This window comes from Pungitius pungitius, chromosome 10, assembly GCF_949316345.1.
Source record: "Pungitius pungitius chromosome 10, fPunPun2.1, whole genome shotgun sequence".
Taxonomy (NCBI): Eukaryota; Metazoa; Chordata; class Actinopteri; order Perciformes; family Gasterosteidae; genus Pungitius; species Pungitius pungitius.
Genome location: NC_084909.1, coordinates 10216293 through 10489807, shown reverse-complemented (window position 1 = coordinate 10489807; position 273515 = coordinate 10216293). Strand labels below are relative to the sequence as shown.

The 273515-nt window shown below is 43.9% G+C and overlaps 16 protein-coding genes across 35 annotated transcripts; 9 read left to right on the top strand and 7 right to left on the bottom strand.

The window, feature by feature from the left end:
- Positions 1-21794: 21794 nt before the first annotated feature.
- Positions 21795-32215, top strand: sox1a (SRY-box transcription factor 1a). Of its 2 annotated transcripts, XM_037488789.2 has the most exons (4): positions 21795-23593; positions 27051-27113; positions 27214-27262; positions 31327-32215. In XM_037488789.2, the coding sequence occupies exons 1-3, from the start codon at positions 22751-22753 to the stop codon at positions 27232-27234; spliced, it is 927 nt and encodes a 308-aa protein (XP_037344686.1). In that variant the 5' UTR covers positions 21795-22750; the 3' UTR covers positions 27235-27262; positions 31327-32215. The 2 variants fall into 2 exon arrangements, with proteins under 2 accessions (XP_037344686.1, XP_037344687.1); XM_037488790.2 differs by lacking the exon at positions 27051-27113 and having other exon boundaries at positions 21797-23593.
- Positions 32216-45835: 13620 nt separating this feature from the next.
- Positions 45836-70822, top strand: LOC119228732 (phospholipid-transporting ATPase IH-like). Of its 8 annotated transcripts, none has more exons than XR_009957000.1 (31): positions 45836-46332; positions 53301-53423; positions 53665-53754; positions 54855-54935; positions 55553-55660; positions 57378-57506; positions 58089-58192; positions 58299-58349; positions 58468-58532; positions 58636-58717; positions 58813-58963; positions 59072-59269; positions 59337-59510; positions 59985-60151; positions 60612-60683; positions 61560-61633; positions 61748-61851; positions 61978-62159; positions 62625-62858; positions 63087-63264; positions 63362-63464; positions 63888-64033; positions 64418-64477; positions 65027-65154; positions 65271-65406; positions 65864-65887; positions 66646-66711; positions 66982-67085; positions 67178-67343; positions 68823-69016; positions 69981-70119. XR_009957000.1 is itself a non-coding variant. In XM_037488638.2 (31 exons), exons 1-30 carry the CDS (start codon positions 46294-46296, stop codon positions 67975-67977), a joined length of 3417 nt encoding a protein of 1138 aa, XP_037344535.1. In that variant the 5' UTR covers positions 45836-46293; the 3' UTR covers positions 67978-68014; positions 69981-70119. The 8 variants fall into 8 exon arrangements, 7 of the variants coding, with proteins under 7 accessions (XP_037344535.1, XP_037344536.1, XP_037344532.2 ...); XM_037488638.2 differs by lacking the exon at positions 68823-69016 and adding an exon at positions 67900-68014; XM_037488639.2 differs by lacking the exon at positions 69981-70119 and adding an exon at positions 67900-68014 and having other exon boundaries at positions 68823-68959.
- Positions 70823-73944: 3122 nt separating this feature from the next.
- On the top strand, positions 73945-84687 carry LOC119229257 (putative gustatory receptor clone PTE01). Its single transcript, XM_062565127.1, has one exon. The coding sequence runs from the start codon at positions 82866-82868 to the stop codon at positions 83829-83831; it is 966 nt and encodes a 321-aa protein (XP_062421111.1). The 5' UTR covers positions 73945-82865; the 3' UTR covers positions 83832-84687.
- On the top strand, positions 73961-90179 carry LOC119228848 (olfactory receptor 6B1-like). Its single transcript, XM_037488813.2, has 2 exons — positions 73961-74006; positions 87683-90179. Exon 2 carries the CDS (start codon positions 89114-89116, stop codon positions 90077-90079), a length of 966 nt encoding a protein of 321 aa, XP_037344710.2. The 5' UTR covers positions 73961-74006; positions 87683-89113; the 3' UTR covers positions 90080-90179.
- A 1302-nt stretch (positions 90180-91481) lies between these two features.
- On the bottom strand, positions 91482-96546 carry LOC119229039 (frizzled-7-like). Its single transcript, XM_037489124.2, has one exon. It carries the CDS (start codon positions 95424-95426, stop codon positions 93723-93725), a length of 1704 nt encoding a protein of 567 aa, XP_037345021.1. The 5' UTR covers positions 95427-96546; the 3' UTR covers positions 91482-93722.
- A 9503-nt stretch (positions 96547-106049) lies between these two features.
- On the top strand, positions 106050-122649 carry LOC119228719 (alsin-like). Of its 4 annotated transcripts, none has more exons than XM_037488598.2 (41): positions 106052-106260; positions 106740-106921; positions 108005-108165; positions 108316-108540; positions 108644-108834; positions 109238-109270; positions 109351-109545; positions 109713-109762; positions 109901-110115; positions 110290-110377; positions 110640-110815; positions 111205-111373; positions 111557-111653; positions 111732-111809; positions 112050-112259; positions 112370-112541; positions 112659-112854; positions 113256-113321; positions 113453-113612; positions 113875-114006; positions 114359-114487; positions 114680-114703; positions 115660-115730; positions 116097-116163; positions 116348-116526; positions 116723-116788; positions 116897-116995; positions 117192-117356; positions 117444-117555; positions 117766-117843; positions 117956-118092; positions 118244-118399; positions 118480-118594; positions 118693-118850; positions 118967-119065; positions 119181-119363; positions 119461-119506; positions 119643-119704; positions 120061-120210; positions 120311-120407; positions 120587-122649. In XM_037488598.2, exons 2-41 carry the CDS (start codon positions 106902-106904, stop codon positions 120623-120625), a joined length of 4866 nt encoding a protein of 1621 aa, XP_037344495.2. In that variant the 5' UTR covers positions 106052-106260; positions 106740-106901; the 3' UTR covers positions 120626-122649. The 4 variants fall into 4 exon arrangements, with proteins under 4 accessions (XP_062420944.1, XP_037344495.2, XP_037344494.2 ...); XM_037488597.2 differs by having other exon boundaries at positions 109689-109762; XM_037488600.2 differs by lacking the exon at positions 114680-114703 and having other exon boundaries at positions 109689-109762.
- A 12457-nt stretch (positions 122650-135106) lies between these two features.
- serp2 (stress-associated endoplasmic reticulum protein family member 2) lies at positions 135107-137572 on the top strand. Its single transcript, XM_037488411.2, has 3 exons — positions 135107-135306; positions 137182-137254; positions 137442-137572. The coding sequence occupies exons 1-3, from the start codon at positions 135223-135225 to the stop codon at positions 137480-137482; spliced, it is 198 nt and encodes a 65-aa protein (XP_037344308.1). The 5' UTR covers positions 135107-135222; the 3' UTR covers positions 137483-137572.
- A 1114-nt stretch (positions 137573-138686) lies between these two features.
- On the bottom strand, positions 138687-158433 carry LOC119228619 (TSC22 domain family protein 1-like). Its single transcript, XM_037488409.2, has 3 exons — positions 155076-158433; positions 141332-141383; positions 138687-140198 (listed from the first exon to the last, which is right to left on the bottom strand). Exons 1-3 carry the CDS (start codon positions 157670-157672, stop codon positions 139929-139931), a joined length of 2919 nt encoding a protein of 972 aa, XP_037344306.2. The 5' UTR covers positions 157673-158433; the 3' UTR covers positions 138687-139928.
- Positions 158434-165930: 7497 nt separating this feature from the next.
- On the top strand, positions 165931-172799 carry LOC119229358 (flavin-containing monooxygenase 5-like). The gene is made up of 10 exons (XM_062564896.1): positions 165931-166057; positions 167605-167763; positions 167847-168035; positions 168149-168314; positions 168421-168482; positions 168635-168831; positions 169001-169148; positions 169226-169433; positions 169503-169575; positions 169660-172799. Exons 2-10 carry the CDS (start codon positions 167632-167634, stop codon positions 169739-169741), a joined length of 1257 nt encoding a protein of 418 aa, XP_062420880.1. The 5' UTR covers positions 165931-166057; positions 167605-167631; the 3' UTR covers positions 169742-172799.
- Positions 172800-173080: 281 nt separating this feature from the next.
- Positions 173081-196920, top strand: LOC119228746 (general transcription factor IIF subunit 2-like). Its single transcript, XM_037488664.2, has 8 exons — positions 173081-173277; positions 173528-173601; positions 173713-173731; positions 174010-174154; positions 193686-193767; positions 195154-195253; positions 195561-195704; positions 196398-196920. The coding sequence occupies exons 1-8, from the start codon at positions 173212-173214 to the stop codon at positions 196530-196532; spliced, it is 765 nt and encodes a 254-aa protein (XP_037344561.1). The 5' UTR covers positions 173081-173211; the 3' UTR covers positions 196533-196920.
- On the bottom strand, positions 186529-187888 carry kctd4 (potassium channel tetramerization domain containing 4). Its single transcript, XM_037488663.2, has one exon. The coding sequence runs from the start codon at positions 187431-187433 to the stop codon at positions 186657-186659; it is 777 nt and encodes a 258-aa protein (XP_037344560.1). The 5' UTR covers positions 187434-187888; the 3' UTR covers positions 186529-186656.
- Positions 196921-196963: 43 nt separating the features above from the next.
- tpt1 (tumor protein, translationally-controlled 1) lies at positions 196964-199878 on the bottom strand. The gene is made up of 6 exons (XM_037488665.2): positions 199733-199878; positions 199026-199099; positions 198091-198278; positions 197801-197906; positions 197598-197714; positions 196964-197360 (listed from the first exon to the last, which is right to left on the bottom strand). The coding sequence occupies exons 1-6, from the start codon at positions 199758-199760 to the stop codon at positions 197358-197360; spliced, it is 516 nt and encodes a 171-aa protein (XP_037344562.1). The 5' UTR covers positions 199761-199878; the 3' UTR covers positions 196964-197357.
- Positions 199879-200694: 816 nt separating this feature from the next.
- Positions 200695-218942, bottom strand: ranbp2 (RAN binding protein 2). 2 transcript variants are annotated; one of them, XM_037488016.2, is made up of 30 exons: positions 218753-218942; positions 217955-218022; positions 217756-217867; positions 217281-217433; positions 216949-217179; positions 216707-216849; positions 216143-216338; positions 215609-215749; positions 215197-215356; positions 214727-214908; positions 214011-214210; positions 213659-213782; positions 212994-213155; positions 212777-212914; positions 212244-212375; positions 211962-212165; positions 211737-211820; positions 211295-211436; positions 211082-211176; positions 206399-210995; positions 205983-206060; positions 205032-205205; positions 204761-204847; positions 204376-204551; positions 203606-203915; positions 203191-203280; positions 202915-203066; positions 202533-202806; positions 201866-202221; positions 200695-201641 (listed from the first exon to the last, which is right to left on the bottom strand). In XM_037488016.2, the coding sequence occupies exons 1-30, from the start codon at positions 218822-218824 to the stop codon at positions 201336-201338; spliced, it is 9339 nt and encodes a 3112-aa protein (XP_037343913.2). In that variant the 5' UTR covers positions 218825-218942; the 3' UTR covers positions 200695-201335. The 2 variants fall into 2 exon arrangements, with proteins under 2 accessions (XP_037343913.2, XP_037343911.2); XM_037488014.2 differs by lacking the exon at positions 205983-206060 and having other exon boundaries at positions 200696-201641.
- Positions 218943-219379: 437 nt separating this feature from the next.
- Positions 219380-240658, bottom strand: LOC119228720 (LIM and senescent cell antigen-like-containing domain protein 1). Of its 7 annotated transcripts, none has more exons than XM_037488605.2 (11): positions 240467-240658; positions 227090-227249; positions 225930-225996; positions 225694-225814; positions 225063-225212; positions 224239-224389; positions 223131-223223; positions 222648-222696; positions 222418-222493; positions 221628-221807; positions 219380-220830 (listed from the first exon to the last, which is right to left on the bottom strand). In XM_037488605.2, the coding sequence occupies exons 1-10, from the start codon at positions 240493-240495 to the stop codon at positions 221672-221674; spliced, it is 1032 nt and encodes a 343-aa protein (XP_037344502.1). In that variant the 5' UTR covers positions 240496-240658; the 3' UTR covers positions 219380-220830; positions 221628-221671. The 7 variants fall into 7 exon arrangements, 6 of the variants coding, with proteins under 6 accessions (XP_037344502.1, XP_037344500.1, XP_062420992.1 ...); XM_037488603.2 differs by lacking the exon at positions 240467-240658 and adding an exon at positions 234936-235159; XM_062565008.1 differs by lacking the exons at positions 223131-223223; positions 240467-240658 and adding exons at positions 223863-223955; positions 230034-230498.
- A 1292-nt stretch (positions 240659-241950) lies between these two features.
- Positions 241951-258970, bottom strand: LOC119228605 (GRIP and coiled-coil domain-containing protein 2). 2 transcript variants are annotated; one of them, XM_037488381.2, is made up of 24 exons: positions 258778-258970; positions 258027-258089; positions 257808-257892; positions 257645-257721; positions 257435-257539; positions 256763-257267; positions 254615-256470; positions 254089-254152; positions 253895-253995; positions 253650-253748; positions 252829-252948; positions 251461-251625; positions 251125-251229; positions 250171-250333; positions 249803-249903; positions 249483-249560; positions 249217-249354; positions 248445-248566; positions 247909-248085; positions 247600-247808; positions 246073-246300; positions 245822-245961; positions 243635-243836; positions 241951-243516 (listed from the first exon to the last, which is right to left on the bottom strand). In XM_037488381.2, the coding sequence occupies exons 1-24, from the start codon at positions 258781-258783 to the stop codon at positions 243443-243445; spliced, it is 4983 nt and encodes a 1660-aa protein (XP_037344278.2). In that variant the 5' UTR covers positions 258784-258970; the 3' UTR covers positions 241951-243442. The 2 variants fall into 2 exon arrangements, with proteins under 2 accessions (XP_037344278.2, XP_037344279.2); XM_037488382.2 differs by lacking the exon at positions 249483-249560.
- tmem223 (transmembrane protein 223) lies at positions 244549-245645 on the top strand. The gene has a single exon (XM_037488383.2). The coding sequence runs from the start codon at positions 244703-244705 to the stop codon at positions 245513-245515; it is 813 nt and encodes a 270-aa protein (XP_037344280.2). The 5' UTR covers positions 244549-244702; the 3' UTR covers positions 245516-245645.
- Positions 258971-273515: the final 14545 nt, after the last annotated feature.

Genomic DNA, 273515 nt, shown 5'->3' with positions numbered 1-273515 from the left:
TTTCTGAATACTGAGCAGCTCACGTGGGAGCTGTGTAAACCTCTTGTTATTCGGATGTATAACCTTGTAATTATAGTCCTTCTACAGGGGATGGTTCCACGCTCTGCCTCGAGGAGAGCCGGGCAAGGCTGGAGGTCACGGACGGTTACAGGGGGGTGGATGAGGTGGAGAGAACAATACTCCCGCTCGCATTATCCTATATTTATTTATTTATTAAAGACACCTATGCAAATCCGGATCCAGAGTCATGGATTCTGCTAATGACATCGGCAAGAGTAATTAATTAAAAGCAGATGCACAAAAGCGCGCACATTATACATGTGCAAACGCTCATGTAACAAGTTCATCTGATTTTCAAAGACGCCACGCATTCGGATAAGGCACGAGAGAGGAAAAGGCAAGAAATCTGCATCACAGTGTTAATTTAATCAGACTTCAGTAATACCTCTTCCTCTCCTCTCTCCCCAGGCAGCTCGCGGATTCTCTGCTAGCTTGAGGAGGAGATGAAGGGAGCTTTCAGCCTCTTAGAAGATGAGGGTTAAAGAACGGAGAGATTAAGGAAGTGAGAGTGCCACTGAAAAGAGGGCTGAGGATTATGTCATCTACAATTGATGTGCTCTCTTAATGTACCTTTAAACATGCACCACCGGGGCCTGCATTTATAATGTCTATTCACTGGTGGGAGTGGTGTAGGTTAGAGTATTAATTCAGAAATACTTTGCAACATATATGTGGTGCATGTATCGTGGGTCGTTATCGGGGTATGTGTCACTTTGATACAAATACGGCAATCGGAGAGATGGTCTTTGTCAAAGGAAGTCCATCTTCCTCTCGGCTTCCCATACAGCGCCATGCGTTGTACTGATCTCCATATCAAAAAAGAGATCCTTTATCAAATGATCATAGGGACAAAATGTGTCTTTATTCCACGTCGACGGCTCCAATGAAAATGTTCCCGCAAACTTGGACTATGAGCAAAAGATTTATTAAATTGACTGATTCCACTCGGCGCTGGATGAATTGTCTGACAAATTGCTGCTTGTCTCAACAAAATGACATGCAGCGAGAGTGTGGAGGATCTACAGATCTTATCCATGAAGAATGTTACGGGGGTTAAGTTGTACTTGGAGGTGTGTGTGTGTCTCTGAGTGTCTGTATAGTGTGTGCAACCATTCGATTAAATCCACAGCTATCACTAACGGGATTAGCTGAGTGGACAGCAGAAGTCTATCATTGCTTATTGATTTCCTCTGATTCCCATCAGGCCAGCATTCTGCCAGTGGCCCCGGTGGGAATCACAGCTGTGGGCCGGGGGTTAACGCATTGTGACTAACGTATGGAGCGGCTTCAAAGACGGCGACCATCTCTCTGTGTCAGGAAAAGTCAAATAAGTCAAAGCTATCGGGGGCAACAGATGCTCCCTCCGTCCTGTGTGACAAATACAGTTGGACTCCATCTTGAGTGAATCACTCAGCGATCAATCCGATCAATGAATCGCTAAGAAGAGCCGCCGCAAGGGAGTCTCTCCTGAGGCGGCAGAGAGCGGCGTTCCTCTCACTCTGGTGGACACTTAAACAATGAACGAATTGGCACTTTGGTCTCACCCTTTGCCCAAATCTGTCCCGCCCGTCAGTGTCTGTTAACCCGTGGTCAGCTAATGATGGAGGCGCAGGAGATAAGATCATTTGTAAAATTATACATACATTTGGATTCCTTCTTTTTATATCAACAGACGATTGACGTGCAACCGGCACAGGTTGAGTCAACATTAGGTGATGACTGTAGGTCGTCGTAGGTTTGTTGGTCCAAAAGAATTCGGACAGAACTTTAACATTTGTTAATTGCAACCCTTTTTGCCTGTCACAAGTGGCCTGCAGCATTGTCTCCCTACCCCAGGAATAAGAGAGGAGGAAGTGGGGGCCTAGTGCGTCCATGTAAGACACAGAGAGGGATACCAACGGAAGATAATAATCTGTGGGAAGCTGACAGCAGATCCTCCTCGATGGCCCCGGTGTCAAAGGCTAAAATGCCTCAACCGAAATTTGTGGAGTTAATAATAGCGTTTGTGAAAGGTTGAAAAAGAACGTACGAGGAGGTTTAAAAGTGTACTCCCCGATTCAGCTGTGACAGGACCTGAAGAATTAGTCCAATTAAAAGTTGTAATTGCTTTGCTAATTTCTCCTCCATTTTTCAGAGTGTATAAAAGATTGGGATCATAATGGGCTCAATCTTTAACCCCTTGTTGCCTCTCTTACCTTCACCCTGCTGGTGCCTACGTGCTCCTCTTGCATCTATTAGCTCGTCTTAGCTCTTCCGTCTTATGCACTTACCTGCGATGTCTTGGTCTTTGGCATTTCTCGACAACCAGAGGATCATTACTCTTTGTGAGAAGTGATTAATGCAACGTGAAAGGTTGTGTATTTAGATCATGGTTCAACAGGTTGATTTTTCCTCATTGGTGAAGCATGAACATAGTATCACCGATGCATTTAAATTCTGTCAACTATATTAACAGTGTTAATTCATCTGAGTGAAACATTCACTGAAATAAATCAGTTCTGGCGTTCAGCCTCCACACAGCAAAGCATTTCCTTTTCTCATTAATCTTTGCATCGCTGCGTTTTGAATTGAAGATTACAACTGCGGGGTCAGAGAGGACGATTTCCTTTAGAATACTCACCTTGTTTGATTTGATCATGGCATATACACCTATCCAAAAAAGAAGAAATAAACCAGGACCAAATGTTTCTCCTCCTCTGCTGTAGCCGACAAGGTGGTCAGTAACATCATTTGTTCCCGTCTAGCTCAGAGTGTGTAGTGTAGGCAGTCCATTGAATTGCCATCCGTCATGGTTAGTTACACGCTTGTCAGCTGCTCTCCCACTGCCCAGCGGTGTAGCCTTCACCCCTGACCTGGAAGCATTATATCTAAATCACATTACATGGCCTGTGTTCTTTACTTCCCTTTTCAAGTCACCAGAGTGAGACATCTGTCCAGCCCTGTTTGAGTTCACTTCCCACTCAGCCGCCACATCTTAATTAGGCTGATCAGATTTTCTGGGTTAGTGTGTGTGTGTGTTGTTGTGCCTTTTTGTGCACATTTGACAGTGTGCATCTATGTTCGTGTCGGCAGACACTGGGTTTGTTTGTGGGCTGTGGGAGATTGACAGGCTGATGGGAAGATAATACGCCGAGAACGACAACCGAAAGGACCTGGAATTCATTCATTGTGACGATAATGAATCCGAGAGAAACTCCTCGTGTTTGTTCATTAGCCATTGAGGCTGGATGACATGGCCTTCCAGGCACTGTCAGCCGCAGATGTAACTCACTGAAGGATTCTGCAACACCTGAGTCCTTCCTGGCTATTAAGGTTGTAATTAGCACAGCCGAACCGCGTGGCCCTGAGAAGAGCTTCATGGAAAGTAAACCCTTCTACTCGTTTTTAAATTAAGGCAATTCCAGCTCCACTCACAAACCAATGTACAATTTGTTTCTCCTGTTGTAAACTGGAGTGTGTGTGTGTGTGTGTGTATGCATAAGTGCACATTTGCGTGTGTGGTGCCGGCTCTCAGCATGACACCAAAAGCTTCAGTTCCACCTTCATCTATTTGTGCCCTTTGCAATCTCTACTTGGGATTTAATGCAGCCCAGCACTATACGGAATTATATATTTGTTTCAGTTATCTTGTTTTCTTCTCTGTGCCCTTATGTGAGCGTGGCTTTTAGTACTGTGTTCCTTTTTTCATGTCCTTGGACATTGCTTTGAATAAACAGCAGAAGAAGAAGTTAGGGAGAGTTCATGCACATGTACAATAGTGAAAAAGACGGAAAAGTGATAGTCTGAGGGAGAAGAAAATACTTTGTATTAAGTTTGTGGCCCTGAACCTTTAGCTTGCAACATTGTGTTGTAAAATAGTTCCATATGTATGCTAGAAAACAAACGGTCCTAGCAGCACGCCTATCGCTCCACCTACAGCATGTGGGCTGTGCATAGTGCCCGACGTGTGCTATTACTGCATTATAACGATTCTACTTGACAACAGGATGACATGTGTGATCAGGGCCATTACCCTCAGACTTTAGAAAGCTATGTTGCAAAGTCAAAATTTGACAGTGATGTGCCGGGTTTAAACGGAGCTGAGTGCTGCCAGTGGCTGGTTGAAATGGTCCCAGCGGCAACCAAGATATTGTGCACAAAATAAACTGCTGATCAAATACTGCACAGTTTGTTGAGGCATACGCAGCTTTTCTGCAGCTTTTATTGTAGACCACAGCTGGTCTACGACGGACTACCTTTATTTGCATCCATTTTTAAATACACAGCAAAGTGAACACAGTTATGACCCCATTTCATCCGGCGCTCACATTCACTCACTGAGATGGAAATGTTCCAGCTAGAAAAAGTACTGGTCTTTTAGTCCGAGCAAGAAGAGGGAGCAGCTAAAGATAAGATCAGGTCCCGGGCAGGTGAAAGTTAAGTGAATCAAAGAGTAAGAATGTCTTTAGAATAACAATCTGCTGTTGAAAGAGTAATGGCCAGGCTGTAGTTGAAGTTTATCCCTTTTACTACTTTCAACCAGCCCGAAACATTTGGATAAAAAACATACATGCAAGCTCCATGCAGTGGACCCTCTTGCGTGGCTTTTGAAAATGCACACTAGATTAAAAAAAGCCAATTTTTTTCTTCTTATATTTACATTTTGAACAATCCTCAGGCGCAGTCGGCCTACAATTGACACCCAGCAAGAAGTAAAACATAGGTGTTTTTTTGCCTTCTTCTATTTCTTATTCTTAACCTTTTAATAAAACATGTTTTATAGAATGGACCATGTTGATTGACATTTTAATGGAACTTGAAAGTTACAAACAGTGATGAATTCTGAGCATTCTATTAAAAAATAATCTTGATGCGAATGGTGTACAGAGTGCAGAAAATAGTGTTGAGTATTACAGATAGCAAAAATACTACACACCTTTTTCAAAATTAGTCCTTTTGGTGATATTCAGAAATTACCTTGATGGACATAATAAACTAATAATCATTTTGGAGAGGTGTTGATTTAATTGTATGATATTTTGTGTTGCTGTTGAATTTCGTTGTGGTATGCTAACCGTTTTCTATCTATCTGCTTTGTATCAATTCAATTTTAAGGATACCTAATTTGGAAAATTTAATTTTCAACAGCACCATAAGTCACTTGGGCTTTTATTTTGGCAGCGACATAGGATGAATGAAATACATGTTTCTTTCCATGTGTTCACACAGAGAAAGTGAGTGCATTTTATAATAAATGAGTAAACACTTCAGCAACCACCTCACCCTCGTCTTGTGAATTTAAATGAGCTTTTCAATATCTTACACGAGCCATACACAGTGTAAGGGAATACTTACACCACCCAAAAACGCATTGTGTTGCCAAGCTTCTTGCATTGTGAGCTGCTGCAAATGAATGTTGTAACTTGCTCTAAAACAGCACCAGTTCAGCTCCCAGCCTCCACCCCGTAGATCCACCTCTTCACATCACCTCCTGCAGGAAGGTTTGTCAAAGGGCGAGTATTGATTAGTGCTGGCCAGCTTCGTAAGGCTGTCAATATGTCCACCAATGTCTTTCAGTAACAACATTCCTCTCAGTAACCTGGTTTCCAGTATGCCTGCAATCATGTCCGCTGGTGTGCTGTGGGTGAATACAACTGCTTCCTAATTCAATAGTATAATACAGTACAGTAAATTGGATTTCTGACACAGATTATTGTATTGAATGAGCACTTGGCTACTGATCATTGAGCGAAATGCAACACAATTCCAAGGAGGCTCAATAAAATGCAATGAACAGCTTTGGTAGGGTTGGCTTTATTGTAGAAGGTCTCGAGAGACAAGTTAAGATTAGGTGCAACTGCATACCTATTGGCCGTGTGTTTATATGTATCCTTCATCTTGACTGAGAGGGAATCTAAAACAACGTCAAGAGTAAATCCTTTTCTCCAATTGAATTTGTGTATCAAATATCATCTCACTTTCTGGTATTTATCAACTTCCTTGCAATAAGTATATCAACTCATTCCAAAGCATACTGGTGAAGTCCTGTGTTAAATGTTAAATTAAAGTTAACCGTTCAGTTCCATCCACTCTATACAATACATCTCAACTGGCTTGCTACTAGTGACTAAACATCCAAGCTGTGTTTGGTGCAAAACAAATTTCATCCCAATTTAAGGCAATAAGAGTTAGATAAGGGTTAGCTTCACCTCCAGCCTTTTACTCACAAGGAGTTTTCAAAAGTGATCAGAAAATCACTGTCAGTTAATGTGTTACAGTTTAAATAAGAATACCCTGTATTTCTACCAAACAAAACAAAAAAGAAGAAGATTTTTACGAAGCTAAACCAAAACTAATGCACAAAAGTATGTTTTGAAGAACATTGCATGTTCTGAATTATCTACGTTTTAATTTAATTTAAACAATTGGCCTTTTCTCAGTACGATTATATCCATAAAAGTGCGTGGTTGATTGATATTGCCGGTGTGCGTCTGCGTATGTGTGTCAGTGTATTCCCTGTTTGTGCAGACCGAGTGTCCGCACACCCGCTGTAGTTACCAGAGTATTCATCACTTTTAGCTCCTTGTATTCTGCTGTTCTCAGTCCAAGGCTGGGAGCCTTTCAGGCCCTCACACCCAAACCTGTGCTGCTTTCAATTAGCGTTTGACTCATGAGTGTCAGTCAGTGTCGCCTTGTTCACCAAAGGAGCTGGCAATTCAATTTGTCCCTTATCTCTCTCTCTCTCTTTATTGCTGTCTTTTATTGTACTTTCAGTTTTACTCAGTTAAATCATAAATACAAATTGTATTTTGCTTTACATCTGGGGTAAATAAACAAGTATTTTCTGTCACCTTTATTAAATAATAATAATAATAACAAATTAGAAAAACCTTTGGTATTGAAGGCTAAAAGCTGTGAATATTCATTTGGTAAAACGTATTACTTTAGTTGGGTGAAGAAGTCGACTAAGGCTGCAATCATTAGAGGTATAGTCAATTAGTCCATCCGCAAATACAAAACCTTCTCAAACATGAGCATTCTATGCCTATTTTTCATGCATTGGAAATATAAATAATATAAAATCCCTTTGCCCTTCAATGATGTATGAGATTTTTTCAATAAATCAAGAAGATATTATTCAACAGGCATAATTGATTTCATTAAACGCAAGTTTTAGCCCTAAATAGGATGCACGGTTGGCTTGATGAGCACCTCATGCCGCTTTTTGTTTGGATTTTGACCCTTTTAGAATGAACAACTATCACAAGTTCCAGGTAGGCACCATTTGAATACAGTGTGCCCCTGTCATCAGTGATTTAGATATAGTCAGAGAGCCTAAACAGCACTCTCAATTCTCTCAACTCTCAATAAACACATTATTAACACAGCCTTGAAACGACAACACAATATTACAAAGTATTTATTTTGATATTTATGAAGCTATGCAATCACAACCATTTATTATTGTCAATATTAATAAATCAATTTATTTGTCCTGATTTATCACAAACAAACAAATCTGAAAATTGAGATTATAGATTTCCCAGTGACTTCATGAAATATATTCTTATTCAGTCCTTCGCATGTTACTCCATTTATTTAAACCAACTCCTCCACAGCCAGCCGTTCTGTGCATGTGCTGTACTTACTTAAACCGTATGTGCAGATCAATACCAAGATTACACACACCGTTTTCAGTACTTCCTCTTGTTGTCTTTCCAAGGATGTGTGCCGCTCATCCTGTCTGCAGGATCTGCACACGCAGACGGTTGCAGTCGTAATCCGTTGTTCTATTAATCTCTGAGACCGTAATGATCAGTTTAAACAAGAAATGGTTATTTTAGCGTTACAGCTGACAATAAAAGTATCATGAGCGGTCCAAACTTCTCAAAGAATGTGCATAAACGTAACAAGGATACGCATATGGTTGATGAGACACACACACACACACACATTGGTCCATCAAGCCGCTCTCCATCTGCGTGAGGGTCTCCTGCGACCTTCCTCCCAACAAGGCCAAGGGATATTCATACTGATTTATTCAACGGACGGTTCTCATTCAATTTTCTCCATATTCATAAGCGTGTTTCGCACCCCCGCTCTCGTTTTCCTTTTCAGCTTTAAATTAAAGGTACAGGAACGAGCCAGGCCTTTCATCTAGGGCTGGGGGTGGTGGGCTGTGGGAGGAAGGCAAAGGTGTGTGTGTGTTGGGTGAGGGAGGGAGGGAGAGGGGGGGGGGGGGGGGGGGGGGGGGGGCGAGGCGCCGTGCGAGGGAGAGATGGAGGGATTGGTAGCGGTGAGACTCTCTCCACTCCGTATTTATTAGCCCCCTCTCCCTCCCCTTTTACCCGGCGCCCCCCTCCACCCCCCCCCCCCCCCCCCCCCCCATCAGCGACACCTGGCGAAAAAGGATTCATTAATTCAAAAAGCAGCATTTTTGAAAGCCGTATTTCAAAGGCTTCGGGGAGCTGAGTGGGGTGGGGTGAGCCGGGAGAGCGATGGAGGAGGTGGAGAAGAGGGCAGGGGAGGGCAGAGCCAAGGTGTTTGAAGGGGCAGAGTACACTTCAAGTTTCTGTCATGCCAAAGATCAAGCTGGGGATCGGGGGAGCCGGGGAGGGAGGATAGACAGAGCACACGAGGGTTTACTTAAGATTCAGTCGGCTAATACTGACTGGATCTTCACGCAGGTGGCTTTCATTTAGCGGCAGGATACAGACGACCATGACAGATGGACGGATAGACGTGGCTAAATGGACAGTCCATTGTGGTGGCCACGCGTTGCACACATTTATACACCCCAGCGGTAAACACCAGCCGCGGGATCGTGTGTCGGGCCACTCCTAGTCCAGCTGAATCTTTCATACGGCCGCAGATGACGTGGTTAATTATAGATGGCAGGACAAGCCGGGATCCTTAGCCTCAATTAGACGGGGCCACAGGGTTACTGACCTGAGCAACGACTGTCAGTGCCTGTTACACACTACACACGGCCAGTGACAGCGAGAGGGGCCTGGGGTGGAGGGCAGGGCTGGGTTACAAGGGCTAGCGCTGTATTCTTTTCTTTCCCGGTAAAACGCGACCATACACACACACACACACACACACACAGACACATAATCACAAACCCACAAATTGACACCCAGTTGTCTGAAGCAGGCTGATTTTGTAATCAGTGAAATTAATCACATTATTAGCTTATTACTCTTGCGTGATTTTGTGTGTGTGTTTGTGTTGGTGGGTTTGCCCTCAGCAAAGCATCATAGCTAGTGAAGTTGTTTAATTAATCCGTTTATATTTGACCATCCTGGTCGGACTGTAGTTTCATTCAAATTCTTTAACCTGATTCAACAAAGCAGCAGAGATACTCTCAGTATTCAATGCAGCTTGGATCTTATTTTGTCATTTGTTCCTTTTGATTGTGATAACATTACATTTCACCAATTAATTGCTATGATCTGGATACCTGACAAAATCCCACAATCATTTTTTAAAACCTAAAACCTCCAAATCTATCGTGAAAGTGAAAATGCATTCCAATCAGTTTGTATCTACCATGCTTACAACGGTGTGTCCATCAGTGTCCTCGTGATCCAACACCAAAATATGTTACAAAATGAATTGTTTATGTGATCATGTCCCAGGCTTTGCTAAAGGAATAAAATCAACTCTGTGCTTGCATCAGCGTGGGGTTGAGATACCTGCTTTGCTATTGTTAGAGTTGTCACGTCTGCAGGAACGCAACGTTTTGTTGACCCATCCCCCCTCGGACAGAGTTTGTGGCTCAATTACAACACATCCCGAGTTCTGCTTATTCATCCATCTTCTAAACAGACTTAGAACTTAAACGTTAACGTGTGGGTTCCTGGCAGCTTGTTGAGATCGGGCCCGGCGCTCTCGTGGGGTCTTCCGTGTTCGTGCAGTGAGGGTTTATTGCTGACTTTACAGGTGTTTTTTAGTTTTATTTCCAAATCCTGATAAACATTTGGCTTGTTTACAAGCTGACACATCGTCTGACTGAACATATTTCTTCCCCCCTTTTGATATCTTAGTGTCAATGTCCCTGTGTTTCTCGGAAAGGAAACTATAGAGCACAAAAATAAAGTTGCAATGACTAAAAGAAAAACAAAGGTGCTAATATATATATATATATATATATATATATATATATATATATATATATATATATATATATATATATATATATATATATATATATGTGTGTGTGTAATGATTAAAAACTTCCTGTCATGGTAATCGAGTGCTGTGATCTCTAACAATCTGGATGAAAACATTGGTGTCACCCACAGCTCGCCGCAGAGCGTTGATGTTTTCTGTGTTTTTCTCACGGAGGTAGCCATTGGTGTAGTGTGTCCCATTCCCATGGTGTCTCTCGTAATACTGTCTCTGGGAACAATGCAGGGCAAATAGCCCTGAAATCTATCATATAATGATCCAGCCCAAATGACTATGGCGTCAGGAATTGGACAGCCCTTGAGTTAATCACTGCTGTCTACCTTAAACTCTGCTTCTTGTGAATACACTGTCCACCTGCCCCCCCCCCCCCCCCCCCTCTCCCTCACCCCCCCGACCCACCCCTTGTCTCTTCTATTTTCCACCACCACTTCATCCCTCCATATACTACTCTTCAGGGAGAAGATTTCTGTGCAAAAAATATGATTAAATCCCATTATTATTCATGCACTAAGCTAACTTTGTATTTGCCTATAAAAACTCCAGGCAGGGCCTCCCACATTGAGCCTGCCTCCCCCATCCACCCCCTCCAATCCCCCTGCTGCCTTACCTGTGCTCACCTGTGTGGGTGAGTGAGAGCCAAGCCCTCTTCGGGACCTGCTGATTAGGGTATTAAAAATAAATGGGCTCAGTTTAGGGTGGGGGGGCGGGGGGGTGGTTAGTGGCACGGGGGTATATATTTCTGTTAATTTTTCTTTCTCTCCCCCCCTCGCCCTCCTTTTCCTATGTAGTGACTGATCTGGCAGAATATGATAGCACGGGCTGTCACAGCAATAATTAGGCTTATTTTCCGTGAGGTCATCTTACAGGGACGCTGGGCGGCTGTGGTTCACACACAGGGTGCTCTGTGCTGCTCCTGCCCCAGAGCCCCCAGGATGTGATCGTCCACACAGGGCAACAAAGAATCACTCCGCGGCAAATGAACGAAACATAAAACACCTAAAATCTGATACGGACCGTGGTTCCCAACGATTTATACGCTGGGAGAGTTTACCTCGCTGGGCTTTCACAGCCCCCCAAAATCAAACAGCCTTTTATTAAATTGTGTCTAGTCTAAAATATTGAACAAGATCTGAAGGAGGATTAAGTTGTCACGGGAATCACACAGGCTGGATTTCAAAGGGAGAGACCGATGTTGTGTCAAGTAATTAAACGTGAAGACTTTATTTTTCAATCTAAATAAAACATTGAGTGTGAGGTACACATGGGAGTATTTGGTGATGATTATACTACTAGAAAGTTAACGGTGCCAAGTCAGAGCACAACATATTTCAGCCCCATTGAAAACACACTCCCCGGTTGGGTCAACAGCTGCAGGCTAGAATTAGAAATCAATTATTCAGCTTCGACAAGCTCATTAAGTCCCTGAATAGGATTTTCTGTTCTGAGTCTGCCTGCTCATTTCTCCTAGCTTGCAGTTTCTAATTAGTATTTCTTTTCTCTTTAAAGTTTGATGGGAGTTTTGGTAAAAACGTGGGCAGGGACTTAACACTCCCAGGCCGGTTGTCTCCCCTGAACAGTATCATTATCTGTAGACTGGGCTGTATCGGTACATTGGAAGAACACTGAGGTTTGCTTTCAGTTTGGGCACCATCTAATGATTGGAGTCATCCGGCTAAATAAGGCATTAATAATCAAAAGGAGTGTAATCTGGGTAAATTAAGCATTAATAATCAACGGATGACTGCAAATTATCACACACAGTAAATGAAGCTGCACTAATCAGCAGGAAGAAAGGGGGAACGAGGCCGACTAAGTATTTAGAGACAGAAAATGGAGGGACGTGTTTGGGAAAATGCATTTATAGTCCGTTTCTGAAGGACCGCTCCGAGCTAAAATGATTGATGTTGTCATAGAAACTTGCATCCTCCCCACTCGATGGCATCTTTTGAGCAAAGCCAGACCTATGCTTGCATTTCATAATGTCGCCTACTGTTGCCTACATCACTTACAGTGCAAGAAGGCTTATTAGCAAACCCATTCCATCCTTCTCTCTCTCTTTCTCTCTTTCCCCCACTCTGCCGCCTCCCTTCCCTCCCTCTCTCTTCTCTCTTCTCTCTTCCTCTCTTCCTCTCCTCTCCACATTGTGTCTGTCTATCTGATCCCGTGGCCTTTTGTTGCGCTATGAAAGGCCTGATGCCACACTCATTATTTTCTCCTTTATCTCTCTCCCCACTGCTCTGATTAGAACAGTCGCCCCTGACAGACGCCCTCAGCCAGCTCCTATCCATTACACTGTGTGTGTGTGTGCGTGCATGCATGTGTGTGTTGGGGAGAAAGAGACATGTGAAGCTACCTACCTAAATCACAAGTGTTTTCAGCACAGTAAATGTCTGTGGTATAAAGGAATAAATGAAAACATAGATATTACTTAAAGGGTAAAGTATGAAAAGGGGAAATTAGGTGCATTTTGGTAATTTTGAGTTTTTTGTAAAGTGAAATTATACCCTTTGCGAGACATACACACGATACACTAGCGCTCACACATATACACACACACACACACACACACACACACACCATGGGAAAAACTGGCATGCTCAAGCCAAGTCCTCCGTTTGGGCTTTTGTGTTTCGGTGTGGCAAAGCTGGTAGGCCTTGAATTCTGAATGCTGCCGAACTATTCCTGGGGAAAAAGGCCCAGATGTCCATAGCTTGGCTCCATGTGTAAAAACATTTGCATGTCCATAAAAGTGTGTGGATCAATAGACCTTTACATTCACTTTTCTTCCCTTGCTCTTATAGTGAAAACACTGAAACACAAGTATGTTGCTTCATGGAAGCTACGGTTTGTCTGCTATTTCACTAATGATTGTTTCTCTGTAAATGTTCAAATGATGAAATCCACACATTGTAAACCTTATGGTCATGGTCATCTTGCAATATATGGTGTCATATATACAAAGTGTGCAGAAAAGCAGCAGGGAGCATTTAATACACTAATCTCTAATAAGCTGTTTACAGTTTAATTTGTGCATAAATCAGTCATGCTGAATTATGGGAAACACTTTTAAATATTTACAGATACATGTAAAATGGGACAAAAAGCATTTTATACATGTATTATTTTCTTCCTGAGTAGTCTGAATATGTCATTTGCTTTTAAATTGCATTATCGTAGAAAAATGAAGCAGAAATTTGATGAAACTCAGATGGATTCACCTGAGTTAATGGAATATGGGTTTAAGAGGGAACTAATTATCCCAGTTTAGCGGGAAGTGAATTTGTTTCTTTGGAAAGAGCCTGATTTTGAATGTAAACATTAATGGCCTCCTTGATTAGCATAAGAATTACGTATTATTGTCCTGCTCGCTCTGCGTCCTATTGGATATGCATCTGTGCTGCTCCACACACACACACATAACACACATATTACCCTTCTTATCTTCTAATGATGCAATTTCTGTTATTATTGTTTAGCATATCCATAAAATTAATTTCTCCAATCAAATTACAGCTTTAAGGAACAACAGCATTACTGGAAGCTTGTTTTTTTCTTAGTAGAATCCCTAAATATAAACAAGCTCCAACTGTTGAGATAAAGGACAATATTTAGAAAAGCACCACTGAAGAAGGTGATGGTCCTTCGCTCTCTTTGCGAGCTGTTGATCTGTAATACAAACCAGACAAATATGTCATTACAGTGCAAACAAAAGGAAAACAGAGAATAAGGTGAGGTGTGAAAGAAAAGATGGTGTCAAGGGACCAAGGTGAAGAGTTAAATTAAGAAAAGGAGGTGGTGAGGAGAAGGAAAGGGCAGGTGAAGAAGCAACGCTTTGACTTGGGGACTCCCGGGGACGATGACCTTATTTCAAATTCTGGGTGAGGGACTATAGTTAAGCAACTGAGGAGCCCCCCCTAAGCCTCAGATACACACACACACACACACACACACACACACACTCAAACCCACTTTCAAGGCTGAGTTTAGGAATAGAGAGCCCCCCCCCTGAAGTCTTGCAGCTCCCTCAAAGGCCAAGCTGCTACCATTGTGGTTGGTAAAGCTACACAATAGGTGACAGCATACAATATTCCTCCAAGATCTGACTATCCTTCGTGGAATAGTAGCAAACTATGAACTCAACCCTTCTTCGAATATCATGGGAGAACAAATGCATCTGTTGTGGCATTAATGTTTAACAGCTGATTGACCCAGTGTTTGTGTAAATGACTGTGTTCGACATTTACCTTTATTTACATGCACAGTGTAAATTAAGTTTCTGTAAATAGCTCAACTGAGGTAATTGCATGGGCGGAACCCTTGCATGGTTCACCATGAACACCCTTTCCTTTCATGCGTGGCAACATGTTGGAAAAATCAGCGGGACAAATTAAGGAACGGACAAGAGTCGACTTATGCCGTTCCCGCATTGGACGAGTATTACCTGTGGACCTCTACTAGTGTAGAATAATTGCAGCGGTCATCCGTGATCTTAATCCCATGCAAATCCACCGTTCGTAATTTGTCAAGCAAACTGTTCAACCAAGGTTACTTCCAATATTTCACTAAAGCCAAAGGTCTAGTGAAATTATTAGTGTTATGTAATATGTATTGATACTGTACTTGTAATCTCCCCGGTATGCACATATTAAAAAAAACAATACAATTATTTTTAAAAAGGAAGTAGCTGACTGCACAATCCAGCTCGCCCGTGTTCAGCTTGTTCCCATCTCCACCGCTCCAGAAAATTCCGAATGTTGTCACTGCCTTTTCTTGAGTGCAGCGTTTAGGGCTGCAGGGTTTTTAGGAAACGTTGACATCACCTTTCAAATGCTTTTTTTTTTTTTCCTCAAGCCAAGTCGCATTTGAGTGATCGCAGTCGCACTCACTCACTCGCAGTCAAACGGTCGCGCTGCTAATTCAGTTTTTGTGACCGGGTGTCGGATGCAAAGTTTTTAGTACAAAAAACTATTTCATCATGAAACCGAGATGTGTGTGTGTGTGTGTGTGTGTGTGTGTGTGTGTGTGTGTGTGTGTGTGTGTGTGTGTGTGTGTGTGTGTGTGTGTGTGTGTGTGTGTGTGTATGTGAAAGATAGACATACCATTATGTTCATTTTATATCGTTCAATCTCTTAAAATAGTTTTTTATTTTAATGCTTCTTCTAATTTGTTGTAAAATGACCTTGATGAAGGTATAAAAGTCTCAATATGAAATTGTTCTTTGTTTGAAAGGTTTTGTTTTTTTCCTTGCCAGAGTTTTATTTTTCTCTGAACATGAAGATGGGTCAGAAACTCCTACTCAGCTTTGGACCGTAGGAGAATTAACTGTGTGTTGATTGAATACAGTTGTAAATGATCGTTATACCCAAAGTGGTGCTTCACTCTGACATCTCGTCATATACCTTGATCATTGTTGACTTAAAAGACAACGCGGGTGAGATTCCCTAAAAGTGAAATATAAGTGCAAAATGAACTGTGAAAATCTACAATTCCATAACAATTGAGTAAACTCTGTATGCTGGTGAAGTTCAAGTGATATGATCAAAAGCTCCAGGCAGCTCCTCAATGGACCTTTCTGGGAGAATGTTTTCTCAAATGGCTTTTTGGAGGTCAAATAAACACAGTTTGAGAAGGGGTCTTATTGGGCTAAAAAGCAAAGCACCAGTTTGAAACACGGCTGGCAATCATGCTGTTTACACCAATGATCTCTTTCCAAACCAGAACATAAGAGATTCTCTTTATGATATCGCCGACAATAGCTTCAAACTATTCGCTATGTCAACTTATAGTACAGTAGTTTGTTTTACCTGAGCAGAGAATGGAGGCACACTCCATGTGCATGTCTTGTAACCCGAGCATCTCTGTGCTTTCTTTACATAGTACGTGAGGGCTAGTGCATGTGACCTTTGTCAGCACTGTTGCCATTGTTCGCACTGCTAGGTCTTTTAGCAGCGTTAGCCGCGAGCTGCCAGCTCAGCAGTCGCTGTGTTCAAAGTAATGTAGGGCCCACTGTGCTCTAATCTAGCACCTTCAATACCCCTTTACCAACAGCACATCCACTTCCAACACCTGACCTTTACTGGCATCTAAGATAGCATAATGTAACGCAGACTCCTCTGTTTACTGTCTAGTTACTGCGTAATCACTTTTCTGAGGTCATGAGTAAAGTAGATGCATTGCGATGCATTCTTCAGGGCAGCTTTGTCAACTTTGAGATACAAGACTCTGACTTCTTGTTTCGCCTGTTGTGTTCAAAAAATGAAGAAACACCAGATGGACAGAAGGCATCTTGGAAATGGACCGTTAAAATCAATAATAAAAAGTATTTAAATAAAGGAAAAGGTGTTGTGCTAAAAAGCGATCTTGAGAACATTGGCTACAAGTATTTATACAGATCAGTAAAGGTGCGAAAGTCAGTGTCCACGCCCCCTGGGAGTGGTCTCCTGGTGAGTTCAATGTAGCTCGGATTTCGAAGGCCTCTCAGTCAATATCAGTTGTGGTGTTATCAAGTATTACATGAATGGATTTCGGTAGATTACATTACATTGAATACAATCATTACTGTACATTGGTATTATTCAAAATTACAGTGGTTTTACAACATTCCCATTACTTTATTGAATACATATCTCCAGAATCATGGTTGTATTTTGGTGTACACTTAATGCCTTTTATCTATAGTTAATTTATGAACCTGGTCAATTTTTTTTTTCATATCCTACACTCCCAATATGTGCTGTCTGTCATCCACTCTCCTTATTTTGATGTATTTTCTGAAAAGTGCAGCAAATGCATCAGCACTCAAGTTGAATGTGCTGCAGTGCATCAATACCAACAAGGTCTAAGGGCCAAAGTGGTTAACTATGCGTCTGACTCGCAGTCATCCTGCGTCCAATCACTTCGGCTTTCTGTCTGTTTTGTGCCTCACCTGAACCACCCATTTCATTTATATATAGGAACAACATGACAAATGTTGTCATCATCAAAGGCAGATTCTCCCTTAATGGGCCTTGGCCTTCTTTGACTGTATTCAAAAAGTCTGCCCCACACCCCCAACTTTCCCTTTCACCGTGTCTTCCTCAACATAATGTCACGATTCTTTCTTCTTCCTCATCCTCCTTCAATGTTTTGCTCCTCTCACCTTACAAGAATCCCCCTCTGTTGTTTGTGGGGGTTTGCCTGATAGCCATTAGTGTTACACCCTATTACATGAGTAATGAGTGACTGTGAGCTCTAATTAGAGATGTGTTAGAGAGAGCTGACTCCCCCCTTCTCTCACCTCCTTCCTGCTTTTCCACAGAGCTGTTACTGTGACTCCATCGCCGTGGCGACACCATTAGCACAGCACCTCTTAGTTGCAACTCCTGACTGTTAAAACCATTACGTTCATTACAGACCAATCAGAGGGGAAGGTGTTATGGCTAATTGATAAGCTGAGCAGTGCATAAAATCTTGTCTCTAATTGCCCTGCGGGAAAAGGAGAAAGCGCCCCGGCAGAAAGAGACAGTGAGAGAATGAAAGGGATAGAGAGAGAGAGAGAGAGTGGGGAAGCGACTGGCGTGCTAATTTCAAAATCTGATATTTTTTCCGCAAGAATAATTTAGCCTTACAATATGTCTTCATCCAAACATGCTGTAGATTTTTTTTCTTTCCCTTCTTGAATAATGGGATGTTTCTTCTGGGTTTGTCATCTGTGATAAGATGATTATCTGAAAGGTCTGGGGCACATTGTGAAGAGAGTCTCGCCTTCTCTGCTGGAGTAGGTAATCCTGGGTAATAGCATTATGGACACAGTGTTTTCCTAAAGCCCATGATTATCCACTGCTGTTTGCCATGGGATTGACATTGGCCTCCCTGGTCTCTCTCTCTCTCCCTCTCTCTCTGTTCCCTCGTTTTTCTTCCTCTTTTTCTCACTTCTTTATGCCAGTCTGTCTGTGACTCACCCCTCCATCAAGCCCTTGTATGATCTTTTCTCACAATTCAAGAGAAGAAGATGAAAATAGAGCACATGGATCAACAAAAGAACAAATTTGTAGACAAGGGTGCCCCAGATTTGAATGGCATGTTCTCTCTGTCGAAAAATCCCACTTTCAGTTTGTCAGTTTGTGGTTCCAGTCCTGCTTTAAAATGTAATACTGACACAATGCTTCATGCCACTAACTAGAAAATACATTAACCCTGTTTTAGCATTTACCAGATGTTAATAACACTGGATTCTTTACGTATACAGTATGTGTCATGTTTATCTTAATTGAGTTTTTTCCTACATTTAGGTTCTTAAGCCTTCACGTTAGGTGAGCAACATATTCCACTTTGGTGGACAACATCGTCTTCTCCAGTTCTTTTGTTCTTTTTTTTAAATTTGTGGAATTAGGCGAATTACACATCCCAGCCAATTATGTGCTTTCTTATTAAAATCCGGAGCTCGTTTGCAAAGTTGAATTATCTCTGCAAACATTTAATTTGCTTAAGGGGTATCATTTTTGAAGTATTTAGGTTTTTTACTGTCATGGAGATTTGCATTCAAGAGGGACCATGTGAACTGAGCTAAGACCTCTGCTTTTATCAGATTGGCTCACTCTTCCCTTAAAGCTTTTAGGCTTGGATCTAACCTGACCTGACTTGACCTGATCTCTCTCTCTCTCTCTCTCTCTCTCTCTCTCCCTCGTCTTTCTAATATATTTCAATATTGCATTTTACTGAGCTTTGCCACTTTGTGTACTGCTCGTGTGTGGAGTTCTTATAATGCAAAGTGACAGAATAATGATGAAACTGGTGAACCAGTAAACTAAAGTAAAGTGTTTGGGTTCTGTATGTTTTGAAACACGTAAAATACAACAATCCTCATGACTAAGCAAATTACTTGTACCTTTGATCTTCCAACTCTGTTTAAGAATGGTTAAAGCTTCTCTATCCAACATAATAGTAAGACACACACGTGCGTGCGTGTGCACGCGTGTCCGTGTGCCGTGTCAGAGCCACATGCTTGCAAGCTGTGCATGTTCTTCATATTGGGTTGCACTATTTGAGGATCATGTTGTTGTACAAAGTGCGTGTCGCGAGTAAAAACAAGCGGGAGAAAAGCCAATATCTCCGCTGCTCTCTCCTTGCACTCTACTCCGCTCCTGGATCAGTAATGGGAGTCAGTATCCAGGAGGAGGCGAAGGGGGTGCGCGGCTCCTCCCCATGTCCTCGCCCCTCCTCTCCGAAAGCAGAACAGCTGCCTCTCAGAACCCCGCCGCTCCAGCCCATTTATCCTGGAGAGCCAAAAAAAAAAGAAAAGAAAAGAGAGTGGCTATTTATTAGAATACTTGTTTTGTATTGTTCTGTGCAACACAAAAGACGCTTCATTGTGTTAGAAGCAAGCCCCCTTTTGCAGAGAGAAACAATAACTTGGAATTGTCTTTTTTGGAGTGTATAATAAATGTCATTTCTTCTTGTCTCTGCCCCTCAGTGTGTGTTGAGTGGTGGGTTTGGGCACCGGGCATGGATGGCCTTGGCACTCGAGCGGCCAGATAGTAGTGGGAGTAGCGGCTTTACATGAAGCTTTGGAGGCTTTAGAACGGCTTTAGGAGAATGGAGGGAGAAATCTGCCCACTTGGTCTGGAGTAGAGGGAGCGAGGTGAACATGCGTACGTTTACATGTGACGGTTACGCATTTGTAGTATTTATCCTGTAGATCTGTGGTGAGTAAAAATCTATTTTTTGTCGAAATATGAGGTGGAATAAAAGCTAACAAAAATGTGAGGAGTGAGGCGAACTTCTGATCCGTGATTGCGCGTATTGGAAAAAGTGTTTTTACGGAACCTGTGCTCGCCGCGGTGTTGGGCTCCTCGCGTCTCGTGTCTCCGTGCAGGCTTTGGTTTTATTTTATAGGGACAAGTGAGACGCGCCGGGCTGCAGCGCGCGCGCTGTTCCATGTTGCTCATGGTGCTACCAGTTGCTCCACAGCACACTAACTTTGGTTTTACCGAAGTGACATTATCGGCTCCTGATCTATAGTATAGCGTCAGACTGGATTAACCTTACGCGTTCCATAAATAATAATAATAATTATTATTAATATTTGTGAATTGTTTAACGCGGCTCGGTTGCCGTTAATACTTGATGAGACGTGATGGTTCTCTTGTTTTTTTTTTCTTTTACTTTTCAGGAAGCGGTGGTAGTAGGGGGGGGGGGGGGGTGCGGAGGCTGATTGTTACATTTTTGGGGTATGATGCTGTTACCCCAGGATTCCTGAGATTCCCAGGTCCGTCAGCAGGTGATTAAAATAGTTTCTCCTCCCAAAGGCCATCAACCCGTTTCTCGCTGACATCTCAAATAAGGATGACAGAAAAAAATATATATACATTATTTTTATTATTTATTTATTTAGTTCGTTTTTTTAATTTGGGAGTTAAATCCACAAACACCAACGAGATGCTGTGCGTAATTTGTCAAACTTGATTTGTATATATTCGTAATCCGTGTGTTACTTTTTTATTCATTTACGAGGGGGTGGGGGGGGTGATAACTGCTTTGACCCTTGGCCCCTGCCGTACACCACCATCGCAGTGCGCACATCCTGTTGCAGAGGCAGCACACAGAGGAGCCAGGAGGTTTGAAAAGAGGTTTGTTAAAAGGGGAGTAACTGTGGGGGATGACAGAGAGAGTAAACGGGGCCCCGGTGTCCCAGTGTCATTGTAAAGACTAATCCGCTACAATCCCAAATCCATGTCATCCACAACGACAGAACCACATAATAACAATAATAATAATAAAACAAAATTTCGATCGATACTTTGAATTACACCGTGACATTATTATTTTTTTATTAACACCCTTTGGGTTAGACAGATATTCAGAAATATGGCTCAATCCATTAAAAGTCTGTAAAAAAAATCATGATACAATATTACTGCTTTCTTTTTTAATATAGCAAAATAAGCTGTACCTTTTACGGGTCGAGTGATACGTATTTGCATCCTTTTCAGTTTTATTTTCCTCTCCTTATTACAAGAGTCCAATGTGCGTCATAGTTCATTGTTTATTTAGTTTGTTTATTTGTTTTCTGGTGTGACAGCTTCACCGGCCCTTACCACCTAGCTGTCCAGGTGTCATTACATGGTCTCCTTCCAATGCCTTAAGCCTCGTGGCCCAGGCGACTGAACACGTTTATTGACCTCTGTGATGTCCCGTTAAGACGCATGGATCTGTCCAAGTGATCCCGCTCCCTCAGGCCCTAAACAGAGAGCCATAACACGCTAAGCCCCAATTAAAATTTTAAAAAAAACAGCAAAGGATGATAGAATGATTAAATCGTTAGTCTCGCCGCGGGAAGTAGTATTTCGTTTTCCCTTTCAATTAGAGGTTGATTGGGCTTTTCATGGGAGGTCAGCTGTGTGGAATCCGGATTATATATGCGAGGGCTGGAGGACGCATACATCGGCTCCCTCTCACCGTTTCCATCGGGTTCCTTGGGTGTTAAATGACTGAAGCAAAGTGCACCAGCCACGTTAAAAGTCCACTGCCAGTGACAGCACCAGAGCGCTCTCCATGCGGTCTCTCTCTTCATGTGTAGATGCGGGCGCGCAGGCTCAGTCAGGAATCATTTCCACACCGCCAGCAGACGGCGATATCGACGTCATTACTTTCGCGGGGACTTCTCCTCTTTGCCCAACGGTGTTTTACCAAATCTCTTTTCATGGCGTCCTCCTGTGTGTGGCACCAACTTTTACTACATACATGAATTATTGGTTGAGCATCCAGTCGTCTGATTGGTTTGGGAGAAGTTGGGAGTTGGGTTTAGGCTTCTAGGACGCACGATAGATACGAGACGGAACTTTAAAGATGAGAGGAAAGGTTCGGAAGTTCAAGCGCGAACAAACTTTGCTGCAGGCTATGTCTCCAATGTCTATTGAAATCATAGCTGTTCTTTGAAATATATTTAGATGTTTGACTCATGGTGCTCAGAGACCGTACCCCTCCACATCCCTGCTAACAAATCGTAGTTATTTTTGTTTAGCTGATGTCTCTGAGAGCGTTTGGAAATTTCAAATGCCTTGTGCTATTTGTGGGATTGGCCCTCATTTCTGCCTCCTCCTCCTCCTCCTCCTTTTCCCTCCTCCTCCTCCTCCTCCGGTGTGTTCTCCCTCTATGGTCCTCTAGTCACCTGACCAAAACGCCATGCAAATCACTCTGCTGTTAGAGCCCCATTGGCCGCTTGTGGCTCATTTAACGCTGTCAGTGCGCATCATATGGCCGCCGCTTTAAACCAACTTCTTAACTCCGACAGGGAAAGTGGCTCCAATGCGCATTCTATCACAGTGGATGTGAACCAACCCAGACGACGACAGTGCGAAATACTGGTTGGAGAACATTTTATATCCCTTTTCGGAATATTTTTCGTCTCGTGTTTAAATCTGTGGGGGGTTAGAATTTCAACTCTGTTCCCTGGTCAACCTGTGCGCACCCGATCTCGTGCGCACCCATCTTGAAATTGACTTTTTCTCTGTTGGTGGCGAAGTTTAAAACCAGGTGAATGTATAGCATGATGATGGAAACAGACCTGCATTCCCCTGGCCCCCAAACGAACACGGCCACGGGGCAAACGGGGCCAAATAGCGGGTCCAAAGCGAATCAGGAGCGGGTGAAGAGACCGATGAACGCGTTCATGGTGTGGTCCCGTGGGCAGCGGAGGAAGATGGCCCAAGAGAACCCCAAAATGCACAACTCTGAGATCAGCAAACGGCTGGGCGCCGAGTGGAAGGTGATGTCCGAGGCTGAGAAGCGCCCTTTCATCGACGAGGCGAAGCGGTTGCGAGCCATGCACATGAAGGAGCATCCGGATTACAAGTACCGGCCAAGAAGGAAGACCAAGACGCTGCTGAAAAAGGACAAATATTCCCTTGCCGGTGGACTGCTTTCCGGGCCCGGTGGAGGTGGTGGAGTTGGTTTAGGAGTCGGAATGAGTTCATCCGGGGTTGGGCAGAGGTTAGAGAGCCCCGGGGGTCACGGAGGCTCCGCCGGCTCCGGCTACGCGCACATGAACGGCTGGGCGAACGGTGCGTACTCGGGGCAGGTGGCTGCCGCTGCGGCTGCCGCGGCGATGATGCAGGAGGCGCAGCTTGCCTACAGCCAGCACCCGGGGAGCGGAGCGCACCACCACCACCACTCGCACCACCATCACTCACACAACCCCCAGCCCATGCACCGCTACGACATGACAGCGCTGCAGTACAGCCCCATCTCAAACTCTCAGAGCTACATGAACGCTTCTCCATCCGGCTACGGCGGGATCACCTATACACAGCACCAGGGCTCCGGCGTCACTTCCTCAGCCACCATGGGGACGTTAGGGTCGCTGGTGAAGTCGGAGCCGAGTGTAAGCCCTCCCGTCAGCAGCACACACTCACGGGGTCCTTGCCCCGGAGACTTGAGAGAGATGATAAGCATGTATTTACCGACCGGAGAGCCGGGCGACCCGTCAATGCAAAGTAGACTCCATGCCTTACCGCAGCATTACCAGAGCGCCGCGGCTGGAGTGAACGGGACGGTCCCTCTAACACACATTTAGAACTCACAGAATAATTGAAAACTCAAACGAACACATAACCAAATATTTACCTCTTTTCTAATTAACCCCGGTCCCGAAAACTACCTGCATTTTGTACAGAATGTTTATGGTCTTGTAAATGAAGGGTAAATAGCAAATTCATCTCGGCTTTTTTTTGTATTGCCACCAGTGGAATTATATAACGAATATGATGCTGAGATATTGGTGATTGTGCTACCATATTTTTGTCCATTACTTCACAATCTTAGTGGAAGGTTACGCCAGGTTCACATGGGGGTATTTGGTTCAATTGTCACATACTTTTGGGGGGGGGGGGGGGGGGTTCTTGTAAGTTATTGAAATTGAGATAACGTGTCATAATATTAAGAAAGTGCTTCAGAAGATATGGGAAAGTCACATTCTTTAAACATTTGTGTTCATTTGCTGACGCCTGTGTCTTAATTCTTGGAAACCATCTCTTTCTATTGTAACACTAATTATTGTAAATTGTGAATAATTTTAATATTTCAAAGGATGACGGGCAACTGCTGTTGTAATTTAAGTGCTTTTCTGCAAGTGAAAAGCCCTGCTATTGCAATGACGAAGAATTGAATAAATTTCACCAGATGTTGCTTTTGATTCTTAAGACGACCGTCTTAGATTGATTATTTTCACAATGTTCTTACAGGATCGTTTTCACGTTTTAGGACACAAGAATATCACCCAGTCTCCTTTAGAGAAAAAATAGCCACCTGTTTAAATTGTGACACCACATGATCCCACGAGCATTTAAATAGTCGTAAAATAGTGCGTAAAACAGATACATGCTATAAGGCCTCCGACAAACATTGTAATCTTGATATGGTGATGATGTTTTACGGACTCAACAATGGGAGTAATACAAAATCTAAACAGACAAAGTTTTATTTAGTGCCAGAATAGGGCCAAAATATATTCAATTTCCAATTGTGTTTTAATTATTATCTTATTACACAAATGCCTCACAACGTACCACCTGTATTTTTACTAACGAAATGTTCAAATTATTCATGAGAATAAGAGGTAACACTTAAATTATGCTAATAACGAACATAATTCCCACCTGTAACTGCTTATGAGCTGTGAGAGTATTGATGGACAATTTAAAATGAATTATGTTTTTATTCATTCTAAATGTGTTATTTATCTATAAGGAATTGAAAAGTTTTGTCCGACTTTTGATTAGATCAGATAAGATTCTTAATAATGAGATGTTCTTCAAAAAAGGCAACATCACACATGCTTTGATATTGACTTGAATTAAGTAGGGGCTTATTTTAGGCCTAAAATCTGAATATAATACTTTATTACTTTTTAATATAAGAAAATCATTAAAATAGATTTAAATATCCCTTTGATGCACTGAGAATAAACTAATTTGTTTTTTCCCTGCCTGCTTGAACACTTGACCTAAAGTAATAGGAATCAGGCATACGAATTAAATAACAGTAATATATATATATATATATATATATATATATATATATATATATATATATATATATATATATATATATATATATATATAGTGAACACTCTAGAATACAATTTAAATCATCTTTCCTCTGGTTTATTTCTAAATAGACATTTCGTTTATAATTATAAACTGTATCTGTCTTTTAGAATTCAGTTTACGATCAAATATACCGTATGCTAAATACAAATATAAAGCAAGGTTTAAGCGATTTATAGCACCATGGTGAGAATTTAACAAAAAGTACTCCAAAGTCAAGAAAGTTTTACTTGTTTTACTTTATTATCAAAGTAACAGTTCTCAAAATGATATGTTATAACTAGACTTGTGGAATTAAGCGTCCGTTATTAGGCAGTCAAATATCTTACAGTCCAGATGAAATGCGTTGGGGAGGCACGCACCAAGGCCTCAATGAACGTCTTCCAGGACGTGCACCACTAAATAAACGATGGGGCCCAAATGCGTGCAGACTGGACTTAAACTTCATATTGGCAACACACCGCGTGGTAATTGGGTTACTGATGTCTCATTGGAATTTTTAGATGTTTGATTTGGGATGACCTTTTTGTACATTTGTACGAAGGCGTCCTGTGGATTAGAGCAGGAAAAAAGGGATAACATCTAATTCAGATATTTTTAAATAAAATTGGTCGACAAATTTACGTCATTTCCTTTGACAGACATCAGCTGGGTTTGACGTGTATATTTTTTGTATTGCCTGTAGGTCCCATGTGTAGATACAGACTAATGGCTATACACATGCAAATGAGGCAATATTATGCCTACTTAGGCATTTTAAAATCAACTAATCTCAAATGCATAGTTAAAGAGCCCATTTCACACTGATGAAGACTTGCATGGCATGTCAATTAAACCTGTTAGTCCTCAAAGTAAAGCGTGTAACGTTTGGCTGAGCAATAATCTATTGAAAGAAATCATAGGAACAATGTCTGAAAATGTATTTTTCTTTCCTAAAAACCCCACAGAAGGCGCATCTGAAGAGGCAATGTCTCCGCACCTTGCGTGCGCCGCACGGCACAGGATGGCTTCCTCGCGCGTTTTTTTTCTGTTTCAATTTTATCTGTTGATGTCAAGAGATGCGGATTAACACTGAATGCGCGGAGAGGCGGAGCGCGTCACGGCGCATCGCCGGGCTAAAAGAGGCGCGTTCTGGCAAATTTACCTCGAATAAATTACACCTTAAGGTGGAAGAGGGGTAAGTGTAGGGTGCAACGCGTGAAGGCTATGAAGCAGCGGTGTGTGTGTGAGTGTGTGTGTGTGTGTGTGTGACTGTGTTCGCGTTTCTCTGCATGCACGCGTGTGCGTGTGTTTAGCTGACCGACCAATAAATCTCTCCTCTGCGCGATGCTCTTATCTTGTAGCCACTGATATATTCCGTGCTAGGAGGCCATCAGCACCAGCGCACACTCGGTTGCTCGTAAAGCCCCGATCCCTTGCACTCCCTGTCCTAAATGGGGATAATTAGCGTCACTTTATCACGCCTCTGCATATTTTCTCCGTGCGCCCCTCCTCCCCCTTTTCCTAAAAAAAAAAAAAAATTACCAAACAGGCTGCTCTCGTCGCCCGCTCTGTCACAGAAGATTATGGAGACAGATTGCACAGAGCGAATGTGCCGGGCGAGATTAGCGCGGAATAGAGAAAGCAACTGGGCCAATGAATTCCTCGGAAAGGCCTTATCGTGCAATTACACGTTGACATGTTTAACAATCTTGCTGCCTCTTAATCCTGCAGTGCTGCTCTATCTACCCACAGCTACCACGCTTTATGGCGCCACACGGACCTAATTCACCGAAACGCAGCACAAATGTCCAAAAAGTTATGAGAAATTGCTTTATTTTTCAAACTTTTGTCGCCTGGACCCGTCCATCGCTGCTCGCAGCTTTAATTTTTCTATTTTTTTGTGTGTATTTTTCAGATTTCTCCGTTGCTGGAATAACATCAGCACTGGAACTTTTTGTCAAGAGGTGAGATATCAAAATGAACATAACCAAAACAAGTGCATTCTTGCCCTTTAAATCACACTTTCACTCTATGGACGAGAAGGAGAGAAAAACCCCAAGAAATGTTTGCATGCTTAAGTCAAGCCAAAAGTGCCCGTGCGTGTAGACTTTACCATCTTTCTGCCCGACACACACACACACGCGCGCACACCGCCCCCCACCCCCCCCCCCCCACCCCCCGCCTGGCTGCAGCCTGTATCTGGGCCTGTGTGGGAGTGATTGTGGAGCGCCACTGTAGGAATTTGGCAGCGGCCGTGGTTTGGAGAGCCGCCCCACGCTGAGCGCCCCATTCAGCGGCCAGCGCGCTGTGAGGTTGAGAAGTTTCAGTCAGCCGTACAACTCAATGGCCTCCACAAAGGCGATTACAAGCCCCAGCGCATTCCTGTAGGGACCTGGGAGCGGTGCAGGTGCGAGGGGGACCGGGGTAACCCGTCAGAGAAGTGATAAAAACGGGGTAGTGCATGGGGGGGCCACACAAAAACCTGCCACTCCACGGGAACCGGGGGAGTTTTTAGGGGAACGACAACAAAGGAAAGAATACGTTGGTGAAAGATGGAAGTTTGGGGGGTTAGGGGTGCACTCAGTGGCCTCACTGTCCATCAGTGAATGAAAGGATGAGGAGACTCAATCACTGCTAAAGCAGGAGTTTACTGAGGTCATGAGTCCAAAGTCCCCCATTAAAACATTACCGAACCACGATTAGCCATAAGACCATGATCTGTACTTAAAAGCGCAATGAAAATCAAAATTAATTTATTCATAATTCGCTAGATATATTTTTGTATGTGTGTGTTATGAACGTTCAAGAAGTCAAAACTCCGCCAACTCTGTGCTTAGGAATGTAAAAGCTTCACCATTTGCTGTATACTACAAGGTATGAGATTACTGGGAAATGATTGGCGGGTGAGACACCCACCAAAGGCTTTCCTGACCTCTAACAGGCCTTTTTACTTGTTTTAACTCGTTCTTTTGGTTTTTGTGCCAACAAGCAATAAACTTAACTTCCAGCCACAGCAGGAAGTTTTTTTCAATCAAACACCTTCCGATGAACCCACATCTCGTAGCCCACCTGACCAGCAGCAGACTCAAGCCCCTTTCACACGCCCTGTTCGAGGCGATAATGTTGCCGGCCTTATTCTGCCTCATAAAAAAAACAGAACACTGAATGGGTGCACAGTGTTGTTCTACCACACACACACACACACACACACTATACACTAACTCTGTTGTTTTGATCGAAGCGGCTCCATTAGTTTTTGAAGTGCAGGGTGTGGGCCTCCAGTTTGGATGACATAAACAGGGTGGACCCGGAACCTCTTGGCCTTGGGGCACCTGGAAGTTTATATTCCAGGTGCGATTGTGTGATGCTTGCAGACCGGGTTGTGAACATCCGTGATAATCTGTGAAACCAAGTTGAATCCCCAGGAAGACCATACAGATCTCACCTGTTGAGAAGTAGAAAAATATTTGGTCCATTATAAAACCTCAACTAGAATAAGACTTATCCAAGATTGTGGTGGCCTTGAAGTCAGATCGCTTTGAATTTTTTAAATTGGGCTACAAAGTGGTTGACAATGATTGGATTGGATTGAAAGTAACTTTCAAGCTGTTCTTAGTTGTTTTTATCAAAGGGACAACAGATCGGCAGTTTTTGCCAGCAAGGGAGAGAACCTTCATCCACACTCCTATTTAATGAAAGGACGAACACATTTTATTTTGGTGTCCATTCTAAAATGAGCAGTGGTGAAAGTTACTACAGTATATGCTACTCAAAACACAAAGCTAACTTGACATGTGACAGATATATAAATGATATACAATGGCAATGAATACCAGGTTGTGGTCACTGCTACTATTTATGCATCATCCACCCATAAGAAAGACTTTTATACGTATGAAGGGACACCACCACCTGACTCAGGATTGTAAACATTAATTCACATTAAAAGTAAGCTGCAAAATTTGAATGTTCAGTGCAGTTTTTAAGGGGCCCTGTACCAGGTCTAAGAACCTAGCCCCGGTGTGGACTCACCCATGCCAGAATAATGTGTAGCACATTATTGTCGGCGTCCGGTGTGTGAACATTTAGTCCTGTCATTACATCCGTCACTTTTACAAAGACGTCCATTTGCTCTTTGATTCCGTCCGCTACTGGCGGAAGTAGCGGAGCAATTATTCATATTCATCCATTTAAGTTCCACTCTATCCAGCTTTTTAAACCGTAAAGTACAGGACAGCTGCCCCACAGCAGGTTTGCTTGGATAACTGACGTTTCATAGGAAATGGCTTTTCGCCTCTCCAGCTGTGGCCTTCAGGTCCGCAGTATTTACTTTGTACTCATCAAAGTAATCGCTGAGATCTCAGAATGCAGTAACGTTGCTAAAAAAAAAAAGTCCAACAGGGCGAGAAATACAGCAGCCAGACAATCAGGTAAGACCCCAAGGACGAGTAATCAGTGCCTCTACAGCAAAATACCTCTCACTCCTCTCCAGAGGATCACAGAGAAGATGCAATGAATCGCATGAGAATGAGCCGCACCGGACACATGCAGAGACGTGTCGGAGGGGAAGCTCGTACACTCTGGCGTAGACTATGGGATGACATGAAAGAATATATATGTGGCCTGAAAAGGCAGATGAATAAAGAGGTCATAGGACTTACTGCCTCATCAGACACTCACAATTATCCATTCGTTCAAAGGAAGAATTCACTAAAGCATAATGGATCTTTAAAAGTTAAACTCCATTTCCTCAGGCTCTCTGTGTGCCCTGTTTCCTAATCAAAAACAAATGGTCACACAAAAAGTTTTAAGTATCCTCTTCCATCTTGTACTTGATGGAAGGATCTTTGAGCTAAAAGAAAAGTTTCACTGACAGAGCGGTCAAGCAGGTGCCCAGGAGTAGGAATTTAGAGTAAAATCTCAATGACGTAAAGTGGCTTCATGCTCTGCAGCTGTTATACACAATAGACCGCTAGTCAGACTCAACTGTGTGACTTCAATACCACAAACACCCAGCAGCAGTGAAGTGCGGCTTCATTTTCTGACGGGAAGGAATTGTTGTCTACATACTGTAGCTCAACATGTCACTGAAGTCACAGGGCTCTGCTTACTCTTTCGCTGCGAGTATTGCAACTAGCTGTCAGAAAATCTTAGTTGGGTCGCTGTTTTTAGAACGCCAATAACGTCGCTTTGTGTCCACCTCTTTGGTCCATGGGGAAATATCTCAAAATGTATTAAATTCCTGTTAATATATGATATATAATATATATGAATATTGAAAATATAGCAACAAACAACACAATACAGCAGTAGAAATATTGCTGAGTGTTACTGCTACCAATGAGACCAATGATTTCAATACGGTTCGGTGAATGGCATTCATGGTTCTCAGGTGATGTATCAAAGGGACTTTGAGGTTCCCATGTAGTGGGTGGTGTTTCTCTATCGCTGGCCCAGCACACACACATGTACCCACCAGATGCTGCAAAGGATTTCTGCTCCTCCGTGGCAGGTGATAATTCTCATTGCAGTCGAGAATGAGGTTAATGTGGGGTCAAATGGTTCAAATAAGAAACAGCAGTTTTATGGTGCCTGCTGCGCGCTGATAGCTCTTTGAACTGGCTGACCTTTAAACTCTTCAGGGTCAAGTGATCAACAAACTGGGTGGTTTGGATAGGTCAGATTGGAACAAGTGAAAGATGTGTATGTCACAGCAATATGTCCAGGAGGAACAGATAAATTGTTTTTAATGATTCTAACCCTACTCAATTTGTTTCCAGAGCCATTAGATTGTTGTCAGCAATCAGACTGTTTAAGGTGTGGGATAGATTTGAGTAATTTGCTGGCTATTAAGCCTTCAGTTGGTATGTTTTTTATATCCTAAAGCCGACATATGAAAATGCAGGTTACTGTTTGCTGTTGTCTGCTGTGTCTTTATTTATTGACTTTTGACATTTGATATCCTTACCAATCAATATACTCTCTTTGTCCATCTCCCTCTTTCTCTGTCTGTCTCTCTCTCTTCCAGCAAACTGTCCATCACGGCTATCACCAGTGGACATGGATCACTGAGGGGCCTGTGATTAACAGATAGCACCTCGTCTCCTCTGCTGGCAGGCCGTCATTATGACGAGCACTAGAACATAGGTGCTGTGGGCGAAAAGACCTTCAGGAAAATGTCAGCGACAGTCAGAGCCACAAATTCCATTCAATCACTCTTTCCCGTGTGATAATAACTCCTCTTAACCCCCTAAATCACGCAACGTAGATTTTATTTTATCTTTATCTTATGTTGGGTCAGCCGTGAAAATCATCAACAAAAAAATAACTAAACAAACGACCACAACGCTACATTTCCCATCCCAGCAAAGACAATAAACGGCTCCCGTTCCCTTCTAGTGGAGCCAGCTTCACTCCCTTAATACTCTTAGTCCCTCAGCTGGCATGTTTTCCAAGAACCCGCTGCATTTTGAGATTTGTAAAATCCGTCAAAATGCCTGTAATGAATATTTCTACAGCCTTGAGTGTATTTAATGTGTGGTGTGACCAGCCCAATAAGAAACGTGCACTGATCTGGCACGGGGGACCAGAGCATCAGCAGAGAAAAGCCTCCGTCAGTATGGAAACAGGTCGCTTTCATTTGGAAAAACACTTCTTTTGTCAACAGAAGCAGAAAGGAAATAAACATTTATTATTTGCATATCATCGTAGTGGCCATTAGGATCTTTCGAGTGCATGAAGTGACATATGAATATTTCTCTTTTCCATTTTCAAAAAAAGAAACCACTAGTTTTCTTCATGATTAACCATCCCCGTCTTTTACTCTCTAACACTTTTATTGTGCAATCTGTTTTACTGATGTGTTAGCTTCAGCTGAGAAAAAAAAGAATACATATTAAATAAAATCTTGCGTCTTACTGCCGCCTAAGAATGATATATTGTGCTTCTCGTCATTTCTTTTCCACATTCAATTTGAGAGATAAATTAATACTTCAAAGTGAGAAGTTATAGACACGTTTAAACATTTAAACTATGTGTTAATTTCAAGGCTTCGATGTGCCCTCAATTAATTTACCACTGCCCCTAAGTAATTGATTTTAGATAGAGAAAGAAAGAGGTGGAGGTTGACATGTGTTGATGTATGAAAATCGCAAAAGCCAACAATTGAAAAATAACCAGCGGCATAATTGCTGTGAGCATTGTAACCTTCCTTTACTGATATTTTGTTCCTTGCATCAAAGCATTTGGCTTACATCAAAGTTAGGCCCATAATGAACACAAGCTGTTTTCACCCGCTCGGTGACTCCTCAGGTGTTTGCAAACATCCACACAAAGACGGGTGAGAGAAGAGTTGAGCAGTGTTTTGCGTGTGTGTGTGTGTGTGTGTGTGCGTGTGTGTGTGTGCTGAGGTACAGACTGGGTGGACAAACAGATACAGAACGTGTACAGGGACTAGATAATGAGCATCTCAGGTGACTACATGCAGTGATTACCAGGTTGCTGGTGTTATAGGGACTATATCACAAAAACATACTTTAGCACTCTTTACACACACACACACACACACACACACACACAATATCACACACACACGCGGCGCACACTCTTGAGAGATCCTTGGTTATCACACCCTTCCAGACTGTTCTGAACTACTTATGGAAAGCACACACACATCTCAAGATGTGGCCACTCTTGCCAATATGAGCCCAGTGTTAAGAACAGTTGTTGTCGTTGTCGTCGTGTGTTGTTTTTTAATTTTTTTTTAGCATCTCTAAATTCCTAGCGTTGCTAAGGTGCTTTGGGAAGGGATTAACAGAGGCTGGCGCCGATGAGCAAGCCTTGCAGATTTCCAACCAGCAGGAAAAAGACAAAGGAAAGAGGGGAAAGAAGGAGGAAAAACCGCAGAGGGTTTTACTACAGGGAAATTGCAGTACCAGCTTGTGTAAACATGGTGACTTGAGAGAGGTAAGTAGGTACAAATGAACCAAGGCCGAGCAGCGGGAAGTGAGACTGAACAAGAAACATCTCAAAGACGAGGCCTTAACTCCGCTCCCCTCTCTGCGTCTTCTACCCCGTCTCTCTGCATACCTACATCTCCTCGCGCTCCTTTTATGTGGCGAGCCCCTGCCTCTCTATCTCTCCCTATCCCCTCGTTTACCCCCAGGGCAGAAGTTTCAGATGCAGACACTTTTTGTCTCTTTTTCTCTCTGTCACAACTTCAAACGGCGCCGGCGTTCGGGTCACACGGATGTGCCCGCAGCATCGGGGACTGTGGCTTCTCAGGTGAACGTCTCCCAGCGTGTCCTTAATGACACTCTCTCTCCCTTTCTCCCATCGCGCTGCATTTAATTAGGGTGGTGAGCAGCGGAGACAGCCAAGCCACATCTACCAATTATCGAGCTACTCGCAGGTACCTCTGCGATGGCAATGCAGTGCGTTTAATACTTCTGTCAGCTGAAAAAAAAAAACACACACACACACACTAAAGTAACCCAGAAGAAAGGAGCATGTTTTGACTTTTACAAAATCCCTGGATGAACGCTCAGAGAAGAAATCCGTACGTGTTTTTTAGAGAGAAATCTCCATTAGCCCAAGAAGGTGCACCGAAGGGCGGGAGGTCCACATGCTTTTCTTTGAATCCTCTCCTCAGGCTCGGCGTCTCAGGTAGAGCGTAACTGGATGCGGCCTGTTTGTGGAATACAAGGCACTTGACCAAGGGCCAGCACTGCTCCTCCCTCCCCTCCCCTCCCATCCCCTTGCTCACCCTCTACTTCCCCAACCCGGGTCGGGTTACGCCTCAGCCCCCCCCCCTCCCCTTCCTTTCCTTCAGTGGTGGCAGGTAGCGTGTTTAGCGGGACACATTGGTGTCCGTGGATGTTGAAAAGCATGTGTCTGTGCGTTTGTCCTCTAGCCGGACAGGTGTTTGTGACTCTGTTTGGGCTCGGCAGCTGGGCTCCTGTAACCGTGCCCGCGTCGGCCGCGCTGGCTTATGTGACTGGGTTGGCTCAGGCAAGGAGGCGGCTGTCTTTCAACCACTGATCCCTCAGAACTACTCATCTGATCAGGCTGGAGCCGCGCTCCGCGGCTGCCGGGGTCACACAACCCAACCCCGGGGTCAACCAGCTAATTACGGGCCGCCGTCCTCCGACTCTGTCACCACCGGGGAGACGGGCAAGGTGGGGGAGGAGAGCAGAGAGATGAAGCCTGAGAGAAGAGAGAATGTTGACTTAGACACCAAAAGGTCAACATTGAGTGATTAAAACCAAGCTGTACGCATGTTTTCGCCCTTCACTTTTGTGAAGAGGGTAAGAGTGTGAGGCCGGGATTTGCAGCATCTCGGCCACACCCTTTGCAGCCCTCGGGCAGAGATAGAAGCTTAGACCCATGGGACCGGAGCTGCGTCAGTCTATGTGGATTTATGTATCAGCCTGAAACTAACTTTACATGCAAGGGCTGTGCCAGTTTCTGTGTCTTTGTCGCCAAGATTAACTACAGCAGGAAAGCCCAATATATGGCCCCTATCATGACTTCACAGAGACACAGGCTCTAGGATATGGATTTCCTTTAGTCTGAACTTTGGCTGTGACCATTGACTGAACTGGGATTTAAAGGATGCTACACGCTGGCACCAGCCATAAGGAGAGCCCATATACACACGCAAAATATGTACCAAACTGCCATTATATTTCATGAGGCTGAAGGTTCATTAATCACAAATGCGAGGGCTTCACAGCCAACGTAGGAAATTAATCAAAAAGGGGGACATTAATCACATGCAAGAACAGCAGTAGTTACACCTGTACAATGCCATCTGATTTAAACGTGTTACTCCAGACTGAGTTAATGACGCCACCCAGGGCCCAGAAATGCAACCTCTCTGCGGTAACGGAAACAATAATACATCGACAATGAAGCAATTTTCTAACACGTAGACGTGCGGTATGCTGAAGCACGTGGCACAGTGGTTAGTGGGCGTTGCCACAATTACCATGCAAAGCTTTTTCCTCACAGCTTGACCACAGGGTGTTTCCATCTGAAATAATATCTTAATACATTTTATTTTTGCCATAAAAAAATTAAAATACGTTGATCCCCAAAAAAAGTCTGATTTGCAATGATGAAACTAATAAGCAGGCAACCTATGTGACGTATAAAAATGAACAGTGACATTGTATAAGTGAGCGCTAGATACTGACATAGAGAAAAGCCTCAAGCACACGTCGCATGTGTGGTTACACTGCCCTCTCTTGAATGCACTGCAGTGCATGTGCAGAAGCAGTGTAAAACATAGGGAAGAAGGATTTTAAAATAATAAGAAATTCAACACTGCTGGTGGTCATTTTAAATTACAAGGATTGAATAAACCTGACAAATTTTAACATCATGGAAATACTGCACATTATACAAGTTGTGACGCAGTTATTCTGCATGCATACATTCCTCTTTTTGTCACTGCAGAATTAAATGTTTTGTTCATTTCAAAAAAGATAAACAGGCTTCAGATGAAATACATTCTTCTATTTAAATGGAGCTCAAATCTGTTGCAGGAGAATGATATTTGTTGCTGGACAGACAAATATTTACCTGTTTCCTCACAAATATAACATATTGAATTTGTAATTTGTGTTTTATTAAATGAGGAGTTTAATGAATAGAAGACTTTCAGAGAGCTCCCACAACGACAGACTTAATAAAGCCAAGTGGGAATTTAGTTACTTTAATAAAAAACTGAATTTGAAGTCATTATCATCTTTTATATAATATTTTAGGCTATAGCTTCCACAGTTTGTATACAATAGTTGTCATGACTGCTCCCTCAATTGATGATAATGATCCATCTCAAGCTATTAACTACTTCAGTATTTGTATTGTACATCCAAAAATATTCAATTTGGAGCTCGAGATTGAAATAGTTTCGAGGACATTCATTTTGAATTCTAAAGAATCAAATATCTATTCATATATGTTCCTCTGCAATTGGAGAATAAAACCTATAAGAGTGAAAAGAAAGGGAATTTCAAGTAGGTTAATGATTAGAGATTTTTTGACCCACTGGAAATCCCAAATTGTAATACAAAGTGCTGCAGCACGAAACATGTAATGAAAAATATAGTTTCCTTTCCTGTTTGAAACACAGTGAACACATAGAGCCTCTTTCTTTTTAAGAAATCCTCAAACCCAGCAGATGTGTTTTTATTTAGTGTCTCATCAAGCACTGCATGAGATGACCGTAAGCAAGTTAGGAATGAAATAGTTGGCCTATTGGTACTGAAATGAGTTATTGTCCTCTGCTGAGCCCTTGAAAACCAAACTGTTCGATTGGTTTTGTTTGGTTCTGATCCGGCTGCTGGTTGGCTTCTCTCTTGTGGCTGAGTTTGAGCCGGGGTCTCGGGCTACAGTCTGGTCCAACAACACCGTGCTCTGACCCCTGCAGCTCTGATAAACTCATATCAAACACACGAAGGGAAACCGAACACCTGGCCTACTTAGCAAGCAGACAAACAAGATGGATCGAGGAGGGGAGAGAAAGGAGGCCGGGTAGAAAATCAAAATGAGGAAGACTGTATTAACGGAGCTGGCGACCCCTGGTCATTTATTGATGGGATTACTGAAGGGGAGCCCTGTCAAGTTCCTCGCAACCATGTTGCCGTTTTGCCCCCCCAATAGGTTGCTAAGCATCACCAACTCTTTCGTTCCCTCTCTCCTTCACATGCACTTGACACCTTCCTCAGCAGAACTAGCTGTCCAGGTATTCCAGTAATCCAGGCCAAGCCTTGTCAGGCGGAAGAAAGTCTATCCCAGGGTGGAGACATGGTAGAAGGAACGGGGGGAGAAGGAAGGGTGGGGATTTGCTGTAAGTCTAGCCGGTGGAGGGGTGGAGGAGGGAGGGAGAGGACCAGAGACAGGGGGCAGGTAAAGGGGATCGTGTTCAGGCTCCTGGGGACAGGAGGCTTGGCGTGGCACCGCACTGCCCACCCAACATCAACACTCTCAGGTTCCCTGGCTCAGATGGGCCAGATAATCACCCTTTCTCCGCAGGGACCATCTGGAGGCACGGAGGGAGGGAGGTGAGGGCCATATTTTATTTCCACAAAACATAAATTCACTCATCTGCTGTCGAGATCGCCCCCCCCCCCCCCTTCTCTCTCCACCTGACAGCTGTTTCACCCAAAATATCAACACGTGAGCGCAACACGTAACGCCTGGGGTACGGGAAGCAACATCCCAACACGTGTTCACGCTCCCGGCAGTGTTCACTCTCATCTGCGAGTTTCTCCATGTTTGATTAACGCTGCTATCCCCGTAGAGATCAGAGGACATCCACCATGATTACCATCTCACCGTGGTAACCAAGACACCCCTAATCCCATAATAATCCTTCACAGTCAGTCAGCGCACAAGTGTTCTGACCTCCTGCAGGGAAAACCACACACACACACACACAAATATATGACCAACACACACATATTGTCACATTTTTAAAGAAGACAAATAAAAGACGACATGAACACTAGTTTGTTATGTATTTAACTCCGGGGCTGCCAATAAGAGCAGCTTCTCAGCAGCACGTCACCAGGGATTTTGTCTCATTTTGTCCGTTACAAACACGCACTTCCTCAAACCTTGGTGAAAGCGCAGCCCAGTTCGGAAATAAACAATTTCCTCTCGTTTTCCAAGGACAACATCTGCTGGATTAGTTTCAGGTTTGAAAACCCGTCAGAGACACTGCAAGCTTTGGTAACGTCTGTGCATTCTCAAAGGTAAAAGCACTTTGCAAAAGGTGCTCGATGAAAAAGGCTATGATCCAATAAACTGCCATCACTGGAGTCTATTAGCTGCTATTTTGTGTTAGGCCTTTACCATATTCATTTGAAAGTGATTTGGAAGGACCAGTCAGTGGAGTCTTTAGTTTTAACGGTGTGTCCTGGATAACAATGTTTAAAAAAATATTTTCCATCAAATTTGGTCAATTCTCATTTACTATTTTAAAAATACATTATATACTTTGACCTTTTTGTAATTCAAGAAGGATTCGATAAAATCCATTAACAACAAGCAATAGCAGCCATGTACAGCGAGTCAGTCTGATTATAAGCCAATTTTATTCTGAAAACCCTCATACACTGTATACAAATACTAAATTAAATATATATATATATATATATATTTATATATATATACATTGCATTTCATGTGAAGAAATGTATATTTATATTTAGAAATTTATATTTTACAGAACTATTTTGATTTGAACTAAATTTATTCATATTCACACTGATTATACTTTCTGTATTTTCAGCAGCATCAACAACAATGTATTTGGTTACTGTAGAGATAAAGACTGAATACCAATATTACAATGTTTAGCTTATTTTATATACATCTATTTGGGAATCTTTTGGAGTATTCTTTTTTTTTGTATACTTTTCTCCAGCTCTTCTCTTGTTCTGTTCATGACATGTTTCACCCTGACCCGTGTGTATTTATCAGTGCACGTGCATGCTCTGTGAGGCGACTACAGCCTTTCTCCGCGGAGTGACGGCTTGTTCGCTCCCATGACGCCCTAACTCCAGTGAGATGTGCTCAGCGGGGGGTCTGGGAGTCAATGGATGTCACTGTTTAGCAAGCTTTTTGGGGTATTGTTCCGCAGACAAGAAAAACTGCAGACTACAGACAGGACAAAGGCCCTGCGAGAGTGTGTGTGTGTATGTGTGTGTGTGTCTGTGAGAGTGTGAATGCACATGGTAATAACACAAGTTAGCAAGTTGGAGGGTTGAACACCCTATACCCACACTTGGCGGGTCCAAATGGGTCATTATTTCACCTCCTTAGAAGAAATTGGTTGGCTTGCTTTTCATTTTTCGTTTTTCTGTGGCAAAGTGAGCCCCAGTGGCTCTCCTAATATCAAGATATACCTGTGATTACCTGAAAATATGATATTCCTGCTGTTCCTTTATTCTCTTCACTTAGACACAAGTGAAACTATTGTGATGGTGGCTTGATTCCCAAGATAGAATATTTCTCCTATGGGCTACATATAATGTAAGCATTTATTTCACAAAACACATTCAGAAGTTTGGACACATTTTCTGTCTGTCCAAACCTCTGACAGGTACTGTACATAGAAAGAGATGCGGACTCACTAATGCATGGACATGGTTCTCCATTCAAAATATGTGAAGAGGTTGTAGTGTTGCAACGTTATCTGACATCTACATGTTCTTTTGCAGCGATATCTATGGAAAGGAGTGGCCATCACTATCCCGTCATGTGGTAACACTTGTACCTCCGGAGGCAACAGTCCGCCCTCAGCCCAGGAAACGGAGAAGCATGTCAGTGCAAGGTAAACAGGTTTATGATAAGTAGCTGTGATATAATATCATTAATATTGACTATATTCCATTAAGGTGGGCTTTGGTATTGTGCATGCTAAATAGAATGGGCACTCATTTTTTCATCGATTGCATTCATTCATGGCCTGTGTGTATTTTCATAGTTTGTTTATTTGATTCAATCCAAATTGATAAAAATGATAAACACAACTTGTACCCGCGTTACAGCCCCGACTTCCCGCCAGCTCAGCCAACTTTCTGGTGGTTTCGTTACTCAGGTTAGAGGCCACCGGGGGTGAGGTTGGTGCTTGCTGGATACGAGTAACCAATTTGACCGTCTGTCTTGCTGTTTAAACAGAACAAAAGACAATAAAAGTGACCATCCAAACATACGCAGCTGTGTAGGCAACATGATAAAACACAAAGAAATGGATGAAATACATAATTATTAGTATTAGTATTTTCTTCCATTTCTTTGTGTCCATTTCTTGCTCCTCAGCGAGCTGACCCAGTGGCACAACGGATTAAGTTTAACCAGCAGCACAAAGCATTCCTATTGGAGGTGCTATTGCTTACAGAGAAAATAATGGCATGGTATATAGTTCTGGTAAGAGGTCCCCACCGGGTAGGGAGTGTCTACAACTGTATGTTCTGAAAAGGCCAATAGTGTGCATGGACTGAAACACACACCTTTTTTAAATAACTGACAACTGTCATTTAAAAATGAACCCATTAGTAGAGAGTGAAATGCTGCCCCCATTTCCTTTGTTCAGGTGGCATTACACTTTGCACCGTTACTGCCAAAAGTATGTTTGTTCTACAGTGTTAACAAATAATAAGGTTCTCACTCACAAACAAACTCACTCCCACTTAAACCTCACGGTGCATACAAGGGCACAGTGTCTGAGACTAACCCTCATGGCTGACAACTAATAATACAAAAATACAAAAATGTGACTTATTTAAGGTATTCTAATGAAAACATATTACATTTAATGTAATTATGGGTAAACACAATTGATGATTGTGTCAGAACTATTTCAAACTCAGTAACTGAGTAATGTGTTCATTAGGATTGTTGAACCAAAGGGTTTCAGGTTGCTGACGGACAGGAACGACAGGAACAACGATGGCTAACATGTGGGGTTTGTATATTTAAAAAAATATATGTTGATTACTGACTCAGCCTTGATGGTATGTTTTAAAATGTAAGATGATTTAATTTGCATTTACACAGAAAAAGCAGTAGTCACATAATTATTTTTATTTATTTATTTCACTTGCTACAGATAAGATTGTTGAAATTTTGTACTTCACAACTCAACTAGCATAGTTCAACTTATTTATGTTTTTTTTTTAATTGTATCAGATAATCAGCGCAAATTTGTCTCGATCCCCTTTTCTCTCTTTGTCTTACACACCAACAGCATACGGAGACAGTAGGAAAGGAGTGCACAAGCTCTTTAACTCTGCAGGATATCACACTTTTATGACTGTTCTCAGTGGTGTGACTGCAGCACATACGTTTCTTCGGGCATTAGAAAGATATATTTTTCTTGGTGCCATTAGGGCTGAGCCAGTATGCTGTGCAAGGCTTGTGTATGCTAATGCGCCCTCACACCTGCAGTTTCCAATTACCCCTAGGGAATGGAGCCAAGACTCAGTTTGCAGCCACCAGCAATAATATGAGTAATGGCAAAATTGCGCAAGTCCTTTGTGGAAAATTGAAGAAAAAAAAGAGAAGAAATCATTTAAGACAGGGTTGGAGAGGGTATGTAACAAGAGGCAAAAAAGGAGAGAGAGGTAAAGGTCGGCAGGAGGAGGAAGTGTGGGGAGGAGCGCGTCTTGCCTAAAAATCGTAGTCACCACACTTCTTTATGCTGATTTTCCCTCTTTGAACATAATTTACAGCGGTATAGCTCACAAGCTATCAGCTTTGGGGTTTGATGCTTTCCTGCTATCGGAATTCAGCACCGAGATGAACAGAAAGATGTGATCTCAAAAAAAAAAATGCCCCGAGGCATCCACTTAGATACATCCATCTTGTTTCTCTCAATCATCTCAGCTCCTCAATCATCTGTGCTCTGGTTGGTATCTGATTTTGTTTTCGTCCTTTTTGTGCTTTGTCAGCTACAGGAGAAGCGAGCCAACTATGTTTTCCCTTTCTTCTGCTCCCTCTGCTCTGTGCAGACTGAGCCAACTATGCTGATTAGATATTTGTTTTGACCACGTGAGAGAGAAAGACAGATGACACTTGATAGGCCTATTTTCTGGGTGTTGAGCTGCTGATAGTGTGTGCGTGTGTCAGACAGGAGGGTATTAGGGGTCCTGGTGGCTGCTAGCCTTGATAACAGGGGGCGGAAAATCAATCACCCTCTCTGACAGCCATGTGAGTAGGCCCGCCCCTCTATTCCTCCGCCCCTCCTCCTTCATACTGTCTCTCTCTTTTTCAACATCTGCCTGTCACTTATAGGGGATCATCTGCAACATGCATGCAGGAAACCATAAGCACAGAGTATAACCACGCACGTTGCACCTGGTAAAAGCCCTGGCAGGATTAGCCAGTTGTTCAGGTTGATTACGGCGAGGAACACGTGTTCAGGTCACTGCCTCTCTGACTGCACAATGTTATTGCTTCAAACATTGTTCTTCTTAGCATACTCCCCTCTTTGCTTTTCTTTTCTCTCCCTCTCCATCCACAATCCCCCTCTCCTTTTCTCGCCCAATGCAAGCATGTGTGTATGTTTGTGTGTGCACGCAAGCTGAATACGTTTAAGGGGTGAGGAGGGGGGCATCAAATCCGTAGAGAGGACTTGGCAGTTGCTCCTCTCCCTCTCGCTTCATTGCTTCGGTCCTCCCCAAATCCTATTTCACGGTGCCAAGCATCCGCTCTCTGGGATCTCCACAGCTCCCATCTCCAGACGCAGGTTTAAGCCCCTCTCTTGGCACCCGGACTGGGCATGAAGAGAGAAAGCATGTGAAACACATCAGCACCGCCAGAGACAAAAACACACCTATTATATTTGCTCAGAGAGGGACCGGCGTCCTGCAGCGTGAGCAATGCTTACTCACACAATCTCATTCTCTCGAACTGTGTTAGACACATTCAGCAACCTCTGAGATGATTTGCTTGAGGGGGGAGGGGGGGGGGGTCACACATGAACCAGTAAAGCTAGTTCACTCAAATGCACATGCAGTCATTCATCAAGTAAAATCAACCAGGCAATCACTGAACACACTCAAAAACTCATTCAGTCAATAAACAATAAATCTATGGAGGCTTCACCAATTAATAAACAGTAGGAAATAATGCGATGGGCCTAATCGTCGCCTTCTGTTAATTTGTTCCCCCATGATACAAGGTAAACTCCTGCTTTAACGGTACTCCAATTACAACTAATCATAGCATTTAATTAGCTCCCAAATTACCTGAATTTAGACTGCAGGCCCTTTGAATGGATGCACGCTACATTTAAAAAGCAACTGTGTTTTTGATTACCAGCCACTAGATGGCACCAGATACTTGAGTTTACGTTTTTGTTGCCCGTGAACAGTCATGAAGTAAGGTCTTCATTTTCCAAAAAGAATACACCATCATCATGTTTGATGAGGATTCAAAATCACTTATAAAGTGCATGAAGCAAATTAATGATATCTACTAAAGACCAATTTTCTGATGCGCATAAATTAGGTTTCCAAGCGGACAGATGAAGCTTTGTCCAAAATCTACTGTAGTCAATTTTGAATGCTAAAGACTATTTTTTTTATTGGAAAAATATCTCTATCTGTATCCCATGCTGTAAAATCTGCCTTTCCAAACTAACTGCAGTTGTTTCTCAGAAACCTCATCCCACAGCCCATTTTATTTATACTGGGATCAATTCTAATCTACAGCATAATAGAATCCACTGAACAGTAGCTGAAAAGATTAAACTACACGTGAAGAAAATGATACTCGAAATCTTTCCAGTGTTGAAAAATAAACCATATCACTGGAAAGCAGTTTAAGGTTTTAGCCGATAAACAACATATCAGCGTTTACAGATGTGCTAATTCAAGCAGATTTCTCAAGCAATCGTACTATTACCTTTATCAACAGCACAGAGGACCTTCTGTAAAACATTGTTGGGTTCCTGGAGTCCCCAGCCTGCTGCCCTATGTGCATTGTATATGTACCCAGGTTCTCAGCACAATCAGTGTACAAAACAAGCCACAAAGCTTTTGTTACAAACATAAAAACTACAATTGTTTCTGCAGAGAATGTCCTATAAGTCTGTTTGTAAAGGGATTTGACGTGGAGTTATACCAACACTCATTACTATGTATTAATAATTTGTCTCAGGTACCCAGATGGCATATTCTTCCCAGGTACGTCTGATGGCAACAGTGGGAAAGTAACCCACGGCCACATATGTAGCTCTCTTTTGCCCACACAGAAGATAGAAGGACGGGACGAACAATGACCTAGTTCCTTCAGTCAGAAGGTCAGCTATGTGGTAGTCAAAACCATAGCAGTGGAAACATAACCTCAATTATCTGAAAAGTAAGGATACTATTATCTGATTAATAAGTTCATCAGTGTAAGCTGAGAAAGATGCTTTTTGTTTCCCAAAACCTAAGCTTTTCTTGTGTTCTTATTGTAATGCATGAAGGCATTCTCATATCCGCTATGGTGTCCTTCAAGTGGAGAAAGCGTAATAAAGTGAGCTTTTGGAGTTTCCTTGAATGCTTGAAAAAAGTATCCAGTACCCTCTGGTTTCCCTTCCAGAGAAAACGCAATGAAATGCCCTCCATGGTGCCTTTGCTGTGGATAAAATGTAAGGCATGTGCCCTCTAAGGCTGCCTAAAAATAAGGAAAACATGGTGCCGTTTGGCTGCCCTACACACTTTACCTTATGCGTGCTGGTGCCCCACCTCATGCAGCTAGTGGCCTTTTGTTATTTTTTGCCTTCCACTGCATGACGACGACACAAAACACAACATGCACCATCACAGCCCATAAACGAAGAGCAGGATATAATGTGTCCACTGAGGCAAACTCATCATTACACACTGAGTCCCCCGAGGTCTTGAGGGAGGTAAACACAGCATCACACGCTAGTAGGTCAGAGCTAAAAGGGCTGGATTCTTATTCATTATTTATAGTGCCTGCGCTAATTGAAAGTCATATTACCTCTGCAAATGAAACGATCACGCCCTGCCACCCCGTAGTCAGAGGATCATACCCAAATGGAGACTGCATCTTATTTTTCTGTGCTAATACATACAGACGGGTTGAGTGAGGATTTCCGTCAATAACATTGTTACAACAAGCCCAACGGTGGAAAGACTTCTGTTGGGTAGTGGCAGTATACGTGAGCTCTGTAATATTACGTGTGAGCTGTGTCTCCAGGGTTTTCTTGTTGTGTTAACTCATCATTTCTTTTCGTAGCCTAGAGTTTTGTTTCTTTCAACATTTCAAACTGGTTTGTTTGTATTAGTATTATGGTGTTAACGAGTAACCTTGGCTACATGTGTTTGATTTCTTCTTTCTCATATTCAAACAAAGAGGATCAATATCCAAAAGCATGTTGATATAGAAAAGTGTGGCTACATACCAGGCAACACTTCCTGGTAACTATTCAAATAGATTGTATGTAAATTCTTAGTCCCTTTGGATAAAAGCGTTAGCTAAATGACATGTAATGTAATGTAAATTGGTAAAGATTACGAACTAATGTGCTTACTTTTTTTTATAAATCCATTAAGAGCAATTGGTAAGAACAGCTTCTGGCCTCTCCAGTGGTGAAGCTCCCTTTGACTGGTTTGAGCCTCCACTGAATTCATTCAAAGGGACTAAAACAATTGGGATTAAGTGTGTGTAGTTAAAGAATGTTACGTTTGCATATCTACAACAACCACCCAAATGTGTTTCTATTGCTGTTTCGCCTTTAATTCATGACACGTCTGTACTATAAACTACTTTTGCTCGCTGGTTTCACTAACTTAGTCATTAGTGTTATTATGAATATATGTATCTAAAATATATCCTAGTTTTATAAACGCCTCACAGTATTATTTTTGGAAACGGAAAGTTGTGACTGACGCATGTGGAAGGCACGCGTGTGTTTACGCCGCAGTGTTCAGATTACGTTAGCACGCCAGCAGAGCTGAGGAGGGACCGCAGCGCGCATGCGCACCGCGGTCATCTGAGCGTTACGCGCTGCCGCCGCTGCAACGCAGAGCGGCACACGGGCACCCGCCACGAAGGAGCCTCCCCTGCGAGAATAAAACACGGTTTGACCAACGAGAAACGTGGGGGGCGGGAGACCCGGAAGAATACCCGGAGCTTCGGCGGTTCGCGTGCGGTGAAACGGCCCCTGAAATGTAGCCAGCGGCGTCGGTGTGCGGAATCGCTCGGTCTCTGCATGGCTCGTCTCGGGGATGCCATGAAAATCACCAGAGCCGACTGAGACACCGCTCCTCGTCGCTATCACGGACAGCGCGGCGGTGGTGGCAGCGGAGGAGAAGGAGTAGGAGGAGGAGGAGGAGGAGGAGGAGCGGGTGGTGAGCGATGGCTCCTGGTGGAAAGATCCACGCTAGGTAGCGCTTGGAAAAAAGACCCGAGCGGGGAGCTGAACGTCTCTTGTCACGGTGAGGTCGCGGCCGCAGGTGTCTCCAGGATGGATTTCACGCTGCTCCGGAACATCATCAGCAGATACGTAAGGGCCCCCCCGCGTATGTCACTACTGTCACAACTGCAGCTCCATGTCAGCATCAGCTGCCAATGTTACATGTCGTGGCTGTGGTCCCACCGGTTAGTGATGAACACTTTGCTCATCTCCCGGTGAATAACATTTCGCTTTTGACTGCCATTGACAGTGGGCTTTGCTGTGTGTGTGTGTGTGTGTGTGTGTGTGTGTGTGTGTGGAACTCAATGGGGAATGAGCCAGTAACTGCAGATACGGGGATGGCTGGTGAATGTGCAGAATAGAAATTACCCTGACTGGCCCAGTTACAATGGTGACGAGAGTTACAACGTGCATGCACGCCGTCTCCTGCCTCATGGCGTCCAGCCTGCACTGGTCTGCAGAGTCTCAATCAGGGCTCACACAGCTCAGAGGCCCCGGTGGGACTCTGCGCTTACTGAATTTGACCCCTGTTTGTATCCACCTCCAGCCTGATGAGGTAATAAGTCAGACTTTGTTAACTTGAGAGGCTTTAAGTAGAAATCCCTTGATGGAAACCGTCATAATAACAAATGAAATGATGGTGTGTTGCTGTAACCACACGGCTGGTGCGTCTGGTCTGAACAGGCCGCTGGTTGGCGGCTGAATTAGGAAACTCAGCATCTATTGGGGAAACTAACTCTGACAGGTGGACACCTCTGGAATATCGCCTTTCCCCTGACCGTAAAGCAGGCTCAGGTGCAGAGAAGATAGCGTTCATGCATTTATGTGCTCATCTAGGTTATTTTTGTTGGGCTTGTACCGGTGAGTGTATGCATGTTTGTGTGTATCTGCGTGTGGTGACATCGTTTGTAGGAAGCCTGACGGGAAATTTGATTTACGGGGGAGGCAGGGGTGAGGTGGGAGGGATGGGGTCAATAAACACGCCCCTTTCCTCTCAATATTTTCCCTGTGCAGCACCACTCATCAACAGTAGACAAGGGATTAATCATAAATTCAATTACATATCTGTTGATTCAGAATTGAAGGGATGTTTGATGTATATCTGGTCCTCCTATGACTTGTGTATCACACTCTATTAACCTTGCCATATTCTGAACAGCTGCTCCCCTAATGAGGCTACAAGAACAACATGCAAGGTGATTAACATGTAATATGAGAAAGGCGGCCCAGCCTTTTCTCTGGACAGATAGAGGAGGAAACTGCCGTCAAGGTCCCCAACCAAATATTGCGAGCCTCTTACTTTCCGGAATTTGAGATTCTTAAGAAGGAACGAATCTGTTTAGTCCTTTCTAAATCATATCCCGTATTATCACACTTGCTTTTGAATGTTTACACAGTCCAACCGCCATTGTGAGGATGGAGACGGGCCTTCAATGTTTGAAAAAAGTTAAATACCTAAAATTGATTCACAGAAAGAAGTCACACCGTAAAAAGTATTGCAGACATCCCAAAAAAAGAATAGTTTCTCTTGCTCATAGTTCGGGATGCTTATTATTGGAGATGACTGGTTCCTAAATCATCTTCTGGACAGTCGCTGCATAAGCTGTCCCTGTGAAGGGAGTAAACCGAGTACTGAAACACTTCTTTCGGATCTGCAGAGAGTGCTTCCTGTCCATCACACAACATTTTCTGACGGTTCTTCTACTGCATATGAGCCCGTTTTCTGGCTCATGGAAGTTTGCTGGTGAATTGAGACTGTGTCGTCGAGTGCGAGGGTGTTTTGCAGCTCGTTAAGTTAAATGGGAATTTTTTTGTTGCGTAACAACCTAAAAAAAACATCATTACGACTCTTCACCCTGTTGGTGTGAAAGAACAGCTAAGCCCACGTGCAATAAGACATGCAGTGTAAAAGGAGTGTGTGTGTGTAATACATGTCATCAGTCTCTTCTCTTTGGTGCAGGGGTTGTCTGGTAATGATAATAGTGTGTTGCAAAGAGTGAGAAGTGATCTGGATAAGAAGGGTGCCGGGGGTCCTTTTATAGACACACGCTTCCTTTTTAGAAGGGATTAAATGTTCTCTTCTTATTCAATGTCTACCTTTTCCCATTCATAAAACAGCCTCTTGTGATAGTGACATTAAGATTTTTAACTGGATTTACCCTGGTTGCATCTTTTATATCTTATCTATATAAACATGACAGTTATTCTTGCAGAGACCTCTCGCAACCCCAGCAGATAAACGAGAAAAGGGCAGCCACGTCTCTGCTAGCAGGGCGGCGAAGGGCTTTAGAAGGGTTTCTAGATACTTTACAGCTCTTTGAGTCCCCAGACCAGCGGTGGAGGGCAGAACACAACCTGCTATTTGCCACATTAGCTGCCACAAACGGTTAAGGGCAGTCTATTCCTGGCTGCCGCCCCCCCCCAGGCAGCGACTGTAGGTGACAAAACCCACAGGATTTGTGTTTGGGCAAAGCTTTGCCTGCTGGCCCATGTGTGTATCAGAGAAAACAGACGTGAGCCGGCTCGTCCCAACCATTTCCTGCAGCGTGCCCTGGACACAGAGGCGTCACAATGAGACGCGGGTTCAAGTCCGTAGCAGGGTGTTGGTCGGTGTTGGAAGCAGACACGCTGAGTGAGAAGGGCTTTCTTTTTATACAGATTGCAGTGGCGGGAGGAAAAGGAGCGAGGAGAAGGAGGAGAAGGAGGGGAGAGAAGAAGTAGCACAGCTGGATTAAAGACTTATGTAACAGTTGGATCTCAGCCAGTCATGTGGGAGAGTGGAGGCAACATCAGAATACTAATGTTGTCATTTTATTGTAATCTTCTCATATTTATCCTTTGAATTTGTTCCTGGTATTCAGTGAGTTGCGTCATCACTGATACAGTGTCTGCAGGCAGAAGGTCACTATTTGTTTCATATTTTCCAACCCAAATATTGGAACATGTTTTGTGTCTACACCTGTGTCTAATGTCTAATAAGTCATCATAACAGCAAATGGGGCTTCCTTTCCTCAATAGCTACTTCTCCTCTCCTCACATCATTAGTGTCGTCGTTACTGCTGCTTTTGATATTTACACTTTCATCCCAATGTGTCCAAAAATAGGTTGTCAACAGATAAAACACATGCACGCACAGAGAGGTCCTAATTGATCCACATGAAAGCACAATAATATATATGGAGTATATTGTCAGGACACATTTAATGAAAACCTTATAATCTCTTGTAAAATACATTTTCAGAAATTTAAATGAATGAAAAAATCTTACACATTTGATCTTCATTATACTTAATGCAGTCTATTTGGTCCATTATGCACCTGCCGACATAGCTGGCTGTCTATTTCTGCATCCTATGTTGCTATGGCGATTAATGGGAAGCGAGTCGCAGTGGTGCATTTTGAACAGGTAACCTCTTTCCTTTTCAGCTGATCTCTTTTTATCTTTGCTCAAAGCAAACTTCACAGCTTCAATTAATAAGAATATTGAAATAATTAATTTAAGCTGGTGAATCGAATTGCACCAATAAAGCTTAAGAATTGTGTGAGCTAAATACATAAGTAATGTCTAAATAATGAATATGAACTTTAATTGATCGTTTATTTCTACAGAGTTGGTAGTAGTCATGCCTATTTAGAATCAGTGGAAAAAAGGATTTCTCATTTAGCCTGACTTTAGCACAACGTTGCATCGTTTGAAGTGTATCTGGAGTTATTTTTCTAAAATGTTTTCAGTTTTTGACCTTAAAAAATAACAGTTTATAAAGTCAAATATTTCAAGTAAAATATATTTTCCCCCCTGTTATCAAGACTGTTTGTATATCATCAGCTTACATGAGGTTGCCCAGCTAGCTACATTAAAGTTATTAGGCAGTCAGTCTAAATATTTATTTAAGTTATATTTATGCCTTAACCTCAATTCCCTTAAGATTTACTTGAATTGATTCTATGCGGGCTATACATCTAGCACACCCTGCGCGTAGTGTTGTGTAATCACTGTTTATGTGTTTCTACATCCTCTGTGCAGTTAACAGGAGTAGTTAATTATTAGAGAGCTCCATCAGAGAAATTTGATATGGTAAGTTAATGAGGGAATTTTGCTCACCACGCCATGCTGTGCCTCTGCAGCACAGTGGAGAAGGGACAATACTAATGGTGTGTACATTTTTATTACACCTCTGCAGTAGAAAGAAGCCGTAACATGGGGACGGATCATTGCGCGGCCCGGGCCAGGGTAGGTTTTCCACACTACAATATGCACATGAATAGTAGGTCTAACTAGAGAGGCTTTTTAGAGCAGCATTTAAAACCTTGGCGGACACACTTTTATTATCTAATGTTACATCCGGAGATGAAACGGTTCTGCCATAGACACTTGGAGATATAAAAGCAGTGCTGGGATTCTTTGCTGTTATCAAATGCATCTTGTCATTGTTACCGAGTGATAGTGATGTAAGACCAGCCTTGCTGCTCGGACACTGTTTTATGTTGTTAATAAAGACAAAGCCTCCATGTCCCGCATCCGACCCGCCTGCCACTTTGTGTGATGGTGCAGCGGAGTGAAGAGGGAGGTTGATACAGATCAGTGAGGATTAACGATCAGATAACCACAAACCACAATGCAATCTCTCTGTGTCTCTCTCGGCCGCTCTCTCACTCTCACACTGTCTGTGTGCGGCACACACCGCCGAGAGATGGAGGTGATAGTACAGTGCAGTAAGAAATATGACCGCACGAGTCAGAGAGTTGGGGGTTTAGGAGGAAAATGTGGTGACAGAAGTAGAAGTGGAACACAGCGGATATGCACTTCCATACTCATGATATTATTCGTCACAGCTCCCCTTATTGTTCTTACATTTATTTGCACACTTCCCTACTTTGTGCTGATACTGCTCACCAACCATTTCCCTCGGGATGAATAGAGTTTTGTTTATCTTAAAAATATCTACTTCAGCTTTTCATATGTTAGGGTTTAGCTGTTTGGTTTTATCCTGTTCAGTTTGTTGGATGAAGACTTCAGGGACGTCATGATGGCCATTTCTTTGTTACCATTTACAGATAAAATGATTAATCAAATAAATTAACAAAATGCAAATCATTAAATCACACAGTTCTCACGATGAGCACTTGAAGGTGGATGAGTAATAATACGGTCATACTAAGCCTTCCAAAATAAAGCAAGACAGGATTGTTTAATCCATGTTGGAGGAACAGAGCCATGTGAGTTTGATTTAAGGCCAGTGACCCTCTGCGTGACAGATTGTGTGTGTTTTTTAAACTGCTAAATTAACCAAAAATAACAGTGCTACATCAGCTAGTCTCATCAATCACCGCATCTTTTTGTCTTTTTACTCGTCCGTCTTTCAGCTTCTCCGCCTGTTCTTCAGTCTCTTTTGTCTTTACAAATCTTCCTGCCATCCTCGTTGCCTTCATCGCTGTGATGGTTGTCATTTCCTTCCTTTTGTCCTCTTTGGCCTCCTGCTCCCGCTGCTTGCTCCACTTTAATTTCATACTCTTTTTCTGCCTCTCTTTTCATCTAACTTTGTCCCTCTGGGTCATGGTGCCCCCAACCCTGATGTTTGGGAGAGGCCTCAAGTCGGCTGTTGGCTCGAAAGACTATATTTATCCCACGGCCAAACACCTGTTGATCACTGTGGATGCGTTTAGCTCTGAGGCTCGTTCTCCTTATTGCGACTCCGTGTTATGACGCAGATTCTGTAGGTGCAGATTTCAGGTGGTTATTCCTTATATGTGATTTTTTTTAATGTCCAGACTTAATGATGTGAGTTTGTAGTGTTCCAATTCACATTTAAAAACCAATGGATTTGCCAAAATGTTAAGGCCATTTTAAGCTTGTTCAAGAACTTTTTGCTAATGGTCACCACTTCTGCTTTGAGCTGTGTCAGGCAGGCTGCTTTATAAAGGCTACGCTCACACGGCCTGCTCCGGCCAAAGCATTAGGAGCCACGTAGGAAGCCAGATGGAAACAAACAGCTGAATGCCCAGGTCCCTCAACCTTTTTTCTCTCTCCCTGCAGTAGAGCTTGATGAAGGACACTTTGAAGAAGAAATATGTGCTGCGCTAGACTCCTGGAATGAACTTGTGTTTGTCCCCTGGGAGCTACTGGAACATTCAGTAAATGAGAGATGAACTGAGGTGAAGGAGTGTGTACCCACAATGCAATGTGCTTTAATATATTGTATCACAGCACCAAAAACGAACAAAGTTGTTTTTGTACTGTGTAGAAGAATAATGCAAGCATGCAGCAGATTGCAGAGAGGTACCACAGCAAGAAGGGAAAAGATAAATGATGAAGCCACCCTGGACTATGCCGATACCACGTACACACATTAACATAGATGACCTCATCCCTCAGTGTGGTCTGTGAGTCGTTGTAGCGGCTGAAGTGGCTCGACAGTCCTGTGAAACGTTCTGTTTCCTGACTGCACTGTTGAATCCAGGACAGTAAGGCGTAGTTCCACTTTCCCTAATTCATTCAAACTTTCATTAGTGAAGTGATCCGAGGATGATGTTATTCCATTTAATCGTTGTGTCATCAAGGTTTTGTTTGACCAACAGTCCAAAACCCATTTTTACAATGATTTAAAAGAAAAGCAGCCAATCCTTTTATTTCAGGAGCCTGAACTAGTGAATTGTGCGCATTTCTGCCTGATAAAGAACTTGATCAATTATTTGTCAAACTACTCGATAATTCATTTTGTAATTAATGAATAGTCTAATGATTTTCCCATTAGCTAGTGCTAGTATATATTTATATATATTAAGTAAAGATTGGCATATCAATGCTTAAAAGAAGCATCGTCAGAAGAAGAATAGACATATGCCATCGGTGTGTACTTTTGCCTTTTGTTACCTGCATTGCAAGCATGGTTGCAAAGAGATCTGGGCTTGCTTGGGAGGTGTTTGTGGGGGCGCTGATAGAGATCGTAAATAGCTTACGTGTTGCATGTGAACACATTACCGAGGCTGAACAGTGCGATTTAACCCCAACCCTCCTGTATTGCTATTTATAACTTCACACATCTCTGTCTCTCCATCAGTGCATGGGGGAGGAGATCTGGTTGGACAGTCGAACGGTGTACATCGGTCATAAAGATCCTCCTCCGGGGGCCGAGGACTACATCCCTCAGCGTTACCCCGACAACCGCATCGTCTCCTCCAAGGTGAGCGAGCCACAAGCCGTGAGTCAGAGAACCATAACATCGTTCATCATCTTCCCATGCTCCCGTTTTTGTCTTTGGACAACCATGTAATCGCTTTTGTGGCCATGCTTTTAGGGATGACACATTTCTCTTGGCGTGTATTCGTCAAAGTGTCTCTCGCCAGAGGGACTGGAAGATAATGTGCTCTGTTTCTCTTTGGGTTTGCATGTGATAATAACTCTGCTGTCCCTTTGTCCCCCAGTATACCTCCTGGAACTTTATTCCCAAAAATTTGTTTGAGCAGTTCAGAAGAATCGCTAACTTCTACTTCTTGGCCATATTTCTGGTCCAGGTGAGAACAGTGAAACTAAAGCATTACTCTCCCAATTGTCTGTTTACCATATCAAAGATTATCATTATGATGCATCATTTTGCGTTTTCTCAAACAATGTCACCGGCCTAATTCTAATCAAAGTTAGCAAAGTACACTTAATGACGTTTGAAATGTAGCAAGAACTGTTGGAGAAACTGCAGTGAATGTTGCTTTAGACATTGGGGTTCAGTATGTGTTCAGGAAGTGATGTAAAGTAGACTTGCATATTAGCTAGAATTAGCTCAAATTAACCTGAAATCTTTTCAAGTGAGACACTCTGTCCTAGCTAACTCTGGATAATCCTTATGTTTGCAGATTTATACCCAATACTTAATGAATATTTGAAATATTGAAGACAGATTATTGGAAAATGAACAAAAATAATCAATAGTATTTATTAGTCTGTTTCCTGAAAAGTAATGACGCACAGCCTTTATCTTTTCTTATAGGTTCTGACAGAATTAAAATGTGTAGACCATGGGGAAACCATTAATATGATGCTGTACTGGATTACATTTATACATTTTCAGATCGGTTTAAGCTGGCATAGGTCGGATAAAGGTCTGTCCGTCTAAATCAGAGCGAAGCAGCTTTTTTATTGAGCTACTAAATTTTAACAAAATGTTGAATGAACATGCAGGCACAAATTCATCATAGAGCAGCAGAAGGAGGGTACAATTACATTTTCTACCAGTAGACCAGAATGCTGCTCAGCCACAGCTGAGGGTCTTTAGTGTGCTGTGCGTTATTTCAGTAGCATGTGAAATGCAGCACCCTCGGAATGGGACAAACGGGGCATGGCAGAAAGAGTTGTAGGTCCTAAAACAAAACACAAGTAAACTATCCCTGGCTAGTGTGCAGATGGAGGCAATGAAAACATGATTTAATTACTCTGATACTTTAAAGGTGCCAGATTGATGCTTGATTACTTATTACAGAAACTGTTCCCTGCTGCACTTCCTTACTCAGCTTTTGCTTGGCATCCTCTCCCTTCTCCTCTCTGTGTTCCCCCCCCCCCCCCGCCCGCCCCCCCCCCCCCCACCTCCCTCCCACTCTCCCGCTCTTCCTCTCCCTTGCAGCTCATCATCGACACCCCCACAAGCCCAGTCACCAGCGGCCTGCCCCTCTTCTTTGTTATCACTGTCACCGCTATAAAACAGGTACAACACACAAACATGCACACATTTCCGGGAAATACTGCCAGCAACAATCCCCCCCTCACACTACAAGTCCTGGCCTCAAATACACACACACACACACACACACACACACACAAACACACCCACACTCTCCACCAATCGGCAGCTCTATTATGTGAATATACACATTCCTCTCCCAGTGAAAGGACATGCCATTGAATATGTCTGGTGATGTGAGAAATATGATAATGAATGGTCTTCTCTGTTAATCACTCTAACTGAAGATCCCAAGCCCCGAGGAGATGCGTCCCCTCCACCACGTCCTGGTACTGAGGGACGGGGGTAGTGTCAGATAGAGCTGTTCTGGCTAAGGAAGGACGAGCCTTGCTAGGACATACATCTAAAACATGATGTTTTGGCTAGGAAGCCAGGGAGAACAATGCAAATTAATTATAGTGTATGACTTTCAACCCCCCCCCCCCCCCCCCCCCCACTGCCCCCTCCCTGCTGTCTCTTGATCTCATACTATGCTCTTGACGCGATTCCTTCTGCTCAAAAATCTCAATTCTTTGTTTCAAAACACATCGGCTTTCTCTTCCTCTCCCCTGACGATGTGGTTCTCGGCCCCTCTCCCTCAGGGCTACGAGGACTGGCTCAGGCACAAGGCTGACTGCTCTATAAACGAGTGTCCGGTGGACGTGGTGCAGCAGGGGAAGGTGGTGAGAACACAGAGTCACAAGCTACGGGTAAGAATGGCCTCATTAGAGCAGTGGAGCACCCGAGGCCACAAAGCAACACTGCAGCACACTGCTGCATAGCTGTCCTTTTCTGGATCTGTCTCTCACTGTTACGTCCCTAAATGGTGTAAGGGTGGAGGACGCAAAAAATGTTAGATAATAAACCCGGGAGATCTGGACAAACGGTACATAGTTATGTGAGGGGACGAAAACTCAACAACACAAAGTAACTGAAAGTCTGGCTTGTTTTGGCTGGGCTGGGCTGGTCTGGGCTCCAACTCGTCACAGCAGAACCCAACACGTCTCTGACCACTTTGGCTTTCACTGCCGCAACACCCCCCTAACTCAGGCTTGGCACCGCCATTTATCCCCTTTCTGATTGGCTGATCAGCCGCAGCTGCAGAGGAGAATCTCACACACACACACACACACACAGGCAGACCACACAGCAAAACAAAACACACAGCACGTAACACTCACACTCTGCGCTTCTCTTTCTCTCTCCTTTCTTCATCAGTTCATCAGTTCACTTCCCTAAAATTGTAGTTGAGGGACAGATCTGGTGTCCCACAGTGCACTAACCAAGAGCCCTTTGGCAAGTGCAGAGGGCCGATGTATTTCATGAATTGGTATATTTCTGTCATCATCCGGTCATGTTCTCTTATGTCATTCTAATGCAACAGATCAGTGATTGGTTATTTAGCCTCAGTCTCTTTCATGTAAATGTTGTTTTTTTTTATTTTGTTCAGTCTTATTTTTGTGTCTGATGATGACTGCCTGACCCTTGTGGAATACAAGTTAAGTACCTACTCACAAATTATTTAAATCAAAACAGACACTTGGTATGACTTCAGTACAAACATTTTGGCCGACTGCCCTGTTTCATCTTCTTCATCAAGACGAGGTGACGCAAGGAATCCTCTTAGTGCATGTTTGGTCTGTAAACCCAAACCGAAGTTGCTCTCCTTCTGATCCATTTTTGTCAAAAGGGCTGCTCGATGCGAGTTTGCAAAGCCCATTGATCATGTGTCGGCACAGGAATCTGAAAGTGAATTATTGATACGCACGAGCAGTTGCCACCTGTTAACACGGGCGTTGCCAAGGCAACTTGGACTGAAAGTCTGAAAGGAAACAGACCGGTGTTATTAAATATTGTTGTTATTTTCAACAAATTCCACGAAACGCAACAAGGCAAATTGTCAGCTTTCAATACCTGTCAGCTTCCACTACCAAGCATAATACAGAACAGTACTCGGTAATATAATTAACCAATCACAGTTATATATATATATATATATATATATATATATATATATATATTATATATATATATATATATATATATATATATATACACATTTTACATCAGAGAACGGAAACTTTCGTCTTTTTCCGTCTCTTTGTGTGTCTAACAGCATTTTCTGTCAGTGTTTCACCACTATAGATCAAACTGAGGTGATTGGGGTGTGAATTGGGAGCAGGAATAATTCTGAATATATTAATTATGCAAAATCCAAGAGAGTGTGTCATGTGTATGGTCACTGTGGAGATGGGATTTATCAGAGTTAAGCTGCTCCGCATGCATAATCTGTTATGCAATTCTCAATCCTTTTTGGAAAAAAAAGGGTGACGTATGAACAGACGATTTACTGCAGGTCTTTGTCCTTAACTATCTGTGTTTATGTGAATCTCTCTACAAAATACGATGTGTGTCTGTCCTGCTCAGGTGGGGGACATCGTCATGGTGAGAGAGGATGAGACCTTCCCCTGTGATCTCATCCTGCTCTCCTCCAGTCGCCATGATGGGACCTGCTACGTCACCACTGCCAGCCTAGATGGGGAGTCCAGTCACAAGGTGCTAGTGCTCGTGCATGATTTTGATTAGATTTAATTTAATTTAAGTTTTAAATAACCCAACTCTGATACCAAAACTGTGACAAGCTCATTTGAAAGCATCTTATAATGCTAAAGAATGTAAGAAATTGCTACTACTCCTTATCATACAGGTGGTGATTTGAAACACAATATATTCATTTAAAAAAATTGTTAATCAAAAAAGCTATTTATAAACATCAATTAACAACGGCAATGCATGTTTTTTGTGTGCCGACCCTAATCTTAATTTAACCCTAACCCCTTATACCAAGTCATTAAAATGTAACAATGTACAATGTGGACATGCACTACAGGGTGAATGTATCATCAGATTGTAGACACTGCTCAAACAGGCCCTGGGGGTGACCCCCTGATGTGCTTACCATCCCAGCATGCTGTCCTCCCCGGTGCGGCAGTCTGTAACCGCTCACCTCCCCATATCGCCCGGTCCTTGAGATGAACGGAGGAGTCGACTGAATCCGCCTCTCATTAGTGGCTGCGGGTGACATTTTCGTCTGTTGTCTTCTGCTTCTTCATCCCCCTTCCTCCACCCCTATCTCAGACCTATTATGCAGTTCAAGATACCGTGGCCTTTAGAACGGAGCGGGAGGTGGATTCGCTACACGCCACGATTGAATGTGAACAACCACAGCCTGACCTCTACAAGTGAGTGGGACACAGGCACACTGATGCATCTTTGTACTCATTATCATCTACAACCTCTGAGCAGGGGATATTCTCTGTTCATTTGTGAGCTGTGACTCTTTTGCAGATTTGTGGGACGCATCAATATTTACAAGGACACAGAAGAGCCTTTGTCAAGGTGAGTGTACATTTATTGTGGCCAGATTCTCTGTTATTAGCTCTTCGGTGTAGCTTTTATTTGTTAAAATATTTTCTTCTGAAAAAAAATATCCATGAATTGTGTTTCATTCTTGCAGACCACTCGGGGCTGAGAATTTGCTCCTTAGAGGAGCCACACTGAAGAACACGCAACATATTTATGGTATTAATATGACGATTCACTGCACAATGTCTCTGGAATGTTGGAGCTCGGGAAAGGCCGTTGTGGTTATTGGCCTGATGACTCAGTATTTCTCTCCCCTCAGCTGTCGCGGTCTACACTGGTATGGAGACCAAGATGGCGCTTAATTACCAGTCTAAATCTCAGAAGCGCTCCGCTGTGGAAAAGTATAATCAACATCCCCACTCTGCCACCTGCTTGATGTAGATGCGAGGTCTGATTAATTGCTGTTTCCTCTTCCTGATCGTTACTCTCTCTGCAGGTCGATGAATGCCTTTCTGGTAGTGTATCTGTGCATCCTGATCAGTAAAGCGGTGATCAACACCGTCCTGAAATACGCTTGGCAGTGGTCTCCAGACCGAGACGAACCCTGGTACAACCACAGGACTGAGAACGAGCGCCAGCGCCACGTGGTCAGTTCCTCTACCCCCAAACTCAAAGACACAGTCTGGACGGCCAGCGTCAAGTATCATCTCCTTTGAAACTTCACATCTCTTGTCCGCCTTCCCTTCCTCCTACAGGTGATCCGAGCATTCACAGACTTTTTGGCCTTCATGGTCTTATTCAATTACATCATCCCAGTGTCTATGTATGTGACGGTGGAGATGCAGAAGTTCCTGGGCTCTTATTTCATCACCTGGGATGAAGAAATGTTCGATGAAGAGCTGGGAGAGGGCGCTCTGGTCAACACCTCTGACCTGAATGAAGAGCTGGGGCAGGTGCTTGAGAACACACACACACACGCCAAAGGCAAGCTCTCGCTCCAACCTCTTCTTTCCCTTACAGGTGGAGTATGTCTTTACCGATAAGACGGGAACTCTCACTGAAAACAACATGGAGTTTATTGAATGCTGCGTTGATGGGAACGTCTACATCCCGCATGCCATCTGCAACGGTCAAATCCTCAGCGCTGCTTCCAGTATAGACATGATTGACTCCTCACCCGGAGGATACAGGAGAGTAAGTAATGTATGGGTGTTTCACAGAGAATGCAGCCCAAATAGGATCGACGAGAACACTAATAACATATTTTAGTTGAACATGAAGAGGAGCCATGTTTTAAGGACGGAGAAGAAATGTTTGTTTAAGTCTTACATGGGGGGCAGGGTTAGGCGGGGGGTCCTCTGGTACCCAGAAAAGTGATGGGCCTGTTTTCTCTCGCGGCGTCAACAGTAATTAGTTATGGTTTAATGGAAAGAAATTTGTATGAAGTCAGCATTAGCTGCAGAAGCCACCACAGATGTTAAGAGAGAGCAGCGAACTCCCACTTTTAATGATATCCTACATAACAGCTTTGTAGTTCTGAGAAATGTAGTTCAGTACTGTTTTTAATACTAACTGCTAAACCAGTTACATGTATGCTTCTGAATAAATTCTGCAACTTTGTGACAAACTTTACCATTGCATTTGCAAAATGAATGTTTGTGTCTGCAGGAACACGAGGATCTGTTTTTCCGGGCGCTGTGCCTGTGTCACACGGTGCAAGTGAAGGAGGAGGAGACGGTTGATGGCATCAAGAGGGGCATCCACCAGGGCAGGCCCACCTCCTTCTACATCTCCTCCTCACCGGACGAGGTGGCTTTGGTGGAAGGAATGAAAAGGTAAACGCACTAAAAATAGCCATTAGCTAGAGGACTTTTCTGGGATAGAGGAATGTGTCACATACACATTAGCAAAATCTTGATGTGTTATTTGTCCTTCAGCAAGTGAGACAAACAACATCAGATTGAGGACAGACTGACTCGCATGTAGCCCATCAAGAACACACTACTGGTTGACAATAAAGGAATACCGTTCCTGAATGTAACTGGACTTCGTCGTATTTCACCTGAAGCTACGTGCACACACTATGTCTGGTCTGTACGTGGCCTAAGACACATTGCCCAAATCATAGTTTGCTTCTCTTACATATTGCTTTCGTAGATGTGTTGAACTTGAGTAAGTGTATGTGTGAGCTGTGGGCAGGTTACGTTGAATGCATCAGAACAGTTTGAATAATGGTTGTATCGATACTCTGACTTACATGAATCTTCTGTCTGTCTCTCTTTATCGTGTTGCCAGGCTTGGTTACACCTATCTCAGACTTAAAGACAACTACATGGAGATCCTCAACAAAGATGACGAGATCGAAAGGTTGGTTTGTTAGAGGCCTGTTGTGGTTCCACCACAGGAGATCGAATATGAGCAATTGGGTTGATGGAGTCGTGGTTCTACATCGGCTACCTTCGAGGGAAAGGGCTCTTGGATTGTGTTGCATGTTCAACAGAGAGAAAAACAGAGGGTTGTTATTAGAAACTGCTCAATTGAATCAAAATGCTCCTACTGATCTGGAAGAATGAAAGGCAGTAGGATTCCATTAGAGTGGTTTTGTGGAAATGTTTTGAGAAGGAAGTAGTCATGTGGCCCCCCTCACTCTGCAACCATCACTCTCCGCAGTGGCCTGTCGATAGTGAACTATTTCAAGGAAGCTGGGGACGGGAGGGGGTTGCATCCAGCAGATGAAAAGACTTAGCAGGGAATGGAAAAGCAAAAGGTTATACTCTCACACTTGCTGTTTGCAGCATTTGCAGGGAATGTTTTGTCTTTTTCCACAAACTACTAGAATACCGTAACACAGTAGGCCATTCTAGTAGTTTTTGGAATAAGCTTAATGCTTCATTTTAAGCACAAACCTTTTACTTTAGACTTTTTGTATTTTTTACCTCTATTATTCTCCAAACTAGAAAGAGAGAGAGGAGGTTAGTCAGTCAGCTATAGTTGATGTTTGACCTGCAATAGTGACGAGTAAGGTATGTCTGCTGAAGTCACTATTTGCCAATGAGCCACCCTTGAAATGTCTGATAAAAGAAAAGTCTTTTTTTATTTGCCTATATTTGACATTATTTTCTACTTGGAAAGGGAGATGTGCAGGGATTTGGAAGTGGACTAATGTGAATTTCTTTGATTTACTGAAAGAAGGGAAAGTTAATAAAATGAAACGCCTTCATTGAAAGTCCCTCTATCCTTCAGATTTGAGCTGCTCCATGTGCTGAACTTTGACTCTGTCAGGAGGAGAATGAGCGTCATAGTCAGGTCAAGCTCAGGTAAGGCGTCCTCAATGCTCTCGTAGTGCAAGTTTAAAATCCATGGTTGCAAAGCCCGGCTCTTTGTTCAGTCTGTTTGAAATGTTTTTGTTGTGTGTGTTTGGGGCGTCTCAGGAGAACGCCTGCTGTTTTGTAAAGGGGCCGACTCATCCATTTTTCCTCGCGTCGTGTCTGGGAAGGTGGAGCAGGTGAAAGCCCGGGTGGAGCAGAATGCTGTCGTAAGTATCCAGTTTTGGTGCATTTTATCAGGCCAGTTTTGGGATGGATATATTTGAACAGTTAAACAGCATAGATATATCCCTATATGATGACCATCCATCTTTCTCTTCTTTGCTGCAATGCAGGAGGGGCTGCGGACCCTGTGTGTCGCTTATCGGAGGCTATCAGAGTCTGAATACCAGGAGGCCTGTCGACACCTGAACGAAGCCAAGCTGGCCCTGCAGGACAGGGAGCAGAGGCTGGCGCAGGCCTATGACATCATTGAGAAGGACTTTGTGCTTTTGGGAGCGACAGCAGTGGAGGACAGGTTGGTTGCTGTGGAGAGAGAGAGAGAGAGAGAGAGAGACACAGAGAGGAAGAGATTTTTTTTCTAATGCAGCAGTGGGGGCATAGTAGGGAAGATGAATGAGTCATGATGCTGTCTTCAAAGTATAGTAATGACTCATGAGCAGAAAAAAAAGATTGCATCTGAGTTCTGATAGGTGACTTACTACTTTTACTGCTGTGCCCTTTGTTTTATTTCATCCATTGTTTTCTGCTCTGTTAGAATAGAAGATGCCCTTACACGGTGGACCCGCAGTATAGTTTTACCCAAATGATCAATCAGGCGTCGGACAGTTTGACTGCCTCGTAGATAAACCGGCGAAGGGCAGGGACAAGATTGGTCATCCATTGATAAGTAATCGCCAGCTGGTAGTTGATTGGTTGATTGAATTTTTGATGGATGCTTTGACATGGAGGCTGAAGCCCTAATTGGTTTATCGATGTGCAGGCTCCAGGAGAAAGCCGCAGACACCATTGAATCCCTGCACAAGGCCGGAATGAAAGTTTGGGTCCTGACAGGCGACAAGATGGAGACGGCAGCGGCTACCTGCTACGCCAGCAAGCTGTTCCGCCGCAGCACCCAGATCCTCGAGCTCACCAAGAAACGCACAGAGGAGCAGAGTCTGCACGATGTTCTGTTTGAACTAAGCAGGACCGTTCTCCGACAACGCTCTATTTCCGGGTATGAGGTCATCCGTGTTTTCTCCGGCACCCATTTGGTTTGTAAATAGTGAGCACAAGTTAAGAGTCCACTGTGGACTTGCTCAAATGAGAAACAAGAACAAGCCACAAATCTTTGCATTTGAATTAAGATGGTTGATCCATTATCATATAATTTGCTATGATTTTATGACTATTGAGTAATTTGTTATGATACGTTATGTATGTTATTTTGATGTTGGGATTCCAGGTTGTCTGTGGACTGCCTCGACTTTGGTCTGATCATCGACGGGGCAACTCTGTCTGCAATACTGAAGTCCAAACAGGAGGGCGCCGGTTCCGGCAACTACAGAGAGATCTTTTTAGAGATCGGTCGCAACTGTAGCGCTGTGCTTTGCTGTCGGATGGCGCCGCTGCAGAAAGCGCAGGTGAGAGTGCTGCGCCTCACGGATAAATACGCCGCCCAGGCACATTCCTCTGTGACGAGAAGCGGAAGTGACCGACATTGGTCTTTTACTTCTGCAGATTGTGAAGCTAATTAAAGCTTCCAAGGAGCACCCCATAACCCTCGCGATCGGCGATGGGGCCAACGATGTCAGCATGATCTTGGAAGCACATGTGGGCATTGGTAAGCATATACTGTATATACAGTATATTTTAATACATTTCTTCTATTAGACACCAAGTGTATTTATAAAGCCTCCTAATACTGATACAAACCTGTAATGTAAAAAACAGATTTGGCAGATACGTACTGAGACAGGAGCTCATGAATAAATTCTTAAATTTATAATTACAATTGATACAATAACTACATAGTGTATTGATCTTGATTTTTTTCAATTGACCACATATGCCTACACATTCATTTAGTAACACATGCATCCACTTGGTTTGTGAAAAGCCAGTTTTGGCTCACCTATGATATATTATATTAGTTGAGGTGTAGTCTCCACATTTAGTAGAAAACTACCTAAATGTGTTGTCATGACTGTATTTTCTTCCTAATCAGATTGTATGTCATCAAACTCCTTTTTTTTTCTCCCTCAAGGCATCATGGGTAAAGAGGGCCGACAGGCAGCAAGGAACAGCGACTACGCCATCCCCAAATTCAAACACTTGAAGAAGATGCTGCTGGTTCATGGCCACTACTACTACATCCGGATTGCTGAACTTGTTCAGTACTTCTTCTACAAGGTACGAGACGAATACCTGCTGCGCTCCACCTGCTCACACGTTCTAACACCTTTGTGCCCATTCCTCTTCAAACACTAAGTTAAAAAGAATCCGATTTTGGATCCATGAATCCTGGCTGCTACATTCTCTCCTGTATTCATGCCTACGACGATCAGTGTGGGCGTTTTCCACAGCAGGCAGTGCCCTGCCAACGGATTCATTTTGTCTGTTTTGGCAGGCCAGCCCTTTGCGGCCCACTCCGAGAGCTCACAGAACACAATCTCAGCTTGAACAGAAATGTGCAGACGGCAGCATTTTTAGATTCTTCTGATGTTTTCACATGTACTCACCACAAGCTGATCACTTTCTCTTGTTCTTCTTTCTCCTCATTCTGAATCCCTCCAGAATGTATGCTTCATCTTCCCTCAGTTCCTTTACCAGTTCTTCTGTGGGTTCTCCCAGCAGGTAAGTACATCATACTTTACGTTTCCTGGCTGCAAGCCCCCCTTTTTATATTCATGTTAAAAGCTGCACTAATAAGTGTCATAGAATGAACCCTCTCCTCTGTGGCTCCCCTCAGCTCACTGAGCATTTTCACCCCTTTTTTGTTTTCATTTTATGACCCGCAAACTCCATTGTCATCAATCTTGTTTCCAGCTCTAATAGACCCACTTCACTCCACCTGCCAAGCACCAAATGGCTGAGTTAACAACTAGCTGGTCTCAGAGAAGCACATCTAGCAGCTGAAGAACCTTCACTTTTCACAACCCACAGTTAGAAGGAGCCCCAAAATCGCCAATTCAATAAAACTGTGAATAAAAGCTAGTGTTTTCTGCTCCATTTAGAATTTGACAATTATGTGCAACATCTTGGAAACTTGAAAAAAAAAGTCTAGAATTTAATAACATATTCCGCTTGCTCTGCTTCCTTCAAGTGGCTAAAGTAAGAAGCTTTGAAGACGGCCATAAGTTTAAGATGTCCGATGTCGCCTCTGTTGTCTCTCTCGCCCTGCAGCCTCTGTACGACACCGCCTATTTGACGTTGTACAACATCAGCTTCACCTCCCTCCCCATCCTCCTCTACAGCCTGGTTGAGCAGCACATCACAACTGAGAGACTCAAGAGGGACCCCTCCTTGTACAAGTCAGCGCAGTTCTGATGGGAAACCTGCATTTATATATTTTCTGTGACATTTATGACCCAATATATTACATATATATTTTTGGTGAGCATTGTTTTTCTTCTGTTGTCTTCCTTAGGGACATAGCGAAGAACTCCCTCCTGCGCTGGCCCGTCTTCATCTATTGGACGTGCCTGGGTGTGTTTGACGCTGTTATCTTCTTCTTCGGTGCCTACTTCCTGTTTGACAACACCACTTTCACCAGCAATGGCCAGGTGAGCCTCCATCTCGATGTCAACAGAGGCAGTGAGATCTGCCATTCTGTGAAACAGAAAAGAGGGAAAAGAGAATAATGGACAAAGTTCCACAGACACTTCCATCTCCATTGGATTCTCATGAAAGAGGAGTTATGTGTTACAGGATGACATTGTGATCATGTCTTTGTTGTTATGGGTCTGAAACAGTAAGCTTCATGTCCCGCCCCCCAATATGTCAACAACATAGGATCTCCATTCATTATGACAACGCAGTAGCATCTTTCTCTGTATCGTTAATTTTTATCATGTCAACTGTTTTTGATTGCCTTTGGTCCTGTTTTTTTTAAGTTAAAGCATTCTGAGATTCATTTTACCCTTTGTCCTGATTCCTTTCTCTTTTCTTCTCCCTCCTTTTCTCTGCTTCTTTTCTCTTCATTTTGCTCCTCTTCCACTTCTTCTTCTTCTTCTTCTTCAGCTTATGACCACCAACACACAGATGGTAAGCCTGTCTCCCTCCCCTTCAGCTCTCTGTCTTTTACACTTTTTAGTTCCTGTCGTACCGTTTCATCCTGTTTCATACAGTTTCATCCCTCCTCACTTCCCATGCACACCCTTTCATTTGAATGTGTAGTTTCCGAGTTCCCCCTTATTCCCTCTAATCTCTGTAAAGCCCTGAATCCTACACAGTACCTGATCTCAACCACTCCACTGACATGGTAGAAACCTTAGATGCTCCCCCACTTTTTCCTTGTGTTTTGTTGTGCTAGTACATGGACTAATGCTAGTTTGCACTATAGATTAAGATCTAACACCTTTTTGTTGTTCTGTTTAACATGTTTGTGCGTTTGTGTGTATTTTTATGTTGTAGCAGTTCTGGGGGTTGTTTTTTTTCCTTTTCCTGCTCCAGCATCCAGGGTTTGTCCGGACTGCTTTTATCCAATACTCCTTGTGTGTGGATGTCAGACAAACAAAATCAATCTAGTTTAGAAAGGAAATACTGGCTGTTTATGGCATCCATAATGAATATTAGCACTCTTTCAAAGGAAGTCCACCGATAACAACAATCAGCTGTGGTTATTATGTAAATTCCCAGCTTTCTGCTTCTATATTTCCCTCTGCCCTCCTCTCTGATTATCGCTTTGTTGTGCTATATGCACTGTAAAACCATAGAATGTCCACTTATCGATGGGTGCTGGTCGATAGCGTGTGATGAATGTGCCCACTAACCCTTTCCCCCCCCCCCCTCTCGCCTTGCAGATGTTTGGGAACTGGACCTTCGGAACTCTCGTCTTTACTGTGCTGGTCTTCACCGTTACGCTCAAGGTGAGTGAGTACAGGTCTTCAGAGGTGAAAAACCGAAGAAAAGAGACGCCCTATGTTATGGTATCGCATGATTACTCCATTTAAATGAGTTCATTACCGTTGCGTATGTGCCTCATCGGATGCATGGACAAGCAGGGGGCACACACGTTAACTAGCACGTTACGTAAATGATTGACTACACTGGCCGCTCAGTTCGCACAACATTAAACCCTAAAGGCACAGCCATTGACTTCATTGACATGCTGTATGTTTACTATGTGTTTGTTTCAGCTTGCCTTGGACACACACCACTGGACCTGGATCAATCACTTTGTCATCTGGGGGTCGTTACTTTTCTACGTTATTTTCTCTCTTCTCTGGGGAGGCATCATTTGGTATAATATGTGTTTTGTTCTAGTAGGTGCAACATTTATCTTAGCTTAGTACATTTCTGGAACCTTTTTCTGTCTTTGTCGTTGCTGCGCAGGCCCTTCCTGAACTACCAGAGGATGTATTACGTGTTCATGCAGATGTTGTCCAGTGGCCCGGCCTGGCTCAGCATCATCCTGCTTATAACGGTCGGCTTGCTGCCAGATGTCATCAAAAAGGTCCTCTGCAGGGCCATGTGTCCCACAGCCACCGAACGTGCACAGGTACCATCACCTGCACCTACCTTTACATTGTCTTGTTATCAGGTTGGGCGTTTATATTCCAGGTTTTTAAATTGTCAACCTTTTAGCAGGAAGTTGAATCCACTCCTATGCTAGATGATACTTTATATTTTTAATGAAATAAACCAAATGAGTAAGCTTGCAAATCTATTGCACTCAATTAGTTATCCAGGAACACCATTGGAATCCCTAATAGTGTGATGTAGAACGACTCCTTTGTTTCCTGTGGCTTAGCCTCACGTTCCCTTGAAACAGGCTTCACCCTGAATGGCAAAATCAATGAAAGGTCTGACATATTTCTCCTTGCTGTGCTCTTTCTTCTCTTTTCTCCCTTCTCACTGCAACCTGATGGACCACCATCATCCTGACCAATCCCCATCATGCCATTCTCCATTTTCCTTGCATTCACCTGCCGTATCTGCCTTTTTCCTCCTTTCTTTTTTGTCCCTCTGCATCACCCTCTCCTGTGATGCCCACACCCTCCCTCTCCCACACCTCTGTGGCTCTACACACACTTGCTCTTTCGGGGTGACTGCAGTCCACTCCCCCGTGCCTTACTGTGGAGCCGTCCACCATCTTCATGCTTTCTCAGTCATCCAGCAGAATGAGTTTCTGATTGGCCCAGAGAGACGAGAGAGGAGCAGGAAGAGGAGGTGACTCTCTCTTTCAAGGCTTCATCTCTGTATGCATGATGGTGTCAACCACTTATTAAAGTCTCTACGCATTGCTCCATGTAAAACTAACAACAAGGGTGCTTTTCATAACAATAGACATTTTTTCCCTTTTCATTACATTATTATATTATATACATATATTATATTATGTATTTTGTGCTTTGTTCTTTATGTACATTTTTACTTATTTAAATTGCATGCCATGACTCATATTGTTTTTCATTTTGTCCCCTATTATTTACTGTTTAAACAGATTTAGCAGATCACAGTTCTTCTTAAATTGTTTGTCAGAAACCAAGACGTTAGATTTAAAGAATTTCAAAAACACTTTGATAATTCTTATCTACTATTATGCCTTTTTAAAAATCTTTGACTGAATTATTCTTTGCACTGGGGCCTTATCTGAAGTGGCATGCAGAGTTGGTTGGGGAGATGAGTGCACACTAAACATGAAAGTGTAATCATTGCACTGAAAAATGCTATGTTAAATTCTTAGTGTAAAGTGATGAAGTATAGATGAGTAATATTTTACAGTTACATATTTGAGCTACGCAACCATTTCAGTACAAATCCATAGTATGATACCAAGAAGTAACGCCAATGCTATTCTGATGCTTCATGGTTGAGTTAAAATCCTTTTTCAGTTTAGTTGCAGTGGTCACACCGTTAACACAGTTAAGAATATGTACCACCGAGCTAGCCGAGGCAAGTAAGTATACCAGGATACAGGACAAAAGGTCTGTATCGGTTCATTTATCACCTCCCTTTCCTTTAACGTCATCCACAGAAGGTAAGGACAGCGGGGGCCCTGGAGGGCTGTGTGGCTCCTGGCACTGCAGAAGGTGGAGGGGGAGGAACCCACTCCACCCTGCTAGGACCTGTGAGTGAGACAGTGGACAAAAAGCTGCTAGGAACTGTGACCCCATGATGTCACACAGACACCGCACCGCTCCCAGCAAACGCAGGGGTACGCCCCCCAAGGTGGGCTAGGGTCACCATGGTAACGGCACACAGAGGGTGTTTACCGTGGGGAGTCGGGTTGCTAAAGCTGCTGCCATGATGCTTCCTGCTGCTCTACACTGCATGGGGCATGTTAAATTTATATGGCTTAGGCTGGGGCTGGGGGTGGGGGGAGGGGGCAAAATAACTGCATCTAAACTAAATATTTACTTTCGTCAAACCCACTTTGTAGGAACCACAACCTCCAATTAGCTCTGTAGTGCTGGTAGCAAAGCATGCTGTGCTTCTCACTGCATGTGGGAAGGGAATTGACTTGATCAGGGTAGGAGCTAATTAAACAATTGAATTCTCTTTTTATTAGACGCAGGCTACTTAGTGAGGTTGTTTGGACTCCTTGACAGTGCTGGACTGGAGTTTAAAGGCAGCTGGAGGAGCTCACACTGAAGGTTCTGGGTCGCAGGAGGTTTAGTTGAGAAATCTGCGGTGACTGAACTCATTTAATAGGTTCTTACAGATCTGAATAGCATTCAGTCAGTAACTGAGGTAATGTTATGTGGAAAAGTCCAGGTTTCCCAGCCAACATGTCTCTGAAAAGAATCATTTTGTATCAGGAATAATGAGGACATCTGGTGTTGGAAGATGGAGTAGCAATTGTAATGTATGTCTGTTTCTTAAAATCTGTCTCCGCCATTGATCACAATGGGAATGTACAGAGGGTTTTATCATCATTGATCAGTGGGTTATGTCCAGAATCCACACTGTTTTGTTTAGTAAATTTGATCCAAGCGTCTATAACATGGTGTCATTAACCATCAAAACCTTCTGAATAAATCCCTGCTGTTCAATCCAATGCATCAAGCCGTCTCACATCTCTCCATATTCACACGTGATTTGATTTGCATGGTGCTTTTCTGCTGATTTCCCCTTTTCCTGCTTCTAATGGTTTGGACTTTCTTGTGACGATGCATCCCCCCTCTCTCCACAGGATGCAGAGAATCCGTCGCAGGCTTGCGTGGCCGAGGTGACTCCACTGTCCCCTGGTCGGTCCTACAAAGGCACGAGCACGGACTCCTCTCACCTCCACCTCGGCGCCCCGGAAGCCCCGTCGCGGCGCGGGTCTGATCCCCTTCCTCAGAAACTACTGGTCCACTTGGCGGAAGGTGGAGGGGCCGACTTGTGCTCTCTCAGCCCTTTCGTGCTCCGTCTCTCAGGAGCCGGATTTGCCTTCTGCGCTCCAGGGCCCGAGACGTCTGTGTGAACACAAACACGGGCATGAGACTTGGCGCATGTGGATCTTGTGGGCTGACCACATAATGTGCATCAGCCCCTGGCTGTGTGACAGGTCAATAACCCTAAAGGGTTAACAAACAAACACGTTCATGTGCATCCACCTCCATGCTGGGCTCACCATGTGCAATTTCTCTGCAACACCTGAGTGAACAACCCTTTAGATATCGTGGCCCTGCCGCCTCATCTTCATACTTTGGTATCATCGTATTCATTGAGTATAGTCCCATGTCTTAGTCACAACCAGGTTCCTATACTCAGACTCTCTCTTGAACAAAAGGGGCGTTGTTTTACGCACTGTTAAATGTCTCTTTTCGTTCTGCATTTTTGTATTCCATGTCCTGATTTTCAGTCTGACCTCCTTGCCTGTTCCTCCACTGTCTTGTTTACTTATTTGCTAATGTTGGTTGAAAACATTTATCTACAGTTTGTGGTCTGGCCAAGTAAGGGACAGGTGTCAAGCTTAACCCTTTTAGGTGTGTGTGTGTGTGTGTGTGTGTGTGTGTGTGTGTGTGTGTGTGTGTGTGTGTGTGTGTGTGTGTGTGTGTGTGTGTGTGTGTGTGTGTGTGTGTGTGTGTGTGTGTGTGTGTGTGTGTGTGTGTGTGTGTGTGTGCGTGTGTGCGTGCGTGCGTGCGTGCGCGCGCGCGCGTGCGTGCGCGCGCGCGCGTGCGTGAATATTCCTGTTACTGTATGTTTTTATGTGACACACTTTTGCCTTACAGGTAGCCACACAGCAGCAGACTAGGAGCCAAAGGATAAGGGTGTTAAAATATTAAGAATCATTAAGTAGAAACTGTATTACAAAGCCTTACACATACACAAACACACATAGACATACACAGACACACACAACAGCTGAAGGAGGGGAATGGGGGAAATCTGAAGAGGGATGTGCAGTATTCTATCCACCCTGCCTTAATTCATAGATACTGATTTTTAGTGGGTTGACATGTTTGAGAGATGACAGATTCAGAGGGCATATATACGTGTGTGGTACCGTGGGTCAATTATTCTTTATTTTTTGCATGTCGGATCTCACTGCAGCATGCTGATCTGCTATCGGTTCTTCCTTCATCATCCATCGCCCCGGACATCGTTGATCATGAACCATATCCCAACACCCTTTTCTTCCTCCCAACAACGAGCGCACTGTACCTACTCCTGCCCCAATGTGGTTCTGTAGGGTTAACAGCAGCCGCCCTGGATTCATGGATGTCCTAAATGGCTTGCTACTCCTCAAGTATTGGTGGCGGTCACTGTTGATGTATGGATGTAACTTAAAAAAAATGTTTTTTATATATGTATTGTATTGTATTGAGAAGGGATGTTCAATAGCCAGTTGTAAGTAGGAGGGAGACTTAATGCGGCGATGTCACAATCGATAGAATGTTGAACTGATTTGTCCATCATGTCCTCCAGCTGAAGATTGTTGCTCATTATGGATGAACCACTTTTCTTCAGTTCTAACGTTCAAAGCATACCTGTCCTGTTGCACAGCAAGTAACTTTACTCTGAAAGTCTTGAATGTCAGATTCCGAAGCAATTTTGTATGTTTATACAGTTTATTTTCATACACATCACCATCTGCCGTCTAGATTTAATAACAGGTGTTCTGTTTTTTTTTTACTGGGGCACAGATGATGTTTTTATGTTTGGTTGGAGGTCTGGATTTGTCTCTTTCAGTTTTCACTCAAAGCCCACAAGTGTTTGAACTTGGGGGCTCAACATCCTGACCTCAGTAGATTAATAGAAGGGCCTTGGTGCTTGTTATGCAGAGTCTGACCTCACTGTGCTGTTGCCATACTCAAGACACACTTTACATGTCATATACAAATCATACCATGATATGGTCTATTTTACTTTAATAATGGAGAATTCTTTTGGAGTTGTTCACGGCTCAGTTTTTCTCGACTACTTTTTTCTGTTGTCCACTTTGAATTTATTTTGCTATGTTTGTATCCTAGATGGAAGATTATATTTTAACTGTGTTAGAATGTGTTCAAGTATGTAACCAAAATTAGAGCAACACTTACATTTTAGATTTACTAATAGGTCTACACACTGCACTTTGTACAACAACAAATCAGTTATTCCCCTAAAACATGGTATAATGTCTGTCGACGGGGCTTATAGGTGTTCACTCGTGCTCACAAGTTATTTTTCTAAGAATGTAGTGGGTGAGAAAAAAAAGTGACCAAATAGCTCAACTAGAAACAGACTGTTTGTAGGGTCTCAAATGGGTTTATTGCACCAGCCTTCTTCTGCAGATCAGAATGTTGAACTGCTCTCCATCAGCAGAACAGCAGGTGCTCATCCTATCACTCCCGAGCTTGGCAAATGTCTGAAATGTTGACTTTTGCATTTCATATCATACATTCAGTACAACACTGTTTGTATTACTAAACAGGTTTTGTGAATTTACCTTTTGTTTTGAATAAAGATTTTAAAAGTTCAGCTTTTGACTTTCTGCCAGCCTGCCTGTAGCAATGGGTGCAGAGCACTGTATTGTCAGTCTGCTTGTAATAAAGAAAAAAGATATAGTTTCTGTGTACATTTTATACAAATGATGTAGGTTTTTCTACCTTGTTGTCTACTAACCTCTCATTATTATAGACCTCTGTCAATTTTCTGCCCTGCCCCGGTCACGTGATCATCCCATGCAGCACTCCTTCCCTCAATCCAGCCAATTAGCCACCAGCTCTAATAAAAATTAGAATAAAAAAATAAATCCTGTGATTTTATTTTAAAGGGACTTTTTTAATGCAGCGGAGTGTCTTATTTTTGCTGGTTCGTCCATCCATGTTTTAAGCAGCGTGTGCCAGGTTGGGTCAAACCATTCTGATATGGGGGAGACTTTGGGTTTTTAGGATAATTAAAGATCCTGAATATAAAATATAAAATTCAACTTATGAACTTGATTTTGAATAAATTTGAGAAGTTGAATGTTCCTCGATTTGGGTCGCGGCTTGTCATTAAGGGGTGATGGTGGGTCCCGGCGCCAGACCAGTTGAGAACGACTGGTTTAAACACCCAAGCCTAAAAAGCCTGCGATACCTTTTTTTTCCTGCCCTTGACAAGAATGGTGACCATTGAACAATTTGAAACAACTAAGTGTGTATGCTTGACTATATGTGAGATAAAAAAAATATTGCTATTGAGGGCTGTGCTGAATGGAACGAGTGTCACAAATATCAGTAGTGAGTAAAGACATTTCCCCAAATGGCCTTCTAAAGAATTTTTAAAAATTATGTTTTCTCAGAATAAAAAAGTCATACTGTGTACATCTCTACTACCAGATTTCAGACATCCAGGAGACTTGAAATCTTTAACCAAGCTAGTCGGCTAAATTTGTTGTTGATTCTGCTGTTTTGAAGTAAAACTTGACTGCTAGTTGCTGTTTTTAGTGCCAGTTCTCACACTGTAAGCCCGGAATTCATATGTTATCAAACATGTAAGTACATTTATTATAATGGACTTACATGACTCAAATTGATTACGTTTTGATTGCATTACTAGCAAATGTTAGTATGTTATACTAATTTATAGACCTAGTTGAGCCTGTGAATACTTTAAGTAAAATAGCTTAAAATTCCCAAGTTTTAGTCATGCAATGCATGACGGGAACGTGATCGCCGTCACTTTGAGCCGTGTCTATGCTTTTTGCCACTTTCTCCCCGCGCAGCGCGCACCAGACAGTAGTTGCTGCTAAAACACGCCAGAGACGGTAAGTAACCTTGATTTAGCTAACGTTGCTGCTGTTTCCGTGTTTGTCAGTGAATCCAAGGGGATGTTGGTCGCTAACTTTAACTAGGTCGGCATCCATTTTCACCTGCTAGCTTACGGTACAGTTTGAACGTTCATCTCTCACCTCATCCCCTCAATCTACGCCCGGCCCCCGTCCACCTGCCATCTGGGGGTTCCCCTGTGGGTTTTCCCTCCCCTTCTTGGGTTTCCCACATGGAAAAAAAAATCTCCTCCCTAAGGGGAAACTTGATAGTCACGTGACCTATTTGCAAATCAATGTAAATGAATTGGCCAAAAAATACGTGACATCGTAACGTTTTTTGGGGGGGAAAGATTACATTTATTATTGTGGACCAACGTAGCTATTACACGTTTTTTTTGGAGACTGGGTTGGCAATGCTCTCATTTGGCTTGCAGTTGATAATGTTATCTTGGCCCACACAAAATAATGTCATTGGTTTGAACATTGTATATATTGTGAGATGTATGTTCCTGTTCATGTGCTTTTTACATGTTTTTTCTATAGAGCATTGTTGTGACAATGCAGTAAATAACGCTATGACCATATTAGGCACACAAGGGAACCGAGGGATGAAGGAGTACAGGAAGCGTGAAGATAAATCACTATCTGACACAGTGCTCCTGGCACAGAATGGTACAGAGGGAGGGGGGGCACCTGGGCATCTTGGACAATAGCCGTCTTAGACCAGAACCAGCTCAAACTAGTCTTCAAGGACGTGAGGAGATTATAAAAAGGGTCAGAGTCGGACAACAGGCAGACTCTTGGATGGATTGCTCGACGATACGTGTGTAGAGTCTCGAGGTGCACCTGCGGGGAATTGCTCAATGTATCTATTTCTCTTCTAAATAAGTGTTAACTTTTTAACTTGACGTGCCGGATTCTTTTCATCAACCAACTCGGGGGGTTTGAAAATCCCAACAATATATACTGTATATACCTGGTTTGTGGGGAAATTGTCACACCTGTATGTCAAGTTGCGTTTTTGTCCTGTCTCCACAGTTGTTTTTTGACTTCCTGTTTTATTTTGGAAACTAACTCCCTCTCATTTCAGGTCCCTTGCCCTTCCTCATGTGTCACCAGTCTGATTGGCTGTTTCTCAATATGCGTTCTTGTGTGGACTTTTGTTCTCGTGGACTCGTGAAACGTCATCAGTCGCAGCCCGAGTACTGTTCCAATTCTCAAGTCCGCATCTGGCCGAGAACGGTCATAATACCCGGATGTGGCTCGCCCCGCCCATTTTACCGGGCATGCATCGGAGCAGGCTCGTCTGTTCTTGTGAGAGACATATATCCCAGAATGCATTTCACCTCAGCAACAGGCAACAACGACAGAGGAAAATAAACACAACTTTATGTCGAAGTTTATAAATACTACTTTTTTTAAGTAACGTAATGTAATTTTCTGACTGAGTAGTAAAATGTTTAAGTCAAAAACTAAAATAAAAACGTATTAGCAAGATCAGCTGACGTGGTGACGTCATCAAGTCAGCTGCTGTTCCAACTGCGGAAATGACCGTTCTCCGTTCTCCCGAAACCTGCGAGTCAGGACTCCCGAGTCTGTCTCCCGAGTCTATTCTTGCGGGAACGCGAGTCCGTTCTCGCCGTCTTAGGTATTGAGAAACGGCCATTGTCTCCCCTGATTCCTGATTGTGTCCACCTGTTCCCACAACTCCCTCATGTGTACTTGTAGTCTGCGTCGCCCCTTGTCCTGTGCCAGTGTGTCTTGTTGTTTTACCCTGCACACCAGCCCTCACGTCAAGCGTCAAGTCCGGTGGAGATGGTCACGTCATTTTTGATTCCTGTTATATTTCCTCGTTAGAGAGTTTTTGAGTTTTTTGCCTTTGGGATTTTGATCACGACCTTTGTGTCCTCATTGCGAGAGATTTTGATTTTTTTCGGTTTTGTTAATAATAAAAGCATTGTCAGCTGAACCCTCTCTCTGCGTCCTCCTCCTCCTCCTCCTCAGCCACCTGCCTGACAGAAATAACCAATCACTGTATCTTGCGGGACTCGCTCACACGAGAGCGCAGCCTTGGGGTGGCGGCACAAGTATAATTCTTTTTTAGGACGCTGATTGGCTAAATTATGGGACACACATATATCTTTGATTAGTAATTGGCTCTTTTGGGCCTGGCCCGAGCCAAGCTGAGACATGCAGACAGACTAGGTATCTTATTACAAACATTACTTGGTATATTCCATATTTCAAATACACAAACCTTTACAATTCATAAGATGTATTAATATAATAATAATAATAATATTATGATATATAAAAAAATATGTATAAACATTTTTTTGTGTCTCAAGGTGTGACCAGACCCCACGGACCTCTATTGTACAGCCGCCACTGAACTCTGATGCCTCTGATGAGCACTGCTAGTTCTGTCAGCACTTGCTATCATTGCATGAGGTGCCAGGTCGCCTTCGCCATGTTGAGGGATGTTGAGAGGGAGAATACAATGCTTTGAATCTTTGAATGTTAGGGGTCGACTGTGGGTGAGTTTGAAGCATGGCCATCTTCCAATCAGATGGTTGGTGCTTTGGTCCCATGCCCAGCTGACCCGCATGAAGAACTGATTTGTTTCATCTACATTCATCACATCACCAGGCAAGCAGGGTCCCATAACCAGTAATAGATGTATTTCTGTTCCAAAGGCTCTTTGTGTTACTATTGGACATCTGTCCTTCAACTCTGTCCATTTAGGCTTACACTGTTTGATTACAGCTTTTACTCTAGAAATGCTCTCTGTGCCCGGCTTTCATTAAACCGATGGAGAAATATAAACAACTTGAACAATTATGTCCGAGAACTCCCCGGGAAAATACTATGGATCACGAGCAACTCAATGTTTGGGTCACAAACGCTCTCTTTCACTGTGACATGACCAGAATGACACCACCGGTCATTCACGTAAAGCCAGGTGACAGATTTGCCAGAAAGGGGGCGGCACCTCAAATGTGTACAAGACAATTGTTTTTTGTCAGATGGTTTTGCTAAAATGTATCTGATGTTAGAGAATGGATATAATTTAGTTTTCAATAATGCATAAGATATGGATAGATAAGTCTTTGTCACATATGAATAGGAAGTTTGTGCCCTTCTCTCATTGCATGGGGAGTTGCATGTTTCTCCCGCATGGGGACTGCTGGTCCCAGTGCAGGACATCAACAATAAAACTGATATCCTGGGGATAGATGGATGAAGTAGTGGACCAATGACACTGAGGCTTAACCTTCTTGTTTACTGTGGTGCAGCATCACACAAGGTGGAAGTTACATCAGCGGATCTTTAGCATCATTAACGCGGTGATCTCATGTGCATTAATGGAACACATAAGGTTGTCTCCGAGGAAATGAGTTGGCTCAAGTGTCACAGGCCAGTGTTTAATCAAGATAAACTTTCCTTAAAGTACTTGTTTGTCACAAATACACTAGAAGTATGCATCTTTATTGAGTCTAGTTGAGTTGTTACTTGTTATGCTTGACATTTTATGAAACGTTTTGAACTAAATCAATACAATCAAAACAGTCAATAACATATTTTCCTCAAGTACAGTAGCTAAATCATGTTTAAGAATATGTTCAGTTTACTGCTATTCATAGTATGATTCATCCTGTAAACAGGGTTAAAATAACTTCTTCATAAAATCACCATCATCCAGCTTCACAACCAGGTCATCATCCCACCACAAATCGGAGACATGACATAATATTCAAAGCATTTTATTTTGCCTCTTAACAGCCCTCAACATGGCGAGGCAAGCCGGCACCTTGTGCAATGCTAACTATGCTAGAACTGGCAGTGGTCATCAGATGGGGAACCGGTTGTGGGGCTCAACACTTCCGTGAAAATTCTATTGGTCAGGATGACGATATCAAGTGTAAGAGCCATACAAGAACATTGCTGAGATTCTTTGAATTTCCACTTCTTATCATTAATGTTTTGGGTCAACTTTGAATTAAATTCGTATTGTTTTCTATGCATGAATTCCCAGCGTTTTTTTCTTCCACTTTTACCTCTTTCAGATCAAAACAGAATAAAAAACCTACATAAAGGGGAGATCGTTAAGTGAAGCCATTGTTAGAGATTTGCCAGAAAGGGGGCGGCACCTCAAATGTGTACAAGACAATTGGTTTTGGTCCGATGGTTTTGCTAAAATGTATCTGATGTTAGAGAATGGATATAATTTAGTTTTCAATAATGCATAAGATATGGATACATAAGCCTTTGTCATATATGATTATGAAGTTTGTGCCCTTCTCTCATTGCATGGGGAGTTTTTGCACAGAGTTGCATGTTTCTCCCGCATTGGGACTGCTGGTCCCAGTGCAGGACATCAACAATAAAACTGATATCCTGGGGATAGATGGATGAAGTAGTGGACCCATGACACTGAGGCTTAACCTTCTTGTTTACTGTGATGCAGCATCACACATGGTGGAAGTTACATCAGCAGATCTTTAGCATCATTAATGCGGCGATCTCATGTGCATTAATGGAACACATAAGGTTGTCTCCGAGGAAATGTGTTGGCTCAAGTGTCACAGGCCAGTGTTTAATCAAGATGTACTTGTTTGTCACAAATACACTAAAAGTATGCATCTTTATTGAGTCTGGTGGAGTTGTTACTTGTTATGCTTGACATATATACGGTATATGACTAATATGACTTCTTACCAAAATGCTAATTTGTTATTTATGTGGCATGTAAGAACATATAAAACCAATGTGCCCCCAAAACTTCAAGATAACTCAAATGTGTTGGGTGCCTAGAAGTGTTACAAGAGACCATCGTGGAAAAATGACTTCAGTTGAAATCAATGGTAAAACCCTAAAGGCTCTACTGGATTCAGGCAGTGATCAGACCCTTGTACACAAACATTTTGTACCACCAAATTGCATTAGCACAAATGAGACTATCCCTGTTTGCTGTGTCCATGGGGATGAAAAATCCTACTCAACAGCAGACGTGTACATCACGGTACAAGGGCAGACCTACCTCCTAAACATTGGCGTTGTCCTGCTGTGCTTGTTCGAGACCAGCCAGTGTTGTTTGAGTTATTGAATGCCAGCCATGACTAATGTGGCAGTGATCAGAAGCGAAGAAGGTGGAGGAGCCCTTCCAGACACTTAGTGCCCTGCCTTTGTATGATGCAGATCTGGAAACTGCACCCGTGAAAACTCGTAAGTCACGCAAACAAAGGAAGCAAGAGAAATTTCGCCAAACTAGCTTCTAACCCTGAGCCTGAACTGCCCTTGGCTTTCAGAATCCCTAATAATGTCATTGAAATGCAACAGAAAAACTCCACATTAACAAGTCTCTTGCAGAGAGCTATGCAGGAGGGACGGGACAGACCAGGACTCCAGTGTGAATAAGGACCTCTTCCTAAAAAGTGGTATTCTGTATCGTCGGCAGGGATCGGACGTGCAGCTGGTGGTGCCCAGAACGGCAAGGGAAACAGTGCTGGGATTGGGGCATTCTGTGCCGTGGGCTGGCCATCTTGGAAAACACAGAACCTTTGCTTACATTAAAAAACATTTCCACTGGCCGGGCTTGCGTGCAGATGTAGCTTTGTTCTGTAAAAGTTGTCCTCAGTGCCAGAAAACCTCCATCAAAATTCCCTTTAGAGCCCCACTGCAGCCCCTACAGATTATCACTACAGCTTTTGAGCGGTTGGGAATGGATATTGTTGGCCCTGTGGAAAGGAGTAAAGCAAAAAACTGTTACATGCTGGTAATAACGGACTATGCCACAAAATATCCAGAAGTTTTCCCTTTAAAGTCAATGAAGGCGAAAACCGCGGCCTTTTGCCTTGTACAGTTGTTAGATAATATAAAAAGAGAAGGAGCAAACGAACGAATTGAAGGCACGTGTTCAAAAATTGGAAGCCTGGATGATGACATCTGGAAGAATTCAGCCAAACAACTTCTCTCGTTCTGGGAGATCTATTTGTCAGATCACAGGTCAAGTATCAGCGCTGCGTTTGCAATTCTGTCGGCCTGCAGGCCGGAAGAACAACTAACTAAAATCAGGAAGAACATGTTTTATAACTCTTGTAACACAGAAAAAGAAAAGATTTCTCTTGGCCCTGAACTGGTGTGTGTGTGTGTGTGTTGTATGGTGGTTGGTGTGTCCCTAACTCCCTCCATGCTCGGCACATCCTGCTTGCCCTCTGACCTTGAAATCTTCAGCAAAACAGGGCAATGATTCTCTAACTTAGCAATAAGAAAAAGCTTTTGATTATCACAGTTTTTTTCAAGGGTCGGTTTTCCTCGTGAGATTCTCACAGACTCGGAACTAACTTCATGTTGACGTTGTTACAACAGGTTTACCAGCTTCTTGGTATTAAGAGCTTGAGGACAACCCCCTACCATGCTCAAACCGATGGCCTCACCGAACGCTTCAACCAGACTCTGAAGCAGATGCTCCGGAAATTTGTGAATGACACTAGTACAGACTGGGATCAGTGGCTGCCCTACCTCCGTTTTGCATATAGAGAGGTACCCCCAGGGCTCCACGGGTTTCTCTCCTTTTGAATTGTTGTATGGTCATGAAGTACGGGGCCCCCTCTCTCTGTTAAAAGATATTTGGGAGGGAGACCAGGTGGGAAGGTGTGAGGTTAACATTATATCTCATGTGGTTCAGATGAGAGACCGACTGGAAAAGATGAGTGAGCTTGCCCAATCCCACATGGCAGAGGCCCAGCAGCGACAAAGGACCTTGTATGATCGGTCAGCTTGTCAGAGGTCCTTCAACCCGGGCCAAAAGGTGCTCGTACTCCTTCCCAGTAATAATAGTAAACTGCTGGCAAAATGGGAAGGAGCCTTTGAGATCCAGCAGAATATTGGGCCAACTACCTATCAGGTGTCCACTCCGGGTAAGCCTCGCTCCAGTAGAGTTCTACATGTGAATCTACTTAAAGAGTGAGTGGAGAGACCTGAGAAGAAAGCCGAAGTGTTGCTCATCAGGAGGATTCCAAAAGACGAAGAGGTGGAAGAGCAGTATTTGCCTATAGCTTCTTCAATGGATCTGGATCTTTGCCACCTCCCGGAAGAAAAGTAACTCCAGGTAAGAACTTTATGTAAGCCTAAAATATTCCAGGACAATCCTGGAAGGACAAACCTTGTTAAGCATGACATTGTGTTGAAAAAGGCAGTCTCCGTGAGACGTTTAAGTTAAAAAATACCTGAACATCTGCTGACGGTGCTGAAGGAGGAAGTGTGCCTGATGCTGGACCTGGGGATCATTGAGCCAGCAAAGAGCGAGTGGTGCAAACCAGTGGTCTTAGTGCCAAAGAAGGATGGCACTATCCGGTTTTGTATTGACTTTGGGTATTTAAATTCAATCTTACAATTTGATTCATATCCTACTCCCTGGAGAGATGACTTAATTGAGCACCTAGGAAAGGCAAGGTATCTAACGAACTTAGATCTGTGCAAAGGCTATTGGCAGGTACCACTTACAAAACACTGAGAGAACTGACAGCTTTCCGAACACCCCTGGGTTTGTTCCAATTCACAGTTCTGCCCTTTGGGCTGCATGGTGCTCAAGTACTGTGTAGCCTGTCAGACTTTGCTGCAGCATATCTTGATGACATTGTCATTTACAGCACCACCTGGGAGGAACACATGATACACCTGGGGCCAGTGTTGGAACGTCTCCAGTCTGCCGGGTTGACCATGAATTCCTCAAAATGTGTCTTTGCCAAGGCTAAAACGGAGTTCCTGGGGTTTGTTATAGGAAATGTGTTGATAAAACCGCAGGTGAATAAAATCCATGCCATCGAGTCCTGTTCCCGGCCAGAGACAAGAAAGGAAGTTCGGTCCTTTCTCGGCATGGCAGGATTTTACCATCGCTTTATTCCCTATTTCTCTGCCAGAGCAGCAGCCCTCACAGATTTGACTGGATCCAGATAGTCAACCCTGGTCCAGTGGACACAGGAGGCAGAGGCAGCCTTTCAGGACATCCCGCAGGCACTGGGTAGAAGCTCTGTCTTGTACAGTCCTGACTTTCAAAAAACGTTCATCCTTCAAACTGATGCTTCGGAAAGGGGTCTCGGGGCTGTTCTTCTACAAGGACCTGCAGAGGGACGACACCCAGTGGCCTATATTAGCCGCAATCTGTTCCCGAGAGAGGTCCGGTACTTTACAGTGAAGAAGGAGGCACACGCAATCAATGTGGGCCTTGGACTCTTTAAAATACTTACTCATGGGACGGGAGTTCACCCTGGAGACTGACCACAAGGCGCTCCAGTGGCTGGAGAAAATTAAGGACAGTAATGGACGGATCACCCTGGCCTGGCATTGTAGCCATTCCGGTTCATTATCCATCATATTCCAGGAAAGGGTAATTGTACAGCAGATTACCTGTACAAAGTACAAAAGCGATAAAGCAGACGTTTAAAGCATCCACTAACTCTACTAACAATAACTAGCTGTCACCTTCAAGTTCGAATAATGAAAATGTTGTGTAGCCCAACCCCCCCAATGCATCCAAGAAGAGTATAAAGATCAGCAGAGGTTCTTGTTTTGTTCAGTTGGGAGGGTCACAGCAACGAACCGGAGACTTTCATACTTGGTAGATACCTAGAGTGTAGAATGTGACTTCATGTTCATATAATGTATGCTAATTATTGTGTAAAATACTGATGTCTCATATATTTTTCACAGGTGACTGAGAAGACAGGTATCTGTGTCATTTATGAGCCACAGTTAAAAGACCATTTAAATACAGGTAGAATATTGAGTTGATGTGTTATTAAAAAGGGTAACAGACAACACTATTTCTGTGCCAGCGTTGCTGCTACATCCTTTATGACTCACTTTGTTGCACGCATAGTGCGCATCAAAAGAATGGAGAACTCTACGGAGGTTTTGTTCTTTGTGCTGTCTGCTTATGGTAACATCGGAAACTTAAAATACCTGTATTTCAGCATGATACTATTATGGTACATCTTTATATGTGTGTCAAACACTATTCTTATTGTGGTCATATATGTGGACAGAGAATTGCATGAGCCAATGTATATATTATTAAGTCATTTGTTTATGAATGAAATAAGTGCAAGCACATCTTTACATCTTCTTCTGCTCTCACAGATGATTTCAGATACACATGAAGTGACATTGCCATGGTGTTTTCTGCAGATGTGTTGTTTCTACATATTTAGTTGTGTTGAGTTATGCAGTTTAACAGCTATGGCCTATGACAGATATGTCTGTATCTGTCATCCTTTACATTACAATGTTTTTATGAGCAATGAGAAAGTAGGTAAGATCATTCTGCTTGTTTGGATTTATTCATTTTCTAGCTATATTTTCTCATTTTCATTCATCATTCCTTTAACATTTTGTGGAAATGTCATTGACAAAGTGTTTTGTGACCAACAGTTAATAATTAAACTTGCATGTTCACTCTCACTACTTACCAGTATATCTGACCTGCTTTATGGCTTCATGACAGTGATTATTCCATTTAGTCTCATTTCAGTCTCTTACATGAAGATTTTGCGGGTTTGTCTAATTGTGTCAAAAGAAAGCAAACAAAAGGTCTTAACAACCTGCACACCTCAGATTGTCTCACTGTCAATCATTTTTTTCTACGCCATTTTTCATTTTGTGGGATCCAGGTTTGATAATAGCTATTTACCAGGTAAAGTGCGCATTATTTCATCCATATATGTCCATATACTTCAACCAATGATCACCCCCTTTATGTACGGACTTTACCTACCCCAAATAAGACAATCGTGTATAAAGCTTCTGTTTTACAGAAAATAATTATTGTACACTGTGATAAATGTTATTTCATGCAAGTGCTTCACCATTAAAAACAATTTGAAATCAGGAAATAATTTCTCTTATTGTGGCACAGATGTATTTCCAGCAAGGAGACTTTTATCTGCTTGGAGACAAAGAAAATCTAAGCAGTTTTATTCTGCAGTTTTTGTATGTCTTTTCTCCCATTGACTTTGTTCAACTGACTTCAACAGTTTCTTAATGATGATTTATATGACGTTATTACAGTCGTGCTGTAACAGCAAGCATCCTACTTTATGTGTTGATAGAATTTGCCACCAGAGGTCAGAATCAGACCGGATTGTAAATGTGTGAGAACTCCTCACATGAGGTCCGTAAAGCTACATGGTGACTGCTGGGCCCAGTGCAGGAAGGCATACATAATGTACTGGACCAATGACACTGAAGCATAGTCATCATGTTTGATTTGGCATTACACAAAGTGATAGTTACCAGCAGATCTTTAGCATCAATAACTTGACCTCACGTGAACTAATTCAACACATCAAGTTGTGTCTGAGGAAATGAGTTCGCTCGAGTCCTAAGTAGTTGTTGGTCACAAATATACTCAACAAAAGTATGCATTGAGTCTTATTGATTACTGCATGCTTTTGAAGTCTGTCACAAATACACAAAGTATTTTGGATGTCAAAATAAACGTGATAATCTTTGCAATTATTGTGGTCGAGATTATTGTGATAAAAAATGTTAACGCAGTTAATAGAACTTTGTTTACTTCAGTTGCAAACGGACCACTTTACGCACTGCTAGGGCAACTTTGACTCCTAGGAACCTCGATGTGACACTTGACAGCCCACTCTCCATCACTCTTAACATTACAGCGACAACACAATCCTGTAGGTACACGCTCTACAACATCAGGAGAATACGCCCCCTTCTCACTTAGATTGAATGAATCGGGTCAGGTCTATATCCAGATCATGGTCAAACCCTACATCCCAACCCGCACACTCCGCTCTGTATCTGCCAAGCTGCTGGTTCCTCCCTCACTGAGAGCAAAACACTCAACAAGATCGCGACTCTTTGCTGTCCTTTCTCCTAAATGGTGGAATGAGCTCTCTGATGACATCAGGACGGCAGAGAGCCTTCACATCTTCCGCCGCAAACTAAAGACACACCTCTTCAGACTATACGTTCACTAAAAACAATGCTTTGTTCGAGGATTTCCAGTCAGGATTTCGAGTGCATCATAGCACAGAAACGGCACTGGTGAAAATTACAAATGATCTTCTACTTGCATCGGACCAAAGACTTGTCTCATTTCTTGTCTTGCTAGACCTCTGCATTTGTGCTGCATTTGACACCATCGATCACCGCATCCTGCTGCAGAGACTGGAACACTTGATTGGCATCAAAGAAACTGCACTCAGCTGGTTTAAATCTTATTTATCCGATCGATCCCAGTTTGTGTTTGTGAACGGTGAATCATCGAGGACCACCAATGGTGGTCACGGAGTCCCACAAGGTTCTGTGCTTGGACCAATTCTATTTACCCTGTACATGCTTCCTTTGGGCGACGTTATCAGAAAACACCGCATAAACTTCCATTGTTATGCAGATGATACTCAACTGTATCTATCGATCAAGCCAGAAGACACCAACCAGCTTGTTAGACATCAGGATTGTCTTGGAGACATCAAAACTTGGATGACCTGCAACTTCCTGATGTTAAACTCGGAAAAAACAGAAGTTACCATGATAGGCCAAAGTGCCATTATAAGTACAATTTAAGTGCTACCATTTGTTAGTGCTACGGTTTGATAGTGTTTTAGTCAAGGTAGAGTCTAAAAAGGTGTGTCTTGAGTTTTCGACGGAAGATGTAGAGGCTCTCTGCAGTCCTGATGTCATCGGAGAGCTCATTCCACCATCTGGGAGCCAGGACAGCAAAGAGTTGCGATCTCGCTGAGTGCTTTTCTCTCAATGAGAACAAGCAGTTGGCAGATGCAGATCGGAGTGTGCGGGTTGGGATGTAGGGTTTCACCATGTCCTGGATGTAGACTGGTCCCGATCCATTCACAGCATGGTACGTCAGTACCAATGTTTTGAACTGGATGCGGGCAGTCACTTGTAACGAAGAGAACGGAGAAGTGGTGTGGTGTGGTAGTATTTGGGAAGGTTGAAGAGTCGAGCTGCTGCATTCTGGATGAGCTGCAGTGGTCGTATGGCGGTACCTGGGAAACCTGCCAGGAGAGAGTTACAGTAGTCAAGGCGGGAGAGGACAAGAGCCTGAATCAGTACCTGTGCCGCCTTCTGAGACAGAAGGGGTTGTATTCTCCTGATGTTGTAGAACGTGTATCTACAGGATCGTGTCGTCGCTGCGATGTTGGCAGTCAGGGAGAGTTGGGAGTCAAGTGTCACGCAACTAGTTCATGCATTTGATACTTCTAGACTGGATTACTGTAATTCTTTGTTATCAGGCTGCTCTTGTAAATCACTTAAACCTCTCCAGTTGATTCAGAATGCTGCAGCACATGTATTAACAAGAACTAAGAAATGGGATCATATAACTCCTGTATTAACTTCTCTGCACTGGCTTCCTGTTAAATCAAGAATAGAATTTAAGGTACTTCTCCTCACCTACAAGGCACTTGCTGGTGAGGCACCGTCTTATCTTAAAGAGCTTGTTACACCGTATTGCCCTACAAGGCATCTGCGCTCCGTAGATGCTGGGCTACTTGTGGTTCCTAGAGTTTTAAAAAGTAGGATGGGGGCCAGAGCCTTCAGTTATCAAGCTCCTCTTTTGTGGAACCAGCTTCCACTTTCAGTCCGGGGGGCAGACTCGGTCAGTTCATTTAAGATAAAGCTTAGAAACGTTCCTCTTTGATATTGCTAATAGTTAGGGCTGGCTCAGGTTAGCGTGGACCAGCCCTTAGTTAAGCTGCTCTAGGCTTAGACTCCCGGGGGACTTCTTAGGACACACCGAGCCCCTCTCTCACTCTCACTCTCTCCTTCCACAATCATCCATGTTTTTGTACATCACTAATTAAGCTTCTTTCCGGGAGTTCTTTGTGCTTTCTCGCCTAGTAGGTCTCCGTGGATCATAGTTTCGTACGGACCCCGGTTCTGACTCCTGGCATGGCTCTGCTGACACCTGCTGCTGCCATCATCATTACTTTAAATATGATTCATATTACTGTCATCATAAACCAACATCTTTCTGCTCTCCGTCCCCACAGAAGCCTCTGTGGATGGTGGTTCTATCTGATGGAGGTTGTCCCTGCAGTGGTCCTGCCGTACACTTGTTCTGCTACTTGCAATTACTTGTATCATTTCAGTTAGAGAAATTGAATGTATTGTACATCTTTTACATTGTTGATTCTGTACACATGGCATCCATTGCAGTCTGTCCATCCCGGGAGAGGGATCCCTCCTCTGATGTTCTCCCTAAGGTTTCTTCCCTTTTTTCCCCCATTGAAGGGTTTTTTCATATTTTGGGGAGTTTTTCCTGTGCCGATGTGAGGGTTTCGGGACAGAGGATGTTGCATGTGTACAGACTGTAAACCCTCTGAGGCAAATTTGTAATTTGCGATTTGGGGATATACAAAATAAAATGATTGAATTGAATTAAAAAGACTAACAAATTGTAGCACTTAAATTGTACTTACAATGACTCTTATCTATAGCATGTTGTAAATTGGCTTATTTACTTTCTTGTTCTTTTGGGTTTGTATGCTTATGGTTGAAATGCACTTATTGTAAGTCACTTTGGATAAAAGTGTAAGCTAAATGACATGTAATGTAATCAATTAACCCCTCATGGACCACCATCGTGTCCAGATTTGATTATATTCTTTCTCCCTGTACACCAACAGCTGCACCTCCACTCACCAGTCCGTCAAGCTCCTGAAGTTTGCGGATGACACCACCCTCATTGGACTGATCTCTAGTGGGGATGAGTCCGCCTACAGGTGGGAGTCTTACCACCTGTTGACATGGTGCAGCCAACCTGGAGGTCAACGCCCTGAAGACAGTGGAGATGGTTGTGGACTTCAGGAAGTACGCAGCTCCACCTTCCCCCCTCACCCTGTGTGACTCCCCTGTCACCACTGTGGACTCCTTCCGTTTCCTGGACCTGGGAGCTGAAAAAAGGCCTAGCAGAGGTTGCTCTTCCTGAGGCAGCTGAAGAAATTCAACCTGCCAAAGTCGATGATGGTGCACTACTACACGGCCATCATCAAGTCCATCCTCTGCTGGTCCATCACCGTGTGGTACGCTGCAGCCACAGCCAAAGACAAGGGCAGGTTGCAGCGTGTCATCGCCTCTGCAGAGAGGGTGATTGGCTGCAATCTGCCGTCTCTCCACAACTTGTTCGCTTCCGGGACTCTGAAGCGGGCTAGAAAGATTGTACCTGACCCCTCTCGCCCCGGACATCCGGCAGGTGGCTGCCATCAGGACTACGACCTCCCACCACACTAAGAGTTTCTTCCCTTTGGCAGTCGGGCTCATCAACAGAGCCCGGGCCCTCCCCTGACTGACTCTCACTCCATGTACATTTGTCACTTTCACTCGTCACTTTCACTTTATCTTTATTTCTATTTTTTATTTTATCTTTGTTTCTCAACTTACTAACCCATAGCTTTACCTTACTAACCCATAGCATATATTTTATTATATTTTTAATCTTATTCCTACACTACGTTGTCTGTTGGCTGTCATGCACCAACCGCCAAGTCAAATTCCATGAATGTCTGACATGTGATGGCAATAAAGGATTCCTTATTTCTGATTCCTGATTCTTGATGAAATGACACCGCAATCCAAAATGCAAATGTCATGTAGCCCAACCCCCCAATGCATCCAAGAAGAGTATAAAGATACGCGGAGGTTCTTGTCTTGTTCAGTTGGGAGGGTCACAGCAACGGACCGGAGGCTTTCATACTTGGTAGATACCTTGAGCTTTGAGTGTAAATGTGAAATTATGTTCATATATTGTATGCTGATTGTTGTGTGAATACTGATATCTACATCGTCATACGATTTCACAGGTGACTAAGAAGACAGGTATCTGTGTCATTTATGAGCCATAGAAGCATTGTTATAGATCAGAATCCATTTGGCTTTGTTACTCTTTGACCAGTGTGGTGGAACACAGTGTGCTGCTGGTACGAAAAGATCATTGTTTAGATTTATCTCACATTAAGACTGCAAAACATTTCAATGCACGTAGAATATTAAGTTGAGGCATTACTCAAAACGGTAACAGATAACACTATTACTGAGCCAGCTTTACTGATAAATCCTCTATGACTCACTTTGTTGCATGCATAGTGCTCATCAAAGAAATGGAGAACTCCACTGAGGTTGTGTCTTTTGTGCTGTCTGCCTATGGTAACATTGGAAACTTAAAATACTTGTACTTCATAATTATACTATTATGGTACAGCTCCATTTGTGCAACAAACACAATTCTTATTGTGGTCATATATATGGACAGAAGATTGCATGAGCCAATGTATATATTATTATGTCATTTGTTTATGAATGAAATAAGTACAAGTATGTCACTATATCCTCTTCTGCTCTCACAGATGTTTTCAGATACACATGAAGTGACATTGCCATGGTGTTTTCTGCAGATGTTTTGTATCTACACATGTAGTTGTGTTGAGTTATGCAGTTTAACAGCTATGGCCTATGACAGATATGTCTGTATCTGTTATCCTTTACACTACAATGTTTTCATGAGCAACAGGAGAGTAGGTAAGATCATTCTGCTTGTTTGGATGTATTCATTCACCAGCTATATGTTCTCATTTTCATTTGTAATCCCTTTGACATTTTGTGGAAATGTCATTGACAAAGTGTTTTGTGACCAACAGTTAGTAATTAAACTTGCATGTTCAGTCTCACTATTTACCAGCATATCTGACCTGCTTTTCTGCTTCATCAGTGTGGTTGTTCCATTAAGTCTCATTTCAGTCTCTTACGTGAAGATTTTGTTGGTTTGTCTAAACGGGTCCAGAGAAAGCAAACAAAAAGTCATAACAACCTGCACACCTCAGATTGTCTCACTGTCAAACATTTTTGTCGGAGCCATTTTTTATTACGTGGAGTCCAGGTTTGATGGGGCCTATGCAACAGATGAAGTGCACATTATTTCATCCATATATCTTCAAGTACTTCAACCCATGATCACTCCCTTTATGTACGGATTTTACCTACCCAAAATAAGACAATCATGTAAGAGACTTCTGTTCAATGGAAAATAAATATTTTGGGTCTTACCGTAATTAGAATTATTTTCTTTACCATAAAACAAACAGAATGTCAATGTAGCAGGAAGATTGATATGAAGTTATTGTAACAGCAGGCAGATTATTGCTACCTACTTCATGTATCGATAGCTTTCGCCACCAGAGGTCACAATCAGACTGTTTGAGAGCACCCTTAATGTTGTTTAAATGGGGTGGAAAACAAAAGTTACATATAACATTTTGTGGTTCCAAAAGGGAACTGCTTAAAGTCTGACGATGTTTCAGACTGGCCACTGTTAGAGACTTTGAGGTTGTTGAGTCAGAAAGCAGTACTCATGAAGTGTGACTGCCTCTGTGGTTGACTTTGAAGTGACACTGCCATGGTGTTTTCTGTCTCTACACATGTGCTTCTGTTGAGTTTTGCAGTCCAGCAGCAATGGCCTGAGACAGACATATCATTTTACAGACAAGTAAAATGAATGTAGCAGAATGATTGATTTAAAGTGAATAAAGGAACTGCAGGCAGATTGATGCAATAACACATTTTGCTACTACAGCTTATTTATTAAATGTAACTTGTGTGTACCTACCTTAGTACATTTACAATCTTTAAGAGACCAACATCTGTTCAGCGTATTTCCACCTGGTCAACGTACGACATTTCTCCTCTTCTTCACCTAAGAATGAACTGTTTGTGTAGTATTGTTTGCCGGGCGGTAGAGGATGCTGCAGTATCATACACTAATACAATATGTTCCAAAGTGTAGCACAGGAACTATACAGGTCTGCAGCAGAAAAAAGAAAAAAAAACTTTACATTCATTATTGGTGTTAATATAAGAAGTCTTGGTGTGCTCAACTCTCATCTTGCAACAGATGTTTCACATGTAAACAGCATCACTATTTCCCTTATTTAAGAACTATTCCCAGGTCGGTAGCTATGTTTAAAAGGAGGAGGGTGGGCAAGTTTGACAAAATGTTTTCACATTTACACAACACGGCCTGTGATGACGGCTGCAATGAGATCCCTTGTATGTGCCGACATAGGCAGCCAATCCAGCTGAATCCGATTGTGGGCGCAGGCGATGGAGAGTATCCAGTTGTTATCGGTAGCTTCCAGGACCGTAGGACTTGTTGTTCGCTTCTTGGCCAATTGAGCTGCATCACAATGCAGCCTGTGTGCGTCATTGCTAATGTCTGCCAAGTCATGTGTCCTGGCCATGAATTGGGAAGTATCATCAACGTTTAGGTGGTAGGTGAAAGCACTTAAGGGACAAACATGTTTTTTAGGTGGTGCATTATTTAACAATAGATACCAGGCACATGTTGAGAAAACAATCTGAAGTCACGGTCTGTGCATCGTACAAGCAGCGCCATTATTTATAAGTTCATTTCTGCACATAAACCACAGGGATCAATGCATTACAAACCGGATCGATTTTATTCAAACTGTACACATACAACAGGCTTATTTCTTTAAAAAAACAAAATGAAAGACAAAAATGAGTATTCCCATAAATACAATATGCCTTTAAAAACAGTTTGTGTTTTCTTGGTAGGTTGCATATGTTCCAATGAGAGACAAAAAAAACAACAACAACAAAAAAAAAACTCACACTTGTAATCCTTCTGAAAACTTGGTACAAAACAAACCCATGGGATCTGGTGTCATTGACATTGTCAGATCTCTGCTGCCTGAAGGCAAATACAAAGAATAATGTTGCACGGTTTACTTAAAACATGGACGAATGTGAACATGTTTCCTATAACTCAAGCCTATTTACTAACTTTAACCAGGGTGGAGGTATGTAGTTCACATGGGAGATGTGACAGTTTTCGTATACAAACTGCTGTAACAGTATAACATTTGGTACTTAGGGTATATATCTAGTATTAGTATGTTTGGATTCAGGACAGAACTTTAATAGATAAAACATAACTAAAAGAGCAGGTCTAATAGGCCATAATGTTGTAAGTTTACCCAGATCGCTGGCGTAGGTCAGCACCGATGACGTAGGCAGAGAACTTGTGCTATACGACGAGAAAAGAAACCCTATGCCACTATCAGTCGGGATAAAACCTTGACTTTTCTGCACTCGTTCCCCCACAAGATTCCCTACTGCTGGTTTCTAACTTCAAATGTAGAGTTCAGGGTGCTCTGAAATTAGAAACAAAAATAAAGCTTAAAAAAAGAATCGTTCTGAAAACCCTTTATTTTATTTTAGGTTTACAGTTGTTTTAAATTGATTTATATAAAATGAACTAGTCACTAGGCAATGTGGGTATTCCATTTCATTAACATTTCTTTTGTAATATATTGCAATATCGTCTTCGTTGGTTCGGTTCCAATTAACACGCTGCTGAATACAACGCATTCTCTTTTTCCAAATAAAAACAATTCCCATACGGTTGTGAACTTTGATCTCCTAGCTGGTGTTTTTGCAACGAAGAAACATTCGGTTTGAAGGTTTCTGTAACGTAGCCCAGTTAAAAAAAAAAAAAGATTCATTAAAAACTCTTGAATGTTCAGTCTGTATGTGACCCATGAAACAAAGTGAAATTATAGAAAGGGGATGGGGGCAGTTACAGAGGCGTGAATGTGTACAGTCCTCTTTATCCAGGAAAAAATAACATTGAAATCCAGAGCAACCATTTCCACTTTTGTGGATCAAGTGTGTGTCCTTGAAATGGTGCTGTGGATGTCTTAAAAGCTTACAGTGTTTTGGATGGAAGGATTCAACAGTGGAGAGACCACACACTGAGACAAACAATGGGCTGTTGTGTCTTCACTGCAGAGAGTGTGGGCCTGTGTGTGTGTGGTCTCTTTAACAGTTTGAATTGAGTCATTTTTAAACACTTTTAACCTTTACAATAGCTGTGCAAACCAATACATAACTTCATTCACCTTCGGAGTGAAAATTCAATACAATATACTTGACAGTCTGAAAAAAATAAGAAATAAAAGTTTAGATTACTAGGAAGCCACTTGACGCAGAATAGCGTGGAGTCACGAGTTGATGGATTATTTCTCAGGTTAAAACCAGCGAGATTATACTCTGACTTCGCACACACATATTAAAGCATTTCTGTCTCGAACTGAAACGAGCGTGACTTAAAACGTAAAATCCAGGTGTTTGTATTGAGTGAATTCAGTCAGTGGCGGCTGTAGTGACCCACAACCTTTGACCTCTTTGCTGCAGCATGGACAGAAGGCCATGCTTCTTCACACATTAGTCTTTTCAGTTGTGGTGAGAAACTCACCGGAGTGGACAAGAAGTAACGTTACATTAAAATTGTGATACTGAGGATATAAATCAATAATAGGAAGTTTCATATCAAAAGCAACCACACCAGTCAGGCATTACAGTCCATGAACCAGTATGGCCATTTGCACCAGTTTGTGATCCAAAAATGTAAAAACCAGTATTGTGGGCTCTGATGATGACCATGGAAATATACAATAAAAAAAAAAATCCAACTTCTATCAAATATAGATCAAAGTTTGGTTGAGTGACCAGAAGCCAGAAACGCTGTCACAACCTAGAAAAAAAATTAAATGACCAAAATAGTAATAATAAAAATGAAAGCTATTTGACCTCATTGACATGGTTATTGAATCCAAAACACCGTTTGCTTTGTGCCTTTTCTCCCTCGAAACTTTACACCGTCGTCTCCCCGTGGTTACCGTTGCTAAGGCGCTTGTAGAACCTCCGCCAGGATTGAAGCGTCTTCCCGGACCAGACCCAGAAACCCGAGGTAATCCCGACGATCATGGTCATCAGGTACTTGATCATGAACACGGTGAAGTCCGGGGTCATGGGGGCGAAGTTGTGAACCGGGCAGGGTACGGCGAACCGCTTGCAGGTCTGCATGTGCCAGGTCCGCTGCCAGTGCTCCCTGAAGGCCTGCTCGTAGAAGTAACACGCGATCACAATGGTGGCCGGGACCGTGTAGAGCACACTGAACACCCCGATCCGCACCATCAGCTTCTCCAGCTTCTCCGTCTTGGTGCCGTCGTGCTTCATGATGGTGCGGATCCGGAACAGGGACACGAAGCCGGCCAGGAGGAAGGACGTGCCGATGAACAGGTAGACAAAAAGCGGCGCCAGGACGAAGCCGCGCAGGGCGTCCACGTTGAAGATCCCGACGAAACACACCCCGGTCAGGACGTCGCCGTCCACCCGGCCCATGGCGAGGATGGTGATGGTTTTGATGGCCGGGACGGCCCACGCGGCCAGGTGGAAGTACTGGGAGTTAGCTTCGATCGCCTCGTGGCCCCATTTCATTCCGGCAGAGAGGAACCAGGTCAGGGACAGAATCACCCACCAGATGGAGCTGGCCATGCCGAAAAAGTACAACACCATGAAGAGGATGGTGCAGCCCTCCTTTTTAGTCCCCTGGGCCACCGTTCTGTAGCCGTCTTCTTTGAATTTATCCACACAGACAACTTTGTCCTCCAGGAAAAAGCCAGCAGCGTAGGCCACCGCCACCATGAAATAACAGCCGGAAAGGAAGATGATGGGCCTCTCGGGGTATCTGAACCGCCTCATGTCTACTAGATAGGTGAGCACCGTGAACAGGGTGCTCACACAGCACAAGATGGACCAGATGCCAACCCACAGCCGGCCGAATTTCACCTCATCCTCCTGGAAATACATAATGCCGGTGGGTTTGGTGGGCTCACAGGGGGCACCGCAGTCGTTGACCCCCATAAATCGGTAGCCCAGGTAGGGAGGCACTTCCAACTGCAGAGGGCAGGAGAACTGGTGGTACTGGTTGTTTTGGGAAGGGCGTTGGTTCGGTCGACCCATGTTTGGGGGGAGGGTAACAAGTTCTGGTGCAAAGGGCGAGGACGAGGACGGGCTGCTGGGTTCGGACGTGTTCTGGCCGACGCAGATCTCACCGGCTCCGTGGACGGGGAAAGCCTCGCAGCGGAGCCTCTCCGGCCACTGGAAGCCAAACTTATTCATAAGGGCTTCGCAACCCTGGCGCGCGCGCTCACACAGGGTCCGACACGGGGGGATGGCCTGCTCCAGTACCGTGCACACGGGCGCGTACATGGAGCAGAGGAAGAACTTGAGGTCCGCGGAACACTGCACCTTAACCAGCGGGTAGAACTGGTGCACCTCGAGCCCGGCGTCCTCCTGGTTCGTGTGGCCCAGGAGGTTCGGCATGATGGTCTGGTTGTAGGCGATGTCGGTGCAAAGCGGGATGGAGATGGGTTGGCAGAACCCGTGTTCTGGCACAGATATTCCGCTTTCGCTGTTGTAATTCTGGGCAGAGGTGGACGACAGGGACAGCCCACACACCAGCCACATGAGCCGCAGTAACACGGAGCCAGTGGTGGACCTGGCCGCCGCCATAGTTGAAAATGAGAAGTGGGGGGAGGGAAGAAAAAACTTTGATCCGAGTCGGGCAACTTTAAAAAGGATTAAAAAAGTGGGAGAAATCTACGTAAAATGTCGCAAAACTTTGCATGTGGTCCGAGTACTTCGAGTTTAAATGCCGGTAGTCGTCCGTTCCTCGTGTTTTATGAGGATAAATCCGAGTGAAACCTCCCCCGTGTCATGACTTCTTGATGGTCTTTGTAAGTGACTCCAAGCAGCCCACTCTGAATCCCGACATTCAAAGTCCCATTTTCTTCAAGTTTTGCAAACCAAAGTTATTCCAGCGAGTTCGACGCGTAGTCCAAGTTACTTTTGCGCAAAATAAGACACGTTCTAAACTTAAAAATGATTAAATTTCCATCGTTTTTCGATTTGACTTCCAACAGATCGTCGGTTCGCATGCTGAGCAGTTGGAAGTCCAGAGGCTCGCTCTCCTCACTGCGCGTGGATTCCACCGGTTTTCAGGCGCCCCCTTCATTCACAAGACCTTCCAGCAGAACGCAGGGCGCCTTGAAACCGATGCAGCGTCTCAGCCAATCACAGCGTTTGTTTTCCTTAAGGACTCGTTCTTGATTGGCCTTAACTTCCCTTAGGAGGAAAATGTGTTACAATAATTACATTACACCGGACCTAACAAAATAAATAATGCGTAAATAATACAAATATCCTTTTTATAATATATATATACATGAATTTTAAATCCTGCAGTGCCTTTCAGTTTCAGTTTCTTACATTTCACTGATGACATATACAAATGTAAACGTACATTCCTTGGATTTATTCAAAATGCTTAATGGATGTAAATCCCAAATATCAATATCCTTACAATGACACATGTCAGCTGTCAAATTCTTCTTGCCATCAATTTTTATTACTTATTTATTTTTCTTTTACAGAAGGCTCTACTACTTACTCATTTTTAAACTTCTAATGCAGCTTAACATTTTGAAAATGTGACAACACATTTTACTGTTACTTTAGTAACTTTTGATCTGTTTAGCTTTTTTGCCCATAAACCCTATCTCAGTGTGCAGCTGGGAAGTTGAGGTCTCTCCATCTCTTCACGAAATCTCTACACACACACAGTCGCTCACTGTGTGCAGGACATGTAAACACATTGCAGCGCGGCGAGCAAACCAGGGAAAAAAAGCTAAATGGATTCCAGCGTCTTATTCACTCGACCACAGCAAGCACTGCAGTAACCTGTTGCTGTTTATTGCCAATGGGTTTCATTGCAAACAATCAGACGCGGCTCCTGCATTGATGTGTATCATTGTGAGAATCAACAGTCAAAGCAGCAGTAAATTGGATTGACAGCATGATCAATCTGCCCACAGGCAACAAAGTGTGGGAGGTGTAGAAGGGTTCCTGGTGGCCTTGCTGCATTTGGTGTGTTTCTACCCTGAGTGGGATAAAAGAGGGTGGGGGTTGGGTTGGGTGGGGGAAGGGACAGGAAGAAGAGAGAAGGTCGAAGAGGGCAGGGGGGGAAAGAGAAGCAGAGAAAGCAGTAAGCGAAGCTGAACCAAAAGGAAAATATTTCCCTGCTGTACACTGGCCTACAAATAGAGAAAGCAAGTTAGATTGAAATGGGCTAGTTGGCCAATATGGATTTCTGACCCCCCCGAACATTGATATTAATCGAGAAACGCATGCAGGCAAAATGCTTTGTGCTGCCTGTGACACAGTTGACCACAAAACAACTGAAAAGGCTACAAAAGTGGGTTGGACTTTCTAAGAATGTCCCATGGGACAGGGACTAGTTTCTCTTTTTCACATTAGTCAATGTTTTCACGTTGTTCTATGCAATGTTGTAAAAATAGTAGATAGATTGTGCTCGTAGCCTTTTTTTTATCCTACTTAAAAACTTCAACTTTCTATACTCTTAGGTCTTTGGGTGAATTTTAAGTACTCACCATTATCCACCCTGCATTCATGTTTTCCCTTTTTTTGTATTACAAAATCCAAAAATGCAGACGGATACAGGCCTGTTTTTACTGAGGGGTTTTGTAGAATACACAGACACACAGCTGCAGGGGGGGTCAGATATTTGACCCCTGTGTCAAAGTATGCTAAGAAAAGGCACTTTGATTACATGCATATAGGAGCCAGATGACTAACACACAGAGACTATAGCTGGGAGCTAAAGACACCTCAATTATCAGTCTGAGGGAACAATTTTCTGGCCACTGCCTCTGATAAGAGGATTGGTTCCACTTGTTGGATTAAGCCTCGGTCCAAGGAGCTGCTACGTGATAATTTAAGACTCCAGCTATTAAAGGTATTGATTAAGATTGTTATTAGTACAGGGATTTCCCAAAAGGATAATGGACATATCAGCATGTGCATTTCACAGACAAGGATGTTACACACCAAGGAAGGGGTTTAGATGTCCTGGTAGGTGGATGGGTCGTTTTTGAAGGCGCCCCCAATAAAACATCACAAAATAACCAACTTGACGTTATTCATAACATTGCTTAATAAATGTATTTACACATTTTGCTTTATTTTCTGTAATCCTTATCATAGGATGGGATTCCATTAGCCTACTTATACGTAAAGCCATGACATTACTCAATACAATACTCCCTCCTTGATGACCTTAAGGTCAATAAGAACAGGTTTGTATTACAAATACTGCAGTGACTATTGTTGAAACAATGTTAAAATATGAATGCTATCCGTATAATAGGTGGTATTATGCAAGTATGGTAGTATGCAAATTATGAAAGTATATGTACTATAACTACAATTAAGGAGAATGGTAAAACGTTTACTTAGAGAAATATTCATTTTAATTCGGAGCTTCAGAATTAAAAATTACTGGATATATTGTGGCCATTCATTTGGAGGACAATCAACCTTGCAGTTTGCAATAATAATGAATTCTAAAAATATACCCGTGATGCATGTTAACACATGCACTTTGTCCAAATGTACATTGATAATGGAGACGAGGTGAAGGTGTTTAACCAGAAATTGCTTTGATCTTGCTCCCTCACACACTGGTGTTTCTCCCTGTGGTGTAAAACACAGCAGTTAGTCGCCCCGTCGGGTCAAATGGACGCACTCCGCCACGTTGAACCGAAGCCGTTTGTTTGTGTGTGTGCGTATTTATGTGGATAGTGTCTGCAGTGGTCAAGCAGATGTGGGAAGTCCAGCAGGTTTCCAGACAGTCACTCACTGTTTGGACTGGAGTCTGCTGCAGTTGGACATCTGCTGCAGAGGATGGGGGGGGGGGGTGTTACACAAACAACAACTAGATTTACAGTAGACCAAGGTGAAATAAACAAAACAAAAATGATTTTGAGGGTTTGCACTGTGCTTGCTCGGTTCAATGATGACCGCCATCTAAAGTATGTGAGCTACCATGTGAAACCCAATACTGAGCAACTATTTAGGTGTGGAGTCGAGGTGGAAACACACAGGCTTTTTGTTTGGACTGAGGAGGATTTCAAATTGAGGACGGCTTACAGGACGTGTTGGCTGACCAAGTTGGTCTAACCAGCATTAAGTGTTTTTTAGCTAAAGAAAAATAAAGTTGCACCATGGCAGACCAATTCATGCATTTATGTGTGTTCAATAGCTCTGATAGTTATATGGCTGTTACCGTTTTGCTGTTGGTTTTGAAAAATGTAGAAACTACATTCAGGATCTACTGTTTCGTAAACTTATAAAGCTTGGAAATTATTATTATTAATACATCTTTCGATTTATACTTCACTGAAAAGTGCAGGATTTTCAGGATTTCTTGGGCCTACTGCCTTCTAACTAGTGTGCATTTAAGAGTTCTTTTAAAAAATGTGTATTATTTATTTATTCATTTTTGAATGGTCTGCCTCGCTGTTCCACCAAATTTGTGGGTATAAGTCTGGTTATGTGAATGTTGCTTTGGCAATAAGGATGTAATGTAATATAGTGTTTTGGTTTACTCCCACCACTCACAGTGTTGTTTAGGGTAATAAAGCTCTGACGAAGACATGTTATGCTACTTGTCCTGCACCAAACAGCAGGCAGACAATGTCATTGACTAGCTGGTGGACATAGAAGATAATTAGCACATAAAGAACTTTCTGTCAGGAAACGAGCAAACCTGGGTTAAAAGGATGATAACTGAATTGGGTTTGCATTCCACTTGTGGACCCGAGATAAAACGTGCGCTAGATTTGTTCCATATGTGCTTCATCTATCAACAGGATATTGCATGCTAACAGGTTAGTCAGATTAACTTAAAGGTGACGATAATGTCAGCCTAAATGAACAGCAGGTTTAATCCAAAAATGAGCATACAATCCTCCACCCACAAAAAACCTAAGTGGTACAGAAAGGGGACAACTATCAAGGTGAGACTTTACCCACCGAGCAGGTAGTCATGACAACACCCAATAGAGGAAATAAGAAATAGACCGGAAAACTGAAGCTATCAAAACGGGGTGGGAGAAGACGTCTGATTGGTTGAGGAGGACTTTTTATTTCAAACGGTTTCTTAAAACTCAGGACAGACACATCTCCAATACATAAAACTTTAAAGTATGCCGTAAAAGGTGCGGCCGTTTCTGCTCGACTCTTATTACTATTTGTTTCTTTATTAAGCTGTCTCCTGCATGGTTTCCTCATGTGTGTCTTAGTTATGGCTTGGTATATATAGCATTATAGAAGTATGTGTGGGACACTCGTCTAAATGGGGGGAGGGGTGATCGCCCTTAAGAAGTCAGCGCAGAGAGAGAGAGAGAGAGAGAGAGGAATGCAGGCAGCTGGTTTGTGTCTGTCAGTGAAACACAGAGAGCCTACAGTACTGGACGACTTACGCACGCGCACACACACACACACACACACACACGGAAACACACACGCACACTGATGAAAGAATGATTTATTTGAACCAACAGAGTGTGTGCAGCAGGAAGCCGCCTGCCTTTGGACCAAGTATTTGTTGGAATTTGTAAAAAAAAATGTATTTACCTGCAACACAAGTCGGTTCTGTAATTTCTTGATGCTTATCAGCAAACATGAATCGCAGCATTGATGTATCTGTCGTACAAGTGAGGGCGATTTAAATGCTTATGTCAGCATGCTAAAATGCGAAAGATCCCGATTTCTAACGTTTTAAAAATAGACATTGAAAATGAAAAATGATTAGAGTATCAATAAAACATATTAACATTAATTCACGTGGCTGTTGACATGACGGCACAAAGTGGTTAAGTAGCACTAAATGTCACATGATTATTAAGTCAGCCATTGCAGGGCTTGACGTTGTGGGCCCTTTAGACCTAGGGGCATCCCAGCCTGCAGGTCTGTGCTCTGATACTGATACTGTCTGCCAGATGGTTGCAGGGTAAACAGTTTTTGCACCGGGTGGCAGGCGACCAAGATCATCATTTGGGCCTTTCACACAGACATCATGTGTGGTACGAGTGCTGAATAGCAGAGATCTAGCTCCCTGCCAGTGGCTCGCTCCACTGTAAGCACACATCCCAGCAAACCAGAACACGCTCGGTCCTGTGTGACGGTCCGTGCGGATAGTCGGGGTCCATGCCAAACGTCTTCAGTCCTCAAGTCCTAACGAACTAGGACTTTGACTTCCTGCCGCGGACGAGGATGGCCCCCCTGGGTTTCCCAGTTATCCATGAGCAGTGTGCCGTGAAGGCGTTACGCTTAAATAGGTCACACAGCAGAGGGCCCAGACACCAGAGCCTTGGGTCAATGAAGAGGAGGTGTCGTTGAATTCTCACCACCTGAGGCCCAATCATCGGGAGATCAAGGACCCAGCTGCACAACAAAGGTGTCAAGTGCCAGGTCCGTGTCCCCAGAATCTAGGGAGGGATTCACGCTCAACAGGTAACATCTATTCTGGTAGCGTGTCATCATATAACTTATGACAGAGTCAGCGTTACACGTTGATGTTGGCTTGAGTCAGTATCCTCCATCAGGAGAGCGACTGCTGCGCGGCCACTCAACACTAGACAGTTGTGTGGAACTGGTTCGTCCAGTTTGAATCTTTTCCTGTACGCTCAGAGCAGGAGAATGGAGATATGATCTGCTCTCCCAAAGGCAGGGTGGGGGGGGGGGAGTTTGTATAGCAGTTGTCAAATGTTTATTAACCCCTGCTGGGTAAGTGCTGGGAATATTCTGGCAGAACCTTTTTAAATCCACGTTTTTCACTTAAATGAGCGTATCAGTTTTGAACAATTTGTTCACCGCTGCAGGGGCGGAGGTTCCACAAAAGTTTGGATATCCAGCGAGATGTCATGTTTTTGGAACTCGAGCCCGAGAAATACCCGAGATTTTAACCTTTCCCACTTAAGACAAAAGCCAGATGTTAGTGCGTGTTTGTGTCCAGTGGGAGAGGGTCTTTAGAGTAGTAGAGCGATGACTCGAGCTACGTACTGTTGAAAAAAGACCCTCCTACCTCCACCAAGACCCTGTGTGATGCTAATTTTCCGGCCCCATCTATTGTTTTGTAACAGGGTTGCGTCGCAGCGACAGACATTAATTTAATCTAAGGGGTCACTTAATCTACTTCTTGTCAAGGAATTGAGCATTAGCCAGAATGATACTTGGAGGGGGGGGGGGGGGGTATAAAGGACTTTTAAAGTACTTCAGTGCTAAGAACAAAACAAAGAGGGAATGTGTGGTAGGTATTCATTGTGAAATTTTAAATGTTAAAGCCTGTTTGACGACCGCATTGTGTGAGCCTTGGTTAAAGGAGAAACCACCCCCGAATCCCAAAACATGCACAAGTAGTAGTCAGGAACACGCAGGACCGCAGGGACGACCGTGGAAGCCTGTGACGAAATAGCGCCGCAGGTAGCCGTGGCAACAATATTGATGCCGTATTTGACCCCTTCAGATGAACTGGGTTTAACAGATTGAGTTGAGCAACAGTGAATCTCTGATGTTTCCCTGACTTCACACAATAGGCCTTCACTTCCCTTCCCCCCACGGCACACACACAGCAGTCTTGGAGGTGATGTGCTAATTGATGCAAAGTAATGGAGGAGGTGAAACCACAATGGCCGCCCCGCTAAGCTTTACAGAGACCCCCCCCCTTTTAGCTTGCGTGGCTCATATTCAGTGAACTTTATGTATTACATTGCCGTGTTTTTTTAGATTTCCGAAGTGATCAAGCTCAGAATGAAGAAAGCAGAGGCGGCTTAGAGGAGGAAGTAGAGGAAGACCGAGAAGAGGAGTGGAGGGAGGAAAAGGGGTAACACGGAGAAGGAAGAGGATTAGGAGGGGGGGAGGCCTCCTGCCGCTCTGAGGTCAAACACACAGCTGCGGTCATCACCTTTCACTGCAGGGGACTCATACACACAGACACACACATACACACACACTCACACCACTGTGATCATCGCCCTCTGTGGGAGTTTGACCTGAGCCAGATGGTCACCGCTCGCTCTTTTTATGACTCTCTTCTTTTTTTTCCGCCATGTCCACACTAAGTCTGTGTTTTTCACACTTAAAGAAAACAGAGCTTTTCAGGTACTCTCTCCACAGAGGATACGTTTCAAAACAGCACTCTTGCATTGTAGTGTGAACGAGGCAGACAATGCCAAATCAATGATGTTTCAATAACATGCCTTCACAGGGAGTTTTACACCATTGAAGACACATTTCTGTCTCCTCAAACTCACTGCAATCACTCATGTTGAAATGCAATGGAGATCAGTGTCCAAAACAAAGATATGAAAAAGTTTTTTTCACTTTTCACTCTTTTTTCCACTTTTTTACTGACTTTTGAAAATGGACCTCACTATTTGGAATGGAATATATTCTATTTTTAATTAATTGATCCAGATTGATCTTTATTGACTTTTACAGTACTAAATTAACTTTTGTCGCACATTTAGACAGTACGTAGTAAATTTTGGAATTAGCACTTAACCCATCCAATTACTAAGAGCATAAACGTATTTCCAATGCAAAAATCTCTCTTTTGCATCCAAAAAAATTACACTTGATTTAACTAAGAGTAGCCTACCCGAAGAGATGTAGTTTTCCTATGCATACTCACAACATCGTACTGTAACGCTGCATTTCTACATTTGTTGAAATGTGTATTATATTCTCTATTGTATGGATTGTAGCCAATGCAGTACATATTTTATGGTTCTATGCGGTATTTTTTATAGTCGTTTTAAATAAGTTCTGAGTGTTTCTGGTCCAGGTATTTAATGCACAAAATTGTTGCTCCTCAGAAGGTCAAACTCCCTGCATACAAGTGAGCATGTTTGTGTCTTCGTGTGAGTGTAAAGAACAAGCCAAATTACCCGGTTCCTAAAACGTTTTTTTATCAGGCTCCAGACATGTGTTTCCAATGTTCTTTAAATACTCTGCCTACACACACACACACGCACACAAACACACAAATATACACACGCACAGTACTTCCACTGCCAAATTGTTCAAATGAAACCCCTCCCTTGTTGGGATACAGTTCATTCTTTTTCTTCTTTTAATGTCCGGCTGCATGTAAATTATAAAAACTGATTGAGAAAAAGAAGCAAAGCCGACTGTGGGAGTTCGTCAACACCAAGAACGTTGAGTTGGATCATTCACACGCTAGATAAGTTACGTTTAAACAAACAAATGTGAATAGCAAGCCGAGTAAATGTATTTTACAAAAAGCGATGCACATACTATAAGCCTTGAGGAAAAGTGGTGTGCGTGTGTGTGTCTGTGTGAGGGTGTTACCTTCTACTCTACTCCTCACGATATTGTGGCCAATCAAACCACTCTTTCAGACTTGCTGTGTCTTTGTGGCCTGGCTGTAACCCCGTATGGTTTCAACCACACACAAACACACAACAAACACTCAAGCACACGCACACACAGCCTCTGCAGTCTTGTAAATCCAGATTGTGTTGTTTCCAGCATCATAAGTTTATGAGGGATCGGACCGGGGAATACGCCTGCTCAGGTCACGCCATGAGGTTACGGCTTGTCTGTGTGTGTTTTTTATGATGGGGTGAAATGAAGTACAGAAAGTTTGGGAGTGGCGTTTTTTATTTTTTAAACAGAGATTAAAATGTTCTTAAATAGCAGGATTTGTCATATGAACTATTGCAGGTACAACATGTACTCAGTAGCTTGATCACGCAGCCCCAAACTTTATTTACAGCAAAGGACTACACCTCATTTGCCTTTTACAAAGTCTATACATGTCACAATGATTGTGAGATTTAAACATCTGAAGTGGTGCTTTCAAGTTATGGGGAGATTTTGGGAGAGGCAATTTTACAGTAACCCAATAAGATGGTTTAAAATAGAACACAGACAACAATGACATCAACAGTGTGTCCCACTTGAGGATTGAGCACACTGGGATGTTTGCTTGGTACGCTGAATATTAGATTAAGAAGGAAAGGAGCACATGTTACATCTGTGACCCTCTGCCAGCATCTGTGATTCTTAAACGTCTCAGCTCCAGAAATATTAGGCCCTGTTTCCCGGGCACATTTGCCCTTGATGCTTTTCTTTTTTTTACTGCGGGCAGTAAAACAAGGAGCCAAAACCTGTTGGACACTTTTATATAGAAACACTAAAACGGCAAACAAGTCCTGATCACGAACATGGGTGAAAGGAAGGGAAGGGAAGGAAAAAAGGGTGGGGAAAAGATGTAGCAGTGGAGAATATATATAAATACATGAACAAATTAATACATACACATGGGTTGATAGTCTCTGATAGTCCGCTTCAAACCTTTAAACTTAAACAATCAAAAACTCGCTTAGAAGTTTTATATGCCAAAGCGACAACAAAGAACAGCAGAAAACATGTTTTAGTTTTAAATACTTTCAGAGTTGGTAATATTTCAATTTGCTCTTAGACAAACACACTCTTTAGCCTTTTGCGCATTAGTCAGAAGTAGTAAAATCTCCCTAAAATGTTGAGGAGCAAATGAGCAGATGTTCTAGTTACCTTTAGGTATTTCTCCAGAGACTGACTCACCAGATCCAGATCCATGGAAAGTTGATGTAGTCCCTCTCTGTCGAGGACTGTATCTCTACACAAAGAGAGACAATTCAAGTAAAGGAACAGAGCTTGCATCAAACACATGAGACACATTGTACAGATTATTACAAAATATCTACATATTGTGCTAAATGTCCTGTGCTGTTGTGTTGTTCAGGCAGCGTGGACAGTGTTACTTTGTACAGCCTAAATTTCAAACAAGGATTGTGTAACGTTAAATGTTCCTCTCCATTGTGTGAGAGTGCCTCTTGTGGTCTTGGTGCTCAACATCTGGGGGGCAAACTGAGCTTCGTGCACCTCCGAGGAGGCTGACCTCTGCTGGAGCCGATGGGCCATCCTGCTCTCACGCACATATACTAGTGTCATTTTATAATAACATACATCGTCGAAAGATAACTAATTAGTTATAACTTTTAATAACCATAATTTACACTTTGCTTGATGTATTGATTTTATCTAAAAAAAGCACTCTATTTGTGTTTTTCTGTTTGTTAGTTTTTTTTACTTTGTGAACGTTATTTTGGGCTTTTGGTATAACATTAAAAAACAAACAGTGCAGTATAACACCATTCAGAAACTGGAACCGAAACCTCGCAGCAACAGGTGAGGCGCGGCCGCCTCGTGTGTCCCTGCCCGGCCGCCGTCGGCTCCCGTCAACTGTCAACAACGCCGAACTGTGGGGCACAACTTTCTGCGCCCACTGCGCTGCACTGATTTGAATACATTTATTTATTCCATCGCGCGTCGCTTCCGCCGTGACAGCACAAAACACGCGCAGTTATGCGGCACCACGAACGTCCTCGGCGATTCACCGAGTCCGAACTGGCCTTCGGTGAGTTTAGTTAACGTTAGCTTTTCTTCTAGCAGCGGTAGCATTAAGCTAACCAACTTAAGTCTATTCACTTGACCCTCGCTGAGATGGACAATATACGGGATTCGTCTTTTATTGAATGGGAAAGAATTCCGCCCGTTGTACCGGGACAGATTTGACAATTCTCTCTCTTATTAGTAACTTGTGGTTAATGCCCTTACGTCAGCTAAGTTGATGTCGGCGTGCGTCGCGTGAGACGACTGTTGAAGTTTCGGGTTCCGCGTTGTCCGGAGCGCTGCGTGACACAAGAACACGCGTTTTTACACGGACGCAGACACAACTTAGAAATAGATTTGCTGGGTCTGTTGTGCAGTTTCCGGTGACGCTGAATTAATGATCAGAATAAACCGACTTGCTAAATTGACCGCAATTTAAATGCGACGAATTACTAGTTAGATGATTTGAATTATAACTTCAAACTTTTTGATCTTGTCAAACAGATGTAATGAGCACCTAAAGACAGATAAAACAAGAAAGAAGATGCTGTGTATGTTCTGTCGCTGCAAACGGATTTATCGCTGAGCGTGAATAGAAGACGAGGGCTTTGTGGAGATGTTGATCGAGATGCCGTCACTATCGTGTGGAAAGAAGAGCCCGATGTGATGGAGGACACAGAGGAAAGGTAACTACAAATCCCCTTCCCATTGTGTCTCTGCACTGATCTCCACCTCAAACACGTTGAATGCCAAAGCAGGATGCCACATCTGGTTTCCTTGAATTGTGACCAGATGTGCGATTTAGACCACTAAATTACTATATCGGCTCTGTTCAAATAGTATCTATAGTAAAATTTGATATACAGACAATAGCCGTTGAAGTAGCCCAACACTGCTTAGGCCAACCTATGAAATGATAACCAGCATAATGTTGAAAACAGTACTGTTGAACACGATGTGGTTATTATGGTTGTGAGTGTGTGATTTGTCAGCTGTTCTTCCTGCAGAAGGGGGGAGCGAGAGAAAAGACTTCCTGTGGCCTTATAGCGTGCGCCTGCGTGGTCTCAGTGTTCGACTGAAGGCCGTTCAAGGCCTTCTGCATAATACTGATACTAATACTTCTAACACAGACTCCAGATCCACAAGGACAAAAACAGCTCTGAGTGTCTTTAGAAAACACAGGCCACTAGAGGTGCGGCCACATCTGTTTCCCGTAGTCTCGGGTCCAGGATCTCCAGTGACTTGTAGGGTCAAATGTGAAGTCAAAGCTGCTGGTCTTTAATCACTGAGGATTCCTGCCCCCCCCCCCTCCCCCCATGGTTAAAATCTCAAACGCTATGAGGGTCTCTTGGTCACAGAGTCGATGACGTCAGCAGCCCCAGCATGCATGAGCGGAGGGAGGAATGCAAACTACTATCGCAGTGGCTTTAGAAAGCTCTCTGGGGAAATAGTGTGGTCACTTGCCGCCAACATCAAAGCCTCTGGACGGTGCACATCTGCCTCTGAATTATATTTGTTTCCAGTTTAATGCGAGTGAGTCATAACCATTTACCGATGTTGTTCTCGCTGGGACGATGAATGCATGTCGAGGCCTGCGGGTCCTGAGGTGTTGGTCTACACAGACGAATGAGATGGAATTTGATGCGTCACTCAACCACAGCACATTTCAACATCAGCCATCTTGGGTCTCTGGTCTCCCCCCCCCCCCCCCCCCCCCCCGTAGTTCAGGAAAGGTCTAAATTGCGACTGGTTTGCGTATGTGATTACAGCCGTGCCGATGAGCGGGCCCCCGCACCTCCAGAGCGAGGGCTGCTCCACACCTGGCAGTCAGCGGGCCCCAGTGCGCAGCTCGGCCCCGAACGAGTGCTGCTGTCCAGGCCCGTCCTCCAGGTCAGCCTGGGAGAGCACCATGGCCTCCTGCTGACACAGGGTCAGTGTGGGACAGTAGGGTTGTGCGATGGTTCAATCCACACCACCACACATAAAAATCATATATTGAATTCTGAAATTCTCAGTTTTGTGCGTATATCGCGATGATGTGATGATGAGCAGGTGCATCCCTGTGGTTGTGTTGCCGCAGGTGGCCAGGTCTACTCCTTCGGGGAGCTGTTGTGGAGGGACCTGAGCATCCCGGCGTCCTCTCCGCTGCTGGAGAACTCTCTGCTGGGGAGGACGGTGGTCTGCGTGGCCGCCGGCGGCTTCCACTGCGGAGCGCTGAGCGAGCAGGGCAGCGTCTTCATGTGGGGGGAGAACACTGCGGGACAGTGCGGGCTGAATGAGAGAGGCACGGACACAAGCATCACGGGTCAGAAAATACCGGACCTCCTTCCTTCCCGTCTTATCTTCTCCCCTCTCGTCCTACAGCTCTATTTACATTGTTATAAATGTCTGGTGTGCGAATATTCCAGTTTCAGAGCCTTGGCCGGTCACCGTGGTGGACAGCGACGCCGTTCCACCAGCAGCGGTTCGGGTTGTGGATCTGGCGCTCGGGCGGGAGCACAGCCTGGCCCTGTCGGCCCGGAACGAGCTGTGGGCCTGGGGAAGCGGCTGCCAACTTGGCCTGGTCACGAACACCTTCCCTGTGTGGAGACCACAGAAGGTGAATTTGTATGAAGTTAAATTGGTTTCATGCGTCAACGAACCAAAAGGAAAAACCACGGAATCCAACCCAGTTGCGGGTATTGATACTTTTGTTAAATTTGGAATCTTTTAGCTGTGGAACTTAACTGATTGACGATGAAGCAATGGGGGTTTTGTCTACGTGCATCTGCATGGGCATATGAGCGTTTGACAAAAAAGTACATTTTGATTAGAGTGGTTTCTCACCATGGAAACATTTACACACAAATGCGTATTTTAACGTACGTGCTTGCAATTTTGATCTTATTATACTTGTATCTTATTTTATTCTTATTTTGCACCAATCATCAATACAAATTCCACTAGTGTAACAAAAGTGACTATAAATGGATTCTGACTCATAATATTTCCTTCTCTGGCAGGTGGAGCACTTGGCAGGAAGACACGTGGTTCAGGTAGTTTCTCTTCCTTACATCTTCTTTATAAATGACACAAAAAAGTGTCCAAAAATACTGTTTCTATTCTTCATCAACAGGTGGCTTGTGGTGCCTACCACAGCCTGGTCCTGGTCCGCAGCTTACATCAACAGAATACCCAGAATGCTTCAGAGAAGAGGCAGCGGGGGCAGTCGCCTCACTGTCCAGTCACGGAGGTGGACGAGCCCCCTGCAGCTGATGCAGGTCACTACTGTCCGCTGGGGGTGGAGCTGACTGAAGTCATGACCCACGAGGTAACTATACCTCAAAAATACATATTTATAAGTAAGTCGAAATATATTTACAGAAACCAGATGCTGTTGAAATGTTTCAGGTTCAGTATCTATGAGCGTAGATGCTTATCTAAGAAGTTCATCTATTTTTCCGTTGGTTGAAGCCCGTCTTTGGTTTTGGTTCCCAGACCTCTCCGGGGAAAAGAGACCCCAGACGGAGGCTCCAACCCGGGGAAAGGTAAGCTGGGGACAACAGGCGCTTTAATGTCCCTTATATGATGACATTTCACATAGTTTCTTTTATGTCAATATTTGTAGAGTTTAACCATAATCTATTTTTCCTGCTTTCTCTCCCCCCCCATTGCAAAACTTAAAGGATGACTCCTCCAGTTGGGAACACCACCCCCCTCAATGAGACGGAGGACCGCCCCAGGGCTCACCCACTGCCAAGCTGGAGAACCAATAAGAACCCAACTTTCCCCAACGAAGCCGAGCTTCAGAACCTCCTCCAGAAACTCTCCAGTCAGTCTTTGGAGATGCGCCACAGCATCGGGCCTGGAGACACCGACTCGATGAGCAGTTACACGTCAGGTCAGTAACTCTGTTTGCTAAATGCATTCATTCTTTTTTACTAGTTAATTATTCATAGCTCTTTGCATCTTGTTTATTTATTTTATTTTGGCTGCTTTCTCCTTATGGAATTTGAAATCCATTTGTTTGTGCTAAAAGTCTTTGTACCTTCCCTTCTGCCAATATTCTTTCCAGATGACAGCTGTGTTTCCTCAACTCCTTCCACGGATCTGTTGACTTCCAGTTACAAGGAAGATTCACCAGTTAAGAGTCAAAGCCACAAGTAAGACTTCACCGGAGAGACAATGGCGCAAAATAGTTTTAGGCGGTCAGTTGGATTATTTAAACACTGACAGTTGGTCAGTGTTTAAATAATCTCATGAGGCTTGTCCCTGCGATGGTGTATTTGTGTGGCTCTTGTTATCAAAACGATTCTTTTTTGACACAGTCAACCTAAAAAAAAAAATGAAGGAGACTTTCTCATTAGGAATTAATTTGCCTGACCTCTCTCTCTCTCTCTCTCTCTCTCTCTCCCACTGTAACAGCGGTGTAGACGCGCCGCTCTCCTCCGCTTCCGTGTGTTTGGAAGAAGTTCGACTTTGTCTGGCGGCGGAGAAGCCGTCACCGAGGGGACCAAAGAGCACCAGTCTCACAAACATCAACCAGAAGGGCAAAGCAGCAGGGGGCCGGAGACGCTCTCTGCCAGGAACACCCACCCGGGGTAGGAATGCTCGGCTTTGAACAACATAACCAATGCGTTTTTGAAAAAAATTACCTCAATGCTAAGGGTTGGATCAGGTTGGTACCCTGAGCCGTACTTATTAAACCAGGAGGCTGTTCGCTTAGCTGAGAATAAACACTGGCACATGCTGTTCCCTAATAAACCAGACTAGCTACATTATACAGAGCGATACGCTGGTTCCAACTGACGTTTTTACTCCGACTGATACATTCAAATGATTTAGTAGATCCAATCGACAGATCGTCTACTTACTGTTTTCATTTTTATTCTTGAGAAACACTTAAATAGTAAATATTAAATAGTTGGTGTTTTTTCAGATGGTTAAATCAACACGGTTACCGTTAGATTATGTGTGTTTTTTCTTTCAGGTTCTCCACGGCAACGGCGGTCCAGTGCCAGCAGGCCGTCCTCCTCATGCCGAAGCCGCGCCGCAGCGCTGGAGGAGGTTGCGGAAGGGCTGCCGTCTCTGGAGACAGAAGTGTGGAGCTGGGGCCGTGGGTCTGAGGGGCAACTGGGACATGGAGATCAGCTGGCCAGGTGTGGATACGCAAACACACACACAGCATTTTATCATCAGACCACTTGTAATCAGGCCTTCATAGCCATGTTAACACTACATCTTAAGTCGAGTTTACATTCATGTGGCGGGAGTTAAAAAGGGGGCTGAAACTCCTCTAATGTAGACAAGCCGTGTGTGTGTCTGTGCGTGTGTGTGTTCAGACTTCAGCCTCTGTGCATCAAGTGTTTGACAGGCGAGGAGGTGATCAAAGTGGCTGCAGGGTCGCACCATTCACTGGCTCTCACAGCCCACTGCCAGGTAACACACACACACACACACACACAGAAAGTGTCATAACCACTGAACAAAGTCTGAAAGTTGTTGTTGTTTTTTAAGGTGTTCTCGTGGGGCAGCAACATGTGCGGACAGCTCGGCCATGTCAACAGTCCTGTGACTGTACCTCAACAGACAGAGGTACATTTGTCTGTGCATCCCTCCGCCTTATTTACTGTGTTTCATGTTGAGTCATTTACATCCATTCAAAATCCATCTTACACATGAATACATGACCCTGATGACAGTGCTGAAATAACGGAGCGACAGCGGACAGAATACGCCAGGTTACATGTTAGAATATATACAAGTCATCACTAATGTTCCTACAACCAACCGGTTCACAGCCTTCTATATTTTGTCCCTCGCTGGCCGCTGCAGCTGTCCGACGGTCTTCGGGTTTGGGACGTGTCGGCCGGTCAGAGCCATTCTCTGCTCCTGGCCGACGGAGACTGCGTGCAGCCGGTCCTGTTGTACTGCGGCCCGCAGAAAGAGGCAAGCTCGTCGCAGAGGTCACACCAGACTCAAAGGTCACCCAGCAGAGCAGAGAGCTACACGGTCCGACCCGACCTGCTGCCCTTCTGCGTGGAGGTTTGTGCGTCCACAACACAAACGCTGTGTGGGTTTCCTTCAACGGGACCGAGCGCGAGAATCTCCTCCAACTGCCTCTCTCGGGCGGGTTTTTATTTTCTTTTTCGTAGATGGGTTACATCAGCGGCGTCTGCAGCGGCGGTCAGAGCTGCGCGGCGTTGGCCGACCTGAACGTCATGGGCTTCATCTCCGCCATCCACGAGCTGGCCTCCCGAGAGCGGCGGTTCTACTGCTGGTTGGGCAGCGTCCGGCGGCTCCTCCTCACGCCGCTACGCAACAGAGGTGAGGGGGGAGACTTGTGCCGGCTCCGCTGTGGTGCGTCTGCCGTTTTGGGTGTGATGGAATTGAACGTCCCAAAACGTGATTGCGTGTTGTGCGTGTTGCTGTGCCCGTCCACAGAGAGCGCGTCTCCGTCATTGGGGGAGCCGTGCACGCACCTCTTCTTCTCTCTCTGTGAGAGTTTTGTTCGTCTGAGCCTCCTGATTGGTCGACACTCCACGGCGCTCAGCTACTTCCTGCGTGATGTGCAGGGTTGTGATATCGCCTCCCTTCCCCTGCTGACGCACTCTGAGCACTTTCTGGACGTTTATGAAGAGTAAAGTTAATCTTTTTATCTCATTTTTTGATTTTAGTTTTTATTTGTGTGTCTACTTCATTCCCAGTCTCACTATTTGTTTGCCCCTGTATGCTCCTCTGATTTACTTCTCATTACTGTGTTTTTTTACTATTTATTGTTTGCATTGGCACTTATTTCTGTCACGCCAAATCAAATAATTGGACAGGCTAGTGAAAGTCAAGCATTTCGAAAATCGATCACATGGGTGTGAGTTTTTCCACAGCAAATATGTATAATTAAAGCTCGCAGTTTCTATTGACAGTAGAACATCACACGTAAGAATACTGCTGATATGAGGAGGGTACAAGGTGTTTTCTGAGGTTTTTTATAATGTACCTAGTTTGTGCGGTCAAATAAAACCCTGTGTGTCCTCTCTCCAGGTATTTTTCTTCAGTCGGTGACTTCCAGGTGATGGGTGGATTCCGATCACTCCATAAACTCTCCCTGTAAGCTCATGTGTTTATTTATTTTCCTTTACTGTCTAACTAATAAGAATTCCCATCACGTGAAGATGGACACACATCTGAAAATACGGAAGAGGGCGTAATCCGTCTTTGACGTTTGTGTCTCTGTGCAGCGAGTGTTTAGGCTCCCAGCAGGCCGCGCTCGCTCAGCTGTGTGAACCAGACCAGTCCGCCGCTGGTAAAGCTGATCTGGTTTCCTTGTTGTACTGGCCTCTGCAGCAGCTGCACCAGTACGGCCGAATGCTGCTCAAACTGGCAGCCTGTTACGATGTGGTGAGAGGGAAACTCGCGGCGCTCTGGTTGCGCCTCTTTTCTCTCTCCTTTCTCTCTGCACTCTCACTATTGATTTGGTTACTTTTTTGAAGTAAAAAAAAAATGTAAACTTGAAATGTATCCTCACATATAAACAAAGATACTGTGGCTAATAATACAACATATCATGATCATATTTGTAATCAAATGGCATGTGCAATGTTCTTAATGTTACGAAATCAAAAGGATAAAAAAAAAACCCTTGTCATTTTCTCGCCCCCAGTTAACTACAGAGTATCAGTCCCTCGATCAGGGCTGTAGTCGGTACGACTCCCAGTCCTCAGCCCTTTTGAGGAGGAAGAAGGAGGCTGAAACCACCTCCCTCTTCTGGAGTTCCCACTCCGGGAAAACCACCGTGAGCACCACTCTGTTACGTTGTGTAGATCATGTGATCCGACTGATCGGATAAGAAAAACGTCAAAAGAATCCTCCCACCGAGACAAGGAGAGCGTCTCTGCTCGGGACTTTTATTTGACCACACAGAGAAATGGACGGGAAAAGTTTGATTTACCAACCATGGCCCGTCTGGTTGCTTCTTTTTAAATACAGTTTTTACAAAGAAAGCGTTTTGTCATTAGTCAGATAGTGCAAGTAAATATGATTGAATAGTGCTTGGATGTAAACCAAAATCAACATCAACCTCATAAACGTCCTTCCGAAGGTTCTAATGATACATTGTGTGTGTGTGTGTGTGTGTGCGTCCTCAGGAGGTCCTGCGTCTCCCGCAGCGTCGCTTGGTGTGTGAAAGCAGCAACAGATCTCTGACCCTGCAGAACGCCGGGCGCTTCTCCAACCACTGGTTCATACTGTTCAATGACACACTGGTGCACACACAGGTACGCACACACACAGTAATCCTCTGCAGAGAGAATTTCAAATATGTTTAGAGAAGGGTAGCACAGAGGGAAACCACAGCGTCCATTTTGGTCGGGTTCTGATCCGTCGTCCTGCTGTTGGTGAAGGTAAACCGTGTTTTTCAAACATAAACTAAAATAATGTTGACATCTGAACGTCTTTTATTCACTCAGGGTGCGATTCCCTCTCAGAGCCTTGTAAGTATGTCTGACACTAGTTCAACCACTTGTTGCTTTGTGCTGCAGCAGCCTGGGCGGGCCGGCCTCTGTTCAGTAATTACGATCTGACAGGTTCACATAGTGAGCAAATAAAGAAGTGTTGACACGGGAATATGCGTAATGTTAATGGTGCATACGAAACCCCAAACGTTCTTCACTCGCTAGTTCGGAATTCACCTTGCGTACCTGGTTCCGACCATGAGCCAAATCCTCCTTCCACGGAGGATCATCTTTGCTTTAGCTGTTATTTTTGTGTTGAAGATCCCAGTAGTTTGTTATTGGTGGATCTGTCCAGCAGTGGAATTCTACTGAGGGAACATCAGCACTGCAGGCGTCCCGTGTGAACACTTACTCTGCACATGTCCTGCCTCTGAGCTTTAGCTGCTATAAAGGCTGGGGTGTGTCGAGGGAGGGGGGGGGGTGTGGTGATGTATGTGTTTTCATGTGGTGGTGAAACCTGTCCCGTCTCTCTCTGTGGTTCTGGGTCCTGTGTGTTGTGGCGTAGACTTTTTACACCTCGTGGATCCTGCTTCGCCTACTCGATGCTTCTTGCCTTTTTAAAGTCAGCAGTTCAGCGGGGTCAAGTTTTCTTGCATAAATAATGAATTAATGATAAACATAATTTTAAATGATCTGCCCCTGAAGGAATTCTACTGTTTAGTTAAAAGTAACTGCCATGGTCTTGAAAATCACTAAATAGAGCCAATAAATCAAATGTAGAGGTCATGTGGAAACATACAGTTTTATAGAATCAAGAGTTGCGTTGTGATCTCTAATTTAACATTCTCCAGATGCAGGAAAGGGAATTTGTCACGTCTTTTGTCGTTTGCTTAATGTAAAGAAGAAGAGATGTGTAAAGACTGGACTGAGAAGTACCAAATGTCCCACATCTGCAGAAAGATGGAGATGAACCTGAGCTCTTTCTCCCTCTGCAGTTCTCCACACATCACATCTACCCTCTGGCCTCTCTGTGGGTGAAGCCACTGACTGAAGACAGCAGCGGACTGTGAGTTTGGTGCTTTTAGAAATCCAATAACTAATATCAAGCGATATAACATGAATAAATCTTCTTTTAATAAATTCTTATTGGAGTACTCATTTCTTTTTTGTTTGTTTGGCATCTAGTGGCTGGCAGGTTAACTACACTTAATGGCTGGTGTACATCAGCTTCAGTGGTTGTTCATTGCCTGCTGATATTGAGGCTTATCACTGCAGCCATAAACACTTAACCATGATCATCTTGTACCTGAGACAGGCCGAGTCTTCAAAGTAAATGTCTGACTGGGGATCTTCACCCATTTGTCAGGTTTTATTTTATGTTTTTAATTCCTCAGAAGCAAGTAAATGTGTTTTATTGTCCGCGTGTCTTCAGCTACGCCATCAAAATAACGTGTCCGGAGGAGAGTTTCACCCTGGTGGCCTCGACTCCGCAAGAGAAGGTACTTTACTCATTCATAACCCGCGCACCAAATAGATTTTTGGTAAATTGTTATAGCAGATTTTGAGGGGGAAAAAACACTTTTGTTTCAATATTATATCATTTAAATGTTAAGTACTAAAACATTTTGTTATGAGATTTGTGAATACCGGCATATTTCTCTCTCTCTCTCTCTCTCTCTACAGAACAAGTGGCTGTGGTCTCTCAACCAGGCAGTGGATCGTGTGCTGGGCGGCGCAGGTCAGGGGTCGTCGCCGGGTTTGACCGCCATGTCCCGCACGGCCTCGCACACGTTCTGTGGAGAGGGCCGCTTTAAAGACGCCCATTACACCGGCGCCTGGCTGGCAGGGCGGGTCCACGGCAGGTTAGGGAGCGTGTTTGTGTCCCTCAAATATACGTCATTGCTCATTATTTGACCCACGGCGAGCATCGCTAAATCCTACGCAGCACTAGATGTCCGTGAGGGTTTATTTGGCTCTTTTACGTTGAATACGCTCGGTAGTAGCTGGTTACATTGCCACCGTAAATGGTTTGATATTTGAACGTGTTTGCCTTCACAGGGGCACCATGAAGTGGCCGGATGGACGGACCTACAGCGGGAACTTCAAGAGTGGGCAGGAGGACGGGTGGGTAAACGAACCCCGCTGTTCTGTGAACCAGCTTTAACCTTTTTTTCGGGAGACGTTAAAAGGTTTTCGTGACGTTTCTGTGGATTCGTTCTTTCTCTTTTCCAGATATGGGGAGTGTCTAATTCCTGACAAAGTGCTGAACAAGCCGGACTGCTACCAAGGACAGTGGAGAGATGGCAAGATCCATGGTTTCGGCAAGTACAAGTCAGTAACCTGTTTTCTACTGGCCTCTAAGTGAAGTAGAACGTAGCGTTGGACAAAATAATGTCAACATATACGTAGATTGTATACATCAGCGATGCGGACATTTTCATTATCAAAGTGGTATTGTAATTGGAGAGGAAAGTGGCATCTCTAACATGACACGGACCAACAGGGATTCATGTGTGCTCCTTCCCAGGTATGCCAGTGGCGAGGTGTACGAGGGCTGTTTCTGTGATGGCCAGCGGCACGGTTACGGCATGCTGAGCTCCGGGCGGATGGCCAAAAGGTCTTCCAGCGTTTTCATTGGCCAGTGGGTCCACGACAAGAAGACGGGCTACGGCGTCTACGATGACATCACAAGGTGCGGCGCGGAAAACATCGCCTCGACGTTGTGGCATCTCGCTGGATGGGGACGTCTCTGCTCACCGCTCTCGTGTGCTTTCCCCAGGGGAGAGAAGTACATGGGGCTGTGGTCGGAGGAGCAGCGGCACGGCAACGCTGCCGTGGTCACCCAGTGCGGTTTGTACTACGAAGGGATCTTCAGAGACAACAAGATGTGTGTAAGTCTGGTAGTGGGGCTGGAGCCTGCGTCGGCGGTCACATTTATTGTCTTTTGTTTATCAGGTAAAATTGGTCCCGGCTCTGAATGCATTCAGAGATGAAAGTGGAGATGCCCCGATGTGTACCTTGAAGGTGCTAAATGGCAGTGATTTGCTGAAAGCGATCCTAAAGTAAATCCCATATGTTTACCCGTTTGTTCCTTCCGTCAGGGCCCAGGTCTGTTGGTGTCAGATGACGACACAGCTTTGCATGGGGAGTTTTCTGAGGACTGGACTGTCAACGGGAAGGTAGCACTTGTCCAATTGTCTTTTCAACTTCCTAATGGAACTTGGTTGTCCTTCTTTAGAACGGCATTTAATTAAAAAATCCCACTAAATGCATCTGTCCCTTCCCCCTCAGGGCGTTTTATCGCTGGCTAACGGGGATTGCTTGGAGGGCCTGTTCAGTGGGGAGTGGACCACAGGGCTGAAAGTCGTTGGAACGTACATCAAACCGTCTGCAGATGAACCCGAACACAAAGAGAGAAACGGCCTCCTGTGAGTATTACCTTGTCCCCTTTTAAACCCCAATTTCCTGTAGAACAGCGTATTTTTCTTTCTTTCCACTTGTGTGTGTATTCTTCCCGCGGGAATGTTCAGTGGAGTTTATCCGTGGATGAGTATTAACGTGGGGGTCGGTTGGTGGCAGCCGGGTGGGTCAGTACGCGGTGCCGGCAGGTCAGAGGTGGCTCTGCGTGTTCGACGAATGCTGGAGTCGACTGGGCTGCGATTCTGCCGGCAGAGGAGAGCGGGCCGCAGCCTGGGACAGCATCGCGGTCACCATAGCGACTGCGCGACGACAAAGGTAGAAACATGAAGTCACAGCCTCCGCTGGATCGGTCCCCTCTTTGCTGTATGTTAAAGTGTGTGTGTGTGTGTTGTCAGCCCCAATCTCAGTAGGTCTCAGAGTAAAGTGCTGGAGCGTTTGGAGTGCATTCCTCAGCACGGAGAACCGGTGACCACGGCAAACTACGACAGCATACGGAGATACCTCATCAAGGTCCGTGTGTGAGGGGTGCTCTCTTTCGTCTCCTGCTCCCGTCTGAACCTCTGTCAGTGCAGCACTTAGGTTTGCAACTGTGTGTGTGTGTGTGTCAGGCGTGTGAGACCCCTCACCACCCTCTGGGTTGGCTGGTGGAGACGCTGGTGACGGCCTACAGGATGACCTACGTCGGCGTGGGATCCAACCGCCGGCTGCTCATGCCGGCCGTCCAGGAGGTGCTGGCCTACCTCACTCATTTCTACAGAATTGTCAGGTAGACTCGCCTCTTTGTGCCGCGCTTGCAGCCGGCCGCAGATCAAACTGCATTTTTGTCGAGTCACTCAATAAGTTTTCGTTTTTATTTTGGGTTTTTTTGTGATATTCTTGCAGGTTTCTGTTTCCGGGGCTGCCGGATGATGGCGGCATCATCCCGGACCCGCCTACCTCCACACCGGAAAGCAGGCCGAACCCTGACATGTCAGACCAAAGGCGAGTGTCCCACACACATCTACGAGCACGGAGGCAGTCACTGCAATGGTCGTGCTATTGAGAAAGTCATGAACGTCTCGCCTCCTCAAGCGTTTTTTCTTTTGTCTCCCTGCAGCGGCGTCCTGGTGCTGAGCTCCTCCTCCTTGCTCCTCCCCCAGCTGCTGCCTCGCCTCTACCCGCCCCTCTTCACCCTGTACTGCCTGCAGGAGGAGCAGGTGGACGCCCGTTACTGGGAGCGCATGCTCCGACTCAACAAACAGCCCGACCGGTCGCTGCTCCGCTTCCTGGGAGTGCAGGAGTGAGTGTGTACATTTTGCAAACACACACACACGCAGTTTGTTTTTGCTCACACCCACAGGTGCTGTCTCTAAACTCACTTTGTGCTTTTCTTGTAGGAAGTTCTGGCCAGAGTGGACCTCAATTCTAGGGGAGAAAAAGCAGGTTAGATGATAAAATGCTCTATTTTCTCCTCATGTTCCTCCAGCGGCTGTCAATCCACCCACCCTTCACTCACACAAAGTGTGCTCTTTTGGATTTGTCCTCTATAACTGACTTTCTTTTAAAACCTTTATCGCAGATTGTGTCCAGCAGTAAAGATGCCTGCTTTGTTTCTGCTGTAGAGACACTCCAACAAATCAGGTAGCTGCCATGTGACCTAAACTATTAGCAACCGCTTGATGCAGAGTAGGCGCAATGATCAGGACAAACACCTAACTCAGAACTCGCTTTGACCTCATGGTGATTCAACAGCCTTATTTATTTTTATATGCTTCATCTGCAATTTCAACCAATGAACATGAACTTTTAATTGTCTTCAATGCCTGAAAATTGCAAATTATTTTGAATTCATTGAATTTTAATTTACAAACTGGTTTCAATGACTCAACTCCACCCATGTGTTGAGCTGTGACATGACTCAACTTTTTTTTTGCTAAAGGTGTACTAAAAAGTCTATTGTGTATGTACAAAAAAATGTGTTTCCCTTCCACGCGCAGCACTGCCTTCACTCCGTCAGACAAACTCCTCGTCATCCACAGGACGTTCGAGGAATTGACACAGGAAGTAAAACATATGCTGGACGACAACTTCCTGTTGTGCATGGATGACCTGTTCCCTCTCTTCATATACGTGGTGCTCAGAGCAAGGTGTGCCATTACATGGACGCACACACACACACACACACACACACATCTACATGAGACTTCACCGGCCTCAACATGTCGATCCCCTGCTGCTCTGCTCCAGGATTAGGAACCTGGGAGCCGAGGTCAGTCTGATCAAAGATCTGATGGATCCCAACATTCAGCACGGAGAGATGGGCTATATGTTCACGACACTGCAGGTGCAACCACCTCCCTCCCCTCGCCCTCCACCCCGCAGCACACATTACCCCTCAAACAACTGAAATAATTACATGATTGTGTCGCCTCAAAGCTCATGTGCAGTATGAGTGCTTTTTAGTTTTTATGATCAATTCATCAGAACCAGCACTTTTTCCTGAATTACATTTCTATGCTGCAGGCCTCCTACATGCAGATCCTCCAGGAGTCTGCTGCGTAGCAGCACAGAAGAAGACACCGGGCAGAGCTTCTCACGCAGGCGCTGCCAGAACAAAACCAGTCAAACCCGCCTGGATTCTACCGCTGGGAAGCTGCAGATGGGACGGACGCACTCCTCCACTTTCTGTCAAATGATGCCTGACCCCTCATTCACTCTCAGTATGTTACAGCACACGTCTTTCGCCCCCTTCTGGACAAGTTGGTAAACTGCTTTATTATTCTCATTACATCTTGAAAAATTGTTACTGTGGACTTTTTTAATACATTACATACACTGTATATCATGAAAAGTATTTAATGAAAAATGCTGACAATGGTCTTGCAAAGTTGTTACAGCATTGCAGTTCTCATTCATAATAGTTTCCTCCTAAAAGTTTTTTAACACGGGTCGTAGTGCTGCTACGTCTTGGTCACTGTTCCCAGAGCAGCATCAGGAGGGAGTTGTTTCGTCTGATTTGGATCAAGACCAACAGGTTCAGGCACTAAATGCATTAACTGAGGATTGATTTTTCTCCCTCAGAAGCCAAACTAAAAACACAGGTCAGAAAGCTTCATTTCTCCTTTAACCGAAGGTTCCTGAAAACTGTCTGTATACTAATGAAAGTGGTTCCATTTCACTGACATTCTGTGACAAATTGAGAGCCTTTTACATCTTTTGAATGCAGGCGAGGTTGTTAAAAGCATTACGCTAAACGGACAGGTTCAGTTCCTTGAAACTTTCAAAGTACTTATTATTGAACAACCTTTTTGTCGAACCTCACAATGAAGCAGCAGACTGTCACTACAGACGGAATCCGTGTTTTTACTTGATTGTGCATTGTGCAAAGGTTCGTTCATTGGTTATTCCGTGTATTATATCTATTTTGAGCATGTATGGACAAGTCTGACAAAGAACACGTTTAGTCTGCTCCAGTAAATCATTTGGGCAAACTACCTTTGACAAAACATATCTATGAATTCCAGGATTTAGATTGTTGCAGGATTTGTCTGCAGATTTTGGGAGTTTGGTTGACATGAGAGAAGTGATTACTACTTAATGTGCATCCTTTTTTATTTTTAAGGATTGATTCACATTGTAAGACATTTTAAACATTCACTATTTTTTATGAACTACTGCACTTCCTTAAATGAAAACAAATAGCATCATTATGTTGTGATTGTGTATCACTGTGTGTTTAAATGCAGCTAATTAACTGCACTACGGAATGCTTAATGGTACTATGGTTTTAATCCTTGTAATTGATCTATTTTGGTGGGACATCAAAGTAATAACTTACAGTATTTTGTTTTCTTTTATGTTTCTTGTTCCTGCAAAAGAAAAATGTTGATTATAATTTGGCATGACACTGGTTTTGGCCGCAAAAACTGTATTTTCTTTAAGAACTAGTGAGCTTAGTCACTTTGAAAAGAATTGTCTTATTATTAGAAGCTATTTTAATTATTTATTAGAGATATATTAAAAGTATAAATTCTACATCAGTGTTGATATTGAGTGTCAACGTGGATTTACACATTTCTTTCCAAGTAAAGAGGGGAAAAAGCGAGCTGTTGATGTTTTTAAGAGCCGTCATCGTGTTACTGTTGATCAGCTTCAAGTTGTCAGGAATATAACAAAAAAAAAACCTTTCAATATTCTAGAAAGAGGTGTTGCATTCAATTAAATCTGTTTCTGTTGTTACTGAAGTGTGTTATTTTTGTAAAGTTTAGTTTCATACAGAAGTAAGCAAGGATGAATGAGACAACAGCTGGCCTCTGGACCGTACAGATGTTTTCCAGGTTTTAGCCCAATATCAACAACCTGCAGCTTTGGCAACCAAACATTTTTCATTGACACTGTTTTGTTTTCTTCTTCTGAAATGAACTAAAACAAATTCATGACTTGTGATTATTATCTTGTAACTAAACCTATATTTTTGCATCATAGAGACAGATGAATGGTGCAACTGATCAAGGAATGTTGTAGTCGTTTTGAAAGCTGAGAAATTGAAAAATGTTTTGTAAGGGGCAATAAACTTGGTTTGAATCTGGAAATGACTAATGTGATTATTTTCTATTCGTGCCTCCATTGTCAATGAATCGGTGATGCAATGTTTGGATAACTGTCAATCAAACCCAGGCAGTGTGTTTTATTCAGGAACAGTGCTGGGATAATAATGCCAAATGTAAATCACCTGAAATATTGATTTGTTCATGAAAGTCTCTCGTTCGCGTTTGAGTTGCTTATTTAATTAAGCGTTAATTAACAACTTCACTCAGGGATAAACTCTTCCGGAAAAATAAACATTATTTGATGTCTACAACAACACTTTGTGTGGAGGTTTAGAGCTGAGGGGTCCTTTATCCTTCTAGAATTGGAATATGGAGAGGGTCCATTGACATGCAAAGCACACGCTACCATTGTATCTCAACATGTGTGTCATGCAAATAACCCAACATCTTGGAGATCATCAGCACCGTGTCTTCTTTAGGGAAAAGTTTGATGCCGTCTGGATGTGTTGCTGTGTGCGTTGTGTGTAGCTGTGTCCTGTTAGATGCCATGTCGTGCTACCTCGATACTGTACTTGTATGCAGAGCAATGGCACAAAACAGACACCTGAGGGAACCATTTGCTTCCATTATGTGGACCACAGAGAAGGTACTTTTTGTCCTGTATCCAGGGAGGCGTTGAGGCTGTGAAAAAAAAAAGCTGGTCAAGATTTTAAAAACGTGATAAGCTGAGTCTGATTCATGTCTGCTTCATGACTCTTTTTTATTGAATCTGTGTTTTAAGCTTTCTGTTTTGATCCAAAGTTAATTTACAGATTGATGTTCTTCAGTTGAAGATTCTAGCACTATAAATCAGACAAATAAGTAGTGTCTTTTGGAGTATCCTGATGTATGAGGTACTGGTGTATTGGATCATTTGGTGACTGCGGTGTCTTACCTGAAGATCACACCTGCCTGTGGAGTGTGATCACGGATCAGCACCCGTACTGTAACGAGAGCAGGCCTCTTTTTTTTTGCTTTATTAATTCATGCTGTAGGTATTCACTCGGCAGCATCACTTGCACGGGTGTGACAAGCCTGCGTGTGTTTGATTAAACCGGCCAGTGAGGGAACATTGAGTTAAGTGCTGATTGCTCACCGCACAGAGAAAACCTCCAACTATTGATTAAACCAAGAGATTTAATTTGAGTCAATCTGCTGCGTCTCTGAAGCTTCTCTGCACTGTGACTTGGTCCTTTTCAGCTGTCCATTAACAGACGTATTCATTTGTCACGTGATTTGATCAGCATGCATGTGTTGAATGTCGTTTTCATAATTATAATCTTCAAAACCTACGACGGAGCAGTTTGTTCACTTTAGATGCTCCTTTTACATGGGCTATAACGATGGGGGGGGGGGAGCACGTGACAAAGCGATACAGTAATCACATCTGTGTGTGCGAACAGGACGAAAACAAACACTGCACGGTGCTGAATTTCAAGGTACTGTTTGTTCATACTTCCAAGTGTCAGCGACCTGCCCAGAGGTGTCAAAGCCGGTGGCTGTTCCACAAGAAGCGCACAGTGCTGACAAAACATCAAGCCCTGCCGGCTCGTGTTTTGGAAAGTTCTGCAGCACAGGGGCGTTTTAAGAAAGGAATGTGGTGATCACATCTGGCTGAAGGACTCCAAGGTTTTAATCAGTGAAATGGAAACGCGTGTGGTCCGTCTCCCGCGTCGAGTTCTGGTGGTTCTAACAAGAAGGGCCAATAGAAACGTCCGACTCATCTGCAAAGAGAGAAAGAAACCTGAGGGAGATGCGGTTCAGCAAGTTCAGGTTGGCACAGCTTCCAACACACACACACACACACACACATTTTGGTGGTTTGCCCATAGCTCAGCTGTGCTTCACTGCGGAGAGGATGACACAAAGTAAGAGAAGAGACGCAGACAGGGAGAGCACAGGAGAGAAGGAAAAAGATTCCTCTCACCTCTCCAGACGAGAACCAACACCCTGAAAACAGTCAAATGTGTCTTCTGGTGCGAGTATTCATTGAACGGGAAGATCAGAAAACAAGGGGCCGTTACCTGGGTTCATATTCAACCTTCATTTAGATTCACATTCAAAGCAGAGAAAGGTTGACACTTTAGAGGCCAGCGTGGAAATGAAAGAGTCTGCAGCCCCTAGATGTCTGAAGGTCTGTGTCCCTCACAGTTCATTGTGAGTCTGCGGTGCGCTGAGGTGGAGGAGAGGACGCTGGCGTGCTGCGTTTTTGTCAACACGCGGGTTATGACAGCAGACTTGACGGTGGGTTTTAGGTTATTGGAAAAACACGCATATGCCCGTATGAGAATGTTATTGGTGGCTGCAGTTGTTGCTGGGCTCCTCCTTGTGGAGGTCAACATCCACACTGTGCTATTAAACATTAAATAGACTTGGGCTTTCATGCTTTTGGAGCTATTTATCGTTGTAATATTATAACACACTTCTTGCAATATTTTCCATCCTTAATGTCAATCCCTCAACCTTCAGTTTTCAAGTCAAGTCTGAATCCCGTTTGGACATTTGTTATTTTTGTCTTCAGCCCGGGTCCTGTGTAAACGTCAACATGAATCTGTTTGGGCATCATGTATTCCCGCGTACACGGTATTCCCTGCACATATTTGGAAGTGGTCTGCAGGAATGCGGACCGGTGCTTGTGAAAGGTCGAGAGGGCCCTGTCAGCACACAGAGTGTAATCAGAGTATCCGTGTGTTTGTTTGGCCCCACACTCTGTGTGTGTTGGATGGGATTTGGGGATTGGGGAAGTTTTCACATCATATATATATATATATATATATGAGGCCTCTTTGCCGCTTAACCCCAAAAAATGTTTTTTGATTTTATTGAAAATAGATTGTTGTTAAACTTCCAAAAGTCTGTTGTTATTTAAACCCAAACTGCAATATTTTCCTCAACCTAAATGATTCAATCTTTCTGTTTCTTAAACCTGAGTTGTGAAGAAGGAAGTTTATTTTGAAAAGACATCAGCTAGTTTCACGTATCGACACGTGTGGCTCGACTTTTGTAGGACAACGCAAGAAAGAAAAAAATTGGCTTTTTGTCAGATATTTTACTACACATTCAATGAGAATCCAGTGCCGCCCTAAATTGTTTTAGGGAACATGTGACACTCCTGATAACTCAATGTTATGTTTCATGACACTGATTATTTGCAGGACTCATGGTCTTGATTTGTCACGTGCCTTATTAGAGAAAAGAAGGAAAAAAGAGACTAGAAGCACGAGATGGGACACAAGTCAGTCACTTTGTGCATCCGTCTGTCCTCACCGTGACTCTCGCTGGTAAAGTACACAATGCCGCTTCCTGCCAAGAAACATGTTACCAAATCAAGTTTAGATTAGTGACGCAATTTAATTTATTGTTAATGACTTCTAAATGAACTCATTAAAAGCCTGACGGACGGACACAGCAAGTGGGAGGGACCAACAAAATGAATAAATCAATAAAACAAACAAGATTGTCAAGAGTATGCTGCAGATTTGTTTTTTTATTATATTATAACAATACCATTTTAAGTACATTCCAGTCATTATTAATGAATGAATGAATTTATTTGTTCTAATATCAATGATTGCTTCAATTGTGTTCTTGTTGCCTTGGTCAGCTGCTCACTTTACATTAATCACCTTTTCCCACACCATGTGCACCGTACCACGTCTCTCAGGGATGAGTTCCAGGTGTTGTGTGTCATTCCCAAAGGACAAATACGCAGAATCACACACGCACAAGCACAAACACACACACATAAATACACGCACACACACACAGAGATGCCATATGAGCTATGGAGTCACAGTAGCTCTTTGTCTGCGAGTGAAACCGAAGCACCTGAACGTCACACGGAGGACTCGGCCTGTTACATTCCTTTTCTCAAACAAGTCCAGTGAAAGATTTACCTTCACGTTTTACAAGCGTTATCAAATGCATTCACCACTAAAACCTCTTAAAACAATTTCGGAGTCTCCATCAGTCCATAGAAAAAGGTCTTCTGGATAAATGAAACCTGAATTACACGTGAAATCGATGCTTTTCTATTGTTTAACGCATTAAACTTTAGTAAACTTTACTTGGGGGAAGTTTATTTCAAGAAGTTAGGCTACAACATGGGAATAATTGGCCAATGCTCCTTTTGAATTCCTTCAGGGAGATGAAGCAGTGGATGATTCAAGCTCTTCTTGTACCCTCCATGTATCCGTGTGTGTTCAATGTACTGAAAACACCCGGGCAGCAGACTTTCCAAAACAGTCCCTGCTCACAGCTGCATGGCCACACAATGATAACAAACAAAGCAGAATCATCAACGCTTTCCGAACCGTGTTTACCCACAAGCTGTGAGCTTGTATGCATTCGTGCAAACCTCCGACCTCCCGTTTCCGTCCGAACGCACCTCGGTGACACCTGACTGGCGTCTCTGGTGCTGTGCAGCAGCACGCAAGCAACACCTACACAAGTGCAGTTCTAATCCCATTCATCTGCAAAAAACCTGAGACAAAACATCTCAGGCCTTTGTTGTGTGGAGGAGGGGGGCGGGGAGGGGGGGGGGGTCGTCGGTCGAAACACGTTGCTCCTTGCTGCACCGTGGAGACGGGTAATGCTGCAGAGGTGCAACGTGCAGTGGATGCGTGGACACTTCTCTCTTCAGGCACAGCAGTGAATTTCTGCCGTCCTTTCCTTTCCATGAAGAGTGTCGGAGGAGCAATCCCAGGAGACGCTCATCCATTGATTACGCACAACTTCTTCCTGTCAGGTTGAGGCCCAAAGGGAAGCTGTTTCACAAAAAAAAAAAAAAAACTGCATCCCACAACCCCCGAAACCCCCACTCACACCAATAACCAAGCTAAATGTTGCCCCCAGAGGGGACACTGCGATTGATGCTCCGCGTCATAAAACTCAAGTCCCAGGACGATGTCGTCAGGACAAACAAACCGCCTGTGTTCTTTGCAATGAGTGGGACACCCAGATGTTGTGTTCGAGGCTCTGATCAGCATCTAGATTATGTCACTGCTGTATAAAGGAAGTGTCCACTCCTATGATGACTCATCGCCTCGGCTCTGTCCCCAGATGGACGCTGGAAGGAATCTAGAAGTGTGTGTGTGTGTGTGTGTGTGTGTGTGTGTGTGTGTGTGTGTGTGTGTGTGTGTCCTTGGTTCCTCTGCTGTAGGTTGGCATCCCCTAAGGGGACACACACTGCAAAAACACAAAAAAAAAATTAGAAAAAAAAGCTGCAACACCCTTTTTCTCTGTTTGTGCTGCAGTTTGTGTAGGTGTGTGTGTGTCTGTGAGTGTGATCCTTGTGTTGACCTTGGCTGCCTTTAAGAGGGACCCGGCGTTCCTGGATGTCATTTTACAGCATGTTTATCCAAATAAACACACACGTCTCCATTTCCTGTGAAAAACGAATAAGCATAGATTTGTGTTCTTTAGTCTTTGATGTGAAGTCAGTCTGACGGTTGTTTTTCTCTTGTTTATCGTCTGAGTCATGATACTGTGTGTGAGTCTGCCACGCGTTTATATATTATATGGTGGAATTCCTGGAGGAGGGATATTCAAATTTTGGAGAGAGATCAAGTAATACAAGAGTTTTAATCCCTTCTAAAATGCAAAATCAGACCGTAGCGTGAAGGAGGATGGTTGGAGAACCAGGTTGCGATGTCAAAGAATTGTGTGGATTCACCAGGGTCTCTGAATGAGGTCAGATTACACGCAGCAGACATTTGATTAGGTTCTCCTTGCCAGGACCGGGCCGCAGCCAACCAGCTTCAAGCTTCCACATTACAAGGGGCTTGTCTGCGTTAACCAGCCCCATCACTTAAATGATCTTTCTTCCAGCCTCTGGGTGAAACACGGCAGCAAAATGAGTTCTGCCTAATTTAAAATGTTTTTTTTTAATGAATAAAAATGCATAACCCTCACCTGTTGACTGTGCTCACCTGTGAAGACACTACATTATTATGGTATTCTTTGACCTCTGTGACTCTGGTGGCCGATGGCAGACTCCAGGTAGAACAGGAAAGGCAAGAATGTGAGAAACAAGGGAAAATCGCCGAGGGCAACGGGAGGGGAGACACGGAATTGAGGAATGTTGTTGTTGTGGAAAAGGAGGCCAGTCTTCATCAGAGCCAGATGCCAAAGCGCTGTCTGCTACACACACACACACACACACACACGTTCATCCCGCCTCATCATCCACTGCATTCACCCGATCACCCACAAATAGGTCAAAAGTGTGTTTTTTGCACTTGTGTGTGCATCTTTGCTTGTGTACACATACTGTAAGTGCACGTGCGTGTCCGTGCCCCTTTTCCCTCTTGTTCTTGCGCTCTCTCGGGTTTTCAGGCCTGCCGTCGTTGTGCTTCTTTTGTCCGCGGACGCTTTGTTGGGGCGGCTCTGTTGTCTCCGCGCAGCAGCACAAAGCCGCGGTTACACAACCCGCCAGAAGCCCCAAAACAGGGGTGGGAGCAGTGATTGTCACGACCAAGAGGCGCGACCTCAACCAAAGACCCCCCCCCATCCATTTTTTAAAAATTCATATGACTGAAATTCTCTTTCATAGCGCAAATATTGTGTTCCTTTCCATCAGCTAGTTAATGCGTTGCTGCGGTAACGACTAAAGAATCGGTCCCTTTCCAGTTTACTCAGACTTTTGGAGTCGTTTGAGCACCTTTTCACACCTTCCCTCAGATGAAGCGAGAGGAAGCGATACTGAACTGGGGTGTGTCTGTCGTCGGATGGATTATACGTGAGGTCACAGCGGGGGCAGATTAATGTCCTCCAGAGTAAAACCCACAAAGCCGGGTTTGGAAAGAGGCCTCTGAAGTCCACCTCGGCGTTTGTGCCCATGAACGTGTGGTGCTTCAATGTAGAGCTGCAACTAACGATTATTTTAATAATCGATTCATCTGTCGATTATTTGTTTGATTAATCGATGAATCGGATAAAAAAATAAAAAATGTAAAAACATTAATTTCCAACCCTTTATTGAAAAATAGAACTGACTGTGCACTTTCTAAATATGTTTTGCACTAACAGATTGCTCCTTGAACATCCCTAAGTAAGCAAATAAAATGGACTAACACAAAAAACATACACACATCGCATGATGTATACTTTACAGCCGCCAAATTAAATATTTTAGGCACAAAATCATGAATCATTGCCGTGGTGCTCCTGTGCCAGGCCATGTCGCTTTTGCATATCTTACAATCAGACATGTCAACCCTCCCGAATTTCAAAGCCCCTCCCGAAAATATCCCGGACCGACCTTTCTCCTGATTTCCACCCGGACATCAATATTGCTGCACCACCCGTCACTGGGCGCGCTGTTTCAGACCGAACAATAATAAAGGTTACACCTTGAAGTCGAGCGCGGCGATTAGAACGTAAAACTACTGGCGCTGCAAAGAAAACCGCAGCACCCCCCCCCGTTGCCCGCTAGGACCCCCCCATTTCAGTGTGAAATATTTAGATCGCATTGGCTTCTCTTCCTCCGCATGTTTCAGAACAGTAGTACGGGTCTCTCCGATGTTCTGCTGCGCGAGCGCTCAACTTTTTTTTTCTCAGCTCTGCGCGGCGCGCGCAACTTTCTTTTAATACTCAAAGATAATAGTCGCGCGACACAACGAATCGATAATGAAATTCGTTGCCAACGCTTTTAATAATCGATTTTAATCGATTTCATCGATTCGTTGTTGCAGCCCTACTTCAATGCATTGACGAAGGTGGGCGTTTGTGTGATGTGGCCGCCGGGGTCAGAACGCATCGATCTGACTCCGAGCTAGATGATTAGCATTCGTCACGAAATACTACAAACCATTGAGTGTGTTAAGGGAAAATGAAAAATATAAAAGAAGATTTTGTAATCATTTTAAATGCTCTTGTGAGAGACTGTTGATAAACAGACACACACACACACACATCTCAAGGCAGTCTTGTGTGAAAGTGGGTCACGGAGCATCGCTACACTTCTCTCTCTCAGTCTGTGGGGACGATTGAACTGGTTTAGGTATAAGGTTGATTCCAGGTTTCATCCTGCTGCTCATGGTTTTCTTTGTGTTGGTGAAATATATACATATACATATATATATATATATATATATATATATATATATATATATATATATATATATATATATATATATATATATATATGTGTGTGTGTGGAGCGTACCTTCACATTAACATATTTCCCTGTAAATATGGTGCAGTTTTTTTATTTATTATTATTTTTTTTTTTCAAATCCGGAATGATTCACCATTGTGGTTTCATGTCTACTTGTGACACAGTATATTTATTGATTAAAGTGTATGTTGCAGCCATTTATTAACAAGGTCATGAGTGACCAATAGAACAAAGGCTTCATTCAGTCAATGGTTCCCCTTTTCACGGAATGAAGGGATTCTTTGCTCAGCCCACGGTTTTCCAGAGTAACTGTCTAAAAAGCCTTTTATCGGAGACCAGGGGTCAGTGAGATGGTGTTTCTTAGATTAGATGAAACCTTAAAAGAAAAGGAAAATATCTCTTGAGAACACGCCTTCAGAATAAAGTGAAATAAAAGCTGTATTGATATAAACAGAAACTGTATTGAGATTTTAACACAAAACACATTTTACTGGAAAAATTCACTGCTGTGGACAACGGCACTTGTGTGTGTCTTTACTTGAATGTACACAATTGTTCATGTCACAGTAGGTCATTAATTCCCACAATGAACCTCATTACTGTGCATCACAAACACAAGTATGGCCACCGTGTGTTTCTTTTTAAAATGAGAAAGAAAAACAAGTTTGAGATAACGATTTGAATCTTTACTGTTTGTGACAATACAATAATACAATTCATGGACCCACTTTATGTGTTTTTAGTAAATATTTTTCAAAGGCAGGTTTTTTTTTCCTGCCCACCCATGTTGACAGCAGAGATATCTGCTCCACATCTGCACAGAGAACCCGTGCATGAAATCACAGATGAAGCTCTGTCTGGCCCGGTCGAATTGGAGCATGCAAATGGGCCTAGGGATCAAAAGAAGACGAGGGTGGTTGGGGGTGGGCAGTAGGGGGGGGGGGGGGGGGGGGTTGGGGGGGTGTGCGTGATGGAGGAGGGGTAAATGCTTTTGGGGCGCAATCATTTTTAAAACCCAGCGAACCCGCCCACATGTTTTCACACAGAGCATTCTTTTCTTTTGTTCAGGTCACACCCTCACACGCAGACATGAAGCACACGCCCCCCCCCCGCCCGTCTCCCGTCCCCTCGAGGGCACATCGGGAAGACGCGCAGCTTTCTGAAAATGGAGAAGCTTTGAGGAGGCAGCGTGTATTCCTGCACTGTAATTGTGCTCAGATGGTCTCCCAGATGTGCTTGCTCGTTTCCACCTGACGGCCTCTCAAGTGTTGCCCCCCCTCCCCCGTTAAACCCTCCCACAGCTGCTGTGTGTCAGAGCACGCGTCGCGTGTAACGTGTGTTCATGTCGACACAACGTTTGTTTTTGCATTATCATCGTCCAGGGACTACATCGGTCCGTAGTCCCACGCCTCTGCTGGCACGTCCTGTTGTCTTCATGTGTGTGACTTTTAAACACAGTGTTTGAACAGATGGAGAACTTCTGCACATCTGGGCTGTACTCCTGCAGACTCGAAATGAATATGTTGCATGTTTTGGCATTGCCGGCTTCTTTGCTGTCAGCGAAGCATTTCCGCCTCACAGTCTCGATAGTTGCAAAAAACGTTTTGAAACCTGAAACAAAAGTAACATCTGTGATTTTCTTTCTCGACCCCGATGGAAAACATCGGAAGTTTGAGGATCGCTGGAAAGTCTATTTAATGAGGGAACATGCTAGAAAAAGCAAACCATGGTGCTGAGAGACTTTGGCTGAACTTAAAAGACAACATTAAGTGGACAAATGAATACTGAAAAATATTTTAAAGAACTTCAAAAGTTAGTAAGACCTCTGTAATGAACAACCAGGTCTGTTTTCAAAGTGAATACAGCCTCAATACATTAGAAACCAAAATAGAAATGTGATAATCAATGTTCAGTTTTTTGTTTCTTTTCTAAACTTCCATTTTCAAAATAAATCAGGATAAATCCATGAAATGTTTTGGTTTAAATTGATTTCACCGTCTCTATTGGTTCAGAAAACAAGAGACGGTATAATTAATCAGCTTAATAAGTGTGTGTGTGTGTGTGTGTGTGTTTTCTGTTTAATGGGACGAGTTAAGCCCGAAACATTCTGACTTGAGACAGAAATTTATCGTTTCATGTCACTCTTGGGGGAAAAAAGCCCCCCCCCACATTTTCAAACAATGTGGATCTACTCCTTCAATAATGAAATAACAGAGTGTGCATTGTTTTTTGTGAACTTGACTGCTGTCAATCTATTGGATCCTCTCCACGAGAGCTTGTATTTCCACTATGGAGCCTATCCCAGAAAGCTCCGGGGTACATCGAGGCCGGTGATGAAACCGCACTAGTTATTGCACAGGAGCAATCATCCGCCCTCTTTGTGCTGATAGCAGTGTAGCACTCCCCTCAATCAACGTTTAATTATGAGTCGCTATTTAGACAAGCGGGACCTTCTCTTCTTCTCTCCATTGGTGGACTTTGTTCCCCCCCCCTGAAGCAAACACTTTGATGCAGTTGCTAGGCAACTGCTCTCTCTCTCTCTGCCCTCCTTTCTCTCTGAGCAGCCAGCTATAGCTTTTCTTGTCTAATGGAGTGAAGGATGTAAGTCAGCTGCAACCGATTCAGAAACATGTGCACATCACGTTGAGTAAATGCAAGTGGTCATTCAGCTTTTGTGTTTGCATTTATTAGTACATGGCCAGACTACAGGCTACTATGCAAGCCATATGTGAAAGAAGTGCTTATAGGATCTTGGCAGCAGGCAGTTATTACACCCATGTATTCATATACATATATGCACACCAACAACTACACCTCCAGTCACCAGTCCGTCAAGCTCCTGAAGTTTGCGGATGACACCACCCTCATTGGACTGATCTCTAGTGGGGATCAGTCCGCCTACAGGTGGGAGTCTGACCACCTGGTGACGTGGTGCAGCCAGAACAACCTGGAGGTCAACGCCCTGAAGACAGTGGAGATGGTTGTGGACTTCAGGAAGAACGCAGCTCCACCTTCCCCCCTCACCTTGTGTGACACGGCCATCGTCGAGTCCATCCTCTGCTGCTCCATCACCGTGTGGTACGCTGCAGCCACAGCCAAGGACAAGGGCAGGCTGCAGCGTGTCATCCGCTCTGCAGAGAGGGTGATCGGCTGCAATCTTCCGTCTCTCCACAACTTGTTCGCTTCCAGGACTTTGAAGGGGGCAGAAGGATTGTAGCCGACCCCTCCCACCAGAAGGATTGTAGCCGACCCCTCCCACCCTGGACATGAACTGTTTGTGCCCCTTCCATCCGGCAGGAGGCTGAGGTCCATCAGGACTAAGACCTCCCGCCACACCAACAGTTTCTTCACTTCGGCAGTCGGGCTCATCAACAGAGCCCGGGCCCCCCCTGACTGACTCTGACTCCCATGTTCATTCATTCACTTTGTCACTTTCACTTGTCACTTGTCACTTTGTTTAGCTGGTGCACTTTATCTTGATTTTTATCTCTAATTTTATCTTTATCTCTTCTTACTTACTAACCCATAGCTTTAGCTTTAGCGTTTTTATTTTACTAACCCATAGCATATATTTTATTATAGTTTATTATATTTTTATTTTTATCTTATTCCTGCACTACATTATTGTACTGTCTTCCGTCATGCACCAACCGCCAAGTCAATTTCCATGTATGTCTAACATATTATGGCAATAAACAGATTCCTGATTCCTGATGCTGTATGCTGTATTTTATAATGTGCCTAGTGTAGGCTTGAATTAGAAGAAATGTTGGTTGTGAAAATTCATTGGCCGCAATCAATCTCTCATTTAAAAAATGCACCAGACGTGCAATTTCCTGAAAGAAAACATCAGTCTTGTTTTATTTCACCTATAACTGATTAATAGAGCTATGTGGGGTTCCTGATACCTTATTCAATTTCTTAGTTTCTTGTACTCATTCTTGAACAAATTCAAATTTTTCATTGAGATGGTTTATCTTTTTTTCTTAATACTCCTCCAGACAACAGCCAGTTTAGTTCGCTGCCTGTTGGTTTACTTTGTAAAACATATCATAGTGAACCCCCTTTTCTCCACGTGAAGCTACCCAAAATGAAGCATGTAAGTTCCTGTGTTGGCCTTCAGAGTAAAGGTTTCAACAAACACTTCACATATTATTTGCTTGGAAGATTCGGAATACACGATTCCTTATAACAAATATACAAAAGCACTTGCTGCATTTTGAAAATAATATAAAATACCCCGCCGTGCTTCTTCTTGAAATGCCGACTCCACACCACTAATATCCCGTGCTCGTATTTTGAAATAAAACACACCGGGTTTCCGGTGATATCGTGTCAGGGGTCTCCTAGCTAGATGAAGGGGTGCTGTCGACAGCCTGCAGCTTTTATTAAGAAAAAAAAAATCCACCAAGGCTCTAATTCATTCCGGCTTTTGGAGATCGTTCCGGAAGATGGTGGCTAAACAGAGGATCCGCATGGCCAACGAGAAACACAGCAAGAACATCACGCAGAGAGGAAACGTGGCCAAGACGCTGGTGAGCCGCTAAGCTGACAGCGAGACGCCCCCCCGGCGTGAACACAGCAGCATGGCGACGATGATGGTGCTGCTGCTGCTGGTGGGGATGGTGGTGGTGTCGGCTGGTCGCTAAGCGTCCCCCCCCCCCCCCCCCCGGTTTATTCGAACAGGAGAGCCACCCGGAGCCGAGCCGGTCCACGTTCACGTGTGACCGGTTCCGCCTCCGGATGGTACTCTGGGAGACGAGAAGATGAGCAGCTCGGGTGGAGGCAGGGAAATAAATGCTCTGGATACATAATAATAATGATAATAATAATAATAATAAAGCGTTGTCAGTGCCCAGGTCGATTAATTGATCAAAAATGTCTCCCTCAAATGTGCAATATAGGATACAGTATAGAATATTTATATTGTTTGTACAACACTGCGTGAGCTCTTATTTTAATTTGTTACACTTTTTAATAATGGAAAAGACCACTCTAATCAAGTTTTTATCTACATATCTGTACAGCCCAAAAGCTTGAATTTATTAGCTGCTGTTCCTGTAGTTGTGATATAAACGAGAAGTAAGCTTTTTTAAATCTTAGCAATAATGAATTATCAAGTATAAAAAGTTAATTAACAAATTATGCTTTAGTTTATTTTTCCAACCAGTTTGCAAACATTTACTGGTTGGATTTGCTAGTTCTATGTAAACACTCTATTAACTCGATATCTTTGGTTTTTGGGAAACGTGATTGAGATTTTTCACTTTACAGTTGAGTGAACTATCTTCCTTTTAATTATTCAGACGTGAGTTATTTAATGCAACCTGCCGCTCACTCTGAGCTCTCGTGCAGGCTTTGAAGCTGACATTGAGAGTTCGTACTCGACCTCGCAAACATCGGTCGGCCAAACAAACCAACCACGAGGTCTCAGAGTTTCGAAGGTGAAGAGAGCCGAGGCCGACGGAGGATTGTGTGACACAGTCAAAAGCTCCACAGCCAAATACTTATTCTTACATGTATCGCTCCGCAGAATATGAGACACCTTCTTTCTGTCCGTCGAGTTTTGCACGCTCAGTGTCCACATCTTGCAGTTCCCACACAACTCACGATTTCCTTTCGTCCTAGTGAAATATGTTGTATTCGGTTTATTTATATAGACACACCGTGATCAACCATAAATGAGCAGCAGTATTGATTGAGGCAGACGTCAACACGCTTGCTCATCCCTTTGATAACAGACCCAACGATACCAATCTGGCGTTTTTTTTTCTTCTTTTCATCCTTCCCCTGTTGCTAAAACTACTTCCATCGTGTCCAACATTCAGGCTGCTCAGGCTGTTTCCCACTTCCTGCCACGTCATTGAGAACTTCTCTGACTTTGAACAACTTCTCTTACCTCTTCAAAGTCCCAACAGAGCACGTCATGGTGACGGGAGCGGCTTCTCCCTAAATCTAGAAGGCCGACGACTCACCGTCTCTCATCCTTTCCACAGCCACCCCAGTTTGAAAAAAATAAAAATAAAAAATGGAAGGAAATTGCTACCTCAGCACCTTTCAGTGTATGATGAGAGACTTGGGTTTATTCTGTGCAACCACAAAGTTGTTATTGTGGGCTTCAGCCCAAACAGGATCATACTCTGTGGGGACACAAGCAGGTGGGGCGAGTTAATCTGTAGTGATGGGATCGGATGAACCAGCAGCCACTGACTTACCGGATTCATTTTTTGAGGGAACAGCTGCAAACCAGGAGTTAAGGTACCAGACGAGTCGGCTGATGACGCTCAAAGTACCCGACAAGACACAACAAATCCTTTTGTGAAGGATTAAACAAAATGACAGGCCAACAAGCACTTTGAAGAAGTCGGGAGTGGAACCCCGCTGACGTTTTGTGTTTTTTTCCCCCTCAGCGACCACAAGAAGAGAAGTACCCTGTTGGCCCCTGGCTGCTCGCCCTCTTTGTATTTGTCGTGTGCGGCTCAGGTACGCGCCTGCATGTGATTTTCATTACCAGCAAGTGTACATGTGGTTAACGTGTGTTTGATTACGCTAAGCATGCGCTACGTTAGCCGTGAGCCAGCGTGAACGCCACCTGGACCCGGCGTTCAGCCATTGTTCCTTTTGCCGTTTGCGTACCTCTCTCTCTCTGTATTTTCGGTTGTGCTCTCAGCCATATTTCAGATCATCCAGAGCATCCGTATGGGAATGTGATGCGAGAGGAGCCCCCCCCCTCATGACCCCTCACCCCCACCTGGAGGCCCAGAGACTGACGCCAGAACTTCGGATCCAGCAGATTTTAGAGAGAGAGGGACGACCTTCCCACCCCCATCAGCGTTTACAGTGTTGCAGTCTGTGGTACTGACAGCTTTTCTATGGACAGTCTAAAACCACGCAGGCTGGAGAACGTGTGTGTGTGTGTGTGTGTGTGTGTGTGTGTGTGACGTTTTCACTGTCAATGTGAGTGTGTGTTATTATTGGTGACAATGTGCCATATCGGTCTGTTCAAGTGTTGGTCCGTGTTATGTGAGTATAATCTTTTTGTAAATAAATGTGAATGTAGGGAGCGCTCAGTTTTACTTTTGCTTTTTGTACACACAATTTGGTAAGGACACTTTTTAGGGTATTTACTTCCTGCATTTCATTATTAATGGATCGACTCAAGTAGCAGAGGTTTTACCGTTTTTCAAATGTGTTACTAGAAGTAGGGTTTAGCTTACCAATATTGAACTAGTTTATCTTTTGTTAAAAATAACTATCATCCATTTACCGATTTACAGTTGTAATATGGGAGGTTTCTACCTCATTGCAGCTATTTTAATTATTTCCCAACATTCTTTCCATTGTTGGTTATTCTCAATTGACAAAAATGTTGAGTTTAGTGAAAAGCCACATCCAAGTTATTGGTCCAGTCAGAGGAAACAGTCCCAATATTTCACCTATTTAAGTCCCTACAGCAAACAAAAGTTGGAGACCGGCTGAATTTCCTCAGTTTCTAGGTCAATCGGTCAGTTTCTAGAAATCGTAAGTCTTCAGATTTATTGAATTGTATTATTTGCCCTGTTGACTTATCGCAAAGAAGGAATGCCGTTGCTCAATTACCAAAATACCACGCGTTCAATCATGGAAGCAAGCTTCCCGTTGGGTTTGGTGAGAAAGATGGCGACCAGCTGGTTTTATTCTTCTTTAAGCATGTTTATTGAAAGTTGTGAAGTGCAGCTGTCAAGTGCAAATGTGGTATGTATGTTACAATATGTCATCCAGTCTTTGCAGAAACATGCACAGAACACGAGTATACAACCGATACACAGAATGAAAAAAAAACAAACCAAAAACTGCTCCAGAGTTTGTATTTGCGTTCCTTCTTTTAAAGTTTCAAGATCCTGCTCATCCGAAAGTACTTTACTTTTACTTTAAAAAAAAAAAAAAAATCATAAAAAGGTGCAATACTCTGGAAAGAAAAGTCGTGAAAGTGACAAAGAGTCTTCGTAAGGGATATGGACAACATAGTTGGCGTGTTAAGTTGTGCCAGTTAAATAACCCCAACTCCAGTCTGGAAAATACAGCATTAAAAATAGACGCCACAGACGGCACCTTCCTCGCTCACCCGCTTCCATCTGTGTGACCGAGATAACCTCTGTTGTTTTTACTCCCTCTCCTCACTATTTTACATGGTACTTACACTATACAGAAATATACATAATCTTCTGCCCATCAAATTTTTAGAAAAAAGAAAAGAAAAAGAAATGCAGCTTAGCCCAAAGTCTCAACCCTGGCGATTAAGGTATAAATTACATGCCACAGCAGGGTTGAAAAAAAGAAAGAAAAAAACAGCGTTGAGCTTAGTTCGAGAGCAAAATGAGGAGCTTGAAAGTGAAATACTGAAATAGAATGTCATCATCTCAATAGGGAACCACGTTTTGTTCATCCCACCAACACGCAGTCGAAGTAACGTCATCAACGCTGACAAATGTTCAATATACCCCCGACTCCCCCATTCCAGATGGGGACTTTGTAATAATAAATCGCTCACATTCCCCGTTTGTCCCTCAGAGAAAACTTTTTCCTCTCTCGCAAACCTTGAGGCCCGTACTTTATGGTCGCCTTCAGAGAACCACTTTTATTTACATCATTCAGCAAGAAAAAAAAAAGAAAAAAAGGTAACTAATACAATCCTCCACCTCCTTCTCTTCAGTCGTCTTTGTCATCAGTAAAATCGACATCACTTAAAATCCAGACACAGGCACAGTGATTTTTTTTTTCCAATCTACATCTAAGCATATTGTCGCCACCGCTGAGCGATTTTGTTTCTCCTCCGCGTGACATTCTAGTTGATATGTCCAAGGTTTTTTTTTTTGGCAAATGTTCGATGATTCAACCCTCCTTTGAAACAAGCCCCCCCACACAGCGTCTGCGGATTGCCCACCCCTCCTCCTCTTCCTCTTCTTCTTATTCTTCCGCCGCCGCTGCGCCGCCCGCCCTGTCGGGTGCATCCTTCTGAGAGATAAATATGTGCAAATTCTTTGTCTTGACAGCCGAACCTCCTGCTGCGGAAGGCCAGGCGTAGCAGAACAGGCAAAAAAACGTGTCCGTCCGTCCGTCGGTAAGAGAAGGGGAGAGAGAGAGAGAGAGAGAGAGAGAGAGAGAGAGAGAGAACAGGCTACGCTGACGGTCCGGAGCTGTGCGAGGCGGGCTGGGCGAGAGCGGCGCCGCCCGGAGGCCCCGGCGTGGCAGCCGTCGGAGGGGCGGGGGGGGAGCCGGACTGAACCTGGGCCTGGAACTGGGCCATCTGCTCTGGGCTGGCCAGGGTCTTCAGCAGGGTGTTCTCCTGCTCCAACTGGGAGTTCCGGTCGATCAGCTCCTTGATCTGCTCCTTGAGGACCTCCACCTCCTCACGCACGGCGTACATCAGGTGACTCTTCACCAGGTCCTGAGACAGACAGAGGAGGGGCTTCATGATGGCAACGTTTCATCAAATTCAAAACTATAGTCAAAGCTTTAAAACTCAAATGTGTTTCTTAAATTATTATCAGTAATTCTGCCATCAGGAAACATATTACTATGGTAGATATTGTGCATCAGCCATATATGTCCTGACCCCAAAAGGATGGGAATCAGCACCAACATAAAATACACATGAAATGCTGTTCATCAATTGCAAATAAGTCATATCAAATATGTGAAATATTTAAAAGATGTTGGGCAGTATTCAGCATGTAAGGCACTACAACCTGTGCAACTAACGGGTGTGTAAAAGTAAAAAAAAAGGATTTGGGAATAAACTATTAAAGTAACTAGTGACCAAGTTATACAGCTGGGAACACGTTAAGCATGCATAATGACACAAAATCAGAAAACTAAAATTAATTCTAAGTGATAAGACAAAAATGGACAATAAAGAACGTAAATTAGTGTAATTCCAGAGTGACACGTCATTGACCCGGCCCACATTTAACTGTGGTCCAATCAGAGAGCGGGGTATTTAGGCGTGAGAGCCTTCTAGTTTGCCTAGCAACAGCGCGGATGACAACAGAGCGTGAAAAAGAAAACAAAAAAAATTGTTTCACGGGGAAAAAGGTTCGGAAATATTTTGCGACAGTAAAAGAGAAACTTATTGCGGTATAAAAAAATACACATATGTTCACGCTCTGCACAGCGGTTTGCTTGAGGTAACGTTGGCTTATATAAATTATATTGTATAGGACGCTAGAGGACCGCTTTCACATTAGCGTGAACAGGGATTTTTTTTGCCCCGTCATTGATTAATTTATTGCTGAAGTGGCACGAAATATAGCAATCATACTCATTGCACGCGCCATAAACGGCTTGCTTATCGTTTTGTGGCCCTAATTTATTTATTTAATATATATATACAATGGTCCTGTCGCTCATATTTATTACGTTCTCGCCAAAAATATGCAATGAGAGAACAAACGGGCATTTAACACAATAGAAAGCGATACATCAGACTAATCCCTAAATGTTTCCCTTGTGAAATACTCGATTCGGGCTATAAAAGTCACCGAAGCGGTGACGAGACAATGAAACAAACAGAAAACTCACCATCGCTTGTTCAATCTTGTTGTCTATGGCCACGACGCTGGCTCCCGACGAGCTGCGGAACAGAATAACAAATACATGAATAAAACACTTTAATACCGATAAAAGAAAAACACAAGAAGCGCAGGCCGTGTTCCCCTCTCAATCCGCAGGACGCATCGGGACATTTCTCCACAAGCCGACGGCCTGCGGTGCGATAACGACCCCGCAGCATCCGTCAGCACCACCTCCACCGCACAGCACTAAAGAAACGGGGAGCCTGAACGCATCGCCGCCGTTTAATTACCTCTTGTCGAGCTGGACGGGCGAGTTCTCCGCGTCCAACAACGACGACAGAAAGGAGAGGGAGTAGTGCCTCAGCCGGCAGACGCTTAGGTCCATGGCCGCGGAGTAGCACGGCGCGTTCACGCTGGTCATCTTTCACGGCGTAACGAACAAGCCCCGCGGTCCCCAGACTCAAGACTCCAACCGGCTCGGCGAGACGCATCCACCCGCGCGATTCTCTGTTTCGGTTCCGTTATAGCTCGAGCACCGACAGCGGGCGGTACGCTCCAAGGTCAGTTCATCTCGGCTCTGTACTAACTCCACCGAAAAATAGGCTTGAAAAAAAGGGAAAAGAAAAGCTCTGCAGCTAGAGGACAAGGCAGCATAATTTATCCAGCGACGCATCGAGGGGCCGCGCTCTGATTGGTCGAGAGGGAGAGGTCGTTTGAATAATCTATTTAGAAACGCCCCCACCTGCCGCTCAGCTGATGCGTTTTTTTGCATAAAATATTCCAAGAGCGGAGGAGGTGGATGGAACCGGGGAAAACCGGATGGGAATGGAGGAAGAAAGACCTGCACCACTGAAAAAAACAGGCCGAGAAAGCGCTGGTGCGTTTTGGGCTGATAAATTACAGCGAAAATACACATAGCTCCTGTATGACTGTAAAATGACCAGATGCTCGTGCACATTAAAAGCACCAGAATTTACCTTATTGTAATGTATTGTGTTTATCTCCATAGGACGTTTAGAGGATTCCTCAGCTAATAATTTTGTGTAAAGTCACTCCTACAAAACATCATAAGCAGTCAGCTCATCGTATCCAGAATACATAACATCTGTGGTTACAAATGATTATGCATTAATGTGCTTTAGCATCATTTAACTCAGATTTACAGACTTGTGTAGACATGTAGAATGTGTATTGTTGTTCACCACAGTACTAATGAAGAATTTGCTATTTTATGCAAGAAAGTAATAAATTGAGGCACTCTGACCATGGTGAGTCTACTTTTCAATACATTTCAGAAAATAAACATCCAACGGTCTATAGTAAGAATAGCGTCATATCCAAAGGACAGCTATATGATAGCTATAAACGATGGGGCAAACCGAAATGCGGTGAACATCCATGGAGTGCTTAATGTCCATCGGTATGACGCCCCCACGTGGCCAATCACAGCACTGCAAACCCACATGACACAGGAAACCTCAAAGCTCAGAGAGCAAACAATAACAGTGATCATACAATAATCTATGAAGCATTTCGAATAACATATTCCAGACACTTAGCTGTGGTTTAAATAAACAAAGGAATTAATAAAACCCAGTCAAACTCCAGCGTTGCACCAACATCTTACTTCAAAGAAAGTAACTTCTGAAGCCATTATTCTCTGAGACATGACTGGGCAGTCACTGACTTGATTAAAACACGTCAACATTAAAGTCCATGTTGACCACCTTCTTAGCAAGATAAAAAATGACCTTTTATTGGGAGATTATGCATACGTCAAACGTGTTCAATCAATGAGCTCGATCTGACGTAAACATTCCATGCATTCCTCACATTTTCTATGCACGCAAGGAAGAAGGAAAAAAAAAGATTTTAAGGGCACAGTCTTGACATTAGAGACTTAGAGAAGTTCCACATAAGTGTTCAATCTTTATACATCAACGATGAGGGCCTCAGAAGATACTGCAGGTCTCCTACGAGACAATATGCTTTCATGTTCAAACGCACTGGCAAATGGTCCTAAAATAGAGCCCTGTGGAATATTGATGCGTGGCGGATGTATTGAAAGCCTGAATGGAAGAAACCTTCCAATGCTATACGTAGTATGAGGGGAAATATCTTGATCCCAAAACACAGCCCAGGTTGAGTACATTTAAAAGTTACTTAAAAGCTTGTGGTCACATTGGACTCACAACTTCTTCGGGTATCACAGCACGGTTACCAAGAAGACTGAAACACATCCGCCAAGTACTTCTACTGATGTCAGCTGCTGCTCGCCTCCAATTACAAACAAGTTAACACTTAAGAAAAAGCCAAATAGCTTAATGAGATATTCTAAGCCCCGCTCATCACTTCCGGTCTCTTCTTTGACAGGAGGAAGGGTTTAGCTCATTATCCAGACGCAAATAGCCGGTTAAGGAATGAAACCTGTGTGTAAAACGCTTACACTCAAGCACTGGCCTGGTGGGAGCTGCTTGGGTCACCTGCCATCGAAACAGTTCTACTTTGTCATATAAAACATGTTTCAATTTAGTCCGATTAGTCAGGTTTTTAAATTTTAGATTTATTTTATTTCAGTTAGGAAATATACTCACTGTTGGCTTTTTCCTTTATAAACAGTACACATTATTTAAATTCTACACTAATCTATCCCAATGTGTACTTTGCCTACAGTGTATATGAATATAGTGTAATCGTGAAAAATAATGACCTATATTGACCTATTGAAGAAATAACTGTCCTGAACTATGCACAGAGCAATGCTTCCTCCTGTTTGGCATTTTAAGAATAGAAGTGGTCACAACTTTATCCAAAATCAAATCCCAAACCAACAGTTTTCGGAATACTTTCTTTTACGAAACTGAACAAAAAAAGTGAGAGTGGCGCAACATTTTAGCAGTGAAAATCAGACACAATACAACAACAAAGCGAAAGAAGCATGGCTCCTCTAAGCAGTCACACCAAGGTATTCATATATTCATAAGTTGCAGAAAAGCGACTTCACCTGCAACGATATCAACAGAGCCGCTACAAACCATGGCGTGGGTTTGATTTCCCACAGTCCCATGGAGAGGTTACCACCTGATGTGTGTCAGCCACTTTCTCTACAGTTACAGAAACAAGTACACAGCACACATGTGCATCTTCTTTCAGGAGAAGCCAGCAGTGACCTCAATGAAGAAGGACAATGAAGCCACGCAGCCCCTTTGTGTGCAGCTACTGTAGTGATTGGCTGAAGCGGCGCCACACTGTAGCGACTCCCCGAAGGGAAGAGAGGGTTAGGGGGGGGGGGGGGGGGGTGTGGGGGGGAGGGGTTCCTCGTCTTCGTATTACCTTTTGAGATGCTGCTCCAGCTCCCAGAACAAAAGCTTCATCGCCATCCCGTCATGGCCCTGCGCTCTCATGGAGCCGTCCGGCAGCAGGACCATGGGCACCTCCAAAAGTATCTGATGCCTGATGCCTCCCGAGCGGGCTTTGTTCAGTGTTGCCCTCCCCCCCCACCTGGCTTGCCTCCTTAAATTCAGCGACCAGCTCTGGGTCCACGGCCCTAGGGCTGCATTCGAGGCGGCGTGCCAGCTTAACGTGACTGTGTCTGCCGCTCATTCCTCCTCCCCCCCGTCCATGTCGTCCATTCGCGTGAGAGTGGCTGACTGGCGGGTAAATGACCGAGTGCAGACGGAAGCCCGGGCAGGTGGTGACGTGCGATCATGTGACACCGGGGGTTACATAAACCATCAACAGAGATTAGCGTGTGGCCCAGTGATTTCCCTGCTCCCCGCACCATAAGCCCCTCCGCAGCCTCGACACACGGACAAACAATTAAAAGGAAAATGTTAAGCCTCGATTGGTACGGATTGTCCCAAAAGTCAAGCGTGACGCCGTCACGACCCATTTGTCCCGCCACATGAAAAAAAGTTGCGAGAACCATTGGGGGGGTCAAAAGCTATCTGGGTCTTTTTGCCGTGAGACTTTTACTTGTCGGTTTAGTGGGGCAGTTCCTAAATGAATCATTTTGCACACCTTGTGTTTCTCTGTTCCGGGGGGCCCCCTGTGCGACGGACGAGCAGCGCCGTGCCTCAGGGTCTTATCTTGTCATCTCTCGTTGAAAGGCCCTCTTTAAAGACGGCTTAGCCCCTCAGCAGACAGAAAACACAACGCGCCCTCAACGGGCCTCCGCCGGGCTTACAGACAGACGGCCAAGGAACAACGGGTGAATGCCGGGGATTCCACTTGTCCCAACAGCCTCCGCGTGCCGGGGTGACTCAGTGTCACATGACCTCTGGGAAGGGGCTCGCGCGCAGGAGCCCGCTGACGGCTACGGGGACTGGTTTAAGGCCTCGAATCAAGCGTGACCCACTTTATTATGAACCAAACAAAAACATTTCAAAGGGTTCTAATTCCTTACGTTGCATTGGGTGGACCAAAGTCCAACACACGCTGAGGCATCACCCGTTTAGATTTTGAAATTCCTCATTACTTACTCATACCTTTCCATTCAACTTCCAACCAAAACGAGCATGAATATTGAAAAAGCGGCGATGCAGTCCGAGCGGGATTCTTTCCATCTACAAACATGCAATTGATGTTTTAATAGTCTAAGTGAATGCTTTCTAGTCATTCACTAAAATCACATGTACAAAGCGGTTAATACGCAAATAAATTGGAATTAAGTTCATGGATGGAGCCATGGGCATACCATCAGTGTGTGTATCATCTCGGGAGCAAAGGTCTACTTTTTGAAGAAAAATAATGTTTGCACCTCATGTACCATTAAAAAAAATAAAGACATAATTAAAAAAAAAATTCATGAGTAAGGCAGTCGAACCAGAGAATAGACTGCAGCCAAAAGCATAATGCCACGGTTTATTCCCATGTAAGCACTGCTTTACAAAGACGTCCATTTGATGAGGACGAGAAACGTGGGAGGGGGGGGGGCCTGGCACGTCCCGGGATGAAAAAAGAAATAACGAAGGCCCATTGAAATGGCTGAATTGTGAAGGCCTTTGGCTGAGCAGTGGTTTGATAGTGGAAAGCACACACACACAGACTTTACCAGTAAGCCCTCGCAGTGGTTTTCCCATAGTCACACCCTGACTATGGAGAATGACAGAGCGCTGCTACCGAGTGTGTCAGAGGCAAGGGAGGAGTGATGAGTGGCCATTTTGGCCTCCGCTCGGAGGAGAGACACAGGTGCTATTGGAGCGTTCGGGCTGACAGCAGCAAGTCCTTAGTGCTCGCTCTACAACAAACTCAGGCGCACACACACACACGCACACAGAAGAAGGGAGTCGCCTAGAGACACCGATCACCGCCTCAGCATTACTGTGCAAAGGCAAATAACCACCAGTAACATTGTTTGAACGGATATTCTTTTGATTCCAGCGGCTCAATTTCGGATCGATCTTTCCACTGAGTTTAGTAAAGGCAGATATGTGCGGAATAAAAATGTAAAACATATCAAAAGTATTCACATAAAATATGGGGTTCTGCATCTTAACAAATAGGGACACCATGGAAATGCATGACTAACTGCTACCTGTAAATAAATGACTAGTATCTCCATTGTTTATTGAGTCATTTTAACACCCACAGGCAGTAAAAGCAAACCATTGCTGAGCAGGGACCAAATCCCTCTCCCTGTGTGTGAGAGACACACATACACACAGTTACATAAGGGTGTGTGTGAGCAGCAGGTTTGAGTAATGTGGAGTGAAACCTGGCATTAAAAGGATTAGTAGCCAGAGAACACACAACGCTCGAGTTCAGACTACAGAGGGTCGAGGTAATGCCAACCGCAGCGATGAAGAGGAGGAGGAGGAGGAGGAGGAGGAGAGAAGGCCCATTGTTGGGTTGCACTGTGACTCTGTGACTGATCTTCTTACAGAGGTAATGTTTCTACAACCCCCCCCACCTGAAGTTGGGAAAGGGGAAACACTGCAGAGGTGTACTCGCGGGTTCCTTAACAGTTAAATGAGATTTGCATGCAGCTTCCTCCGATTGCGCTTCAAGCACAACTCCAGCACGTAAGAAGACGCGTTCGATCACCATCACCCGCTTTCTGCAGCGACTTAACTTAAAAATCCATATTCCAAAATCGGCCACGGTTACCCAACACTTCAGAGCTCAGTAATGGGTCTTGAAAGCCGCAAAGCGCTGAGGAGCACGCCGATACCGAGGCTACAAATCGAAACGAGATATGCCTGTCGGGCCCCAAGCTTTTCTGAGAAACCCTCTCAGGTCAGCTGGGTTTATTTTCAGCTCCGCCCGACGTCTCAAAAACCCTCGGAGAAAAGTCTCCTCGTAAAAGAAGACCGCTTCCATGTATCTCCTTCACTGAATTCAACAGCTGCCCCCCCGCACTCATATTTATCATCTTTTAGAACGCTGATGGAGGATAGATTTCTCACACTGATGCCTGGGTCATGAAGCTTAACATCACACACACATGATCCCCACTACACAACCTCCACCTTGGAGCCAACAGGGTGTTGTTTGTGTTGGCTGGTGGGAGGCTTCATACTCCACCCAACCACAAGACCGAGTGAGTCACTCTCACGCCATCACAGAAATCCTACAACAAGTGAAGAAACCTCCTCCTCCTTCCCTGCCAATTCCTTTAGGTTTAATAATGTACTTCTCCACATATGCAACAGTCCAACATCACAGTTGCTCGGCTCCATTCCAATTGGCCCTGATCGCTGGAAACAGAGGGACTGAGCGGTCGGAGAGAGGCCTCATTGAATGCCCATAAAAAACAATGTTATCGCATATCTTGATTTGTTTCGGTCTGACATCCCTGAATACAAACCATGTCTGCAGTCAAGCAAAGCTATTCTATTTATATTTGGCAGCTCGAGGCCATCGGAATCCTCATTCTGTTACTTTAATTGGATTCATAAAGAACAGAATCATGGTCCCCACTGGTTTGCTGTGCTTTTTTTTTTTAACATCAGCTGTTGAAACAGGTCAGGCAGAGTTCATCAAATCAATAACTAAGGAACAATTAGGCAGAAAACCACCGACCCGCTCACTCAATGTGTGCACGTGTGTAAGTGCAAGATTACGTGAAGTGAAAAGAAGACAGAGCACTAAGTGGATTAACCAACGATGACTCCAGCTTCAGGGCCGAGCTCTCCGACGACAGTAGAGCCATCCGAAGCGCACCCCCCCAACCCCCCCCCACCCCCCACACACACACACACACACACACACACACACCTCTTTCAAATGCAATCATCATCATTTGGATAAAACAATATTACATGTACAGCAGTATTTAGCCATTGAGGACTCTTGGCATTCGAGGAGCAACAGTACGGTTGCTCTGCTAACAGCAAAACTTATTTGCAATTAACAGCTTGAATCATTTGTAAAAAAGGAGTTTTGACAGGGTTAACCCAGTGAATAAGAGTGTTTACTCACACTGTATTTTCTTGTGAGGTCTACACTGCCACCTGGTGGCGGTTACCAATGTATCCCTTACTGCTCAAACAACCTGAATAGAGCACCTGTTTTAGGGTTAAATTCCTTCACTTTGTCAGAGAGCATCAACTAATCCAAAGATCCATACAATGTGTTTCTGTGCACTGCTCATCCCAAGAAACAACATCTGACATGTCAAACATTGTAAGTAAACAAGTCTGTTTGACAGTTATGTTTTCTTACTGAAGCAAAGTCTGTACGCTCAAAGTATGCTCAGTACTAATATCGCAGAATGTTGCCTTTATTTGCAACAAGTGTATATTAAAATAATCATTGCTTGTTCTTCTGTCATGTAGTGTTTTTATTTAGACCACTAGAGGGACTTGTTTCATGTCTTGAATTCAAGGCTCCTTAAAAGTAGCCTCTCTTAAATATGGCTCTATGAAAACAAAACCTTTTTAATCCGGACCTCTGACCAGTCGGCGGTTGGTAAACGTAAAGTGACTCTTCTCTCAGCTTCACATTTCTGCAGACATGCAGTTAAACAGAAAACATCCGTCATAACACGATCTGTGAGTCTCCCTTCCAGTTTGCTTTGCAATTTTGTTCCAGTTGCAAAACTGGTCACAAGTCTTCATCCAGAAATCCCTACCATGAAGGTTTCATGCCATTTCTTTGACAACTCCAACAAGTGATTTGTGGCCCCAATAACTGTCACATGACTGATTCTCGAGTCAGTAGAAACACCCATGGGCACCAGCACATGAGTGCATAAATCTTGTTTTCCAACTGCTGCTACACTCATGGAAAAAGCATTTCCCTTTGGAAAGAAAAGATGTAGTTCACACCAAAAATCTAAAAGTGTATTTTTATAGCTTCATTATAAAAAAGAAAAAAAGAAAAAAATCTATTAACTGTGAAAAACACATTGTGATGGATGAGTGGCCAGGAAACTCTGCAGGCAGAATCCTTCCAAGGCCAAGCACAAGAAAAGGGAACAATAGCCTTCACAGCATCACTAGGCCACTGTTCACTGACAGGCACTCAAACTACCGAAAAAAACAGCATTCACCCACGCAGATTGAAGAGCCCGGTGCAGGGAGGACGCTCACAGCTTGCCAACCAGCAGGGGGCAGTACAGCCCTTTTGCAAAGAGCTGAAAATGGTTTCCAGTGGACCAATAGATGGCATTCATCTTACAGGGGCCGAGCCCACAGAGACTAAAGGAAAATGTAGGACCTCTGAACATAAACAGCCTGCCTCAGAACAGTGTTAAATGCACTAGTTCAAAAAGATGAACTGTGAGCGAGCGAGCACACACGCAGAGACACACAGACTATCGACTTGTTTAATCATGCAATTAAGAGAAGAAGCTGGCTAGACTATTAACGAGAAGAAAAAAAAGAAACAACCCCCCCCCCCTGCAGCATTTTGCATTCAGCCACTGAGCATAGAAAAGAGGATTAGCTCACAAAGCAAGAGTGAGTGGATATGAACCCCTCTAGGAAACGGAGCTCTCGTGTTGTCACAGCAGAGCGGCCGACGAGACTCCCGGCAACTTGAGCGAGACTCTGCGGTGGTCGCCACGGTGACCAACCAGATGGGCTCTACCCTTTCGGCAGGACATCCGTGTGGTGGAGTTTGAGATATCAATGGCAAGATTGACAGCTGATCAATCAGAAGATACGTTGATCGTCAATCATTGGCTAATGTATGAGGGGGTTGTGACCAGTTTGGGATTTTTGGTTGCAAATAATCACCATAGATAACTATATAAACTAAAAGGAAGATATGCACAGAAAAGGAAACTGGCTTGAATACGTCGAAAGCAAAGTCATGTATTGTGTGTGTGTGTGTGTGTGTGTGTGTGTGAGATTCCTAGAGCTGACTGGACAGTGTTCTGGCCACAGGAATGGCGGCCATGATTCAGCACATTGCCTGCATGTTTAGGGGGGGATGACACTGGCTGCCCACTGAGGCCTAGCTATACAAATAAAAACGACAAGTTGTAGAGTCATGCATATTATGCCACACATGTTGCAGATTGGGTTGGGCGATTCGACACTATATAACGCAATATAACGTTTTCTTTTCTCCCCAAACCCAGCTGCCTGCTAAGGTGATGTGATTGTGCCAGAGGAAGAGGAGGAGAGCATGAATGCAGAGCAGGAGGAAGAAACCCAATGGACCCTAGAGAGAAGGACATGGTGACATGATTACCACACTTTTAGTATATTTAGTTGTGTCAGCTTTTTCTATGAATAACACGTGCACACATAGAGCAAAAAAAAAAAAAAAACAGCAGTCAGTTTTTTGACAAGGATAGACTATGACAACAGATTCTGTGTGTGTGTGTGTGTAATTTACCCATAGGCTAAAAACACAAACCATTATCATCCATTACAGACCATTAGTTATCCCACTGCACTCTTGAGTGAACCGATCCTATTCATCGACGGAATAATAAACCATCTGAAAACGAAGAGGGCGGAGACAAACAACATCAATGACAGAGTGATGCACAGAGGTGTCCCAGTGGTTTGTAGTGACCTCCAGGTTTCATCTCCACTGCGAGTGGCTCACGATCTCCCCGCTGAGCTCCATTCATGCTTTCACCGCTCGGCTTAGAGCCTGTCTCTCTGTCTCTGTCCATGTGGTGGGAACGGAGGAGGTGTCAGAAGAGTGTTTTAACAATTAGTGAAACACGTTTTTAGTGCAACTACGGACAAACCGGCGGCCAAAATTATTTTGGTTTTTTATTGCTGCATTTGCTACAAATAATAACTGAATGTTTGTCATGTCAGCTGTAAAATTGGTAGCATACGTGTGCTTATTAAATCCATGGCTCTTTTTCACAAAGATTTAGAAATGGCTTCACAAGTGGATTGCCGTTTGTTAAGAGGAATGGTTTTTACCAGTGCACAAAACTATCACTCATCAAGGGCAGTAGTACAAGGAGCACATCATTGACCCGGTCTGTTTTGTTACTAGCAAATGAGAAACTAAATCAGAGTCGCACTAGACAACCAAATTAAGCTATGATCTGCATATAAATTCCAAAAGTCTTTTAGCATTGAAATCAGTTAAAACTCAAATCAAAATAAAGTCACTATGTAGGACAATATTATGTAGAAGCCTTTTTAATAGTGGTGCAACAAATCCTATTCATATATTTTATATCAAGGGTCAGAGCTACGGATTAGGTTAAAGGTTAAAAAAAAAAAAAAAAAAAACGTCTTAATTTTAGATACCAATATTAATCATTGATGATCCATATTAACAGATAACTTGATTATGACAGATGGTCCGCAAGGCACCAGACAAACGTCTTTGACAGTTCACTTCAACGTGGATTGGTTATTTACGATTTAAAATGATCAGATCGGCGACATGAAAAGCAAAAATACTTTTCTGTTCGTAGAGAATACCAAATATAACAATTTACTTTTGTCTGTTGCACAACTACTTTTTAGAGCAATCTTTCCAACAGAAAGCATTACTTAAAATGTTACTACTTTACGTTACTTAAAATGCAGTCTTTGAAGGTATCACGGATAAATGATTCCAGACGATGCAACATTACAAGAATATGACACATCACATCTCTTTTTAACGGAAAAATCTGGCGACGCTAACGCCTCAACTCGTATTCAAACTAAATGTGACCCTGATAGTCAAACAAACAGAGATGTGGCCAATGGCAGCCACATTGGCCTGTCGGGCTTGTCTCAGTTTGTGGTATAACCTTCCCCAGGCCGATGCTCACACTCACCCACCTACACAGGGGTCACCAGTGGAGAAACACCACGGGCAGATTTATAAGCCCTCCAACACCGAGGCCCAACTCTGCCTCGTCCGGTTCCATCTGGTCCAGCCCGCTCAGGCGGTCTCAGCGAGCGCCAGTAGACCTGACCAAGTTGGGTGGGGTCAGTTCGGGTCACTTCCTCTGTGCATTGTAAATATTTGGGGGCTCTCGTTGATCTCCACACAATGTGCAACCGGCACGGCACACACCGGCTCTGCACTGCCAGGAGGGGGATGATTTCACAAATAGCCCACGGCAGAGATAGCCATCACGCTGCCAGCCAGAGGCACATTCCCACTGACTGACACACACGTCATTTCAATGAGACTGTTGCACGCGCACAGCTTCAGCATAAAGATCGTGGCTACAGATTGACCCACAATTCATCGTGCTGGTCAATCAAGAAGTCTCCAACCATGGTAGCTGAAGGAGCACCTCCCCAATAGTAACTAACAACGGGCTATTTTTAGTCACAGCAACTTCCACTTTTTGAGACATCAGAGATATCAAGATAAAAGTTGAGTGACTGTTATATTGAGACTGCGTTTCCGCTGTCCCAGCTTCCCCTGAACTACCTTGACTGGGCAGTAGTTTCCGCTGAACACAAGTGAAAAAGTCTCAGTTTCATATTTCACAATGCCAAAAGAAAATTCTAAATGAATACTTGACTGAAATAAATGCTTTTAACAATTACCAACAATGCAAACTCATGTCATGACCTAGAAACTGATGGTTAAGCACAAGCTGGACTACATGTGCAGCTCGAGTTCCTCCAGCGTTGCCAAATAGCCACGTGGGAAAGAATGTAAAAAGAACACTGATCAGTGAAGCAGTTGGTGAACAGAAGCTTGATCTCAACGGTGGTTAGACGGGTTAATCAGCTGCTGAAAAGCTCTGCGGGGGCTCAGAATGATCTTATTCATGTTGAGCAAATGGATTTTCTGAAGAATAACAGCCTCCTTCGGGCTTGGCATTTAATTTAAACGTACAGTACTGTGCACCAGTATACTTTTCTAAATGTATGCTGCAGTCAAACAGTGAGGTTTGTCTGTACATTAAATTTAGTCGGAAAACCACCTCTTGATCGACACGTTGCTAGTTTGTGGTATTTATGAGTTTGCACGGGTGAGCATGTGTAGCATCAACCCACGAGGCTGCGCTGACATCTCTGGGTTGGCACAGTTTTCCCTTTTCCATCCGTGGAGGTTTGTTGATTAGGAACGAGTGAGAAGTAGAGACAGTTACATTTGCCTTCTATTCCACTTCGACGGGCACGCTCAACCACTCGCCATCACATGACTGCAGGTAAACTACTGCGAAAACAAACCGGGAGCATAATTCACTCGGACAGTCGTTCTCCTTTTAAATGAAGGCTTTGGTTTCACCCGAACGCTACTTATCATCCACGACAATAATCCACCTGATCCACAGAGATTTCACATTCCTCAGAGTTCAACATCATGTGATAGCAGTGGTCATCCTTCGGAACCCATCCAACCAGCTCATACAAGGAAAACCAGCCCCGTTACATCAGTTCCCAGAAATGACCAGTCCAGTATTCAAATCATCTTCAGTTATAACCCAGGTTTGCAAAACATCCTAAAAGCTTAGGCAAGAAGAACATTTTCAGACGTTGGGAAAATGGGCTTAAGATTTAAGAGGGACTGAAATGTGGGCAATTTCCTGCTGCCGGGTGATTAAAATTCCCCAGTGACCTCAAAATCAGTTCTTAAAAATGATTGCTGGGGTGGGCGGGCATTCCACTGTACTTTCAGCTGGTTCTCAGCATTATTCAGTAGCACACTATAACTGGAGAAGGAGGGGCTAAGTGAGATGGAGGAAAATGAGATAGAGAGAGAGAGAGAGAGAGAGAGAGAGAGAGAGAGAGAGAGAAAGCTCTTAATAAAAATCAATAAGCTTCTAGTGAAGGAAAAGGATAATAGTAAGAGTTTAAAAAAATGATGCACATATCTAATGTTTTGCTTCACTTATAGAATATAAACCGCTCCATTTCTACCACAATTGCAGCTGCTAACTTCTTGTATCTCTAATTCAATAACTTCTGCCTTGTTGCCTGTTTGAATAACAACAAATATGCTGAGAGCGCCCGGCGAACTTGTGAACCCAGCAGAAATTTGCGCAGTGTAAGGCAGGCGGTTAGGATTCAGTCTGACCGGGTCAGGCCCAGTGAAATGCAGAATCACTGCAGGCGCTTGAGGAAAAAAAGTACATGAGGCGTCACATCCAGCAGAGTCCTGCGCCGTGTCCCACTGACAGAGGACAGTAGCAGCCTGGCAACAGTCTGCTGGCTATTTAGGAAAACAATAACAAAACCCCTCACAGCTGCAACAAGTGAAATCATCCAGCTTCACACCGAATCTCAACGCTGAGTTGCTCTAGGGAAAGGGAAAGCATCCGCGATCTACATCGATTACCAAGTGTCAAACCATTTTTTTGTGCCAAAATGTGACTACCAAACGAACAAATGAATATAAACCAAGAAGTAACGAAAACCATTTCTTACCCGTCCTCCTCCCCATCGGCAGCCCTGAGACCAGCTGATGCAACTAAGGCACTGGCGGCAGCGGCGGCGCCCTCGGCTTCTTGACCCGGGCCTGTGCCGGATCCGGCCTCCCCGCCAGACAGTTTGGGCAGCCCCAACAGAGCCGACTGGTGCTGGAGGAGCAGCCGCTGGGCGTCCTGCAGCTGGGTGGTGGTGAAGGTGGGCAGACTGGCGTAGAGGGCACTGGCCTGGGCAGCGTGAACCAGGGCCAGGACGCTGCTGTGGTCCTGGGACAAGCCCCCGCTGGAGAGCTGGCTCTGCGGGGGCATCCTGCCGCTGTTCCCAGCGTTGTGCGCTTTGGGAGCGCTCTGAGGGTTGGAGGGAGGCACGCTCTGGGCAGACACTTGGCTCTGGTGGACTGTTGCGGCCAGCTGGGGGCCCACGCCTTGGTTGTGGATCGGTGTCTGTAGTGACTGTTGTTGTTGCTGCTGCTGCTGCTGCTGCTGCTGCTGCTGCTGGGAATCCTGATTGACCGCGTGGCTCTGGGGCTGTTGGCCGAGACCCGGTGGTCCAATATGAGGGGAAATAGTGGACGCCTGAAGGGACGGGGGCTGCTGCGGGCCACCCATCATCTGACAAGCTGATCCAGTATGGTGGGACAGAGGCTGAGAAGCAGCAGCGGCCGGGGAGACTCCTTGGTGTGGATGTGCGTACTCAGGTGGCCTCCCCTGTAATGAAGCTGCTTGGGGGGTAACAGCTGGTTGCTGTGGCAGGCTCACATAGCCCTGCTGCTGCTGCTGCTGCTGCTGCTGCACACCCACGAGGCCCTGTGTGGTGCCTGAGGACTGATTGGCAACTGCCTGGGCATAGGTGAGCTGCTGGTTGGGTTGGGTGTGGTGGCCGAGCTGATAATTGTGAGTGGGAGCTGAGGGTGCCACAGTGGTGTTCACATGTGAATGGGTCATATCCGCGGGGTGCGTTTGAGATTGGGACACTGCCATGTTTAAGCCACCGGGGAAGACTCCTTGAAAGCCCGGAGGAGGGGAGGCGTAATCCTGGGCATGCTGGGCTGCTGGCGGTCCCCCGGCCTCTGCGCTGCACGCGCTCTCGTTATAGTGACTTAATGTACTCATAGTGCTACTCACAGAACTACCACTTGTGCTTTCCCTCTCCGGGGCCGCAGCAAAGCTCTCAGAGACAAACGGTCGCGCGCTGACTGACCCGGTGTCAGATGCAGAAGAGCTTGGAGCAGAGCCCGGAGTGTCCTTGTCGTGGAATTCTGTGCATGTCCATCTGCCTTTCTTAAACGGTTCAGAGCTCGAATCCAGCTTAACCACCCGGAAGCGAGAACTGGCGGCAGCCACTGCAGGGGCCGGCGCCTGGGCGGGCTGGATAGCAGCGGAGGGTACAGGGACTGGGGCCACACCTGTGACAGGGCCAACCCTCCCCTGGATCCCTCCAGAGGCCCCAACAGCAGCAGCAGCAGTCGTCGTCGTCGTTGTCATAGCGATGCTGGAGTTGGTGTTTTGCTGTTGCTGGATCATGCCGACGTTGGTGTTGCTCATGAGGTTACCGCCGGCTGCAGTGCCGGCACCAACTACCCCTGCGCTGCCCCCACTGCTGCCCATCACATTGAGAGGATAGCCGCCACCACTGCTACTGATCGCGCTCACGCTCATCCCCCCTCTCACAGGCACGTTGGCAGAGCTCAACATATTCACATTACTAACAGTGCTGGTCTGGGGATTAACTATGCTAACTGTTGTGCCCGTTGCAGAGCTGTGCATTCCAGGGACAGATCCCGGGGCCACGACCCCTAAAGGCTGAGCGACGATACTTGGAGGGGCGGCCTGGGAAACATTCTCTTGAAGGACCCCCACGGTTGAAGGCATTTTCTGGGTGACACATGGTAAAGCTCCAGAATTCAGGGCAGAGGGGGTGATCCCGGGCCCTGGTGTCCGCGGGTAGGCCTGGCCGTGGTTAGGATGATGTGCATGGTGGTGGTGATGGTGGTGCACGTTACCATTCACCAAGGCCCCGACGTGCTGCTGAGCCTGGTTCAGGGCATGGGGGATTGAAGGCTGGTTGGGGGAGACAGCCCCAGGGGTCTGGGCCTCGTGGAAATTATTCAGCGTCTCCTCCGAGGAGCTCCTCTCGGCCCCGACTATGTCGTTCGCTCTGGAGAGGGACACGTCCAGGATTTCGGAAGAGGAGAGATCCTCGGTGTGGGACTCGTCCAGGTCATCGTAGCTTTCCGTGTCCTCCGCGATGCTGTTGTTGGTGCTCACAGAGATCTGTGCCGGAGTCACACTTGTGATCTGGAATCCGCTCTTCTTTTTTGTTTGGGCGGCGACCTGCTGCGCCGGCTGGGGCTGAGAGTGCAGATTCAGGCTGTGGGGTGGAATATGATGGGGACCCGGGGAGGAAGAGCCAGCAGGAGGTTGGCACTGAATCAACAGGGAGGGCTGATAATCATCGGCCGGGACGTGGCTGTTATTGACCACCGGTGATGACAGCGCGGAGCCGCTGCTCGTGTTACTGCCCCTCCTGTGGAAGGCAGCCGGGTGCGCCATCTTTCTAACACCGCCAGAGTCTCCTGCAGCGTCCGGATGATGCATTACGAGAGAATCCGGGGGGGTAGTCGCTCTCTGACAGTATGCAATAAGGTTGCGGTTCGTTAACGGCGCCGTTTTGACTAAACTTCGATCCACGGACTTACACGATCAAAAATATAGATATGAATGAACCAAGTATCGGCTGTTCTCAATTATCGGGCAAAGTTGTGCTGATATTTACAGCATCTCAGACACGATTCCGAATTATCCGGTGACAGTTAGCGAGGTAAAAGAAGCTAACTAGCGACCCAACGTCAGTTGGTGCCAGTGTTAATTCACCGGCGTTATCAGCTCGTGCCTTACTTACGCACACGCTAACATTTTGACCGGTTTCTATTGAGAAAGTACGTCGGTGTGACGACTGGTGCAAAAAGCAGAATAGCGAGAGCAAAGTTAAGTTAGCCTTATAACGGATGCTAGCCTGACAGAAGAGTAACGCCAGCTAGCTAGCTAGCTGCCAGTCTCCATCACCGGCTAGCTAAAAGCACACACTGTAGCGAGTCGCCTTAGCGGATGAATTTGCTCAAAGGAAATAGATTGTAAACAGGCAACCTTTCGTCCGGTGCACGGTGACGCAAACACCGAATACGATCACTCAACGGATGCGTTCGAACGTTTTAATCCATTCCTCTGAATCTTCGTTTTGGTGTCGGTTTTGCTGTATCACTGGTCCTCTCCAGTGGTAGCGGGTGCTCACTATGTAGCCTCCTGAAACGCTGCTGTGGCTCTGCGCGCTGTGACGGGACTCAAGGGGAGGGGTGCTCCGGAATATGGCGACCGCGCATGGTCTCTGCTGCCAGACATAAAGCAGTCTGGGAGAGGCGGGGCCGAACGCAACGTCAACATCAACGGAAAGAGCCGGAAAGAGCCGAGGACAGGGCTCTCCCTCAAAAACATGTTCATGTTTTTTTTTTTTGCTATTTAAAGAAATCAAAGAAATATATATAGACAGACATAGCCATATACACATAGGCAGAAAGACAGACAGACAGGTATATGGATAGATATAGATAAATAGATAAATATATTTATATAAAATATATATTCATTTAGACAGGCAGAGAGATGGAGGGACACATTAACGTTACATTAACTAAAATAAACTCACAACAAAGTTGTGTAGAGTATGGTTATTGCTTGTGCACTTTATTCTTAACTTTTATTTTTAATTTGTCTATTCTATATCCCCCTAGCCCATAGCCTTATATTTTATTCCGTAGAGTTAAATTGTAAATTTGTAAATTGAACAAATTATTGTTATTGTGAATTGATGCCCATTGTCTTACTGTCTGATGTTATGTACCAACCACCATGTTTCAAATGTTACAAATTCCTTGTATGTAACATACAGTATTTTGGCAATGAATGTTACTGATTCCTGATTCCCAATTCCTGAAAATAGAAACTACCGGATAACTACAACATCAAAAGACTGCCTACATGACAACAAAACAATAAAAACAACAATAATTAACCCCTCAGTTCATTCACTTCACTTCTGCTATATATAAATATATCATGTTTTGTAATATAGTGGTTGAACTATTAGTTACTGTACAGAGTCATCTGTTCTCATTTGGTTGTTTTTATACTCAGAGGTAGAGGGCAAAACAAACAACATCAACAGGGTTTCTGAAACAAAGCTGGACAGAGCTGCTAGATCTCTCTGCAGACACAGGTGTTAACTATACTGGGAGATTATTCTCCACACAAGTACTGTTTACCCCCCCCCCCCCCTCTCTCTCTCTCTCTCTCTCTCTCTCTGGTGTGCATATGAGATAGTGAGTGGCTTAGAGAAAATGTACACATGTGTTTGTCTGTCATGTCGGGTCAATGAACTCTGGCGTTGAATTGATCAACCATCTCCATTTACTGAGTTCTGGCCTCTTCTCTTCATGTCTGGATGCAAATATCCTTTTCTGGTTCTGACCCTTTATAATGGACATTTTGTTTCTTTGATTTCTTAATCCTGATCACAGGATTAATTTATACATATACAGGCTTTATAGTAACGAGAAAACTAAATTCGATTGTCTGTCAATAGCAGGAGGCAGACTTTACCAATGCGGTTTGTCCGAGATAAGACAGCCTAATGATAAGCTAAAATTCTAAATTTGAAGCTTGATTTTTGGCTCAATACAGTGCAGTGTATATTTAGCAATTGCATTAATAATAATAGCTTGCTCTAGCATCGTACGCTACGTTATGTATTGAACAAATATGGGGATGCTTTCATTCAAATGACTAAGACCAAGACTTAATAGTCTTAAAATAGTCTGTACGGAATGTAAAAATTCAAGGTATTCAGTTTAGTTTGCCAGGTTTAGCCATCTGGAAAAAATATTCTTTAAATCTTGAGAAAGTCTGTGAGAAAGCCTTGAAGAAAAGCTAGAAACAAAGAGAGCAGAAGCAAGAGTAGAAGCCCAGAGTAAGCTTAGTTATGACAGAGGCGGGGGAGTGAGAAGGGAAAGAAGAGAAGTAGAGATTTACTGTCAGGCCAGCAGACAGGCTGTATCCATCGATACAAATGATAGAGACCGAGAGACAGCAGGAGCCCAGTGCAGTGTAAGCGTCTGGTGCTGTCAGCAGCTTTAAATCACACTGGCACTCCACAACAACACACAAACACACAGCACTATTGTACCACAGCCCTGACAATAATTAACAATTTGTACTCTGGATTCTGGTTTTATTTTGTAATCATTGTATATTCTGAGTGAAAATAATGTGTAATATATTCAGAAATAACAATTGTATGTTCTCTACATGATGAATTGAAAGATATCCAGCTGTTGGATGTGCCCTAAATTGGTTACTGAATTTAAGAACAGCTTGGTGGTTAGGGGAAGCTTTTGTACAACTTCTGAACCTACTGAAAATGACCACTTTGCTACTGTGCATACAGTGGGAACTGAAACAAAACTATTCTGTTGCCTGTGGCTTCTTTTTTGCCAGCTGGACATAATGATTAGGACATCCGTTTTTACCTTCTGTAAAAGCAGTTGTCGAGTTTTTAGCATATGAAGGTCAATTTGTTGCTGCAGAGCGGGAGTGAAACCAACCCTAAACTCTTGAATCCACAGAGGCTTTGGTTTGTAGAGAGTATGGGGCCCAAACCCAGTGATGCGGGGCGGGGTGTCTGTGTCTCCGTCTGGGACTTGTGTCCACTGAGCCTGCCTGATCTGAATGGAGACTAGAATACATGCTGGCTTTATTTTCATTGGACAGCCCTCCCAGCAGAGACTGTGTGTGGGGCTGCATGTCCAACCAAGGCCCACCACAGTTTTTCTTCCCACACATACTAAACTCATCTTGGCATTGTTGTACGTCACTGCAACTGTAACAAAGAAACATAATAAAATACTAGGAGCTAGTTGGTAAGACGTTCATTTTGTACAGATTCATAATGAGAACATAATGCTTTATTAGAAGTTATATGTTTTTATATTTGATAGTTCAATCAACCAGTCACTGCCATATTTAGGGGTCAGGGCAGTGTAGAACGCTGCACTCTGCCAATGCGAAAACAGGCAATTTCAGCTGGGATACACTGAGGCCGACGCAAGTCAACACAGGTTTTGAAAAGTACAACAAATATAAATGATTAAAAAAAAATGTAAAAGTGTAAAATGTCACGAGTTAGGTCATGTTATGTTCCAGGTGATCGTCACAAATGTACAGCCAACCCTTGGGTGTTTGTTTTGTTTTCATAGCTGAATGAGGGTAAAAGCCTGAAGACATGTTCTTACCTCATTTGTAACAACAACCAAGAAATTATGTGGTGCAGCCGTGAAGGTTAAAAGCCATATCATCATAAAAGGGTTGCTTATTAATTCATTACTGCATTGACAGAGAAGCAGCACAATCAATTAATCAAAGCAGTAACCTTAGATCTGCATGCCTCACTGGTGAGTGAGGGGGGAATTTTATAGCAGCTGGTGGAAATACTGTCCTTATTAATGAAGGGGAGAATCTAAGATGGTAGATGGAAGAATCAGGTTCAAGGCCGCACAAGAAATGTTTGGCAAAACAAAAACAGTGGGGCCGTGTTGCATATGTGTTTGAAATATGCACTCATATGTAGTTTGTCAATTATTTTGTCTTGTAAATCTCGCAGATCGCACACAAACATGGCTCGAGGTGTTCCAATATAATTTGTCATATCATTTAGTAAACAGCATAAAAATAAGATTTTCTCAATGACTTAGGGCCCATGGAAACATTTGAAGGTGCCAACATAAGAGAAAACCCTGGCGATCAGACGTGTTTCTTGAATTAAATCGCTATACTAAATTAGCTGTGGTAATTCCTGAGATAAGTTATTATATATTTTGAAAAACCTGTTGTTATAGCACCCCCATCAGGCCAACTTGTATATTTGTTAAATACTAATTCAGTGCAATGTTGTGTCCTGTAAAAGTGTATTATAGCTAGAGAATGCAATCTCTCCAAACAATGGAAACGTAAATCATCCATCAAATGATTGTTAGCATATTAAACTATAATTATTGGCAGTTCAATTCAATTCAATTCATTTTATTTTGTATAACCCAAAATCGCAAATTACAAATTTGCCTCAGAGGGCTTTACAGTCTGTACACATGCAACATCTGTTGTGCCAAATGTGAAATACATGCTATACTTAATAGTAAAAGAAATGATAACAACGGGAATGAAATTTAAATGATTTAAATAAAAGTTAATGCCAAACCACGTCGGGTTTTGTAGAAATGATCATTTTCACAGAGACATGTGCTTGATGAACCCATCAAATCTTACTGATGAATGCATTTTTAGGTTCCTTGGAGGACACATTTTAGTTTAAATCATCCGGCTGGCTTTCATCGTAGTGGTTTATTCATCTGGTCGAGCCCAAAAAATGTGCCCAGACTGTTGACAGAAAGTGCCTAACGCAAGGCGAGGAAGACATTGGGAGCAAAGACAAAACCCCTCAGCCGGTGCCAAGCTCATTTTATCCCTGATGAAAAAAAGTTTCTGATGCTTTCAACCAGCGGAGGCCCGATAGAGGCTTTCTAGAGTTTCAAACAGGGGTAATAAGAGGAAGTTTTGCTTCAATGTCCTGGACACCGCCCAAACACACGCACACACTTTCAACACGTTCCAATGATGCAGATAAAGTCTTGGTGCGTTAAGCTTTCTGTGAATGTGCTGACGGCCGGTCGGGCCCACCTGATTTTTCCCTGAGTGAAATCTTTGTGTTGCACAGAGACGCTTGGTTTGTTGTTTGTCACGTTGCTGAATGCACAGGGATGTTGTATTGATGAAAATCAATCGACCCGGGCCTAGGAGTGCACATTTAATGCCACTCAAAAAATAAAACCAGGTGGAGACTGGTTCTTCAAAGCGGTGCTGGAGGGAGGGACATGAGGTAATTAGAAATGAAAAGGGTATATCCCCTTGGGCAGGGTTCGAAATGACTTAGGACTCTTGGGGGGTCCTCTAAAATGTAACTATAAAAAATACAGAAGACTACCTTGCTACACTATATACTGCAGGCAAATATTATATTATTATATTGACATATTTTGAAGGTGGGATAATGGTCTTGGGATGTTTTTCATGGTTTGGGCTAGTCCCAGTATTGTAGTGGTGTCTGGAGAAGTGGATTGGCTATAATCAAAACAGGTAACCCTCTAATTCTGGAGCAACAAAGTTACAGCACCTTATATAAATCCCTGACATGACAAAGTGGATAACAGGTCATTCTTTCCTTGAGCAAGGAAGTTAACTAAGTTAATTAAATCCACCAGGTGTCCTCATTATGGCAGCACCATGCACCTTCAAAGGGTTTGATCAAATACAAATGGCATTTCTCATCCCTTATGTTAATGGGATTTGTAAAACAACTAGCCGCTGGATTGAATAATAATGATGTCTATAAAGAATGTTCCTGGCATCTAAATAAGGCACCGAAATCAGAGTTGCTATTCGGTCCGGTAGATAACGGCCCTTAAGGACCCTGTACCGCTCAGAAAAACCTGTAAATCTCCATAGCTCACTGCTTTAGGATGTTTTGACCCACGGGGTTCGAATCCTGATCGTTCCGATCTTTTTTGAAATATATTTTCATGTGGTTTCACTTTAATTCATGTTTTCATACGTGGTTGTGATGTAGTGCTCACTTATACAATCGTGAACGCTGCAATGGATTTGTGATGCGTTTTGTAGATTTTCAGCAATATGTTTGTTAATGTGTTTGTGAAACGTTGACAAGCGCACTCTTCAAATCATTACGTTACACTGGGTATCTAAGTTAGTTAATGCAACTTTTTATATAGGAACACCAACTGTCATCTGTCAACGCGAGACCTTCCTCTGCGGGTGGAGTCCCGCAAGCTAGCTCCATGGTTTGTGGGGCCCTTCAAGGTTGTGAGGAGGGTCAATACAGTAACCTATCGCCTCCAGCTCCATGCGGATCAACCCAACCTTTCATGTCTCCCGGCTATGCCCAATCGCCACGAGCACACTGACCCCTCCTCCCCCCAGGTTCATCGACGGCGGTCCAACTTATACGGTCTGTCTAATGGACTGTCGCCGGGTGGGGAGGGGCCTGCAATATCTGGTGGACTGGAAAGGCTATGGCCTGGAAGAACGATGCTGGGTTCCTTCCCTACATGTCCTCGATCCAACCCTCATCAGGACCTTCCACCAAAGTCATCCAGATCGCCCTCGAGGGAACGTCAAGAGACGTTCATAAGGAGCCACCTGAGCTTCTTTGTGTTTGCCGAGTCTTGGAAGTGTCACCCTCAGGTACCTTGTTAAATTGCCAGACCTTGTTTTTGTGTTGTCGGAAGTATTTTTGCATGGCTGTCGAAATTTGTGTAAACCTCTGCCGAACTTAAGAGACTTGTCTCGTTGTCTCTGCATCTGAGTCGCCACTCGTAGCACAGTAGTAGGCCGTTCGCCTGCTACACAGAAACCCAGGGTTGGGTCCTGGCAAACGTGATATGTGTTGATTGCGCTTTGTTTTCGTTTCCGCACACGTCAGCAGCTCAGTAACCAAACTGTAACCGTTTTAGACTAAACAGGCTCTAAACCCTAACCCTTATCAACCCTAACCCTACTCACGGAATAATATATATTATTGACAACAATTGGCTTGTTTTTGCTATTTCAATTGCTTCTAATTGCCTAACTTTCAAAAAATATATATCTTAAACAGAAATTATTGTTTTGGTGCTTTATAGAGTTGAACACCTGCACAGCAGATCTACAAACGATGAGGGAGGGGCAGGAGGGAGGGGCACGAGGGAGGGGCATGAGGTCGGGCAAGAGGGAGAGGCAGGAGGCCGGGCTGGAGGCCGGGCTGGAGGCAGTGTGGCTTGTGAGCATCAGGGCCAGACTCTTGCTAGAGTTACGTTTTATAAACACATTGGAGACGACAAGTTGTCAACAATGAATTGGTGTTTGCTCCATTTTTTTAGAAAACAAAGCAAGGCAACCTGTGATTTTGAGCACATCAGTACTTTGTTTGAAATTGGAAAATTATAAATATCAGGAATCAGGAATCAGCAATCAGGAAACGTTTATTGCCATAATATGTTGTACATACATGGAAATTGTCTTGGCGGTAGGTGCATGACAGAAGACAGTACAATAATGACGACATAGTACAAATAAGATAAAAATAAAATAAAATAAAAGTATAATAAAATATAAGCTATGGGTTAGTACGCTAAAAACTAAAGCTATGGGTTAGTAAGTTGGAGGAGATAAGATAAAATTAGGAATAAAAATAAAGATAAAGTGCACCAGCTAAACGAGTGACAAGAATAAATAAAGTGGGATAAAAGCAGGAGGCCGGGGCTGTTTTTATTTATATTATTAAAAAATCTCTCTGTTGGTCTGTCTCTCCACCTCTTTGTCTCTCAAATCAGTGATTCTCAACTGGTGGGTCGCGGGCCTTTGCATGGGAAAATAAAAATTAGAAGAAAAAAAAAATATGTTTATATATATATATATATATATATATATTTTGAAGGGACTTTTTAATGCAGCGGAGTGTCGTTTTTTTTGCCGGCTCGTCCGTCCAGCAGCGTGTGCCAGGTTGGGTTAAACCATTCTGATATGGGGGAGACATTGGGTTTTTAAGATAATTAAACATCCTGAATATAAAATTCAGCTTATGAAATTGATTTTGAATAAATTTGAGATGTTGAGAATGCTCCTCGATTTGGGTCGCGGCTTGTCATTAAGGGGTGATGGTGGGTCCCGGAGCCAGACCAGTTGAGAACCACTGTCTTAAATGCATTGTTTAGTTTTTTTCTTTGGCACCTGTTCACGCTGAGCACTGACGTCATCGGGTCATTGTTCACTTTAAGACAACATGGGGGCACCTGCCTCCCCTCACGCCACTCCGGCCTCTAGGTAAGAAGCTACACGAGACACGAGAGTCGAGATGAACCAGAAGCAGTGAACGTGTTGTGACGTCATTCCGCCTCGTTACACGGAGGAGGAAGAGGAGGAATATTTTTTGTCGCCGTCTCCGGTGACTCCGCGTGAATATGTGAATACGTGAGCCATACGTAGCGGGTGTAACGCGAGTAAATGCAATTCGTTACTTTCCACCTCTGGATATAAATCCGTAAAACCGCCTTCTATTCATTATGAAGAAAACTCAATTTATTTGATCCATTGTTATCAATTATTATTACATTTCATTTAGCTGACGCTTTTATCCAAAGCGACTTACAATAAGTGCATTTCCACATAGAGATACAAACTCGGAAGAAGAAGTAACAAGAAAGTGCAATTTTCATCAAATAAGCAGTTTCAAAACACGTTATAGAAAAGTGCCACTATAAGTACAATTTAAGTGCTACGATTTGTTAGTGCTACGGTTTGCTAGTGTTTTAGTCGATCCAACCACAATCAAATTCACTCAATCGACGGCGCGATTTATCAGGATCGTTTTTTTGTGTGATTTTGAACGCCGACAAGCCGGAAAACAAGCCAAAATAAAATAGGAGTAACGAGTCGGTTTTTAAAATGTAAGAAGTAGAAAGTACAGATATTTGCGTGAAAATGTAAGAAGTAGAAGTAAAAAGTCGTCTGAAAAATATATACTCGAGTGAAGTATAGATACCCCAAATTTCTACTTAAGTACAGTTAACACCTCTGCACACACACACACACACACACACACACACACACACACACACATTCATTCACACTCATTGAAAGTCTTCAACCTTCCTCTCAGTACGAACGTGATCAGAAATGTGAAGCCAGTTGGGGACACCTGGAAGAATTCAGCCAAACGACTTCTCTGGTTCTGGTAGATTTATTTGTCAGGTCACAGGTCAAATAACAGCACGAGCAGTTCTGCCGGCCCACAGGCCAAAAGAACAACTGACTAACAGCAGGAAGAACATTTGTTAGATATAAAAGCAAAGATTTCTATTGGCCCTAAACTGGCGTTGAGGTCCTCAGGTCCTCCCCCCCACAACACAAGATCCAATCACATCCAACGTGTGTCTCCTCACATTAATGTGACATAAGGAACAAAGCGTGAGTGTTGGATGGTGCTTGGTGTGTCTCTAACTCTCATCCTTATCAGATCTGTGTCTGCCTGGTTTGCACTTTCTGCTTTGCCCTCTGACCTTTCACTCCTCAACCAGGACAAGACAGTGACCCCCTAACTGAGCACTAAGAAAGAGCTTTTAATTATCAATTATCTTTAAAACAGCTGTTGTAATTATTGTGTGATGTATTTCCTTTATATCTGCAGGGTAACATAAACTCCCATTCATACTCTATATTGGAACCATCGTCTCTATCAGATCAATAGATTCATAGCTCACATATCTGTTAGTATTACTGCATGTATTATGAATGTACGATTACCTTTTGGGGCCCGGTGAGGGTCAGAGGATGTTTTCACCATGAATGCATCGCCATGTCTGCATGTGAAGCCTCCTGCTCCTCCACACACCTGAGAGATGACTCGTCGCGTGGCCGTGGTTGGGGGGGGGAGCTCAGGTCTGGCCTGCATCAAGTGCTGTCTGGATGAGGGGCTGCAGCCCGTCTGCTTCGAGAGCAGTGACGACATTGGGGGTCTGTGGAGATTCAAAGTGGGTCCAGCTCCACCTTCTGCAGCTCATGTAGACCGTGAGGCCCCGAGTGTGACTCTTCTTCCTCCCGCCTGTTGCTGCAGGAGAATCCAGAGGCCGACAGAGCCAGCATCTACCACTCCGTCATCATCAACACCTCCAAGGAGATGATGTGTTTCAGTGACTTCCCCATCCCGGCACACTACCCCAACTTCATGCACAACTCCCTCATCATGGACTACTTCCGGATCTACGCGGACCACTTCCAACTGTCTGAGCACATCTGCTTCAACGTGAGGACGCTTCCCTGTCTGTCCTCTCCACACACTCCCCTCAGTACGGATTAGTGGTGAGTTGGCTCGTTGTGCTGCTGTAAGAGTCCCCTGTCGACCTGTGCTCCCCTCAGACCAAGGTCCTGCAGGTGAAGCAGAGATCGGACTTCTCTCGTTCGGGCCAGTGGGACGTCGAGACGGAGAACAAGGACGGCCAGCAGGAGAAACACATTTTTGACGCTGTGATGATCTGCATCGGACATCACTGCCACCCCCACCTGCCGCTGCACGACTTCCCAGGTTAGTGTTTCGTCATGTGACCCCGTCATGGAGCCTTGTCTACCTGTTAGTGTTTCGTCATGTGACCCTGGCATGGAGCCGTGTGTACCTGTCCAGGTACCAACAGCCCTCTACTGGGAGGGGAAACCCTTTGACAGTCTGCCTCTGATGGCCATGCTGTACAACGCGGTTATGTAATACTTTATCAACAGAAAGCTGCACCTCATTTCCTCCTCTTTGCTCTAGATGACATTCTAAGGCCACACTTTGAATCCTAGTTTATAGATCATAATCCAAACCAGTAGCTAATTGATTTGAGTCATCGTAATCCCTGTTCCCAGCTGTACCTGAGCACTCGGAGAGGAGCCTGGATCCGGAACCGAGTAGGAGACTCGGGGCTTCCTACGGATATGCAGTTGCCCCGGCTGTTGAACTATGTGAGGAACCTCGTTCCGATGAGCCTGTTCAGCGGCCTGGTGGAGAAACGGCTCAACAAACGGTTCGATCACGCTCTGTACAACCTGAAGCCCAAACACAGGTACCCTGCCATACCCCCACATCACAGCTTGACTTGACTGATTCAGTGCGTTCTCTTAAGTGTAGACACAGAAAAGCTGCTGTAGCCCCTCGTCCACCGTGTAGCGTTGTGATTCTAGTTAGTTGGGTATCGTTGTGACGTAAGTAACCAGTGTGGTCATCGATGTCAGGTTGCTCAGCCAACACCCCACCGTGAACGACGAGCTCCCCAACCGCATCCTGTCGGGAACGGTCCAGGTGAAGCCCAACATCCGCAGGTTCCTGGGCTCCAGGGTGGAGTTTGATGATGGTAGCGTGGTGGAGGATGTAGACCTGGTGGTAGGTTTGAATACCAGAGAGCCGTGGGGGGTGGGGGTGCTGTGTGTGGGACTGAGAGGAGTGTCCCTGTCTTGCAGGTGTTTGCCACAGGTTACAGGTTCTCCTTTCCCTTCCTGGCCTCACATGTGGTCTCTGTGTCGGAGAACAACGCAACTCTGTACAAGTACGTGTTTCCTCCTGAGTTGGAACGCCCCACGCTGGCTGTCATCGGCCTGGTGCAGCCACTGGGAGCCGTCATGCCCATCGCTGAGATGCAGGCCAGGTGGGCCACGCGCGTCTTTAAAGGTGAGCAGCTGTCAGAGCACCACTTTGGTGCTGTAAGCCTTCCCTCACTGTAGCTGTGGTTACCAACAGGCTGCATCAAGCTTCCCTCGGTGGCTTCCATGCTGCAGGACGTCCGGTGCAAGCAGGAGGCCATGGCTGAGAGGTAGAGCTGTGGATTCACGTTTATCTGTTCGAGGTCAGAGAGGCTCCGGATCTTGTGATGCACAACGTGATGTCTGTCTTTCAGGTACGTCTCCAGTCAGAGACACAACATCCAGGTGGACTACATCACCTACATGGATGAGATAGCAGAGCATTTTCTTGTGTAAAGTTCAATTCACACACATTTAATTCTGATGGTGAGCCTATGGAAAAGGTCATTATGTCCAAGAGAATAGGATTGGTTTCCTTGTTACCAAAGATTTACAATTGCAGTCCCATCATGTTGCTGTCTGGATAAAACATAGCAACTGATGCCATCGTTGCCATCAGGGACATTTATTATCACATAGATTTGGCGTATACTGTTTTTTTCTCAACACATTGTTAAACTAAGATACTTTAGTGACTACTTTAAGACAACAATAATTGCAACTCTGTCATCAGAATTTTAAAACAATTTTTCTCTTTGTTCCAGAATGCAACTTATCTGTCCTCTTATTTTATTATATATTTAGATAGATTTCATGTAATTTAAGTAAAATATTAAGTAGGAACAAAGTAACAAAAACAAAAAAGTTCTGCTAAGTGAGTGTGTAGCCAGGTTATTTCATTCATCCATCCATTCATTCAGAATCATGTGCGGTTCTTACAGTTGTCCACAAGGTGGCAATACATACAAATCTGTTGTAGTGTTAAAGGGAGATGCTAAAGTATTTAGTTATTCCTCCAGATGCAACCCACCACCAAATAAAGACTGATAGAATGTGCTTTTCCCCTCCGAAACAGGTCTTCACTATGAAATTGGAAGAAATTAGAACATTTTCTTCCAGGTCTCTCCAGAGATGATTTTGGTTTAGACAAACCCTCGTAAGAAAATCTGTCAAAAATCTGTCAAAACCAACCAGCAAATTTATATTCATGCCAATCAAAGGTAAGGTAGATTTCAGATTTCTGTTTTCAAGAAAAAGTTGTCAATCCATCCCATTCCATTATTTTTGTATTCCCGGAATTATTCCATATTGTTGTTTTTGTATACTTAATAATTTCGTAAATGTTTCATTTTCTATCTTTTACATTTTTTGATGCAGTTTAAAAGTGCACTGATTATATGCCAGCCACTCTCCAATGATTAATGTTCAGTCTTGATTCACTCTGGTCTCAAGCTCTACATACATAATTTATTAAGCAAAAATAATGAGCGTAGTATTGAAGTGCGGCTCGCCTTTTCATATGCACCATAACAGCAGTGACATCAAGTGATTAAAATATGATTTATGAAAACCTTATATCCAACAAGAAAGCATCCCACAATTACAAGGGTGCTCTGTAACCCCCCGTTTGCATCAAAGTGAAGGAAGTACCAGAAGACACAATCTCAGAGAAAGAAATGAGGCTTTATTTATTGTTTTTATTTGATGGCTTAGTTTTCAAATTTCAACATACGTTATCATAAAATATGAAATTGTTATATAGTTTGCTCTTTATCCCCTTCCTTATCCTAGCCCTTGCTTAATTAAATTATTATTTCAAACTGACTGGGCTCCTTCCTAAGCCAGGCCACTGCAAATCTTAGTATCAGATACTGACTAGATTGACGTCAAGATGTTAGACGGAGGGATGAGGCTGCAGGACTGACTGGACAGTATCATTGTTAAAGTGTGCAAGTTGTGTGTTGATCCACACGGTGATGCTACGTCTCTCTTCAAAATTACATAAGAACAGATTAAATTAATTTTCATTCAAATAACTACAAATTCATAAATGACATGATGTATAGAAATCCAATTAAATGGGTTAATTCTGGTAAACCAAAATATTTATTCCAGAGAAAAACATATGCAACAAGTGCCTCAAAGTGTGTCTTTTTTGCAATGCACCTTGTTTTTAAAAATGAATTTGACTTGTTTGTTGCCTCGGTCCAAATCCACTGCCTAGTAAATCATTTCTGACAATGTGTTAGCACTTTTTAATGAGGCCTGTTTTCCCTTGGTCCTCCTGGACATTTAACTTCTAAAATGTTTTGATATTATTACGCTATTGCAATGTAAGCTCGAGGCAAACATTTAACTGCCTGGACCTTTTAACTTCCCCTTCCTCCATCTCACTTTGCTTAGTGTTTTTCTCCCATGAGGGAATTGTATTTAATACAACAAACCTACACTGCCAGATGCCCATGCACAATGCACGCACAAGTTTGTTACAATGTATTATTAAATATATATATAGTATAATTAAAGTATTATTACATTATATTAATAAAGTTGGATTCGCTAAATCACATCGAGATTGATGCAATTGATATTTTAACACACAGTATGTGATTTTTTCACTAGTCGGATGTCATTTAATTTTAATTGGTAGCCTGCAGTTCTCACACACCTGAGACAAGTCTTTGACTTAATCGAGATTTTGTGAGATGCAAATGACTCCACATGGCCAACTACACCAGAAATCATAAGGATTCAAAGCCTCTTCGGGGTCCTTGAGACTTTCCTCATTTAAATAACCTTAATAGACATACACAAGCTTTTAATTAATTTAACACTGAATAAAAAAGCATGTAGGTCTATAACATTACCCAATAAAGAAGTTGGAAGAAGAAGAAATGGGTGTCCCGATTATAAGGAAGGAAATATAACTCAACTGCAAACTTTTTTTTAAACTACGACCAATGAAGTATTTCCACCGCTGCGTAATTGCGTCACTTATTGTGAAAGAGGTCACAGGAAGTTTTATTTTTTTAGGAGTTCCTTAGGGCGTACCCGAGTAATATGAGCAATAGACCGTATTCACAAAAACGGAAATGCGTAATCAATGTGGAAGTGGACTTCCTGTCAAGCGTCAACACATCAGGAGATAATGGAGTCTTCACAACTTCGCTCACAGATTTACCTACAACTACATTTGCTGACTGGTTGCAAGACTGGTGGAGGAAAACTCCGTCACAAAAAAGAACAAAATAAATAAATGGTACATTTTTCCATGAGGAATTTGTCCATCAGTAACAAGTTTACTTAAGTGAGAGCGATCAGGCTAACTGTTAGCTACTGAACCGTTAACTAGAATGACAAATCATTAGAGTTTCCTTTTAGACATAATGTATGTGAAGTATAGAGGATATAGAATACCTTAATAAAGCAGTATAATCTTTCAATTAAGCATTGTGGTATCAATTTGTTCTGTATAGTTGTCCAAGTAAACGTCTTGTGTGTAGCGACAATAATGTCAGCCGAATGCAGACGTCAACAGCTGCCGCTTTTTGGCACCGCTCAAACACAGGCTCCCTTTTTCGTTTTAGCGGTGAAATCGTTCTGAGGTAAAGGGCTAGGGCGCATACTCAAACCCGCGTCCGGTGCGGCCAGCCGCCGCCGTCAGCGGACCATCGGCTGCTTTTGGAAATAACAAGAACAGCCCGGTACGCGTCAATAACTTTTTCTCTTTGCTTGCGCCATTTGTTTAACTGTTGCTCTAATCGGACAGGAAGGAGATTACCACAACGATTGAGTACTTCCGGTAACAAATACGGAAGTTGTTAAAAAGGTTGATTAAAATCCCACAGTGCCCGTTCGAGCTCACCTTATTCGGACAGTCAGTCTTCAGGAACTCTCCTCTCTCTCTCCCAACATTGAATTAAACAATGTCTGACAAAGCGCAAGTGAACCTAACTGGGGTCAAACAGAGTAAAGGCGTGTGGCTGGTTAAGGTTCGTCCACCTGCACCCCACAGAAACTCATTAGCCACGTAATTAGCCACGTAATTAGCATACGCGTTAGCCTCTTTGGCTAATTAACATGGTAGCATCTAAACAACGTTTTGTCGAAAAAATAATAATTTAATGGAAATGTTCATTGTCGAAGCTATTGCTGGATAACATGTCAGTAGTGTGTGTGTGCGTGTTTGTGTGAATATTTAATGATTACACTTGATGATAATCTTTCTCTCGCTCTCGTCAGGTTCCCAAGTATTTATCCGAGCAATGGGACAAGGCCCCTGAAAAGGGAGAAGTTGGGAAGATTACCATCGGAAAGTATGTTGTGAAGATGTTCACTTCCACACGTGTTGTCAATAGCTTACATTCTGGCCTCATGAGCATCAGTGACTTACACTTTTTGTTGTTGTTCTTCCCATCCACCTGCAGGAAGCTAGGCAAAACAGAGGTGAGATGACACACATACACACACACACACACAGTTTTAACCCATTCACCCTGCATGTATTGTAGGTTTTCCTTCCACTAAATCATTCTGACATTTTTTGGTGTTTTTTTCATTCTCGTTGTATCCCATCACTATTCGCTTATTCATTGAACAAACCTCCTCACTGCGATCAATAAAGTCTCCTCACATCATGTTTCACCCCATTGGATGAATCAAAGAGCTGGTTGTTAATACGAACTCGTCTGCAGAGCCTTGACTCAGCCGTGTTTTTTTCCCAGGTATCCTTCAGCCTGGACGCGGAGCTGACGGCCCGCGGCGGTGTGGGGGAGAACGATGCATCCACGCAGGTCCCACGAGAGCATCCCTTCACTATGCACACAGCGGGTGGACAGACCTTGGCTGTCTTCAGCCAGGGCGATGGAGGTCAGTCCGCAGCTCGGTGTCAATGGGTTCCTCCTGTGCTGGATGATGGCACCCGAAGCGCATGTTATTTTATTTTTTTAAAGAAACATCTTGTGTGGTAAAATGTTATACAAAAAGAGATATTAGTTTAAAAAATGAATGCAAAAGAAAGTCAAATATTTCATCGAAAAATGTTTAAAAGAAAAATTCAATATATATTTGGTCAAAACATGTTATTGAAAAAAAGTTTTTAAAAAATCATCATAAAATGTAAAAAAGTGGTACAAAATATTACCAATATATTTGGTTGAGAAATGATATGGGAAAAAAAGTAAAATAATATTCAGTTTAAACTGAACAAATTGTGATTTTGGTGGCGCCCCACAGGCCAATGTGGAAACGTCAATATCCTAGAAGGATGCGATTAAGACTGCAGGTCAGTAAGTAGTATTGTAAAACGAATATATGAAATCCAGCGTTCTTATTGGTTGAGAGTGAGTCACGGGGGGGTGCATTTTTCAGCGATAATGGACAGTTGCTGTTCACATCGACCCGAGCGTTCCGCATCATTGTGCACTCAAAATAACAGGTTATAAATGAGATACACAATGTTTGGTGGCAACTATTGTGTGCTGAAATCAATCAATCAAATTTTATTTGTAGAGTGCCTTACAACAGCCAAAAGGTGCACTAGGCGCTTTCCAGTTAAAACAACAAAACAGTAATTAAAACCTCAGATATAGATAAAAATAAAATTACCAGTCCAGTTGGAGGCTACGTATTAAAAGCTTGTCTGAATAGATGTGTTTTCAACTGTGATTTAAAAGCACTTAACACCGTGATGCTTTGCAGGTGAGCTGGAAGTGCGTTCCACAGCTTAGGTCCCTGGTTAGCAAATGACCGGCCTCCATACTTTTTATAGTTAAACTTGGGAGTATCCAAAGTGGTGTGTTCGGAGGAGCGTAGAGTTCTGGTTGGACGGTAAACAGTTACTTATTCGGTGAGGTAGGTGGGGGCCAAACCATGGATAACCTTGAACAGAAAAAGCAGGACCTTATACTCCACCCTAAACCGTACCGGGAGCCAGTGGAGCAAGCGGAGAACCGGAGTGATGTGTGAGCGTTTAGAAGTGTTGGTGAGAAGACATGCTGCAGCGTTTTTTTACTAGTTGAAGTCGATTAAGGAGTGATTGACTAAGTCCAGTGTAGAGTGCACAATGGGTGCGAACTGAGGTGTCAGAGGACCAAAACTGGGGGCACTGTTTGTTGAATCTGGGCTGAACAGAATGTACTCAGTCTTTCCTTAATTCAAATGAAGGAAATTCTGGGAAAGCCACTGTTTGATGTCCTGGAGGCAGTTTTGGAGAGGGTCCAGCGCAGAACGATTGTTCATAATCACAGGAAGGTAGATCTGAAGGTCGTCTGCGTAGAAGTGAAACTGAACGTTGTGATTTGAGATGAGTTGACCAAGTGGCAGCATATAGAGTGAGAACAGAATAGGACCAAGAATGGATCCTTGAGGCACACCGGATAACAGAGAGGCAGTCGAGGAGTATAAATCATTGAGCATTACAGAAAAAGTTCTGTTTGTGAGATATGAGGAGAACCAATTTAATACCGCTCCCTGGAGACCGACAACATGTTGAAGACGGGAGATGAGGATGGCATGATCCACGGTGTCAAATGCAGCGGTCAGGTCCAATAACACCAAAACAACAGAGCCTTTACCATCTAGGGCTCCTAGAATGTCGTTATGGACCCTCAGTAATGCTGATTCGGTGCTGTGTCTTGACCTGAAACCAGACTGATATTCATCACCGATTTCATGCAGTTTGAAGTGAGACTGAAGCTGTGAGAAAACAAGCTTCTCCATCAATTTAGACATTTTGGACACTGTGAGAGAATCAAGGTTGGGTTTCTTGAGCAGCGGTCTAACAATAGCATGTTTTAAAGCAGTTGGAACAGTTCCCAAACTAAGACAGCTACTCATGAAGGAGACAAGGAAGGGACCTATGATGTCTATAGCCTCTTTCAGAATCCTAGCAGGAACAGCGTCCAGAGGGCAGGTGGTAGGCTTCAGCTCATGGACAGCCATTTTGAGGTCCGCAAGAGTAACTACATCAAAGGTCTCCAGCACACATTGCGGCGCTTGGGAAGGACACAGCAGCAGCAGAGGCTTGTGTGATGCTTTGCCTAACAGACAAAACTTTGTCCAAAAAATATTCTTTGAATGCATTGCATGTACTTTCAGATTCATCATTCAAAGCAACAGACATTGGTTTTATGACAGAATTAATAGTGTTGAACAAGATTCCAGGGCGGTGGCTATTGGTATTGATGAGATTGGAGAGGTACTGTCCTTTAGCTTCCTTCATTGCTCTCTGATAGGTGGCAAGACCGTCTCTGAACATCTCCAGTGACACCTGCAGCCTATCCTTCTTCCATTTTCGCTCAGCCTGCCTACACTGGCACCTGAGGGTCCACGTTGTATCATTGAGCCAGGGGATCAAAGGACCATTGGTCGTCTTTACTTTGTAGGGTGCAACAGAATCCATAATTTGGGAGCAGATGGTGTGGAAGGAGGAGAGGGAAAGGTCAGGACATAGAGGCGATGACAAATCAGAAACAGAGGCGAGATCAGAAACAGAGAAGGCAGCAGCAGTTTTAGAATTAGACAAGGCTTCATTTACCTGCTTGAGTTAAAAAGTATCATACATTTTTTTTAATAGGAAACTACACTCAGGTACTTTACTCTAGATAGTGGCACTTTACAGATTCATTCCTCCCTCCTTTTTCTAGTTTCTTGAGTCATCTTGCTTTTAAAGCAAGCTGGTTGCTGGATTTGACATTTTATTGCACTGTAAAATTCATGAGATTACTAAATGGAGCATGTTTGTTGCCAGCATTATGTGTCATGAGCCAGAGGGATTTGCAATGGATTTGCATCAGACTCGGCGCTTAAAAATATCTACAACTGTATGGTTTTGCGTCTTTGAGTGTGTGACTTAAATATAGTGGATTAGGGGTTTACTTTTAATGTGATACTTTCTTTTTTCAGACCAATAAGAGTAAATGAGAATAAAGTAAATTACATGATCACTTGAATAATAATAAATAAAAAAAATATGACTTTTAATTGCCCTCTAGAATTAAACAAATAAACCCCATAATTTAATAACTTAATTTAACAATCAAATGACTGATTCTTATTTGTATTTTTCTTTGCATACAAACATAGGGTGTATTATAAGGATTATGATGAATTATTTTAATGTTGGATACTTAAATATTGTCTTGATGGTAAGTTGCCAAAGCTCTAACCGTGACAAAGTGTGACCCAAATGGAGCATGCAATCGTTTGCTAGCGACGGTTGAAAATAAGAAAGGGACCAGGAATTCTAACCTTTCAGCAGCCTCACAGGTAGCAGATGATTTTGGTAAACGAATAGTGGTTGAATTGGCAAATGCATTAGGAGATGTTTTCTTTGCTGTGGAGAATGGGCTGTTTTCTTTTGCCCAGTGTTCATTAAAGCGTAATGATTTGTCTGCCTTGGTTGGGGGGAGGGGGCTAGGCAGGTGCCGAACCATGATCCCCACGGGTGGCTATGGATTCAAACGGCTTTACCCAGTTCAATCGTGTGTTCAAATCAATTTCCATGTCTGCAGTTGATGCCGTTTGAAGATATTTGGCTGTTCAGGTGGCTGAGGCGCGGCGGTGGTTTAACCACCTCGATGGTCCTGGTTCAGCTTTCGAGGGTCACGTTTGTAGACGGAGAAAAGGGAATTTAACATGACGCATCGCATCGTTTGAAGTCATGAATAACAGCCAAGACAAACAGGAAAACATGGAGGTAATTTCCTCATTAAGCAGCGGAGCAGACGGTGAAACGAGATGCAGTCAAACCTTGGAGCTCATGGATTAGATTATTTCAGTTAGCAGCTGAGGACATGGCAAGAAAAATATAGCAACACACTTTGGTGATACAAGACTGTATAAATACTGGAGCCTTTTTGTTTTTGGTAAATGTCGGGAATGTTACCGCCAGCAGGCAGAGTCCAACAATATTAGGCAATATTTTCTTAAAAGTTCCTATTAAATCTTATTCAACTATCTTGGAAAGATTATGTAGCTTGAGTAAAGAGCCATTAATACATTATTAAGAGTACAAACTGTTTAGTTTGTTTGCAATCACACTCAAATTCAGACATTATTTTTAGTTTTCCATGACTCTATTTCTATTGTGCACATATTTTGAAGTGGCCATCTTTATGGCAAAACCTTCTGATGGCTGTCCTTGTTTTTGTACATTCCCAGGCCAGTCAAAACTATGTTTAACTTTAGCCGCTTGTGATCCAAATCATTGTGTATACTGGTTTTACTGCAGTCTGGCGTCTCATGCCCTCTTTTACTCGCCATAATTCTCATGTCTCAATAATTTGTTATTATTTAGGTCTATTTTTCCCCCCTCATTGGTGTATATGGGGCAGATACTGTACATTCAGTTAAACACCACAGCCAGTTGAGTTTCAACCAAAGCAGAACATGAATACCTTCATTAACTGAGCTTAAAATTGTCTTGATGAAAGAAAAACGGAATTTCTGCTTTTTCATTGGCTACATCTCTTGTCTTTGTCCATGAGCTGTGCCGGAGGACTTTAATGGAAATTGAAATAACGCTTTCTTTTTACGAGGGTGCAGCCACGAGGTTTATTCTATCACCGCCCTCGTGCACTTTAGATTCACCCACACTTGCATTAATACCTCCTACATGTGATAATGGATTTTTCCCTTTCAGAAAGGTCTAGTAGAGCTATTAAAGCTATGGGTTTTTATACAGATGCCAGAGAGGATTATAAGAATAATAATTATTTTTAAGAATGTAGATCCATTGCATTCAGGGGGGAGTTAAATAAAACATTATTTTCTTCTTCTTACATGTGTGAGTGCTCTAAAAGGCTGGTTTGACTATGTAAGTGCGCTGTAAACGAGAAGAAAAAGGATAATGTCCTCTGAGATGTGGTGGTGTGTAGTCTCTATTTACCTGACCGACACTCGACTCCACCCCCACTCGCCCACAGAAAGGTGTATTGTATGACACTGGTCTCCCACTCGCTTTTTCAGTCTCCCACACACACACAAATACACACACACACACACACACACAGCAGCTTTCCAGTCACACTTTACTGTGAAGTTTAGAGTACAGCGAGGATGGAAAGGTGCTTTTGCGCACACCTACTCGAGGTCTACTGATTCTTGACACCTCCGACAGAGAAGGTCTTTAAAAAACGACGTGAGAAATTTAATAAACTATATTTTCAGCAATCATCTTTCAAACAATTACCCTTTGATCTGTGAAATGTCAAAAAGGCATTGGACGGTGTAAAACATTTCATGTCACAATTATATTGGCCAAAATGGGATAGAATTTATATTTTCAATTGGAATAACTAAACGTGCCTTTAAAAAAAAGACAAAACAAACATAAAAAGCAGCAGCATTGTGAGTCTTGCATCATTATTCCTGTAATTTAAAAAGAGGCTCTATTTATTAGCCCGCTTGCGTGACAATACTAAAAACGGCCACATTTTATACAAAGCGCACGTCCCGTTTGTTATTAATATTTCTATTGTGTTCAGGGATGTTAAACGGTGACTTCATATTTTGTCCGGTGTAAACGCATGTCTGTTCACAGGTTAATTTACGGCCTGTCGTACGACGGCCATGGCAACCAACATGTAATCCGGCACCTCCTGTCATTTGCGTATCCAGTGAGCCAACAAAAGGGAGATGCTAATGGTGACTGGCAGTGACTGATAAACACACGGAGGGTGTCTGACATGGCTTTTGTACTGTAAGGCTGCTAGTTGGATGTTCCTCTCCTCGTTGTTCTGCTTTGTTCCGGCAAGGACCAGGTATTGATTAAGAGGTTGCTAAGCAACAGGCTTAGTTGCCACGGAAGCGTGCAGCAGAGAACAGAGAGGCAGATGTAATCTACTGCTGTGTTACAGTATGGCGTTCCTATAACGGGCCTCTGTGAAGCTTTTCAATGCAACAATGCGATCCTTGAGTCCTTCAGAAATAGCTTGACACCAAAGACTGGCTTGTTTCTTTTAGGATACCAGACTGTGATCAAGGAACGGGAGAAAACTACTTTCAGAATCAATGGCTGGGTCGGTGGGTTATTCAAATGTGTTTTTCATTGAAGAAATGTGTCTGGCTTAGCTTTTGTAGTTTCGTTCCAAAAGTGTGGCTCGTGAATCGCTGAGGGTTTATAGAGTAGTGTCTCTTGACCGCATTCCTCTTGAAAGGTACGCATGCTTTCAGGACTGCGGGACTTCACTCACGGCCCCACAACTAGAGCAGCGGGCACTCGTCAGCTCCTCTGGCTTTTACTGCACCTCATGCTGCAACGGTTGTGTGGTTGAGCCGATTCCTGTGGCTGACGTCACAGGGACGCCTCTGTGTCTTATGCTGCTGTCTTTGTCCAAATGGGGGGGGGGGGGGCTATTTTTTATAGTAAATGTTTCAGGCAGATGGTTCATTTGCTGTGCAGCTGACACGTAAATAATGGATCTACTGTGTGTTACCAGAAACCAATGGTCTACTTTTTTGTATTGAAATGTTTTGTTTCTGCGGGCTCCTTAAAAAAAAAAAAAATGCAGATCTCACATTTTCCTTTCCCAGTTGCCACAAAGAAGCAGGACTCCGAATAGCTGTGACTCAAGGCTCTGCTATTCTCAGAGATGCATGCTTGTTTCTTTCCAAGGTGAAAATGAAGAGAGTTAGCCAGTGATTGGTTTTTCCAGAAGAAACGTCATCTCCGTTCTGTTTTTTTCGGTTATGCCTCTTGATCCAAGGTTTGTCCTTCCCCTGCTGTGTTCCCAACACAGGAGACACGTGACACCCAGAGTAATGACAGAGGACTGAAGTGGATCGAGCATGAGCCCCTGTCAGCGGGTCGTTGAAACGCCCAAAAGGTTATGGAAGAGTACGTTGTCAGGTGACTCCGCTGCGTCTGCAGAGCACTTTACGTTGAAATGTGGTCTAAAAACAAGGCAAAAGGGCAGTGAAGGGGAGGAGCGGATCCCGCTGAATCCGATCCCGGACCGGCTCATTTAAAAGAGAGCGGATGTCTGCTTTTAGAGCCCTCTTTAACCAGTGAGCATGCAGCAGTATTGAAGAAGACTTGTTTAGTGAGGTAATTAATCAAGTTTGAAGTAGGGTCATTTTTCTCTTGTGACTTGTTTTCGTCTCTGCTCCTCAGCAGAGAGATTTCTCCTCGGCATTGCTTCACTCGGCAGAACCGGAGGTTACCGCCTGACTAACAGTATGAGCTCTAAAGGGCTTATGATAATCCAAACTGCAATTACAATATTTTTTTGGATAGAGGCCTATTAGGTATATTCTAGTTAATGAAAACTTTAATATGGATGTAATATCCCTTATCTTCATGTAAGTGAATCCATGTGTATTAGCTGTGAGCTGCCACTGCACACCCTTGCTGTTCACAGTGTAACATGATCAGGGATCGTTGAAAAGCATTGATTTCAAGATTTCATTTTATAAAACGTAATATTCACTAATGATGCTTATCGGTAAAACTGAATTCTCTTCCGAGGTTCACATGTCGCGTGGGGTTTTGGTAGTTCAATGCTGTGATATTACGTATTTCTCCTCTGTAAAACTGGAACTACGGCTCACATTTCAGCAATCCACCTTGTTGTGTCAGATGGAGCTGAACAGCCTGTTGTTTTCCTCCCATCACTGCGGCATTCAAAATGAGGAGTCCAATTCGCCCTAAGTGCCAGCCAGACTTGCATTAGTGGGTTTGAAGGAAGTGACACACTGACGTGTGTCAGAAGAAGAATTACGATATTGTTTGACCAGAGCCCGAGGACGCCGCATTTCCTTTTTTTGGCGAAGGCAGTAAAAGCCCTTCAGCGTTGTCCACATGCGACACGATGGCGGACACGGGTCACACAGCCTGCGACGCCGCGGTGATGGTGCCTGGGAGGAAAGTGAAACTGTGCGGCTGTGTGATTTAAGGTGTGAGACCTTGCAGCAGCCTCCAGTTAGTCGTGATTCAGGTTTGACAGACGGGTGGGAGACACTGTTTGAGAAGGAGAAATGCCAAATGCTTCTCACAAATTTCCATTTGTCATAACGGCATCACTTTCCTTTTTAAGAAACGTATGTGTGGAAGGACACAGAGCTAACCACTTTATTGCAGCTACATATTTTTATCTGCACCATACGAAAAACCTGTTGGAGGGCTGTGGGCCAGATGTTTGCTATATTTAAAAACTACCCCCCCCCCCCCCCCCCCCCATCATTCACTGTACCCCTGTGGTCCATTAAGGCATTGCATCAAGCCGACCTAGTTTCCCTACATTCACATAGGCAAAATGCTACCTGGCCACAGGTGTCCTGTGTCGGCCATCTGCATGTCTTTTTAATTCAAATATGAAAAGAGTTGAGACTTATTTTGGAAAAGAATGTCACTAATTAAGCTGCCCTTGTCGTCTATTCAGATCTCTACCTGGTTTAATGTGGTTTTATCGGAGGTTAGTGCGGTTCATTTGAAAAAGGTGCCGTTCAATCAATCAAAGGTTTGGTTTTGAGAGAAAAGGAACTCCAGACTGGATCTTATGAAAGCAGAAATGTTGTTCACTTTGAATTCATGTGCCACTCAATCTTTTAAAGTAATACATTTAAAGCAGCAATGCAAAATAATACACCTCATTTTGGCTTCTGAAATGTGAGGATTTGCTAGATTCCTTTGTCTTATGTAACCAAATGTTGTTTTTATTTTGGACTGCTAAAAAACAAGGAATGGAAAGAAATTGCACATTTTGTGCACCAGACAATGAATCAATTGAGAAAAATTAACCTCCACATCATTGGCAGTTGAATCGGTGAGGGACCTTTTTTTTTCCAAATCCAAAAATTCCACTGGCAGAAGGAAGTGTTTATGGCTAAATTTATGACAGAATGGTTTTTAATTAATAGGAAGGAAGGAAGAAGTACAGTTAACACTGTTTTGGGTGTTTTTTGTGCCTACCTCCTCACTGTGTGACTGAATAACGGTCGTTGCTGCCTCTTGAGTCCGAGCTGCGAGTGGAAGTGAAAGCGGACTGACCCCTTCTTCCTCCTCCTCCTCTTCATCGGCTGTCTTATTTTCACCAGTCCTCAACGCGTTTCTTTATGGAGGTAAAAGAAAATGATCTGATTGTAGGTTAGTCGTGGGGGTGGGAGTTTGCCCGGCAACAGGTGAAAAGACGGTTTGAGCTTTTGTCTCTGTTGTTGCCACCTCTCCCATCTCCTCCCTACCTCGCGCCTCCCTCATCATCCCAGGTTGCCTTTTGATGAGGCGCGGATCCCTTTGACCCAGCCACTCATAAATGAGGCAGTCGACGTAGTGAAAAATTTATGAGGCTGATCTGCAATTAAAAAAAAAAAAAAAAAAACCAAACAAATAAAGGTTAGATGTTGTTGACTGGAGCATCGGGGTCACATGCGGCCTGTGAACAGCGCGGGTTTAATGGGCCGCCGTTCTCGCGTGGACGTCTCCGCGTTTAGGTCCATGTTTGTTGTTTGCGGGGGGAGGCGCTCCGCCTGATGTCAGGGGTCGTTGTGGGTGTGTGAGTCATGGCGGGGGTGGCGGTGGTCGTGGCGGCGGCTGGTTTGACGACATCGCCCGCCGCAGCAGATGGTTTTCAGTCAGCGTGGAGGGGCGAGCGCAGAGAGGTGCAGAGAGGGAGGGGGGCGTTCATTTTACTGATTGTCGCTGTGCTCGTTCATAACTCACTGAGCTCGGCACAGGACCAGTTTAAACTGGAAGTACGAGGCCATACTCTCTAAAGGAGATGAATGCTTTATAATGTTTGGGGCGATTCAATTTAAAAGTTTCCACTCCCACAAGTTTCCATGAATAGATGATGACAGATCCCAGCTTCACGTTGTTTGGAAAGAAACCGTTTTTCGCTGCTCTAAAGTATTTTAAATGTTGCTCAAATTCACTGTTTATATTGAATTATTACTTTAAAGTGTGTGTTGCATGGATTAATTTAAAGAGCACTCATCAAATGAATGCTTGAAAGTTGTGGGTTTCAAAGGGGTTGTTTTCCATTCTATTCAAGGATGCTGTAGAGTTGCATTATGGGAGATTTAGGATGGACTTTTCTGGGAACGTGAGTCATAGTAGATGGAGACTAATATTAAGGATATCTTGGTCTCTGCTACATGCTCCTTGAGTTTGAGACGACAGTGCATTCCCCAGACCGTGACACGCTTCAGATGAAGTGTAAACAAAAGCCACAGCTCAAATTAATCTGACCGATTCTCATAGGAACACAAGCAACAATGCAAAGACATCTGGTTGATCATTTCCCATTTAATGGGTGGAAAAATACTTTGTCCCCATTTTGTTCGTATGACCTCGTTCATTGAGTTTGTCATGAGCTCAGCTGCATTATTGTATCACCTTAAAGGGGGAGCAGACCCCCTTGTTCCAGCAAGTTTTCTCATAGGAGAAATGTTGATTTTTGGATCAAGCTTGATGCTGACACACATCAGTGTGATTCAGAGAGATAAAAAGAATTGCTCCTTGAGGGAGAAGGGTAGGATTCTTTCCTGGTGCCTTGAAGGTTTGAAGGGGCTCCCAGAGGCTTCTGCAGATTGTGCGCTGTGGTGGCCGACTGTCATTACAGCGGGCGTCAATGTGTTGTTATACAGTTTATGGGCAGATGCACTCTGAGGTAAATTGTGACTCCAGGGCAGTAATGGTAATAGTCGTTTGAGCATCAGTCATAACAGAGAGACGTTTTAATTTTCGTCACTAACTAGATGGGTTGTTTCTTCGTGTGTGAAAAGGCAGGATCGCATTGTAGTTCAATTCTACATTTAAATTTTCAGGCTGTATGAAAGCCAACAGAAAGATCCTGCTCTGGCAGCTTCCTATATTACACCAGATATGACAATGAATCATAAATGCTAAAGTTGATAGATTGTCTTTTTAAAGGGTATTGAACCCACTTCCAAACTGAGTTGCGTCACGTGGGACACAAACAGATGTCTTCTCTCAGGAACATGACCATCTCCTCTGCTCTGACAACTGATGTGTGTGTGTGTGTGTGTGTGTGTGTGTGTGTGTGTGTGTGTGTGTGTGTGTGTGTGTGTGTGTGTGTGTGTGTGAACAATCAATACCCTGCACACACATCTCTGTCCCTGTGATCCGTGTAGACGGTTCTGGACATGTAAAGCAGTGCTTCTCACATGCAGAGACGTGTTAAAGGAGTAATTATATGCAAAGAGAAATGATATGCAAGTGTGAGCCAGTCCAGGGTGTCCATCCCACTCATTTCAGAAGGTTCTTGAAACTTAACAGTAATAAAGCTTTGGCCTGCCTCACTGTTCAACGGCAGCATAGTGTATTATCTTGTTAGTCAGGGATTGATGCTCATCGTTGTATCTTGAGCTAAAGCTTATTTCTATTATATTTCTAACCTCAGTTGGATTGGTGGTCTGATGCTCAGTAAGTTTTGAACACTGTGTTATTCCATCGAACAATCACTCCAGCAGCAAGTGGATCACAGACTTAAGCACAGGCACTTAACAAGTTTCAGTGTCACCTTTTATTTGTAAAATACTCACATTGAATTGAGTTTACAGAGGCTCACGGCAGTAGCTAACACAGTTTACTCAGTGCACATGCATTAGGGTAGATTCAAAGCCCTTACAATAATCACGGCTCTTTGCACTTAAACGCAATACATTGCGTGAGCTGAGATACAGTGTTTGTGTTGCTTCAGAGTAATTTTGGATGTGATGCATGTCCGCCCCCCCCCACCCCCCCGCCCAAAAAAGAAAACAACAACCTCAATGCACTGTTCCAAAGAGGCTAATAAACTGAACACAAGCTATTGAACCAACTAAACACAGCAGCGCACACAGTGTACAGCCAGCCTCACACACACACACATACCATTGTGAAAGGGGAATGGCACAACAGTGCACCTCACGGCTGGTTTTCAAAGCTTTCACAGCTGTTCATGTGCAGAGACGACTCCACTGGCGAAGCTGCCGATGTTCATTTTCCGCTTTTGATTTCTGCGTCTTCCTATGGAAAGATGCGCTGCTGGCTTTTGTCCTCTAATATTACAGAGCTGTACTTTTCATGTAAGATCCTATAAAACACTATTTGGATGTGATAAATGCCAAGTTGATCTGGATCATTCTGAGTTATAGCAATACGGGCTCATAAAGCGATGTAAAGGTTAGAAGTATCACCTTCCGTTACCCATAAACTCACTAAAAGGCTGCGTTTTGAAAGCCAACATTGTGCAGGAAAATAAACACTGTCCTGCGAGACCCCCCCCCCCCCCCCCCCCCCATCTCCCCACAATCACATCACAGCTCAGCACATGTTACAACATTTTCAAGCCACTACCTTACATTAGTGGTGCGGTTATGTTACAAGGCACCACTCCCCCCCCCCCCCCCCCCTCTCCTCTCCCTCATCCTACTTGACAAAGTGCAGGGCCTCGGCCGCCACCACGGACCCTTTGCTGCTGTCGAGGCTGGTGACCAGCTTGAAGCCCGCCTTCAGCGCCAGCATCACCGTCTCTAGTTTGAGGCAGTCAAGTGTGCACACGAACGTGCTGTCCTCCTTCAGCACGAGCCGCGAGCCCGGCTCCGACTTGATGAAGTGGCGGAACTGGATCACGTTGGACGACACCACGAATTCCTCCGGGAATCCGTCCAGGCGGCTCTTGGAGATCTGCACCAGCCGCCCTTTGACCTTGTCGAGGAAGGTGGAGTCACTGCAGTACACCTTGAGGCCCTGCGACCTCTCGTGGCTGTCCGTCATCTCCAGGAAGGCGGCCTCCCGCTGGGCCGCCCGCTGGCCCTCCCAGTCGAGCACGGCCTCCGCCAGTTCGCTCAGGCGGTAGAAGTCGGCCTCCCGCCGCAGGAGCCCCGCCTCCCGGAAGTCGTCGGGCAGCTGCAGCTCTCCGGTCCGGAGGTAGTTGAGCACGTGGCGGAACGCTGGGCCGTCTCTGTCTATGAACGGGTTGCCCATGGAATCGGTGTGCTGGACCGGCTTCTTGCCGTTGGCCAGCTCCTCCAGGAAGGAACCCTGTTGCTTGACGAGGGTGGTCCGGTGGGCGGTGTACAGGAACCCCCCCACGTTGATGGTGATGGTGCCCGAGGAGGGCTTCTTGAAGCTCTTGCTGGGCTGCAGCAGGTCCGGGTTGATGTGCCTCAGTTCACTTTCCATCCTTCTGAGGTTCCATTCCATTCTCCAGCCTCCAACCCAGCCGCCTCAGAGCCGGGGTGTCCGCACCACCGACTGAGTCTTTTCTTGCCCCCCGCCCCCCCACGACCCCTTTTTTCTCTTTTGGATCTGACTGTGCGAGCCTGAGCTGCTGCCGGGGAAACGAGGTGTTGTCAGCTGTCGGATAGTGACAGTGAACGTGTTTGAGAGTGTGTGATGCTGGAAGGCTGAGTGCTGTCTGACAGAGGAGCTGCAGAGGAACTGGGAGCTGAAAACAGACTGGCTCTCTGTGCTGCTCGGTGTCCCTCCTCCCCCTATCTCTCTCTCTCTCTCTCTCTCTTACTCGAGGAGTGGGTAGGCAGACGGCGTCACTTTCAGGGAGGAGATAGGGGGGAATATCAGAGCAAACAGAAGAGTACGGACTCCGGGAGCTCTGTCTTTCTTGCTTTGCTAATATCATCAAAAGATGCAGAGATGTAGCACATACAAATGCGCAGACTTTCTTCATCAGATGGAGGGGGGGAGGGGGCGTTGCTTCCATCCTTTTTGTGTAGCGTGAAATTGTCTTAGTTGCTTGGTCTGAATAGAACTCCTTTTGCAGCCTAATCCATCAAGTTGCCACTGTGCAACCATCCCAGGTTCATGTGTAAAAAGGCTTGCGGTTAGATTCGGGGCTTAGCTTGTGCACCTTTTTGTGGTTCATTTCTGCTTTTTACCGGGAGAAGTGGGCGGCCAGCCTTACTTATGTAAATTAACGCAACAGCAAATTGTTTATGTTCATCCTGTTTTCTTTCTTGCGAGGTAGCAAGCAGTGTACTGTCTCAGTGAATGTTGCTTGTTCATTCATATATGTGTAAGGATGTGATTTTGTTTAATTAAAAAATTTGTATTAGTATGAAAAACCTATCCACGTTTTTGTTTTGTATTGGGAGAGACGACATAATCATGGAAAACTTGCGGCTCATTTACACAACAAACTAATTGAGAATAAAGTGAAATTTTCATGAAAATAAAACCGCGAGCAACAGTTTGTAAACTCGTTCTGCCTCAAAGTGCAGGAGATGGAAGTAAAACATTCAAGGGTTCAATAACTGCTGAAATACTGCCCCCTGTGTCTGTTTTTACCTGAGAGAAGATCCGCTCGCCATGTCTCTGCTGCCTTCTTCTAATCCTGAGCAATTAGTGGTATCAACAACGCCCGATTAGAATTGCAAACGAGGCAGAGAGACAACAGGGGGGATTGTGGGAGGTTTGACCTGCTTTCTGCCTCCGGTTCATTGAAACAGGCTCATTGAGGACGATCGTTACCTTCAAAGAGGATGAGAAGCTGTTTGTCACACCCGCTGCGTCTTTCTGACAGCTCAGGATGTTCAACTTGTGTTCCTCAAATTGTGTTAGCTAGGAATCTCCTTCCTTTTTTGAGAGGGCTTGAATTATTCATACGGCTGCTCCACGAGCTTCAGGTGCAACAACGAGTCACTGACTGCTGTGAGGCTGGCATGGCAACCACTTAAAATATGGCCTTCAAAGTGATCACTTTGTTTTTCTTAGTGTAGAAATGGTCAAATGGGCTTTAATGTTACATTTCAATATGAATCTTAAGCACTTAAACTACAATAGTACAAGGTAAAACCTCTGCCTCGAACACCGGTTGTCCAATCACAGCATAGCAACTGTAACTAGGCTCAGCAGGCCTTTGGAGCTTTATTATCTCTAGGTTAAAGCAGCCTGTGGCTGCAGTAACATTGAGACGCTCCATTCGGAGGATTTGTCCGTTCCGCTATCTCCAACATTTCCTCTAGTGCCAATGCCCTTGTATAATAATTTCCTTCATAGTCAAAAACCTGAGAAACACATGAGCTGCACTGGTGGCCGTAAGCATGCTGAGAGGAAAATAGTGAACACAGTAAATATTATAATTGTGAGCCGTGTGATTTAGAGTATATTAGCATGCTGATGCCAGCATGTCGAACAACGCAATGCGCTCAGTGCAGAAATGCTAGCTCACCAAAACAAAAATAGGAATGAAAAGAAATCTTTTTTTGATTTTTCTTTATGTTCATAATGCAGCAAGCAATGAACTGCCAACACAATGGCTACCTAAATCATCCTGAATCACATTACTCCCGGGTCAAACGTAGAAAATGTTTATGTATAGAGAAGTCGTGCACACATTGTGACAATGCAATGATGTAACACACAGCCACATCATGCAGGAAACTATTTCTTAAAGTTGCCACCGTAGGAATTCCCTGTTTACCTATTTTAAGGGTAGGAAATGGATTTTCAGCAGTCGAATCCACGGCTGAAGTAATGCAGCCAAGAAGCTCTTTTGAAGGCGACTTGTTGCATACGGATGCTGCTAGTCGGCTAAAAATCAAGTAACAGACATCCCAAAATGGCTTCAAAGTGAATGAATGGAATCATTAAATTTCCTTAATGATGCAGCCTCCGGGTTTGTAGTGATGAGCTCTAATGGGAAATTATATTTGGAGATCCAATCAGTGACCTCACCCCCCTCTTGTATTGCTTCTTTGTTGTCGTTGTGTGTAGCTTAGACGTGTGTGTGTGTGTGTGTGTGTGTGTCAGAAGGAGAATGTAAGAGGAGTCAGAAGAAAAGCCGGAGGCAGAGTAACCAGAGCAGCTTATGCAATTTGTCAGATCTTGTGTTTGTGAGAGAAGACTTGTTTTTGTTTGACTGAATGGAGCGTTTAAAGATGAAACCCAGTGAGCGTTGTTCTCTGAAGAGCAGCAGCGCGCTGATGAAGGTCTTTGACCGGCATGTTTGCGCTTGATTGTTGAGAGTAATATGTAGGCCCGGCCAGTTGATCTGTCGGATGGAGGCCTGGTGGGCGGCCGGCTGTTTGTTGTGTTTAACATTAGGAAGGTCAGAGCTTTGAGGAAAGGGCCTTGGAGCAGATGGAGGTAAGAGATGAGCGTGAGGGGGTGGACGAGTGACCTCCTCACCCTCTCATCTGTCGCTCTCCTCCTACTGTCTTCACTGTTCAGTGTTTTTCACTTCTCTCCTCTTTAGGAATTAGCCAAATGCAATGCCGTCTTAAATACACTTAATTCAGCTGATTTCCCATTTATAACAATTTAACTTAAGTTTTTTTTTCTGTTCAGGAGTAATGTTTTTTCCTTTTGATAAGGTGAATCAGATCTCCCTCTGTGATCATGGCTCGCTTCTATCGGCTCGTGTACTCACGGTGCTGGTGGAGGTGACCGTGCTGACATTGAGGTTGTGGTTTCACAGAGAGAAGAGGTCTGGATTGACAGGTGATCGTCCTAATCGTTGATCACTTGCTTTGAACTTACTTTTGAAGGGGTCTCTTCTGGATGCGATCAGGTCATAGTTCAGCTCTGTTGTGGACGGCACAAATGATCAACCAATATATAGAAATGTGAAACCACTTTGAGTTTTGGGAATTATGCTAATTCACTTATTTGGTTGGTTTGCTGGTTGCCTGGCAACCTCTCGGTGACAACAGAACCCCAGAAGGCTTCTACACTCCGCCAAGAAATAGTTTTGGCACAACGTATTGTTTTTATAAGATTGAGGTTTTGGTAGGCGGATACTTTCACATATGGGCAGAGCTGGTCTATCCGTCCCCTGCCGTTGTGCTTAAGGACGTCTCCAGTGTCTGCAGGAGGGTGAACAGTGAAGTGTTTCCTCCCACTTGTAGGTTTTAACGCCTCCCCTCACCAGGTGCACTAATGATATGTTACGCATCTCTGAGTGACAGGTGGGATTTCGCAGCACTCACCGGTTTCGGAGCGTAGCGGTGATGTGGCACTCGGGGGGGGGGGGTTCCCGTGAAGACGGTTTATCTCAAAGCGCTCCTCCCACTCACTGGAGCCTCCAGCGCTACACGTCGCAGCGGGCCGCTCCACATCCAACCTCGGCCTTCTTTCGCTTTCCATCTCTACAACAATCTATAACAAAGACGTCTCTTTGTACTTGGCGGGGGGGGGGGGGGTGGTACGGCTCCACGTCGCTTCTTGGCCTCGCAGGGATTGACCATGACTACCGCACAGCTGGGGTGTTGGTGTGGACACATGTTTCTGGTGTGTGGGCGTGTTTTTAAGACGTGTTGCTGGCAAGTGCTCCGGCGCTCAGTAATTGCACATAATTGCATCCATTTTGTGGGGGAAAAGCAAAGATGAACATTAGTGAGGATTTGTCACCTTGAGATTAAACGCGGACACTTGGAGGAACGTTACGTGGCACATGTTGTCAGGTGGCGTGTGACGGTTACTATGGTGACCGTGGCACCTGCATTTGTTCAGCTGTGGTTAACACTGAATACAGGCTGGGAATATTCTCTACTTTGGTTGCAGACACACACACACACACACACACACACACACACAAAAACAGAACATAGTGAATCCATCCTTCTGACAAGAATGACATCGGTAGCCAGATACTAATTATATTTTATTACTCTGCTGTTGCCCTCAAATGATGAAATGAATGCATAAGTAGTAACACTATTCCTGACATTTTCCTCCATTACCATCAACATGGGCACTGTGGTTGTTTTGCTGTCGACACCACACTGCTGTGAATAAAGCACCCTAATTAAGTCTGTTAAAAGTGTTGTTGTTTTCTAATGATGTCTAAAAACTACACCACACGGCTGTTTTTAGCAAATGATAGCATGTTTGCACCGTGCGTTCAAATCCAGACATTCAAGTGTTTAGTTTATTAATTGAATTGAGCCTTTGGGAGGAAAATGCCATACATACAATATGACAATGTAAGCCTCACTGTGGTGACCTGGCATTTGGTTCATATGGCCTCATATTAAAATCTCTTTAGTGAAGCTTCTAGTGGTTCTGCTTTTGTGTAACTTTGACGTCGCTGTGTTTTACTGTGTGAGCGGACGAGGCTTCCCGATGATTGACGGGTGATGACTTGGTGACATCACAAGCACCTCTTCAGCAAACGGAGACATAACTGATGAACTTCTACAGCTACTTTTTAGAAATGGTTCTCGTGCGATCGGTGTTGCCGCGGTGACGTGCACACCGACTCGGACGAGGGCGGCACACGCGGTGGGGATATGAAACCCCGTCGGAATCCCGTTATCTGTGGAAACACCGGCTGGGGAATAAAAGGCAGCCTGACGCTCGATGACGCTCGAGATGACGCTCGGGAGGAAAAGACGTGTCTTTTCGTTGCATTTTCGCCCCCCACGTCGTGACTGAGGGAAGTGTGAAGAGGACCAAATGTCTTTGGCATGTGTTCCAGAGGGGTTTTCCCTGTGAGGATGTGACATCTGAGGATCCTGAACTGTTTAGACCTCATTTAGACGCCCCCCCCCCCCCTCTCACCAGCTCACCTGGCCCTTTTTAAAAAATATGTTTGTTATCGATGCCTTCTCACCTATTGGTTGAATCCTGCGGCTCCCGGGTCTGACTCGCGCTGCGTCGTCTTTGTCCTCACGCCGTTCCTCTCAGCTGGTTTCCGTCAGCCGGTGGGTGCGAAATGCATCGCTTCTCGGACCTTTCCAGATGGAAGCGAAGCCAAGTGCCACAACAATGCACAATGGTGCCGAGCCGCTGCCAATAGAACGCCGACGCTCACCAACTGGACGCGTCGTCCTGATTGCAGAAGAGGCCTTTTTTTTTGGAGCAGGGTTGGGAAATGAAATGGAAATCCTCCTGTAACTCAACGTTGAACGGTACCCGAGTCGAGGTTCTTCCGATTCCTTTCCACTGACTGAAAGCACCACAAGGCTTTATATACATGAATTAGTTCTCAAGATGAGCGTGGTGCATGTGTGATTGTTACCAGAATATTGCATCCGTAATTAGAGCTGGCAAACGGACCCTCTGTGATGAGAGGAAGAACCGAACGTATCAGGGATTGCTTTCAATAAACAATGGCAAAATTGTCCTCCGAATCCAAGCGGTCAAATTCATATCATTCTTTATTCAGAATAAGTGTGATCGAAAAACTTGACATGTCCGCTGAGGTGAGATCTGTGTGACGCGTGTGTCCGGTGTCCCCTGATGAAGAACACTGCGGGTCCTTGTGGGCGCGTTGATCCCAGTATACCTGCTGGTCCTGGAGAAGAACCTTCTTTGAGTAGCGTTGGCACGTGACGTGTACGTGTGCGTCCACTCTGTCTCCAGTTTGCAAACATGAAATGTCCTGTTTTTATTTTAGTGCCATGGATGCCCAAACAGTGTAATTCTGCCACGTGTCCTTACAATGTTTTCTATGGGGTGTTCTGCTCATAGTGTGCGTGTGCGCTGTCTCCGTAGATGAAATCCGCCTGGAGGGGATGGTGGTGCACAGAGCTGAATGCAGACCGGTCGTCAACGACGACTACATGAGGCTGAAGAAGTGAGTGAAGTCTTTTGAAATCACTTTATGATCGCAAAGCAAATGAAACGGTACCGATGTATAAATGCAGATTTATGGGATGTTAAGGGAGCCGTTGTCCACCAACTTTGACTTTGCTTTAGCACCGAGCGTCTTGGATGTGGATGTTGATGAACGAGTTTCAGCTCACCGCCTTTCAAAAGAAAGCGCGCGACATGACTGCACCATCAATTACATCACAGGTGTTCTTCAAAAACCTTAAAGCTTCATATGTAAGGAAAGAGGTCTGATTTCGCCCCTGTGTCTTCAGCTGAGTCACATTCATAGTTTGTGTCGTTTTTAAAATGCTGTTAATCGATGGATTGTTAATTTAAAAAAAAGATGGACGACACACAACCTGCTGAACTCAGTCCCACGGGGAGTGGAGAGGTTTGACGTGTCCATTTGTGTAAACCAAACACTCAAAACCACTCTGCCTTTAAAAAAAAAATGTTTTTATGGTTTCTGTCACCTCTTCATCAGAGTCCGTTATTCCGGCGAGTTGGTGCATGGTATTGCCATGGCAACCACATTACTGTGGCAGATGCACTGCCACCATACGAGCCAGAGCAAACACAACACAGCTTTCGTTTGTCTGTCTGTCCCTGAGACCCGTTCCGTCCACGACGTCCCGGGACGTTACCGCGGCGCCGAGGACGCACTGAACTTGGATGTGTAGATTGTATTTAATTTGTGACTCGACGAGGAACGTTTTTTTACTTTTCACTCCAGTTTTTTACTAAATCTCCCGTTTGGGTGGCAGCTGTCAAATGTCCCTCCGTCATGGCAGGCTGAAGGATCTGCAGGACATCGTGTTGTTATGGCGGCGCGTGTGTGCGTGTGTGTGGACGCCGTTAAAGAGCAGTTTTAGAAGGAACTTCAGCACAGCCTCATAGGATGGATGAAGTGGTCGTGTACAGCACTAGCGTCATAGATGTGCATATCGAGGGGAAAAAGGCACAAAAAATGTATTTGAATACTTAGAGGCCAAATAATATTTGACATTATTACTGAGGTTTTTGCTTTGAGCAACAAAACCCTCAGAATGAGCTATGAAACTCATCCTGTGGTTACTGTTTGTACGTCAGGCATCCGCACTGCTTTGTGTTTAATATTTAATCTGTTCTGTTTGAAGTGAAATGTTGAGTCATGGGGAACAAAGACTTTGTTTGTTTGATTAGTTCTTCCTCGTGCTGCCGACCTTGTCCCCTTTCCCAAAGGCACGTCTGTCAGCAGAGCTCCAGTTGGACCACACAAAGCAAACTGTGTGTGTGTGTGTGTGTGTGTGTGTGTGTGTGTGTGTGTGTGTGTGTGTGTGTGTGTGTGTGTGTGTGTGTGTGTGTGTGTGTGTGTGTGTGTGTGTGTCAGGCTGCAGCTCAAAGAGTCCACAAAACCTCAGCGTTTGTCACAGCAGCTGGAAAGAGCCGTCACGACCATCTTCAAGCCCAGGGCCGACCACGATTTCAATGTGAGAGCTGATAACAGCGTGTTATTGTGTGTGTGTGTGTGTCGCAATCACCAATTACAGTCATGTTTGTTTTATTAATACACAAAATAAATGATCAAACTCATTTAGTACCATCAAGCGTTGATAGTGGACTAAATATCTTTTAAAGTTTTTGCCGAGACACTTTTTTCATCTTCAATATGTCAGGACAAGCAATCTGATCCACTGTACCTGATCAAGGAGCGACACGGTGTTCAAACCTGAATGGGAGTCCTGTCATTCCTTTTTTTTTAATGTTAGTTGTATTAACTTGTGGTGCGTTTCTCAGCTGGAGCACGACAAGAAGAAGAAGACTGACGGGAAGATGGTGCGAGCGGAGCGGCAGGTCGTGTTGGACATGCTCTTCTCTGCCTTTGAGAAGCACCAGTATTACAACATTAAGGACTTGGTGGACATCACCAAACAACCTGTTGTAAGCATTAAACACACACACACACACACACACAAACAGCGTAGCTGAAAAAAAGGGAAAGAACCGCAATACACCTGCCCACTATCCACCTTGCTTTGTTCAATTTGAGCAAATCGCCCACGACGTGACGTTCATGCCTGTTCACACTATCCCTCGTGGCTGAAATTTGGGCCAGCGCACGCAAACACGCACACACTTGGGATGAATCGATAGTGCCGTGGAAGGGTTCCCGCTCGCTGAGAACGCCGATGTGTAGGTGCTGATGAGACCTGCAGGTCCTTCTCTGATTGCATGTGATTGCGTAAGCATCAGCTGAGTAGGAGTCAATCGCCGCTCTGCTCTCCACTCCATCGTCCCCGCCTGAAGCACTTGGCTACCACTCAAATTAAGTAACCAAGATGGCCATTGTGAAAAATCAGGTGCAGCCGGCATGTTTGTAGCAGCTCAGCAGAGACCCCCAGTGGTCGGGGGGAGTACTTAATTTGCATATTATTATATTTGCATATTAGTCCATTTCCCAGAGAGACTATCTAGAGTCTCATACCAGCCACTTTACTGGTCTTCATAGTCTATTTTTGCACCGTAACTCTTTTAAAAGGCAAAATTGGAGCAATAGTGGCAAGTCCAGTTATAGATGTATAGAGAAAAGTTCCATACACACTGAACATTTATCCCCATGTTTTGTTCCTACAGACCTACCTGAAAGAGATCATAAGGGAAATCGGCGTGTACAACAGTAAGGGGACTCACAAGAGCACCTGGGAGCTGAAGCCGGAGTACCGGCACTACCGGTCTGCTGAGGAAGAGGAGGAGATGCAGACGGCGTGAAACCACAGGCGTTGCGGGAATAATTTACTTTGTCATTAGGGGGAAAAGGTCTGATGCATCAGCTGAGACAGCACTTCATCTTCATCATAAAATAAAACTCAATTTCAAGAATTTTGTTGGCTTGATAAATTTACTTTCCCCCCTGCAGTCCCAATTGCATTCTGTGTCTTTAGTTTGTTCTTCTGGAGGTGAAATGCATTCTGGGATATTTGAAAGTACTGAGAAGCAGACTTCTGGTCGAGTAGGATGTGAGTGACAAGGTCAGCAGCTCATTTAACTTTACGCATGTGAGGCTCAATCCGCATGAAACTATTTGAGCCAGCAGTCTTGATTTTTATAGCAGTTAGTAAAACATTTTCCATTTGTATATCTTTCAAATGCACATGTCAATAACACTTTGTTACATTTATATAGAAAATACAGCAGAAAAGTGGTGGTATTGGACTTTATTTTCAAATCAAACCAGAAGAATGTTCATTGAAGATGGAATCTTAGTAATGCAACCATAAGTAGGTCGGAGGTCAACCTGTACAGGTTTTTGCTAAAATAGTACGCGAACAGATGGGGGAAAAAAATATATCATTCCGCCAGAAGTCCACTCACTACCCTGCCTTCTTTTCAATGACAATCAAAACACTGCGAAAGGCCAGAAAATATTTATGACCCATCATGTTTGAATCACCCAGCCTGGGGGCGTGGCGAGTGTACGAAATTGTAAAAGTTTGTTATTTTGCCGACATGATGCAAAATAGTGCTCCTTCAGTCTGTCCACTGGGCCGTTTGGAATGCAGCAGCCAATTGAAAAGCAAATGTAGTTCCAGGTATTTACTGCAAGAAAGAAAATGTCAATTAACTTGTGGCAGCTTACCAAAAAAAGGCACATTTAAACTTCTGGTAAAGTTAAAGATCCTTCCTATGCCTGGAATTGGTATTTAACACTTTGCTACAGTTGTAACAGTTCAAGTGCTAGAATTTGAGTTCAAAATAAAAATGTATATAGTATATGAATATAAAGAACCATATTACTTCAAACTGTTGCTATTGGCGACTGAGCAGTGTACTTACACATTTCTCAACAATGAGACCATCTTTGAAGAACAACATGTACGGCGTGATGCCGTCCTCACGGTAGTCCAGAAGTCCCACCATGCCATCGCCATTCATTGACTCGCCCAAGTAAAACTGCAGGGAGACGAGGACAGAGTCTGTGAGGAAGATCAAACTATAGCTACAGCAGGGAAGACTAGTTTGTGCAGTCATTTTCTTACCCGGTATTCTTTGAGGTTAGACACGATCTTCTTTACTCCCTTTTGGATATCAGCCACAAAAGCTGCCACTCTGTCCGGATTGTGCTCTTCCAGGTGGGCCTTAATGCTGGACATGCAATGAAATGAAAGAAAATAAAACGTTAGATCCCAGTGATTCAGAGCACCCCATGGCTAAAATAAGTAACTTTAAAAGGGGTTCCCTCGCCGAACTTAGTTTCAGAGTGCTAGTGTCATTTTGGACAATCAAGACAATTGCTAAATAAAAGAAAATGGGGCGGACTCATACTCACGCTTTAACGTAATCCTTGATGTAGGCTAAATACATCTTCTTGTCGTAAGGGGGGGTCTCCTGCAGGTTGTGGTTAAGGACGATGTCGATTCCAGATGTTGAGGACGTGTCAGTGCCCTCTGATGCTTCTTCAGCCGATGCGTTGGCACCAATTAAAGCATCATCAAAGCCTTCTGTCCTGGTGACCATCTACAAATATTGGGGAACCAAAGGAGGCGGACGGATGTTAGCGGGCAAATATCAGACTGAGTGTACCAGTCCCACAGTGAAGGCAAGTCCCGGTATACAATTTTGCCAGTGTCACAATACAGTGCATCTCTGGTCTCGTTTTCTTGCACAAGACTGTTCCAATACACGCACGTCAGTGGTGCGCAATACATTTACAGAGCGTGACAATCAGCGGTATACCTTCACACTGTAGGGAAATTTAAAACCGCTATATTGCGCAGTCCTAATTCAGAATTCATTATTTCTGTAACCAAATTGTGAATCAAGAAATTTTACAGTTCAAAATATATATATTTTTAATTGAGAATCCCACTGACCTGGTTTTATTCAGCACTTTAAAAAAATAAAACCTTCAATGGACCCATCTCCTGAGCAAGTGAAAACGTGATGGCCAAAGGCAGGAAACGTTTATTGCCATGGAACATGTATTTTGACTTGGCGATAACATACTGTGGTTCTTTTAATGTTAAACCGTGAATATTGGGAAACATCTGGAGGGTACACAAGATTACTGCATTTTCAGCATATTGGTGGCTGCCTTTCTTAAATTAGACAAAAATGTTGACAAAGATGAATAATCATTAAGCCTGTTGAACAGTGTGAGAGGACTACGTGTCGTGGTCACCGTGGCCTCCATTTACGCAAAACCAACAAAAAAAAAACACCTCTGGTCTCACAAGACAGAACTTATCCGAAACACAAACTCACCTTTCCTTCAACTTCATAGAAGATGCCATCGTCAGATTCGATGATCTTGAAGGAGTCTGAGAACATCTCATCATCTGCGGAGAGAGAACGGTGCGACACTTGAGCGAACAGGAAAGCGCGTCACGGGGCTGCCCCTCGCAATGCGTCATCATTCAGGAGCTACGTAGGCGCCGGTCGGCAAACGGGCTGAACATTCCTTTGAACTGACTGACTCTACCATCTTGTTTTAAGTTTAGCTTTTAACTTTGTGGTTAATTGAGAGTTGCCGGCGGCGAAGTGTCGTTATATTGTACGTGGCAATTCTGGGGAACAATTATCTGCCTATAAATAAAAGACGAAATGGCTAGCGTTACAAGCTAGGTGCTGCCGCGAGGCCTCGTACGCCGCTTTACTTTGTCACGGACAACGTTTCACGAATATCCCGAAAGACCGGTCTGCACCACGACCCCGTCACGAGTAGACAGACGGTAATAAGCCATAGCCACGCGTCTCCATGTTATTTATAACGTCCGTTGATCCGTTGGTCCGAAACTAGAAGCTGGCAGAGCCCCTCGTCGCCGGCTAGCACTTTGTGGTTAGCATTTGGCTAACACGAGTTAACAAACGGTAGCTAGCAGAGACAACTATCTCCAATGTGACACAGAACAAAAAAACACCGCGACGCTATGTAACTTAAATAAAATATTACTTTTTAAGACATTACTTACTGCTGATGACGCACTTGTAGATGATCATTTTGGGACTTCGGTGTTAAATCTTTCAGACAGAGAACGCCGCCCTGCCGCCCAAACAGCACTGGAGAGGAAAAGACCGAGGAGACCGCGAGGCACGGCATTTACGTCCTGCTGACGTCACCGTGGGTTGGTTCTCGTTTCTACGCTCTGCTGCCAATTTGGCGGTGTGGAATAAAGTGGTACTGCGCTCTTAGGCTGAATCCATTAATAAATGCAAGGGGATTGTGTGTAGAGATGTATTTATATATACATTGATATTTATATACATGGACGTATACATATATGTAATATATCTTATTTTAAATACATGTAACATATGTGAACAAATATAAAAACATATGTATTTAAAATGTATTTACATATATTTATAAAGTGTAGGCAAATCATGTATCCTAAAAGTATATATACACGTACACATTTCTATGCGCGTACTGACGTGCAAATCGGTCGACCAACCTGGGTATAGGGGCGAAAGACTAATCGAACTCACTTTCATCAAACTCCACATGCAAACACTTAATTCTTATTACTTTATTTTAAACTAACCCATAGCCTTATATTTTATTTCTCTTGCACTATGTTGTCCATTGTCAAACTGCCTGTCTGCTGTCATGCACCACCACCAAGCCAAATTCCTTGTGTCTGACATATGGTAATAAATGTTTCCTGATTCCTGCAGAAGGTAAACTCTGATACTAAAAATAAAATGTACTTGTAGTACAAGAAGCCGGTGTTGCGATATTCACTAAGTTAGATGCAGCCTTCTTTTGTTTGTATGTACACACGCGCATATGAATAAATATTTCAAATAAAATGAACTTGTATCAGTTGAATATAATGGCCTGTGCCAGAGATTGCAAGTATAACTTTGCGATAAAATGACTAATGGCAAGATGCAGTCTACAGGTGTTTGTTACTGTAGTACATAAACATTTCAAGCAGCCATTTCTTACGTGTAAAGCAACTTTATTTCTCTTGAATGAATATTGTGGTCATTTTAAACTATAATGATTGCTTTTGTAAAACCCAACCCAGATGAATCGTTGTCGTCATCTTCCGCATACAGAGTAACACAGTGAGATAACTCAAGTTTATTAGACAAAGATCACTGTGGAGTCCCACAGTAAAAGTACACAGATACAAACCAATGGGTGGATTCAAATTATCCTTACTTTCGATTATATTTAAGACTTCCTCAAAAAAGGGAAAAATATCAAAGTGGAGCTCATGAAAAGCACCGGCACATTTAAATTGAGCACATGCAAGACAAAAAGAACCAAAACAACTATTTAAAAAGTAGCCCATGTACAGTTATACACACAAAATAAACAAATGAGAATTTTTATTGATAGACAATAAAGATGCAAGTGCAGAAGCGCAAAAGTATAGTATGCTCCTCCCACATTCTGTTCATGTTATCCCAATTGTGATTATGTCATAGGATAGCAATTTGTTTTTACCAGGCTACTGCAGTCAAGTTTCTAAAATGAAGGCTATTGATCTGTAGTCCTGTAATCAGCATTTCATTCAGGAAACTCATCATCATCCAAAGTGTTTTCCGACCTTGCAGTCGAGTCTACAGCTGTCCGCATTCTGTGATGACGAGCTTCTTCGCGGGCTTGCCTCCCTTAGTGCCCAGCTCTCCCATCTGCTGCACGACTTCCATGCCCTCCCGGACCCAGCCGAAGGCCACGTGTTTGAAGTCCAGGTTTTCGGCTTTCTTCAGGGTGATGAAGAACTGGGAGTTGTTGGTGTCCCTCCCGCGGTTCGCCATCGACAAGATGCCCGGCCCTGTGTGCCGAACGTCAAAGTTCTCGTCCTCAAACTTGCTGCCGTAGATGGACTTACCTCCAGTGCCATCCCCGATGGTGATGTCACCGCCCTTGAAAAGGACCAAAGGGGAGCTTCAGTTAGTAATATTACACGGATATCTGCTACATACAAAAAACCTCAAGTGGAGATTAAGGAGGGCCAAACAAATACAATCAGAGTTGCCCATTTGTCACCACTGAACAAACTCCATACCACAGGTACCAATAAGTTCAACACTGCACACGTTCCACCGCTTAAATCGCATGTTGAACTGCCGTCACCTGATCACCTCACCTGACACATGAAGTCCGGGATGACTCTGTGAAAGACTGAAGACTTCAGCCCGAAGCCCTTCTCCCCGGTGCAGAGGGCCCTGAAGTTCTCTGCCGTCTTCGGGACGATGTGGGAGAAAAGCTCCATGGTGATGGTGCCCAGCGGCTGTTCATCGGCGACCACCTGGAGGAACACCAGGGGGTTGGAGACTCTGGAGTGCTCCTGGACTCGGGACATCTGCGGCGAGGAGATGCACGACTCGTCGCATTCCGTTTGGGCCGTGCGGCTCTGGCACTCGCAGAAGGTCTTCTTGAAGGATTCGGCTATCTCGGGGGTTTTGAACTTGGCCGCCAGCTGCTCCACTGTGCCGTCGCCGTCTTCAAAAACAAGACGAGAGAGCGAGAGGTCAGCTGCAAGGCATCAACGCACCTGCAAGGTTTCCACTCTTCTCTGGAGATCCGGTTTCATGAATCAAAGTGATGCTTTACATAAACTGCCTTTTAAAGTGTTGATATGATCCTGAAGATAACTTGCAACATAACACTTGGTAATGGTCAGCATTCAGAGGGGGGTAATGGATACTTTTATTTCTTTGTGAGGTAAAGGAAAATCAGGGAATGTTGAAATATTTTTCACCATATTTCGACGTGTTTTCAGATGACTGACTGCATCAGCAACGAGCGAGTACCTGAGTAGTCGGTGGCGGTCCAGAGCAGCGCGTTGGCCGAGGTGTTCATGGGCTTGAGTTCCATGGCTTGCGTGATGGTGTGGTTGGCACAGACCCTCAGCACCTGCTCTCTCCGCATCAGGACTCGGTAGAAGCGCTTGGTCGGGTGGAAGAGGATCTTGAGGTCCCCAACGCCGCGCTCCTTCCACTGGCTGAGGTCTCGGTCCCATCGGTACAGCTTGGCGCGCTCCTTGAAGAGGATTTCCTCGTCCTCTTCTCCAGACTTTGTCTCCACCTGAGACACACACACACGTGGATGAGGTGTGTTCCTGTACATCGTTCACTGAACTGTAATTTAATGCATAACGAAAATACAGAGGGTTCAGCATTCATGAAAAGGTACCTCCGGTAGAGAGACAATGGGCTCAAAGTGAATGTCCTCTGTATTAGAAGTGTCCTCTTCGTCGCTGCCCTCCTCGCCTTCGTTTTTAGGCACAGAGGACACTACTCTTCCAAAAACGGTCGCTCCAGCATTTGCCCACGAGAAGTTGGAGTCTTCAGCAAAGACAAGATACAAGTGGCAAAACGAAACATAATTTAGTTGCAATGCATTTGTAACGCCACCCTAAGACAATTCGTCGTCCAGAGATAATCTTTGGAAATGACTGTTAAAGCAAACCTTGAGCTCCAAAAGCATAGGCATCCGTAGTTTTGGCCAAATCTGCAAAAGACGAGCCTCCAAGGGCTTTGAAACCGAAGTTGGATATATCTGTGGTGAGAGAAAACAATGCCGTCAGGAAATACTAGACAATGCAGTTTCTTGGATTCACGTTTTAAACGCAGGATTCCAGCAGACAGTTTGTTGGCTAAAACATCTACAGCAGCTAAGCGGATGCTGCAAGAGATCAGTAAAAAAAAAATAGATTAAAAAGATAACTTTTCTGTGATACTGTGATTCCGTTTCCATATTATTCCAGGCTGCAGTGTAGCACACACAAAACTACTATGGTGAGCAGTCGATCAACATATGTGTGACCAGGAGACACAATATGAGTCCTAAATTATGAGTCCTTCCTACAGAAAGTGCTCTTTACCGTCACTTGATCCAATTGAAGTCCAAGTGCTGGACTCCGGTTCTGGGCTCTTCTTGGTTGACAGATCAATGGGAGAAGTAGTGCTGCTGCTGGGACCTTCACTCAGAGTCTCGGCCGGCTGGTCCGAGATCTGCTGCTCTGTTGTAGACAATATGAGCGCAGGCTCCTCGGCAACGGCAGGCTCCTCGGCAACGGCAGGCTCCTCGGCAACGGCAGGCTCCGCGCTGCTGGACGACGACCCTGATGTGGGTTCCTCCTGAGCTGCAGCGGCGCTGCTGTTGCTGCTTTCCGTTTGATGTAACTGAGCTCCCTGAAACAATTTAGGAATTAAACTTCAACAGGAAAAATGCTCTGTTGATGGTAAATTAACAAATACAACTGGTAAAAGACACACAAGATGAGACCTTTTTTTCCCCTGAATCGCTTCATTTTGAGAATTGAGGCTGTATTTGTTTTGTAACTTCTTGACTTTGACTACTTGAAAAAAAAAAAAACATCCATCCTTATTTTGACCGAACTGTATTTCTGACTAGATTTATTTAAAATTCACCAAAAGACAGCATTGCAAAAAAATGCAGAGTGAGGAATTTCTAATACACATCTTCAAAGGATGTTACTCTATGAAAAACTTTGACCAATTGTTTAAAACGAAACAATTAACATATTAAAATTGCACATAGCTACTGTCAAATATACACATTATATATGCAATCTTTTGTTGTCAACTGGGGTGGCATAAATGCAGCACCCTTAGGGGTCAGGTCCGTTACCAGGTCTTTGTGTGCCTTGCGGACTTCTGTCTCAAAGTCTTCGGGCTTGTCGTGGTCCGGGTCGCTGTCTGTGGTGCTCAGGCCGCAGAAGAAGGTGGGTGGAAGCTGGAGGCTTTTGGCCTTCTCCTCCTCCACCGGCGTTGGCGTCTTTTCCCACACCACCTGGCAGTCCGGCTCTGTACGCAGGGCACAAGAGTTTAGGGGTCGGCAATGAGATGCAGGCGAGGTTGGCATAACCTCAAATTCATCCTCATGCTTCAACAAGTCAATAGTGCATAGAAAACATCATTCCTCATTTACTGGCCAGGCAATGTCTATGAAACGAATGGAAACCAACATATTTGACAGATGTGAGGGAGAGTAGTTATGGACATGACGTGCATACCATCACTGCATGCTGCAGCCTCCTTTTGAGGAGCATCGGGGTAGAGCTTTCCATTCAAGGCCTTTACCGCTGCCTCAAAGTCTTCATCTGAAAATGAAGAAATCCCATAACATTACATTTTCCTAGTAACTCAACTGTTGATTCAACAGATATTGGTAGGGGCCATCGAGGAAGACCGGTTTGCCTTGAAGCATTACATTTACACAGAGGGATACAAACAAACACTAAATATCAACAACCCATTCTCTCGTTGGTGAACTTCTGCTCTCACCATCGGTTGGGTCGTCGCTGGTGTAGCCCGGTTCGTTCTGGTAGCAGAAGAAGGTGAGCGGCAGCATGAGCGTCTGCGCTAAAGCTGCCTGTTCAGCGGTGGGTTCCCTGACGTACACCACCTCCACGTCAGAGTCCTCCCCCAAGCCTTCACTGCCTCCGGCAGCCTGAGGCCCTGAGACAGATACAACAGAAACAGACACATTGTGAGGGGGAACTGCTTAGAAGGGATCTAACTGCTCCATAATCAAAAGGTTTTAGTTTCACACGCGCACACACAAATGAATAAAAGTATCATGCCGAGCAAAAACTAAACAGCATGCATTTAATTTCAAAATTTTCACTAATGTGGTTTATTTTATTTATTTATTTTCTTGGTTTATTTGAGTGACTGTCAGTCACATGGTACTGTAAAATTAAATACCCGCACTCCAACTCTAATTAGACTGGGCTGAGGCAGAAGTCAGCCTAAAGGGGGAATTAGATTTCATGCTGTTGCTCCACATCCTGCACTAAAAATGGAACGTGTGGAGTTTGCACGGCTCATTCCTCTGAGGCAACGAGGCAACGCTGTACCAGGAATCTCCTCAGCTCACCTTACAGAAGACATTAACTGGTGTCTCCTGTTGCTATGCAAAAATTGGTCTTTGGTAGTCGGGGTGGTGTAGAGCTCTAAAAACAACTGCATTCAAGTTGTAAAAATACAAATGTTTAAACTCATTTTTATGGCTTATTAACAGCAGATGACAGAAAATTAACTAGCAAATATACTCTTGAGCTAGGAGCTACTTGAGTATTGCTAGAATCACTCAAATTCTCACACTGGACATGCAACAATTCGCATGATTTGTTTTTTTTCCACTCCGTGCATCCAGGTTATTTCTGACTCGTGGTGCGGGCCATCCAGGTGACAGCTGAGAAGTGTTAACACACACGGCAGTGATTAGAGTACCTGGGGGTTCAAATTGGGTTGTTGATGTGCTGGTCCAAAAAGCCATTGGGTTATCTTTGAAAAGCCTAAAATCCAGCCCTAAAGGATGATGGGTTGTTGGGCGAAGAGAAACTAATTGTGAGGCTGGTATCATAACTATAAAACCACAGCCAAAAGGGATGAAATGATAATAGATAATATTATATACTAATGAGGACAGAACATATTGATGTAATAAAACACATGTATAAGGGATCAGGAATACAGTTTCTGCCCCTACAAGATGTTGGGAAGGGCTCAAAATCTTTGGCTGGCTGAGTATTCTGCTGGAGCAATGAGATGCAGGTGAAACAAGACAATGGAGGAAAACTCAAATACCATTGTTATGCTCCCTCAAAAACAAACAATCAAGTACAGCACAAAGAGTTTTTTTTTACCTTTCTCTGGGACTTTGAATGCAGCTGAAGCTTTGCCAGGACGTTCAGAATCTCCTGCTTTGAAACCAGATGACGATTCCTCTGTATCAGAGTGAGATTTAGGAGAGCCAAAAAACTTCTGGAGGCTCTGAGCGCCAAAGACGAATTTAGGGGGGGACACCACCATCTTTGAGGGATTGAGGGGACTTGGAAAGCCAGATGTACTTGGCTTAGCATCCGGAGGGAGCTCTGTACGCTGCTTTGTGGTCTCCTCCAGAACGGCGATGGCTGCCTTCCCGCACACGGGTGTAGCAGCCGGAGGAGGCGGTGTAGGTGCAGGGTCTTGAGGGGTGGCTACCCTCGAGGTCGCCTCGCTCATGAGCTTGTCATTTTCTTGGGCAACCTTAGCCTCCTCAAAGACCTGTTTGAATGTGTTCGCGGTTTCCTGCAGCTTGAATCTCACTGCCAACTGCTCCATGCTGCCCTCTACCACCTCGGCGAAGTCCAAGGCACTCCAGACCCAGGCCTTCTCCGCCCCCTTCATCGGCTCCAGCTTCATGGCTGCCGTGATCCTGTGGTTGGCGCAGATCTTAAGTACCTGGTCTCTCCTCATTATTAACCTCACCCGTTTGGTGTCAAAATTCTGCAAGACCTTGAGGTCCCCGATGCCCCTCTCCTTCCACTGGCCCAGCTCCTTGTCGTAGCGATACAGTTTGGCCCTGTGACTGAAGACCACCTGTTCGTTTTCCTCCCCGGTAGATATCTCCACCAGATCCGGCAGTGGGACCACCGGCTCAAAGTACACGCCGTCCCTCTCCTCATCCTGGGTGACGTCCTGCTCGTCGTCAGTGGCCACCGAGGCCCCGCTCTGGTTGAGCTTAGCGGGAGACTTGGAGGGGCTGATGCCGGGTTGGAAGCTAAAGTTGAATCCACCGGTGGATTCTCCAAAGCGGAAAAGGTTCTTGCTTGGGGGGCTGCTGGCAATGGGCGAGGCATAGACTGATGAGTCTGCAGTATCATCCAAGGCCTCTTCCCTCAAGTCATAGTTATCCCACTCCAAGGTGGGGCCGGGGGTTTCACCCAGAGGCTTGATTACCAGGTTGGAAACATGGCCTTTTGGGGTAAGCTCTCCCGGTCTGTCGTCATCTTTGATTTTGGTTTTGTCGTCGGTCAAAAAGAATTTCAGGTCTTTCAAACCAGACTTCATTTCCTCTGCTTTCTGAATGAGGCGTGCTGTTCTGCCGGAGTCGACGAGCTTGTGTGGGGTTTGCAGGGGAATGTCCAGGAGAAGCCTCTGACACTCCTCAAACTTCTCCTTGAACTCCTCTGCTAGCTCCGGGGTTTTAAACTTGGCGGCCAGCTGCTCGAGCCTAGCGTCCCCATCAGAGAAGTCATTGGCCATCCAAATCCACGCCTTGTCCGAGCCTGCCAGCGGCTTAAGATTCATGGTGGTGGTGATCCAGTGGTTGGCGCACACCTTCAGAACTTGCTCTCTTCTCATCAGCACCCTCAGCCGGCCGTTAGAGGTGTTTTTCAGGAATTTAAGGATTCCGACACCCCGCTCTTTCCACTGACTCGTGTCCAGGTCGAATCGGAACAGTTTGAGACGCTGGGAATAGAGAACCTGCTCGTCCTCCTCCCCAGTCACCAGGTCCACTCGATCGGGCATCTGCACCACCGGTTCAAACTGGATGTCGTCGTTCTCCTCAGTCTTATACATGTCATCTTCTTCCGGCTCATTTGTGGCCTCTGCCTTGGTGGGGATCGTAAACAGCGACTCACCGGTCCCAGAGAGACCTTTGAAATTGGGGTCGTTCTGGCCAAACTTAAAGTTTCCTTCAGAGGACTCTGCAAAACTGAACACCTTTGTTTTACCAGAAGGTAACAGATTTTGATCTAGCTCCGTTGGGTCCGCTGGGGGAGTGGACACGAGCTCGTGCTCCTTGTGCTTGTCAGCCATGCTTTTGAGACAACTAGAGGCCGACCCTGATGGAGGCACCTGGTCATCAGCAGAGGGAGTTTCTTGTGCGGGATCCTGAATGCCAAACTTGAAGCTACCAGCTGCAGCCGGCAGCAGGAAAGAGAAGCCTGAAGAACTTGTGGTACTCAATCCAGACTGAGGAGTTTCAAACTTAAAAGAGGCAGCTGAGCTTTGCACTTTGTTTTGACCAAACTTAAAAGCGTTGGCAGTATCAAAGGGCATCTTAAATCCAGTCCCAGCAGGCTGACTTGATGAACTTTTGTGTCCAAATGAAAAGCTGAACGTGGAGGACGTGGAGGAGCTGGTTGTGCTTTTGGCATTTGGATTCAGGGTTTGACAGGCCACGCACTTATCGGCAGAGGTGTTGTTTCTCACCAGACAGTGGTCACAATCCCATTCCCCGTCCTTCATGGCAAACATGGCTGCTAGAGAAGGATTGGGATTTGGGGAATGACAAGAAACACACTCTGCAGCGGAGGCATCGTTTCTGACCAGGCACTCGTTGCAGTCCCATTGCCCGTCCTTTTTTGCCAAAACGGCCCCGAACCCTGAAACTGCTGCGGGCGCCGCTGTTGATTTAGCAGACGGGTCGGGGGCTCCACAGGACACACACCTGTTAGCAGAGACTTCATTTCTCACTTCGCACACATTGCAGTCCCACTGGCCTGGCTTCTTGCCAAACTGGGCACCAAATCCAGAGCCTGCAGCGGCAGTCGGGAGCGTTTGTGCGGTCATGGTGGTTTTAGGAGCTTGAGCAGGAGCAGGGTTGGGGGTTCCACAGGCCACACAACTACCAGCAGAGACTTCATTTCTCACTTCACACACATTGCAGTCCCACTGGCCTGGCTTCTTGCCAAACTGGGCACCAAATCCAGAGGCAACAGCCGATATAGATGGTGCAGCTGTGGTGGGGACCATTGGTGTGGTTGCAGTCGTTTTAGATGAGGCTTTAAGAGCTTTACAAGAAACACAACTGTCTGCCGAGGCCTCGTTTCTTACTGCACACACATCACAGTCCCATTGACCGGGCTTCTTGCTTAACTGAGCGCCAAAACCAGCACCAAATGCACTGGCGGTGTCAGCAGGTTTTGAGGTGGTGGTGGTGGTGCCAAATGTAAATGAGGAGGGTACAGATGCTCCCAAAGCTCCGAATCCAGTAAATGTAGATCCAGTACTGCTGGGTTTGGATGAATCGGTCCCAAATTTGAAAGTGAAAGGACTGGGTTTGGCTTCACCGGCTATCGGCATGTCTGGCTTTGATGACAAATTGGGATTGGCACTTTGACAAGCGGCACAATGCACATCCACGGGTTTATTTCTTACACAGCACACATTGCAGTCCCACTCTCCGTCTTTCCGGGCAAACTGGGCTGCCAGTAATTCAGAACCTTTCAAATTTTCCTCTTTCTTCTCAGGTTGATCGTGCTTTTTGGCAGATTTGACAACAACTTTCTGGGCTTCCTCAAACTTAACTTTGAAAAGTGACGCCTCCTCTGGTGTTTTGAAGCGGATGGCCAGCTGTTCGGTCTTAGGCTCCTCATCTGCGTAGTCGATAGCATTCCACACCCAGGATTTGTCAGAGCCAGAGTTCGGTTTCAGGAGCATATCGGCAGTGATGTAGTGGTTTGCACAGATCTTAAGGACTTGCTCTCTTCTCATTAGGAGGCGGACCTTCCCTTTGCCACTGTGTTTCAGGATTTTAACATTGCCAATGCCCCGCTCTTTCCACTCTTTTGTGTCTGCGTCAAATCGATACAGCTTTGCCCTGTTGCAAAACATTTCCTCCTCCTCTTCCTCACCCGTTTTCACATCCACTTTATCAGGAAGGGGTACAATGGGTTCAAAGTGAGGACCATCTTCATCCTCCTCACCATGGGTGCTCTCATTGTCACTCTCTGGTGCTCTCTCTTCAGCAGCAGATGTGGGAACCCCAAACACTGGCTTGGTAACATCTCCAAATGTAAAAGGCTGGTCTGCCTTTCCAAAAAGACTTCCTGTGCGTGTGCTTGGCGCAGAATCAGCAAAGGAGAAGGAAGGAGTATTTTTATTTCCAAAGGTGAAGAGGTTGGTTTGGCTGAGGGGTTGCTCCTGGGCTGGAGGCTTCTCCGGGACATTTTCCGATCTGGAGGGAAAGTCTGACGTAAGGAGTCCAAGTAGACTTTCGCTGTGCTTGGCCTGGGAAGGCGGGAAAGTAAAATCTCCATCGTTGGATTTAAAGTTGGAGTTGAATTTAAAAGAAGATGACGGTGTTGAATGGGCAACTGCGCCTGCTCCAAAACTGGGCACTTTAGGGACTTCAGCAGGTGCCTGCTGGCTGAAGGAGAGCTTCCCAAAGTCCAGAGGCTTCCCCTCAGTGCTCTTAGGCGCCTGAACCGGGACCACTGACGGCTTGGTGAAGTAGCCGGGTTCGGGCAGGGGAGGGTTTGTGCTTTGTACACTCTGCCCGTAATATTCTTCACTATATGGTGAAAGAAGGCTGGTGGCTGGTGACTCAAACCGGAGAGGGGCTCCAAACCCGGGTTCTTGAGGAGGATAAATGCAGGGTGGGGCAGTCTGCAATGGAGGAGTATGAGTGGGCTGCTGGTAGGCGTACATATGCTGCTGAGGGGGCATTCGGTTCATATTGTACATTGGGCCCTGCATAAAGAGGGAAGGAAATGTATCAAATATCATTTAATATACAAGTTTGTTACTGTGAACACGTGTTAAACGGTGATATTCACCTTAGTGGGGGTGACATTTGATGCTGTGCGCAGGAGATGCTGAGAGTTATAAGCTGGAGACTGGTTGTAGTACCCCGAGGAGGCTGTGGTGGCAACTTGAGAAAGAAAGAGGGGAAATATTTAAGTTTATGGATTTAAAAACATTTATCAAATGTCTGTATTATATGGCAGTATAAAAGGTATGTCTTCTTTGGTTGGATGGAGTGTGCGGACCTGTGAGAGGCGCCCCGTGGTAGGACTGGGCGGGGGTAAAGGACTCCTGCAGGCCCTCGGCCCCGTAGCTCTCACCGTACATCTTGTGACGAGGAGAGCTTGCGATCCCTGAAGAGTTTTGTCTAAGATCATGAACTTCGTTCTGAAAAACATGGCAATTAATGAGATGTGACCTAATCGGACGTCTTTACAAAAAATATTTGATTGACATTTTAAGTGGAATACAACTTCCAACAGGCCACTAGTAGACATTTATTTGTAATTTACCGTGTTTATTAAAGACAGATTGTCTAAAATGCATAAAATTTAAACACTGCCTCAATATTGATCTTTTGTTATGATAGTACAAAAATGATCATTTTTACAATGAAACACCAATGAGATAAATCCGGGTGTAATAGTGTGGAATGTAAAGAAAAGAGGTTTAATCTCTTATCCTCACCTTGAGGGCTTCCACTTGCTGACAAAGCATCTGGAGGAGACTTTTCTGGTCCTCCACCCAATGAGGTGGTGTCTTGGGAGAAATCTGATGGACATGGGAGAGAAATTAAAAGTCACTCATTTGCTTCAGTGATTTATAACTCCGATGAATCCCAGAAACCACTTAGAGATGTTATAAGGACATATCGAACGGTTTCCTGAATGATAATCAGTAAATTTAACCTACCAGGTGTCTTTTGGAAGGAGAGATGAGGCTTTTGTTTGGAGAGGGAGTGGAAAACTTGATGTGGGATCCTGTGGCAAGACTGGAGTGGGTTGGTCCTCGTCGACCCTCCCCATGCTCCTCCTCTTCATCCATAAACTCAGTCTCCCCCAGCTGTTGGTTCACGTCATTCAGGAGGTCCATAACTTCCTCCATGGAGACAGGGAGCTGGGACACAAGTGGGATGGATGGTTACACTACTGCACAGTTAATTAACATTAACAATAAAAAGTGCGTGGGACGTACTTTCTCAATGTCATCTGCATTTGCGTTGTAGATCTTTGATAGGTAGTTTCTGAACTTTCTCAGAAAAGTGATGCACCTTTCCTGTGTCTCCTCCACCCCGTTGCTGGCCTCCTCTGATAGCCGCTGGTAGATCTGCAGAGGAAACACAGCACATAAAGAAGAAAGTAAATATCTACGAGAGATTCTCTCAAATTACCATAATATTTTATTCAGATAGCAGCTACTAAGGCAGCTAACATTGGGGGGGAAAAAGATGCAATACTAGCAGAATTTCCACCTTTATTTGTACTGCATAATTCAGATATCCAATGTTTGTTCTAGATTCCGAAGAAGATATCTGTAACTATTGGCAATGCATTATTCCTGCTTTGACAACTTGCCATGAGTAGGAAATACACTGGATCTTGAATTTATGAACAAAAAGCATCTGTAGTGCACGTCTATAAAGAACCTAAACCTGAAGACGATGTTTGAAGTCATATGATGCAAGAGAAACTTATCCCAGTTACGTTCTTTAGAAGCGTATAACTTACCTGTGCCAAATGCCAGACAGATGACAGGTTATTGATGGTTTCCAAAGTAGCAATGGCCTCCTCCGTCTTGCCTTCAATGTCAAGCAGAACTGAATACGCAATCTTGGCTTCCTCTTCGTGGCCCTTCACAGAAGAAATCTGAAAAGGAACATAGACGTGAATTACCATTACCTCTTATATCCAAAAATATATAAAAGACCAACCCAACAGTATTTACCTGAATATCTTTGGAGTGAAAGTGCATGAAGAGGGGCTCAAGTGGTTCTGGTATGCTGCGTCTGTTTTTGATCTTTTCCAACAGGGGAAGTACAACTTTCCAGTAGTGGACACTGCGGCCGATGTACTCTTTCTGGTCGTAGTACGAGTTCACTCCATCAACCTGGGTGGATGAGCAAAAAAAGTTGAGCATCATGAAAAGAAGATAAGCCCACCACACAAGTAGCTCCTTTAGTCAAAACTAAATCTACAGTGAAAGTGGCCGTCTGAATAGCTTGATCTTGTTCACATTTAACAGCTGAAGGAAAGTGACAGAAAGGAACAGGTGGAGAAGCATGTGTCTCTGCAGTTATGTGGCAACTGAGGGCTTTTGTAATTATGTGTGCACGGCTGCCACCCACAACAGCTCTGGCCTCCTTACAAGCACACATTGGTAAAGTTCTAAAATGAAGGAAGTGGATCATATTGAATGTTAAGCTTTTTCCTTTATGCTGTCATCCTGTTGCAAACCGGAATCACAGGTTTGTGATGCGTTTTTTGTACATTTGAATTTATCCAACTGTAGAAATACATAAGAAAGCAGCAATATCAGAGGGCTCCTGCAACTCCATCAGCAACCCCACCTGAGTTGGGTGTTGTTTTATGGCTCTGTGTGTGTGTATCTACCGTCTGGCTGAGACAGCGGGCCCAATGGATGGCCAGCGCTGGTTGGAGTCCGTGCTTCTCTCCGGCCCTCAGAGAGCTCAGTCCATGCTGCACAATCATCCGCAGTTTGGCCGACGTGCCGGGACTACAAGGGACAAAACCAGTGAGTACTCAGACACATGTTTTGGCAACTAAAATGAGTCAGCATTGATTTGTCTTGTAATCTATCTGGAATGTGTTAAAATTAGGCAACATCACCAGAATCTAAACAGAGTCTGAGACAGAAACCTATTTGAATCTTCGTTAAAATAATTTGATCCCTGTACGTATACATTATGCACTGAAAAAACTAAAAAAAGTCTGTTTAACTCACGCCGCTCGTTGCTGAATTAGGCTGTTGACGGCTTCCCACCACTCCCGCTGTCTGTCGGTGGTCAGGAGGCGAATGAGGGGCAGGGGGAGGCAGTGGGGCTCATAGAGCTGCCGTTGCTGCTGCGGGTTTATGCCGCAGCTCATCTTCGCAGTCTCCTGGAGCTGGCAGTGGCTACAGAACACCACGCCATGTAAAAACACCTGGACGGAGCAAACCCAACAAGACTTTTACATTTTGGTAGAAATGCTCAATTGCACATGAAAAACTAAAGTGTGATTAAATTGATAAGAACGGCTTGAATGAAAATCAAGTTGGCCTTTCTAGGCAATTGAAACATTTCTAAGTAAGGTCTAACTACTCATATATTTTAAAGTATAGAGTAAAGTAAAGAGAAAAAAATTCCAATTTCTAATGACCTTGTCCAGACTATAAACCCTACACACAAACAGATTTACAGATCCACACAGCTCGGCAAAATAAAATAAGCAGCATACTGGCCATATTAGATTCTCTCTACTTGTGGCTTAAATTTGTGAACTAAATAATTTATCAGTGAATATTGTTAATTATAAACCGTAGACACTTCTGCATATCTGAATGGCATAAATAAAATGTTCCTGTTACTTCACACCTTCAATGGCAACGTTACACTTTCCAAAAACTGTGTGTGAACACAGATCTGGAGTGAAACTGTAAACCTCCTCAGCTACACATACCTCCAGGTCAAGCAGGCAGATGGATTCCGGTGCGTTGGTGTCCAGTTTGGAGGTTTCCAGAGTAAGCCTTGGAAAAAGTTGCTGTAGCCAGTCCCGTAGGGCCGGTTTTTGGGCCAGCAGGATCCACTGCAGCCCCAACCAGCTCAGATGTTGCAAGTCTCCAGCATGAAGCAGGATGGAGCCTAGAGAGGAGGCCTCACAGTTATTACAGCCTAGTACAGAGTAGAGCCATGTATTGGCAAGAATCTGAAACACATGGCATGATAAACGGGTTTTGATTAAAGGCAGCGAAATACATAGTGTAGCGAGAGCAGTGGGTTCCGCATTTGCATTACACATTTAATTGTCAATTAAGATTTAGACTGAAAATATTACAAAACTGACTTCAACGTGGACTTGAAAACAATTGCAAGAAAACTAAAGAAATCGTTGTGCTACTGAAGTGTTCAGCCAGATTGTTGGTTTCGTACCAGCGTCCCATTTGACGAGTTGAGAAAGCTCTGGAACCTGTGCGGTAATGGAATGAATGTCATCGTTGGCAATAAAGGAGGGTCCAGTAGAGGCATGTGGTCCAAACAAGAGCTGAAGCACAGACTCTTGACCCCTGCGGTTCCCAAACACCTCCACTACCTACACAGAGAAAACATTAAAGAATTCAACATCAGTTTATCAGTCTGTGAGTTTCAATGTTTCACTCTTGAGAAGGCAATAGTGCATCTGCCAAGGTTTTTGCATGGTTTGCACGTGTATTGTATAATTTCCGACTTGCTTCAATTATGCCATCAAATCTATAATATTGCTTTTCAGTAAAATTATGTTAATCAAAAGAAAAAAAGGAAAGCTCCACCCTCAAACTAAACTGAAATATAGTGTAGGACAGACCTCTTCGATCAAGGACGATGGAGCAGTACTCAGATTCAGCAACATGTGACCGGCCTGACTCTGTCGGTCATTGGCCAGCAGCTCCAGAAGCTGCGGGCGGGACTGATCTCTTTTGGTCACTTTAGCCTTTGGTCTCGGCGACTGTTGGAAGAACAAACAAAATAAACTGTCAGAGGTTTCCGCCCTTGGCTCCAAAGGCAAGTCTGTCACAGAAAAACAGACACAAAGGAACAGAGAATGCAAAACTTATGTGGCCAGGACGCTGTTAAGCATTATAAAGTTCAGGTGTTATTATCCACCTTTGATAGGTCAGGAGTACATTCACAGCAATGCAAAGGGTGCAGGACTACTTTGTTAATTGAACAACAAACTTTTGACTAGTACTGTATATAAAATTAAATAACCTACCATAGAATAATTGTTGGAACATTTCGCTACTTAAACAGCTCAAAAAGAATCCAATGCCCCCCCCCCTCCCCCCAAAAAATGTGTAAATGATTCCAGAAACCGGCAGGCCTCCTTGTCGATGCGTACCTGGTATGCCAGCAGGTAGCACAGCGTAGCCAGGTCAATAACGGCTCTCCAGGTATGTTGGTGATTCTGAGCCTGCTTCAATAGCAGCGTGGCCGCGTGCAGGTAGAGGTGACCTCTCATTTCCGCAAACACCTCACAAAGATCGTCCGGGTGGCGGCCAGCAATGCTGCTCAGCGTCTGCATAGCTTGGTCAAAACTACGCACACAAGCAGAGATTTAACGTGCAGCAGCTTCAGTGTTCCTCTTTATTGATGCAGCACAATTAATGCAATCATTTAAATCCCACGCTTTTGTTTCACCATTGCATCTCCAACCAAACAGGGTGCGAAGCAGAGGAGAGAGGGGTGAAGTAAAGGTAAAGTGGTTGGTAACCACTTGAACAACGACAAGTTTGTGTGTTTTAGCGGGGTGGGGCCTGAGAATATTTGGTTAAAACGGATCAGTGAATCCGTTTCACCCTCATTGTCCTCCATGAAGTTAATGACATTTTGTGTTTCTAGAGTCAATTTAAAATAAATATAAGTGTATAAACAGCCTCGAGGTGGAGACCTCGACATGACCTACCTTGTGAGCGCATCAAGGCTCAGCTGCAAGCTGCTCTCAGACAGTGTGATTCTTAGCAGGCTGCAGTGGGCCAGTAGCAGTTCTCTCTGGAGATCCCGATACACCTTGTCATTACCGGAAACGCTGGGCTGAGCGAGATAATCCTGCAACAAAGGCCATTCATTTTTCATTATTGTTAAAGTAAAGGGGTGATATTTAAAGATAATGAAACGGACTGTACACTAGCGGCCATTGACGCTGACCTGCAGTGTGCGAACCACCACGGTGTACCAGTCCAGGCTGTGGTTCAGCACGCCCCCTTTCCCAGCAGCCAGGCAGTGCTTCACAGCTTCGTCGAGCCGTCCGTCCTGACAGAACAACTGAACAAGCTTCACGTTCACATGGGCGTCGGCTGGCCTCGCCGCCAGCTCGACCTGGAGGAGGTCGAACAAACGGTTCCAACCCGGCTGACCCTGACGACTCAACAGGCGCTCCTGCATGGAGCGATGGTTAAAAACAAGTTAAAAAGGATCTATAATTAAAAGGACTTTGGTAGTGAACTAATGGAGGTTTTATAGGTTTAAAAGACCCTCACCTTCAGGTTGAAGACGGCAGGGTTTCCTGGCAGCAGCTTGGCGGCTTTCTCTACCCAAAACTCTGCTCTGCTGTCACATTCCTGCTTGCTGACCAGTAACTCAGCAACCTTCAGCACCAGATCCCTTTGGGCCGGATTCATGTCCACTGAGCGCTGAATGCACACACACACACACATACATATATTTAGCTCTGTGCACATGTGGCGGGGTTATGAAAACAAAGTGTTGTGACAAACCTATAGACTATGTTACATTTTTGCTGACATAAAATAGGTTAGGATAGGTTGTCTGCACACAAAGGAAAGAAACAAAACTGAAATATTAGGACTACGGATGATCGTAAAGTCAGATGCCAGCAGACCAATGAGCTGTAATGTGGATTACATGTGTTCCCCCATGTATGTTTGGCTGTGTTAACCGCTGTATTTAGTAATGTAATGTATAATGAATGTTCCCCATTGGCATGTTCCTTACCTTGTAACATCCCACTGCCTTGTTGATGTCTCCCTCCCTCTCGTAGAGCTGTCCAAGGAATTTGTGTGCTTTTGGATCCCTCTCCTGGACTTTGAGATACTCAGAGACATGTCTTGGAAGAGCAGGAAGAATGCAAGAGGGCTATCAATATAATGGGGACCTCTTGAGAAGGAATTATACCTCGAGATGACCTCCTTACCTTTTTGCCAGTTCATATTCCTTCGCTTCGAAGTACAACTTGGCAAATAAAAACCCCTTGACTGGTTTCTATGGAAAGAAAAATAGATTACGAATGACCCCCAATTTTAAAACAAACATCAAACGCATTTAAGATTTCGAAATATTCCAGATTTAACGTATCGGGTGCAATTCAATGCCCTTCAATGCAAACAATGTCAAACAATCTAAACTATGACGTTCCGGTCGGCATCGATATTTGTAGCAATCTGACCGTAAAGGATTCAGAGAACGTTTCATGCCTAGCGTTGACCTAGCGGTGTAACGTTAACTCCTGTTTACAGGGAATCTCGTCAGAACTTAAGCTCCCGTTTCCTTAGTAACGTTAAGGTTTAGCATGCAGCTAGTAATGCGTCAACTAAGGTTGCACGATGGATTAACGAAGCTATGTTGTCCCGGGGGGCAACGTTTTAAAGTACTAACGTTACACGTCAACTTGTACGCGAAACTTATTCAAAGTAACGTTAGCTTACTTAGCGAGTGGTGGCTAACTAGCTCGGCTAACCCCATGCCGCGCATTTCGGAGTAGAAATGGGAGGACCAGTCTGTGGTCCTCACGCCGGCGGTTAGCTGCCGTTACCGCTGCTAAGCCAGAAATACTTCACGGTTCACACAATTTAAATAAGGTGATTAAACCGCATTTTAAGTAAAACTACAACGGATGCTGATTGTATCCTGGTTGTTCCTTAAACCTGACACATGCTGGTCTGACATGATGGTAACGGTATATGCTAGCATTAGCCGCCGGAGCTAAAGTTACCTCTTTGAGTGAGGGCGAGGAACTCTGTACTGAGGAAACGTAGCGGTCCACTTCAGCTTTACTCCGCCGCATGACTTCCAGGAACAGATACCCCTAAATTGGTTGACTATGGTGCATAGGGTACCGGGAATTCACAAAAATAAAGACCGACATTAATATCGGTTCCACTTACACCGCGTAACGCAACTACTGCGCATGACTAGTTGGTGACGTAGGTGATTCGCCGACTTGAATTAGACTCCTCAACCAATGAAAACAGAGTATTCAGTTTGACGCAGGCTGACGTGTACTTTATCATGAAGGAGGTGGGCAGACTGGGGGGAACCATCTGTATAATCCACACACTCTTTGAATAATTGATGTAAATGTATAAATCGTCTGGTCTATGATTATTATAAAAATAAATAAAATCTCATTTGCTTATATTTTAGAAGAATGGATGGATAATTATTAACAATAAATATTAAATTCAAGTAATAATTGCAATGATTTCAACAAATTTGCACTATTGAACTATGCAGCCTGCCTTATAAGGGGAAATGATGTAGTGTATAACGTATCAGTGTAAAAAAACTATCCATTCCTGCAATTTATTCCCCTTAAATGAATAAAAAACATTACTACATGTACATTTGTATAATTGACACACAATGTTTATTCAGAAGAGCATACAGAAATACCTTAGGAATAATGAAAATAGCCTTCAATTCAAGTCTACAACATGCACTTTGGTGTGTTTACATGAATAAATAGTGTCTCTTGACAAGCAAAGATTTTTTAGTGGAGCTGAAGTTCAGAATATAGTTGTACTTCTACAGGACTAATGTTGTCGGGTAGTGAAATAGTAAGAAACTTCTATAAAATAGTGGAATGTGTTTTTTTTTAAAACTACCAGGTAAAAGATAAGCGGTCCATGATAAAATACTGTTCAAGTGAAACTAGTCTTTCCCATTGGCAACAGTTAACCTAAGAGGATCTGAGTCTTGAGGCCGTCGGTACACCCTCCTAAGACGATCGCTTTCTTTGGATTACAGACAGCAGACACGTGTTCTCATGTTCTCCAACATCCAGTCTCTGCACATGCCACAAGCCATTATGTTGCAAGACACACCGTTACCAGTTGCCCAGCAATAAATCCTGGCACTGTGAAGATTAGTTTGTTGAATTTATCAGAGGTGCCGTTTTGAATAGCCAGTCGCTATCATGTGTTAGTAACTGTAAATAAGAGTAGTTAAATCCAAAAATGAACAGTATGAACTAGGAAATTATTGTAGCTTTTGTATTGGATTATCTTAGATTGTTCAGCTGAACCTAATGAACTGCTGTACATAACAGTTGCTGTTGAGATTGTTTCACACATAAATTGCACAGCACATTTGGGCAATCCAACATACTCCAGGTGATGGTTCAGTTCATAACTGTAGCATTAAGGAGAACACAGTATAATATCAAATGGTAAATTCAACACCATAGATGACAGAAACGTTTTTAGCATTATATAAAATAAAATATACATTAATAATCCATAACATAATACATGTTGGTGGAAACATTTAATAAAATGCGCCACTTTCTTTGGGTTCTCACATTTGTGTTTTTTTAAAGCTGATTTGAAATACTGGACCATCCATATCTGTGTTTACATCTAATGCATTAATTGAAATAAGGCAGGCATGTGAAAAATATTCAGTACAGTATTTGACCCAAAAGGCACCGAAGAGGTTAATTTCAAACCTACTGAACATCTGTCTGTTAGTCCCTCCGTCAGTTTGAACATGACGAATAGGATCCTCTGTAATTGAAAAGACAAAAGGTGGTATGTTCCTTTTTAAATACCAAGCTAAATTGAACGTACATATCTTGTAAAACACACAAACGCTTTGTTATACGATTGTCAACTCTGGAAATGTGACTTGCATGGTCACGTGGGGGGCGTCTCATCTATTTCCCCCCTTTTCCCTGTTCACTTCCGGGCGACAGTCTCAGACAGCTTCTTCAGCCTCTTCTTCAGCTCCAGAGGGAATTTCTCGTAGCACTTCTTACACACTGGCTTCATGTCAAACTCCACAAACTTGTTCCTGTGGTGAGGAGAGTACTTGCTGGTTTGTACGTACATTCTTGCCCACAGACAATCATACATTTCATAGAAGTTAATATAGTGGGTTTTTAGAATAGAACTATTTATTGAAGTTGTCTTGCCTTATTTAAACAGGGTCTCTAAATCTCTAAAAGTTATATTTGGGTTATTTCTTTGTATATTTGCTGACAAATTACTTTTCAACCTTTTAGTAATTCTTGTCAGCAGACAGTAGAGAGACTGGGGTGCGAGATGGATGACATTACAATACAGAGTGTTACTGTCAAATACGTATTGATGATAGCTATAAGACCTATTTAATAGTTTGTTAATAATACTAATATGAAAACACAGAGTTAATCCAGCGCCCTTTAATTACACCAACACTGGCCAGCTCTTAAAAAGCTTTCCTGCCGGCTGTCCCGGACACCATTTGCTCCTGGAGCAGATCGTCGCTGCTGCGGCACCTGCTCGACCCGCTGGGACATTAGCACCTCCACAGCTGTGGGTAGGAAGCTGCCGGCAGAGATTATAGTACTGCCCTTCATACCCAGACGCACCAAGGAAACAGGCCAATCAGTTATGTCACATGGTGACGCGACTGCGCTGTTTGCATAGGAGAGGTTGGTTTGAGCCCTTAATCCTCACCGGTGTCTCTGGCTGAGAGGTGGTAATGTACCGACACATTTTCTAGTGTTAGGCCACTCAAACATATTCAGTCTGACAAGGATAGAAAGTGTGATTGTGCAAATTTGTCAAGCAGATGAACAGAAGCAGGAAGAAAAGATGGAAACTGACCAGAGGAAGAACAGTTGAAGTGAGGAGAAAAGAGAATAGGAGGATCACAGGCACATTAGTTTCTTCTTCTTCTCTTTCGAGTCGCGCTCGCACTTGGCCAGCCGCCGTTTCATGTCGTCCGGCAGGCGCTCGTAGCAGTGCTTACATACCGGCTTCAGATCCACTTCCACAAACTTTTCTCTGACAGAGCAGGGAGGAAGAGGGAGATGGTGCAGAGTTTGAAAGAGGTGAAGAGAAAAGGGAGGGCAGTTGGAGAGAAGGAGGAGACAGACATCGAGGAGGCATAGATAGAAGGAGGGGGGAGGGTGGATGAGAGGAAGATGTAAGAGGAGGAGGAAGAAAAGCAAGGATTGCAGAAAACCCCAGAATGAACAGGATTGAAAGAGAGATAAAGCAGTAAACAGTTCCAGATGCAGACAGAAAAAGGACCGGCAAAGAGCGAGCTGGACCTAATGTGAATGTCTGGCAGGCTTCAGAGAGCTTGACTAACAGCAAATAATTACTTGTCCACAAGAGAGCAGTCTCTGGCCCATCATTTTGTGGTGTTGGTATTTGGTTTCTTGTCTGCAGAGACAATGCATTTCTGAGTTGCTTTGTTGAATCTCTGAGGTTTTTATGATAATAAAACGTCATAAGCAAATTAGGAATTTACAACAAACTTGTAAATCTCAACTCACGGTGCAGAATACCTCACATCAAATAATTACCTGATCTTAATTACTTTGTGTGTCCACTCCACAGTGACATTATCACTGTTACAGTGTGTCACCTAGACTTGTGTGTCACTTACTTGAGGGTGAGCTTGGTGTTGCAGGTGGAGCAGGCAAAACAGTTGACACACCAAGCCTTGTTGAGGGCGGACACCACTGAGAAAAAAAAACACTGTCACATGAGACGCTGCTCCAACTCACCATCGCATGGCTAAAGATAAACACTTTTGGTTCTCTAACAAATACTGTGGTTTGTAGTGAAGCGCCATCATGAACACATTTATTTTACAAACAAAACCGGCTTTCTTACCATCTCCTTCAATAACACGGTTGCAGTGGTAGCAAACATCTCCAAACAGCTGAGCGGTGATGGAGGAAGAGAGACAGAGAGTGAGCAACACGGCGACTAATCTTATACGAGTCACACAGTTCTGTAACACAACGCAGCACTGGCGGTCTAAACTTAACGTGCTGTTTTATAAACACAAAACATGCACACAGGCTTCAGGGGCATTTGGTAGGCGGTTGTCACTAAAAGACTTTCCCCTCCAGCGTAGTTTAGGGTTAGAGTTTTTAGAAGCAATTTCTTTCCAATCCACTCTGTAACTAGCTCAAAGATGTTTTTTTTCATCTCAATTATCTGCCAGTGTAGGCAATTCAAAATGGAAGATTAACTGTAAAACTGATCAGAATGTGCTATAATAAAGACTAATTGGAAGACGAGACAGGAAAAAAACATAGCACGTCATGTTTCGACTTCTTTCGTGTGCTCAACTTAAATAATGAGTGTTACCTGGTTATAGTGCGTCTCACAGTAGGCCAGGCCCTTGCGCTCGTAGTGACGGTGTCCCAGGAAGGGTTTCTCACACTTAGCACACACAAAATGCTGCAAACAAACCCAAAGCCAAGCGCACAGTGTTAGCACGCCGCCAGTCAGAACATTATCTCAGTCTGACATCATCGGCTCCGTCCAGATGTGCTGCGACCGTCTTCAGGGCGAACACAGGTGGACGGAGGTGTGAGCTAGAGAGGGGGCTCTAATCCTCCAACAGGGGAATAAAGGGTTGGTCGGTGTGGTGGAGGGAGATTAGACCAATATGGATTTCCTAAAGCAAAAACAAAAAGGCTTTGGCAAACACTTAACGTCTGTCAATATTCAATGTTGTGAAATTTGACGATTTGAACAAACCTTTCAATTAAGAAAAGATGTTCTACATGATTGTATTCGGTTTAAAAAGCCTAGCACAGAGAATTAAACTGCTTTATTAACCAATTGAATCCCAAACATTTCAGTGATTTGTGCTTTCATGATAAATTAATATATTTGACAACTTGAGTCGTTGATAATCTGAGATCAAGATAAAAGTTGTTTTTAATCTGGCCTGTAGATCATGGCACAGCGTTGGGCGGACAGACACCATTAGTGTAGCCCTCAGATGGAGGCTGGGAGGTTCGAGCCAGGCACGGAGAAGTAGGACGCGAGGGCGGCAGCAATCAATATCAGGCCGATACTTATTCCCCTCACCATGTCGAAGTGTCGCTCACAATAGGCTCGACCGCCTCGCTCAAAATATGGGTGGCCCTGAAATGGGCGCTCACACAGAGTGCACACGTGATGCTTTATGTGTGGCAGGAAAGACAGGAAAACGAGTACAACATGAACGAAAGAGATAACAAAGAGACGGGTGATGGAGGAAGGAGGGAAAAAAAACCTGGAGATGGAGCGCAATGAACACAGCTGTGGAGATAAAGCTGGGAAAAGTATGAGTCTCACATGAGGCACGTATTGAAATGAACTCAATGGAATGAAAATGAATATCAAACATATGAAAAGTCATTTGAATTTTTTTTTTATATTTTGTTAATCCAGTTAAGATATTCAAGCTTCCAAAAGTTCATACCTCCACATGCCACTGTTTTCCCATGGCATTAACCACGCGGCCTTCGATGGGTCTCCTACAGGCTCCGCAGATGGGGACCCCCATCTTGTCGTGGCAGGGCAGACAGTAGAGCTCCCCCTTCAGCTCCCTGGCATCAGCCGTCAGCTCTTTACTGTGGAGACGCAGGGAAACCGCAACAGGAGGGTTGCAATTATAATGCCATGAAAGGCGACTTCACATTTGTCAAGTGTGTGTGTGTGTGTGTGTGTGTGTGTGTTATCATCCAGTTGCAACTACATAGTTAGTCCACAAGAGGGCGGTCTCTGGCCCATCATGATGTGGTGTTGGTATTTTGTTTCTTGTCTGCAGAGACAATGCATTTCTGAGCCGCTTTGTTGGATCTCTGAGGTTTTTATGATAATAATAACATGTCATAGACAAATTGGCATTTACAACAAATTTGTATATATCATCTCACTATGCGGAATACCTTGCATCAAAGCGTGAAAAAGGCCTGGCGGTTAGCAGTTATGAAAAGCAGTTTAAACATTACATTTACACTTAAGTTACAAGAAACTGTCTTTTTCTCTAAAGTATCTTCCTCTTTTTTCCCCCCTCCCTTTTAAAGTTTTTTTTCCAGGAAGGGGGGTTCCTGTGATGATGTGAGGGCCCTTGGACAGAGGATGTTGTATGTAGACAGAACTCTGAAAGTCTGAGGCCTTTTAGCTGCTACTCACAACTTGACTCAGCTTGTAGCCTAAAGTCCTCCCACTGCCTTCATGCTCTCATTGATTTCTGAGACTGACACAGCTGGAAAAGGGTTGTGTGTGTGTGCGCACGTTTACCCGCAGTTGTTGCAGTTGAAGTGATCAGGGTGGTACGGGTCGTTCTTGAACAGAAGAGGCTGCTCCTCAATAATGGCGTGGCACTTCTGACAGATGTACTTGCCGAGGCCTCGAGCTTTCTCTCTGTTGTGACACGGACGACACAGATGCCTGATGGGAGAGAAAAAAGACGATGATGCTTGATTAGACACTTAACTGAACTTTGGAGCTTGATTAGTAAACTCTAAGCCTGCACCAAATATTTAAAAAAATGGGTCAGATCCAAATATCTCCCATAAGGTTTTATATTTAAAAAAAGATGGATATGATAGGAAAACAACAGAAGGCACACACCTGTATTTACAGGGTAGTCAAGCCGCAATCTAACACAAACTCAAGTCTTTCTCTTCATTTTATAGCATATATGGCTCAACATTCGTCTTTCACCTCGGTTGAGACTTATCGGAGCTTTTGAGGCAGAACGATTAAAAGGAGGTTTACAGGCAGAAGGTCATGAGAATTCTTGAGATAACGGTCTGCCGCTAAAACGGCATCATCGAAAACCACACGCTGCCTAACCGCAGACATCAACCCATATGAATAAACAAATACTGTGGTGGCATGATGGGTAAGTGGCTAGAGAGGAACTGACCTTCCAGCATTCTTAACAAATCCAACATCTGCGAGCACAGCCTGGCAGATGTCACAGCAGAAACAGTCTGGATGCCAGCTGTTGTTCATCGCCTTGATCACGCGGCCGATGATGAACTCACCTGAGAGAACACGGGGAGATTACGGGGGAGCTTGTTTAAAAAGGACATGAAGTCAAAGCTGCATCTCCATGAGACCAGTAAAGATGGTATTTATTACTTTAGTTCCTGAACTTACCACACTGGTGGCAGCACGGAGCAAACAGCATCTGGAAGTCATGTTCGCAGTACTTCCTGCCTTCAAACTGTCAACGGGAACCAAACAATTTGAACACAGTTAATTAAAGCAAACAGCTGTATGTTGACACGATTTAATGGCAATAACATGAACCATGTAATCCTAAAATAGACATTTCCAGACTCCTATGCAGAATTTTAGCCAAAGATCTTATAGTAGTATATTGCGTTAGTATAAATGCAATATCCACATGTAAAAAATATAATGTGCTGTACACTAAATTACACAAGTCGCATAACCTCTCTTTGACTGCTCAGCTTCGAGAGCACTCTCGAGAAGCAACCTTAATTCAATCACAATAGTAAAAATTTAAGGATTGACAATCCGTGGCAGTAGAGTTTGCATGTTTTACGAAAAGAACATTTTCGGAATTTCTCCTTAGTTGAAATGATTAAAGATTCAGCAGATGCTATTTTTGTTGCTTTCATGTTCTTTCCACTTTAAATATACAAAACCCAAATCAGTAAGGTCCTACTTCCAACGTGTACAAACACAGGCTCAAGCAGGGGTCATCTGGCTATTATTCATTGACACAGATTCAATTATTTACAAGGACCCAGAGGTTCGTGTGAATCCTTTGGCTTCGATCTTGGTATTGATCCCCAAACAGGGAAGCCTCAGGCTCTCTGGGGCCTGCCGGAGAACCCACGGGCCTCGCGTCGAAGCTGGTGATCATCTTACTTACTGGAATGGGTTTGAAAACATGAGCTCACCCGTCTTTATTTACCTCAACGGGCCCATGTGTTTAAATTCTTTGTCTGAGGAATGTGCACCAACAACAGCCTTGTGATAGATAGTGATGGAACTGTCTGGCTCGCTGGCTCGGGGCCTTCAAATGTGTTCTGAGCTGCTAGAACAAGTGTAACCAGGATTACATGGAGCTTTTCAGCGCAACGTCAGGAAATGAATCCAAAAATCTGCCGAAGCATTTGATCTGTCCAAACATTTTTTTGTGCTGACCAATGTGAGTGGATTTCATTTTATCCCGCGTGTTTATGGAAATCCGTTACGCTTGAGGTATAATAAAGCGTTCAGTTGCTGCATTGTTCATCTTTTAAGACGGAAAAGAAAAAAATCTATCGCCCAGGTCAAAGTGTTACCTCATAGAAGAGTCCCTCTGGGAATTGTTGGAAGCACTGGGCGCACACGAAGCACTGCTCGTGGTAGAGCTCCCCGTTGCTGTTCACGATCTTCTCTGCCGGGGCGAAACCACTTTTGCAGCGCTCGCACATGGCATTGGCCAGAGCGTTAGCCATGTTGCTGGGAGAAAAGAAAAAGCAGAAATACCACAATCAGAATATGCTCAAATAGTCAAAATACTCGTTGACATTGAAAGATAGTACATGTGATAGTTAGAAGCAGCAATGCGATATCTGCTGAGGAACACAATGACTCATAGTGTAACAAATTTTTTTCCCTGTTACATGATGGTTCTGTCCTACACTATGTTTTTAATCGGACATGTACACTATGTTTTAATATGTTTAACCTAGTTCATAAAAAAATATATCTATTTTATATTTAATTTAAATGTGTTTTTTGTAGGAACAACACAGGCATAGGCCAGGGTCATGCCGGTACACGCCAATAATTCAACTTCTATCACACGCTTGCCCTGCCTTCAACCACTGCAACATGTACTCAACCCGAGGAGAACAGAGAAGGGGAAAATGTGATGCAAGATGTTATCAGCCCGTAAACTCACGCACACAATTCTTGGTCTGAGGTTTATTTTGGCTCAGCGTATCAGGGCGTGGGGATCACTGAGGTGGGAAACTTAATGTTGTCTTTTCGAGAGTCGAGCTGAAGTCACAGTTTATGCACAGCATGTACACTGCTCTCAACTTTTTAAAAAAAGCCATCGGACAGTTAGCGCTGTTATTTAGCCACATGTAAACGAGCATCCGAGCATCTCTGCGACAATGTGACCTGCCGCACTCTCACAACACATCAGGTGCTCAAGTCATGGGACTAATGCTGTGACGAATGGAGGCTCGCCCCAAAATCTGCCACACGGCTTCAAACATCTTCAATTCATGAGCTTTTTTTCAACTCACCATCACATTTATTAGTTAGTCACATGTAACACTTGTATGTCTATTTAACATCAACTTATTTTTTTAATGTTAGAGGTTTAATTCTAGGAATATCTAATGGCCAGTTTCCAGTTAACAGAAAGAGGAAAATGAAGAGCAGGAGGGAGAATGGAGGAACCATCCCGGTGTCTCTGCTTTGTTTGAAAGGTCAGAATACCAAAGTGTCTCCAGGCAACACAAACACACACAAAAGGCAGGGTACTTTTTTTTTTTTAAATGGAGTGATGCCATCTGTCCATCATATTAACTTAGTTATATCCAATTGGTAGTCAACAAAATTCCCCAAAATCCCAGACACATTGCTCGTCACTTCTGCTGCAAGTCAGAGGTAGGAAAAATCACAGCTTCCATCAGTGTGTGAGATCGTCAAACTTATCGAACACACGTTGCTGTGTAAACCCCGGTCTGGCCTGATATCACACGGGCACACCGCCCTGCCCGCTGCGAAGGATTTTTTGGAGGAAGTGACACATCCCGTAGGCATTTACCACCCTCCTATCTGCGTTACTCACCCTGTGGGATGGGAGAAACAAGCCTACAGCGTAGGACTGAACTAAAATAAAATGGGTTTTCTGCATTCATATTCTAAATCAGCAGTGACAAACTAATGATTTTAACACTTTTTTGTACTAACCTGTTCTTTGGACCGTTATGGTGGAGCAATCTACACCTGGCCTTTAAACTTTGATGTCTATGTCTATTTTTTGACTTTTTGAAATGTATAATTTTTAGATTCAACATCAGTTTATTGCAAATAGTTAAAATGTAAGTACACAATCTTAATGTTGATCAGTGACTACAAATGCCGGCCAGATGTCAAAAAGGAAAGGATGCAAACGATCATCTCTGTTATGAATACCTTCTGTTCCCTCCACTGGTCTCCACATGTCTTCAGTTTCCCTTCTCTTGCATCTGCTAAAGCATCCTACACTCTCCTGTTCCCAGACCTCTGTACACATCTGAAAACACTACAGGACCATATCGGCTCATATCATTTCTTTGGTTAAACAATGTCTGTGGTCAACAGGCCTTTTAATACCAAGAGAAAGATTTGGTTGTAAATAGTCCGCTTATGGGCTTGAATGTTTCCATGACCAACATGACCACAAACACCTTTGGCCAAAATTGGATTTCTATCTTCTCCACACAGGGAGATGGGAAACTTCGATCCTCAAAGTGTCCTTTCACAAACCTGTGGGTGTCCCCACATTCACCTTTTCCTACAGCCTACAATGAACTACGATGGGTCAGAAATGCATGACGTATATTTAGCCTGCCCCTCATGAAAGCGTACTTAGAATGCCGCTTTGCAAATTCTACTCTGCATAACAACTTAAAATAGCCCTTCCTGTGTGCTCAACTCCGGTGGCACTCGGAGCTATTCCTGCGCTAACATGGCACCCATTTTAACCAAATCCAACGGGCTGGTAACCGTGGCGACTAGAACTACAACATCAGAATTCTTTGCGTTCTGTAACACAACAGTTCAGAGCACATACACTGACCCACTACTTCATATCATTTCCATCAAAAATAAATTAATTCCCAAAATGTAGACTCCAGAATCTGTGACAGTAATTTATTGATGCAGTAAATCCTCCACCAATCACAAGACAGGAAATCAAACCGGATACCTCAGGTAGTGCATTTAATAGTGACCCTGAGAATGAAAAGGCCTCACAACTATTAACTGTTACCCCCATTACTGACTTAATACTGCAGGGTCACTGGCTACTGAATCCAATCTGTTCCCACAACACTTTTCTGCTGAAATATCTCTTAAACTGAATGTAAAAGTTATAACAATAGAACTAGGTATGGCAAAAGGAACATATTCCATCAACAATTATAATATATATCTGGTCATTAATGCAAACACCAGTCTGGTTGAAGATCGAACAACTTCTCTTCAACCTCTTACTCTAATTCTTGTAAACTGCGTACTTACAAGCGGGCGTAAAAATCACAAAACTCCTTATAGACTTTGACATCGCTCTTTCGTCTCTGGGACTTGGACACCGCGACCTCGGCCTCCCCCCCGTCGCCGTCCTGGAGCCTGTGGTGGTGACCGTTCCTCTCCCCGCGGGGACCATCGTCCGGGGCTTCTCCATCCTCCGGTATCGACGGCGGCAGGACGCGGCCGTTCATCTCCATGCTCGGGCTACAGCAGTCCGCGGGGGGAACTAAAGGGAGTCCAGCTAACACCACGCGTCCAAAAGAAGCAAACAAACCCAAACACCTCCGCTCGCTATCCTCTGTGCTTTGTTTTTCATGTACGTTTCCACTTGCAGGAAGGGAGCGACGAGAGCTGCGATCCACGCAGTAAGGAGGAGACCCAAACACTGATCAGAGTGAGCTGGTTGTACCCTCCCTCTCTCTCCCTCACACACGCACGCACTCCCTCCTTCTCTCATTCCCCACATCAACTCCCTCGCTCGCTTTTTTTTCCCCTCACAGTCGGCCACCCCTCCTGTCCCAGTCGCTGTCTATTCTTAGGCAGGTTAGTGACACCAGAAAGCCCAACCTGACGCCAATCCAGACAGAGTTCACTGCGCCATCACACACATGCACGGACCCACTATATATTTATCACATCCCAGATTTCCACAGCCAGTACAGTCTGGTTTTTGCAGAGATACGACAACGTGGCTCCGACTGCTAGTATTGCGCAAAGTAGGAATGCTGCACAAGGATGTGGAGGAGTTGAAGTAGTACGACAGAAACAGAACATATTCCTGTTTACCTTAGGGATGTATAAACACACCAGAGCGGTACACAACACACACACAAAGAAATTGCAGCCAGTTTTTGTCTAATCAGTGTGTTAAATGTTTAAATAATGCAATGTTTATAGTGTAACAAATAAAAGCTACACGGTTTCGGACTGGAATCTGAAATGATTTACTGCAGGAGTCTTAAACTGTGGATTTCAACTGCGTTGGCAGTTTTCATAACCCCATCGACCCCCCCTCGCACTGGTTAGCCAGTTAGACAGTTTTTAGGCTGCTTATTTTTCCCGGATAGGATTAAAACCGGGGAACATAATGGAATAATGGTCTGCGTCTTTTCCAAGTGAGTCACCAAAAATGTTTGAAACAACAATGTGAATCTCCAGCTATGGTTATAAAATATGCTAATCATCCCCAGAAAGCCTGTATTGGTCGGCAGGCATTACTTCCAACCGACAAACATGAGTCTCCTCTGTTAGATGATCGCTCCTCAAGTGGTTAAACTCAACTGGCATCTCAAATTGACGACCGCCTCCCAAACCACGGAAACCACATCGTTCCAGACCCGGATACACACTTCAGAGAGACAAACATGTTGGAGAGTCGCTGCTGTGTTAATCCAGCAAAACAAAGGGATGAACAATTCATCTACTTTAAGTCTTTAAAAGGGTCCAAAACAATGTGTGTGTGTGTGTGTGTGACCAGCTGAAACATAGACTCATTCAATACAACATGACCATAATTCTACAAATAGACACCTCGTGGAGCCTCATCTCCAAACTAGGTGCTAGCAGCTGCTGTTTAGTGTCTGTGTTTGTAAGGGGTGGTTTTATCCCTCGTAGGGGGGACGAAAAACCATCCTCTGAAAAGGGAAAGTAAGACATTTAAATGTAAATGCAGTTGGGGGGAGGTTAATTTGTATCCTTATTGCATCATATTTTCCAAACACAGGCCATTAGCACATGATGCATTATTTTACACTCTGTATACAATCCACTCGTGTTGCGGTGCATTGTTGTGTAGTGGATCAAGTATAGTGGGACACTGGCTCCTGCTCCTACTCCAAAAAAAACTCACTGTTTGCACTCTAATATTAAGCCTGTGTTCTCAGATGAATTAGTTAGTGATTCAAATAATTAGCCAAATATTTCCCAGGGCAAAGCTTTAAGAGCCTTTCCAAACGTGAACAACTGGGGATCTTTTGGGAACCTCGCCCACTGGCAGCCAGTGTTGAGTGAACGGGCTACAATGGAGCAACAGGAAACACACTTAATCTTTCCTCCAGATTACAGTCCATGCCGTGTTGAGAGGGGGATCCTCCCCAAAGTGAGAGCTGCACAATTATTCAGCAACATGGAATTCTTCGGATTCAATTAAACACATAAATATATTTACCTGATAAAACTACGCATGTAGAGCTGAAATCATCACTAAGGAGAGAAATGGACGGAATGTTGTTTGTAACAAACTACCCTGATTGGCAAGTGATGGGACAGCAAAATCCAGCGTGCAGTAATGTTGTGCTAATGCTGAACACACTGACCACATTGCCAACCACCAACCAGTGGAATATTGCTTTAAACAATGGTATCGAAAATAAAAAGCAAAATAAACGCTGATAATATTGTGTATCGTATTCCTCGCTAAACGTTGTTGTTTTAAGGAGTATTTGCCTCTCCGTCGCACACAACTCCATCATGAGAGAGAAAATGTGTGCTGAATGTCAACCTAAACTTAAAAATGGCTCCAGCAACTGTCAGCAGCCGACTGTTCTAATGGACTGACCTCTGTGGTTGTTATATGGTGGAGGTGGAGGAATTAACGGGGGGGGGGGCGGAATCTACTGCAGTGATTCACAAATATCCAAGCCAATAAGCCGTCACATTCTGCAAAGATGTCCTTGATATCCAAAACAACTCATTTAAGAATTAACCAGCACTAGGTAGGACATGGTATATGTGTACAAAGAATACAGATGTATCAATAAGTTATGAGCTAAACAATCTATGGCGTATATTGTACAACTCATGATGTATTTTCCCTATATTGATTTTGACTGTTCATCCAAAGAGGGATTAGGCAAAGAAATATGCAGGATTTTCTAATAAGGAAGCCAACAGTGGATACACATTTACTGAATCGTTATTAAATCAAATAAAAACAATACGCGAAACCAGATCGGCTTATTGTCACCGATACCCAAAGCAGCTGTTTGATTGCAAAACATGTAAAATACCCTTATAATATTGTATGAAAACAGGCAATCCTGTGGCTTGTGAATGCATGCCTCTTAAGGCAACACTTCAAGACCCGAGCAACAGGCTGAACTCGCAGCAGAGATGAGCAGCTTCAGGCCAAAAGGAGCAAATCAAACACCACCCCCCCCAAACACACACCGTATCAACCGCCCCCATGGTGACACAGACATAAGGGCCGCTTGGCAAGGCGTTCAGAGTGTGCACACCAACGCACACACACGCCTGTAACGCTAATTTAGTGACTGTGCAAACATCCTTCATCGCTAACATTTCCTTTGTTTTGTACTTCTTGTTCCTGACGCCCAACCTGACCTGCACATTCAAGGTTCAGTTTCACTTAAATCCACAGGAACGCACTGAGAACAACAACAGATTCAAACGTTGTAAAGTAAGTAACTTTTATTTAAGTAAAAGTGGGTCTTCTCGGCGGCTGGTATCACCTCTCGGACCCCGTTTGGCCAGATCGTCATTTAATATCGCTTAATACTGCTTCAACGTTTCTGATTAAATTATGTATTTAGCAGTATTTAGTTTTATATTTGTCGGACGTGATTCATTAAAACTCGTTTGATGCCATGATGGGTTTCACTTTGGGTCCAGGAGTCCATATAAGGACGAATCTGGATTAAACCTACTTAGCATGGCATTTCTTATTAGGGAATTAAGCTCTTAAAATAAAAAGCAGGAGGAAACTATTGAAAACTTGGTGTTTTCTACGCATACCTTTTTATGTTTTGGATGTTTACCAAAAAAATAAATAAAATAAACCGCCCGACACAATTGTTTTTTGCGTTGCACGATAAGGAGAAAGGCTTTAAGGAAAGAAATGGGTTTTTTGGTTTGAACACTTCTGAAGAACGAGCTCCCTCTTGGTACACATTCCTCACATTACTACAGTCCTTCAGGATCACACACACACACACACACACACACACACACACACACACACACACACACACACACACACACACACACACACACACACACACACACACACACACACACACACACACACACACACACACACACACACTGTGTGACGAGAGACACCAAGAGAGAGACAGGGAGGGGGTTGGAAAAGACATTTTAAAAAGACCATCTAAAATTGACGTTTTTGTATTGTGAAAGACCGCACATGTGGTACATTTTGTGCCGCTGCTGGTCACATGACTCGGAGGAATTCAGCCATCAGCTGTAGGATTTGCTGATTAAATACTCAACCCCTCGTCAATACTCGAAACAGAGCAGGAGCAGTTTTCTTCAGAGGGTCTCAGCGCTGCGGTTTCTGTACAAAACACTCTGATTCTTTGTTGTGGAAGAGCGAGTCGATCCACTCGACCTAACGTGACACAACCACGGGGCACAAAAGTCCACATTTGCTGAATGAAGGCCAGTTTAAATAGTTTACCAAAATAGAAAAACCTACTATGGCAAAAAAACAACAGAAGAAAGTTACTTATTTGTAAAGAAAAAATAAAACCTTGGAAATGGAAAGTGATTCAAAGTATTGTAGGTGTGAGATAACCTGGCAATGAGCAGCAGGGAATCTGTGGGATTAGTAACTGTTGGGCCTTCAGACTTTATAGTTCATCAGTAGCACATTTTAAAAGCAATAAAAGTAGCCACAAATATCCATTGCGGCAGCGGGCCAAAAGCCTGACTGGGTTATTGCTGATTTTTACATTCTTTTAGTTCCTTATTGCCCCGTAGAATTTCTATGACGCTGACATTGCGTACCCTGTCCGGTACAACCAGGCAGAATATCAGCAAGTGAACGGACTATTACTGTGACATCAGCAGCAACAGCTGTCATCAGAGTCGCGTCAATGATTAAGAGGAAAGCATCAGAGACGAAGGACTCACCTGAGGCTCTCCCCGGCCACAATTCCATAGCTGTCTGGTCTCTCCTGTCTCCGTCGGTACAAGTCGGAGTTTGACAACTCTTTCAGCCTCAAAGAGTTCATCTCTCCGCCCTCCCTCGGCCTGCTGACAACACTCACCCACAGTGAGGCTCCAGAGAAAGTATGTGATCCACATACAAAAAGATGAAGCCTTGGTTGGCGCTTGTTCTCTCTCTCTCTTCCCCCCCCCCCCCTCTCTCTCTCTCTCTCTCTCTCTCAAACACACCTCCTGCGCTCACCCCCTTGAGGAATGAAGTGTGCAGAGGTGTGGTTTCACAGCCTGCACACCTATCAAATACTTCTGCCTCCTCCTCCTCCTCCTCCTTCTCCTCCCTCTTCCTGCAGCAGGTAGAGAGAAAAGGAGTCACAGCAGAGAGCCAGGCATTGCCCTCTGTGGCCTTCCCCCTCTCCGTTTATCCCCCACGTCTCCGTGGCCAACTCCTTTGTTTAAAAAGAAATCCAGAGAAAGACCAGAGGGGTCAAACCACCAAGAAGAGCTAAAAAAAAAACTCGCCCACACACACACACAAATGATGATAAGGAACACGTACTGATACATATGAGAGGCACTGATTATCCTGACATGACGTCATCAGAGCCTGGGTCATATTGGATGTTTTTTGATGACACTTGGGGGTGGGGGGGGGGTATTAGTCAGGTTGAGGATCAGTTCGGCTGAGCGGAGGTTAGTAGTCACTCCGGTTCTGCCCATTTATTTTTATTTTTTAATTGCACACTTCTTCAGTTTACATTTAGCTTATGTTTATATAACGTATATTTAATCACATTTATGCCATAGTTAAGTCAAAATTAATCACAATTAATTGCACATTTTTTATAAATGTTCCTCATTTATTTTTTTCCATAATCTTTTCTTAATTTTAATGCTCTTATCAACATGGAAAGTGCAAATGTTTTATTTTACTGAAAAACAACATTGCCAAACAGGGCAGTACTAAATTAAAAAGTGCACATTTGAGGTAAACAAGGACTGTAGTGCAGTTAAACCATGGATTAATATTTTCTTTTTTCTAGTTTGCTGTCAACAAAGCAGTTAGGCTACCTACTTCTTTGCTTTCAGCCGGCTACTCAAACAGACAAGCCTGTTGACATTTTCAGGCAAGAGTCATCTACCCCCCCCCCCCCCCCCCACCCCCAAGAAAACGTTAATCTCACAATAAGAAACATTGACGTCGTTAAAATGGGTTTGCGTTAACGTCGTTAATAGGGTGTTTAACTAACAGCACTAGTTTATATACAAAACATTTTTTGTAAAACAACAGAAAAGAAGCAAACAATCTTTGGACACTAATTTACAATAAAATTCACTGAAAATGTAATTAGTAAAAAAACGCTATGAATGATCAAAACATTTTCAAAATTGGATCTATTTAAATATATGTACTGCAGTTACCTTTTTACAGATGTATCAACGAATACAATGACATCACATTACAAAATAGGTGTGCTGAGCCAACACCGGCAGATAAAACATTCCCCAAAGTAGCCGGATTTAAAAATATCCCAAAAGGTTACGGTAAAGAAGGTGTGAAAGTTCTCCCCCAAAGAGCAACAGACACAAAACAAAGTGATATGCTAATGTTTGGATTATAAACTATGACCAGCCAACGGGCGGCCAGGGATGTTTTGATCACAGTAATGACAATTAATAAAGCCGTACAAAAACTGCAGTCAGCATGTCAATCCACACAGCAGCTTGAGGGGTGGGACGTTGAGTAAAGCTGCACTACAAAGAACAATGCCACCTACAATGGAGTAATAAACATGTGTTTTATACACTGCTCAAGTGCATCATGAGCTACTGTGAATAGGGAAAATGTCAATCTATGAATAAATCCATCCTTAATGTTATGTGGGAACAAGAGATCCTCCCAAACAGACACAAAACACAACTCAAGCGGATTTTCCGACGGAGCTGAAAGTCGCCTGAGAAACACGTTTAATGACAAACAAGCTGCAGGGACAATACGCCGTCTCTTCCGCAATGCAACAGTGAAAAAAAGCTAATTCGGGGTGACTGGTTTCGGCTGCGTTTCCTCTGGTTTGAAATGGCTGTGGACGGACTAGCGGCTGAAGGACACCACGTCACTCCTTAATGCACAGACAGGTACGTGCCCTCTGAGGAGCTCACACGCTGCAGATTAACCTTCAGCAGCTTGCCTTGACCTGTTCAGCATTCCACATGGGTTTGACGAGCAAACACACACAGACACAGCAACTGCAATTGTGGAACCTGAATGTGTGACGTAAGTCATGGCAGAACATTCTTCATTCATAGGGTTCGGGTTGTCATAGAATTTCATCTGAATGGGAAAGTTTACTAAAAGTGACAACACATTATACCACCGGCTCTTGTTTACACAGTGCAGTTGTAATGTGTGCGTACTGGTGGAGCTGGGACCAGTGCTGGGTTCAAAGGTTAAACTGTATTTGGACGGAGGAGTTTCTAGCAGGTTTTAAATGTGCTGACACAGTTGCCTTATTGGGAGCCCTCATGCTGACTCGTCACTCAGTCACAAACCAGCAGACTGATGAGCCAGAGACGCTGCAGAACAAAACTGTGCAACAGGAGTGCACTGCCACCATGTGGACAACTCCAGTACTGCAGCTGCTCGTTCAACATTTAAACCTCCTCCCAGCAAAAACTAACACATTATAGTGATTAAAAATACAATACTGGTATGTACAAATAACTGTGGGATTACTGTGGGACCACAAGACCTTCTTATTGTTTATTTAAATGAACATCAATCTTGGAATCACTAACACATGTTAGAGGAAACTTGCAAAGAAGTGGATACGCAATAGTTAAAACGCTGAGCAACAGGGCCGGGATGTGTGCAATAAAGCTCCACTGACATCGAGCTGCCTTCCGGATAAACCAGAAAAACACATTATGTGGTTTGATTCCGTATTTTTCTGGGATAGAAATGTAATTTCCTGAGGGAGACTTAGCCAACACAGGCTAGCCGTGCCAGTTCCAGGTTAAATAGAAATAAAACACAACAGATGGGAAACACACACACAAGGAAGGGACTGAATGTACCTCAGAACAAAAATCCAAACGTATGCAAAGGTGTTAGACCTTGCACACTGCTGCATTATAACCAAAGGACATGAACAACGCAAAGCAGCATAACAGCTGATTGGAGGGTTACCGCTAGTTCTAACTGTAACGTAAATGTACCTACCAGCGCCTTGTCACCGACTGCACTGAGATGGTGTTCGTTGTTGCTCAAGTCCCTTTGCTGCCTCTGCAAACACTCCGACTGCCGTTATCGGTGTCCGCACGGCCACATCACTTCCTGTTTGCTGTGTGTGTGTGTGTGTGTGTGTGTGTCAGTATGTGTTTGTGGGAGGCATATGGATGTAAATCCAGCACAAACTTCTAGGCCCCTGTGTGTGTGTGTGTTTGTGTTTGTGTGTGTGTTTTAGGCATCCCAGACTGCCTGACAGGGCGGAGGTGGGGTGTGAGGAGGGTAAAGGAGGGACAGTGAGGGGGATGATAGGCGGAGTAGAGGAGAGGAGCCTTCAATGACCAGACTGAGTGGATGATTAAGCTGTTCCCACAGACCCGTCGTGGTATGAGTATCTCTGCGGCCTCCGTGCGGGAAGTGAAAGGTCAAACAAATACTGTGACCACGCAGCGACCGTCACTGGCACTAAAATAATCAGTTTAGAGAAACTTAAGAGGAATTAGCTGAGACTAAAGAAAACTTTTCAAATAATAAAGCTAACGAGATCAAACTCAACAATTTCAAGGCCTCTTGACACACACACACACACGCACACACACACACACATAAGAGGCATTTACTAAATGTTTACTATATTCTAAAAATCCCAATGACATCAGTCATATCGCACATATAATAGTAAACAATAAATTCATTCCCATATGACCACAGCGAGAGGCCTTTGAGCATTAAGATTTCCAACATTACACAAGTTCATCGCTCTTCCAAACAAGGACAAGTCCACACTGGAGACCGGGACATTCTTCTAAGCTCCGGTTGTATCAACACAGAGTGCGACTGGATGAAAATGTAAGACGTTGGGAATGCAGTGATCCTTCAGGCCTTCAAAGACTTGCCCTCATACGGCTTTTAGTGTGCAGAGTGCTTTTTTATAAAAGCCAGATTCATCCCGGGCCATGATTAAGTCAGCGGTGCACACAGTAGCATTCACACTAGTGGAAAACAATATGGCTGTGAACAGCGGTCCCGGGGGAACGGATGGTCAGGAAGTGGTTCAGAAATTGTCCAGTGTGTCTAAGTGGACATTCCTGTGCAGGGAGGAGAGTGATCCGCAAAATATAGTGGAACATCCTTCTTCCTTCTTTGAACGATTTGGCTTTTATCATTAAAAGGTTCTAAGATAGTCACAGCATTAACATGGCCTCAAACAACTCATTTGACACAAAAGGGAATAGTCCAGCCTTAAATGCAACAAGCAAATGAGGTAAACTGAAAGGTTTCTTTTTGGATTTACATTGTTATCATCTGATGACAGCTTGTAGCAATTATGTTAATTTATCAACGATCTTGAAAAGGTTTTACCAATGCAAACATTTAACTAAGTTTTTGATTTCATTAGAAAGTCTGCACACCCTCATCTATTGAGTTAACACAGAAATATCGGGTTCACTGACACAATATAATTGTATTTAATCTAATAATTTTCATATTTAGCTCTTTACACTCACACAGACCATTTTTTATGCGACTGACATCATCTCATCAGATCTGAAAATAGTTCAGCAAGAAAAATGAATGAAACAATAGACCTCAAGGGCACGGGGAGACACACACACGTAGAGAGACATCAAAAAAGCATGTCTGAAAACACGAAAGAACGCAACAATACACTTCTGCAGTTAAGGTTTCAGGCGTCTCAGATACCTTTGCATCGAGGAAAAACACAATAAAGTTTATAACGCTTACAGAAAGTAATCTGACTGATTCTTTTGTAAATACCATTGTCCATCACGTGCCATGAAACTTATTTAAAAAAAGAGGTCAGCCAAAGATTTGGCTATGATCATTAAATCTTTTTTTTTAACGTAAAGAAGTCCCCGGGTCGCCTGCTTGGGCCTATAACAAACGGCAGGGGGCGCTGGCGAGCAGCTCCAGTGACCATGTTGAGATTGTATACAACATTAAAGTAACTGGGCTACGTTAGCTAACGTTAGTTTCGCATAGTTAAAAGGTGAAGTAAGCCAATATAAATCTAACTTTGCGGAATGAAAGCAGCTTTTTCGCGCGATAGACATAAGCTAGTTTTAGTACGTTATAGTCAAAATCTTTAATGGGTTCGTCGGGGCTAAAGTACAGTTGTCGTAGCGCGTGAGAGAATGGAACATACCGAGGCTGCCAACTTTTTTTTTTTCTCATCCATCGAGAAACTGTCAACTTCTGAATTTGCAAATGCAAATGTTTCCTTTAGGTTAACTATTACAAAGGCTTCACTTACCCGTTCGTCATTTCAGTAATGCCGAGCATCGCTCCACTCTCTCCCGGACCGGAATACGTATTTTCTGACTTCGGTTGCTGATGTCCAGATGTTGTACAGTCGGGGATGAAACGTTGAGCGTTGGTTTTCACAGAATGGCGCAGACGGGCCTCGCCTCTCTTCAACAAACCGTCAATGCAGACTCGAAGGAATTTACTACATCCGCTTGTGACTTTCAAAATAAAACTATTCTTTGAATTTTAATTTTAATTAAAATACAAATTAAATATGATCGTCACAGTATTACTAATTATTTCTCTCAATATGTATAATACATAAAATGTACTGATTGCATGAAACCGTTTTTACAAATACATCTAAAAATGTGAAGAATGAACAAGTACAATAAAAAAAGATCTAAATATGTTCTAAAATAATGAAAATATTTTAAAATAATGGGAAAACGCTGTTATTAACACTATATGTTGAAATAGAATTATTGCTTAGACAATGCCATAAGTGTTTATTTTGTTTTCTTGTTCAGCAAGCTGTGTTGTACGCATATTTGCATACAATCACCTTCATGTACAGTATATCTAAGTATGATAACATCTGGGATTTTTTTTTTTAATCGGTGATTTATTTTGAAGGCCAAATCGCTTGTTGACTGTTTTTCTGTGTATCCATGGCAGCTTCTCATTCATTCCTGGAGCCACTACTACAAAATCACAATGGTCTGATTTATAGCTTGTAAACGGCGACACCCGGCCTGCAATCCAGTACTCTCACCAGATGAGACGTGCAGTGTTGTTAGCTGGGTGCCGACTGCCGCTCCGGAAAACTGAGATTAGGATTTGAGGAATCAATTCAGGATTTACGGAAAAACTTGACTTTTCATTTTGTGCCAACCGGAAAAGTGATACATGGCGAGTGGGTGTGAGTCTGGAAAATTATACGATAATAAAAGATGATCAAATGAATAGCAAAAAGTATCAAAGAAATGCATCTCATTCGGCGAGGTTTTATTACGAGTGCCGTTTCTCAAGGAGATAAAATCAGATAAAGCAGGTTTTTCTTTTCCTCCCAGTGGTACACAGTAGCAACGATTTGTGGTTTCCTCCGGTGACTGCGTCACGACTAGAAACCACATATATTTCCTTAAAAGGGGAAGTCTTTACACCCCCTTTCTCCGAGAGGGATGAGGACTTTCATAGCAACAAAAAAAATCAATGAATAACTGCATGGAAACATTAAGTTAAGTAGGTGGTTAAGGAGGTTAAGGAATAAAATCAACGATTTCAAAGTCTGAAAACAGCTGGAAGAATATTAATCTTATCTTATAGTCCCTTTTTTGTTCTGCCTGACTCACTTCAACATGTTTAATATCTATAAAACCGCTATGCCTCAAGTGCTAAATGTGAAAAATATTGTGACTGTGATTTGTGGAGGCAAAGTTTCATATCAATGTTTCAAATGCATTAAAAATAAAGTCATTGGAAACAATCTCATCCATTTCGGCTTTATTGTAGTTTGAAATCAGAAATAAACAGAACAAATAAGACCTAAACCTGTAATTGCTAATTCGTTTATAAATATCCAATGTTATGGTTGAGTTAAATCTCTCATAGCTCCTTCTGACATTGGCCCTCGTAAATATAAAATCATTTTTTTTAAAATACATTCACTTGTGCTGTAGGAATAATAAAAAAAAAGAAAAGCTGCCGTTGGAATGAGAACAAGAATAGGCCAGTTGTCTTCATCATTGGGCTGCTTGTAGGAAGCAGCAACCGTGGGTCAAATAGGGAGTCCTGCACAAGGACACCTCCCCTGCTGCCATGGGGGCCGTCTTTCAACGAGACACCGTTACAGATGCTGTTGCAACCAATCTTGTTATTCGGCAATTACAGTGACAACAACTGACAAAACCACAAAGTATTGCCCAAATAGATTGACCCATGGAAATCATATTTGACATTAAATGACAACAAACACAACAAACAATAACTATTTACGCATCACAAACCAACCAATCACGACAGGATGTGATGAATCAAAACAAAAGGGCTGTTGGTGACAACTGCTCCTGAATTCAGAATGTGGGGTTTTGGGGGAACAACTGTAGAACTGTCAGAACAAGTAGAAATATGTTATCTACCCCTTTGTATCTGAAGCGACAGACAGAGGAAAGATGTAAAATGACCTCACCCTGGGTTTTGCCTGATTTTCACACTTAACACACCTCATCTCACTACTGATTGTATTCCAAACCATTTGCATGAATGCCTCTTTGAACTTCCCGGAAACTCATCACTAATTAGTGATATGTAATGAGCAAGTGTCAATTTTCATACTAAAGAAATACAATAAACCTGTCTCAAAAGGTAATAAAAAAAAAACATGCCCTCAAAAAATTATTTAAACTAATATGAAGCAAACCAAATTTGCTAAAACTCCAGTGTAGTGTTCTGTGCTACACAGGGACACGCCCAACAAGTGCAAGAATCATCTTGGAAAGTAGTCAAAGATCTGAAAAAAATATTCAAGTTTTTTCATGCAATTAGTTTATACCATGATTAATTCCTCCTCTAACAATTACGGAATGTTTCACATAACCTAATGATTCCTCATAATGCCATTTGAGCTTCACTTAAAGAAATGTCCAGTAAACTATTGTTATAACATACATTAAAGAGTAAGAATTTGTCAGAATTGTGTCAACGTTTATTTTAATTGGTACTAGACTAATGGAACTATTGCACTGCAAATTCAAATCAGTATCAATGTCAAGTGATTGGATTTAATCTCTACCACACACTGATTCTTTTTGGATGCATTCCTTGGTCCCTTCAATGGTGTGGCCAAATTCAGTAAATTTCACAGTTCACCTCCAAATTATGCGGCTTCGCTGCGGAGTACGTTCTTTCACAGAAAATGGTCCAGTAACATCTTAGCACTGTGCTGACGTGTCTTTTTTGGTTGGTTGGTTATTAAACAGGTTTATCTGATCCCAGACCAGCTGTGAAGATAAGATCCCCAGCCTGAGCCCCGAGAACCGGACCCCTCCTCCTCACCTGCACAAAGGAAGATTAAAGAACAACTGATCAGCATAAGGTGTGTGTGTGTGTGTAAAATCCTGATTAACAGACCATTTTTTTGTGCATTTACAAAGCCTGTTCACTTAGACCGCACCTTGTGCAATGGCGCCCAGTTTGCTTTTCTCCTCCGGGCTGAGCTGCAGCATTGTGTGAATGACGGGCAGAAGGGCCTGCCTCTCGCTGCCGGATTGCAGGAAGATGAACTGCAGCAGGACGTTCTTCAGATACTCCAGGTTGGCCACACTCTTCTCCCTCTCCTGGTTACGTTCTAGACGACGCACTTCACTTTTCAGCAACTGGAGAGGCATGAAGAACACAAATCAGTTGCGTTAAATAATAAAAGCCTGGGCATTGGCCTAATCCTGGCTTAGAATACTATTAGTTTCCCCAAATCAACACTTCAACCCAAAATGGCAAAATACGTATTATTTGGTCAATAAATAACTCAACCATACCATAAATACGCAACCATAAATATGCAAGTAACAAAGTAACAAAACAATAACAAGCATTTTGAGTGTCAAAGCTGATCTACCGGAAATGGTGTATTAAATGTTCCACCTTGCTCCTTACATCAACTACAGGTTATCAACTATTTTTAAAGATAAAACCATAATTGGTTATCTTATCGGTATTGGATATAAGGGGAAATATAAATTATGTATTGGATGAATAATAAATCCAAAGTTAGCTCAAGGACATGTATGTACATGACTGAAAAGTCATCTTTTCTTTTTACTGGATTACATTTTAAAACACAGTAGAATGAAACGACTTTAAGACATATCATGACCTAATGAGACCCAACTAAAACACTGGGCGTTAGATAGCAAGCAAGATTTTTCTTAGATGAGAGTTACTTTTTCATCTATTATTAGGTAATTAGCTGTTAATCATACAGATATAGAGCGAAATTACAAATGGGTTGTTTCCGAGCGTTACTGCACACGCTCAGAAATTATTTTGGTCAGCGCTACTTGCCGTAGCCCAACACCTTACGTCACACAAGCATGGCGGCGGCCTCTGATTTCCTGCTCTCTGCTTCGTTGGTTTATAAGCGTTGAAACGTCAGTTCTGTTAAATATTTATTAACAAACACCAACAGAGTTTCCTTAGTCAATTTTTGGGGGGGACAATTGGAGCCCTTTAACCTTCGGTGAAGATGGGGCTGGAGCGGTTGTTTCGCGGGGCTCTGGCTTATTACTCCAAACACCTTCCACTCGTCAACTTTCAGCAACGATTCAGAGTCCTTCAAAATGTGTCGATGTCCAGGCAGGCGTCGCCGAGCACGTCCAGCGTGGTTAGCCGGGCTACGTGTGCAGCGGGTCAGTGCGGCAGGATATTCGTGCAGAAAGGCACCCGCGGCGTCGCTCATAGACAGCCGGCCGCGCGCCTCTGCACCTCCGCGCAGCCCTCCAGAGACGTCACCCTGTTCCGGCACGACAGGACGCGCTTTTTCCAGCTCCTCGGGCTCTTCTGCGGGGGCCAGTTTCTCTTCTGGACATACCTGGGCCACTTCGCTTACACCGGACTCAGAGACACGGGGGCCGCTACTGAGAAAGGAGGGGCCAAGACGTCCACCACCACCACAGGACTCGCCGGGATGTGGAGTTTCGAGATGAACCTGGGGTCGAACACCTGGAGGTTCGGCTTCACGCTGGGATGCCTGACGATCGGGGCGGTGATTGTCGCCCTCGGGGTCCTGTTTTGCAGTCGCTCTGTCAGCCAGGTGGTTTTGCACAGAGGTGGGAAGATGGTGACTGTCTCCACCCAGTCCCTTTTGGGACCAGACAGAGGCCGGAGAATAACGGTGCCACTGTCCCAGGTGGCCTGCCACGCTCACAGGCACGAGTCCCCCTCGTTCATCCCCCTCAGGGTCAAAGGATACAAGTTCTACTTTCTTCTGGACAAAGAGGGGACTGTGAACAACGCTAGGCTGTTCGATAGCACTGTTGGGGCTTACCGACCCTTTTAAGTTGTTGTTACTATGATACTGCTGTTAAAACTATTCACCAAGGGGACACTGACTGGGATTTCACATGGCTGCATAACAAATGCCAGATTGTTTTTATTGTCTCTTCAATTGAATAAAAACCTATGAGATTAAAAAAAACTACTGTTTTGGGCTCATTTAAAGATGTGTCAGATTCATTTGAAAGTATTAGTAGCCAAGGAAGTAGAGGCTGAGGCGACAGGGGGGCGTTGCTTGATGCTCTGTGAAATAAAACAGATCAACCTTTTTGATCTGTTTGTGCCTTTTTAACTTTGTGCGTATACATACGGTTATCTGCTCCATGAGAACAGCATTGGTGGCCTCAGTTTCGTGCAGCAGGCTATTCATATGCTCCATGCTGCGCGTGGCGGTGCTCAGCTTTAGGCTCAGCTCTTCTTTGGTAGGCTCCACGGTCCACACAAAAGGCTCTAGAGACCAAACCAGACAGAAGTTTTTAAGTCACCACTTTTAGAAAATCATGGGTGCAGAAGCTGATTCGCCTCGCCTCAAGGTATAAAACAAATCCTCTTCACACGCACCTTGTTTGGGATCCGGGGACGTGAGTAGCTGCTCCAGGGAGGGCAGCGGAGAGAGCGCAGTGGACGGGCTCTCTGTCTCGGTGGTCTCCATTCCCTCGCCCTCCTCTCTGGCTGTGGACTGGAAGTCGCTGAGGGACATCATTCCCACACCTGCCTGGTTGTGCTCAGTGTTTCTGCGCTGGGGGTCTGACGACAGGGACTTCCGGCCGGATTGGAGCGCCACTGAACCTGAAATAAAGAAGTCAAATTAGGCTAAACATACATGAATTCATCTTGCTCATCAAAGAGGACCTCAAAACTATGTGCTAAATCGGTCCAATCAACGTAATCCCTACTGAAGGGAGCTGAGCTGAAGACCTTGTTGTTAGTCAGTGTCCTACTTCATTGGGACACAAGGGGGCACAAGACACATTGGCGTTAACCAGTTCTTCGGTTGGCATAGTGTGAACAGAGAGGCGACAGGAAAGCGTGAGGCACTTGAGGGGAGTTGGTGGACAAAGGAGAAGATTATGATTAATGGACCTGAAACTGAACCAAAAGACCAGACACGACCAATTCCCTCACCTCCAGTCTGCTGCCCTTACCGCCTCCCCACATGCAGCTGAGTGAGGAGAGTGAGACGCTGGAGTGCTACGTGCACATCTTTGTGTTGCATTTGAGTCCCACCAGATTTTACAGTCTGATCAGGGATCAGAAACACAAACGATGAGGCAGACAGTTTGCTGGTAGCTCGAGCGCAGTGGAAAAACTAGCTGAGCTTTGTAAGATGACAAAAAAAAAACATTTTGCTACTAAGGATCCTGACTCTTGTATATGCACGGACGTATTTAATTTAATCTGTTGTAGGTTCAACATACTTGATTCATCATGAGGAGACTCATAATAAATTGACCTGTAGTGTTATAAACCACCAAATCTAATTTATAGTATAATGAATCTCAATCTCTAGAACAGTCAGCAACATAGCGAGGCCTCAAACAGTATCTGCAACTAAATTAAAGATCCATGGAAATGGTCCAGCAGTTTTATGGCCCATTTGCCCAATAACGTAAATACACACAGTGGTGTCGAACCCTTCTGCCTTTAAATCAAAATACAGGGGGCTCAGGTTTGACTTTCAGTAAAGGCTGTGCGAGCCGCTAATGATGAGTCTCTCCAGATGCCACAGTGAGCGGTTTGCCACACTGAGAGGCGGGATCAGAGCCGAGGAGGTCCGCCAACACCTGGCTCTCCTGGAGATGCGCATACACACACACACAACCACACGTACACATCCTTCCCCAGCCAATGTGTGTATTTGCCGTTTGATTGCAGAGGGCAGCTGTGTGGGAGGTGATGAATGAGCTTCCAGTGCTGCTTTTTTGATAAACACACCAACACGCCCTCTCCTCTGTTCTCTCTCGTATCATTCCTCTTAAATAGACAGAAACTTCAGTTCTCTGCACATTTCAGATGCATTGAAGGATATTTTCATATGATAGCTACTCATGTTCACTTATATGGAACAAGTTTTTTCTTCATGCTTACTGCTCTGGCTCTGCAGGTGGAAGAGTTGCTCCTCAACACGGGTCAGCTGGCCCTGCAAAGTCTCTATGGTGGCCCGGTGGTCATCTTGCAGCTTCCTCAGCTGCTCTCTGTAGGTGTGGCGCTGGGCTTCGGCCTGGGAGGTCAGGTCGGCCTGAGTCTGGGTCACATCCGACCGCAGAGCCACGTTCTCCGACTGCACTGACATCAGCCTGCAAGGGGACACAGAGTTAGAGGAAACGAAAAGCTCCCCTGCAGCAGGGAATGCGTCGGGATGTCTCATGACAGAAATGATAGGGCAAGCCGGCTCACCTCTCACGGAGCTCGGCCTCCTTGCTGACGGTTTCCTGGAGGATTTTGTTGTGTCTCTCCAGCAGGGTGTCGTGTTCAGTATGGAGCTGCTGCAGCTCGGCCGTGGTGCTGTGGAGGCTCTGCTGGCTTTCTGCCAGCCGGGACCTCAGCTGCTCTACCTGCGCCGACAGCTGCTCCCTAACAGACAAACACTGCGTGTTCATCATATTCACATCCCTCCCACAGCGTTGACTGACACTTGCTTAATTTGAACAGCTGAGTAGCCGACTTTGGAACTGCAATTTAGATTACAATAACATCTAAATGATTTCCTGTGTGATAAATCCTGACCAGGCTGTGCTTTCAGGCCTGAGCCTAGCATTGATTTAGCAAATTACAATTAGTTACACTATAGTGCAAGAGCAATTATCACACAGCTAGTACGTCACCATGCATTTAGGTACCTTCCGGGGTGTGCGTCTCTCTGGTTGTTTGATGCTTCACTGACATTCATATTCATTTGTTGTGCATGATGGTCATACAGCTATGGCCCTTACCTCTCTAATTTGCCAGACTCTCCTTCACTCTGGGCCGTGGTTTTACTCTTCTGCTGTTTGAGCACATTGTGAACTCGCACCTTATAACCTTCAAACTCGCCAACCGTTGCAACGAGCGCAGCCTGGAATCAGCACCAAGATTAAGAAAAGATATACAGTAAATGACACACATTCACTGGAGATTATATTCTAATACTAAAACACTTTTGCTCACTTGGGCAATTCAATAAACATCATTTAAAGACCTGTAGCCATTTAGCTTGCTCGTATATGCATTGTCACTCATATAAACAGATTTTAAATAAACAAACAACTCTCAGGCTAAATAACATAATTATGGCTCAACATCATATGAACAGTTTGCTCAGTGCTTCTTAGCGGATTATACATGGGAAGATACATAGTATATGTTGGGGTGTATTGAATATTAGAAGTGGTTTTCAAGCCTATTTTAAAAATATATATATATATATTTTCAGGCAGCTTATGTTTTTACAGCCAAAAATATTACTGTTATTGTAAAGATTGAATGATTAATCATGGAGATAATATTGAAACAAGCTGCAGCCCCATACATCCAGCTCTGTCTACCGAGTATGAGCTGGTGCAATATTCAATTCAATTCATCCAAGCTGGGAGTTTCTCCCACAGCATCTCAAACACTGATGCTGATGTTCTCTTGAGTAATGTTCTATAATCTGCTGGATATTTTCAGTGATCAGTGAGTCATAGAATAAACTCTTTAGGTGTGTGTGTGTGTGTATGTGTGTACCTGAGCGGTATCTCTCTCCTCCTGCAGGCTGTTAATGCGTTGCTGAAAGGAGCTGTTGGTTCTCTGATGCTGCTCCAACGCAGACCTCAGCTGCTCCTGCAGACGATGACGCTCGCCCGAGAGCTCGCACACCTCGATCTTAACGCACAAACACACACACACCTCATAATTCGACTTTGGTCGGACAGACATGTTGATTCATAAAACTATACATTTTTTTCAAAAGGGATAGCTGAGAGAAGCTTTTCTTATACTATCTGTGTCACCTTGGAGTTTTCCAGCTGCTGTTGATTTGCCTCCAGCTCTCCTTTCAGAGAGGTCTGCTGAATCATAAGGGAGCTTTCCTGCATGTCAGCACACACACACACACACACACAAATGAACAAACACGGCAACACACACACACACATGAATAACTATTCCCAACATCTCCAAGGCCTTCTCAACAATCATGCCCACACATGGTTGCACAACTATTTACAATAATCAGGCAGCAATGTCACACACTGAAACAAAAAATCCTGTGGGACACACTTACACATGCACGCACACAGACACACACACATACACACACACAGAATCAGACCTGCATCTTGGCGTCGGCCAACTCCTTTTTGGTCTTCACCAGCAGTTGTTTCACCTTGGAGGTTTTCTCCTGCCCCTGGTCCAGCTGTGACTTCAACGCCTCTGTTAGCACAAATACACACGCACGCACACACGCACAAAGAGAGAATACAATTTGAGATGAAATTACATTTCTCATACACACACATACACCAGAGGGCCCTGCAGCTACACAGAGGCAGTAAACCATCATTCTTTTATTAGAAAGTTACAAGTAAATAATTATACATCCACCCTTTACCTGGGCCCTGCTTAAGGTGGAGCCCTCACACCATGAATTCAAATCCAGGCATGAAATAGCGAGTGTAAACAAAGACAACTCAAACACACCAATTTCCTGTTTGAGTGAGTCCTCCTTCTGGGTCAAGGTCTTTATCTGGGCCTTCAACCCCTCAGCACACTCATCTCTATCTGAGAGTTTGGCATTGAGTTCTTTGACCAAGCGTTCGTAGTCGGCCATCTCCATGTCCAGCAGAGAGCTCTGCTGCGCCTCCTGGAAGCAGAGTCGATATACTACGTCATTACAGGGAATGGAAGTAAAATTCTCCTCGGTCAGATCATTATCTCAAACTATTAGGGGAAGAAAGGTGTTTAGGAGAACACTCATATTCCCCAAGTGACTTTGTATTTATCCATCATTCCATTGAAAATTTAATTTAATTTAATCTACACATTAGTCATACTTGAAGACCTAAATACATGGATATGACAATAAAATAGTAAAGTGTTTTTCAAGAGATTTCTTTATCTTGGATTGTGCGTGTTTGACTTTTGAGGACCTTAATGTGTGTCTAAGTCATTTAAAATCCCTAAATTTCTATTTATGTTTATTAATATCTATTATAATATACTAATGCTCAACTTAAACATACTTCTTCAGTATACACTTTATGTATGCATGTGTTTATTATCACAACTCTTTATAAACAAATTTTACGGGATCTTAGCCAAAACAATAGAGCACTTTATCATGATTATCGGTATCAACCTCAAACCCCCTGTTTGTTGGGCTGTACCAACAATGTGGACAAGTTACATGAAGTCAGACCTCAGTGTGTACTGCTGCACTTTGTGGGTTTTCCACTAATGGAAAAGAAACAGCCACCTCTGTGCTGTGGGCTGGAATGGCTCTCTTTCTCTCAGAGGTGCTGCTGCAGCTGCAGGCCGGGCATCACCAGTCCAGTCGCTTGACTGAACAGCCCCTTCGGAGACACTACTGTCTCAGAAGCTGTGTGTGTGTGTGTGTGTGTGTGTGTGTGTGTGTGTGTGTGTGTGTGTGTGTACCTTACGTAGCTGCTCCAGCTCCTGGGCAGTCTGCTGAGACTGTTGCTGCTGCTTGCGAAGCTGGGCTGTCAGCTCTTCTACCTCCTTGGTTGCAGATGACAAGTCCTGGAGAAGCAAGCGAACACACATAAGTGTTTTTTAGTATGTATGCACTGTGATTTCATGTAATCATATAAACATTTATAAACCTGCAGATAATTTGACATTTTTTCAGTTAATATTTGTATAATCCTTTTAGCCATGCAGTTGTATCAGAAGATCAGCTAAAACACAGAATAGAGAGCAGTGGCTGGCATGAGAAAAAAATGAATATCTATCCAGCTCTTCTTTTTCTACCTTGATCTTCAGTTCTTTCATAGATCGCTCAGTAAGCAGGTCTCTGTCCAGACTGCTGGACCGTTTTTGAAGCTCCTGATTTTGAGCTTCCAGCTGCCTCACTGTGCTCCTTTTTGTCTCCATACAGGCCAGCAGATTCTCCTTCTCACTGCAGAGTGTCTCGGTCTGTAAAGGATTTAATCAATCAATCAAATTTTATTTGTAGAGCGCCTTACAACAGCCAAAAGGTGCACAAGGCGCTTTCCAGTTAAAACAACAAAACAGTAATTAAAACCTCAGATATACATAAAAATGGCAGTCCAGTCGGAGGCTACGTATTAAAAGCTTGTCTGAATAGACGTGTTTTCAACTGTGATTTAAAAGCACTTAACACCGTGATGCTTTGCAGGTGAGCTGGAAGTGCGTTCCACAGCTTAGGTCCCTGGTTAGCAAATGACCGGCCTCCATACTTTTTATAGTTAAACTTGGGAGTATCCAAAGTGGTGTGTTCGGAGGAGCGTAGAGTTCTGGTTGGATTAACCATACGTGTTATTTCTCCTGTCAGGTGACACACTATTATGTCCGAGATGGCAACCGCTTATGAAAATAGAGAAAAACTAGTTTAATTATAATAATACTAATAATAATAATTTGACTGGTGAGTTGAGAATATTCTACGATCTTATGAAATCTCACTGAAAGGAGAGAATGTCGTTTTTACGTCCCACAGTCTTTCACCTGAAAATGCAGATGTGGACAAATGCAACACAACTGCGTGAACACACGCGACTCGTCTTAGGTCATTCATGCAAATCTGACAGCGCTCAGAGGGATTTCTCTGCAAGGAACACTGAACCAGCAGCAGCTACCTACCCTCGTCTGTCAGCCAGACACCGAAGCTATGATTGGTAAACAAAGATGCGCCGAAGTACTGTTATATCCCTGACTATCTTTAAGTCTGCCCCCCCGGAGAACCATGAGCGCACACAAGTATACATTTGTGTACCAGAAAGCTGTGTAGCACTAGCACAGAGCAGATGGAAGCCGTAGTCTGCTCCATTTACCTGCCTGTTGTTCTCTCACTGGAAAGCGACAGTTACGAGCTTGGGGAGAGGGGGGTATATGAACAAAAATGTCTCCCTTGCTCACCCAGTCCCATCTGATGGGCTATTTGTGGATGGCGTGCCGTCAGGTGTGGCCGGGAAAAGAGTCGCTGGCTAAAACCACTCACTGTAAATCAGACGTATCCGGTGGTACGCCAGAACTGTTGGGAGAGATCTATTGCCGGACAAAGCGCCAGTGCTTGGATTTACTGGAGGGTGAGGGCAGTTTGTGTATTTGTTAGTAGTAACGTCCGGGTGTGTTTGATCGAGTGTGTATTAGTGGTACCTGCGTGACAGCACTGCTGAGTTGTTTGGTCAGCTCGGCAATCCGTCTCTCAGCCTCCGCCAGCTTCTCGCGCTCTTTATCCAGTTGCTCGGTCTGCCTGTCGTAATCTATCTGCAGATTCTACACCAACACACAAATACTCATTCAGAACCGCGCGTCTGAGATATCAGCCGCATTCACTGAAATATGGGAGAAGGCTCTCATTAGACACAACAGACTGGTTCCCACTCTAATGGAGAAAAAAAGTCGTGAAGCACAGTGCCGTCTGGGGGATGCTTGTGGAAACCTCCGGGAGTTAATCATAAAAAAAGCCATTTTCAAAGCAAGCATGCAGCCACTTGCTAATTAGCATATATCAGGAACACATGCAATTAACCAAATGTTGAACGATCGTTACAGTCAGTTAAATCTTTGGGTCAGCCCATGTTGGACTTCTCCTTTGACGAAAACAAAACAATTTAAATAGGACATCAGGTGGAGACATCTGGACACCAACCATTCTGTCATGAATTCATCAGCCATGGAGGAAACAGAACAAGGCTCAGTGACAATAAAGCCTCATGTGTTCAATATTGAAGAATAATAATAACCAAAGAATATTGTTTACATTACATACTTACCCAGTATCTATCTTGGAATAAAGCAAAGAGACTATTAATCTGTTGTAAATTCCTCGTTTGGTACATCAACCTTCTTCTGTTTTAACCTCGCAGCAGCTATTTGCATCAATGTCTTTGTGGAAGTAGCTTTTAATAAGTGAGATACCATTACAAAGAAGTTACAAAGAAATTAAGTGAGTTCTGTGCTACATGTTCACCTACCTTGTAGCCTTCTGCACCATGGATAATATCTTTCATAGAGCTGCTCACTTTCTCCCTCTCTGATTTCAATGACTCTACTACCTCCTTGAGGGATGCAACCTGGGGGAATAAAAAGGTGGATTCAGCCATTTAAGCACAGAGTACAAGTATCACCTGAAGGAAAGACTGTAACACGTAAACTCAAATGCCATATCAATGTTGATGAATATGGAACAGTGGCATTTAAAGTTGTGCTTCACTCTTACCTCTTTCTTACTGGTTTCCAGCTCCTTCTTTGCTTTAATGGCAACTGCCTTGATTTTGTTCATCTTCTCATTTTTTTCTATGTGTTCTTTCTCCAGAAGAGCTGAGGAAAGTCATGTTATGAATGTCTAACCTGTAGTTTGTGCAAACTAAAATAGTTTTTTTCTTGAATGGATATTTAAGAAAAAAGTGTTACCTATTTTCTTCACGGTCTCTGAGGCTGCACTTTCCTCAGAGGAAGCCAACTGAGCTGCAGACTCCTGAGAGATATCAATTACACATACATGTTCACTATTGTTCTTTAATCAACCCCAACTCTTTTTGTTCAAACATTATCATTTCCATGAGTAAATGTTCCCCCAAATATTGGAACGCATTTATTTTTATTATTTCTAGAATTGGATTTCAGAAAGCATGCATGTCTGGAAGTTGACTGTCATAAAGGAAGCTGCAATAAACATATTTAATGTTGAAGTGCAAATTTCAAATGGTGCTATCAGAAGGTCCCTTTACAGACCGTAGTCATGCACCTGATCAATCATTGTGACTTTCTAGATCATGGCTGATTGGGCGGTAAAAGCTAAATATGCTCAATCCCAATTCATTATTTTGAATATTTAGAATCAGATATAATATAATCAGGTGAAATTCCCATTTCTTTGGGACTAAGATGTGTTGGGAACTATTGTTAGATGAACCTGACAGGACAGGAGCAGCCGTACCTGGAGGGCAGCAACTTCGCTCCTCAACTGAGATACGAGTAAATCCTTCTCCGTCAGCTGGTCTTGGAGCTCTCTTGTCCCTCTCGCCATTTCCCCTTCCTCGTTTTCTTCTTTCTCTTGAGTCATCTGAGAAACATGAGCCTGCAGCCGCTGGTTCTCCTCATTAAACTTCACATTGATCGACTTCATGTCCTCCAGGTCTTTCTGCAGCCCTTCGGTATCCTTCACCACTTCCTCCAGGTTCTTTCCGAGCAGGCTCCTCTCCTGCTCCAGGTCTGCGATACGAGCCCGGAGCTCCGTCACCACCTCCTCTAGCGCATTTACCCCTTGAGCCTCCTCAAGATGAGTCCTCAGCAGCGCCCTCTCCTTTTCCAGCTCGTCCACGCGGGCTCGGAGCTCCTCTACTTCTGCGGTGGAGCTTCTGAGGACTTCACGGTGATTCTCCTCCAGGGCTGTGATGGCGACGCGGGCCTGATCTACCTCCTCTGTCAGTGAACTCAACTTTTCCTTGAGGCGATTCTTTTCAGACGTCTCCTGCTCTAGCTGAGCCTCCAGGGCGGCCAGCTTAGAGCCCAAAAGCTCCCTCGTTTCGTGAGTGTTGGAAACCCCAGAAGATGCCTCCTCCAATTGTTGTTGGAGGTTGTCCTTCTCGGCGGAAAGGTCTTTGATAGTCCACTCTAGAGCAGAAGCTCTCTCCTGTTGTCTCTTCACCTCCTCGCTTTGGCTCTCCTCCATCTTTTCCCTCTCCTCTTTTAAGTGCTGCACTTCATCCTCCCTCTCTTTTTTCAGGGCCTCCAAAGCCTTCATGTTCTCCCCGCTACGCAGAAGGGCCTCAGCCTCTTTCTCCCGAAGCATCCTCTCGATTTCAGTGTTCAGCTGTTGCAGTTCCTCTTCTTTGTGCTGAAGCAGAGAGCGTGTTTCGTTTCGCTCGTCGGTCAGCGTGTCGACCACCTCTTTTAGTTCTTCAGTCATGCTTTCCTTCACCTGCAGTTGGGAGAGGATCTCCGCATTCTGCCTGGTCAGTTCCTCTACAGCTTGCTTCAGCTCACAGGTTGAAGTGGTTTGTTCCTCCACAGACAACTGGAGTTTCTGGTCCTCACTTGCGAAACCTTCAAGCTTCAGCTTCAGGTTTTGTAGCTCCTTCATCAAAGTGTTTTTCTCTTCTGTGCCCTCGCTCACTCTATCCAGCAGTTCATCCCTCTCCAGGCTGAGTTGTTGCATCTTGTCTTGGAGTTCCCGTACAGTACTTGCTCCTTGCTCCTTCATGGCTTTGTACTGAATAACAACATTTGTCGTCTTCTCACCCAGTTCTGTTTCCACACCTTGCAATATGTCCTTCATTTGTTGACACTCGGTCAGAGCAGAGTCTCTTTCTCTGGTCAAGGCCTCACACCGGGCGCTGAGCGCCTCTGGGTTCAGAGGGTTTCGGTCCACAGGACTGGTTGCTGATTCACCTCCTCCATGTTGGTGTTCTCCACTCTGCTCTCCTCGGACTTCCTGCCGATCAGGAACCAGGCTTACAGCTGGGTTACTGACAGGACTTTCCCGGCTCATTTGCAATTCGTTGATTTTGAACTCCAGCTCTTCTCTCTCCATCGTGAACTCCTCCCTGACCCTTTCCAGCTCCGCCTCCAGCTGACTGTTGACATTACTGAGCAGGGTGAGCTCGTCCTGTAACATGGTGCTCTGGGATTGAAGTTCTTCCACGACTGCTTTCAGTCTTCCATTCTCTGTCTCCTCCCCATCACCAAGGCTGGAGTCACCCTGACTGCATGCAGACAGCGCCAGCATTTTGGCGATCCCTGATCCGCGCCCCGGTTCCTCGTCTTCCTCCTGCACATCCTGCAGGTAGCTGTCTGGAAAAAATAAGGGTAAAGTTAGCTACCTCAGTTAAAGGTGTGACAGACTGCGGTAAGTCAAGAGTCCTCTAGCACGGCTTCAAGTTGACTATGAATATGTTAAGAAATTACAGATTTCAAAATTCAATAAAACAAAATGTTGTTTTATTGAATTTTGAAATCCAACCAAAAAAGGAACCATAATGTGACCCTAAGTTCAAAAGTGAAACGAAGACTTTGCATGCAGTGTTATTGCTTGGACAGGCGATTTCACCTAAAAGAGGCTTTGTTTAAATAAAAACTGCCGTACCTTTGAGAGCGAGCTGCTCCGTCAGCTCCTCGTGGAGCAACAAGAGACGCTCCCTCTCCATTTCAAAGTCCTCCTCCAGAGCCCTCATCTCGTCTTCGTGCTGCAGACTCTTCTGAGCCAGCTCCTCCTTCAGGTTCTCCACCTCCTGCTGGGTCTTCGTCAACTCCCTTTGGTGGCTCTCCTGCAGCTCGCCGACCTCCTGAGATTTCAGCTTTTGGGTCGCTTCCAGTTCAGCTCGAAGGGTTTCCAGTTGAGCATCTAAGCAAAGGCGGATGTCATTAGCGCTCTCTTTTGCACCGGTGTGTTCGGGCGGCGGCTCCCTCTCTCTTTCACGCTCCCTCTCCCTGTCAGTTTCCTCTCGCTCCTTCAGCAATTTCTGGAAATAAGCCACTTCTTCTTGGTGTTTGATGTTGGATTCCTCAATGCTGCCCTCTAGGCTCTTGATCTTTCTTTGGTGATCTTCTGTCACACGGTCGAGCTCTCCTTGAAGCGCAAACAGATCATCCTGCGCAAAATAAAGTAGGTATGTTAAGGCAAACTGCATTATAAGAGACATGCATCAACTTATAGAATTATGTTGATTCTGAGTGATCAGAATAACACTGTAGAATTTAGTAAAACTGGCAAATGAATCATTGCTTCACATCATTTAGTATTTGAGTTGTATCTTACCTTGGCTTTTTGCATAGTCTTCTCTAGATCTTTACGAGACAGTGAAAGACTTTGCTGAGTTTCTGCCTTCTCGAGTAGTAAGGAATCCATCCTCTCAGTCAACTCCTATTAAGACACACACCCACGGGATTAGCATAATGCTCCATGAAAAGGAGGCGGAGAAGAATATGTAGAGTAGACACGTCATATCATTCTGCCCTACAAACAAACCTGTATCAGAGCGCTGTCATCAGAATTGTTACATTTTTTGGATTGCTGTTTGAGGGAGTTTACTTCTTTTTCCAAATCTGAAAAAGGAAATAGCATCACAAAGTTACAGACATAAACTATTTGTCCAAAGATCCAAACAAGGCTTTACATCATTTAGAGCTACCTGCACATCTGCCCTTCATCTTTTGTATGGCAGCAATCTGCTTCTTGGAAAACTTGATAAGGTCATCCTTGGACAGTGTGTCCAGCTGAGCAGACAGCAAAGAAGGAACGAAAAAGAGAAGCATGGATTTTTAATAAAATATAATTTAAACAATTAATTATCTTTACAAAAGATTGTCTTTTCCTCGTAGAGAAACATGTGTTTGTAAATGTGCAGTACCTTTGACCTAGATGCACCTGCTGGTGATGCAGCCTCAGGCTCGGCTCCAGTACCACCGGAGTCCTGTTTCAGTCAAGGGAAAAAGAAGAAATTAAAAGTATGTGGAGATTGCTATACGGATATTCAGTATTTTTTTTACAGATATACTTAAATACTAGTTCTAAAACCAGCACGTATGACAAATCATAGATTTACTGTTGCCCTGCTACTTAGTTAAAACTGCATTTTTTAAAAACGTGTTTTGACAGCTCCTGTGTTTGATTGGCACTCGCTTTTCAATTCGGCATGCATCAAACCAAGTATAAAAACGGCTATTTCGGGTTTACGAAAGATTCCTATTTTCTATCTGTCAACATTGACAGCATTTCAGTGGCTGGCGCAGGCGATGGGAGTCACAAACTCGAGCACCTGAACTCTGTGACACCACCTTGCGATTGGTGATGTGCGCCGCTTGTACATGAGTGATGGTGTAAATGCTTCAGATTAATTTTGTGACGTGCGAAGTAACATCCAAACCGACGTTTGAAGCGTTTCAGTTAAACAGCAAAGGTTTAGAATGAAGCTCGCAGGGCAAACAACACATAAGCGACAACGTGCCCTGCTAAATGGTTACAACAATGTTTTGAGGTCACAAGAGCAGATATTACAAACGGCACGGCATTATATTTTAAGCTAAAATTGAGGTGCTATGCACGAGCGACTAAATTGAGCCTTACTGGCTAAAGCTAACTCCTCGACACTGAACATTTACCTCCATCTTAGTCGCGGTTTCGCTGATTCTCGGTTCACCGGCGAGTCGACTGGACAGCGGGAGTCAGAGGGGTTCCTGGAATAATTATATTGTATTATTTTACTTTATTTTAATACGAAGACATCCCCTCTGTTGTGGTTCTGAGTTAACAGACTAAGGCAACGACTATCTTCCGCAAACGTCAACCCCGTGACGTCAGCGTAGCATACGTCACACATTTAGCCGGAACACCCGTGTTTTGTTCCCCTTCTTTGACAGTCCGTAAACCTTGAATGAATTGTCTGAATTAACGGTATTCTACATTATTCATATAATGATATACATATAGATCTTTATGTAGAAAGACTTAATAAAGTTTAACTGACATTATTTGTGCACCTTGTCGTCCCCCAAACAACTGAAAGAAATTGCTCTTTGACCAATACTGCATGGTTGCATTAGATGTCAGTCCGCCTACAGTATTACCTGGAGGTATAAATATCATTATCCACACAGCTGATGTCTGAGGGCCTCTGGAGTGTGTCGCAACTGAGTGATGAAAAGGTCATATTAAGAACTTTAACCTGTTTTTATAGAGGTGGTTTGAAAGCCATGTCACGTCTGGATGCAATATAGAGTGAGGCCTGAAAAAAACTCCTCCTGCATATAATGTGTTCTTATTTATTATATTTTATTTGGCTAATAAACATATGATTTGAAATCCATTGCACTCTTACATTTGGAACCTTTTATGATGGCAAGTTTCATTACATGTGTGACTTAAAGTGGTTTGTACTCTACATCAAAGGTAGCTTTAAAAAATAAATATACATTGTTAGAAGAAGCATATCTCAAGAGGTTATTAAGGTCCTTGATGGATTTTACACAATTTGTGTAAAACACTTTTATCATGTGTTCCAAATTTGTTCCATCCTACGTAATCAGTTGGTTTTGTTAGTAAGCCTGTGCTGCTAGACATATGGAGGGCATGTTCACAACGTGTATGTACAATCACTATTCATAAGATCTAATAGAAAAGAAAATACTTTATTTATTTTAATTTCCTTATTGTCATTAAACAGAATTCCTACTGTTTTAGTGATACAGTTCAAACTACTAAATAATACCCCTATGTTCTCATTGACAAAGGCAGTGGAGTTGTCACAATAACTTTTGGACTCATAGACATCAACACCAATGCTGTAATCCCTCATAGTTAAACATATTTGTTATTGAAAAACTCCCAGAACAGGACACAGATCTGGATTAGTACAATGTGAACCTAAAACTAACTGCTTTGGTCGTTTTTTTCCCTGTGTGTGCAAGGCCATGAGGGGCCTAAAATCACCCCAAAGCTGTCTGATACTACCGCAAGGTTGTTTTTGGAGACTGCCGTGAGGGATGGCCTCTTACTGACATCAGGCCTGTCACAAAGTCAGTCGATGGCCTCTCCGTGCTTCTGCATCCCCATCACGTGAGGTCCAGCTTCAGCTATTGAATATGCAGAGCATCTGTTTTGACACGAGTGACGGAAGCACTGACGGAGGCAGCTTAGCGAGATGCCTCTCATCCTGACAGGGCTCGGCTGCTCTGGGCAGAGGGGCCGACACGCTGTCTCATCTGGACGAGACCCATCTCTGCCTTCCGCTCCGCCCGGGTCAAACACACCCATCCATCACAGCCCCTCCCTTGTTTTCTCCCAGGGCTTCGGGTAGTATTTTGCGCACATTTTTCTCCCCCCACGCCCCCTCCCCCAACATCTCCCACTCTTGGCCGTCAGTCAGGGACGGCTTTGCAGTAATATAACTGACACTGGCTGGCGTTCAGGGAGTAATGAAAAGCCTAGCTGCGTCTATCAGGACAGTCTTTCATGCATCTCTCTCAGTCTTTATTTCTTTCTTGCTCGCTTTCTCCTGCGAGTTTCGTCTCAACCAGGTTTCAAAGTAACACGCAGAGCGATACATCCTCCTCTTCACGGCCTGTGCTGTGGCTTCATATTTGTGGCGTCAATCTCCCTAATTAAAACAAAAAGCAGAGCTATCAAAGCCTATAGTTCTCAGCCATCACTTGAGATTAATCACAGGAGTTGTTGAAAGTCTGGCGAGGGCGGGGGGGGTGTGTGTTTGTCCGTTGTCCTCTTCACACTTCACTTCTTTTTGCTTTTCCTCCTCCATTGAGTCCTTCAGTCCACAGCACTCAGCCTCCCGGCCAATCAGTGAGAGGTGACTTTGGGGGGTGGAGGGTGGAGTGGTTATGTCACTGACCCCTACAGCGTGATTGAAGCCCCTCAGGGGGGGGGCCTCTTCAGAGACCTGCAAAGATGCAACCGTAGATTACCCCATCATCAACACATTGGTATTTCCATCTGTTTGAACGAATATTTTTCAAATAAGATTGTTACCTTTAGTCAGCATTCACGCTGGTTCACTTCTTTTTTTTAATTCATTGCATACATCATTTGTTTTCTCCATGACATTTTGGCTCCACAGACTGGCAGTACCATTTATAGGTTTGACATTTTAACATATAGGTTTGACATTTTAATGTATTAATGAGGGATTTGGACCACTCAGATTGTTCTTTTCACTACAGAGTGTGAGAGAGCAGGGTCTCTATTGGATAGACAAAGATTACACTTCCCGAAAGACGACAGAATTTTTGATTATGTTCTGAGCTGCTGTTCAGCTGAGTGTTGGCTCTTTAAATAATAGGTTAAAACTAGAGTTAATAAAGAGTGTCATAACCTCAAAAGAACGTACCTCTGTCAGAGGTCGTATATAAATCACAGTTTTAAATAAGGTAGACCATAGAGTATTGGATTTCACAGATGTGTGGACGACAGTACTTGATTTTGCGTTTGTCCGTGCAGCAGTGGAGGACCCGTCCTGATGCTCGTCTATAATTGATGATGTCAGAGCGGCCTCCTATCAGCTTGGCCACTGATCTGACAAACAGAAGCGGTTGACCTTTGATCCGACCGGTTGTTGAGACTTTCGTAAGGCATGAAGCTGTCCCGTCCACAACTAAAATCCAGAACCAAAGGGCCAGCCTCAGCAGCCAGTCATCGGTTGTTTTCTCTTCCGTCTACTCGTCCGTTTTTCTCATGAAATTATTAGTCAGAATCTCTATGGCAAATTTGAGAAGAGCAATCAATAGAAGTGAGGGAGTGGTGAGGAGGAAAAGAGCAGCAGGTTTACCAGTTTTCTCTTCCATGCCCAGAGGCTGTCAGTGTGTTGAATATAAATAGTTTGGTGGCTCAGCAGGAGAACGGCCCTTCATCAAGGAGTACAGGCGCAACCTGCCTCCGTCTGCACACCAGCGCTCAGCCTTGATTACAGCAGTTCTCCTCCCTCCCTCTCTCACCCCTCCCCTCCCACTCAGTGGCCTCCTTTGCCCCCCCCCCCTCTTCTATGCGCTAACAGCACATCCTGTACATCCTGTACAGATGTTGTAGATTCACTGATTTGTTTCCTCCAACAGTGGAGTTGAAGCCTGGTCTCCAAGATAAAATGCCACAAGGCAATAGATTGCTGACTCATGACTTTTCTTGTTATCTGTTTCTGGTGTTTGCTGCTTTATCAAGTTTTCTTTTGTTGCTCTTCTATGTGTCCAGTAAAATGTCTAATATATTTGACTTCCATATTTGTAGTTAAACATTGCGTCAGGAAGCTATGCATCAGAATGATGTGCTCACTCTTAATTCCAGAAACAAAACACCTGTATGTCCTACTGGGAGAAATAGTTGTGAGTGAGGGTAACACCAGGTCTGTTTCAATGACTTATTCCTTACAAATTGGGAGATGGGGTCAATTCTTCACAAGCCTGCTACCAGCGGCTTTAATGCCAACTCATTTTTGAGCACTAATAGAGGTTCACACTCGACTGGGCCGGCTGTTGCAGAATTGCAAACACTTTTTTTTCTAAGACCATCAGCGAGCATGTCCATTTGTCTTTTACCGGCACCGCGTTGTACATTACTCCGTTGTGGAGTGGCCATGCAAACTAATGTACACATTCTCTCATCCTTGTAAGGCAGCCCCGAAATGACAGTCCTGCTTAACGCATGTTCCTTTAATAAAACGACCCGACGCACTCAAATGCAGATACACCCACATGCACACTCACGTGTGTGCATGCAGCGGGCCAGTGTTGATTTCATTAGAAACAGAGCGGTAGCTGTTGGCTCAGAGAGTGATGAGGCGTCTTGTTTCACGACTGACAGCCACTTGCTAAGTGTGACTGAAATACTGTCTCCTCCCTCTCTCTCTCTCTCTTTCCCTCACGCTTTTCCTTCCATCTTTTCTCTCCATCTTTTCCTCTATCTTCTGTTTCTCCTCACTCATTGTCAATCCGGTGGAGCTGTGGCCTGTAACCATTGGTCCGTAGCTCTGTGTGTGTGTGTGTGTTTGTGACTCTCAACCTCAACTGAATAAATTTCATCTGCACTGGCTCAATTTCAATCAGAGCTAATGGAAGCGCTGGCCAGCCCTGGTCCTCCGCACACACAACCAAAGCACTGCGTGCAATAAAGTCCATTCAGAAGACAAGCTCTGGATTCGCAATAAGATGTAAATTGACTCTGAAATGAAAAAAAGCTACTTGTCAATGAGACGATATTTTTCTAAATTGATTAATATTGATTAACTACTTGAATAATTAAGATGAACAAGCAAAACAGGTGTATGAAAAGTAAATGCAGGATGCTTGAATTTTAACCTCCACTGCAATGGTGCAATGAGACTGTGACTAAGAGCGAACCAGACCAGTTGTTGCTGGTCGGACCAATATTTTTCAATTCCTGTCCCAGTTTTCGTCATGTTGTATTCACTCACACAGAATTTAAATTGAGTGTTTCATTATCCTACTGCGGACCTTCACATGATGTAATTGTCCTTTTTTGTGTGCACAGCTCTGCAAAATAATGGCTTTCTATTTCATTCATGAAAAACGCAAAGTCGTGATTCATCACTAGTGTTCACACATAAAATGTAATATGGCTCCCTTGTGACCCCCAACAGGATGAGATGTAACACATCTCGGGTACTGTGAATAGAGCGCCTTCACCGCTCTGTAGCTACAGTTATGCTGCATTTAGCTGCAGAAACGGAACCACCCTCTATTTTTTCTAGCAATTAAGCAACATCAGTCACTGTCAAAAAACTTGCCCTAAATGGAAAGCACTCCATTAGTGGAATTACAGCAGCTTCACTGTACATTGCGAGAGAGACGGGAAAACGAGGGAAGTTAATGAATCCCAATTGGTCATCCATCAGTTGCAAAAAAGAAAAGCTCGCTGTTAAACCCAGGGTATACACTACAATAATGGAAGAAATAATGATTTGTCAGCATTTTCCGGTGGATAACGGCAGAAAAGGTAATTACAGAGTGGCCTTTTTGTGCAACACCAGATGGGCTGACTGTAAGACTGTGGCTGATGCCTCTTTGGCTGAATGCATAAACACTAATTGAGTAAGAAAAGCCCACATTAAGCAGCCACAATGTGCCTGCTTCGTTTCCAGCTTCTACACATTCTCCACAAAGCAGTTAGTCTTAAATATGCGTCTGTTTTGGCTTTAGTCTACGTTAGGTCCAACAAAAATACATACTTTTTAGATGTCTAAAAAGTTTTTTAATTATGATAGCATAGAAGTTTTTGTTATCATGAACTCTGACTACAATCTTCCCCAAACATTCCTCGCTGGACCAGACGTGAAAGATCAGAAACATTCTTCAGCCTATTATATTTATTCATCCCTAAGTGTTTTCACAATTTTGGCCAGATATTTTATATATTGCTGCTTTTTCAAGGCGGCGCGGTGGTGTGGTGTTTGGCACTGTTGCCTCAAAGCAAGAAGGTCCTGGGTTCAACTCCACCCAGTGGCCTTTCTGTGTGGAGTCTGTTCTCCCCGTGTCTGTGTGGCTTCTCTCTGGGAACTCCAGCTTCCTCCCAAAGACAGGCGCTGGGGATTAGGTTGATTGGGAACTCTTAATTGCCTGTAGTTGTATGGATGTGTGAGTGTGAATGGTTGTTTGTCTCTGTGTTGCTCTGCGATTGGCTGGCGACTGATCCAGGGTGTACCCCATCTCTCGCCCAAAGTTGGCTGGGATAGACTCCAGCCCCCCCCCCCCGCGACCATGAGTACAGGATAAGTGCCTTGAAGATGGATGGATGCTTTGCATCTTAATATCTGATGGATTTGAACCAATATGCTTTAACGCTGTTGATACTTAATTAGACTTCGATAAATCCTTTTATGTCAATCTGTAATATGAAGTCCTTGTATCAAAGACAAAATAGTTCCAGCAAAGGCCATCCAAACAACACAAAAATATGTATAAAACAGCGACCACATGTTAACAGCGAGGTATTAAAAGCATGCACCATCACTCTACTTCTGCATTAACCTCAGCTGAAGGGCAGTCATTATTCACATGAAAACAGGTCATACTGGTCAGTAAAATGTAACCTGAGCTGTTTTAATCAACACCCAACTGACGATTGTTGGTTTACTTTCATTTTGTACTGTAAAACATCCAAAAACATCGCCAATAAAGCACTTAAGGTGATAACACATATTGCTGATAGGCAGAGAGCGTCCCTAATGTGTTGTCTACTAAGGAACCGGGTGAGCAAGGTCAAAGGTTGGGTAAGTGGAAAGTGACAAGTAGCCCAGCTCACCCCAAGGCCACAGATAAGCACTCCTGCACGCTACAGCCTGCAATCTCATGTCAACACGGGTAAAAGGAAAGGCTGCGATGGCCTTTTGCAATCACACTCTGTAGCCTCCTTCATTACTCACCCTGAAAGTTCATTTAACACCTCGCACCTTTCCGTCTGTCGCTGCTTTATGGACATCATACACGCATTTTCACGGGGATTCTTGTATTCTTCTGTTGGTGCGTCTCCCCTCCGCGTCTGCTGATCAAGATGAAGTGCTGCGTGCAGCCCAAATTCAATCCAGCGGGACCCAGACATCAATAATGTATTAAGGGAACAGTTAGATGCCTAAAGATATCAGTATTGATCTCCTACTTAGATCCAGTTTGTTTGGAGACAAATAGCCTCTCCACCCTCTCTAGAGGAACCCATTTCATTTGAGAGAAAGAGTTACTCCACAACGTTACTGCGTCACTCTTGCTGATGTCATTCTACTGCATAAAGTGACAATAACAAATATTCAATATGGGACTAGAAACTGTATTATTATTATTTCCATTCATTCTATTTCAGCATGCATTAATTATCGTCAGCACACATGTTCAAAAACGTATTCAGGGATGTTAAAAAGTTACAACTGGAATGTAAAAGTCAATCAATTCCCCTTCTTTCTCAGCAGTCGTTGTTTTCTTTTATTGGTTCTTTTTGTCAAATAGATCAATGCAAGGGCAACGTCTTAGTGGGCTGAAAGGGTAGAGACCCGACAATGGCGCCTCATTAAGGTTGCATGGTAATTGTGACATTTATTACGTATTGTGTCTGTTCATCACGCCATCCCCTTTGTCAACTTTTCTTTTCTTATTGCGCAAAAATATTTTGGAATGAGACGGCCAATATCGGAGACACTGTTTCATTGTGGGATTTTTATGGTTTCTCCTAATTTTTTTGTTCATAGAAATTCACAGAAATTCGAGTTTAAATGTCAGCTGGCAAAAACAGAGATGATCAGAATCTGACTTTGTCAATTACTTACTGTCACTCACACTTGTGAGTGTGTGTTGTTTTCTGTCCTTCGTCAAAGTTTTTAAGACCATAATCCATTTGGCTCCTTGCACTACACCACATAAACCAATCCCTTGTCCAGACAATGACGATGCACAGAAGCACGAAGAGTCAAGAGCTGCAGTGTTTTGTTGCAGTGAAGATGTATACATAGGGAAGGGTTCACCCTGCATGACATCCCACCATGAAACAAATGTAATATAAACATGTCAACACAGTCTTAACTCTGCAATTACAGAAAGGAAAAATACAAATCTTAAACAATGCAGTTTCATTTTATTGATCTCAGCTTGAGAGCCATTCCTCAGCATTTGGAAAGGGTTTCCCAATCCGTAACAGGGACAATACATTGGTAAATGGGTTATCTCATGTGAGATTTAATTTAATTTCCCATCCAGCACAGGTAATCTCATTGTCTTCTGCTTCCTGTACGCAGTGGAGGGATACGTGAGGCGGAACTGCGACAGAAGTAGTTATTTTTATAAATATGCGACAGCTACAATCTCGGCTTCTTAGTGTGTCTGACGCAAACAACAGAACAGTATTCAGTGAATAAGCCTGAATAATAGTGCGCTAATTACTGCTGAACGTTTAATTCTTTAATGACAACCGTCCACAATCAGTGCAGCTGAAGTTCCACATGTGCTCGTTTTCTCCACAAAAACCAAGAACTCTCTTTTCCCGGGCAGATATTTAGAGCAATTACATTATGGGAGACATCATTTAAAGAAGCCATAAATACTCCCTTGTTGAGGCCACTTTCTAAGACTGAGCCAGCACTGAATCAAAAGGCCTAATAGGAGACATTTCAGAAGAACAGACGCCTCGCAGAACCTTTTAATAGGCACATTCAGATGCAAAGTGAAAGATATAAAGCTCTCACTGCAGTCATTAATGCACCAAAAGCATTGTTATAGCTGCACGGTGCTGGATAGAATTAATTGTGATGCTAACCGTGCCATATTTAGATGTTTATCATCAACAATAACTTCAACAGACTCTCCTTGGTTAAACCGTGCCCACTTATTACATCCGTTTCATCTTTGCTTCTCATGAATCGCATTATTTTCATGGCCCCAAATTGCACCAAGGACGACGGCTCCAGCAGCCGTTAAGAAGAAGGTGGTGTGAGTTGATGTGACTCTGAAGGCACCGGAGTGGTGAGAGCATGTTATACAAAACTGGAGGTCTGGAGTGAAGAAGACTGTGACCAGGACGGGAGCATCTAACAAAAATATGTTGTTGTTTGCATTCTATCCATCCTTCCATCCATACAGCTATCTAAACACTGTGCTCTGCCTCTGCTGTGTATTATAATTATGTTTAGTTGTGTTACCGAACTCCCTTTTTAATTAACAAATGAATTATTTATTGATTACTTAATAAGTAATGTGTCTGTTCAATTAGTGATTACTTATGAGACCGTAGGAATCACCGGGCCCAGCATACTGTATTCGGTTGTGCTGATTGGAGTCACCATGTTTCTGCTTCTGCACACGCAACCACACACACAAACGCACACACACACACACACACATCTCTATAACCGAGAAGACGGCCAATATCCAAAGACACACGGAGGCATTGCTCTTGATTCATGAGAGATGTAAAACCAGAAGATATAATCAAATAAATAACTGAGACCCTGGCTGACACACACACACACAAACACACACACACACACACATACACACACACGCTGAAGAGGCAACGCAGACAGGCGGACAGAAAGGCGGAGATGGATGAGCAGCTGCTGTGTGAGTGTGTGTGTGTTTGTGAGGCGACCAGTGATACTAACAAGTTAAAACCCGGTCCCATCATATGTCATCTTTAAATGACAGCGTTGTGAAGCATTACAGAGAGCAGAGTGAAGGAGAGGGGCCCTGCCGGAGCTTTGTTAGCTGGATAAATGTTGCTGCCCGTTAGCCTTAGCCAGCAGCCGGCATCCCTTCTAACTAGAAACACATCTTGGCTGCCACGACAGGTGCCCATCAGCTGGGGGGAGGATAGAAGAACACACCGATGCCGTTCTGTATCCTGTATTTCATGAACAAATCACTTGCGTCTAAGTGCAAAGCATAGAGCTAAAACTCGGAGGCAAGTAGCTTACATAAAGACAAAAACAGGGAAACACCTAACCTGCCCCTGTTCCAAGTGGAGTCTGTGCTGGTTGCCTAGCAACCTCACAGTAACAAGTAATGCTCTATGGTTTTTTTCTCACTGTTGATCTAAAATCATCTGAGTGGAAGCCCATTGGGGATGAAACATCATAGCATGACATCAATTCTAAGGTTCATGAAGTATAAGAAATGCTAATAAATTTCTTGTCAATTGAGGTTGTGAGATTATTTTTTATACGGTTTATTTGTGCCTCTGATGATCCTATATTCAGTGTCCCTTTGAGCTCAGGGGAAATAATCAGTGGAGGAGCTGGAGAGACGTACTTTTTTTTCTAAAATGGCACAGCCGGGCATTTTTTATGTAGACCTCGAAATATTATAATTTCAAACAGGGTGGATGTTTTATTTGGCTATTCATCATCAAAGTGGAGAATGAATAAAGAATAATTTAGTCTCTGCCAAGTGAATGTGTTATTAAATGTGATTTGACAACTTCAGTTTGAAATCAAATATGTCTTTCATTTCTTCCACATTGATGTATGATCATCACATCGCCTGCCAGCTATCATCTTTTCATCTCAGCATTGGAGGGCTCTAATTATTTGCCTTTGTTTGAATTAGTGCAGGCGTCTGTACCTGCTGCCTTAAGAAGCCAGATGTGCAATAGCGGTGAAGCAAGACTAAAGACACACACACACACACACACACGCACACACACACACACACACGCACACAGAGGAGCTTTAACTGTATGTCTCTAATGTGGCTTCAAGGCGGCACCTCTTTTCCCCACTCCGCATGGAGACCAGACATTAACTAAATCACTCTGAGGGCTTCCCCCCCCCCTACCCCCTAAACTGTGGTGTAATATGATTTGTGGATCGAAGGGAAGGTTGCGTGGGTTCAGCTGATTGCGTTAACACTACTGTGACGAGAGTCAGCCCCTGTCAGCTCTTCAACAAGAAGGAGATGGAGGAATAGTGAGGAACACGAGTTGGTTAGAATTAATTCTGCATTGTGACCAACATGACACATGAATTAGACAATTAAGGTACAACGATTGGCCGTCTGAATAAAGCAGTTAATGTCTGTACCGTGCCCATGATTTTTTTACGTAAATTGTGACATTTGTTGGTCTTGGTGATGAATCTTCTTCCTGACAGGGAACCATTTGCTCCACATTGTGTGTTACATTCACAATCTTCTCTCCACTTCTCTCCTGTCCTCTCCATGCGGTCCTATTAAGGCCTAATTGGAGCTGAGCTACTTACATCTGATGGGATCAATGGGACAACCAACCAGCAGTGGACACACATCATTTTCATTACTTACTGAGGCACATAGGCAGCCACCGCATTTAGCGCAGCGGTAATGAGAAAGGCTGCAGAATCTGTCAAAACAATCTGCCGAAAGCATTTTCCATAATGCGGAGGGAAACTTTCAGCAAGTGATTGAAAAAGGTGGAATGAGTCAAATTTGAGAGTTTATTTAACGTACAGTGCAATACATTTATATATTTGATAGAACGGAGGGAATCGTGGTGCACAATCAAAATAATGATCAATGAAGATAATTCATGTTGGATTTTTCATTTGTGAAATGTACAAATGCAAATGCAGGCAGACACACACACGCAAAATTGAGGTGGTCTTGTCTTGCAGTGCTGCACTGATAGAGAATCAATGGTGCAGTGTATCAGTCGAATGTGCACAATAACACTGTTAATCACGTTTTTTTTGCTGCAATTAGGGAAAAACAAATGCCAATTGTAAAGAGATTAGGGAGAAAAAATTATTTGGCCAATGAAAACACCTGTGGTTCATTGGGAGAAAAAAAGAAGAAAAAAAAAAATATATATTACAGAAACTGAATATTCCAGCTCATTCCATCATGCTGAGCCTTGTTTATGACTCTCGAAGTGACTAAATATAAAAAATGGGTCAGACATGTAGCAGAAGAGAAAAGACCAGAAACACTCACTGGACATACTGGCTTATCAATACATCTCATACACACTTTACATGTATGACACATGCTCCATTCAAATATATGATACTTATGATGCTTGTACCATTAATGAATTGTGTTGTTTAAGCTTAATTTGAGTTTTAATGTGTTTGTGTCTCAATGTTCAATATCAAGAAACTATACTATATGTACCTTTGGTACACGTGACACGGAAAGCGAATATAATGAATAATCTTGTACAGCAGGATGAGTTCACTCAATTAGAAATGACTCATTTTCCAACCTGACACTGCCCCTTCCTTTAGGTATTGTCCAGAGTACATCCAGATCACAAACCAATGGTATAACTTCATTACACTGCAGGAAGAAAACCTGCTTTTGGAAGTACATTAGACATGATCAGCCATGACAAGGAGTGTAACAACCATGTTTTCAATTAGATACAGTTCCAATATGATTTTACAAATCACAAAGTGTTGTAAGAAATGTCGCGGCAAAGAACTTAGATTATTATTTTTTTAATGATGGCAGGTTGGACCATAAGGGATCGTTTTTATCTGTCAGAAAGAGTGCGTTCTGTACGCCTCTGTGGATTTAAAACAGGCTGCTAATGACACAAAGGAATGAAGAAAAACCTCAAATGTTCTCTACCTGCACAGTGAGTGACGGCTTATTGTCCGGAGGATCTTTATTCAAAGACTCTCTGAGCACAGCTCAGATCCAGCTGTCTCAGAATGGGGGATAACTTCCCTAAATGCACTTTCTATATGGTTATTCATGTTATATCGAAGCTGAGCATAGCACAAAGAGTGCAAAGAGTTAGCTAAGCTCTGTAAAAAGAGACTATAGCACCATATTGTATTATTTTATTATTATACAATTCAGGAGCTTACTGCAAAGACTTAATCTTGCACATTTACTGCAATTTATTGTTTTATGCACGTTTTAGAGAGGCCGTTGTTTGAGTGTCTGCTGCTATAATCTTCTGGCCACAGCTACATAATACATCTTTCAATCATTTATGTTCCTGTGTACAGTATTGCCAGCCTAAAGGCCTGTTTGTCTGGTCTCCAATGGCACAAGATTTGTTCCCTATGAGAAAGTGTGGAAATAATTAGTGTGCTACCATCTGCAAACATCATCGTAATACAATCAAATAAAAGAATGTTGACACATAACAACGTAACAAGTGTTAATCTGTCCACCTCCTTGCTGCTTAAAGTTGTTGGACCACACCATCTCAAGAAAAAGGTTATCGGTAACACAACAGATCAGATGGTGACTTGTAAGTACAATTCTCTTGCCCAGCCAATAAATAACACACCACTAATGGAAGGCCATTAAAGTAATTGATAGATTTTTGGATTGCCAAGAGATCTCAGGGTTGTGACGCTAAATAATTGGTCCACTAGATGGATGAATAAAATTAAATAAAATGATAAATAAAATAAATAAAACCAACCACATGTATTTTAGCACTGCAAGGTTTTTCAGATTGATACCAGTTTCCTCATGAAAGAAACTCAAGTCTCCCACGAGATTAGGCCTTAAATGCCAAAGAAGCCAAAAGCTAGTCCGTGTCCGGTGGGCCGTGCCTCATGTGAGCTGAGGCTGTGGCAGTGAATGTCTGGCACCCCCCTTCATCCCTGGAGCCTCCCCCCCCTGCCCACCTCCCCCTTTCTGATCTGAGAAGTGGAGCACTTAGTATAATGCGAATAACGACAATCACTGTTTTCCAGGCTCGCCATTATCCACCCGCCCTTATTAAGAAAAGAAAACTAAAATGAGCCAAGATTTATTGCTACAAATGACATCATCCCACTCACTTTTCTTTAAGCCACCCTGTGCTATTTTTGTTCCAAGGCCTATTAGAAAATTGCGTTTGCTCACGTTTCCAGGTCGGGTTGATACAGCATTTAGGGCTCCACATTCTGCCTGAGACGAATTCCCCTTTCTTCTGCCTCTTTTGTCCTCTTTCAGCTGTGTCTCTCGGCCCCAAGCCATTCATAGCTTTTACCAGCTCTTACTACTAGCCTTTTAAATGTGTGATGCTTCCTCACACTTCCTCATAAAGTCTGATTGGGAAATATGGATTATATGGATAATTCCCACTTTGTAGATGGTCGTTTTTTTACTAAATCTCTGTAGATTGATTCTTGCAGCAGAATGAAACGTTAAAGTAAAACCATCCCCACCCCACCAGTCAGTTTTTTCAAACTGGATATCAGTATAATGGCCAAGAAGGACTTTTGATTAAATCGCCTGAAGGCATAAATTATCTATTATTAGACACACTAAATCATAGCTCTTATTAAAAGCTCAACGCAATTAAAATGGAGAATAATATGTGATCAATAAATAAAAGATAAGGGGTGTCAAAGAGTGCAAATGAGTTGCTTTTTCATGTACACTTTCTTTGGTGACTTTTCTTGGTCATTTTAGTTAGAATAAGTCATGAGCTGTGCTGCAGGCCCGAATGTGTGTGTGTGTGTGTGTGTGTGTGGTTTTCATGCCACTGACGACGTTCAGGGAATTTGCTGTTGTTTGAAACACAGGAAGCGTCAGAGAGGACAAAGCTTGAGTCGTGAAGCCTGCAGGGAGACCGTAGAAGACATCGGCTAAGACGTGGATATGAGTGACGAATGTAGCTCATTAGAGTTTGTATCTTTTTTTTTCTCAGGGGATTATGGGGAGGCCAATAATACATCAAACGGAAAATGCTCCACACAGGAAGAATCAGACCTGTGATTTGTTTATCTTAACCTGATCATTAAACTAAACTAAACTAAATGTCTGTACTTTCACCAGTATTAAATGGTAACGCTTTACACACAGTTTTATGGATTTATGGATCTGACAGTTTTACTTGCCCGGTAAAAGTAAATGGATGGATGTTTGCTAGTTTTAGATAAACATTTTAAAGATTGCGTGGGTAATTCTTGATGAATTTT

Excerpts from the sequence above, each read along its gene's own strand:
- LOC119229257 (XM_062565127.1), top strand. The coding sequence starts at position 82,866 with ATGACTCACTTTGTTGCACGCATAGTGCGCATCAAAAGAATGGAGAAC.
- LOC119228732 (XM_037488635.2), top strand. The coding sequence starts at position 46,294 with ATGGATTTCACGCTGCTCCGGAACATCATCAGCAGATAC. Across the intron at positions 64,034-64,417 it reads TTCAGTACTTCTTCTACAAG|AATGTATGCTTCATCTTCCC; the intron begins GTACGAGACGAA and ends GAATCCCTCCAG. Across the intron at positions 67,344-69,980 it reads CAGCCACCGAACGTGCACAG|GATGCAGAGAATCCGTCGCA; the intron begins GTACCATCACCT and ends CTCTCTCCACAG.
- LOC119228605 (XM_037488381.2), bottom strand. Across the intron at positions 253,749-253,894 it reads TGGAAACCAGTAAGAAAGAG|GTTGCATCCCTCAAGGAGGT; the intron begins GTAAGAGTGAAG and ends TTATTCCCCCAG. Across the intron at positions 252,949-253,649 it reads ATGGTGCAGAAGGCTACAAG|AATCTGCAGATAGATTACGA; the intron begins GTAGGTGAACAT and ends GTGTTGGTGTAG.
- serp2 (XM_037488411.2), top strand. The coding sequence starts at position 135,223 with ATGGTGGCTAAACAGAGGATCCGCATGGCCAACGAGAAACACAGCAAG. Across the intron at positions 135,307-137,181 it reads GAAACGTGGCCAAGACGCTG|CGACCACAAGAAGAGAAGTA; the intron begins GTGAGCCGCTAA and ends TTTCCCCCTCAG. Across the intron at positions 137,255-137,441 it reads ATTTGTCGTGTGCGGCTCAG|CCATATTTCAGATCATCCAG; the intron begins GTACGCGCCTGC and ends TTGTGCTCTCAG.
- LOC119228746 (XM_037488664.2), top strand. The coding sequence starts at position 173,212 with ATGTCTGACAAAGCGCAAGTGAACCTAACTGGGGTCAAACAGAGTAAA. Across the intron at positions 173,278-173,527 it reads AAGGCGTGTGGCTGGTTAAG|GTTCCCAAGTATTTATCCGA; the intron begins GTTCGTCCACCT and ends CGCTCTCGTCAG. Across the intron at positions 193,768-195,153 it reads GACTACATGAGGCTGAAGAA|GCTGCAGCTCAAAGAGTCCA; the intron begins GTGAGTGAAGTC and ends TGTGTGTGTCAG.
- kctd4 (XM_037488663.2), bottom strand. The coding sequence starts at position 187,433 with ATGGAATGGAACCTCAGAAGGATGGAAAGTGAACTGAGGCACATCAAC.
- ranbp2 (XM_037488016.2), bottom strand. The coding sequence starts at position 218,824 with ATGCGGCGGAGTAAAGCTGAAGTGGACCGCTACGTTTCCTCAGTACAG. Across the intron at positions 214,211-214,726 it reads TCTGCCTGCTTGACCTGGAG|GTGTTTTTACATGGCGTGGT; the intron begins GTATGTGTAGCT and ends TGCTCCGTCCAG. Across the intron at positions 211,177-211,294 it reads CCACGGGGCGCCTCTCACAG|TTGCCACCACAGCCTCCTCG; the intron begins GTCCGCACACTC and ends TTCTTTCTCAAG.
- sox1a (XM_037488789.2), top strand. The coding sequence starts at position 22,751 with ATGTATAGCATGATGATGGAAACAGACCTGCATTCCCCTGGCCCCCAA. Across the intron at positions 23,594-27,050 it reads TGGTGAAGTCGGAGCCGAGT|CTACCACGCTTTATGGCGCC; the intron begins GTAAGCCCTCCC and ends ATCTACCCACAG. Across the intron at positions 27,114-27,213 it reads GCAGCACAAATGTCCAAAAA|ATTTCTCCGTTGCTGGAATA; the intron begins GTTATGAGAAAT and ends TGTATTTTTCAG.
- LOC119228848 (XM_037488813.2), top strand. The coding sequence starts at position 89,114 with ATGACTCACTTTGTTGCATGCATAGTGCTCATCAAAGAAATGGAGAAC.
- LOC119228720 (XM_062565008.1), bottom strand. The coding sequence starts at position 230,239 with ATGGAGATGAACGGCCGCGTCCTGCCGCCGTCGATACCGGAGGATGGA. Across the intron at positions 224,390-225,062 it reads TTCAACTGCAACAACTGCGG|TAAAGAGCTGACGGCTGATG; the intron begins GTAAACGTGCGC and ends GCGTCTCCACAG. Across the intron at positions 222,494-222,647 it reads CCGTGTTATTGAAGGAGATG|TGGTGTCCGCCCTCAACAAG; the intron begins GTAAGAAAGCCG and ends TTTTTTTCTCAG.
- LOC119229358 (XM_062564896.1), top strand. The coding sequence starts at position 167,632 with ATGACTCGTCGCGTGGCCGTGGTTGGGGGGGGGAGCTCAGGTCTGGCC. Across the intron at positions 167,764-167,846 it reads GGGGTCTGTGGAGATTCAAA|GAGAATCCAGAGGCCGACAG; the intron begins GTGGGTCCAGCT and ends CTGTTGCTGCAG. Across the intron at positions 169,576-169,659 it reads CAGGAGGCCATGGCTGAGAG|GTACGTCTCCAGTCAGAGAC; the intron begins GTAGAGCTGTGG and ends TCTGTCTTTCAG.
- tmem223 (XM_037488383.2), top strand. The coding sequence starts at position 244,703 with ATGGGGCTGGAGCGGTTGTTTCGCGGGGCTCTGGCTTATTACTCCAAA.
- LOC119228719 (XM_037488597.2), top strand. The coding sequence starts at position 106,902 with ATGGAGGACACAGAGGAAAG. Across the intron at positions 115,731-116,096 it reads ACTGAAGACAGCAGCGGACT|CTACGCCATCAAAATAACGT; the intron begins GTGAGTTTGGTG and ends GCGTGTCTTCAG. Across the intron at positions 120,408-120,586 it reads ATATGTTCACGACACTGCAG|GCCTCCTACATGCAGATCCT; the intron begins GTGCAACCACCT and ends TCTATGCTGCAG.
- LOC119229039 (XM_037489124.2), bottom strand. The coding sequence starts at position 95,426 with ATGGCGGCGGCCAGGTCCACCACTGGCTCCGTGTTACTGCGGCTCATG.
- LOC119228619 (XM_037488409.2), bottom strand. The coding sequence starts at position 157,672 with ATGCATCATCCGGACGCTGCAGGAGACTCTGGCGGTGTTAGAAAGATG. Across the intron at positions 141,384-155,075 it reads GCCGATGGGGAGGAGGACGG|CTCGTCGGGAGCCAGCGTCG; the intron begins GTAAGAAATGGT and ends TCTGTTCCGCAG. Across the intron at positions 140,199-141,331 it reads ACAAGATTGAACAAGCGATG|GACCTGGTGAAGAGTCACCT; the intron begins GTGAGTTTTCTG and ends TGTCTGTCTCAG.
- tpt1 (XM_037488665.2), bottom strand. The coding sequence starts at position 199,760 with ATGATCATCTACAAGTGCGTCATCAGCA. Across the intron at positions 199,100-199,732 it reads CTACAAGTGCGTCATCAGCA|ATGATGAGATGTTCTCAGAC; the intron begins GTAAGTAATGTC and ends CTCTCTCCGCAG. Across the intron at positions 197,715-197,800 it reads CTAACCTCAAAGAATACCGG|TTTTACTTGGGCGAGTCAAT; the intron begins GTAAGAAAATGA and ends GTCTCCCTGCAG.